Source organism: Aphelocoma coerulescens, chromosome 15, assembly GCF_041296385.1.
Source record: "Aphelocoma coerulescens isolate FSJ_1873_10779 chromosome 15, UR_Acoe_1.0, whole genome shotgun sequence".
Classification (NCBI taxonomy): Eukaryota; Metazoa; Chordata; class Aves; order Passeriformes; family Corvidae; genus Aphelocoma; species Aphelocoma coerulescens.
Window position 1 is genome coordinate 10,217,162 of NC_091029.1, and position 277,787 is coordinate 10,494,948.

The 277,787-nt window shown below is 44.7% G+C and overlaps 12 protein-coding genes and 1 long non-coding RNA gene across 38 annotated transcripts; 4 read left to right on the plus strand and 9 right to left on the minus strand.

Annotated features, from left to right (window-relative positions):
- The first annotated feature begins 2,034 nt into the window (after nucleotides 1-2,034).
- On the plus strand, nucleotides 2,035-9,438 carry PIK3IP1 (phosphoinositide-3-kinase interacting protein 1). 2 transcript variants are annotated; one of them, XM_069031289.1, is made up of 6 exons: nucleotides 2,035-2,432; nucleotides 2,583-2,699; nucleotides 2,788-2,907; nucleotides 5,442-5,627; nucleotides 5,763-5,841; nucleotides 7,819-9,438. In XM_069031289.1, exons 1-6 carry the CDS (start codon nucleotides 2,348-2,350, stop codon nucleotides 8,024-8,026), a joined length of 795 nt encoding a protein of 264 aa, XP_068887390.1. In that variant the 5' UTR covers nucleotides 2,035-2,347; the 3' UTR covers nucleotides 8,027-9,438. The 2 variants fall into 2 exon arrangements, with proteins under 2 accessions (XP_068887390.1, XP_068887391.1); XM_069031290.1 differs by having other exon boundaries at nucleotides 2,036-2,432; nucleotides 2,791-2,907.
- A 755-nt stretch (nucleotides 9,439-10,193) lies between these two features.
- On the minus strand, nucleotides 10,194-41,438 carry LIMK2 (LIM domain kinase 2). The gene is made up of 16 exons (XM_069031287.1): nucleotides 41,371-41,438; nucleotides 38,759-38,858; nucleotides 25,841-25,976; nucleotides 24,469-24,578; nucleotides 24,045-24,233; nucleotides 23,529-23,634; nucleotides 21,983-22,179; nucleotides 21,088-21,274; nucleotides 18,685-18,771; nucleotides 17,817-17,948; nucleotides 17,492-17,548; nucleotides 17,254-17,319; nucleotides 16,286-16,460; nucleotides 14,969-15,024; nucleotides 12,795-12,952; nucleotides 10,194-12,233 (listed from the first exon to the last, which is right to left on the minus strand). Exons 1-16 carry the CDS (start codon nucleotides 41,384-41,386, stop codon nucleotides 12,077-12,079), a joined length of 1,929 nt encoding a protein of 642 aa, XP_068887388.1. The 5' UTR covers nucleotides 41,387-41,438; the 3' UTR covers nucleotides 10,194-12,076.
- A 272-nt stretch (nucleotides 41,439-41,710) lies between these two features.
- Nucleotides 41,711-56,521, minus strand: RNF185 (ring finger protein 185). 6 transcript variants are annotated; one of them, XM_069030686.1, is made up of 7 exons: nucleotides 56,447-56,521; nucleotides 50,246-50,475; nucleotides 48,681-48,699; nucleotides 47,927-48,039; nucleotides 47,349-47,403; nucleotides 45,284-45,401; nucleotides 41,711-44,185 (listed from the first exon to the last, which is right to left on the minus strand). In XM_069030686.1, the coding sequence occupies exons 2-7, from the start codon at nucleotides 50,425-50,427 to the stop codon at nucleotides 44,088-44,090; spliced, it is 585 nt and encodes a 194-aa protein (XP_068886787.1). In that variant the 5' UTR covers nucleotides 50,428-50,475; nucleotides 56,447-56,521; the 3' UTR covers nucleotides 41,711-44,087. The 6 variants fall into 6 exon arrangements, with proteins under 6 accessions (XP_068886787.1, XP_068886788.1, XP_068886784.1 ...); XM_069030687.1 differs by lacking the exon at nucleotides 56,447-56,521 and adding an exon at nucleotides 56,055-56,235; XM_069030683.1 differs by lacking the exon at nucleotides 56,447-56,521 and adding an exon at nucleotides 55,838-55,936.
- Nucleotides 56,522-57,167: 646 nt separating this feature from the next.
- Nucleotides 57,168-79,760, plus strand: C15H12orf43 (chromosome 15 C12orf43 homolog). Of its 5 annotated transcripts, none has more exons than XR_011155394.1 (7): nucleotides 57,168-57,435; nucleotides 58,169-58,267; nucleotides 58,896-58,969; nucleotides 59,288-59,378; nucleotides 59,766-60,488; nucleotides 66,459-66,612; nucleotides 78,749-79,760. XR_011155394.1 is itself a non-coding variant. In XM_069030678.1 (6 exons), exons 1-6 carry the CDS (start codon nucleotides 57,288-57,290, stop codon nucleotides 60,112-60,114), a joined length of 810 nt encoding a protein of 269 aa, XP_068886779.1. In that variant the 3' UTR covers nucleotides 60,115-61,304. The 5 variants fall into 5 exon arrangements, 3 of the variants coding, with proteins under 3 accessions (XP_068886778.1, XP_068886779.1, XP_068886780.1); XR_011155395.1 differs by lacking the exon at nucleotides 78,749-79,760 and adding an exon at nucleotides 66,714-66,878; XM_069030678.1 differs by lacking the exons at nucleotides 66,459-66,612; nucleotides 78,749-79,760 and adding an exon at nucleotides 57,867-57,915 and having other exon boundaries at nucleotides 57,288-57,435; nucleotides 59,766-61,304.
- Nucleotides 62,140-78,755, minus strand: HNF1A (HNF1 homeobox A). Of its 2 annotated transcripts, XM_069030664.1 has the most exons (10): nucleotides 76,059-78,755; nucleotides 69,160-69,359; nucleotides 68,853-69,039; nucleotides 68,311-68,549; nucleotides 67,373-67,530; nucleotides 65,758-65,959; nucleotides 64,408-64,599; nucleotides 64,010-64,131; nucleotides 63,577-63,718; nucleotides 62,140-62,986 (listed from the first exon to the last, which is right to left on the minus strand). In XM_069030664.1, the coding sequence occupies exons 1-10, from the start codon at nucleotides 76,391-76,393 to the stop codon at nucleotides 62,859-62,861; spliced, it is 1,905 nt and encodes a 634-aa protein (XP_068886765.1). In that variant the 5' UTR covers nucleotides 76,394-78,755; the 3' UTR covers nucleotides 62,140-62,858. The 2 variants fall into 2 exon arrangements, with proteins under 2 accessions (XP_068886765.1, XP_068886764.1); XM_069030663.1 differs by having other exon boundaries at nucleotides 68,853-69,359.
- Nucleotides 69,343-146,398, plus strand: SPPL3 (signal peptide peptidase like 3). Of its 8 annotated transcripts, none has more exons than XM_069030672.1 (12): nucleotides 69,343-72,359; nucleotides 118,738-118,815; nucleotides 120,394-120,466; nucleotides 124,383-124,477; nucleotides 127,275-127,394; nucleotides 130,569-130,647; nucleotides 131,352-131,464; nucleotides 136,465-136,571; nucleotides 137,557-137,720; nucleotides 138,935-139,134; nucleotides 140,166-140,275; nucleotides 141,001-146,398. In XM_069030672.1, exons 4-12 carry the CDS (start codon nucleotides 124,393-124,395, stop codon nucleotides 141,070-141,072), a joined length of 1,050 nt encoding a protein of 349 aa, XP_068886773.1. In that variant the 5' UTR covers nucleotides 69,343-72,359; nucleotides 118,738-118,815; nucleotides 120,394-120,466; nucleotides 124,383-124,392; the 3' UTR covers nucleotides 141,073-146,398. The 8 variants fall into 8 exon arrangements, with proteins under 8 accessions (XP_068886773.1, XP_068886774.1, XP_068886770.1 ...); XM_069030673.1 differs by having other exon boundaries at nucleotides 120,397-120,466; XM_069030665.1 differs by lacking the exons at nucleotides 69,343-72,359; nucleotides 120,394-120,466 and adding exons at nucleotides 89,585-89,632; nucleotides 116,426-116,508 and having other exon boundaries at nucleotides 124,383-124,471.
- Nucleotides 146,293-153,811, minus strand: ACADS (acyl-CoA dehydrogenase short chain). Of its 3 annotated transcripts, XM_069030674.1 has the most exons (10): nucleotides 153,707-153,811; nucleotides 153,230-153,390; nucleotides 151,598-151,747; nucleotides 151,323-151,434; nucleotides 150,803-150,954; nucleotides 150,345-150,515; nucleotides 149,014-149,151; nucleotides 148,652-148,747; nucleotides 148,265-148,321; nucleotides 146,293-147,633 (listed from the first exon to the last, which is right to left on the minus strand). In XM_069030674.1, exons 1-10 carry the CDS (start codon nucleotides 153,756-153,758, stop codon nucleotides 147,481-147,483), a joined length of 1,242 nt encoding a protein of 413 aa, XP_068886775.1. In that variant the 5' UTR covers nucleotides 153,759-153,811; the 3' UTR covers nucleotides 146,293-147,480. The 3 variants fall into 3 exon arrangements, with proteins under 3 accessions (XP_068886775.1, XP_068886776.1, XP_068886777.1); XM_069030675.1 differs by lacking the exon at nucleotides 151,598-151,747; XM_069030676.1 differs by lacking the exons at nucleotides 146,293-147,633; nucleotides 148,265-148,321 and adding an exon at nucleotides 148,329-148,414.
- A 52-nt stretch (nucleotides 153,812-153,863) lies between these two features.
- UNC119B (unc-119 lipid binding chaperone B) lies at nucleotides 153,864-160,664 on the minus strand. Its single transcript, XM_069030682.1, has 5 exons — nucleotides 160,426-160,664; nucleotides 159,830-159,943; nucleotides 159,212-159,323; nucleotides 158,830-159,002; nucleotides 153,864-157,952 (listed from the first exon to the last, which is right to left on the minus strand). Exons 1-5 carry the CDS (start codon nucleotides 160,628-160,630, stop codon nucleotides 157,840-157,842), a joined length of 717 nt encoding a protein of 238 aa, XP_068886783.1. The 5' UTR covers nucleotides 160,631-160,664; the 3' UTR covers nucleotides 153,864-157,839.
- A 7,022-nt stretch (nucleotides 160,665-167,686) lies between these two features.
- On the minus strand, nucleotides 167,687-174,581 carry MLEC (malectin). 2 transcript variants are annotated; one of them, XM_069030680.1, is made up of 5 exons: nucleotides 174,335-174,581; nucleotides 170,919-171,097; nucleotides 169,395-169,571; nucleotides 169,178-169,235; nucleotides 167,687-168,005 (listed from the first exon to the last, which is right to left on the minus strand). In XM_069030680.1, the coding sequence occupies exons 1-5, from the start codon at nucleotides 174,537-174,539 to the stop codon at nucleotides 167,776-167,778; spliced, it is 849 nt and encodes a 282-aa protein (XP_068886781.1). In that variant the 5' UTR covers nucleotides 174,540-174,581; the 3' UTR covers nucleotides 167,687-167,775. The 2 variants fall into 2 exon arrangements, with proteins under 2 accessions (XP_068886781.1, XP_068886782.1); XM_069030681.1 differs by lacking the exon at nucleotides 174,335-174,581 and adding an exon at nucleotides 173,295-173,495.
- Nucleotides 174,582-179,456: 4,875 nt separating this feature from the next.
- Nucleotides 179,457-208,520, minus strand: CABP1 (calcium binding protein 1). 4 transcript variants are annotated; one of them, XM_069030631.1, is made up of 7 exons: nucleotides 207,080-207,874; nucleotides 188,864-189,040; nucleotides 185,226-185,256; nucleotides 184,408-184,551; nucleotides 183,037-183,146; nucleotides 181,657-181,804; nucleotides 179,457-179,940 (listed from the first exon to the last, which is right to left on the minus strand). In XM_069030631.1, exons 1-7 carry the CDS (start codon nucleotides 207,680-207,682, stop codon nucleotides 179,915-179,917), a joined length of 1,239 nt encoding a protein of 412 aa, XP_068886732.1. In that variant the 5' UTR covers nucleotides 207,683-207,874; the 3' UTR covers nucleotides 179,457-179,914. The 4 variants fall into 4 exon arrangements, with proteins under 4 accessions (XP_068886732.1, XP_068886734.1, XP_068886733.1 ...); XM_069030633.1 differs by lacking the exons at nucleotides 188,864-189,040; nucleotides 207,080-207,874 and adding an exon at nucleotides 208,251-208,520; XM_069030632.1 differs by lacking the exon at nucleotides 188,864-189,040 and having other exon boundaries at nucleotides 207,080-207,882.
- Nucleotides 208,521-236,699: 28,179 nt separating this feature from the next.
- On the plus strand, nucleotides 236,700-238,262 carry POP5 (POP5 homolog, ribonuclease P/MRP subunit). 2 transcript variants are annotated; one of them, XM_069030636.1, is made up of 5 exons: nucleotides 236,700-236,768; nucleotides 236,847-236,989; nucleotides 237,066-237,215; nucleotides 237,724-237,807; nucleotides 237,920-238,080. In XM_069030636.1, the coding sequence occupies exons 1-5, from the start codon at nucleotides 236,749-236,751 to the stop codon at nucleotides 237,952-237,954; spliced, it is 432 nt and encodes a 143-aa protein (XP_068886737.1). In that variant the 5' UTR covers nucleotides 236,700-236,748; the 3' UTR covers nucleotides 237,955-238,080. The 2 variants fall into 2 exon arrangements, with proteins under 2 accessions (XP_068886737.1, XP_068886736.1); XM_069030635.1 differs by having other exon boundaries at nucleotides 236,729-236,768; nucleotides 237,988-238,262.
- A 330-nt stretch (nucleotides 238,263-238,592) lies between these two features.
- RNF10 (ring finger protein 10) lies at nucleotides 238,593-259,469 on the minus strand. Its single transcript, XM_069030630.1, has 17 exons — nucleotides 258,911-259,469; nucleotides 253,044-253,243; nucleotides 250,382-250,581; nucleotides 249,296-249,386; nucleotides 248,078-248,262; nucleotides 247,864-248,000; nucleotides 246,225-246,385; nucleotides 245,763-245,891; nucleotides 245,349-245,607; nucleotides 244,986-245,119; nucleotides 244,325-244,442; nucleotides 243,899-244,000; nucleotides 243,277-243,411; nucleotides 242,364-242,461; nucleotides 242,073-242,133; nucleotides 241,762-241,920; nucleotides 238,593-240,863 (listed from the first exon to the last, which is right to left on the minus strand). The coding sequence occupies exons 1-17, from the start codon at nucleotides 259,068-259,070 to the stop codon at nucleotides 240,787-240,789; spliced, it is 2,406 nt and encodes an 801-aa protein (XP_068886731.1). The 5' UTR covers nucleotides 259,071-259,469; the 3' UTR covers nucleotides 238,593-240,786.
- Nucleotides 259,470-266,039: 6,570 nt separating this feature from the next.
- Nucleotides 266,040-269,058, minus strand: LOC138119102 (uncharacterized). The gene is made up of 2 exons (XR_011155388.1): nucleotides 267,954-269,058; nucleotides 266,040-267,597 (listed from the first exon to the last, which is right to left on the minus strand). It is a non-coding gene; the product is annotated as an uncharacterized lncRNA (long non-coding RNA).
- Nucleotides 269,059-277,787: the final 8,729 nt, after the last annotated feature.

The following is a 277,787-nucleotide window of genomic DNA, read 5'->3' on the forward strand; positions in this document are numbered from 1 at the left end:
TTAATCTCTAAAAGTGTAGCAAGAAAAGCAAACCCATTCCCAAGCAGCAGAAAGAGCAATTGAGTCTGCCTCTGACATGTGCCACCTGGCATCCTATTAAACTTAACTGTGAAACTACCAGGCATAAATCTTCCCTCATCCTGGAGAAAGCTAGAGATTAAAGAGAAAATTATGCTTAGAAGTCAGTTGTGGGAAAGACTTTGATCTTTACTATTAATGTGAAGGTTTTTGCATTTCTCCCAGATTCCCCATTGTCTTTCTGTGGACTAGAAACTCAAATTGCTGGAACTTGGCTGAGTGTAGTGAAAAGTGCAAATTTATCTTGTTATATAGAAGGAGAGAAGGAAGGTCTGAGATTTGTTTCCAGAGAAATTACTGCAGTTCTTGGATCAGTATGTACAGAAGGAGCTGCTTTCTCTGCTAGGTGGCATGGAAGCATTAGTTAGTCTCATGAAATGAGCAAAAAGAAATTAATTGTGCAGGTTGGCAGTCCATCTGCAAACAGTTTTGGACAGGCAGTGCCTCTTGATGCATGTGTAGCCGTGCAGTTTCTGCTGAAGGGAATTTGTCCCATAAAATCTGTGATGAAGAGCTATTACAAACAGGCAGCTTGATTCAATAGCCCTTATTAAAAATTCTTGCTGACTCCAGTTAGCCTTGCCTTTACAGAGAGTAACTGGAGAGCATCAGGAATGCAGTTACAGGGTGTCTGTGCAGACAATGAGCATAATGGCACAAAGGCTGCATCTTAGCTGGTGATGTCAGTCAGGACTGGCACAAACAGTTGGTTTCCTGTTTTGATTTTTTACAATATTTTTTTTTTAATCTGACATTACTAAACTAAATTTTCTGTAGTGGTAAATCATGTCGTTAAAGCGTGAATCACACACAAATGTGTGCTAAGACTCGTGGTTTCATACTTGGCAGTAGTGTTGCTTAATTGACCTGTTTCCTCATTACCCATCTATCATGCTGGTATATCTGTGGTTTTGTGGCTCCATTGTGGACTGGATGCAGCAGGTGACCTGGCTGTAAAGGGGTTAAAGTGTTCATCACCTGGTGAAAAAGGGGCAAAAGTTGGGTTGGATCAGCATCTTGAGCAGGTTTGTCATACAAGTACGTGTAGCAGCCCTAACAGAGAGCACTGCCAGGATGGAAACATCTGGGACTTTCCTGGCATAGAAATACTTATGTGTTCAGTGGTTTCCATGTGAATTTCAAAGAACTTTAAAAGAGGGGAACTTCCCTGTCCTAATCTAAGAAGGAAGGTTTGATTGTACCTCATGTAACAGAAAGGAAGGGAAAGCGCAAAGAAGTGAGGCAGGCAGATCAGCCAAGGTCAAGAAGAACTCTGTGGGAAAGCCAGAAATAGCACCTTGTGCTGCAGGCCTGTGCCTTGGCTACAAACCCATCGGTTGGCCCAGGCTGCCTTTGCGAGCTTTGTTGAACAGGACCAACTATTCAGTGGCTTGTTTTTCACTGGTGTAAAATAGAAACAGTGCTGAGGACTCCTGATGCTGGTGTGCAGGGACTGGCACTGCACTGTCTGAATCCCTTGATATGTTCAGAAACAGAAGTATCTATTGTAAGCCATGTGAAATGTCTGCAGAGAGGCTTTATCACCGTGGCTGGATGCCTGCAGTAGAACTACTCTAAACCATCTTCATGCTGTTTACCTTGTTTTTTTCTATAAGCAGGCACAGCTCTTAGAGTAAGTACATGGAGTCAGTGAAAAGTAATAGATTAGCAGAGGCAAGAATGTAAACCCCTTTAAGGTAGAGGTGCACAGCCTCCCTGGCAGTGTGTACCCCCCACACTGTCTCTTGAGAGCTAAGAGAACCCAAAGGGAGAAAATAAGGGCAGCAGGATTTAGTCCTTCATGGCAATTCTCTAGAAGAGATGGCAGTTTTAGGTCTCTGAAGGTAAACACTTTCCCTGCCACAGGCAGCGATTCAAATGTAGTTCCGTGTGGGAAGTCTCCTCTTCTGGTCTAAGACTTTTCCTGCGACTGTAGGAGACAAGCCCAGGGACGCGGAGTTCCTCTCGAGCCAAAGAGCCCCACGGCACCGAGCACCCACCACCGCGCTCGGTCCCGGGGCGAAGTACGCTCTGCAGCAGGTTCCCGGCTGCCCCGAGCCCTGCCCCGCAGCAGCCGCCCCTTCCCCTCCTGGGGGCGGGCGGCGGCGGCAGCGTTAGGACCCGGCGGCGGCTGCAGGGCAGGGGGGGAAGCGCAGCCCGGAGGTTGTTTACCGGGGAGGGGAGCGCCGGGGCAGGTCTTGCCTCGGCGCCGAGTGGAGCCGAGCTGCGCGGCCGGGCTGGCGGCGGCTCCTCGCCCTCAGCGCCGAGGATGCTGCCCCGGGGCCCGCGGCGGGCGCTGGGCGCTGTGCTGCTGCTGGGCTCACTGGTGCTGGGGGCCGCCCGCGGCGCCGAGGGTGAGTGGCGGCCCGGCTTTGTGGGGGACAAAGGCTGGGCTCGGGAGGGGTAACACTCCCGTGGGTAAGGTGGGGGACCGTGCTGGGGAGCGGCCCGAGGCGGCGGGGGCTGCCCAGGCCGCCCGCAAGGCTCGGCTCGTCTCTCCGCAGAGTGCCTCCGCGGCAACGGCGAGTCCTACCGCGGCAGCCGGCAAGTGGCCTCCGGCGGCGCCCCGTGCCTCAACTGGCTGACGGTGCAGAGTGGGCCCGGCGCCGCGCTCCCGGCAGGTGGGTCCGGGGCCGGGGGACGCGGCGGGGGGGGCTCTCGGGGGAGCGGACGATGCCGGGGCCGCGCTGACGGCCCGCTGCTCCCCAGCAGTCGATGAGGACCACAACAGCTGCAGGAACCCGGACGGCGACGCCGCGCCCTGGTGCTTCATCCGAGGCGCTACCGGGATCCCGGAGCGGAGATCCTGCGACATCGCCCAGTGCTCAGGTAAGAGCGGCCGCCACCGGCCCCCCTCTCTTCCTGCCCTCCCCGGCTTGTCTTCTACCCCGGGGGCTCGGTTTGTCACCAGGGTGGGGTCCCCTCTGCGTACAAACAACCCCGGGCTACGCCAGCACCTCCCCCGGGAACACCGCGTACCCGGGGCTCCCCACCAGCCCCCGCCTGTGTGTGCACATCTGCCTCCCAGCTGTACTTTGCTCCGCCCCTAGAGCTTTGCCATTCGTGCCAGAAAAGGCCTGTGAAAAGCCCCCACTCCCCCATAATTCACTGATCACTATAGGGCTCTTTAGCTGTGTTGCAAAAGGCTGAAGTCTGGACATCTAGGAACTGCTGAGTTGTGGGTAGGTTGTTGCGGTGGGGCACGTTACGGCTGACTAAAGAAGCTTCCTTCTGTTAAAGGATTGCCAGTGAGAATTTGAGTACGGGGTGGAGGGGAAGAACTTGTTAAAAATGAGAACTAGAAGGGAGGACAGTAAGAAATGGAAAACCCTAAACACTGGATTCCTCCTGGACAGTCACAGTGAGAAACAGTTTGCGAAAAGAACTGTAGTTGAAGCTTGTTTCACGGAGAGGAGGTGTCAGTATTGACTGATGCCAGAGTTACCACTTGGGGTTTTCTGAACTGTTTACTACTTTCTGAGCCCTGCAAGATTTACTCACACCACTGCCCCTTGAGATTGCTATCCTTGCATATAAATACTTTTCCCACACACATACACCCTCTCCTTTTTCTCACTTTGTTCTTTTTTTGCTTGCTTTTCCCTAAAGATGAAGCAAAAAAAATGTTCTGCTGACAAGACCCTTACTCAAAACATTCTTGCAGCTTTAGGATCAGAAGAGTTACCTGACCTTTCATCCATTTACATGTTTAATAGATTTGCTATTTTTGCATCTCAGAGTGGGCACCTTTTCATGGTCCAACAGTTCACTTTAGTCGAGTTGCCGTGGTTGACCCAACGTGAAGTTACTGTGCAGGACCCTGATTTCCTGTCTCTGACTCCATTCTGTACTTCCATTTCACATTCCACTGAGGACTCAAAATGGCTGCAGATAGAAAATCCACATGGAGTTACTGCCTGCTGTGGGGGGAGATGCAGGTGGAGGGAGTTCTCAGGTGTGGATGCATACTGTGAATAGCATTTCCAAAAAGGAGGGGGGTTTGTGTAGAACAGATGATAGATACCTACTTTACACTGTCACAGATTTTACAGTGCTACAGCTTCCATTTAAACTATGTCATGAAAGAAGGAGCTACCTTGAAAATCTTTCAGTGCTGTTGATAAAAAAGAGCATTGATGAAAAACAGGCCTGGGAAGGAACCTGTATCCTTGGGTGCCTTTGCCTAGGCCTTGGCTGAGGAGGAACTTGTCCTTAGTCAGTGTCTGCTGCCTGAGGGCTGCTCTGAGTTAGCTTGTCCAACATGCTATCAGAGTTTGGTACACCACTGCAAAGAGGGGCTGGGGAAGAATATCCCCAGGTTGTTTTCACACAGCTGGAGTCTCCTGTCAAACTTCCCTGTGTCAGGAAGATTGACGCAGAAGAGAGATAAATAGGCTCCTGGGAGATTTGGGATGGAGATTCTCATAATTTTGTTCATGTCTGTTCAGCATGATTGAAGCTCCAGCCTGTATATCGATCTATACACTAAATGAAGTCATTGTGCATCCGCTGGACTCATGCCCTGAAGCTGGGTTTCTTTCTGCTGTCTGACTTCTCTCATCTGTGGTGATGCCTTGGACTCTTAAATAGGTTCATATCAAAGGAAAGTGGGGGAGGAGTGTAGGGTATGCCCAGCCACTGCCCTGAGGGATGTCTGCTGAGATAAGGAGATTGCACAATCTCCCAGCAGGACTCCCTGGGAAGGCAGCTAACTTTTCAGTTACTTCGAGAAAAGACAGACCCAGAATCCTCTGGGAGACCCTATGCAGATCCTTTGTAACCCATTGGCCTTTACCCTGTGGCACCCACCCCCTGTATCCCTATCAAAGCTAGCCCTCTGCTCCTGCGAGGAGAGAGCTCTCGTCCCTGGCTTTCCCCTCCCTGGCTTTTCCCTTCGACGGAGGGGCCCAACAATAAAGCTACCTTCGTGCAGAACCAGCCACACGAGCCTCATCTATCTCTGGTCTGGCCTGGAGGCTGCCCTGCAGAGCTGAGCTGAAATCACGAGCTGATAATCACTAAAGAGCTGACAGTCTCTGCACGGGCCCTCCTGCCAGCAGCTGAGGGAAGACACCAGGCCTCGGGAAGGCGATTCCTTTTGGGACCATCTCCCCAGACCGGTCACCTCTTCCTGGGTCAGAGCTACTGACCCCACATCAGCTGTAATAGAGGAGTACATTTCTTGTCTACTTTGGTAGGATTTCTGGCAACAACTTAAGTGGGAACAAGTGTTTTTCAGTGTGTTTTGAAGGCAGTTCAGTGATACCAGTCTAGATCTGTCCCACTCGCAAGGCACATGTTGTTTTGAAGTACTCATAAGTGCTTGGTATGTTGTATATATACTTTTTCTCCCCTCTCAACAGATGCTACAGCTACCACAGCCCCAGTCCCTACAGCAGAAGTTGGTCCTTCCCAGGAGGATGAGCAGGTGTTTGAACCAGCTGATACCTTGCCCTCCCGGAGCGAGGCAGCCGCAGTTCAGCCTGTCATTGGGATCAGTCAGAGAGTGCAGATGAACTCCAAAGAAAAGAAGGACTTAGGGATACTAGGTACAAACCCAGGATCATGTGATGGATCCATTCCTGTAATTCTGGCAGGACAGACCTGTTTTGAGGCTCTGAAAGCAACATTATAGCTGGATCTGCTGCCTCTAATTTTGTCTCTTTTTTTTCCTCTTTTCACAGGTTATGTCCTGGGGCTGATCATGATGGTGATAATCATTGCCATCGGGGCTGGCATTGTCCTGGGATACATCTATAAGAGGTGAATGGCTGTTCTTTTCAAAAGCTGGTGTACATAAAGCAGGAATGTCTGAGCACCTGCAGACTCAAGCAGATCCCAAGGAAAAGGGACAGAAGCATATGTTTGGTTGTGGCACATAGAGCAAGTTTGTCACACTGAGGAACGAATTACTGAAGAGTTAATTCTGTTCTCCATTTCCTGCATCATTGTGATGTTCTGTCCCAGTTAAAGTTTCAAATTGCCCTCTTTAATATTTGGGGTTTTGTGTGTGCATGTGCACCTTCATGTGGCTTTTTCAGATGTATCCTGGGGAGCTGGATTTTGTCAGAACTGGAAAGAGCAGATCCCAGGTGCCCTCACGGGAAGTTTCTTTTGATGAGAAAAAGAACAATCCTTCTAGCAGGCCACCTGTTCCCCTGATTTTTCTAATCTAGAAGAAAAACAATTGGCAATTTTTTTCGTTACTCATGCATTGTATCCTTTGAAGTTGACTATCAAGTAGCACTCTTTTTTTGGTCAAAGTTCATTTTAGCAAAACTCCTGTATACTTTAAGGTCAGTTTTGATTTGCACTTCAGTTACTATCTTTTCAGCCACTTCACTGTGTTGAACAGAAATGTTTCTGTAGCTCAGCAGTGTTTGAGGCAGTAGCAAGCTGCTTAGTTGTAAGAGAGAGGGCAGGATTAACAAACAGCAGTGATTGTCACTGCACATGCGAAGGCCCAGGCTCCTTCCTCTGGGAGGGTTTGTTCTATGTTTTGGCTGTTTTACAAAACAGTCTGACACAGCCAAGCAGAAGAAGCCCTGTCCCAAGCTGGGACATGTCCTTATGTAAGTGTTTATAATAAATGCTGACGGAAAAAAAGCAGAGGAGGAGTGTTACATAAGGGGCAAAACACAGAGAGCTGCTTGTCGAGTAATCTGATTTGAGGTGTCACTTCAGAAAATGCTGTCTTGTGTGCTGGCAGGAACGGCAGCCACTGCTGCACGCTTGTAGGCAGCTTTGAAAAGCAGCCAACATGCTGACAGGAAACCCCAGCAGCTCTGCCTGGTTGAGATCACAAGCCCCAGGCGGAGCAAGTGCTGCCTGTCCCACCTCTCTCCTATCTTCGGCGGGAGGAAGCAATAGGCCAGTGTTGGGCTTTGTCCGAATGCAGCTTTGCTTCTCCAGTCACAGAGAGCTCACAGCAGGGATGTAGTGCAGGTTTACTGTCTCCCTCCTTGCCTTGATCTCAGAATTGCATGTGCAAGCTGGCAGGTTTGGGTAGTAGGTGTAGTGAGAAACCTTTAATGGGTTTAGTAGTTTTTGGTATACATAGCTTTTCTGGAGACAACATGCTATTAATGCCAAATCCATTTTAAAAGCAAGGCAGTTCTTCCGCAGCACAAATTACAGAGGTGTTTCTTCCCTTAGCAACAGGCTGGAGACTGAGGTAGGTTTGAGGAGCTGGTTGTGGCATTAAGCTCTTATAGCTGCAGTGGCAGAAGGCAGGGCCAGCTCTGAAGTCAGCTTTAGTACTTTCTGGACAGCTTAATTTGCTGCAACAAAAGGCAGAAGCTGTCACCACCTCGAGTGTTTCAAATGAAGCAGGTTACAGCTCTTTTCCACAGCAGTGGCCTCTGCGCTGTCTCACTTCTCCCCTGGGCCTGCACCTGGCAGTGCTGTGGGACTGTAAAGGATAAGGAAACAGATGGCAGCTCCATGGCTTGAAGGAGGGGCCTGGCTTTACAGTCACTTACCAGCAGCAGTGTCAGTGAATAAGCCAGTTTGAGGGAGGGACAGACTTCACTTGGCTGGCTGCTTGTTTTTTAAGGGTGCTCAGCTGTGGTCCTCTGCTTACAGTAGGGAATATTTCTGGCCCTTTGTATGCAGCTAAAACCTTTGTTTATCTTAAAGAGCGAAGTCCCTTCTTCTCTACTATATCAGCTTTACTGAGACTCTCCCTCCAAGCATCAGCACTCACCCCATGTAAGTGTTTTGGTTTTTGTGTTAATGCAGGGGGAAAGACCTGAAGGAGAAGCACGAACAGAAGGTTTATGAGCGTGAAATGCAGCGCATCACACTGCCTCTGTCAGCGTTCACCAACCCTGCCTGCGAGCTTGTGGATGAGAACACCATTGTGGTGCGTACCAACCAGACGCCTGTGGAGGACACGCGGGATGGCAGCGGCCCTCTCATGGGGCAGGCAGGGACTCCCGGTGCCTGAGCAGCTCGGGCAGGAGCACTACAGGCTGAGCAAAGCCTCCAGCTTCCCACTGTGAGTGCAGGGGTTGTGTGTGTTCATTTCTATTTTGTTTTCTTTTTGATGAACGCCAGATGAAGGTGATGTAGAGGAACAGAACAATGGGCTATTCATCATCTGTTTGAGAGGCACCATTCAGTGCATGATCAGCTGGGGACTGGTGTAGTAGACCCTGCTGCTTCCTCCCACCTATCTCCATGGTGTGCCAGGGAGCTGGGGGGGATGATAGGCCAGGCTTACAACTGGCCACAGATCCCATAGCCCAGAGTGTGGTCGTGGCTTCCTCTTTTTCTGTTCTTATTTAACAGTGTGCACTGTTACTTAAGTTTCAGCCTGGAACCTTAGGAGAGAACAGTACTGCAGGGACTGAGGGAGAGCTTCATGTCAGACTTAGCTAGATAATTACACTCTGATTATAGTTCCTACGTTTTTGCTTTAGTGGCTGAGAGCTGGAAGCACTGTCCAGAATCCTTTTAGTGGATCAGGGTTTTTTCCAAGGAAGAGTTTATTTGAGGAATGTCTTTAGCCAGAAGCAGTATGTTTAAGTGCCAGTGCCAGTTTAGAAAATCTCTCCTCAAGCTCTTTACAAATCCAGGTCTTCCAGGGCTGAGGCCACTTCTCCATTCCCCTGTGGTGCTACATGCACAGCCACAGTTGTAGGTGTCCAGGGGGTCTGTCTGTGCCTCCTTCTCACTTACACAGATCAGGAAAGCAAGGGCCAGTGGTAGATAGTTGTGAAGAAAACAAACTGCCCTTTGGTTACTTACAGCAGGTTAAACACAGGATAGCTAACATACTCTTTTGAACTCCCTTGGCTTCCTACAGAGCCAGTGCTGGACTGAGTGGCCAGGCTGTGGAGGTCAGCCTGATCACAGTGCGGCAGTTCTGGCTCTAAGGGCAGAACAAGACAGCTGTTTTGTAAGATAGTGACGTTCTGGCATGGCTCCTGGCCCAGCCTCTGTCACACACTCAGCTTGTGCAGCAAGACTACTTACTTAACAGAGCCTGGTCCTGTTAGAGAGGTTTTGTAACAACTTTTATTAGTGTTTCAGGGGGTTTGGGAGGGATGGTTGCTGCAATGTCTCCCTAATGACACCAAGGCAAGGCCAGTTCAGGGAAACATCTGTCCCCACTTCAGGGGATTCAAGCCATTCAAGTAAGTTTTCTAGCCATCTGCTTTATAGCTGTGGGCCTAACAGGGGAGCAGCACTTGGCAGCAGGGGTTTTAGTGTTAATGTTTGATTCAGAAAAGGGAAATATTTTATTTTTAAATGCCTTTGAATACCATTTCTTTGTAAAATGTTTTAAATACCTCATTATGAGAAGGTGCAGACTGTGCTACCTTGTATTAAAGCTTAAAAGAAAAATGCTCTGTAGACCTGTGTGGACTGTGGCTCATCTGTGCACTCCTCCTGCCAGAGCAGCATCCTTTGCCTTGTTTCAGACTTTGAACTGAGGAGAAGGGAAGATGTCTTCAGTTTGCCAGGCCCAAAGGTAAATCCCAAGCAATGCCTGCACTTGCCAGCACTGACAAGGGGCATGGAGCTTGTCTTCCTGCTGCCAGCAGCTGGCCTTGGACTGCACACTGTTCCTGAAAAGCAGCTGTGGGGATGTGAGCTGTGGGTGACTCAGCAGGCTGGCCTGTGGGAACACACTCTTGGTTATAGCCCCTTCTTGCACTGACCTGGGTCAGTTCTGCTTTGGTGCTGCTTAGCAGCAGCTCCATCCCTTGAGAAGTACAGTGGAGACAGAGCACAGCAGGTTACAGGAGAGGCAGCATTTTTTTTCAGTTGTTGTCTTAACAAATGCCCCTTGAACTACATAGTTCAGAATACAAGGTTTCCAAGAACAGGCTGTATTTTTATCCCTGGATTAGAAAAGGAAAATGGAGAGAGGCTCCATGATCTGCTGACTCCTGTCCACCCTTAAAACCCAACCAACGAACAAACAGAACTTAACAACTTCTTCCCTTTCCCTCGCTCCAGGTAAATAATCCTTCAGCGCACTGCACTGTGATTCTGCAGTTCTGTGAACATAGCAGAGTCCACTGACTCAGAAAAGGGTGTTCTACATGGCACTGCATCTGGGCAGTTTTGATGTTGCCATTTTATGACTACAACAGAAACCCGAGAAAGTTACAGCTTCTGGCTTTATTTAGCACAGAGACCACACAATCTTGTTCTCAACAGCATTCAGTTACTGCTTTTTAATTCAGTTAGAATGTGGAGCGGTGCAAATCACAGTTCATAAACCCCACCCACACATCACCCAGAATGTTCCCTTCAGGGGTCCCCTCACAAACCAGCCTGGGTGGGGGAATGAAAGGGCAAATCCTATTAACAATCCTGGATCCACTGGACCCAGTTTAGAGAGGCTCCTGCCTGACTCACAGCACAGGGAGCCCCCAGTGTTTCTAAAACACCACTACACAGACTAAAAACGCCCCCCTTGCATACCTGATGTCAGGTGATGGCTGGTCCCATGTTATTTTAGATAATACTTTAAATCCATGGGTAGGGGGAGGAAACCAAAGTAACAGCAAAGACTAACACGCATTCCCCACCATTCAACGCTGAAAGGAGGAGGAGGGAGAAAGGAACACACTAAAAATCCAGTTAAACCATGATGGTTGTGAGACTTACAAGCAGAATTTGATCCAGCTTTTTGTTCAGTTCTGCCAACCATGTGAGCTACTGCAGCAGTAGCTTTCTTCCTTCCTTCTCCCACCAAGGGAGAGAGAAGAGAAGCAGAAGAGACCCACCTCCCAATGACTCCAAGCCCTTTTTTCCTCCCCCAGAGCAGGGAATAACCCTGAGGAAAATTTCTGTTTGGAGAATGAGCTCAGGTGCTGCAGCAGCAACTGCAAGAAGGACCTTCAAAGGGTGCAACTTGCACAATCTGCAGGAAAGGATGAGGTAATGGCAACTGAATTAGTTCTCCAGCTGCCACTCCAGGGAGGATGGGACATTCTCCAGCACTATTCTATTCATGACAAGTCCATCCTTGAATTAACCTTGGGCAAGTTGCCCTTTGCCATTGTCCATGCCCAAGGTCTGAGCCACTTCACACCTTTGGCTTTCTGACAAGCACCTTCTGCCGCCATTTCTGTCACCTCACATCCACAGGCCAAAAGCTCAAGCACTCAGGAATGTCCACAGCCAGTGCCTAGTGCAGAACTACACATTCAGGCTCAAATACTTTCACCTAGGTTAAGGTTTTGGGCAAGCAAACTCACTGCAGGTGCAGGGTCTGAAGATGCTCCAGTGGCTCATTTGCTGCCTGCCTCATTTGCCATCAGGAGGGGCAAGCAGAGCTCAGTCTTAGTGTTTCTAGGCAGGCTTTTGGAGGTATTCAGAGACATAGAAGGAATAAAAGCCCACAAAACCAAAACAAAAATTCATATGTGCTTCCCCAGAGCCAAGGTATTTCAGGAGAGCTGCCCAGTTCCTAGGGCTTTTCACTCCCTCCTCTGATACGTGTCAGAGGCCAAAATCTCAGTGGGTTGTTCTGGGAAACACATGCAAATACATACATGTGCTGTCCTGGTGGGACATGTTGCCGGATGTCCAATTCCCCCACCTTTCTGAGCAGGGCAGTCAGTGGGAGAAGCTGTTCCAGAAGTGCTGGTCCTTACCCAGAAGAATCTCCTATAGCAATTTCCTCCCTGGCAGACAGGCCAGGGTGGCTTCACAGCTTGCAGCCAAGTTCTAAGGCACCACAGTAAAGAAGCCTGAAAAGGCCAGAAAAATATTTCTCAAGCCAGAAAAATAGCGTTCAGCAGCTTTCCTAGGTGCAGCTGGCAGGAAATGGTCCTTTTTGCTTCTGAAACACGCCAGAAATCCACAGTGAGTCAGGATATCCAAGACAAGGGAAGCTGGGTGGGGAGAGAGAAGCAGTGCAGCAAATGCATAGTGTGGTGCCCCGTTAATGCCCTGGAAGTGGCTGAAGTGCATCTCCCTCCCTGATGCTCATCCCAACTCCAATGGAAGTGATGCAGGCAGTAGGATGAGTGGACTAGGTTGTGTTTTCAGGTAGCTTGTCACGGTTCAGTCCATACTGCACACTCACGTTGTGGTCCAGCTCCTCCAGCTCAGATGGAAGGGGGATGGCAAGTTCTCCCAGGTACAGAGAAAGAGCTTCAAAGGAATCTTCCAGCTTGGAAAAAGGGGGCCTAGAAGCAGAAGTGATGAAATATGAGTAGGAAAGAGGAAGCAGAACAGCACCTAGAAAGGTTGAGTTAGTTGTCCATCCACGTCCCTGTACCATGTACAGAGTGGTGAACAGGGACATGATTTCCTCCCCCTTCAGCTTCCAAGACTGCAAAGCTCCCATCTGTATGGGCTACCTGTTTTTATAGCCAGTGAGCCAGTGGGAGGTCTGGCTCTTTGAAACCTACTTGGCAGCAACACTGTTCTGAAGCTACAAGTTTCATAACTGAAATCAAATGAACTATTTACCTTACTAATAAAGTCTGCCCCTACTTTTTGTACCTGAGAAATCCTGAACAATCATTCCTCCTTTACTCTATCTTGGAATTGTTTCACAGATCTCCACCATATACAGCAGACTCTCTCCCAAACTGTTGGGCCTGAAGTCTCTCCACTCATGGAAGCCTTTGAGCATTCCCACAGAAGGCTGGAATTGTCCTCTGTGCAGAGCAGTCCTTCCACAATGGGAATACAGACACACCCTGAGGGCTTTCAAGGAAGGGTCCTCCAGACCCCAAACCTACCTGCTCTCTGGTTCCAGTCTGCAGCAAATAGCAGCCAGAGGGAAAAAGGCTGGAGGACAATCAGGAGGAACAAACTTCTCCCAGAACAGCTTGACATTAAGGCCAAAATCCAGTGTGCGTGGGAGACAGTCTGGGTCGGCATAAACCTGGCCTATGATCTAGGGGAAAATGAGAGAAGCACTTAAGTACTGCACCAGTTCTAGAGTGTTAACAAACAGGGAACTGCATCAGGCAGGGGCTCCTTCAAAGTATTATGGTGGAAAGAACAAAAACACTGTTCCTCCTTTCCAATGAAGCCACTTGCTCATGGCACTATATACAGACAAACTTCACTGGAAACTTTTTCAAGACCTGGTGATAAGTCCATGGCTGTGAAGGAGGTCCCAGATGCCTTCTCCTTCTGTCCAGGGTCTCTCTGCCAGAAGACACAGGATGATGTGCCCCTCTCAGGGAGCTTGACAGTGTCTTGCAGCAGGGGATGATGCAGCCCCTCCTGACTGCAGGTAATCAAGGCAACCTGCATCACCTCCTCTTTCTAACCGTCTTACCACAACATCAGCAAAGCCCCTTGGTACAGAGTCTGTCCTAAGCAATGCTGGGAAGCCAACAGCACCCCTAATTCTGAGTTGTTCTGCCAGTGACAGATTCAACCCCCACCAGAGCCAGAGGGTTGGGACAAGTAAGAACTACCACTACTGACACCCAGGAGGCTGCAGGTAAAGGAGAGCCAGGTAGGGCTGGGTGGACAGGGAAGCCCTGCCCCAGCATTGTCCCAGTGCTCACCACCTCCAGCACAAGTGTAGAAGGAGTAAAGGAGCCCACAGCAGAGAGCTGTGGGGTGATCTGGACTCACAAGGTCAATACAAACTTTCACATGGACAGAGTTATTAGGTTTAAAGCCTCACTGGGTATCATAGAAAGGGTGTTATTTATAACCACTCTGGCTTTTCTATGCCAATAACTCAGCATGACAACCACATCCTGTAACTAGACAGAAACACCCATTACGTATTTTGACACATTTATTTCCTTATCTGTTTGAGTGTTTAATGTTGGGTTTTGGTTTTTTTTTAGCATCATTGTTTTGGTGACAAGGAAAACGTTCATATGCTCCTACCCTGTGTCTTTTTTTCTAGATGAAACAATTGTTTTAATCCCACATACAGATTTTTCAAGTTCCTAAATCTATCACTCACAACCACGACATTCTCTGAGAGGAGGGCCCAGTGTAAACAGAGCTCCAGATGAGGCCACAAAGATTTATGCACAGACATTTTCTTTGTCCTCTTCATCCAAACCCGGAAGATGAAACTTGCTGGCATCCCCTGGTGTTCCTGCAACTGCTGTGTTACACATAACACCCTGCCTTTCATCTGTATTTCCACTGTCATACACACCTTTTAAACTGAAAATAAGGGTCTTGGCAGCTTTCAAGTGCTGCTTTTTGTTCTGTAGATAGAAAAGCCCGATTTAACAGTCAGACTCTGCACTGGCTCAGAAATAAACTAAGCCAACAGACGTCAGGGTGCAAGCTTCATTAATCGACCTGCAAAGAGGATTTTGTTTCCATTTCTTTGAAGTGACGTGCCATCCCCAGTGGAGGCCCTGAATTTGCTGTGATTATGCAGCTGATTGTTCTTTTAATGAGGCAGTAGAAAAAGAAAAAAGTATTGCAGTTCTAGGGAATACATCTAATTTCAAATGGATACCAGGGCTCAACCAGAACCTGATGACTTTTTTACAGCTTCTCTCAGTCCAGGAGCAACCTCTGCATTTCACACCAGACTATTCTATTCATGACAAGTCCATCCTTGAATTAACCTTGGGCAAGTTGCCCTTTGCCATTGTCCATGCCCAAGGTCTGAGCCACTTCAAATCTCTGGCTTTCTGACAAGCACCTTCTGCCGCCATTTCTGTCACCTCACATCCACAGGCCAAGAGCTCAAGCACTCAGGGATGTCCACAGATGAGGAAGAAACTGGGACCAGAAAAACTACAGTTATCTTCCTTGAGGAAACAGAGGCAAGGTAAGCTTGTTCTCCAGTCTAATTCACTAATAATATGCTGTTAGGTCACAGGCTGCACACTCAGACACAGAGATCTGGGCGATACCATGTGTGCACAGAGATGAGGACAAGGTCCATTAAAGATGTTGTGTAATGTCCTTGTCTTACCTCACAGAGAACAATCCCAAATGAAAAAATGTCCACCATCTCATCGTAGCTCTGTCCTGTAGGAAACATGAGACATTCAGCTCTGTGAAGAGAGTTACCCATCCTGCTATTTCAGGAGCTGCCAGTACAAAGCTTAACTAAGCCTATTCCCTGGAGGGCCCTAAAACAGGAGACAAAGCAAGGCTTAAACCTGCAGGGTCAGTCACCCTAAGATATGTATATACCAACTGCATTACACTGCCATGACAGATTTTAACCCTACTTCTCTCTTGTACTAGGGAATTACAGGACAACACTGGGAAACCTTATGTATCAGGTCTGAGAAAATGCTACGGATAACTATGGAAAGCTTCTGCCCATTTCCATTGATTGCTGTTCTCATGCATCTCTAGTGCATGGAGCCAGTGCTCAGTTTCCCCAGCAGCCAGCAAGTCCCTGCTGCAGTGACTGCAGAGATAATAAATTACACACCAGCAGCACTTTGATCCTGGGAAAGCTGGCAGGCTCCAGCATGCCATGCTCTGCTTACAGACACACCCCTCCCAAGCCAGTAGCTGGTAAACAGCCTTGCTTTCAGAGGTGATGTCAGACTATGCTCTTGCTGTTTTCTTGACAAATGCCAGGACTGAGACAAACTGAGAAGCAGCCTCAGACTCCTTTAGGGCTGGAGGCCTTGAGGAAAGGCAAACAGAACAGCACACAAGAAAGCAACATGGAGAACTGAGAGGGGGGAGAGGAGCCCAGTCCTCCCTTCCCCAGTAGACTGCGCTGGACAATGCTGATACCCCAGCCAACCAAACTGCCCAACCTGGTCAGAGAGACCAGCTAGTTAGAAGGAAATTTTATCCACTGTATTTTGCCCTCATCTCAACTCCTGCAGGGGCAGCTTTTCCTCTTAAGGGTCACAGCTCAACCTTAATGCAACTGAGGGCTGCATGCCAAAATCCAGATTTCCCTGCACTTGGACAACTCCCACCTCAATCCTGAGGCTTCAGCAAACCTGGCAGCAGATGGCCTCTCCCTAGATCTATGCAACAGCACACATAAACTTCATCCCTTCTGTTGCCCTCCTGAAGAATCCTGTTGTCAAGCCAGAAACATTACCTGGGCTAGTACAAAGGCTTACCAGGTCAGGTACTGCAGGACTGCAGCTATGGCCCCTGTGTGTATAAATAAGCTTCCACATTAGCAGGTCTAAAACCACAGGCTCTGAAAGGTTTGATTGTTACTGGGGCACAGAAGCTTTCAGTAATCCTGTCATCTCTGTACCTTGTCACAGGCTGTCTCCTGGCCTGCTCCTTGCTACTGAACTCTTACCATTCAGCATCTCTGGGGCCATCCAGTACGGGTTCCCAACCACCGTGTAGCGCTTTTTCCTGTCACTCTTGCGGAGCATTCGTTTCTTGGCAGATGGCTTCTCTAAAGTGGGCTTTTTCCTTTCTTCCACAATGAGCCGAGACAGACCAAAGTCAGCCACCACCACTGTCTTATCCTGCACAGGGGATTTAGTACAAGCCACTGATTAGTTTCAGCTCCTTTCAGGAGCAAAGAGGCTGCAATTCCTGTTCACTACCAACTATAGTCTAAGGTCAACTATCCAGGTTTTCTGCAGCCACATGAGCATAGCAAGATGTCCAGACAGGTGTAAAATACCCAATTCAGGATCTCAACTCATCACTTCCTCCCTTCACTGTCTTATTTCCTGTGTGGCTGCTAGCACTTATCCCATCAATGTGGCTACACTTGCCAGGGGATACCTGGACCTTTCCTTTTAGATCTTCCTCTTTTACCTGGTCAGGAATTAACTTGGACTTTCATCCTGGGTTGTCTGAAGCCAAGTGAACAAGGGCAGGCTTGAGGGAATGAAGCTACACAAAAACCTTGTGACCCAGCATTTAAGAAAGAGAGAAAACACATGTGCACACACCTACACACTTGTCTGAATCTTGAGTACCAATAAAAAGTCATCAAGTGGTTAAAAGAACAGAAACAGCTGCGGAGAATATCGCATAGTTGAGATAAAGAACAGAGCTGTACTCTCAGAAGGTGACTGTTACAGGAGCTGCTACCAAAGGAAAGGTAGTAAGAGAACAGAACACAGAAACAGTGAACCTAGATCAGTCTGGAAAATCATGTGTCAGAATGAAGCTCCTTTGCTTGGTGCACAAAGCCTCTCTGAAATCAGTTCCACCCTGACAAAAGAGGGAACATCATGTGGAGAAAACCAAGGGAGGAAGATGCCAAGGAGAGGAGCAGCATGCTGTGGGGACAGAGGTGTAACTCACCAACTTGATCAGGCAATTGTGTGAATTCAGGTCTCTGTGAATGATGCACATGGAGTGCAAGTAAGCCTGGAACAGAAGGAGAAAAGCCCGTGTTAGGGATTCCCAGTTGATCATTTACAGCCTCTACAACCCAATTCCAGTAGTCAGACAGTGTCCACAGCCCCTCATACACCACCCTGCTGAAGCCACTAACCCTGACCCCAGAGTTTGCTCTGTGATGAAGTGACAGTCAACTCACCATTCCAGAGGCAATTCCTTTGGCAAAGCTGACCTTCTGCTGCCAGGGAAATGGGTCCTGAAAGACAAATCCTCAGTGGTCAGGGACTATCTTACTAGCCAGCTGGTGACAGCAGTTCCTTCACAACAGGGACTCTTACAGCAGTCAAGAGACACACGATACAGCCCTGGAAAGAAAAGGCTTCCTGCCTCAAGCTCACCCACAGCTAAGAAGCAGCTTTACCACACAGCTCCAAAGACAAACTAACAACAAGTACATAAGGCTGGTACAACCACCAACACAGTCAGGGTCACTGAGGGCAGGTCTCCCAGGTGTCCATACTCACTGCATTGCGGAGGAAGTCCTTCAGTGTGCCCCCCTCAATGTATTCGGTGAGGAGATTCAGCTTCTTGTCCTTGTACAACACACCAATGAACTTCAGCACATTGGGGTGGTCCAGGCTGCGCATCACTTTCACCTGCAAGCAGACACATCCCACCCCAAAAAGTGAATGGAACAAGTCCTGACAGATCCATTCTGTGGTGAAAAGCACTCCAGTATTCAAAGTTCTGTTCTGGGGTCACAGAGAATACTCAAACCCCAACCTTAAGGCAGTCAATTAACTGTTGCCTTTTCATTTTCATGCTGTGCAATTAACCTGATCTTAGTCTTTAAGGAGAGCACCCTTGAGTTTGGCTAACTTTTCAGAGTGAGAAGCTCTCCAGGGCAGCTATTGGGTCTGTGCTGTATGTGTCAGGGCCACAACAGCAGTGTCAGGTGTTTAGGGGGCTGCCTTTAAGCTAAATCTGACTTTGAAAAACATAGTAAGCAGCCACCAAGAAAATAGTTTTCCTTAAATACAGCCTGAGTCTTAAATATCTTACAGATATTGGCCCTCATCCTTTGTACTTATGCACAAGGCTCAAGGGATAAATCCTTTATGTACTGCACAGATCAATTTGTCTCAGACTGAGGCTGCTCTTGTCACTGAAAAATTAATGAACTGGAGCTGAAGCAATGTCTGTTGCCCAGTATGAGTCACACTTCACTGCAGCAAACATTCAGCTCATGTCAGCTTTTCCCTATGCAATGTCTCCCTCCTCAGCACCCTCCTTCCTGCCAGGTTGCTGGCAGGATCTCTCTCTGTCTTGGAGAAGATGGGAGAGAGTTCCACCACACTACTGGCTCAGAAGCTTTTTGAAATCTGCTCGTACCTCTGTCAAGAAAGTCTTCTGTGTTTCCTCATCACAGCGAATCAGCTCCTTCATCACCATCACCTTTCCTGTTGCTTTGTGAGTCACCTGGTGGAAACAAAACCCACGACTGCAGGTAAGGCTCAAGAACACACAGCTCCAATGCTCCTGTGACTCTTTGGGAAAAGTGTAACATTCCCCTCCATCCAGAGAAGAATAGAGATGGGAGGAAATTCAGAGCAGAGGAAATTTCAGGATCCACCAAAGATGCTGTATGTGAAACAGAAACTACCTAAAGCTGACAGAGGATCATGCCAAGACCCAGAGTTGAAGGCTCCAGTTTGGGTAGCACAGGGCTGAGCATGCACACAGGCTGCCAAAGCCTCCAAAGGCACCAGTTCTACAGTGGTGCATGCCTCAAAGTTCCCTTATGAAACACATTTCCCCAGCAGGATGCTCACATTTTGTACACAGGCTTTACCAACTACATTCTGTATCAACATCAATGTTCACTTGCATCAGAAACCAAACCAAACAACCCAAAACTGCATTATAAATGCTTTGGTTTTATTGGGAATCTGAATCTCATCCACATGCAAGTGGAACTGAAGTGCACAGGCTGTTCAGTTAAGGCAGGAAGAAGTTAATTTTACCTTGCTCCTTTCAAGCAGTGTGTTCAACCTGCAAGGAATGTCCTAGAACAGTGGAAAACACAGAGAAATCCATCATAATAATAAGGTAATAAATTTCCTGACTCTTGATGTGGAAAGCATTTCCAGTTCCTCAAGAACTGCTTGCCTGTCTCCAACTAGTTCCTGGCATTTTGCTGTGTTATGGAGGTTTTTTGTAACCAGCTCAGGCTTGCTTGCATGGGGTGCAGGAGTGAGTAGAAAGGGTCCAAATTCCTATGAGCATGTTTTCCTGGAAATCCTCACCTCTTCGTTTGCTTAACTTGGACAGCTCTGCCTCCCCAAGATCTCCAGGGAACTAAACAACCACCTTGTCTCTCAGATCAGAAGAGAATTATGTGACCAGATACAGTATTTGCTGCATCACACCCAGTCAATCTGAAGCTTAAGAAAAATGTCACCTTTTTGCCTCCTAGCTTTTAAAAAAAAAATTCCTTCAGAAAAACTCTAAAACTGAAATCCAGAACACAAGACCCGGTTACTGTATTTAGGAAGCTCATGAGTTCTTGCAAACACTGTGACAAACTAGTTCTGTTTGGAGCCATGGACATAACAAAGCTGGACATAGGTGGAATGTGAGTGCATGGAATAACACAACAGAAGCAAGAATACAATATTCTTCTACTCTCATCTGAAATCAAGCATCCATACACAAGTAATGAGCCAGGGAACACTGCATATTTTAGCCAGGCATATGAAAGCCAGGGACATCTAATATCCAATGATAAAGGGAAGTGAAGAGACAAAGGCAAGACTAAGTGGAATTCTTAAAGCTGACGTATCAGCAAAACTGAAACAAGTGTCACATGGAAGTCCTAGGAGGCAAATCTAACTCCCAGAGCATGCACCAGAACAGGATGGCCATGGGGTAATTTGAGCAGAAATGAAACACCTTTGTGCCAGTAACTGCTGGGACACAGATGACAAAAGCATGCGACAGAGCAAAGGTTCCACTTACCTGCACCTGTTATTTCTCTATGAGTAGAGGAGAAGAGAAATATGCTCATTAGTATGGATCAAGCACTGGGTTTGTAGTGCTGGCTCATCACCTCCTGTGCTGGACATCTCAAGTTTATATCAGTGTAAGGGGAGAAGTCCCATCCCATGGTGAGTGCAATCTGAGCACTGAGGAACTCACAGTACCTTAACAAGGCAGAAGCTGCCCCCTGATGCTGTCAGGAATGTTGGGATAGAACTGCTGGAGTACCCTCAGTCAAGATAAGAGCTACTGATTGAGATTTTAACTGTGAGAGTCATACAAGACCTGACCACTACCCCCACGCTGACTAGCCATTTAGGCTGTGCCAGGGGTTCAGACTTGGTCACTACATCAGCCTAGCAAGCCCCCAAACATGCCACACTAAGGGTGGGTAAGAAATGCTGTGCTGAATGCACCTCATCATAAGAAAGATGCTCATAAGAGGAAAGTGTAGCCTGTTCCTTGTTCTCCCCACCTCACCCAGGAGGTTGCTGTGACAGGCACTCTGGAGTGCTAAATCTGACTCAGGAGATGACCATGTATGGCCAAGGTTGACATTCAAAGGGGACAAAGTCAAAACCATTAGCAGCCAGAGACACTCATGGTCAGGGAATGGATCTCAGAGCAAACCAGGGAAGATCCAAGACTGATCACTATTGGCAAGGCAAAACCACCAAGACTATGGTGAAGGATCCCAAGACAGGCAGACATTGCTGTACTCAAAATAACTGATGAATGTTTGAGGACCTCCCTCACCTTGATCGCTTGTCCAAAAAATCCTTTTCCTAGAACTTCTCCATGAATCAGGTCACAGGGCCGGAAGATTTGCTGGGAGCAGCTGGAAGAGGAGCGCAGGGATTCAGAACGACTGATGTCACGGCTCAGAAGGAGCGGTTCCTTTGGAGAGCTGGGGCCGGGAGACTTAGAAATGCTGTTACTTCGCCTGGAAAACAAGGATGACAGGAAGATCAGGGAATCTGTTGGGAAACTTTTGGTCCAGCATACCCCATCATTTGCTGCTAAGGGAGCAGTTTCTAATGTGGTCCAGTGCTTTTACTATCTCCAAAGCCAGATGCTCTCCCTGCACTGTGGAAGCTCCTTATGAATCCACAGCAGCTTCCAAATCAGAGCTACCTAACAACAACATCTCCTGCACTGGCAGTCTGAGGTGCAGCTCTGAGACCAAGGGGAGGAAGCTGTGAAGTCACATTACTTGATATCTCTGAACAAAGTACTGGTAAATGACTAAATGAGCAACTAAGTGTTCCAGTCTTAGAAAGACTTTTTCCCCAAGTCCCAGGCCTCACCCAGATTCCCCTTAAGGACATGTTCTTCCCCAGTCGTTTAAGGCTGGTAAAAACCTGACCTTTAGATTTCCTAACTCTGAAACTTAGTATCTTTTCTCTGTTAACAGTAGAGTTCCTTATTTTTATTAAGGAAAGTTTGTCATCCTGAAAGGGAATAGAGAGAGAGTATACATATATAGCAGAATCCAAAGCTCTCCATGACTTCTCCAATGGTTTACACCACGGCTCACATCAGAGATAAGCCCTGTCCCCACAGTCATTGTGATCACAAGGCCTAAGCTGCCCAGCCAGGGAGCACAGGGCAAAGGCAAGATAGGTCAGAGGCAGTGCTTCCAAATCTTTACCTGAGGGAGCGCCGTCGGAGTGTTCCTTCCAGGTTCTCCTTGATGTCCAGTGAAGAGAGGGAGCGTGGGGAGATGGGTGTCTTTATGTGGGTGGGAAGACGGGAGTCCAAACGAAGCCTGTCCAAGCGCTGCGAGACAGGGTCATGCTCTATCAGCAGCTGAAGGGTCTGGCTTGTCTTGCGAATCAATTCCTCCACCTGAAATCAAACCAAAGGGCAGAACAGCAGCAGGCAGGAGGAATGCAAATGACAGGAGATAGAGGAGACACAGGGAATGGCCCTCAGGAATCAGAGAGAGTTCAGTGAGATCACTCCATAGTTGTGGTTTAGTTGTGTGCACCACAACTGTCTACCAGACAAATCAAGCTGGCAACACAGAAGTTCCTGATGTTATCCAATACTTCTTTCTGGTCAGCTACAAGTAACCTATATAAAAAAAAAGATGTGGACAGGCTGGGATCCACAGTCCAGAGACGTGCCACAAAGATGACTGAAGGTTGTGAAGCTGCCACGTGAGGAAAGGCTGAGAGAACCGGGTCTGTTGAGAAAAGAAGGCTTACAGGAGACCTTATCACCATGTTCCAGTATTTAAAGAGTGGCTACAAAGAAGATGGAGACTCCCTTTTTACAAGGAGTTACATGGAAAATACAAGTGGCAATGGGTACAAATTAATCCTGGAAAGATTCCAGGTAGACACAAAGACAGTTTTTTACAATGAACAATCAGCCCTTGGAATAATCTTCCCAGCAAAGCAGTGGATTCCCCAACACTGGACACGTTTATGTTTCAGCTGGACATAGTACTCTAGATAGTGCTTTTGCCAAGAAAGATTGGACCAGATGATCCTTGAGGTGCTTTCCAGTCTGGTATTTTATGACTCTATTAAATACTTTTCTTTTTCTGAGAAGTGTTCAAAAATTACATAAGTTTCCACCTTGAACAGTGCTGCAAAAAACAGCTTAGCAAAAGCTACATGGAGATTTATCTGAGAGATGCCTTGTGCTCCTCATGTTCTCTTCAGCACCAACAGTAAATAAAACCCTTGGGAAGTAAAGGTAATGGTACCCCACCCTACACTCTTGCAGCATCACCTGATATCTGTAGAAAGCATCTACTTGTAAATACAGACAGCAAATAGGTATTTTGCAATGGGAAACATACCTAGGATCAGCCGGGCCCTTGTGTATTATCAGTGCCTCTAAAAGGATCAGAACTGTGCACTTCACCAGCAGTACACGGTAAAGTCTTCCCAGCCTCCCCATCCTCTGACACAGCCCTAGACTTTTCCTATTACCTCCCTTCACGTTTGAATGCCACAAAATCAGGACTGAATCCTAATTGCATTTCCATCTGTTACATTTTCCTCTCCAGCTGGAAGGCAAAGCTTGTCTTCATGTTGATTCCTACTGTCAGCACGAGTACTAGTAGTACTAGTAGTACTAGTAGTACTAGTACACTGTATGTAGGGTGGGAGAACAGTGTCAGGAAAGAGAAAAGATGTAGGAAGGCAGAGGAGAAGGAGGCTTCAGAATAGAACTCTACCCACCTCCTCCACCTGTAATGTACGAATAGGAGCTCCATTGATCTCCAGGATACGATCTGCAGGGTGGATGGCATTTCGGACATCTGGGCTGATGTGCATCCTGTTAACTCTAAATATGGGAATTACAGTCTGTATGTGAAGTCAGTTTAGCCAAAATTATCAAAAATATGCTCCCCTTCATATTGATATTTTGAAATAAAATAATGCTAATCTACCAACATAGGGAGCTACTATTACACCAAGTGCTTAGGTCTGAGCAGGTTTGGAGAGAGCTCTTCATATTACCAGTGGTAAAATTGATAGTTCAAATGTTTTGTGTTCACCGAAGGAGACAGCACTGAGAGATACAATTATCAGTTAAGGCTGTCACAAGACTGAAATGAAGATGAAACACAAATGACTATTAGCCCACATACGTCCCTGCAATGCCAAGATTCCCTCAGGACAACAGTGCTGCAGGATTTTTACCAGCTCCCTCTGCACAAACATGTGTGTTGCACACAATCCGGTCATACTCACTCTTTCACCTGGACACCAGTGGCATAGCTGGAGCAGCCACCTTCAACAGACACAGAGAACCCCCTCTTGCCATCCGTGGCTGCTGGCATGGAGATGAGGGTCAGTGTATAGGGCAGCTGCTCACGCAGAGACTCAGTGGAGTGTTTTTCTATCATCGGTGTCAGCACAATCTGGTTATGGCATTTTCCACTGGAAGAAGTGAAGAAAGTCATTATGGCAATGTCCCATCCCTCCCTGCCAAACTCACATGTCTGAGCTCTCTCACTGACCACAAGCCATAGTATTAGTGTTCACACCACTACTTCTTCCCTCCCTCAAAGGCAGCTTCCTGGCATTCCACAGAGTAGCATTCAGCTGAACCACTCTGAGCCAGCTGCACGCGGCAGCAGGGAGAAGCTCTGTGGCGACGTTCAGCTCCTCTTACCAGTAGAGAGTGGAATGTTGCACCAGTGCATAAGTGTCCCCATCTTCGATGATCACTTTGCAGCTCATACAAGCAAAGCACTCGGGGTGATACTTGTATTCGCCAGCCACCTACAGACAGAAAAGGGAGTAGCTTAGGAGGGCCAAAACCCATCAGCAGATGCAGCTCCTGCTAGCCTCTCCAATTAACATGTTCATTCACATTCACGTCTCTAAGGCAAGGAGCAGTTTTTTACTGGAGAGTTATATTAGTCCATTCTGTCTTTCCTGAACCCCATCATTGGCAGATGCAGCAGTTTGCAGAACTCCAAAACAAACACATCAACAAGCTAAGCAAAGCTTGTGTCCCAGGAACCTCTGCTGTATTTGGCAGCTGTTCAACTATCAAAAACAGTTGATAGTCTGCTTCAGACTAGTAAACAAGGTATTAAACCTTCCTGTTCAGTTGCTCTTGGCAAGATAACTAACGTTATGCCTGAATTAATAAAGCTGAAAGGGCTTTTTTTTTGGCAGACAGGCAATGCACAAATTCAGATATTTAACCAGTCAGCTGACAGAAAAAAAAGTACAAACTGAGACAATAAAAACCTTTAAAGAATATTTTTATTAATTGGTCTGTTTTTCTATTTTCCTTATGAGAATTCCTTTAGTGACAGTATTATGCAAAGACTTTTGTAGGCAATGAGACACTGTCTGCACATTTCTCAGTATTTCCTTTTGAGTTAGCAATCATATTACTGAGTACCATTCTGCTTTTTATTTAGGCTCCAGAAAAATAATGGTTATGTTTCATTCTTGGCAGTTTTAAAGTTTAAATATTTGCAAGGTTGTGCAGGAGGGGAACATTTAGGTGAGCCCATATCATGCAGGCAGAGTTCAATGCATCAAAGCAGTTGGGGCTAGCACTGCTTCAAGACACCGTCAGCCTGAAAAAGCACTCTGGCCACAACCTAGGTGGGACTTGGATGGTAACCTTCCCACAGCCAGAACCTGCTGCTTATCGTGGGCCGAGAGCTTTGACTCCACAGTGCAGTGGAAAATCACCCCGTGGAGACATTGAGGCACTGTGCTACAGAAACTGAACAGATGTCCCCTGAATCACCTTTCTACTTCTCAGGTCTGTACTTTTCAGCACCTTATTTGTTCATATGCTTCAGATCCTCACATTGCCCTCCTTTAACAGCTACCCCCATTCAAATTAATCTTTATGTAGAAGATGAACATACAATCTTCATTTCTAATCTGAGATTAGAGTAACAAGGAGATTATTATCCTCAGTTTATTTGGTTATCTGAATACCTAAGACAACTACCAAGTAAGTTTGAGGAGTTGGAGGCAGGCATGTCCAAGCAGGAGTCCTTCAAAGTCCTTACCATCACAGGTCCAGTCATCAGCAGAGAGCAGCCATGGCAAGATTCCCCAAACTTCCCCCAGTAGTCTTTGTGACAGTACAGCTTCCCATCTTTCTCATAGTACCAGTTAGTGAGGGGATCCTGGCATTCAGAGCACCTTGAAGGAAACAAAGGAACAAAGTTCCAGCTGGCAACAAGTCACAAATCAATGGTCCTTTCCTGCATGGAGAACACATTCAGCAGCAGCTCACCACCAGGTAGGTCTGCCAGTTATGGATGTACTAAACCCTTCCACTTCCCAGTGCTCTTTGAACTGAAAATTAGCACCAAACCCAAGGTTTGTAAGGAGAAGCGAAATCAACCAGCACAAAGAAAAAGAAGCTTCCAAAGTTTAAAACAAATCCCACACATTGAAACACATCAGTAGGTTTATAAATTCTGCTTTGTAAATTTTGCTCCTCTACTTTCTCCCTCTTTCTGGATGCAAATTTCCAGCTGCAGAGCTGCCCAGCATAGAGAGAGCTCTGCTCTGTTTCTACTTAGTGTTTCTATAGCATCACCTGTCTTGTGCCAGGGCACCTGCCTCCTCAGCCAGTTTAGGAATCGGGACAGAGAGGCAGGATCCACTTTCCTTTGAAATGCAAAGCCAGTTTTGCACCAACCTTTCTGGAAAGCTTTTCTATTGATCTGTAAGCAGACCTCTCCCAAAAGGTAAACTGCAGCACTGTGCATTTGAAGGGAGAGTTTTCAAAGCAGTTCATCTCCTGAGCTCCATATACTTACTGCATCCACCAATTAACTGTGATGAAAGTCCATCTCTCTCAGCCAATTGTTCTCCCTTCTGCTGATGATGGTGCATGAGAAAATGAACACCACAAGCAACCCACCAAAAAAACCCTAAATAAAATTAATTCTCTGATTTCATTAAGAGAATCCCCAAATCCTTCACATATCAGTCAGCCTCTATTTCAACAAGCAACCATTATTAATCCTCTATTAACATCCTTTCAAGAAACAAACTTCCCCCTCCTACCCCCAGCAAAAGAAAAAAAATCAAGGAAAAAAATGCAGCAATTCTACTGCAGATATCTTCTAGCAAATCACAAGCAGAACCCAGCTTTGCTGAATACAAAATAATCCTGCCTCAGCAAGATGCACTAGGCAAGGGAGTTTAACTTCAGCAGCATGGAGGTGTAACTTACTGGAGAGATAAGGCACAGACAGCAGTTGCATCATTAAGGATTATTCCATCAGCCCTGGACAGCATGCTCTCAGACTTTAAAAGGAAAATAAATCTGGCACTGGCCATTTCTGAGGGCAGAATCCAAAGCAGGTTAGTCACCAATAACGGGTTCAAAGAAACACCTTGAGGATCAATGCCATCATCAGCACGATGTTTTCCCATATATGGGAAGAAGCGTTTCTTCTGCCCCTTACCCCAACACCTGTCTCAGTTACTACACTGGGGGGGAACCACTGCAGGGAGATGGGGGTTTAGGTGGGTGTCCCTCCGGACAGCCAGTCTCCCTCAGCACCCAGTATGTTGGAGACTGCTGGTGGCACTGGAGGAGCACTTTTTACATGCTCCCAGGGCTAAGATGAGAGCTACAGTTGACTTCACCTCTCACAAGCTTTCTGGAAGCTTATTTGTGCCAAAGACATTCCTTGTAAACTCCACCAGCTTGTAATGAGCGTGATGATATGTGAAGCTGGTCATGCTCCAATACGGAGAGAGTTACTTGCTCCATCTCAAGAGATTGCAAAACAACAAGGTAAAGCTGCTTGTAAGCTTTAGGGAAAAACACACCTCATGGAGTATTCAGCGCTGTACCCTCCCCTCAGGAAGACTGCTCCTTAAAATGTATTTGGCTTTTGTAGTGTTTGTTCTCCCAGCTGAGGAGCATCAAATCCTGTCCCCCCTCCAAGTGATGGGAAAGAACACCAGCATATGCAAGAGGCCCTGCCAATTTTGTGTGAAGCATAGGGAGCAGTAATTTAAGATTGCTGCACATGGTTCCTACATAACTACAGTTCCAGTCTGGGGGCACTGTCATGGTTACACCCTGCTCCTGGTATGCAAGAGACCCAGAGGGCATCCCAGTGCATTCTGCCTTCAACCACTGGCCTTTGGCTTTCATTTGCAGTAAATACCCCATGCTGAATGAGCAAGTAGGTGAGTGGGAGGGAAAAAAGAGCAAGTGGAGACTAACAGCAAAGATTTCTATCATTTTGTGGCAGGAATATCTGGCTAAGTACTGACAAATCGGATCCCTCAGACTTATCCAACTCCTCCATGCATGCCTATACCAGTGTGTGTGCTCCAGGAGTGATTACATCTTCAAACAGGGAGCTGTGACCAGGCCTGCACTTGGGATGCAGACAGCAGTGCTGGAGACTGCTTCACCAGAAATTCAGGACTTGACTTTCTGTCTGTGTTCTCTCCAAGCAGGTGGGTCACTTATTTGTTTTTAAGCACATCACCTTCCCCTCCTCACCCCTCTTCAATTTCACACTTCCTTTTTCTCCCTAAGTAAATGTAAAATTTCTGCAAAAGCAATACAAACTGCAATTCTGTTTAGGTGGGCTCCACGGGATCATGTGCATTTGTCTTCCCTTTACCCTTCCTCTAGTACTAAATGGTTTGATTCAACCTTAGAGCACTTAGTTAAGTTTGCTTCCATCCGGAAGTAAGCACTGGTATCTAATTTGGAATACACCCATAGCAAAATGAAGGTGAGGAGGTGGAGCCAGCAGTCAGTTCTCTGCTATGTAATTAAACAAATCTGGGCAGGACGAGTTTGCAGCTTAAGGCTCAGAACCCCACCCTGGGCAATGAGGCAACAGGAATAGAGCAAGCAGCCCTGGAGAGGCTGGAAGCTGGGAATGGGTCTAACTGGCCGCTTCACTGCCAGGAACGGGACATGGCTGCAGCCCATGATGCCAAATAGCACCTTTGTTACTTACCATGCATTCTGTAACCTTGAAAAGGCTTTAGTTTTGACAGGTGTGGGAAATTGTCTGATAGCACAGGAATGGCTTCAATGCCTTCACCAAATGATAAAAGCATCAAGTGATTGTTCCACAAGGCTCTCATTGAAGAGATATGTCAGAATTTTATCCCAGAAGATACAAGAGTTGCCATTTCTTCCTCTCCTGCCTCACTGGAGCTGTGCCATTGCACCAAGGTTCACATCAGCTGAGACAGGAATGCAATTACTGCTACAAGTATTAAGGAAGCTAACCTCTGCCAGTCACCACAACCAAAGGAAAGGAGTATGCCATGCTCCTCTATCTTTTATAGATTAGAAACAACTAATCTTCTCCTAGATTATTCTTATTACAGAATAGCAAACCATGGTAATCAAGTTTCACGGAGGAATGGTAACAGCCATACCTGACGTGCTTCCTCTTGATGCCCAGCCACCATTTTCAGAGCTGCAGAACCCTACTCTGATTATACAGACCAGACATTATGATTCTTCGCTTCCCAGTTTTGGCTGTACAGAATAAATTAATCTGCCTCCCACAGCCATCCTCCAGGGACTGCAGGCAGCATCTGGGTGCAGAGTTCAGCCCTGATGCTCTGCAGCACAGCAAGTGCAGAAAGAGCTCACAAATCACTGCTCCACAGACTCTTGGTTTTAGGGGGGGTGGTAGGAGGATCAGGTCACAACAGGTAACCAGCATGGTTTCAATTGATGTGGCATCTGTTTTACAGCTAAATGAAAGCCAATACCTTCATGGAAGCAAAGATTTCCCCAGTATTGAAGAGACAGATCCCTTTGAGAAGGGCTCATTAACCAGATGCTCCCCTCACACACACTGTCAGGCCAGATCAGTTTATGCCAGACAAGCTCAGAGAGCTGTGGTTCCAATTCTGCAGGCAGGGCAGGGAGAGGACAGTCAGGCAGACAGAGAGCTGCAGAATAAAGCATTACCCCAGCCTGTAGCTAACCCAAAGGCTTACTCACCCGGGCTTAGCAGCAGTGTGTGCACTGGCTACGTAAGAGACACAGACAAAGAAAAACAGACTACTAGAAAGACAGAGTGATTAAATTCTGACTATGCAAAACCATTTCCACACATTCAGGAGAAGGTGTTATCTATGGCTTAGCATAATATCCTACACATATTACAAATAACAAGTGTCTGCTCGCTTTCTTTCTTCTGAAAGCAGCTGCTGTTTCACAAAGTTGCCTAAAGAAGCTCAGCAACTGTGCAGCAGTATTTACTCCTAACCTGGCCTGTTTTACCAAAAGGCTTCTTACTCCTAAATCAGTACAACAGTGTTTGCAGAACAGGATCAATAACAAGCAAACCCGAGCAGAGGGGATAGGAGGGAGACAATGAAAGTGCAAGCTGTGCTTTCCCTCATCCATCCACCTAATCAGCACATCAGTGTCAATCACCAGCCTGGCTGTGTTCAACCCCACTGACTTTTCTCACTGTGGAGATGCAATGCAACCAAAGTGTTATTCTGGAACTATCACCTTTCTCAATTCTCATTTGTTCAACTGGACCAAAACCGAATAAAAGTTGAATTAACCAAAATATCACCAAAGTATCCTTTCCATGTAAGGAAAGTGTGTTGCTCATCCCTAGTTACCTGCAAAGTACCTGGTTTCTTTTCTCAAACAGGATTATGTGCTGCCTTGCTGCAGATTACATCACCCTCCTGAACTCCCACAGCAGCACCTCACCTCACCCAGACACAAGGAGCTTTGGAAGAGAAGCAGCAGCAGCCACATTAATCTCATTCCTCTGCTGGTGAGCAAAGCACAGGGACACAGGGTACAGTGGTATATCTAGTGCTCTCTGGAAGGGAGCCTACCTGGCTACGTGCACATTGGAGCTGTTCCCTCAAACTAGGGAGCTAGGAAGGGACTGACAATAGGAATCTTCCCTGTCACCTCCTCAAAGCAATATGGGATCCCAGTTTGAGGCCAGCTGTTTCTGGCACACGAGCATGGGACCTCATTCTTCCAGCCTCACACGCAGACTGCTTAGGATGGCATCGCAGGGGGGAAACCACACTTTGGAGGCCCACTGCTAATCCTATGCAAGACTTACCGAAAAGGATCCTTGGGAGCGAAGTAAGCTGGAGCAGACAAGTAACTTCCCATCTTCAACACTAGATAAACCGGATCAGCCACAAACTTGTCCAACTGCCTCTGAACAGCTCTGTTCTGCCAACATGGCAGCAGCTAGTGCTCATTTACTCTTGTGCTGATTCAGATACTTCACCTCCCTTTGAAGCTGCCCAAGGAATGCCAGGTCTCCTGGCTGCTCATTCCTTTTCAGATTTTTCCTGGCTCCCATTGGTATAACCATCTTCTCCTGTGCTCAGCAGCAGCAGCACCTCGGGAAGGACAGAATCACTGCTAACCGGGCTAGTGGGACATGCTGCTGCAGTAATTTTGCGAGCTCTGCTGCCTGCTAACTATTGGCAAGTTTTCCCTTCTCTGGTTCCACCCAAGGGTGGGAGGGGAGGAGGAGCCATGGCAGGCAGACAGCGGCGGCTCCAGAGCTTCAACAGGCTCTCGCTCCTTCACAGGGTTGGAGCTCTGATCCAAAGAGGGGCTGCATACTTAGTGCTGAAAGAGAGCAGCTTTGGCCAAAGAATACAAGCACATACACGTGAAACTTGTCTTTGCAGCAGCCGCACGTTCTAATGGGGAAGTCAAAGACAGCAATGAGCCACATCTCCAAATATATCAAATTAACTATGTACATTCCTAAACCCTTCACAGTGAGTGGGGTTATCCTGCCTTTACAGCACCTACAATCCGTTCACCTTGCTGCAGGAGGTAACTCACAGTGTGCTTCATCCAAGGAAAAACTGCTTTCTTTCCAATACTGTTTTAAGAAATCATTACAATCCTTTAACTGAATCATCATCTCCTAAATGGAAGCTGAGAGGCATAAATCAGCACGGAGTACTCTCTCCTGCTCACAGCACATACAGTTGTATCATTGTGCTTGTCTGAAGCCAAGCACAATCTCCAGTGACCTAATCAGCTAAAGCTGCTCGCAAGACACTCAAAAATGCAACAAACATATGCCGCTGCACTGAGCCTGCCCATTTTTGTACAGTCAGCAAAGCCTGGCATGCCTGAACACAGCCTGAAAACCATGCTCTGTTCCAGAGGCAAGAGCACTCAAATGTGCTTTTCCTGGAGATGCTCATCTCAGCTGGCACACTGTTCAGGGATGCTTAGGGCTGGAACAAGGCAGTCTTGGCTGCAGATTTGACAGCTGCTGCTCGCTGTTGAAGTGTGCAGAAACCTAGGCAGCTTTTAGCATTCTTTTTTACTCCTTTTTAAAACTTTTTTTAAAATTTAATTTTTAATAAGAAGCCATCTTTCTGAAGGGAAAAAAAATAATCTCCATTTTCCCCATTCAGTGGGGGTAAGCCTGGCTGTAAAAGTGCAGTGAAGCCTAGTGCTGCAGAGCCCGATGTGCTTGTCGGTTCCAGCATGGGTCTAATTCCTTCTGACATTTCACACAGCTCTACTGGAAGCAGCAACACGGTGAGTCTGTGTCTAGGAATGCGCTCTGGTCTCCCACATTCTCTATATGTTGGGTGCTGAAAAGGGGCCAGCGCTCGCAATCCTGCGCTTCTCTGGCTATCAGCACCTCCCCACCACACACACAACACCTCCCGTGCAGCCCAAGCCCCTCCCGCCTCTATCACTTACACAAAAGCCTTTCCCCACAGTTCTGCTGCCATGGGCTGAACGCCCTCCGAGGGGCATTCCACGTGACCTCATAAATCCCAACTCTTCAGACAAAACCTTTGAAGATTTGATCCACAGATGTGATAAGCAGCCAGCTAGTCTGTGAATGAAGCCAGCAGATAAAGCCTAACTTCAAAGTAATAAAAACCACCCAGACAGCTAAGCAACTAGGAAAGGATCTTGTTTAAGACTTCCTTAAAGCCAAAGGACACATAGTCAAATGTCTACTTAACAGGAAACTTCTTATCAAAATGATTTTACTTCTGCAGCAAGACCAGCCAGTAAATTACTTTTGGCTACACAGAAATGTCTTGTTAATTCTTGCTTTTTCTGTTGTCTCTATGACCTATTTGAGAACACACTGTCTCTGATAAAAGGGCTCTGGAAAGGTGATAATGTGTTCATACATTCTAGATCTGAATTCCTGCCAGAATGACTGTACTTCAAAAATGCCGATAAACAGGTGTGTGTGGGGGGGGGGGACAGACCTTGTGTAATTTTACTGATACCATCTCTGGGGGCCAAAATGCACAGGAACAAATTTCTTTTTCACCAAGTAAAGTCAGACATCAGCATCTTCTCTCTTGCAAATGCTGACAGCATTTCCACTACAAACAGGTAGTCATCATGGGGAGAGCTTTTTTCCTCATTATGGTTTAGAATTGTGCAGTAACTTTTGCCAGGAAGACTGTAACTAACAAATGAAAAAGAACACATGAAAAACCTTAACGACGACTTACATGATATTTGTCACCGAGTCCCGGCCATTACAGATTTATCCCCATAGACATGCATCAATCACACAGCTATTGTGTTATTCCAGTGATTAATAGCTCGAGCCAGCTGGGCAGCCTCTCGATACTCTTTGCCACACATCTCGTGCTGCTCAGTAGCATATCTGCAGACAGATGTATTGCTCAGCACATCCGCCAGCCCTAAGATACACAAACTTATCCTGTCGCTAACAGACACTTCGATATGTGTGGGATTGAGGGAAGAGGAATCTGCTTGGTGCCTGAAGAGTTTGCAGCAAACCTTTCCTTTAGCATGGGCGCAGCTTGGAGGCATTCCAAATACTTCAGTGCAATTCCAACACCTCATTGTATTTCCAAGGCACTTAACATGTAACACGTGCTTTGCTGCTGTTGAAAGACAGAGTCAGCTCCTGAAACTGACACCGTTTGGATCCGCACGTACCTCTGAGAGCTCTTGCACTCGGATCTTGAGTAAACTAAAACGAACAGTGAAGTGAAGTGAAGTGAAGTGAAGTGAAGTGAAGTGAAGTGAAGTGAAGTGAAGTGAAGTGAAGTGAAGTGAAGTGAAGTGAAGTGAAGTGAAGTGAAGTGAAGTGAAGTGAAGCTCCATCACTGCATCTCACTTCTAAACAGCAGCACAACTTCAGAACAACACCGTGATGCTTCTCAGTACCTCACATCACCAAGCACATTAGGAAGGAGAATTTTTATCTCTACCACACTCACCTGATGGCTGCAGCCCTCCTGAATGAGTGCGGGCTGAGAAGCAAACCAAGGAACTTCAACCCACTGAAACTTCATAGGTTATATATAGTTTGGGAAGCAGCGACTTCTGCTCTGTAAACGCAGCACATATGGCAGTAAGACTGGCACTTACACCACTGCACACTGCATCCTCGCTCCTCCTTGACATGCTGCTTTGGGTCTGTGAAGACCAGGAACTTCTCAGGGAAGGATCCTGTCTCACCCCTGTGAAAGCCTACCACATTCTGGGCTGTGTGAGTAATTTTAATTACCTTGATATAATAATGCTCGATAACAGTACCCTAAAGGACAAGCTGCCAATTCAACCAAAAGAAAGTTTGGACTGGAATGCCCCATTCCTCCTTAAATATAAAGCCTGGTCATTGATGCCCCGTATGGGATGGGATAGATTCCTCTGAGGAATGAGGCCACCTGCAAAGTGCTTAATTGTTCCTTTGAATTTGTAAGCTCTTGAACAGTCATAGTGATCTGTGTGCCAATAGGCAGCTATTTCTCCCTGAATCTGATAGTGAGCTCCTGAATTTCAATGCTGAAGAAGACACCACCAAAGGAACATTCCCAGGAGTCTGCAGGATTAGTGAAGAGTTCTCACCTCTGAGGCCCCTATCATTAGCTTTCTGTAACTGCCAGAAACTGGAGAAGACAGGGAAGAGGAAATTTTTGTCTTCCTGCTTCTACCTTAATTCAGCTGCCTTTTATTACTACTGATCTTTCCCCTGCTCTCAAGCTCAGCTGCTGTGTGTATAAACCTGCCTTGTGCTCACAGGTGAAAAGCTAAAGGAAAAGTCAAAGCACCAAACATCCCCACAATTTAAATTCCTCCTAATACACACCTTTGCTTACATCTTTATTTGTCCACATTTGTGCTTCAGATCCTGTTCATCCATTTGTCCTTTGGGGATGGAGCTGCTTTTGGAAAATCAAGGCCTGTGCCAAAGAGTTTAAACCAACAGCAGTGATCTTAAATCTAGAAAATACAGTCTGGAGAAAAGGCTAAGTCCACTAAGTCTAGGGTTTCTGCTATCTTAGAGGAACTGATGGGAGACATAATCTGCTTTCTGACAGGGGAAGGTTATGTGGATAACAGAAGAGGGGAGAAAGTTTGTTTTTCATGACCATGGCTAGAAGAAATGGATTTAAATTGTGACACGGGATTTCTGAAGATAGTAGACAGAAGGTTCTAACCCTGAGTATAATGAAGTACTAGTGGACAGTCTGGGAGACAAAAACCCTACAGTCACTGGAGTTTGTAAGGTGACCAATTTCTTGATCATCCCTAAGCCACAAAAATTACTTGCTTCAAATATAAGTTGATAGTAGATATACTAAAAATGGAAAACAGATTTATAAAAATACTCTCAGAAATCATCTAGTGTATCCTGCACCCCCAGACCACGTTTAATTATATATAGTCTTCATACAAGTTTGCCTGGCTTGCTTTCCCCTCCCCCTAAATGTAAAAAAGAATCAAAGTGATTTACTAGGTTTTGCTGAGAAAAAAAGTATTTCTGTAGCACACAAAATATGGCATTCAGTATAGAAAAATCACATCTTTGTAAGACAATCAAATCACTAGAGCTGAGAAATTAGTAGTGCTTCTTTTCTGTTCAGTAGGCTAGAGCTTAGGGCACTCCCTTGATCCATGGATAGCTAATCCAGCGCTCTTCAAACTCCTGATCATTTTTCAGCTTTTAATTAACTGGTTTGGATATAAACTAAATGGTATATTTTAAATCTGCAACTGTAAAATCACCAGTAATCCATCAGCTTCTGCTACTTTTGAAGATATACTGTGAACATTTTTTGTGGGTTTGGCTTTTGGTTGAGATTTCTGCAGCAAGCCAGTGTTGCTTGGCTACTTAAATTATTACTAAATTAAATTAGGTTTATTTTATAGACCACAGTACTAGACATGCTCTGTTATTTCACGGTTAGGAAGGAACTGAGCCTCAGCTCTCTTCCTTCCTAAAAAGTGCTTAAGCACCCTGCTAAAGTAAGAATTCCTGCCACCATTTCCAATTATTTTCTTTCTATGTATCCATTTTCCATCTGTATGTAGTCTACAGGCTTATCTTGGGGTGACCTGAATTTGTGATTTTCAAATAATCAAAACTGATTTTTTACAAATACCATGTCCTTAGGATAAAGCCATACTGCTATGTCTGGGTCTTCTCATTCCATCCTACTCCAATTCAAATATGCAATATCCCTACAGAAAGTGGGGATTGTCTTTACTTTCATTTGTCATCAACTGCAGAAAAACAAAAACAACAAAAACACCAAAAATAAACACTGGTAATAATACTTTATTCAAAAGTATAATTCAAGGCATTACCTTCTATTTTCCAATATGGAAAAAAAGTTGGACTGAAAACAATAAAAGCAGCAAGCTCTTGGTCAAAAGAAGCTCTTCCAATAATCCCCTGAAGTAAAAGTGATCTAAAGCTAGGAAAAATACACCTTTTCACTTCTGTCTTTCCCTTTCTTGGTGTAATGTTTGAAGTTCCGTGCAGTGCAATTTCCAAATCCAGTCAAACTGTGAAAAGCAGTGACCTTTGAAAGCGTGTGCTGTCTCAACAGAACTCAGAGGCACAAAAGTACATTCAGAGTTAATTCACAACAGACACTGTGACAGAAACATCTAAGAAACTTCCTCAGCCAGATACAACCCATCAGATTCAAGCCTAAGGACCAGCTGGCCAAAGAACGGTTTAAAGTATCTGAGATATACAAACAGGGATTTGCTCTTTCCTCAAGCCACAGCAGGGAAAATGCAGATTTCAGAGACAAAGCTCCTATATACATGCAGTTTGAGGAAGGAGGGAAGTGACAAAAACTTAAATCCTCAGAGACACTCAAGTACGTCAGCTCCTGCCAGTGCCAAGCCTGACCAAAAACAGAGCTAACAAGCCTGGACCAGTGCCAATCAGCATTAGAGAAATTATGTGCCAGTCCAGGGAGTCAGCTAATCCACAGGAAGACTGTAAAAAACACTCCACAAGAGCTGCTGGAACTCACAGCTACCAGCTGCCAAAGCCTCCTACCCGTAGAGGCTTTTTAAAGTTTGGCTTTGGGATATCAGGCACAAGACTGCTGCTCAGCATGATTTAGGGACAGCAGAAGAAAAGGAGGAACACAGTGCAAACTGGAAACTTGTTTTCATGTACAATCCTACCCTGGAACTAGGAAAAAGGGAAGGGCAGCTTCCTTTACTGCGGGTTCCAACTGTTCACTGAGCACAGCAGCCTCAGTGGGTGCTCAAGCTCACCAAAAGCACACAGCACAAGAAGTAAATCAGCAAATACACAAAGTTACTAAACAGCTCAAAGTTGATGTCTTCACTTGTATAAAACAAACCAGCCCAGAACCAAAAACCAAACTTCCATTATACAATATAACCTATGAAAACAAATTCTCTGTGAAGTGTCCCAAAAGCAGGATTTGCCTCCAGCTCAGCTGTTCCTCACCTCAACAGCCCCAATAGCAAGAAGCACCAAGACACTTGCAAATCAAGACCCACAAGAGAAATACATTCAACGGCAAGAGAGACAGACTTCCCAGCACACACAGCTTTGGGTTTGGCTACTGGCTCAATCTAGGGAAGCTCAACAACAGGATACTAGACTTTCAGGGAGAAGAGAAAACCAGGATTAAGAAAAGCTGCTTCAGTATAACTAAACATTAATACTAAAACCAATAGAAATCCAAAATACTGGGATTTGTCATGATATCAAACTGTAATTGTGATTATTAATGTATCATTGTAATAGCATTTTCCAAGTCAACTGAGCCTGCACTGCTTTGGCAGCATGAGATGCTTTCTTTTTTTTTAAATTTACCAATAACCACAATTCTCACTTCAACAAAGTTGGGGTATTTTGTTGGAGTTTTTTTTGTTCTTTAAACGAGGACAATAGATGCTTGTTTTGGCACAGAAAACATTCCTCCAAAGCCACAATTTGGCTTCCTTTTCCCCCATTTTCTTTGACAGGATCCAAAACACTAGCCTCCCCGTATTCAAGCCAACACAGAAGCCAGCAGAAGCTGCAGGTACTCAACCCCTCTCAAAAACATAGACCCCTTCAGAAACGTTGATTCTGGAGCATGAAAACTGGACTGAGTATTCATGGAACACCAAAAAGAGGCATCACTCCTACCACCAGGAAAAATCATGGCAGACATCCCTTTTTGTCCTTGCTCACAGCAACATCATCCAACAGATTTCGTAAGTTTGTGTGTCTTAAGAGTCTGCAAAGGATAGAAAGCAAAAGGCAAGATCTCTCTCCCTTCCCTCCTCTCTATCAGCACGCTGATAACACCCTTGCACCTACCACATATGGAAAAAGCAACAGGCTGTGCAAATTGCCTGGGCACTACTTTGGAATGCTGCAGAAGACAAACATGCAACCCATGGATTCTGCCACCACCAGTAAATCAGAGCTTTTATTTGCGCTTTATCTGTATCTCATTTGCGTCAGCACAGCCACACTCAGCCAGGCAGTGTCAGCTGCTGTTGGGACTGGATGCTGTCCCTGAGATCAGGGGACAAGACAAACAAAAGCTCAGAACAGGTCAGGCACAGAGATCACTGCAGGAATTCCCATTCACGTTTGTACTTCACCACCAGGTCCCAACCAGTGGAACAACACAAGGAGGGTTTAACAGGCTAAAGCTTTACCTACCGGAAACAGGAAATGTGCCAAGCTTCATTGACAGTCTTGTGGAGGCGCTGCCCAGCAGCAATGCTGTCCCCACATCCCAGACATCTCCAGACTTCTTCACCTGCATGCAGCAATAAGGTGACAAACAGCAACCAGTTTACACCAGAGAAAACAAAAGATTGTTACATCGTTCATAAAGGACAACCTTAAATTAAGTAACGGACAGGAAAGCCTTCCCACATGGAAAGCTACAGTCTGTAACCCCAGAGTGGAGCTCCCAAATCAAACTCTGACATTTTATATTTTTTTTGTTTTTCTCCAGACGTGACATCTGCTCCTTCACATTCTGCAGAAGAAAGAAATATGACTTTTCACATAAAACAGCTCAGTTATAGTATAGCTCTGTCAGAGCAGAGATTTCAGGAAGGCAACACTGATCAAGTACAGCAATTCCCACAGAGAACCACGCTAGGCCAGGACGCCACATTACTGCTTCCCCCACACCATGGACTCAACACATAACGTTTGCTCTTATTTGTATAATTAACTGGATTTCCCAGAACTCAAAGAAAGGAAAGGCAAACTTTATTCAGTAGAGAACAAGTAGACGACCAGGAAGGAATTACACTCTTGAATGAATATTCCCATAGAGACTGTACAGCCAACACCAGACTACTGTCAGACTTTGGAAGAGGGAGTGATGCTACTGGCCTATTGCCCTTTCAGAAAATACTTATAATAGTTATAATAGAGCTATAATAGTTTCTGCTAGAACTGCCAGAAAGCCCCAGAGAGAGCTGGTTACTTAGATGCAAGCAAGCTAGGAACACAGAATGAAAGCTTGTGCACAAAGAACATTTGGCACACAGATAAATGCTATCCAAAATCCCAAGGGCGATGCAGGCATATTAAAGAGTCAAGAATCTCAGCACAGGATGGCACAAGAAATGTGTCACCGAGCTGAGCAGATCTCAAACCTGTTTCTTCCTGCTACCAAAAGTTTGCTTGCAGTAAGGCTGCATAAAGAAAAAGGTGCACTTAAGAGAAGGAAAACCACAAACCATTTTCCAAAGAACGTTTCAACTTGGTAGTTGCTTAGGCAAGCTGATACCACGGTTAAGTTCCTTGAAGCTACACTAAACAGAAGGCATCAGCCTTCCATGCACCTTTACCCCACTGTGTAGGTCAATGACAACGTTTAAAATTAACCAAGGTGAAGATCTTGCACTTTTTATATGAATGGCTATTTCAGGGAATAAAACACTTGCTGCTCAGCCACAAGCACCACTGTCACCAGCTGACCAGCAGTACTCAGATAGGTCTCCATGCAAACTATAGGGCTCAGAGGGTTCCTTCAAATGTGACACAGTGGTGTAAGTTGCTGCTTTAGTTCTCAAGTGTGCATCAGCTCCACACTTGAAACACCTGCCTCTGTGCCCTCCTGCTAATCCAGAACACCAAGAACTCCACCTGAGTTCAGAACTACATGGCAGAGTAAGGGTTGGGAGAACCTTGGAAAAACCTGACCCTACCCGTGTTGTTCTATAAAGCAAACGGCTTTTCAGCACATCAAACGGGCTTGGGAATAAAAGGCAAAGCTACGTGCGCCTGTGCCCCCGTGCACAGGCAGCCAACACTCTCCTCTCCAAGCAGAGCAAGCCCTGGAAGTCAGCTGAACTTCTGAAATAGTTGCAGGCCAAAACCACCTGCAAACCAAAACATTCTGCAGCTCCATCCCCTCTCATTCAGTGTCACCAGCACAAGACACACGTGTCAAAATGGTCTGTGGATCCTCCTAAAGACATTTAAAGACTAATGACTACACCACAGCCGACTAAAAGCAACATTTTCCTCCCCAGCCATCTTACAGAACATGACCCATCAGCTCCCAAACTCCACAAAGCAGTCACCTACCCTCAGCTGTAGTGCTACATCTGTTTAAATGTACCAGAAAGGCTGATTAGCTCACGAACGGAAACGAACAGTCTCAATCCAACAAAAATTGCTTCAGTATGCAGGAGAAACGACGGAAATGAACAAAACAGAGCAGGAAATAGTGCGAAGGAAAAGCAAATGGACATAATCCATGTAACAGGTCTGTCGAGTTCCCTAGGACGGGAGGAACGTGTCAGAGACGGCCAGCGAGGGGCAGCCGCAGGGGCCCCGGCGGGCACCGGCCGAACCTCGGGGGCACCGCAGGACCTCGATGAGGACAACGGGGACAGGGTGCGTGGCACCGGCGGGCCGCGCCGGCCCCAGGCTGCGGCCGCCTCGGGGCGGGGCGCGCCTCATCACCCGCCACCCTCCCGCGAACCTGATTGCACAGCGGCCGCGGAGACCCGCCGGGAGCCCCACGGGCCGCGCGTGTGGCCGCGAACCGGCGATGCCACCCGCTGGATGGAGCCGCGGGCCGGCTTTAGAATGCTCCCCAGCCAGGGGCTGACATATGGCCGGGGCGGGGGCTCAGGAGGCAGTGGCCCCGTCGAGCCCCGCAGGGGCCGCCCCGCAACACCGGCGGCGGCATAAGGGCGGTGCGGCCGACGGGAGCCACGGCCTCGCGTACGCGCACCCGCCCCGCGGCGGCGGAAGACGGCTCCTCCCGCGGAGGCGCGGCTGGCGCGGCCCGAGCTCACCTGGCAGCGCCTCCATCCCGCGCCCGCCGCCCGCGCGACGCCAGCAGGTCCCCCCGCACCTGGGCCCGCCTCCCCGCGGCCCCGCGCCGCCCCCTGCCCCGCCGCGGGCCAATCGGCATCCTCTCCTCCGCGCACCCGCCAATGCCCGCGCTGCCCCGCCCCGGCTGCCCCGCCCTTTCCGCGCCGGGAGCCAGTGGCAGCGCCGGCCCGCCTGCAGCCCCGCCCCGCACGTGCCACAGCGGGCGCGGGCCCGGGCGGGCGGGCCCCGCCGCTCCCTCTCCCGGACCAGCCCCGCGCTCCCGGCCCCGAGGCAGCGCAAAGGAACGGCGGCGCACTTCGGTCAATGTAAAACCATTTTTTAATTCTAAATCACTTTCACAACAGTGAAAATTAGTGAGGAGGAACGATAACGCACTAGCCGAGCCGTCCGGGCTGTGTGCGGTAGGGTTGCGGGGAAGGGGTACATACAAAAGCACACCAGGGAAAGGGGAAACCAAGCGTTAACACCTTCAGACTATTTCATCCTTGAATTGCCGGAAAATAAGAGCTCTCAGTCATGTTTCTGCAGCCTTCTCTAAATCCACTATCTCTCACTCATAGATGGAACCCCGCCGATCCATTAAAATTCTGTATTTTAAAATGTACTACTTAAATACGTTTCAATACCTCTTGAATCTATTGCAGTCACTTCTCTATCCTCTTCATGGGATAAAGGCTTCAATGGGATACCTTTCTCCTCCCAGCATAACTTTTCAGCATCGAGTTTCTCCATACAAAAAGAAGGAATCCATCCCTTACTATCACATGAATCTTCCCATCAGCAGGTGGTGCTGACTGCGCAGGAGAGGAACCCAAAGCTGCGACATTGTAGGACAACCAAACAAAAACAGCCTTTCTCCTGGGAAGGGCCCCAGTTGCCAAGTTATGCACTTGAGAAGAACTGTATGCCAAAGTTCAGCTTCTCAGAAGTGTTGCACAACAAAAGCTGAAGCACCACCTCAACTATAAATAGTTGAGCAATATATCCTGTCCGATTATCATCGAGTCAGGTATAAATCTGACGTGACAAAACACTGCAGAAGCTTTGCAACATTCTACTTGCCAGATGGAATTTTGGAGGTAGGCAAGTTAAACTTCAGTCATCCTCTCTCTTGACACTAAAAGTAAACAGTTTATAATTACATAAATAAACTTCTACAGCAAGTAATTAAAGGTGTCCTGCTCAGGAAACTCTTCCATACACTAAAAAAATCCAATCTATTGAAACAAAGTTTCTATTAATTGATTTGTTTGTCAGTTTTCTGTCTACTGCCAGGGAAGTAACAACATTCATCTTGCAGGAAATCATTAGGAGTGACCTGATTCAAAATAAAAACAGTAAGAGAAAAAAAAATGGAATTGCCTAGTTGGAGAAATACGAACTGTTCATCTCACTAGGGAATCTCTCGTATCTGTTTCAAAGGAATCTACACAAATACATCAGGAGTACTCTTTAAAGCTGAATACCCAACAGGATTCCAAAGTGCCTACAGAGTGCTCACCTTCTGAAATATCCCCTCAGCACATTAATGGTTGTGGTCTCCTCCAGCACTTTAAATTAAAATCTTTGGTAGATACTGCAGAGACTCTTGCGCTGTAGCTGTTCTGCTGTGGCACAGGAGAAGATCTGTGTGCACCTGCAGAGAGGTCTTCCAAATGTTCCCTACTGGGCATGTGCTGGCAAAGGCAGGATCTCATTTCTCCTGTGTAATTTTACAGTATGACAAGTTTAACCTCAAAACTCATGTAAAGATGCCTTTTGTTCCTCTCCCCAAATGAGCTGATCTCAGATCTGTAATAGGATTTTATTTGGAGTACACGACCTTGTGTAGAAAGTCTCAAAGCCTTGGGAAGAATAAATGTTGCTACAGCGATGAGGTTGTGAGGGGATTATCCATGAGTGCAGCCACAGGTGCTGCACAGAGCCCGGGAAGATAACACTGCTTGTCAGTGAGGAACTGGGCTGGGTCCAGCAGCCCCACCTGGCTCCACAGCCAGAGAATCTTCCAGTGTCTGGCTCCAGCATGCTCAGGCTTTGAAAAATTGCAGCATAAATTTGTATCCCTTCTTCTAACAGCCATAAGAACCATCAGGAAGGGTTTTCCATCACACCAGAAAATAACAGCAGGAAAAGAAACCAGTCTCCAGACCTGGTTCCATTTGCATCACGTGCCGTGCCCCAGAGAGTCTCAACAGTGATGCAGATGATTTCCTGGGGAAGGTCGGATGTTGATGAAGACATTAAATAACATCTGCAACTCTGGCAGATCCATCGTGGTTGCAAAGCAGGAGATACTGGTCACACTGGAGAAGTTTCCTTACCTGCCCAGTCTCCCTTGGGATAACTGCCTGTCCCACAGACCTGGTGTCACTGACTGGCACAGGATTTCAAAGCAGCACTCCCTTTCAGAGTGCAGCTCAACACTAGGCCCGTGGTTTGTGGAAGGAACCTGTTGTACAAGGTATCCGAGCTGAAATACACTTTTTAACCAATGTTTTAATTTGCAACTCTGGTGCAAAATGTGAGATTCCTCATTGTGCTGTGGTACTACCAATTCCAGAAGCCCATAGTTAGCTATGGAACCAGACACCAAGATGTTTAAAATGGGATGGGGATGCAGTTTGTAACTGTTTCAGTGGCCTTGTTGGTCATGAATATATAGAATAATGGAAAAGACTTATGCAATCAACAGCCAGAACATTATCACCAGTGCCACAAACAGGAAAAGGCGGGAAAGGAACTGCTCATCCACATATTGAGGAGTCCCTGGAACAGCTGGAAAACAGGAAGTAAAAAAAACGAACAACAGTTCAGTTCCTTCCTCTTCTCTGGGATTGTGTATATTTTGAATATAGTATATTCATACATTGAAAAATATGCAAAGAATCTCCTTGGTGAGAAAGTTGCTATTTCCTACCCTCAGCCTGGCTAGCTGCATGGGAAGATGACAAGGAAGGTAAGTGTCAGGTCTCTGAAGCAGGACTCATTAGCTCAGTCCTACCCCCAACAGATTTTCAGGGGACACTGAACTATAGTTAATAGGGAAGATAATTTGACCCAAGGACAGCACAGGACCATGGCAACACTGGTGTGACATGTGAAGAATGAGTTTGCTCCTCATAATTCCTGTGCCATATGGTCAGGCATAACCTTTCACAGAGTAAGTTCAGAAAACCCTGGGCAGTAGGTGCTCTTGTTCAAAACAGATTCAGTTTGTCTACAGTGAAGATGGGGAGGATGTTCTCTAGGGATTGCTTAATTGTTAGAGAGCAAGGTCACCACTTGGAGTAACCCAACTGCTTTTTGTTAATCAAAAATGTGAAGTAATTTCACTGGAATGTTACTTCTTGTGGAATATGGATGATGGTCTCACAGACAAATTTCAGAAAAATTAACAACCTTTGCATTCATTATTTTGCGGTACAGAGCACCAGTTTAAATTTTTCTGTCTCATCTTTCAGGAAATGGTCCCTTCCTGCTGTTTTTAAAATCTGGGTCTCCTTCATACACCCCTAGAGATTCCTTTTTATCATTATTATTAGAAAGTCTAGTCCAATTTGTCTTGGTTTTCAGAAGGAGTCTGCTGGTATACCAGAGGAGACATCTGAATTAAAGGAGAGTAGTCTCCAGTGCCACTGTTTCTCTCCAGAGTCACTGGTCTCCCAGGAGTGCCTTCAGGAAACGATATGAAAGTGACAAACTTGCTTCTTTTATAAGCCTGTGTACAAAATGTGTCAGCCATAGACCATATTCTCTACTGAGTGCTCTATTTTGTGTTTCTATTGACAACAATGCTAACCTGTCATTTAGCAGGTTATTTAAGAGTTTGTAAAATGTGTGTTTATGACAGGACAGAAGAAGGATCTGTGGTACCTGGAGGAGGTCGCCCATCATTTATGTTGAAGGCTGTTGCAAATATACCAAAGGGAAATGCCCCAATTCCAAATGACATCTGGAAGCCACCATCGCCAAACCCAAAGCCCTGGAATCCCTGCAGAGAACAAAGAACAGAAGACAAAAAAGGTACCAATCATTTAAACCCTATTTCAGAGTATTTTGTGGAAGTGCAGACACTCCCTCTCGCTGGTTTTCCTATGGCTAAAGGAGGGCCCTGCTGTCTGGCAACTTTCTGTCTGACACACTTTTGTAAATATCCCCTTAGTTCTGCTGGGTTTAAAATGTTTCAGACAGTAGCAAATTTGCCAAGCAACACAAAGGTTTGAGAAGATGAAAACTAGCAACTGCAGTTCTTGCTTGAGGGCCACAAATTAACAAAAGTGTTTCTGTAACCTTTCTCAACCTAAAGTAGCAGATATCTGCCAATATATCAAAATCAACAGAAAGAATTCTATTTAGAATGTCTTAACAATGTATTGCGTGCTAACAGCTGTTAGCCATGTAACTAAAAATGTACTTAAAAATAATCTAAATTGATTTTTGTGATACATATGCATCATTTAAACACTCAGTGAAATGATAAATTGCCAGTGGGATGCATAGAGCATTTGAAGAAAAAGCACCCAAAAAAATTTACCAGGGGGACTCAAATTAAGGTGGCAAAATCACCTGGGGCAGGAATGCAAGACATAAGGAAAGGAGGAAAAGAGGAAGTTACAATGCAATAACACTGACCCCATGGGATCCAGACTAAAGTACCACATCAAGTCAAAAGATAAGTCTTCTGAATCGAGATTAATTCTGCTCTGCAGAAGCAGTGTGCTGTTTGAGAACCAACCATGTGTGTGTGAATCTAAGAGCTTGTGCCATGTCTAAGAGCTGCGGAGAGCCCACAGTTCTGTAATGCAGTGATCTGTCCTCTCAGAATTAAAACAGTGATACCAGCTATGAAAGACCCTCTGGTTTATCACCACCAACAATGGGAGGACAAAGATGATTTTACACATATAATAAAAGTCAAACATTTCTGGGTTGAGCCTTGATTTGAGGAGTTGGTCTTTTGATTATTCTCAAGCATTTTGCCACTAACTCTGAGGGACAGCAAAGCTCTCTATGTGGCAGGTACCAGGTTCTGTAGAGAACAGGGAAGCAGCATCATTACTGTCCTGCCTTCATACCCCATCCCTCTGATTTACAGCAGCACCAGCTGAGAAGTTCAAACAAGGTACAGGAGCTGCTTTAATAAGGCAGCAATGCCCTAGTGAAAGAGAACAGCTGAGCTCCCAATACATTCAATACAGAAATGCACCTTAATCACACCCAGCAGAGTTGTTTGCTTGAAGCATGAGGGAGACAATCCTCTCCAAGGACCCCAGACTGAGTTACACGGAAATGTGCCATTGTTTCATCAGGTCATGCTCTCTCCCATCGTGCTGAAGAACACTGGGGTCCTACCACCTACTCCCATGTCTGCTCCATCTGTGCCAGCTGCTGTTTACATTCACCCTATGTAGTCTCCTCAACAAAACCACAGATCCCTCTTCAAGTTAACATGTATCCAATAGACATCAACTTTCTCTTGCTTTTAATGCCATGGTACAGTAACATCCCATAGAAATGAGAGAAGCAGATGTCAGTGTAAAAAACCTGAATTCATACATGGATTATGTATTTCAGTGACACATATTTTGACAGAAACACCCTTCCACAAAGAATTTTCAAAACAAAGTGTTCCTTGTATTTAAACATGGAGAACAATCAAGTATGAAGAGCATTTCCAGTGATACCACACTGCTTTGTGCTCATGAAGCATGAGCCAAGCCAGCCTGTTCTTTGGGATGCTAAAGAGTACCATAGGACTGGAGCTCTCTGCCACACCACAGCTATCAATGATTCACGAAAAACCGACTGAGGAAGAGCAGGATGTGTAAGCTGCAGTATCCTCATGCAGGATCTCTCACACACATTATATCGTCGAGGATGAATAGATACCACTATCAATAAAAACAACTAAACTGCTCGAGCTTGTTTGAACACTTACCCCTCTGTTCTCTGGTTCAGGTCTCTGTCCTTGGGGTCGTGGTGGAGTTTTCTCTCTGCAGGAAGTTGTGAAATTAGCTCAAGTGCAAGGACACGTGACAACAGTATCTGCAGCAGCCTGGCTAATAACGCAGAACAACCGTAAAACAGTCTCCTGGGGCCATCCAGCAGAGCTGGAGAAGTGTGTGAGAGAGCCAACCATGCAGCTTTGGACCTTCAGCTGCACATCACTGAATTAATGCTGCACTTTTGAATAACAAAAACCCATTGCAAAGGCTAAAAACTGAGGACATGAACATTTAATATAAGCTTCTCCAGTCAGATAACAATCACTGCAACCTGCCACTTGTAACTGAGAATTAACACTTGATTCAAATTAAAATGACCTGCCAGTTGAGCAAGAAATGTGTGCAAATGCAGGCCCTGGAAAAGCCAGAAATATTTGGTAGAAATATCAGATCTATGTCTTTTGACAAAGTATTTAAAACTGTGAATTCAGCACTTTAACAGTTTAATCTTAAGACCCTAAAGTTTCATCTTTAATTTTCAAATAAAAATAGTTGCATTTAGGTTTCTTACCTGGGGTCCTGTTGCCCAGTGCTACCTCTTCCATAGAGAGGAATAACTTTATCTCGACTGATTCCTGCTTTGCATACAGGACACACTTGTCTGTTTGGCCTGGTCTCTAGCCACTGAAAGAAAGGAAATTATAAGAAAACTAGTAAAATACCACAAAAACAACTATGCAAACCTCACTTGCAGCCAGGCAGAAAGACTTCAGCAATTTCTCACAAAGGTCTGGAGCGAAATATTTTAGTAAGTGCGAAGTACTCCCCAAAGTGGAGTTGGCATTCTGGCTGTTGTTCTGGCAGGATCAACTTGCTAATGTGTACATATTCAAATCTGCACTGGAGTAAAATAAAAATAAAGAGTACCAGTAGTCCTGCATAGGCCAAGGGTTAGTGCAGATACTCTCCCATCATCCACCTTTTCTATAATGGTACCACAACGTAAAACACTACATATGCAAAGAGAAGTACACTCAGCACTTAAAACTGCAGACTAAACCCTGCAAGCTCCAACAGTAATTGTACCAGTGGAATTACTCGGGGTTTAAGAAACTCAAAAGTGGGCGGCAAGTGGAAGAGAATTTAAGTTTTCTTGTTGCTCAAAGAGCAGATTGCAAGGTGTTGCACATGAAGCTGCATGAAGAGGTTGTGCTTGCCCTGGAGAGAAAAGCACACTTGAAAAGAGGGGGATACTCCAGAGAACCAAGGGCTTTATTGAGCAATAGCAGCTGATGAAAGACAAAGTAAAAGGAAACCTGTCTTACCTGATGTAAACAAGGCCAACTGTGAGCATTCCCAGGACAATTTGTTCACAGAGCAGAAAAAAAGAGGAAAATAGCATTAGTTACTGAACTTGATATGACAAATGTGCAGTGTACAGGGATAGTGCAGCTTGGTGACAACAGACTCCTGGAATCCAGCTGGGCCAGTTCTACAGCCTCCCATTAACATATTGAAAGCACAGCCCAAGACTGATCTCCACTGGTTTTTTTCAGGTTACGCAATTTTAATTGCTAATGTGGTTCTGTGCATCTCCCATTCCTGGGTCCTCATCCATACCAAAGGCCCAGACAGAGGCTGCGTTAATCTTACAGTTTATTGTACAAATTTTCTCTTCTGATACCATGAAAAGATATCCCTGAGCCAAGATGCAAGTAAGCAAGATGTCAGTAATGAGACTTTAGGATCTTAAAAGATTGAGCTGGAACATCAGCCACATTCACAGAATCATGGAATAACTCGGGCTGGAGGGTACCTCAGGTAGCCTCTAGTCCAACCTTATGCTCAGAGCAGGGTCAGCTATTGTGATCAGACTCAGTCGCTCAGGGCAGAGAAATTCCCATTATACAGGTTAAATTACTATGGCAAATTAAAAAAAAGGTCAAAGACAAGCAAGCTACAAGATAAACCTGCCAATAAGCCATCTGCTTTCAAAATGGTCTCAACAACACCATTCAGACAAGACACCTGGTATTTTCAAGGTTCCATTCTTCCAAATCCTTTTGTGCAATAATTTATTCTTATTTTATCTTAACAGGCCTTCAGCCAGTGATTTTCCATCTCCTCAAATAAAAATCTGGATTTTCAGATGTTACGTATGTTTACACAGGAGAAAAGCACTTTCAGGCCTCATTTTATTAAAGATTTAGCCCACTGTGTAAAATAAACCCCAATCCCCCCCACATTTGGCCATGTCAATCTTTAACTTATTAATATTCAAGAAAGGTTATATTCAAACCAGGTTACTCACATCAGAAATGTTGCACATGTATTATGTCTGTGCTGTACATTATTTCCAAGTCAAATTAAAGAACTGAAAAGTTCCTAGCACAAGTGCAATATCATGGGAAAAGAGAAATAGCCCACATATAAAAGCTTATTGCCTATTTTTTTCTTTTTTTATGGTTTCAAAGGAAAAAAAGAGCAAGCTTGTAGGAGAAACTACAATTTGGCCTTCAGAACCTAGATTCATATCCAGGTTTAGGTATGTAGAGGTTAGAAAGGAATTTAGGTCTAAAGAAGATATCTATGCTAGGCCAGACAGCACAAATAAAATAACACACGTAACCAAACAGTATCAATGAGCATTGAACCGTCTGTGTGGGGCTGCTTGTTTGTTTGCTTTTACACAATAATCCAGAAGTACAGAGAGTTTAAGACACAGGAAACCTGCTCCCTGGAACACAAGCAAAGAAAAACAGCTGAGGAGCAAATCCAAGCTTCTCCTAAACCAAACCCATGGTCCCTCCTCTAGAATTATAAACATCACCGGTTTTTATGGGATCCGATAGATGGTGTTCTGGCTGATGTGTGGGGCTGGAGCACTTACCAGAAGAGGTGCCCACACAAGCTGATAACTGCATCCTTGGCAGTGTCCAAACAGATGTTACATTCAAAAGTGTTGTCCTGATTAGTGTTGTCCCCAGAACCATTACTGCTACTGCTGCCACTGGTCCCTCCAGTACTGGAGTTCTTTGTTGATGCAGAAGTTGTGGGTCCTTTGCTTGCCATCCTCAAGAACTACCCAGACAAGCTCAAGAAAATTTTCCTGTTGGAATCCTAGCAGTGAGAAAGGGAAAAAAACAAACAAACCCAAAAAACTTCTTGGCATTTTAACACTGCATTCTGGTCCCCTTCCAAACTGGTAGTGATTTATCTAAGAAGCTCTTGAATCCTGTTGTTGATGGTTTTAGTTTAACGTAGCCAAGGGGGATCTTTTTTTAGAAACTAAGCTACTTTACAGTCCCATAGTATGACCTGGCTGATGTGTGACCTGTATTTTACTGTTACTGATAAACATCCACAGCCAAAACAACCCCCCTGCATTTTCTCATAAATGCCATTTGCTGTAAGGAGAATGAGCTCACCTAGTCATATATGCTCTTCCAAAATTCAACACAGCTTATAACTGACAGTGTAGTCTGAAGCAGAATTTAATAATGAATTCACAGTTTGAACAGACTGACAATGCAGAGTTTTAAGTTCAATGTTCATTCGTTTGGAATATTAATGATAATAACGGCAAGCAAAGGCGGCTTAGAACTTGAATTGTCTCCTGAGCAGTATATTGCTGCTATCACAGCAGTGTTGATAATGACTATCAAACATTCCTAGTACTTCCAAACATTTCTAATCTAGTAGTAAGGTAGTAATGCAGAAGTATTAAAAATTTTACCTTAATATGCTTTAAGTTTTTTTCCATGCTTTCACCTCTCATTAACATAATCATATTTACCAAAGAACAGCATTTACTTTATTTCAGTAGCAACAACCTCTATAGCGTAATTCCTTGCTATGTGAATTCCACAGTACCTAAAGCTTTGAGACTCAGCACAAAGCATTAACATTTCCAGAAACACTTTTACCAGTACAAGATTTTTAATCCAAGAACTAAGAGAGTGTCAGTAGCTACAGAAATTAATTCACTAAAACAAAAATGTTTAAAATATTCCACTGTGCTTTTCATTAAACTCTGATATCATGCTGATGCTGCAGGAACAGGAATACTTAGATAAAGCCGTGAGAAACAAACAGGTGATTATCTGAATGTTCTGCACGTGTACAAACAGTGAAGCATTTTCAAAGGGCAACCTGAATTTTTCAGAAGGTTATTTCTTTGCAAACTTACCCCCCAAGCATTAAAGGCTTTTCTTAGTGTTGCCTCTTTGTAGCAGAGCTGCAGCACAGGTGCATGGCAGCAAACTAAAGCCTCAGGATCTTCAGCTGTTATTGCCAACAGCTTTTTTCATACCATACAATTCCACTGCACAGTCAGGAAAGCATCACACTCAAGCCTTGTAAAGTATTGCAGCAAAGACTCAGTTACAGTAGGTAAAATCTATTTCTGCAGAGCTTTTTCACTCAGTTACATCATTTTGCACAGTGTCCCAGAAGGGCAGATTTGTATTCACAGATGCTGCACTTCAACATACACTGCTTTCAGCAGTGCTGACTCTCAGCATTTCACACCATGACTCCATTTACACTCAGTTCATTGTACAAAATTAAAATCCATGTTAGATCAAGGCAGATGGAAATGCTGCTAACCCACAAACTATAAGCCAAAGACACTTGGATTTTACACACATCATTACAACCAGAATCTTCAGCCTGTCTTGCTCAGTAGTTTAAGTGAAAACTTATCAACTTGGACCTATATATATTATTATAAAACTTGAGAAAACCTCCTTAAAACTAAGGAGTCCAACACACTGTAAAAAATAGAGCATCCCTTTATGGAATGGTCACAAGAAACATCTAGCTCATATCTTGACATATAAAACAATTAAAGGATGTGTACAAGAGGCAAATAAATAAATTCTGTGTCCCTAATACCAATGTGGAAAAAAAGTTCCTTTTTCCAAATTAAGTTCCATATATTAACACAATGAATCTGGAGACCTGTCAAAAAGATAAAACCTGTATCTCCACAAAAACTTACTGAAAAAAACCCCTCAGTTTTTAGTAACTACAATGAATAAATAAAATGTTATGAAAAAGGATGACAGAGAAATATCAGAAATGAAATGGAAACAAGATGGCTGAGATAGAAGAAAGATTAAAATGACATAATGCAACAGGCACTGAATCTCCTCTCCTAGAAGAGGGTCATTCCTTAATCTGTACTGGGGACCCTCCCTTAAGTCGTTTTACATGGGCTGATGAGGCCCAGTGACCTATTAGGATATAACCAATTTAAAATATCAAAAATATAGCAAAACACAACAGTAAAAATAATAAATTTTATTCTGAAAAGCCTTCTCAAACATTTGTTCTTGTCCCTGGAATATCATTTAACATAACTGAGTCTGTAACAAGTGCTGCTGGGCTCTGTACATCTGCACATATACAAAGAAGCAAACATGAAACAACTTCCAGTGGCTAAATTTACATTTGATAATCATATATTGTGTTGCTTTTGAGTGTACTCTGAATCCTAAAGTATGAATTCAACTGCAAATGGAACTTGTTCTGAGTGTAGAATGAGCCCAAAATTGAACAGTCACTCAAACTACTTAAACTCTGAGACAAAACTCTCTAGGGAAAAAAAAACCCAACAAACCATAAGAAAATCACAAACTAAAAAAAACCAACAACTAACACAACAGGTCAAACTAATCCCATTTTCATGTCACCTTAGAGTTTGGGAGGAAGACTGTGAGTACACTGGGGCAGAACATGACTTCTGGGGTTAAGTAAACACAATCGAGGGATGCCAGTCAAGGTTTGCCACATCCTTGTCCTTTATGTCAGGTCTCCAAATAAACCCTAGAGGGATGATGGGCAGCAAACAAAACAAGGGAAAGGGTATAAAAATCAGCTGACACCTAACTGCAGGGATTCAGAGATCTTGTCTTTTTCTTACTTCTTTGCTCTCTACATAATTACAGGAAAACAGTATCTTTGTTTCATAAAAGCCATCTAGATTAGCTGTTTATTTCCTTTAAACTATGATCCCTATGTTACATCCCAACAGGTTGTTCTGAAAATGACTGACATTTACTGCATCTAAGAATCAAGAGTGGCAGCTGATGAATGGTTAAGGAGCAAGGAACTCATTTGCAAGTAGGCTTCCTAAATAAATACAGAAATCTGGTGGAGTGTGAACACATGGAAGTGGAGATACATGAGAGGGTGAAGCTCCAAAAGGCAGACTGGGACCTGAACGTGTCATGACAGCAGAGAGCACAGGAGGTCCACTACAGCAGTAAGTGCAGGGGACTAGGGATGTCCATGTGCTGGGTGTAAATACTGGGTATAGATCTCACTAACAGCCAATAAGAAAGACATTTTCCTCTAATACTTTAAAAACTTAATCTATAAATCTACTGGGAGCAACTGCACACCAAGAGAGCACAAGCTGAGTGGCTACTGTCAAAGATCACACTTCTGAACTCAGCAAATGACAAAGACTGCAGTTGTCAAAGTACACTGGTCCAATCCTAAAAATACAGGAAAAACACTTCAAGACAGACTAGAAGAGTTTTCACCATAAATTAAAGTACACCAAAAAAATCTGCTGGAAACAGCAGGTGAACATTAATTCAACCTGAGAAAGGCAGAGAGGGAATATTAATTAGAAGCTAATGTCACCTATACAAAACAGTCCTGGAATACGTGTTCACAGCATGACGTTAGGATGTCTCAAAAATTTAATTTTTTTCATGAACAATGAGAAGAAGTTCTGGTGAGGATATAGAAGTCTGGCTAGTTTATTAACAAAACCCAAAGTTTGTTCCTCTTTACTGTAATGATGAAATACAAAGAACAGCATTTTTGGATGCAAATTCCACTGGAAAGACCCTTTTCCATATGTCATTCCTAATGAATCTTATTTTAGCTGAGATTACTGAAATTGAAATAATCCAAATCTAGTTTGTTTACAAAAGAAGTTCTGATTTAGTTCCTGAACCTTCTGCAGTTTAAATCAAAAAGACTTGTCCATGTATTTTTCTTATCACTAAGATGAGTGTCATTTTCTGACACTTAAAAAATTTTAGAAAATTAATATTAACATCAGACATTCTATCTAAATCTAAAACTACTACTCAGAGTTTATATTAATATGCCGACTCATAAGTTTAACAACAAACTGATACTTAACATACTACAATTGCTTGGGTTTCAAGTACAACAACCAAGTAACCTTAGCTGAAAATTGCTGACAGTGCCTAGAAGAAAGTGCAGTGACTTCTTGACAGCAAATTTAGGTATTCTTAACAAACGCATGACTGTCCTGCTGTTAATCATTAAATACATATTTATCTCTCACTACCTTTTTACTCTTTTCTGTCCCCCAAACATGTTACAGTTTAACTCCTTGGAAACATTTCTCGAGTTTATCTTTTCACTTCCTGTAACCTATACAGCGTTAGGCACCTGCTTTTTAACATTACCATAAGTGGTCCCAAAACATGAATTCATATGATCACTTGCTCTTGCAAAACCAGGCATTTCCCTTCCAGTCCAACGTGCCCTTGCTCGGCCTCGTTTCATTAACTGGGATTCTGCAATGCACATCTGTGTTACAGTCAGTGCTTCCAGCGTAAGAGCCCAGCAGAAGGGCTGCTTCAGGAACACTAAGGAGTCCACATACCTTGCAAATGCAAACAGTAAAAACCCTTAGGTGATTAAAGTAATTACTTTTTTATCCATTCCATAAAGGTTTAATATAGACTCCAAGAAAATCTTTCAACAAAGATTTTATGCTCTTACCTCACAAAGTCCAAAGGAAAAAAACCCAAACACACAAAAAAGCCAACAAACAAACAAAAAACCAAAACAACAAACACACCAAAGAGAACTGCTATAACCAGTTCGGTAACGCTGCCCGAGCGTTCTCCTGGTCTGCAGTGCCGCGTGAGACAGACGTGTCTGGCTAACCCAGGTTAGCAGCAAAACGTAAAAATATCAAATACAACAGCTATTATTTACAACAGAGGAGATTTAAGGCGTAACAAGCAAGTATTAATATATGAATAATTCTCAAAATATAAGTAATGTCATATACCAGCAGCTGACGCCTCGCGACATACCCAGAGCCAGACCCATGTATCGCGACAGAGGCGCCGCTCTCGGCAGCGGGTGCGGCCCTGCACAGAGCAACACCGAGCACCTACGGCCCCTAGGACGGGGCTTTCGGAGGGAAAACCCCGCCGGCAGCTCCGGGCCGCGGGCTGGAGCTCCCGCCGGAGGCACCGCGGCCGCGGTTCCAGAGGCACCGAGCGAGGCCGGGGGTCGCGCGGCGCCCCCGCCCCGCTCATTTGGAGCAGGCGCAGGAGGCTCCGGCCTCTCAGCGCCCGGGCACGGCCCGGCCTCGGAGCCGCCGCCTGGGCCCGGCTGCCCCCACCGCCCCCACCACCACCACCCCCCCCACCCCCCCCCCCCGCCTCCCCGCTCGGCCCGGCCCTGCTCTGCTCACCGGCGGGTCCGAACTCCCCGCAGCACCCGCGCCGAGCCACCGTTCCGCCGGGCCCCGTCACCTGACCGCCCGGAAGCGCGGCCCGCGGAAGGGACCGGCCCCCGCCCCACCGACCGCGGCTCTGCGAACCGGGGTGGCGGCTCAGGGGCGCGCGGGTGTCGCTGCCTGGCGGCCCCCCTCACCCGGGCCCCACGCAGAGTCCGCGGTCGCTCGTTACCTCGGGCTCCGGGACGAACGGCCGGGGCTGCTCCGCACCTGCTCGGCCCCCGCCGCGACCCCCGCGGCCGCAGCTCTGCGGGTGTATGCGGCTCTGCTGCCCGGAGCCGCGTCCAAACGGCGGCCTCCGGGGACAGCAAGAAGTTGGTATCGAATGCTCGGCCCGAGCAGGAAGGGAGGAAAGAAAAGGAAGGACGGAAAAGGAAGGAAGGACGGAAAGGGAAGGGAAGAAGTTTGAGGGAAACAAATTGTTGACTTACGAGTGCAGAGTGCTAGAATCTGAGATGAGAAACATCTCCAGGATGGAAACAGAGAGCTTGATAAAGGTATTTATACAGTTGTGAGAAACCAAAGAAACAGAGGGACCAAAGGGAGGGAGAGGAGATGGCCTACCCGAGAAGGCACTTCTGGAGGGTTTGTCCCAGCTCTGCGGGGCACCCCATCAGTCCTGAGGACTCCAAGGTACAAAATAGTCCAAAATTGCTTGTTCTTTTACACGGTGGAGAATGGATGAATCCTAAACCAAGGTCTTCCACTGAAGGTGAGCCTTATGAGGGAACAGTGAAGAAATGAAGGGAAGATAGTGTCAAGGGAGCCTATTGGAAAGAGCCCAAGGATAATTGTCAGTGGCCTGCCTGCTGACAGGTGGCCTGAGACTGCACAGCTCTAGGGTGAAGGTTGGAAGGTGCAAGCCAGGAAGTGTCCAGGAGGATAAAAACACAGTTATACTGAGTCTTCCTGCTGCTTTCAGCAGCACATAGGCTTGGCAAAACCTACGGCAAAATGGTCATCCAGAAGCCCACCTGGGATCACCAAACACGTTATTGTATTGCACCAGAAAATTTCTAGTTGCGATGAAGATGTAGTACGTAACAGGATAGTGCTGATGGCATGAGGAACACACAAAGCAGTCCTACCTGCACGAGCAGTGAAAATCTCTAACAAAGCAGCTTTCTCGTTTCCAACCAGTCAGTAAAGCAGCAGGGTTTGGCACAGCTTCTACATTCAAGCAAAAGTTTGTCGTCTCAATGTAGTAGCTGATTAAGAGGTTAACAGGGCCCCAAAGGTATGAACCGTATCCTCCAGATGCTGATTGAAACAAGGATGAATTTGTGAAATTCGGGTATGGGAGCCGTGTCGGACTACAGCTCCCGGCATGCTATGCAGCCGGACTACACCTCCCGGCATGCACCGCGGCTGTACCACAAGGTCCACCGTGTCTCGCGCTTGCAAGATGGTGGCGCCCAGTGGCGGCTTGGGCCCGGACAGCGACACCAGCTCGGATTCGGACAGCGGTGGCGAAGCGGCCGCGCGGTTCCGAGAGGCTGCCTGGGACTGCGCCGCGCAGGCGGCGGCGGCGACGCGGGCGGAGCCGCGCGGAGGTGAGGAGCGGTGGACAGGCTGGGCTCTGATCCCCCACTGCGGCGTGCCCTCCTCTCTCTTCCCCGCCCCGCCGCTCCGGTCCGGCCCCCTCCGCAGCTCCTCCTGACCCGCCGGGAGCGGTGTTCAGGCGGCGACTCCTCTTTGTCGCGGTGCCGGTGTCAGAACTGAAGGGGGCTCTGCCCGGCCCTCCCGAGGCCATGCCCGGCCCTCCCGAGGCCATGCCCGGCCTTCAGCTGGGCCCAGAGCCCCTTCTTGGCAGTGCTGGCCTGTGGGAAGTTTCCCTTTCTCCTCATAACTGTTTTAACACCCCCGAAGGTGGGCCAGGCTTGTCTTTCAGGCATTATTCTTTATGGTCTAACATGTGCCTGACAGGGGTTAAAGAGGTCCTGGCTGCAGGGTTCTAAACGTGCCTTTGCTACTTCCTTTTCAGGGGGCTTTAGAAAGGATCGGTTGCAGCCTAAAGATCAGCCAAGCCTGAGGTATTTTTGCTTCTGGTTTCAGACTTAATGTTTCCTTGAAGAAAGAATTAATGTGTGATATTTGTGCTGCTTCTACTTTGTACCTTGTGATACTTCATACTGAAAGGGCCAATTCTGTTTGGGGAATTTGTCCAATCATAATCTGAAATTATGCTTAAATCTGGAAAGACTAATATGTCTTTTAAGTGTTTGGGTGAGAGGGCTGGATGTTATTGGCCTTGAAAGAGATAATCTTTGTTCTTATTGCAAACAGGCGTGAGGCGATCACCTGCGAGGATGGTGACAATGAGCTCCAGACGACTCCAGAGTTCAGAGCACACGTTGCAAAGAAACTGGGAATTATGCTAGACAGGTACTGGCATGCAAGGCTAAAAACGTTTGTTCTGTGGGTCAGTTACACTGATGTTTTTGTGTGCTAAACCCAGGAAATTCAACATCTTGTCTCCTTCATTCCTGTATTAAGTACAAGCTTCCAATATTCTGTGACCTAACCTTGCTGATATGCTGTGCCCATCTGGTCAAAACTCTCTGTGCAGCACTGCTTGTCTCCATTTGCCTCTGTGGTGAATGTCTTGTGGGGAGGAAAGATAATTTGAGTGCCTTAGCACTTCCATGCTGTAATGGCTAGCAGGAGAATCTTTGATTTGTTTTTGCAACCTAAACCAGTACTTGATTCAGGGTTTTGCTGGCAGAATGTGTGGAACTGGGCTGCCACTGTCTATCTGTTGTTCAGGCATAGCCCTGGAGAACTGGAATTCCTGGTGTTTAGAGTTGGCTTTAGAAATGCTGTTTTTAAACTATTCTTGTGGCATGCATTGCTGAGAAGGCCTGATCCGCTCTGGAAACAGGGAGCTGAGGCAGCCTCACAAACAAAAAAGGATCTATCCAACATCTCCCTCTAGTCTTGTTTCCCAGAAATACACAACTTTAGCTTGGTTTGCACAAACCTGTCTAAGATCTAACTGGGCTTTTCTGTTTAGTTTCATCACTGTCTTGAAGGACTCATCAGGACCATCACAGACTTCGGTGGCACAGTCTGACTCTGAAGATGATGGTGAGTTCCAGTCTCAGCCATTGTGGCTGTTTTGTGACTGTTAACTGCGGACAAGTGAGATGGATCCTGTATGTCACCAGCTGTACATCCAACTAACTAATAAATATTTGCTGTAAAAGAGTTTCTGTTGGTGTCTGTGAGAGCTGTTACTTTGCAGCTCTGACCTCTGTGCCCCAAGTCCTCCCACATGATCCCAAATAATTGCTGTCAAGCACTGTGGAAATACAATAACAGCACTGAGGATTCCAGGGAAGTGGCAATTGATTGCTTCTACCTCTGTTTTATATTGTGCCTAAACCCCCCCTTTCCATACTTCAGGTTTTCGCCTCTTTTCTTCCTCTGTTCCTGGAGACTGTGGGAAACCAGAGCCTTGCCCTGCAGCAAGGAGGAGGCAGCCAGTTAGCTCCAGGTAAGGTGCTGGCAGCTGCTTTGCTCCTCAAGTTCTGTTGCATCCCATATTTCAGAGGCAGCTGGAACTCCCACAAGGAAATAGGAAGCTGAAGAGCTTGGGAAGTCTGTATTTATGACACTTTATATTTGACTAGAGCAGAATTTTGTTTCTTTTTTAGTGTCGGGGAACTAGAAAAGTTTGTGGGAGATTTTCTTTCCTCTCCTACTGTGTGTAAAGAACACCTTGGCCTTCAGACTGGTTAAATGCAAACTGGAGGTGTGGAAGTCCCAGAGCCACTGGGTGTTTATCATGTGTTCTCATCTCAGATTACTCTGCTGTCCAGATTTTGGGTGAATTCAAGGCAAAAGTGCAACACAACTTCCTTCCCTCTTGTTACCTTTCCAGTGACACAGACAGTGACCAAGAGTGGCAAAGGTACCAGGAGGCTGCCGTTTCAGCTGCGGATATTCTGAAGCAAAGTGCTTTTCCTGCATTGTCCCAGGGTTCCAACCAGGATCAGAGTCAAGGTTATGTAGAGCACAGCCAGAAAAAAAAGAAGAAGAAGAAAATTAGGAGAGAGAACAATATTCAAGAGAAAATAATAGACCCAGCAGAGTGTGACCAGATCTGCAAAGATTTGCCTCAGTTGGTGTCTGCAAATGGCCAGCAGGAGAGACAGGACAGCAATCACAGAGAGAACTCAGTGCTGCCAGGAGCTGTGAAAAAGAAAAAGAAGAAGAAAAAAGAATTATGATTTTGCTCTGCAAATGGCAGGTGGCTGAGATGGATGAGGGAAACTGAAAGAAAACCTAACAACAAGAGTTGCTGCAGATGAGGGAAAATTAATTGGCAAAGCTTCTGTTCTGAAAGCTCAGTGGCCTGAGAGACTAATGAAGTGACTTCCTGTGCTGTTGGCGTCCCCAAGGAAGGGAACATTGTTCTCCTCACACAGCAGTTGTCTGTGCTGCTGCTTATGCAGGCCCAATCTAAAAGGATTAAATACTGTGCCAGACTTGCATGGCAGAGGGATGTAATCATAGCTGCATCCCTCCTGATCTGTTCCTTCACATCCTGAAACCCTCCTGGAGAAAGTATATGATGAATTGAATTTAGTTTACATGGCAACAGGTGATCAACTCCTTTTTCTCTTTGCCTCCTTGTAGACTACTGAGAATAGCTCCAGCCCGTGGGAGACTCATTTATCAAAAGCATCTTGTCAAAAATCAGGGCCCTTATTTTTTCCCTGCGATCATCATAACAATCTGTTTTTGAAACCTGCTGTGTTACTAATCCCTCTGCAATCTGCACCTCACCGGGGCCCTTACACATAAACAGTGTGGTGAGCTGATTTCAGGGTTGGTATAAATGCGTCCTACTGTTCCAGTTGTGTCCATTGAAAATTCTTTTCATGTATAGGGTTTTTTTAATGGCATCTGTTGTTATTAAATTTTACTACGCTCTTGGACTTACTTAATTTGATAGGTTTTGTACAACAGTGGCTTTCTTGCTGTATTCAGATTCTCGCCAGCTAAGATAGAGGTGGCTCAGGATGGCTCTTTAGTTGCTGGATGATCAATGCTATGAAAGTGCTGCAGGGAGGACTTAAGCCTAGTTTAAAAAGCACCTTGCTGTCCTTGTTTGGGCTAGTTAATGACTTTTGTCTCTCTGTGAGATTTGGTAGTTTTCAGTATGACAGTCTGTTTATACTTCCAGTCTTTCAGGAAATTAACTGTTATTGATAAATACTCTATTTCTGTTTTTAAGATTGTTGGGTTTCAGTAAATCAAATTTATTGGCCCAGTTCAGGAGACCAGAACACCCGATTAGAGAAACCAAAATAGTGAAGTGTAGCTCTTTGAGCATGGGAAATTGTTGTAAGATTCTTGTTGGTTTTTAGTCAAGAAAACACAGCTGGCATCCAAAAATAAAAAAGCTAAGTAGAAACTTGGATTGTAATCTAACAGAATGTGCCAGCAGAAGTTATTTGTCTTATGTGCAGTTAAAACTTCAGTGTACTGAAGTTTAAACCTGGGCTTTCAAATGCATGGTGGCCTAAATGTTTCCTTTTGCTTTGTTTTGGGTTTATTTTTATGCTAACTGGAAGTTAGATATATTTGCAACTGATGTACATGGGAAATTGAAAAACAATTCTAAGATAAAATTCCTCAGAGAATCTAGTTACTGAAATTGTTGATGGTATCTAGAGGAATCTCTTATCAATGAAACTTTTGATGGACATGCAATTTTGACATTCCCAGATACGATAACTGAAGAGTCCACTGTTGGGCTTTTTCAATTCTCCCTTCTAGTCTCAAGGTTTTTCATCCATTTCACAGTTGAAAGAGTAGCTCAGTTTCAAACACAAAGACAAAAACCTGTTAACTGGGGCTTTTTTCACATCTGGCTAATGGTGTATCAGTGATGTGGATGTTGAGAGTAAATAGAGAGGAATAATTAGAAGAGGAATTGTATAAGTAGATCCTTGGGACTAAAATCCTTCAATTAGTGCAAGCAAGACTCTTAGACCCCAGGGCAGTTATTTGCATATCGAGAACTACAAATCAAGCCTACAGGGAAGCTGAGAATGAGCCATGTTCTGTAAAATGAATCCAGGCTGAGTGTTCATAGAGAAAACTGAAGGAACCTCTACTCCCTGGGGAGCATGGGAACCTCCCAGGTGCTGGACAGCATCAGGGACCCAGTGGGGAATGCCATTCTGCAAATCATTCAGCAAGTCACACAAGATGAGAATCTGTGGGGTTAATGCAGAGAACTGGAATCTCCTTGCAGCTGTTAAACTTTAATTTCTGCATTTAAAACAAAGCAGAGCTATATCAAAAACAACCAAGCCATTTCCACTGGGATAGCATGATTTTAGAGCAGGTCGTTTTCAACTGACAATGTTTGGTATTTTGGTAGTTAATTAAGGATTTGTAGCTTGTCAGTGATCCCATACTGACAGGTTTGTGCCAAGCCATTCCCAAATCTGTTTCTTGGTTATTCTCATTGCAAAGTCAGGAACCTCCAAGGTGCTGTTACTTCTCATAGTTCTTGTTGGGTGCTTCCTTGCAGCAAAGGAGGAGAGTGTTTAAAGGTGGTGTCCCTTCTTTGGCAGCTCAGCTTTGCTCTTTCCCACATGATTTAGTCTGGTGTTGGCAGGTTTGTACAGGCCCAGCTTGAGCTGAGCTGAATGAAAGTCCCATGCACACCCTGGCACTGTTGGGATTCCTTCTTGGGCAGCCACAAAAGGATGTCTGACCATTCTGAGCTGGCTCCTGGGGTTTAGGTTTGCTACTTTGGGGGAGGGTGGAGGCAGTGGATTTTAGCAGTGCCAGCATCATCTTTCCATGTTTTCTGTCTTGAGCCTGAGACGTTTTCTCTCCTGGAGGCAGCTGAGTAGGGGTTTGTGTGAGGCAGTGGTGACAGTGGTGGCAAACATGGCTGGAGTTGCATCTGGCGGGTTGGTCATGCCAGTCACTCATGAGCTACTTGTTGTGGTTACTGGGTGGAAGATGCCATCTGTGTAGAGATGAAGGTCTCGATGACATTGTGAGTGGATGGCAGCAGCTGGCTGTGGCTGTTGGTGGAGTCGGAGCTTTGGTACAGCACCAGGCTGCTGGAGGACACTGTCAAAGGTACAGGCAGAAGTCAATTGCAAATTCTCATCAGTCCCCTTACTGTGCATGTACAACCCCCCATTTCCAGCATGGCTGCACTCTCCTGGCTTAGGGGCATAACTGCTTTTGTCTGAGTGTTTTGTGTGCTGCCAAATACCTGGCTTGGCTCCACAGCCAGCCTGAAAACATTGAGGGCAGCAATCTGCAGAGTTCAGTTCTAAGAATTCTAGCTGATGTCCTAGTTCTCCTCTTAGAACTGAGAAGACCCAATTGGAGTCTTTGTGAGGGAGTCTTGGGCTTCTCAGCCCTGAAAACTGCCTGCAGGACTGGGTACTCATTGACACTGATTTTGTTGATATTTTTCAAGATATTTTCCTTTCTGGATTCTGAAGGGGCTAATTTCCACAGTCTGGCCTTACACGGACTCTGCTCTGAGTCTTTTCCTTATACCAACTTTTCAAACCCTTCAGGACACTGGCAGAGCCCTTTTAAGGAATTGTGAGCCCCAATTACCATTTTCTAACTGGATTTTACAGTGTTGTCAAGAAAAACCAGGCAATACGTGGCTGAAGAGCCACAATAGTGGCTGCTGCTCTTACCAGCGGGGCTCGAGGTGAGACGTGGGCCTGGCTGAAGGTGCTGGATGGTTGTGTCTTGGTTCTGTAGATGGATTGTTGGTGCCTGTGACACTGGTGTGTGCATCCCAGACTCGGTGTGAGTCTCCGAGTCAGGTGTGAATGCCTAGAGAAAAGAGAGTTAATAGTGCCTGGCTGCTACATCCCTTCTAACAGGTGTGAGAGAAAAGTTGAGCAGGTGCAGTTTCTGGGGAGATTAAATTCTCCTTGATGATGCAGTGAAGAACTTGCTCTAGTGCCTCCAATACTGCAGCTGGTACCAGCAAGGCCAGGCAATAAGAAAGATGCTCTTGCTGGGATGGCTTAGACACGCCCAAAAACTCTTTGACATGCAAGGAGCGGTCTTCGGACTGGTGCAGCTCTCAGGTGGGGGAGCAAAGGCTAAATAAAGGCTTACCTGTTTAGTTGGTGTCAGGCTGGTTAGGGCACTGAGATTGGCTGTATCTGTTATCACCATGGTTTGTGGTAAGAGGCCTGTGTGTGTGTATTGGGTCACTTCAGACTTGGGGCCATAGAGAGCTGTACATGAAAGAAAACAACATCATTTGGATGCTGGAGCTTTGGTTGAGTTGTTCTCCTCATGCACTGGGACCTGCTGTCTGTCTTCAAAATGCTGCGAGTGGAGGGACAGGGAGATAAATACAATTGAAAAATAATTTCATAATGAGAGTGACAATAACAGAGGAGGAAAACAGTGCTGTAAGCCCAAGGACCCAGCAAATTCCACCACTGTTCCACTGCTTGTGAAACTGTCTTTATTTTTGTTTACTTGAGCAAATGAGTTCACATTCTTACCATGAGGGTTCTGTATCTGAGCCATGGTGGCCATGAAGGGGCTCTGGTTGATGTGACTCTGGACTTGCTGCATGAGGGGCTGCTGGTAGGATGGGTGCAGTTGCTGCGAGAACTGGACAGGCTGCAGAGTAGTGAGGCTGCTCCCCATGCTGTTTATTACAGGAACACTCTGGGGCTGGGTTGAGGCCAGGCCTGGAAAACAAGGACTGATGCCAGTGGTGTCCCACACTTCAGGAGGAGTGTGGCTGCTCTACAATAGGGGCACCTGAAACGGTCATTGTGGCAGCCTGGCACTGCAGGGTGATTTCAGATCCTGCTTTTCAGGTGTTCCCTTGGTTGTCTGTGATTAAGAATAGATTTCATGCCTGTGAGAGTGAAGTGGAAATGTGCAAAAACTGCATAAACCCATCTCTGGTTTCCAGTGTTTGTTCCTGTCTACATCTTTGTGTGCCGCTATAGCCCCTTTTTATGAAGCTGTTGGCAACAGAGAGAACTAGGCTGTAACTGTCCAGCCACATGAAATGGAGTTTAAATTCTTTTTTGCTAGGGCTGCCAAATTAAGGAATTTGAATCAGTGAGAGAAGTAGAAGGTTTCACACATTACTGCCCATTTCCCACAACTGTCCAGACCCTGTTCCTGTAAATCAGCGGGTCTCTCCAGCACTCCAGTTTTTTGGGTTTTTTTTTTTGTTTGCACAGAATTAAAATCTATATCATAATCTTGGGAAGAAATGGAAATTAGTTCACAGCTGTCACCATGGAACAAAACAAGTCCTCTTTCTTCCTGGGAAGAAAGTGTAAGAGAAGTGTACATTTTATTTTCGTTTCTCTCATGAGATGCACTTTGGCAATAGACTAGTCTTAGAATGAAAAGAAATCTTATAAAAGTCCAGAAAAGCTGTCAAAATGAAAAATACAAAAAGCCAGTAATTACTGCTGTGGATTCCAAAGGCATGTGCTGCTCTTCGCAGGAAGTGGAACAGGATGTTTTGTCTTGCAAGCACTATGAACATGCTTCAGTTTTCATTGTTTTAAGGAAATACTATATTTATACTTGGAAAGATGAAGAGCAGCAAACCAAAACATCGGCATAGGAATAGATTGTAAGAATCCTTTACTCTTAAAACGTGGGTTTGTGTGTAATTTAATTGTGATGTGAATGAGGAACATCTGTCCTTAATAGCCGTGGTACTTGCAAACTGTGCTGCTGATCTTTGGTGACAATTTCCTCGGGTTTGTATCACTGCCAGCTTAGTGATAAGGCTTTGAAAACGGGGCAAGTAATTGTAACAATTAGAGGCAGCTGTTCCTGTGAATGCTGGAAGCAGAGTCACTGCAGCCACTACTCACCGATCACCAGGGTGGAGGCTCCTGTGTTGGTGAAGGCGGGTGCCAGGGATGGGGTCTCGCTGGCCCCGATTGCCATGACCCCTGGCAGGGATGCCATGATCAGGTTCTGGGTCTGCTGGCTCAGCGTGTGTGGGCTTTGCTCTAGGCTGTGCAGGGCAGTCAGGGTGCTGACAGGAGGGAGAGTTCCTCCAGGAGCTGATACCTGTGGGAAAGGAGAACCCTGAATGTGGCACCTGCAGCAGGCGACTCCCAAAGCTGTGATAAACACCTCTCTTGCTGCCTGCTCTTCTCCTTGGCTAACTAACTGGAAAGGCTTCACATATCCTTGTCTGCATTTTCTGTGTGCTCATCAATTAACTAGCACAGATCAGCTGTTGACATACTAAGAGTAAATCCCTGCTGGTTTAGTTCTTTCACATTTAAGAAATCGTAAGAATGAGATTAAGCCCACTGCATTCTCTATAGGGAAAGATCATCTGTTCCGTGGCTGAGGGCAGAAGGTGATGCTCAGAGAAATTAAGAGGCTCAGGTAACTTTAAATGGTAATTCTAGTGGCAGAGTTCAGCACAGAATCCAGGAGTTCCTCTTTCCTTTAGAGACCTGTAGTCATAGTATTGTGGAAGAGCAAAAAAGCATTCTAATGATTTGGCTGATAGAGAAAGTGAAGTGCCTTATATTATACTTCTTTTCTCTCCCCTCAGACAAAAAACTGTAAGGAATCTCTAGTAAGAATAAGCAATAAGAAGTTAAACAGCGGGACAAACAACCTTAATATCAGGTTTGGAAGACAGACATAGAAGATTTTCAGGACCTCATTAAAGACTTACTTCAGCAAGAGACCAGAAAGCCAGCAAAGTGAGTGACTGATGAGATTTAAATAATACTTATTTTTGGTGACTTTAACTTTGCCTCAGGCCAACCTGCGCTAATGCAAACTTCTGCTGTTTCCCTGAAAGCAAGGTAACGTGCAAACTGAAAATGATCAGTCATGTAGTTCTGGTGCTTTGTTGTTAATGATGTGGGAAAAGGTCTGGTCAGATCTCAGAAGGAAATTGGCTTTGAAGAGGCAATCTAGTTATCCAGTACATGTCTGCATCCAGTGTTAGCCTTCATTTTTACAGGTAAGATATACATAAGTATGGATCTGTGTTCTGGTAATCCCACTGGTTTGATCAACTCTCTTGAGATGGGTAGAGTTCAAATGACAGACATGAGATGAGAATGTCTCTGTGGAAAGGACGAGAGAATACAGTTTCCTAGGAAGAAGGGAATCTTGTCATACCCTGAGTGGTGTGTTTCCAGAACAGACTGTTTTAATTGCTCATAAGGAAATGTCTTCTTGCTTTCATGCTCTAATACCTGCCCTCACCACAGTCTAGAGGGGCACGTGTATCTCAGGACTATTGATCTTACATGGTCAGTGCAAAGTGACCCTAATATAACATACCATTACATATAACATTATGTAACAATATGTTACATATGAGTATGTAACATAAGAAGGTGGGTTTAAGAACATTCTAAAAAAAAAATACTCGTGAATAGTTCATATTATGACCACAGGCAGATGGCCTGACATCTTCCAGTCAGCAGAACTGAAGTATCCATCACTTACCAGCTTAGTGTCTGTGCTCAACAGGTTCTGGCTGGGCTCCAGTCCAGGGGGAGAAACCTGATGCAGGATGGTTTGGGTGGTCACCATGGAGCTGTTCCCGTGGTGGTTGCTGCTGGAGGACTCTGCCTCACTGGCTGGCTGTTGGTTGTACCTCACCCCTGCATCACAACAGGAGGGAAACTGGTTGTTACAAGTGAGAAACTGAGAAACTTAGGCAGGCACTGAATTCATTTTCCTTTTTGGGCACTTGCCACAGATGTTTGGGCAGATATTAATGGTCAATAGGGGAACCAGAAGAACAGGCATTCTTGCACCCTTCCCTGACTTTGCCCTGTAATTTGGTGTAACTGCTTCCTCAAATACTGACTGGCTGTGAGTGCTGCAGGGAGTGAGCAGGGTTCACTGGAAACGACCGTTCTGAATGTGGCTGTAGAGAGGAGTCTTTGTGAGATCATCTCTTCCCATAGCAAGAGCAACCCCCAGCTCTGGCCTATGAAGTTGAAAAAGCTGTGCTCTTTTTGGATGGAGAATGACTTTTCCTCATGCCTGAAAACTCTGTCACAGAGTCCAATGGGGCTGGTATTGAAGGGAGTAAGGGGCACACATGACTGAAAGGGCACAGAACTGACTTCTGATATGCAGCGATGACTCCTGGAACAGGAAGTTTGGGATTGCTGCCTGCCAGCTAGGAGGCCTCAAAATAAGTGAGAGGCTTTGGCTGTGGGTTTTGGTACTGAATTTTATCACCCTTGACATTCTAGCCACCCTCCTCACTCAGAGACATGGTCTCTTTGTCACCTTTGCTCTTCCCTTGTAGCAAATCTACTTTTTCTATCTGTTGATTCATTTCCTAAAGGGCTGGACTTGGGAGGCAGTGTAGGTGACTGAGTTTGGGGAGATTCACACCTCTTTCAGATCTCCCTCTGGTTGTTTCTTACCGTGAACTTTGCTGGGTGAGAGAGCAGGTGGTGGCTGGAGGGAGGAGGAGTTGTGGGGAGTTAGAGGGGGGGCAGAGGTGGGCTGTGGTCCGCTGAAGGTGTCCATGGCCAACTTGTGCCGGAAAGCCTCCTCCTTCCTGCGATTGGCAAACCAGTTGTAAACTCTGACCTCTGTCACCAGGTTTGAGCCCAGTCCCTGGGCCTGAGATGGGGAAACACCTCTCTGAATGCATTCTGCCCTGTTGGGGAAAGCACAAGAAGAGCCTTGCTGAGCTGGGCTTAGTCGGAGACACAAAGTAAGTGCACAGCCCCAAAGTGGCTGTGGTCTGGCACACTGTGTGGAAGGGTCCTGCAAGACCTGAGGCATTCCTTGTGCTCTGTGGACAAGGAATGATCAGCTGTGGCATTTAACTGTGGCTGGTGTAAGTGGTGACACTCAGTGCTGTGCCTTTGGCCTGCCTCCCAGTGGCACCAGCAAACACCAAGAATGCAGAGGGACCCTGCTGTGCCCCTCTTCATCAAAGACACACACCCACCCTTACCTGTTGCACTCTTCCACCAGTGCCTCCCTCTCTTCTTTGCTGGGGTTTTTCTGCCTCTCATAGGCTTGGAACAGGATCTGTTGTGAGGCAGGACCCCACTTAAAGCGGTTTCTTCTTCCCTTCTTGGTGGGCAGGTCATCTCCCATGGGCTCGTCTGTCAGTATACCCTGGCCAGCGTGTGTGAATTCTGCAAGCACAAAGGAGCAAGGGAATTTTTTCCTTGAAAACAATAGGGAGTAAGGACAAGCAAGGGAGAGCAGAGGCCTTTCTGAAACTGAGACAGGAGAGCAGTCATTGGCATACTTACGCTGGGCCACCTCTCGCTGCTTCCGGACGTACCAGGTATACAGGGCTGCCCGTTTTTGGGTCTTCATGGGAGTGCCCTTGTTAAGGTGTTGTGAGAGGTGGGATTGGTTCAGACCAGTAGTGTCCACCACCTCACGCTGAGGGATGTTGTGCTGCTGGAGGTAAGACTTCACCATCTTTGCTACTCGCCAGGGATCCTCTCTGGAAGGAACAGAAAACACTTCTCAGGGGAGAGAGATCAGACACCTGCTCTCAGCAGACCTGGATTTCAAGGAAGTGCAGTAGTAGCTCCTGAGGGGCACTTGCCAGTCATCACCATCACGTTTGGTGAGGCCAGAGTGTTCATTGGCTGCAGGGGAGAAAGCTGTTCCTCAGTGTGCTACTTTGCTCAGTTTTGACTCTGCATGGCATTGGAAATAAAGTGCAAAAAGATGTAGCACTGGCTTCCTTTGAACTGCTCTTTGTACACACTTCAGTCTGCCCTTAGGAGAGACTTCGGTTACCAGGGTAATTTCCCAATACACAGAGGCAACCTCTCTCTTCCCTTTCCCTCCATAACTTTTCTTCTCTATCCCCCTCTCTTTAAGGCATATGGGGCAGATGTACTAAGTTTTCCAAGACAGATTGATTGTGATGCTAGACTGAACTTGATGCATGCCCTGATTGTGGTCCAGGTTGGGTTGCCTTGCAATGATTCAGCAAATGGAAACAGGCTGTCATTATACTGTGACATAACAGCTCTGTATGCATATGTATATGACAAATCATCCAGGATTGTGTTCTTACACTTCTGCTACGTGTTACTCAAACACATTGATTCACACCTAGATCTACCCGGAGCTTCTAAATGCAATATAGAACTACAGGCAAACCACTAATACCCCCTATTGCTGCCCTCCTTTGGGTAACAGCTGAGGGAATAGAACTATTTGAGACCTGCTCACAAAATCTGAGAAACGGTTTGGGATTTTATAATTAATGTGAATCTCTGTTTTTTATGATCTCCAGTTGGAATATCCATGAAGGTTCTTGAGGAAAATAGAGAAAACACTGTGACTTTATGTGTATTGATTTCACCACAGCTGAAAGTCACAGTAGAAATAAAGATGTGAAACCCATCAGTCTAAATCCAAACAGTGCCAAAGCACCTCTGCAGAATAGCCCCTGGCTCACTTTGAAAAAGAGCATCCTTCTGTGCCTTCTGTGTGAAATGTCTGGAGGAAATGGTTTGCAGTGCTGTAGGAGGATGCTGGTGTCACATTCAACACCAGCATCAAAGGAGCAGTGGGGAGAAAAAAAGGTACCTGGGATTGTGCAGAAACTGTCACAAAAGCACACACGTCTGAGCAATAGGCAACAACTGTGCTGTTCCTTGCATTGTTGACTCAGGAGGTTGCCGGAGGCTGCACGGTGATAAGGAGGACAAAGTCCACACCTGTTCTCTCAGTACAAACACCCTTATCTCTGTTCCCCTGCAGCCCCTCTCCCAGTGGCTGCATAGTCCAAGGAGCAAACTCCATAGCAGTTAAAGTGTGACATGAATGGTGTCAGTCACAGCTTTTTGAAGAACCTGCTTAAAATAGAACATTTGTTTCTCTTTTACATTGGAGCACTTGCCATAGAGGCTTCTGGTTTTCAGCATCTTCCCTTAACCATCTTTGTCTTTCAAAGGCTCAAATTGAGCTGAATTTAAGAAAGTTTTTCTTTCCTCATGTGGTTTTTTTTTGCTCCTGCTGCATAAACCAGTCTCCTGCCTTTGTACTTGTGATAGTCTGGCCAGCACATGCACCCTGCATTCATTGTCCAAGTCCCTGTATAGAGGAGAAAATACTCTGATTGGGAACCTGGTCTCTTAGATTGGAGTTCTGGCTCAGATAGGAAGAGGAAAGACTGTTGCCACTGATGGAAGCGTCTATTACGTGTTAGTTCCTTTCTGCACCCCAGTCGAGTCAGTTTTGTCTCCCCTGTTGAGATTTTCACTTTGTGACAGGAATAAACCAGGAAGTGTCTGTGAGTCTCTTCTCACAGTGGTTAAAGACTTGTGGGTTTTGTCATCTTTTGACACAGCAAAGAGCTTTGTGATGTAAAATTGTGCAGGGAATCTTAGTATAGTGTGATTTCCTAGGGCAATTGTATGAAGTCCTGGTTACTTTGTACATTGTCAAAGGCCAGTCTGCAAAATCAATGCAGCAAGTCCTTTAGGCCCAAGGCTACACCACAGTCCAAGTGATGACAGTGTGGTCAGCTGAACCCTTGCCCAAATACACAGTTCACCTGCAGAGCCTCCATCGCAGGCTAAGACATCAGAAACCTTTTCTCTTTCACTGGCTATAAGACTGTCATTGACTGTCAGAGGGGAGGATTTCACTCTAAACTGAGTTCTCCTGCTTGTTGTTATAGTCAAATCTCAATTATTTCAGACAAATGGGTCTGCCTTACTCAAGCTCTCCTTTCCTATCTCAAAGACTGTTTTCTGCCTTTCAGTTTCCCTTTTTCCCCAGATGCAAACTGTCTCCCCAGGGTCTTGTTCTCCAGGTCTAATCTCTGTCTCCTAGTTGGTCTCACACAGGTAGCTTTTACTTCCTTCTTCTGAAGTCTTGCTCTCCTGCTCTCAGTTGCTTATTAAAATGTGAGCATAGCCCTTTCCCATGGCTCATCCCCACCACAGGGGCCAGGGTCCTCTCTCCATGTCAGCTTCCCATTTTCTTAGTTCTGAGGTCACTTTTTAAGGGCGTTTTCACCTCCCTTTTGTTACCTGAACAATAAGTAACCCAGGTAGTTAGTTATAAACTCAAAGGGAACAAGAGGCTGGTTGATAATTTATAGCAAGATCTCAAATTTAAATGGAAAGTAAATATCAAGTTGTTAGCATTAAAGAAAACCCATTCCAGAGAGCTGGAGATGTAACATTCAGGGGACCTTCTCCTTCCTTCACTCTTCCTGACTTTTTCCTTTGTTCTTTTCTTTCTTATCCTCTTCCTCTTCCTCATTCTCTCTCTCTCTCTTCTTCTTTCCTGTTCTGATTCTCAGGTGAGAGAAGCCTTCAGTTCCCTGAGGTGGGTTCTGAATTGCTGCTTTGGACCAGACCCTGCTCAAACAGGTTCAGAGCTGTGAAGTGCTCAGGATCATCCCCTGGCCCTTTCCTCTGGAGCTGCTACATAACCCAGTGCACAGCCTGGAGCCGGGCTAGGCAGAGGGAAGGTAAGACCATCCATCCTGGCAGTGTTCCTTTCTGTTGAACTTGGCCTGGTTTGCCTCATCTTGGTTTATATGTGGAAATGAAAGGGGTGTGGCAGTTTCATCTCCAGATTCCCCAGATAGAGTCTAAGCAGGGGGAAAGACTGAACCTTTGTCATTATATATCTTTGTTTTCTTTTTTCCTCCTGGAAAACATGCTTTTATCCCTGCCTCCAGGGGAAATCCGTTGCTTATCTCAATTTCTCTCTTTCCTAATGGAATTTCACCCCTTGCCCTACAGGTGGATTGTTGCTATACCTTTCTCCATTTGCTTTACCTGCAGTAGTATGATCCCTTCCCCCAAGGTAGCCTCCTTCTTGCTTTATACTCTGGAATATTTGGGAGTTTCTCCACACAGCTCTACCTCCCTACTGAGTCATTTATTTCTTATCATAGATGCAATTTGTTTTCTGTGTGGATTGATATGGAAAGAATGCTTTTATTCAAACTGTAAATCTACAGAGATCAGTGAGACATATGAAAGGACAAAATGAAATTATGTTAATTCCCCACTAGAGAAACCTTTGTCTGAACTGCTTTTAGCACGTTTTCTCTGTAGGGACAAAATCTAATCAACACCCATGGGTGCACCCAGTCCTGTGGGTGTATCTTCTCTACACCCTGTTCTACTCAGCTTTGACCAGAGCTTTCAAGACTGGTTTCAACTTCAGTGGTCCTGTGAGGACATAGTTAGTCTCTTGGTGCTGTCATTTTTTTCCATTTCCAGCTCCTGGAAAGCCTAATAACGGACAGTTTTCCTGATTTTTCTTTATAAGCAATGGCTGCAGTTACCACAAAGACTTTCTTGTATCAGCAGTAGCTGCCCACAAATCAATCTCTCTGTTAAAATCTGGTCTGCAGACCAGGAATTGTTAATAATGCCCAAAGAGGCTTCTGTCTAAAGGCAGAATTGCCTCCATATGGTTTCTGCTTTGAAACCCCTGTGTAGATGCTGAAATAGCTTTGCAAGCATTGACCTTTAGCTGGGAATCCCTCGGCATGGAGATTCTTGCCCGCCTTTCTTTTTCTATTGCTGGAAGTAATTTCTGTCATAGACTGTTCTGCCCTGCCTTACAATATTTTAACACTATTCGAAGGACGTTACTTGTAGGCATCTATTAATGGAAAGGTTTGATCTTAAAACCAAAAAAACCTTTATTAGTAGGTAACAACTTCTTAGGGTATTACCAACTCCTGATACTGGTTCAGATGCTTTGAATAGATTTTTAGACACACTGTTGCTTTGATGAGAAATTTGAAACATGTCAATGCAGGTTTTCTACCATTTTCACTTTAACTTGGTTGATTTCTATCTATTATAGACCTCGATAAGTATACTTGTAATTTTTTGCTGAAACTGAGGCTTCTGATCCCTTCATACTATCCTCAACAGCAGAAGTGAATTGCTCTATCCTGTGGTGGGGGAGACTGATGACAGAGAACTCTGATGTTTCAGAGTAAAGCTTGTGTAATTAAGAGACAGTGTGAGGCTTAGGAGGTCCCTGTCCTTGCCCAGTCTCCTCTGTGCTGTCTCAGAGGTTTCGGTAGGTCCTAGAATTTGTCTGTACCTCAGTTTCCATTTGTGAAATGGAAATGCTGCTCAGTGGACTATCTGACTGTTCATCAGAAGGTGTTAATGTCACAGGTTTGGAAGAGAGGTAAGACTTGTGGTGAGGCTGTTAAGCACAGAGAAGACTGGCAGCAAGTTCCTAGAAAGGCAGGGAGGATCAGAAACCAGAAATTGTGCTGAAGTCAGGGTGACAGGAAGGAATTCGCTCCATCTGTGTGTCTGTTCCTAGATCACAGCGGATGTCACTTCAGTCCTGCTTCACCCATTCATTAGTGAAAAAGGGACAAAGTCAGGGAATCTTCCTCAACTTCCATGGCTTCCTTTCTGGAGAGATACTTAATAAACTATCAAAAGTTAATGATCAAAAAGCTTATCAGGGTCTTTTCATCTATAAATTTATAAGACAAAAGAGAAATAATAAAGCCATTGGATAATTAGTAACTAGCCAGGGCCCGCCCGGTGCCACTGGGCTCAAACTGCCCCAAGACCTGTACGCAGACTCAGGAAGATGAGAAGGAGACTAGGATGAGGGGAGGAAAAAGAGTGAGAGGCAGAGAGAGAATCAGGCAAGGAGACAACAAAATGGGAGGAATAGCAGCAGAAACAATAGTGAGGAGAGAAGGGAAATAGGTAAAAAGAATCTGAAAGATGTAAAGGAAGTAGAGAAAACTCGATGTAGCAGAGCTGGAAGTGGGGAAGAAACGAGACATACTGGGCCAGGAGGAAGACTGAATTACTGGGAATGTTTTCCCCATCCAGGTAAGAGCAGTGAATTTTCCTCTCTTGGGTTCTGCAGTATCATCAACTCCCAGTCTGCCAGCGAACTTTCTTTTAAGTATTTACAGGGAATGCTAACTCTTGTCATGCTGTTTTCTTAGCTCTGGCCTTTTGTAGTGGGATTTGACGTTTGCTTCTGTTATATTTTCTGTTTATTTCCTTTGCACGTGAAAGAGAGTGATCAGAAAGCCTGAGAAATTCCCTAGCTGGATTTCTAGTGAAGATTTTAGGTGCAGGATGTTGCTGCACCTCTGTCTTCTATCAGCTTGTCATTTCAAAATAGCCCCAAAACAGGCAAGAATCTGTTGTGATAGATGGTAGGCTGGGCCTGATCCTTGCTTGGACAAACCTCTTGGGTCTCCCACGGGGATTGTATCCCAGTAAAAATCCCAAATGGGAAGATGAATGAATGTTTCTCTGAGTCTATTGTGAGGCCATTGGTTCAGGGAACTTTCCCTGTCTTTTGATCTCAAAAATGCTTGTATGCAAAGGCAAATTTGTGTGGCAGCAAACCCTGTAACTGTTGCTGTGTACGTACTTTGTAATTGTGACAGGCAGTAGATGGTAGAAGCAGTGTTCTGTCCAGGTTTTAACCTCTGCATGTATTTGGTGTGTGCTTTTTACAAGAAAAATCCCCAGTGAAGTCACGGAACTTCATACTCAGAAGAACGACAAGGACGGGGTCTCTTGATTTCTCTTTGGTCAATAATCTATAGCGAACCCCAGTGAAATTAACAATATCATTCTCCTTAAATACAGCAGGGAAACATTAAAACTTCATTGTATCATCCGTACAAATATAGCACCAGTTCAGAGTGACCAGGTTTTTTTTTTCTTTCCTGATGACTGAAATTGTGAGTTCTATTAAAAATTTAAATCCTATATCCTAGCATTCAGTCAGAGAGATGGGAGTTATACAGGCCTTGGACTATTCTGAAGCCTGATGCTATAAGCATGTCAAATACGTAATTACGCTCCATAGCTTCCTTTATGCATTTTAAGCGAGATAAAAGGAAAATCTGAGCATTTATAAAGCATTTGGGGGTGTTTGGGGGCTGCTAGTCCTGGCTGCTAGTGTTTGGGGGCTGCTAGTCCTCCATAGCTTCCTTTATGCATTTTAAGCGAGATAAAAGGAAAATCTGAGCATTTATAAAGCATTTGGGGGTGTTTGGGGGCTGCTAGTCCTGGCACAGATGAAGACTGTGCAGCTAGATCAATTGTGAATACTAGGGACACTGAGGAGAAGGGGAAAGGAAAAGAGAGCTTGAGGGAGAGTGCAAGAAAGCAGCAAAGAAGAGCAGTAAATCTGTCCTTACTGTAATAGTCTTTCCACCACAGCCTTCTGGTGAGCAGCCTCCTCAGGGCTCAAGTTTTCCAGCTCCTTCATTATTGGAGGGGTAAATTCCTCCCCGTCATCTGAGGTTTCATCTTCTGATAACCTGGACTCCCCCATTCCGTTGGGGAGGTTGGGGATGTCGGGACAGGGCTCCCCTTTCTCAGTCTGGAGGGCATTGATAGCACGCTGACTTTCACTCTGGAGCCCGTAGGGTTCTGCTTCACTCAGTGCCTTGATCAAGGTCTCCTTGGTCAACCCCGACTCCAGCAGCGCTTCCAGCAGCTCCACTTGGAGATGAGTCAGCTTCGAGACCATGGTCTTCAGCCTGGTGTCTCTTGGGTTTGAATTTCGGGTTATCCTGCTTCCAGCTTCCTCACACCATGTTCCTGAGGTAACACGCCCGACTGTCAGGAGAGTGGGCACAGCACAGCCTCCCGCCTTTACACCCCCCCCAAAAAAAACAAAATACAAAATTGAGCCACTTCAGACCCCCCACGACTGTCCTGAGCCAGTGCTGATAAAGGGACCCTTGGCTATCTGTTTACATTGGAGCAAATGTAAATTCTCCAAGGTTCATATTTATCTGTGTGCTTTAGCAAGTTACTGAACTTTGGACTTCAGCACTGCCGCTGCAGTTCACAAAGTGCAGAGGGAGAGAAAGCAGGGGGAGGGGGAAAGGGAGGGAAGCAGGAGAGGGAAGGAGAAGAAAATGAAGGGATAGAAAGTCTGCAGCATGGAAAAGTGAGCTATGGAAAGAAAACTAGGAAGGTGGGGATGGAGAAGCATGGCTTACTTCTGGCTTCACTAGTTTTGGAGAAGGAAGGAAGTGGAGTAGCCAAAAGGAAGAGCTGTGCTTGGCTGCCCATGGTTCAGGACAAGGTGCTGCCATTGGAATATCGCAGAACCTGCTTGGAGCTCTGGCAGTGGTGAAATACAGCCAGTGTCAGGCCTTTGGGCTGAGAGAGCCACACTGGTAGCTGCACTGCCCTTTGTGCAACTCCCAGCAGAGGGGGAAGCAACCACTGGCTTTACATTCCCAAGACTTGCAGGATGTTCTGAGGCTCCAGCTGACTTCTGTGGCAGATCATCAAGTCTTAAGTGACTTTTTCAATTCTGACTTTGGCTTGCTGGGTATCTTGATGTGCAAATACTAGTAGTACCTCCATTTTAACTTGCTATGTTTATTGCTCAGTTATGAGCAGGAGCACTGTTCCCCATAATTTGAGGGATTGCAGGGCTTGCCCCTCTGAGCTTGTGATTCAAGTATTTGATAAGGGATAGCCCTGGGTGTTGGGTCATGCTCAGAATCCCTGCTCTATCATTAACTGCCCTGCTGCTTCTGACACGTACTCTGGGCAGGCTTGTGGTTCCCCTTTATCATCTACCTCCACCTCTTTTTGATACCAACCCTGCTCTGAGGTTCTGCTCCCACTTGTTGGATGATTTCCTAATCATAATCCCTGGCTTGGCTGGAATCACTTAATACAGTTCTCCAGGAGTCTTTATGACTAAATTGTCTTTTTTGGTCTGAAATGATATAGATGAATGTATCTACTTTGAGTGGCTAAATTAGGGAGTAACTTGACGTGCACATGTGGACTCAATGCACGAGTGTCTCATGCAAATGATTCCTTGGAGGATATAAAGCTGTTCTCAGTGGAGGCTTGCCAGGGGCAGCTGCCTGTGTCTATACACTCCCATCAAGCCTGAGCTAAACAGAGCCTGGTAGGGCTCTCCCCAGACCGGGCAGTGTCCCAAGACAATGCTGCAGAGGACCTTGGCCCCTGTTTTCCTTTGTGGGCACCACTGGCCAAGCTCTCCAGGCTCCTGAGTCAGCAGCTGCAGGACAGAGTTCCTGCAGACGGACCCTCCTCCCTCCAGGCCCCGGGCAGGACTGTGTTAACTCTTGTCTTTTATTTCAGATCTGGTCTTCGATCAGAGCACCACGTCCCCTCCCTGCAGGGCGTTAATAAAGCTCTAATGGATACAGACGACTTTGTGTGGAGTAAAAAGAGTAAAAAAGGAGTAAAAATTCAGAGTCCATGTAAAAACATTTATTGTAAGAAATATTCATGTGAACATTAAAAAGACAACTTCAGCTTCTAAAGATTTTTTGGGGTCATACTCTTAATAAAGAGTACTTCAAGAATGTGAGCATTTTTTGGCATTGTACTGTCAGTGTGTTGATACAATTTTCACACATTTTATTTGTTATTACAGTTTTCCTTTATTTCCCCCCCCTCTCCCGCCAGTAGACATGACAACATTACTGGCTGATTACAGTAATTTTCAATTGTAATTACAGTATCCAACCATGACATACAGTTTCTGCATGCTATGTCCTTATAATTCAAGGATTTTGCAAGCAGACACAACAGATTGTGGAGCTCTTGCAGTATGTGACAGAGGAGATGTTGTCATTCTGTGTTACTTATTTCTGCCTCTCTTTGGCATCGTGATCTCTTATATAAACCAAGGTGGAAAATATTACCACTGTTCTTGTTTAAAATATTGTCAATATTCTGTTGGTATATAAACTGGTTGAATGTTTGAGGGGGGATGGGGACACAGACCATTAAGGTTAAACAAAGAACAGCAATATTTGTCAATAGAAACTGTAAAGAGAAGAAAGTATAGCAACAAATTATGTCTATATTATGTGGTTTCAAGGATTCCTTATGCACCCAGAAGTCCTGATGCTGCTGCTTGAAGACCTTCAGCTGTAGAAGCATTTTTTGAAACCAGTGAACTTTGAAGTCTATAAAACCAGAAATGAACATCTGTTTGTATGATAGGACCTCCCTGAATGCTACAACTGGATGCCATGTGGAGAACACTTAGCTGAACAAGGAAACCTTTCAAATACTGAGGAAGAGGTGAATATTCTCTATCACTTTATCCTGAAGGGCTTTTTCCCTTGGTCTATTAGAATTGTCCATTTTAAACTACAGGAGCCTGGACAATTAGCAAAAAACCAAGTAAATTTACCCACTTTCATCTTTCCATTTATTGGAACCTGCCAGGCTGTGCCAGTGACTGGTTCAGCCCCATTAAGTATTTCAGATTCCTCAGTGCAGGAAAACCAGTGAGGTTTTCAGTGTTTCTTAAATGTTATAAAAAGCTAGTGGTCAGGCTGAAGGGGATTCCTGATGTGAATTAGCCAGCCTCCCTATTTTATAGCCTGGTGTTAAGGATTGCAGTATCATATTCTCAGATTATTAAAAGTGCAGTTGTGAGGTGATGAGAGAATAGCATAGGACAAGGGTGGAGGCTTTAACCAGCTAGATTATAGTTCTATTGGAGGAAGAGCTCAGTTGCGGAGTGCCATAACCAGACAATGTTCTCCTGTAGCTGAATTGTGCTCAGCGATTGTGCCTTGAGGATGAATATTTGAAATAAGGGGTCTTGGATTTCCTGTACCCATTTTCATCTATTACCAGTGCTTACTATATGTTGATTTCCTTAATTGTAACAATTTCCCAGGCCATGGCTTGCTTCTGAAGTCACTCTGGTTAATATGATCTTGGTAATTGTAGCAGGGGAAACTTAAAAGTTTGAAGACACCAAGTGATACCTGCTCATTTTTCTCATGTTTGCAGTATTTGGTTCTGTATTAACTGTTTCAAAGTAATCTCTTCTCCCCTGTATCTAATAAAGTAAGTGAATTACTCAACACTGAAAACACTTCATGAGAGTATGAATGGCTACACAATAGGAACATTATTCTTATTTGACATGTACTGGTCTGTATTCTGCTTATTGCACTAGGGCAAACCCACAGTAAGGGACAGCAGAGTCCTGTAAACAGCATGGAAGGCAAAATGGACTCCCAAAGCCTGACTCCTGTATCAACACCATTTTTACCTCTGATGTCTTAGTTTACTGAATTATATCTGTTATTAAGTGTACATGATGGAAAATACAGTCATTTGCTGGTACAAAGCCAGTGTAATGTGGCTTCAAGGAGCATACAGAGAAGGAAAAAAAGCCTAAATATATTTATGATATAAGTGCTACTAGAGGGAGCCCATATAGTTCCCTGAATAGGGTGGTAAAATTGCCACTGGCAAATGATACACAGAGAAATGGTTCTTTTAATAATTCTTTACCATTTTGCTGTTCTTCCTGCTGCGACTGCTAAATGCTTTACTGGCCTGAATGACATTAACATAATCCCCTCTTTGAAATGTGAGAGCTATTATGATAATGTTATTTCTATTATTTCTATTATTGGGGGGAAAAAAGCTACATGAGTACCAAAACTGATTATTATTTGTGCATTGGGAGCTTAGTTCCAAAAGGCACACAGGAGTGTGAAAAATCTGAGATAATTGTCATTTATATGTTGTTTTCATAGGGTTGTATTTCAGCTATTTGTGCAAACCCTGAGTATCTCAGTGGGGAAGGACTTGCTTGAATACATGGTTTTAATGTTTCATATATACCCATTTAGGTTCGAATGTAGTAGTCTGTGGTGTAAATATGTGATTATAATTGAAAAATGTGATTTTACCGAGAAGGAAGCTAGGTTTTTTCATCAGTGGGCTGGGCTGGATGCAGAGCTTGGAGTTGTGGTGTGGTAAATCCATGGGGCAGAATGGGTTTAAATTACAGACTTTCTCTACACATTCATTTACCTGTATGTGGAAACAAGGCTATGTCCCCCTTCCCAGTCATCTGTCATTTTCTCCCTCCACTTACACCCTGTTTCTAACAGGCTGAGCGTGAGGGTGGAGAGCAGGAGCTCTGGAGTTGGGTTATGAAGGACTTTCCCACTAGGTGGTAGTGAAGAGAATCGTGTCACACATGGTCAGTGCACGTTTTAATTAGGTTTATAAAGGGGAATCGCACAAGGATCTTACAAGCAAATAGCCTAGTGCAGCTTCCACCTATACGGTCATAAGTGGATCTCTTGATTTTTGGGTTTTTTTTCCTTCCTTTTCTGCTCATTTCCATGCTATTTGTTCCTTCCTAAACAAAGTAGGGTTGACAACTATACCTGTCATGTCCTTTTCCTGAAAGGTGAAGTGTCTACATGAAGCTCCTCTGGTTCTTTCCACCTCCATTATAGCAGAATCAAGACATGGTTAGCTAAATGTCATCTGCTGACATTTAAACAACTTAGAGGTGAGGACTCTTTGTAGCCAGTACTTTCATCTGATTTTTTTCTACCACACTTGCCTCTGAGAGCTGCCCTTCCAAATATAAAAATAATTTTAAAAACGGTTTTGTTTGCCGCTAGTTCTGAAATACCTTGATAGGTCTAAGTAAAGCATTAGTCTACATCAAAGGTTCCAGGCAGAACAGGTATTTTGGGAGGAGTTTGTAATGTCAGAGTAAACTGTCACTGAAATTCAGACTAAAGCTCTCTTGTAGGTCCAAAGAAAGACTGTACGAAAGATACACTGAGAAAATTATCTGGGGAATGCAAGCAGTGCTCCAGTTTTCACTGAGAGCAGATGCTGTGTCTGCTAGGAGGAATAAATTTCTCCTGTGAATTCATCCCACCTCTATCCTGTAATGATAGAGCAAGCTTGCAAAATTATTTAATAGTCTAGTCACAAAGCCTGAGATGCTGGAAAGAAATTATACTTTAATTGCTCATCAGCTATAAATCATTTGTGCCAAATTAATGTGCTGGAAATTTTGCAAGACTGAGAAACTGGAAGCTATTTCAATATGAACACAAAGCAGAGATATTGTTTCATAGATACCAATATCAGTTTTACATCCTATTCTCAGGAAAAAAAATCAGGAAAGGCTCTTTAGTATTAAGACAAGGCTGAAGCCCTGATTTATCTTTCCCTGCATTGATTTAAAAGGACAGAGATGTTCTTTTCTCTTCTTACATTTACTCTGTTATAATCAATGAAAAGGATAGCACAGACAGGCATTCCAGACACTCAGGTTTGCACCACAGGAGAGTGAGGATTCCAAATCATTTGTTAGTTATCTAAGCATTTCTGCAGGTCTTTCTGCTGTGCTGAGGAGAACAAAAGCAGGGAACTTATCCATTGTGCAAATTCTACCTGGAGCCTGAGTGTTTTTTTAGATGGGGGATATGTGTATATGGGAACACCAGAGTTTCCCCCCATACTGACTGACTGGGCTGTGTACTCCAGATCTCCAGTTCCGAGCATGACTCCTCCCTTCTCTGTGTGTCATATCCATGAAAGCTCTCCGGAGCTGAGATGGGCACAGGGACTGTGCACGGGTGCATGCCAAGGGCAGATGTCAAATAGGGGAGGAAGTTTTTCCAGCCTGAGGTAGTCCCGCCTGAACTGGATGGGAGGAAAGGTTAGCATTCCTCACCCTCTCATCCTTCCAGCACACCCAGCTGCCACAACTGATCTCAGCAGGGATCCCATGACCTGTCAGTCACAGTACTTAGAGCATTTCCACCTCATGGTTGATAAATCCAATTCTCAAACAGATGTTGGTAAGTGGGTAAAGTGCTGATTATGTTGGGAGCTCTAAGGTCATTCCTGTCCATAAAGCCAAAGGGCTGTGAAAATCAGAGTGACACAACCCAAATCACTTGTTTTGAAAGCATGAAGATACAGGGGGAGAAACCCTCAGAGCCCAACACCATCTTAATAAGAGTATTGTTTAACTGGAGCACAGGAATCCCGGGCATTCCCTCCACCGAGACCAAGTAAACCTGTGTTGCGTGTGCAGCATCTTCCTGCTGCAGTTCCCCAAAACTACAGGTGGCTGCAACACTTTGCAGTTTCCTCTGTACTGATGGAGCAGAGCTAGCAGGGATGAAGTGACCTGCCCAGGATTACACAGCAACTGGTGACAGAACAAAGATGAACAGAGATGTTCCTTACTTTTAGTCCTCTGTCATGACTGCATACCAGCCAAAGGTTTTTCCATTTAAGAAAATAAATGAGACAGACAACATGAAAATAATTTATTTAATCCACTAATAGAAACAAACTAAAGTGGGCTCCAAATTTCAGAGGCATCTGGCATCCCTGTAGATGCAATGAGAATGTCCCAATGACCCATTATTTTTTGGAATATTTTAACAAAATTCTATTGAGGTATAGAATTTCTTCATACGTGTTTTTAAAACAAATACCTATTTTACCAGCCCTAGGCATTTGTTCTTCTATTTATATTTGATACAGTTACATCACCTCTAACTGTATGTTCAAACTGGCTGGTCTCCCTCCCACACTGAAAGGGACAATTAATGGGAATGCACAGCTGGACTGGAACAATTGATCCAAGCTCTGCAAAGCCCCACTTGCACAAAATTGCTGCAAGTGAACTCCCAGGAGGTAAGGATTACTCACGTGAGCAAACCCAGGAAAAAGCACTAGTTCTGCATTTGGCTGAAACATAATGAAGGGCTGAAGGTTTGGCAGCAGAAACCAGGGAGGAGAAAGGCAAGACCAATATCAAAGCAGCAGTTTCTCTGCCTAGGACTTGCACAGGTTTAGTATAGGGCTGGCAATAAAATGAAGCACATGATTTTTATTTGGTCAAAGTATCTGGAAGGTTCTTTTCTTCCTTAAAAACACACTTTTAGCATTTGATCCTATTGATTTTACTTGGTTTCAAAGATCACAAATTCAAAAAATACAGCAATCTCCAGAAACACCTGTGCATTTGATGAATTATACACCGGAGTTACAAAATATTTTACCTGAACGGTGCATTTACCACCCAACTCTCGTTCAGAGGAACCCTTCGCCACAGCGGCAACGCAAACTCCTAGGAAGTCACGGACTCCTGCGGGATGCAGGAGGTCAGCGACGTGCCAGAGCAGCAGGAGGAGCCCCCGGGGTCCCGCGTTACAGGGGTACCCCGAGCGCACCGGGGTCACTCTCCGGCCAGCAGGACCGAGCCGAGCCAGCCGCGATCGCCGTCCCCAGGCACCCCGCAAGTCCGGGGGAGCTGCCCCGCTTGCTGCGGCGAGGCGGGGGGGCCGCTGCGGGAAAGGAAACGACGGCTTGGGATTCTCCTCAGGAGTCGCGGCTCCTCGCCGGAAGCCCCCAACCCCAAAATCCACCCGCAGCTCGCACTGCTTTTCTGCTGGAGGAAGCTCCGTCCAACTCCCCGCTCCCGCCGGCCGCCGGGCACGGTACCCCGAGCGGCGAGGCTCCAGCGGGAGTGTCCGCAGCGAACCCGCCCGCCCGCGGGGTTGATCACGAGCACGAGCACGAGCACGAGCACGAGCACGAGCACGAGCACGGGCACGGGCACGGGCACGGGCACGGGCACCGGCACCGGCACCGGCACCGGCACCGGCACCGGCACCGGCACCGGCACCGGCACCGGCACCGGCACCTCCTCGTCCTCCCCGCGCCCCACAGCGCCTGCGCGCGGCTGGCGGCGGCGGCACGTGAAGGTGTTGTGGGCACGTGATCCTGCGCGCCCTCGGGCCCCGCCCCTCGGCGTGGCTCCTCCCCCGCGGTGCGCGAGCGCGGGCACGCGGCGCGGCCTGGCCCGGCCGCCCGGTGCCACCACCTCCCGCCCCGCCCTGCCCCGCCGCCGCCGCTGCTCCGCCGGCCATGAGGTCCCGCCGGCGCCCCAGTGCGGCCCCGTGTCGCGGCTGCTGAGCCTCCACCCACCCCGCCACCACCATCGCCCTTCCCGCCCGCGCGGGGACCCCCCCTCGGCTCCCCTCCCTCCACACTGCCGCCGCCATGTTGGGCCGGGAGCCGCAGCGGGGCCGCCACTGAGCCCCGGAGCCTGCGAGGAGGAGGCGGAGGAGGAGGTGGAGGAGGAGCCCGGGCCCGGCCGCCCCGCAGAGCCCAGCGCCGGCTGCCCAGACGCAACCATGGCGGAGCAGACCTACTCCTGGTGAGCCGCGGGGCCGAGGCCGCGGGGGGTCCGAACTGGCCGGGCCGGGCCGAGCGCGGCCCCACGCGGGGACCGGCGGTGGGGGCTGCAGTGGAGGCCGGGGCATGGAGGGGCTGCGGGCCGAGGGTTCAGCGCGGCTGAGGAGGAGGGATTAGGGGGAAGGGAGGAGGGACGGGGCGGCCGGGCTGTGTGGATCCCCCCTGCCGGCAGCCGGTCAGCACGAGAGGATCGCTGGGAGCGTTGGCGTGGCTGTCACCCCCTGTCCCCGGAGGGCTCCGTGTTAGCTGCTTTCTGCACGGCCGGCGCTGTGATCCGCCGGGCCTGGAGAGGGACAGGACCTCCTTCACGGCTGTGAGGCTGCAGGTCACCTCTGCCTAAAGGGAGATTTATGCCAGCGCAGGCTGGTAAGTCCGTGGCATGTGTGTGTGTTTTCACCTAGTGACAATAGGCTTGGTCTGTGTACAGGAAATAGAACGACGAGGAAGAGACCAGTTCCTGTGGAAAGACATGAAGTATAGCAAATGAGAGGGCATTTTTTTCTGTGTTCTGACACTGTCTCGGGCCTAGCTGGCAGTGGATCAAAGAGACAGGGTGCAGTTTCTTTCTATATTTCTGGGGGTTTTGTACTGTTGTGGATCACAGCCAAAATATCTCAACTAATTTACCTGCGCATCATCTCTAATGACCTGACCACTGCAGCAATTTATTGTGATATTCTCACTGCATTTTAAATCCAGCGAGATCCTCCAGAATTCTTTCTTAGATATTATGAAAAAATTACTTGTTTTGAAATAAGTCCCTTATTGAAAAATGAGTTAAATCTTAGTTTTTGACCTTGGCGTGTGCTGAATCTGGAGAAGGGATTGAATTTGCAACGAATATCCCTATTCTCAATGGTCCCATTACTTTTCAAAACTTGGAGGGATTTCTGTTCTGCCACAAGTTGAGACTTTGGCAGCCCCTTCTTCCCTCTTGTCTCTTCTCTGTCAAGAACCAATATTTGTATTGGTCTTCTGCTTTTTAGATGTTCTTATTTTGTTTCACAAGCTCAGTTCAGGCAGTGGTCTGCTTCGCTTTAAAACAGCAGCAAAAAGACAACTCTTTTGACTTAAAAGATTGTTTACATATTGACACAGTAAATGAATATTGATACAGATTTAGGCAGTTTAATGTAGTTCAGCCAAATGTGTCTTAGTGTGTTTTAATTGCAGAATGAAATTGCAGATTCATAAACGCTGCAATTTGTCAGCTTTCTTGAAAGAAGTAAATGAAACAAAATGTCACTTGTACGTTATTTTGATCTTAACTCCTTTGTTTTTTTTAATTAGTGTCTTTGCCATAGTAATAAGTCTAAAGGGAGGATTTTTAACAGAGGTGGGAGAAGGATTTGCTCTTCTATAAGTTGTGTATTTTAGGAGAATGAAATTGGGATTTAAGGTGTTCACTGCATGCTAGGCGGATCTGAAGAGTGGATGTTCTTTCTTGCAGTACTGAGATTGTAGCAAAATGAGGACGTGATGCTTATGTCTTAAAACACTGTAATTTTGTGTCTCTATTCATAATGGTGTCCTCATGGATCTGAGGTTTCAGTCACTTTGTGTTTTTACCTGTAATCAGCCTTGCCTGGGAGCTGTGGGAGCAGTGGACAGAGCAAAAATCCAATTTCACTCACGTTCTCTTCTCTGTGGATATTTCATTACTTACACTTCTAGCAACGCTCTTCTCTCGGTTTATTTGCAGTTGTGGTAATGCAGCTCAGCATAAAATTGGCCAGTGCTTCAGCATTTTCAGGAAAAATGTGCATTTTGTCACCTGAGGAGGCTGGTGCTCATGTGCAGCAGAGTTGTGCCCAGGAGCTGGTGCAGGAGTTCAGTTTGGAAGTTGGCTGATCCCATCCTGTCCATTTGCCAGACCTGGTCCTTTCTCTGTATTGCAAAGGCAGCTTTCCAAGAACAGGTGTGTTCTGTGGTGTAGCGTCCAGCTGCTGTACATACCTTATTTCACATCTGAAAATACATAATCTGGCATTAAGAAAAATCCTTTCACACCCCTGTCTTTGCATGGATGTGAATTGGTTCCTGGCTGCAGTAGTGCTTCCCTTTTGTCCAGGTGCATAAGGCTTGATTACATCTTTTTGTCCATAACTGTCTGCACACATTGTTGAACCACTGTAGCTTCATAAGATATGATAAATTCTTATTGTGGGTTTGATTTTTTTTTTTAAAAAAGGTCCCAGTTGTGTTAAAAATACCTTGAAAAAATATACTTGCCAGCTGTGATTAATGGACATGAGCATTGGCAAACATGCAAAATAGGGCTTATTTCAGTGATTGACAGTCTTGTTAATGATGTTGTTTTGAAGAGATGAGAACTAATTCCCATATTGCTATATTTATTGTTTTGTAAATATGAATCTTAGATTTTAAGGTAGCTTTCTATATTTCTTTTGATTTCCAAGTGGACTGAATGCAATTACTTTATTTTATTAAGATACTATAAGAAGGAGAAACTTGCGCTTTTTCCCCATCTCTGTCATAGTTTTAAATACATGAGTTATCTTTTGACACTGTTCTTTTAAGGTATTTCTTTTGACAACTCCTTTTTTTCTTCCATAATGCCTACACCTATAACCATATGTACTTTTATTTAACTCTTTTTTAGTGTCTTAAGTAGTTTTGCTGAACCAGTATTTCAGATAGAGGTGTCTTACCCTGAAAGGAGGCTCTGCTGAGAATTTTGCTGGTGAAAAAGAATACTGTCATCCTGGAAAAATTAATTTTAATGTGAAATGGGGGATAAGTGCCAGATGGAAATGCTCTTTCAAAGAATATGGACTTCTTAAAAAGGGTGTTTGAGTCAAATGCTTGTCAGTAGAGAGTAGAGAAACTTTCTTTGTCAAGTTCCTGCAATAATAGAAGGAAAGGAGAGCTCTGTATGATACTGCTGCATGGCAAGGTTGCTCATGATTTTGTAGATTAAATAAGAGCTAAAATTAGTTTTCTGCAAGTAGAATGGAATGGGAGAGGAAAGAGGTGGTTGAATACCCATTTTCCCCTTGCTTCCTGTCTGTACTCCAGCAAGGAAATGGAACTGTGTAGTGACAAAAGTTTCTGCTACAGCAGAGGAGGGAATAAATATGGGCAGAGCAAAATACACATTTGTGTGTGTGTAAGAGATTAGTAAATACCAAGAAATTTATCTTCAGGCACCAAGCGGTTGGAAGTATTACAGTAGGATGAGTATGGACGCAGCAGGACCTAGATTTCCTACTTTGTGAAATAGTTGGTCTTTCCTTGATTTCTAGCATTTTGTGGTGAAATTTTTGTGCTGGAGCCTATTGAGAAGGCACAGCACCACTTGTATCTTGTTTATCTTCAGTTAGTAGGTGTTTAGTGTTTTTCAAGGCCTGATGTAACACCCCCTCCCTTTTTACTGTTGCCCGGTCTGGCAATAGAGATTGCTTTGTTCTTTTTTTTGCCCTTTGACTGCACAAAAGATTTTCACAGCTTCCTTCATTTGTGAAGAGCGAAGAAGGGGATTTCTACACCAAAGCTGAATATATTTTTAATATTTCCTTTCTGAGAGTGTTGTATAAGAGTAATGTGGATTGCCATGTGTGCGTGCCCTCTCAGGGTGGTGATCAGAAGACAGACTGGGAGGGCAAGCTAAGAATAAAAAAAGAAGGCACTGTATTGAGTCACTAATCTTAAAAACAACTGAACTCCCTCTTAAATGTTATAATCAGTGGGATGATTTTTGTATTAGCCATCAAATGTTTCATGAGTGAAATGGTGATATATTTAGAAGCTTCTCTTCATAATGCAAAGGGTGTGGAAATTAAATCTAATGGTGTGTCAGAGTAATCAATAGAATTACTGGGTTTTGGAATAAGTGTAAATGTACAGTGCAGTCTTTGCTCCTGGGAGAATTCAAATTGGTTAGTGTTAGAAGTCTTTCTAGATTCAGAGGTCTGAGAATTTGCTTTGATTGCAATTAAGTATTTAACGTGCTTTTGCCATGAAGTAAAATGCAGTTTCTTCCAGAAGACTGAGGTAGTGCTTTCAAGCCTTAGTTGGCTGGATTAGATGTGTATGTGGGAGGGCAGGGAGTAAGAGGAGCTACAGCTTGTTGACAAAACTTGTCAAGTACTAGTAAAATAATTTTTTGCATTTAAGATTTTTTACTTGTTTGCTCAGTTTAGGTTGGGAGACCTAAACTGACTAATTAAGGTGTTTTGAGGATGGGAGGCAGTTTACAATAGAAAACAGATAATTCACCTGAATTTTTAAAATGTTGCACTTGATAGGCAACCGATTGCAAAGCACATAGATGAAATTCTGTTGCGCTGCTGTCAAAAACCTGTCATGAAATCCTGGCATGAAAACATGGAGTTTGGCCCTTAATCTTACATTTTTCAGGAACTGAAATTACCGGCCACATTCCATTTTAACGATTGTTAGAAGCCTCCTGAGAACAAGGATGTCATTATATGAATGCACGTGAGTATCTGGCATGAGAAAAGTGACTTAAACCTCAGTAAATCTGAGAATATCAGGTTTATAGTTCATACCTTTGTCTTCCAGGACCAGTCTCACTTGACTTGTTTGTTACCCTCCCTGGAGCTTTTGCTGTCTCAGGCTGTGTATCCTGTCGATGGGGGCACTGTCTACAGCACTGGGCTGAAAGACAAATAAAGCAAAGATCATGGGATTAGTAGAAGTTTACAGTTACTTGAAGGTACATATGTATAGTGACTGATTAGCACAAGGAAAAAAAATCCTCCTCTCAGTATTTACTAATTGTAAGGCTGTATTTACTAATATATTGATAATTCTTTAAGAAATATTTTAAAATGAAGAACACAAATCAATATTCTCTTGGTGCTGTTGTGCAGTACCTCTTTTAATTAAGATTTCTGTCACCTATTTTAATTAGGATTTCTGTCAGTTCAGCATTTAACCTTTTCAGAATACAGTGGTAATAAAAGTTTATGGTTCCTTTAGCTTTACCCAGTGACTGGAGATGGAGATCTTGGCTAGGGTACAGGAGATCAGTTCCATCCCCCAGGGTTTCTGGCCTTGCATCTCTCACCTTCCAGGGGAGTGTTCTCATCACCAAACTATGTGTTATTCAGAGGCTGAGCTTTGTGTGTCCACTTAAATCTGTTTCACTTCATATAGTATACTGTAAATATTTGCTGGGCCAGGAGGTAGGCGTACATTTCTGCCTGGGATTGACAGGGACCTGGATTCTACTTCCTGCCTTGATAAAAACCTGGTTTGGAAGACTGAAGGGTCTGTAGTTTGTGGGAGTAGTTCAGGCTGCTTTTGCAGGAATGAAAGGTTGAATTTCCGCAAATAGAAGATGACCTTAATATGATTTCCTGTGTCACAGGTGAGTGCTTAGGTGTGTGGATCCACCAATATCAATATGTGTTCTTTTGGTTTGTATGAGGTTTGATGAACTTAAGAGCATCTCTTTCTTCTGCTGAAGCGTAGGATCCAATAAATTGCTTATTTTTTGTACTTTGGGATTTTGGTATGAGTTTAGTGACCTGATGCTGTTGGAATTTGAGGAATTTTGTGGGGACTACCAGAAAAATTAATTGGGGATATTGAATTCTTTTGAGATAAGTTGTGTTTTGGTGAATGCCACCATTTTTAATACTTGATTCAGTTGCTGAAAACTCAATCATTTGTCACTAAAACACAATGCTAAAAAATGGGTACTTAAATAACCTTCCTACGAAAAGTACTTTGAAAAATGTGTCATGCTTTTTGAAATGCAGTGATTTTTATTTCCTAAAATTTGGAAGAAGAGCAGAACAGACTGGTCTTTTTCAGTATCTCGGCTATTTTATTTCATTATTTTGATAATGCGATGTGTCAACATCTGTGGCATAGGTGCCATTGTTTTTATTGCCCTTTGACATTTTATGATGTCTCTAGATGACTCTAAGCATTGTAATATACTCTAAAAGCAAACAATTGGCACAAGTTGTTTAGTCAAAACAGTCTAATTGGATTCTGGTGACATATGAGGAAGGTTTCCACAAAGAACAAAGGATGAAATTGGTAGGGAAAAAAAAAATTGTGCACATTTTCTTTTTGGTGCTACACTGCTTTAGTGTCAGTGATTAGGATTAAAATTTGCAGCCAGTCAGCCAGTGATGGGCGTTGAGTGGAGTGAAGTACAAGCTGGTGTGTGGCTGGATGGGATCCAGGCAGTCAGGCCAACTTTGAAAGGTGATAATTTAATAAGATTAATGGAGCATATGTGTCGTTGCAACACTTGCTGATCGCCTTTCTCTTTAATTTTTCCAAGGATGCTTGTGTTGGTCATCTCTTCTTCTAAATCTTTTGGTGTCTGTGCCTGAAATACTCTGATCTGCCAGGCCAGGGTTCTCCCCTCATGTGCTTCCCAAGAGAAGCTCAGCTCTCACAATACATTAAGTGTCTCTCTGTCCACTAGAACCACCATGATGACATTATCCCAGAGCTCAATAATTGTGGAGCTGTGTTGCTGTCATCTTCATTATTAGATTCTGTTGAGTATTTCTTTTTAGGGCCAGACCTATGCCTCAGGTCCCAGATTCCCTTGGATAGCCTCCATATCTGTGTGTCATATTAAGTGGTATGTTATAGACAGGGCTGTCAGAAAGTTCTGCTGGCTTTTTGGAGGGATACTTTGTAACTGATAACTAACCAAGTAAACTAGAACAGTGTTAATATCCTACAACAACAAGGATTCAAAATAATAAATGTATGAAATAAGCCGTTCCTTACACTCGGGTGAGGACAGGTTTAGGGTTGAAGTGACTTTTTTTTTCAGGATGTCGGAAAGGAGGTTCTTTAAAACCATCACAGCCAGTGTCATAAAGTAGGGGAGAACACACTGAGAAGATGATTCTCTACTGCACAGTGTTATGTTTAAGATTCCTCTTTTATTACTGAAGTTAACAATGTAGAAGTTGGAGGGATAAAATCATATCTTAGAGTTTATATATGGTAGCGTTTTCCCTGACCAGTGGAATCCGAAGGGAAAATTACACTGTTTGATTCTGATTTTTTTTTTTTCCCTTCTGAACTCTTAGGTCCACATATTTTCTTCTGTGACTCTCAGGTTTGGATGTTCTTCCTTTACTTCCTGTAGCTAGTTCATAGACTTTAGACTCAAAAAGTATTTTCCCATGGAGGCGGGTATTTAGCCAAAGACTTTGAAATGATTCTCTTCCATTTTTATGCCATAACCTCATTCCTGCAGGTGCCTCCAGAGTGGAGGTTGTGTGGGGGAAGCAGGAGGAGATCCAGGGGGTTCCACCCTCTGTTCATACACAGTCTTGAACTTTAGCCATGAGTTGGCAAGCTTACCTGCAGAAATAGGCTCGAATCTAGATTATTCTTCAGTTCATTTAAAAGGAAAAAACCAGTTCTGTGCAGTGTTAACTACTGGCTGTTAAAACTAAGCGTCCTTCAGACCTCTTAGTTGTACACAGTCAGTGCTTCTCTGCTTGCTAATTTTGAAAGTCCAAATTTTCTTCTTCATTCCTATGGACTCTGCTGTTTTTTGGACAGAAGTATCTTTTAAAAGTCCTTTTGTTCATCTGATAACTAGCCAGAAGATAACTTCTAGTAAACTTGCAATGATGCATAATTTTAAGTATATTTCAGAGTAATAGAGATCGGCACAAATGTTAAGAATTGATAGTGTTGCACTGAATCAGAGAAGTCTGAGAGCTCTGCTTACACCATTTTCTCATGTCAGTAGTACTGCGAATAGCAGCTACATGTTAGAATAGCAAAAATTTGTATGCCTGGATTCATGGTGCAGTGTGGTTTCAGGTGGTACAAAAAAATCAAGTGATCTCAGCATGTAAATTTGGTGCGTGTTTCTCTACAGCAGTGACATTTTGCAGAGGGGTTCTCTACATGGGTTAAGCTAGTAGCAAGTGTATATCCTCAGGATTTATTTTAATTTCAGTCATTACTGGAATAATAAGCTCAGCTGACTCCAGTTGAAATAGCACAGCATGGACAAGAACCAGCATTACAAAATATTTGTGCTCTGCAGTAGTGCAATTAGCAGGACAGAGGTGAACACAGAAGCTGAATTATGGCTCTGCTCAGTCTTAGTTCTGGTGTCTTGGCTCCTGGCCATCTGACATCCCTTCTCCAGTTGGATAGATACCTCAGGTTTAAAACTTGATTTAAATTTGTCTGGAAACTTTAGTAGTGAGTAGAAGTTCAACCATGAATTCTGAGTAATTATTGTAGTTAGTATCAGCCAGCTGTTGGTGCAGATATATTGGATGTATAAAACCGAAGCTCAATGGTAAGTTGTTACACAAAGAAGTGATTTTACTGGTTCCACTTTCAGGTTACAGTTGTGATTTATCTCACCATCATCTGTGTCAGACCTATTTGGCAAGATAAAGTAGGTGTAGCATGACTTTGACTTATTTAGTCAATGGGAAGTCCCTTCTCTAGGTCACTGTTAGCTAAAGGTGAGGTTGGTGAAATAGCAGGAGGCAAAGGAGTGAACAGAGCTGCGTTATGTGGATTTCTGTAGCCTGTGTTGCAGACTGGTGAGGTGTGGTGTGTCTGTGTCTTGCTTTCTAGGTTTGATGGCACAAGGTCACTCTGGTCCTTTTTAGAAGTTCAGATTGATGGGCTGTGTGCTGGAGGAAAGATTATCTGCTCTCTGAACTCTCGTTGAGGTGGCTGATCCTATACCTTCACTTGAATAGCTGCTCCAAGAAGTTACCACAAAGGGCTAAAAGCTCTCATGGGGAACATTATGATCTCTGCAGGGTTTTGAAGATGAAGAGTAGAATCTAATTAAGCTTTATGTTGAAAATAGTTTAAAGAGTGCTTTTTTCCCTCAAGAAAAGGGAAACTTTAAAGCTAAATAGTGAAGAGCTGAACTTTTTTTTTCTTTAATTTTATGCTAACTTGACTTCTTCTAAAGCAGATGCAGCTGTAAGCAGTTTCAGATGGTACAGAACAGAAAGAACCTCTTTATCATACTTAAGTGCCTTAGAAGAACCCCAGTGTTAGTTTTCCAGCTAGTTCTCTTTCTCTTTATTTTTTATATTTTTGCAGAACATTAAAAAAGCATACTACCTTAAAGCTAAATCAAAAGATGGAAAGAGTCTGCCATAAACCAGAAATACTTCTCTGCAGGGGGCTTTACTGGAAAAAGTTTCTTAAGATTTCCAAAACACCCTCTTTAAAGAATGTTCCTACTTTTTGTTGTTGTCACAAGCAAAGCTTCTTAGCTATTTAGGCAAGAGTTAGTTGAAAACAGCCTCTGTCTGTTCTGCTACCTGTTTTTGGTACCTGGAACTGACTCAGCTGTCTTCAACTTGGCACTTGGGTATGTGAATGTTCTGTGCTTCTGCGCACAGGTTGGGAGGCAGCGATCAGGCCCTGGCCAGTCGAGCTCAGGACTAGTCAAGACCCTTTTTTTTTTGAGTTTGCCTCTCAGTAGAAGGTGGCAAAAGCAGGGTGCCTGTTTTGATGGTCAGTATTTTGTATTTTCATGCCAGCTGAATCCCCTTGTGACTTGGTACAGTTGTGAATAGTCATGTTCATTTCAGAATCTCACCAGCCATCATCTGACAGCATGAATTTGTCTTGATACAGGGCCAGCATGATGAAAGCTGCTTAAATCTGGCTAGACAGACTGACTACTCTATGGCTTTGACTCACGCAGGAGTGTACTTTTACCACTGTCACTGAAGATTTGTAGTTGGGTACTGATGGTGTTAAGTCATTCTTTTATGGAATGTTGATAAAACAGTGTTTCATTCTACCCAGGCATGTGATGATAAAGTATATAATCCTGTAGTGTTTTGGTAAATCAACTCATCAGTAGCGCTTAGCTGCTCTTTCTGACAAGGTCATATTGGTCAATTTGACTTTGGTTCTGGCTTGTTGATTGTAAGGCCTGATTGTTAAATGCTTTGATTAAACTATTAGTTGTTAGTTTTATTTTTTTATCTGACTTCTGAATACATTGCTAAAAAGAGTTTGGATTTCTAAGCACGTAATCAATAAATACCAGTTTAAGTGTCAGAGGTATGAGGTGTGGTTCTGGTTTGGTTTTTTAAGTCAACAGTGGAGTGAATATAGGTAAGAAAACATCCTGTTTTCTGATTTTTGATAAAAAAAACTAACCTCTTTCATACTAGAGAGCCCACTACAGCTCGATAACTTAAAAAAATTATTAGTATCACGGTATTCTGCATATTTGTAACTTAAGTACAAGAATTGCTGTGGAAATGAAACCTTCAGATAAGATTTTTTTTTTCATATTGGGATGGAAGGATGTGTTTTGTCTAGGAAGCAATGTAGTGTTCAGATCAATATCCTCCATACGTGAGGGGACTGTCATGTCTTTGTAGACTAAGTCTTGGGTGAGTGTTCTTCCATCAGTTAGGTCAGCTGCATTTTTGAACCTGTTTAATCTACAAAGTGATGATTCCTAGTTTAGGGAAAAGATAGAGACCTTGGAGTCCTTGCTAAGGTATCTCTCTGGGAGCTGTTCTAGGGGTTAACCCAGCGGTGCCTGCATGTATGTACGTTAACCTTTTCTGTCACATTCATTGCCAAAAACACCTATATCTCACAGATAAACGAGCTGTATGGTTCTACTACAAGTATTCCTGCACTTTCTTGCTCTGAACCACTGTTTTTGCTTCAGTTGTTGCATTCACTTTGTGAGGAGGCAGTGACTTAGCAAGGAGATGGGATTTGCAGCACATTCTGCTATCGGAGTTCTGCTCTGCATGACCAGTTCTGTCACTTACAAAAGAAATGTTATGAATGTGAATAAACCCTTCTTCTATTAGTCCTTCACTGCAGTGAGTACTATACTCCAGATAGTTAGAACAAGGTTAGATGGAAGAATTTCTCTACTGTTGGTATGTCAAGAGTGACTAAGTCCAGAACTGGGCATAGACTTTGTGGTGGTCTGAGACAGTTTGGTCTCCTGGAGTGCAGCTTTGATTAGAAGCCTGGGATGCCTGTGCAAGATGAGGAGTAGGGCTAGAGTGAGAGCTCTAGGATGGAGCTGGCCACAAGGTCAAAAAGTTAAGCAGGAATATGCACTGACTGTTTAGGTAATACTCTGAGAGCAAGTTAGGCCACTCAAGTATCATCTATGTGTCTTGAATGAAACTATGCATTGGAGAGGATCAACTTCATCTTCTGGTTTTAGCTTCTGGATGACTGCAAGTAATCAAATATGGCATCAAGTAGTGGTATTCCTCTGTGTGCTTATTAGGAAACCTGATGTACTTTTTTGTGTGTTCTCTGTGTTGCTTCAGATGGAGATACATACTTTGGTCTGAACTTCTTTGGTTTAGTCTGTTACCTGCCTCTCTGCATCCCATAAGAAGTCAGATTACAGATTTAGTAAGATTTATTGTCTTCAATATTGAAGTAGTCCTTTTGCACAGTGTGTTGTTTCCCGTCCAAGCAAAGCTGCCGAAACTATTGCACATTTGTTTTACAGAACATTACAGTAAGATTTTCAAGGTGAAGTCATTCATGAGGTCCTCAAGGGTGACGCAGCTTGTCCTGTCTCTAGTGCTGGGTTATTTGCACTGTTCATCTGAGGGCAGTGGGCAGCTCTTGGTGCTGTGATAGAGCAGTGAGTTCAGTTCACACCTTGGCAGGTGTCAGATGCTCTGAGCGCTGGGGCCATGCAAAGTCTGTGCTTGTCTGATCGGGCTGAGAGGTGGTCTGAGCACAGCATTGCTGTGGGGCTCTTGGCAGAGCAGTGCAGGCCAACAGGAATTTCCCTGTATATCCTGAGAGTCCTTGCTTTCTGCCACATAATGATCTCTTTTCTTTTGTCGTTGTCCTTTTTTGACTGCTTGCTGGCGCCATGACAACCATAATATTCTGTGTATGATGGAACGTTGACAATAAATATGCCCGGGATGATGCATCTGGTTCAGCTGCACTTTAGATGAACTTAGCCCTGGATCTGCAGTTGGTTCTGACTGGGGTAATGTGGCTGTAAGAGGACCAAGAAGAGAAGGTTGGAGTTGGGCAATTAGTTGTAAAGAGTTTTTATCCTGAACAGCCTTATTCAGAAAAATGCCACTTCTGGACTTGGATGGCTGACAGTGTCTAGGATGAGGTTGAATTGCATTAACAGAAGACAGGCTGTATTTTCTGATGTTAAAGACTCAGTTGTCTGGAACCTGGTTCAAATAACTGCTCCAATTGTGGAAGACACTAATACAGTTTCCTTTCATTAGGGTAAAGTGTGAAAATTTGTTATCCCTTGTTACTAATAGTAGCCTTTATTTTGCTGATTGTAGTTCAGCTATTGGAGGTTTTTTGTAATGGAACTTTTCAGTGCTGTTAGGAAACTTGCTGCTGAATGTCTTGTATCTTGATACTGTATAGGAAATGGATAGCTTTGGATGAGCAGGATTCTAGAACTCCATGACAATCTTTTTATAGTGTCTATATGGCTAATTTGGAAAGGCTGCAGTGCTATAGTCTTTCCAAATTTGTTGAAGTGAGATAACAGAATCTCCTGACCTCTCTGGACACTGAATAATGCCCCAAATCATCCAAAAAAGATCCAACTTATCCTTCATTTCTGTGGCTGTTAATTATTTTGCTGGCAGTTTGTACAGAGAGAGGAACAAAGGAAATAATTTAAAAATAGTTGAAGGAACGATGTGAATTGACAGATCTTAGCTAGTGTGGTGCCTTATCAGGGGAGCGATGTCCTGTAGTTTTTCTGTGCAAACTATTTAGCACTGTAAAATGAAGCAAGTTTTTAGATTTTCTTATAGTTGTAGACACCTGAGGACAGTAACTCTATAAAATGCCAACTGATAGAAATTCATAGTGCTTATTTTGGAAACAAAAGTTGCTTTGAGTAGTAGATGTTTTGTAACTAAAAGTGTCTTGGGTATATAATATGCTGGGATATTTTTAGTAATCAATGCTGAGTGGATGTTGTCTTGATGATGGGGATGGTCTTCAGTTAAATTTTTAGCATGTTGTAACTAGGCCTGTTTTTTGCTTTTTAAAAAAATCTTACTAAACTTAAGGATATGCCACCCACCCATTTCTGATACAAGGCAAGTAGGCTAAGACCAAATGGTGATAAAAATCCTGCACCACAAAAGTAATTTTCTTTCAAGTCGCTTTGTAAGATTTAAATGTATCAGAACTTGCTTTTGATTTTGAAATTAGGGAATTGACCAAACTGAGTTGGGTTCCATTCTTTCCAAGAGGAAAGGTCCCATGAATGTGAAGGTGTGCTGGGTAAGGCTGAAGGAAGGTGGTGTGTTTTGGTTGCCGTGCGGTAGTGATGTGGTTCTGAATTCCTCTTGAAGTGTTCCTCTGGTTTAGATCAGTGACAGACCCTCCTTGCTGCCAGCCAAGCTGTGCTTTCGCTGCTGGAAAGTTACAAAAACTCTCTTAAGCAGAAAATATGAAGAGAATGGCTGAGAAAGCCTTTCTGTCACTGTGTCGGTTGGATTTGAGATCCATGTTGTTGTTTTCATGACATTAAGAGAGAATTGGAAGTCCATGATAGCAGCAGAGTTTAGTGACAGGGTAACCAGTTACCTGCTTTGCTCATTAACAGGTGTTGGGTTCTGTACCAGGTGTAATTTCCACACTAAGGCATATTCCATCTCTACAGTCAGAATGAGAGTTAGGAGCTGGTGTGTGCTTCTGTATGGTGGAATGGCTTCTATACTTTGGGGCATTCGCTTGGGCTGGGTTTTTTTTTCTTTTAGCAATTGATAATTGTTTAACCTCTTGAAAGAGAATAATTGCTACTGAATGACTTATGCTATGGCATCAGAAGTCTGTCATCAACTGCTACAGACACTGCTATTTTGCCACAACTTGCCTGTGACAATTGGTTGAACATTGTTAGGAGCTAGCACAGTTGTGCTTGGACTTTTCCAGGCTTGGTTACTTACATTTCTCATAGCTCACCATGAGAAGCATCACGGCATTCATGTAGCTGTATTGTGTTTTGTAAAGAAATTTTTCACTTGTGCAATAGTCTGGCCTTAGATGTGCTAGAGACACTTATATTTTTGTCTTTTCCTAATGATGTCTCAGGAGATGCATCTCCCACCAGTGTTTTGTTTGAACTTTCAGGGAAATTATCATTCTGTGCTTTGAATATCTCCGTATTACCATGGCAAATAATTCATGCTGCTAATTAAGACACTGTTAGAATTGCACAGAAAGATGGGCAGGGAAGGAATATAGCTTACTTATGCTCGCAATTTATCTGTCTTATAAATTTATAGAACACTTACTGCCAAGGTAGCTCACAGTTTACCAGTGAAGATATATGACCTTCGGATTCATGGTTTCTGTCTCCTGAAGGTAAGAGGAAAAAAAAGCCAGATGTGTTTTGTCTGGTGCCTATGGAGGCACAGGGTGAGGACCAGCATTGTGCCCTGAGCTAGATTTGTGTTCTGTAAGAGAGAAACCCATTGAGAGAGACCCTTCTGCTCAGAACGGAGGGCTTGAAACTGGGAAGGCCATGAGTTCCCTAAAGAACTGTTGACTGGCAGTTTCATGCTGAGCAGAGTTTCTTACACAGGTCTTGCAAACCCAAAGAAGACTCTTTTGTAACTCTGAAATGAATGTGAAGCCATTGCACAATCTGGCAAGTGAGTAATAAATCCAGCAGACTATTTTGGTGTTGGTTGGAGTTCAAAGAGAAATTAGGAGACCTAATTAAGGTGTGCATTAAATACCAGGGAGGTATCAACACTGAAGGAAGCTGATGGCAGTGTTTTTGTTGTCCACATGTAATAGTGGAGACTCTAAAACTATTAATTCTGTGGTATGTTGTGGCTGTGTATTGCAAGCCAGATGCTATTTCTGCTTTTTTTTCTTTTCCTATTGTTGTAGGCAAGATGAATTAAATTCCATCTTGTCTGAAATTTGGTGGGTATCTCATATACTCTCTTCTCTCTTCAATAGCAGTTATTACTAAGTCTTGTTTAATACAAAAAGATGAAAATCATCAGCCTTACCAATGGCATTGTGGTAGTTCATACTGCATCATGTCTGGAACTGGGTTGTACTGCCATTGCACGCTTACTGCAGAAAATCAAATGCCTAATATTGAAGAAGACTGTTTTTCTAGTCTTTCTTCTTAATGAAAGATAATGTTTTCCTTTATAAGGGCCTATGTGATTAGATATTTATCCTCTGTTCCCAGGAGAGCAGACATTGCGGTTCATATTTTCTGTTTTGTGAAACAAGATGTCATATAGCTGACTACATCTCTGGAATCTGTCATTGTTCCCCTAAAAGGAACTGAAAGCAAATTGGCTTTCTAAAACATGAAAGAAACCTAGAGCAAACTCTTTGTCATCACATTCCTGGTCAAATCCAGCATTTGCCTTCCACAGAGTTTCTAATATTTAGTAATGTCTATAGTTTCCCATGGGGTTGCTTAGGTGAGCATAGTAAGTGAGAGCTGTTGAAAGAGAAAAGAAAGAAGACTTCATCGTGAGGTGAATTGAGCCAAAACTCTTGGGGATTGTGTGCGTGTTTTATATGTAGTTTTTAAAATCATACTACTTTTAATCCCAGTGTTTCTTTCCTTTGCAATAGGTTATTAATCAGAGAAAGAAAATACCAACTGTTACACAAAACTTACATAGATTAATTGAATTCTTACTGGTATATACCAGAAATATATCAGAAATTATGGGGTGATTATTCACATTAAATTTTAAACTTCAGCTCTAGGACTGCATAAATACCCTGAAGGGAATGGAGAGACCAGAGGACACTTGTAAGCCCTGGGTAGAAGCATGTCTTTCTCCACTGACTGTGTAGGGAGCATGGTCTTGGAAGTGAAGGGCTTCAGGTGCCCTAGGAAGAGGGACTTGAATAACCTGTGTCCGTTTGACTGAACATCACAAATTTATAGATAGCACAGCAGTTCCAAAAAAAGGGAGTTGTTCCCACCTTCCTGCTGAGGTGCCAGCAAGACCTGGTTGTTGACTGAGAACTTGGCTCTTACTTGCAGAAATGCAATCTCCACACCTCCTGCAGCATCACTAATAAATGTGAGCTCTTGCCTTAAGAGGTACATGGTTCTGTATGAGATTAGTATTTTTATAATTGGTTTGGGGCTGAAAATGTGTTTTCCAAGACTTATACTGTTATATTTACAAGTAATTTTGGGAGAGATTAGAGAAAAATATTTGGACCAAACTAGTGTTCAGCCGTGAGTAAAAAAAGTTCACTTAGAAGTAAAATTATCTTCATGTTTTTTCATCCATTAATCATATCTGTCAGCTTTTTGTCACATTTTTCTCTTTTTCTCATATTAAAATGTTACCCAACTTTGTTCATTTTACATGATTATTTGCCTTTTCTTGCATTTCAGATACTTAGATTTAGAGCTGTCTTAAAATACAGGCAACAAAGCAGGCAGGGAAAATGTCTGAAATTTTAAGCTGTTGTGATATTTGTTGTTGTGCTTAATCCTGTGCAATGTAAGTTGCAGTTGCTCATACGTAAAATCTTAACTTAAAAAGCCTCCCTAGTGCCAAACAGTGATGAGATAGTGTTTTAAAAACAGCTTAAAATTTATGTTAGCTACATCCTCATGGTGCTTTACTTCTTATGCAAAAGTAGTTTTCAAATAAAACATTAAGGATGATCAAGGGATATTCTTAAATTTTTCATTTTACTTTGTTCACTCTGTACAATCAAATCTGAATAATGTTATGAAAGTGAAATAGCGTTTTAATAACTCAAAATAGCATATTGTTTTTAGGTACAAGAATCAATGCAAAGTGACAAACTCCCTGTGAATTGTGTCTAAATTTAGTAGGTGTCTTCAACAATCAACCAAAAATTCTAACATTCAAATCAGCTTTGTCATCTTGCTACTACATTTTCCTGAGTAACTTTTTTGGAGCTAGTTTATGTTCTAGTTCTGATGTGAGTGCTTTTGCCTGAAGGGTGTTCAGGAATTATGACTGTTCCAAGGGTGAACTTGGTTATTTTTAGGACAGTTAAACATCTGCATGTTCACTACAGAACCTTTTCCAAGAAAGCATTTTGTTTCTGAGCAAGAAATATCAGCAGAAATATAGATGCAGCACAACAGAGTGTAATCTCTGCCTTCTCAGGGAACTTGGGTATTTTCAGACTGGTCTGTTGCTTGAAGTACCTCTGGGTATACAGAAGGATATTGGGAGGATTTAGCTCTGTAGTATTTTTGTAGGTGGCTTTGAGACTTTGGAATCCAGAGCAGGGATGAAACCAAGCAGAGGTGCCAAATTAGGAGTGGTTTTGGTGGGACATAAGGAGTATATTTGAAATGTTTCTAAGACTCCAGGTATTTGCATTCTGGCTGAAAAAAACCCAACAGTTTTTGATTGAGATCAGTTGATTGCAGAATATTGTTCTCTATCAGTGTTAAACAGTTTTCTGGATTCAGAAATTTAAAAAATGGTACAGGTACAATATAGGATTTGGGCTAGAAAATTTAAGTTGTATGTAATAATTTTAAGTCTTTCCCATATATGTTGTATGTGTATAGGAAAAAACCCCTCAAGGTAAATTGTGAAAGTTAAGTGAATTAAAACTGAAATAACTTCAAAAAGAGGCTGCCCTCTTTTTTATATGTGGTATCTTACACCCTTGATTATACAGAATACTGCTTTGAAAATGTATTCTGACTGCCTAGTTTGGACCTTGAATGGCTAAATCAAAAGTCTTATGAAAATATGCTAGTGTTCTATGAAAATATTGATTGCTGAAACATTGCATTTGCAGCTCAGGGTTATTTTTCCCCCACAGGAGTTTTCAGGTGCTGCTTAGAGAACTGTGACATCCCTTTTTCATTTTCTCAGTATATTTTGAGTGTCTTTAGCTCTATACTCTTTTTTTTTCCCTTAAGGAGGAAAACTTCAGATTTTCAAATGTTAGTTAACTATTCCAGTTTTCCAATAGTGGTGATAAAATGCTAAATCTACTTCTGGTGGGAGGTGATTTTTAAAACTGATAAGCAGGTGTTTTATATACCCCTTGAGGATATCAAAACTCTTATGTCTACATGCTGACAAGCTTCTGTCTCTCCAGCTGTGTATTTACTGGTGTAGTAAAAGATTGCTTCTCCCCGCAAATACAGTTTGATTTCACTTGTTTGCATGTTGATAGTGGGAGACTGTTGCCGAGTTGAAAAGACTGTTTTGTTTATTTGAAGTGCTTAAATCTGGTCACTCACTTTGATTCGTATTTTGTTACTTGCTACATACATTACATGAAAATGTGAATAGAAACAGATGGTGAAGGATCAACATTTAGGCTTCCAGCGTGTAAAATTCCCTGGAAAGCTGAGTCCTCTACTATGGCATCAGCAGCCTGTGTTCAAAACCACGTCGTGTTTGTTTTATAGTAATTCCTGGATGCCAGGCATATATTAAGTCATTCTGAGCCTGCTGCTGCATGGACATCAGTATTGATCTCAGCAGTTCTGTGTTTTTCCTGGAAGAATTGAGCTATTAATTCCCTAATCCTTAGGGAAATTATTTTAAATTAACGTCAGTATTGGAGACTATTGTTTCCATGGGTTCAGGATTCATACTAAAGTGTCAGTTCACACATTTCAAAGCAATTCTGTTAAAGATGGGAAGAATAGAAGTTAACCTGGCTCGCATTTATGTATTTTCCTTTCTATCCATGTGATCGGAAGTGTCATGATTTTTACTAACACCTGAAAAATCTGTTGTGGCTGCTTCTGTCAGGGCTGGACTGGCAGTTTGTCTGGGTTAGGTTTATGCTGGTAAAGATGTAATCTGACTCTGCTGTGACATTTAATAAATGCTGAAGGAAAAACTTCTTTTTAGAAGTGTATCTCTCCTCTGCTGTGTTGCAGTTTCTCTAGCCTAAATCACACATTAAAGGAGTACAGCTTGAATTAATGAGATGTGTATTTAGAATGACTGGTGCAAATTAGTGGATGACCTGAAACAGGAGAGAACTTACTTTCCTGTGTAGTGTTATCTCAATGCCTTTACGTAGAAATTTGCTTTTTTAAAAGGCAAACATTTTGTCCAGTAAAAATAATATTTTGGTTTTGTTTGGGATTTCTAGTAGCTTTTGAACCTGGTTATTCCTGGGCTTGTGGAATATTACAGACTTGCCCTGTCTGTTGTCTGATGCTGAATCTGGGGTGTGCATTTCAGTTCTGCGTTTGTAGAAGGCAAATGATACATAATGAAATGACAATATCTCTCTGATAAAACTAGAATTTTAAAGTGGGTGTAATTTGATGCTGGTCAAATAAAGATTTCATTTAGTCCCATACATGAAGACTCCTATACTTCAGTTTGTCCAAAAGGTTTCTGTGATGCAATATTGAAGACATGACAGCTGCTGTTAAGAAAATTTGCTGTTAATAAGCATTTCAGTGTTTGGGGGCTCAGCTCAGCATGTGAGATGCATCTAATAGTCTCCGAACATTATCATTTAATTAAACCTCTACTGTTTAGAGTAAGTGAGTACAAAAGAGCAGTAGGACATGTTCTCCTTCTTTTTCTTGTTTCTCTAGACTGAAAAGAGCATACTAGGTAATACATTTGGAACTGGTCCACTTGGTTTTTGTGTGTGTGGGTTTTGGTGTCATCCCCCCTGCCCCCCCCCCCAAAAAAAAGCACAGTGGGTGAAACTTTGAAGAAGAACTGCCACTTCTTGTGTTGTCACTAGTATTCTGTGACTACAGAGATGTTAATTGGAAAAAGAAATTGGATTTGAGGGGGAAATTGGATCAGTTTACAGTTTGGTGTTTGGGAAAGAGTGTAAGTTCCCCTAGTGTGAGTAATACAGTTTTAGCTCATTTTGATCTCATAGTTCTCCCACATGGTGTTTCCTTTTGCCTGCGAGAGGGCTTCTCCCCTTCTTGTGTATCTTTCTAGACTAGCTAAACCCAGTTCCTATCTCTCCTAGTTGTCTTAGAAACTCTTCTCTGCACTCATCCCAGTGACAGGCTAATAATTCTGCTCACATGGAAACTAAATTCACACCCGAGTGTGCCTTCCCCCTCAGCAGTCCTCTCTCCCGTCTGCGCTGGATGGATTGTGTGCTCTTACACCACATGACTCAAAAGAATAGAAATTAAGAGGACACCTCAGGAAAAAAGAAGTGTCTATCCAAAATACTGTCATTAGTAGGTTCACTAGTATGGGGAAATCATAATGCTCATAATGTAAAACCTTAATTGACTTCTGTAGTAAATCATATGCAGTTTTAACAAGTTAATTGCATTAGAGTCTATTTATATGCATTTAGTGCCATGCTAACAGTTGAAGCTGAAGTTCTGTTTCCTGCTTCATGATATCCTTATTCACCCAGCCTTTGGCACAGATACTTTGCATTGGTTGGCTGTATTTGTGTGTAGTATCTCATTTTGGTGCTTCATGCTCAGAAAAATTTTCCTCCTCTAATAAATACACATTTGCTTGTTTGGATTTTCCTTCTGTGCTAAGTAAAGTAGTAATTTCTTCCCATTGATTAAGAGACTTTGTGGAATGTGTCCTGTGCATGTGGGTGTGACTTGCATCAGAACAGGAGGAAATTCCCAGTTTTAGACTTAATTTCCCCCTTATACTGCCTCAGTTGTAACTGAAGCAATCATGGGAGTCATGGTGTGTTCAAATACTCCTTTGTGCATTCTCTCTGTGTGGGATCTATTCAGTAGTGAAAAGCTGCTCTTTAACATATTGGTAATGTAGATCCTAATTGTTTTTCCTGTTTAAAGGAGTTTAGTATTGCAAGATGCAATACTAAAAGTATTGCAATACTTTGTATTGCAAATATTTAGTATTGCAATACTAAAACTAAAGTTGCAAGTAATGCAAGTTGCCTTGAATTTGCTTTTCAAAAAGCAAATTATGTTGCTTTTTTATTTTAGAATTGTATTTCTGGTTTTGTGAATAGCAGTGCATTATTCTTAAAAAAATGAAGTACTAGAACTATGAAATATCATTACAATATAACAGGTGTGAGATTTTACTTCAAGCTTTTCATTCTAGCTCCATGGAAGGTTTGGTTTTTTGCTTTTGTTGTTGTTTTGTTGGGATTTTTTTTCTTTTTAAACTCCTTAAACTTTCTTTTTTTCACTTATATAGCAAAGTAGTAGAGATGTTTCAGTCAGTGCTTCTGCTTCAAGGAGGAAATGAAACATACCTGACATTTTCTGGATTCATTGCTGGTAGTTCCTTGACCTACTTGAAGCTCATTTTTCCCCTTGTCTTGGTTTGAAAGACAGGTGTCTGCTAAGGAAGGCAGGAGCCTCCCTTGGAATGGAAAATGTAACACCCTTCCCTCCAAATTATTATAATTTTGAAATTAAGGGGCTTTCAGGCAGAGATATGAGAAATAGGAATAACAGTTCTTTACATATGTATATGTATATGTATATCAAGTCAAACAAACAACAATAACTCTGGCAGTAACAGCAAACAATCACAAACCCAGTCCCAGCCTTCTCGGCTGTCGGGCCCTTTCCCCTCGGGTGCAGTTCCGCTCGCAGCCGGCAGGGGCGCTGGCGGCTCCCGGTGAGCAGGGCAGGTGCGATGGTTCCCCCGCGGCTGCAGGGGGCGCTCCGGAGCGAGCTCGGGGAGCAGCGGCACTGGTGGCCTGGGATCCGGGAAGGGATGGGACAAAGGTTTCACAAACCCCTGGGCAGCTGATCCCGGTGTCCGGCTGGACCCTCGGGAGCAGCAGGCTGGAACGGCAGGCTGGAACGGCAGGAATGAGCACAAAATCCCGGGTGGTAGACAAGATGTATCAAACTCCACAGCTGCAGCTGGAACCCCGGGACTTCTGGGCGGGCAGGGGGTGCAGAGCTACAGTGTAGCGAAGACTCAGAGCCGTAGCAAAGGAACGGGGGGGGGTGGGAGGGGGGGTCAGGGCAGCGATGGCCTGGCTCCCAGCAGGGCAGGGAAAGGCGGGCTCAGGATCCCGGGCTTTTTCCCGTAGAAGAAAGGCAGCAGAAGGCAGGACCCCGCAGTGGTGATGAATTCTCCCCACAGCGACTGCAGCCTCTCTCCCCTCCAAACGCTGAGAGGACAAGACAGCTAAAGGCTCTCACCCCAACCCCCTTTTCCCCAGTCCAAATCTCGTGGCATCTCTGCCCTACACGAGAAAACCCCAGGTAAAAGAGAGTAGCCAGCTGGACCCCTCTCCCGAGCTGTGGCCTTGTCTTTTGTCTCCCTTAAGTATACAGTCGTTATTGTCTCCTAGCAACATGTATTGGTAAAATTCCTTAAGAGAAAAAAAGCAAAAGGAGAACTGAAAACCCCAACACCCCTGCCAACACTTTTTTCTTGTGTTATCAAGAATAATGATAATACTTTCTGCTTATATCAATGTGCATTTTGGTCATATTTGTATGTTTGGAAAATAGACTGATTCAACTTAGTTTGACTTCTGTGTGTGTGTCTGCCAAAGTAACCTGATACTCTTGTAGAGCTTTGGGTCTACTACAGACCAAGTACCTTCTTGTAGTTCTTGAGATTAACAGATGTAGAGCTGAAGTCTTCCTATCCCACTTTCCTAAATTTAGAAAAAGTTAGTCTGAGTGTCACACTTTGCAAATACTCAAAAGTAAGGCTATGTCCAATTATATGAGCTTGTTTTGATGTTCTCTGACTGTTTGAGAGAGAAGGTTGGGTTCGGTTGTTCATTTGTTTTTCCTTTAGTGAAAACAGAATTTATTGTGTGTGTAGACAGTGTTACAGAACACATTGTCAGAAGTGGTACATTAATTGTTTGGCAATAATCTGCAAAGTAAATATGAATCTCTTAATTGTGAGGCAGAGAGGAGGTATTTGCTTACCACTGTCTTCCAGTTCCAGATGGAGCAGCAGTGAGGACTGGGACAAATATTTAACTCCAAATTATAGAAACTCCCATGTTTTGTCAGCTTATAGTGTAGGGTCGTCTGAGGTCTGCTGCCTGAATGGAAGAGCTTGTGATGTCGAAGCTGTGCTAACAATGTTGCGTCATGAGAGAAATTGCTTGTCAGCACTGTCACTGCGGTTGCTTCCAACCCTGCCCCAACAGGTCTTCTGTAAGAGCAGCACTCTCTCTGAGCCTAGGTGGAGAGCTGTGACCAAGCTGGGGCTGGCAGCAGCAGCTGTGGGGTTACGGACATCTCCTGTGTAACTTGGATGGGGCTTTGTCAGGGACTGGGGGATTCTTGTGTGGAAGAGGCTGGGACTCATTCTTCAAGGGAAATGTGTTTTACTGTAAATTGGAAGTAGGGAGCATCCTCCTGTTTTATATGATTATAGTCATTCTAATGAACTTTTCTGTTAAGTATAAAAAGACTTACAGAGATCAAAACATAGATGGGAGGCTAGGGTGAAGATTCTGGAGCAGTTTTTATTTTTTTCCTGTAATTAGAATAAGTACCATAAAATGAAACCCAGCCTTTTGTGTTACGCAGAGCTGTACCACCAAGTGATTGAAAACTCCAGGTTGCATATATGACTGGGGTGTAAACTGATACCCTTATAACCCGAAGTGGTCTTAGCCATCAAAATTGCAGAAAACTTTGCTGTGCCAAGGATAACCACTGACTTTTCCAGATGGCCCTTCCTGAACCTGAAGCACGATGTTACTTGGATCATGATGAGGCTGTCTAGCATAAAACTGTAGACAGCTTGCACAGTGGTACTTTGTAGACTTAAATTACAGTAACCACACTTGATTTGCCTTTTTTCCTAATGTAAAAAGGGCTATTTTTTGAAAATTCATATAGTTGAAAGTGATAATTTAGATAGAAGAGCTGTTTCAGGAAGTCTTTGGGGTAGGCTAAATATTGGACTGACCTTTGCAGAGTTGGAATCTGAAAATTTACATAAAGAAATATACTTGTGGCTCTGGCAAGAGAGGATTGAGCGTAACAAATCTTGATTTAACCTCCTCTCTTCTCCCTTCTTCCAGTACTCCTTTTGATTATTTGTGGAAGGTGGAAACAGTTTTCTAGGTGAGGAAGGTCTTCCTGTGTGGTCAGTTTGTACTTGCGGCTAAGCTGCAACTTTCTTGCTTTGTCAGCTGTCTCATACATATATTTATGAGCATTGTCATAGTTAGATATTTACATCTTGTTCTGATACTTGCTGATTTTAATTCTTCTGCAAAAACATTGTACTCATATTTTTGTTTGGCAATTTTTGTGATGCTACAGCAAAACTTGAATCTACCCTCTGCAGTAAACTGAAGTCTTTTGTAAAGCGATAAATGATGAAGACAGTTAAAGACAATACAGTTTCTTTAATTAGTTCAGCAAATTGATTTTATATTTTTTTCTCATTCTCAAACATCTTTTAAACAAATTGATAGTTTGGCCCTTGCAAATGCAGTATGGCTACTTCTTGCACCTCACTGAATACCCCATTTGTTACTAGTGCTGGGGTTTATTGTTAATGAATGGCCAGTGCCTCCAGGTACTGTAGTGGGGCTGTGCTGCTGTAGCAAAGTTGTGTGCAGTTTACTTGTGAAAAACAAATCTGAAGGAACTGAAGTAGCACAAAATATTATAAAATGTTATCATATATTGCAGCAACTACAGTACTTGTGGTCTGTTTTGAAAATTAACTTAATTAAGCAGTGCTTCCTTCTGCATGGAAGGTTAGTTACAGGAAGATAGGAAGGTTAGTTTTGTTTAATTTACATTAACTCCAGCAAAGCTTGGATTACAGGTGTGTGTATTACAGTGTGCTTAGTCAGATCTAATTGTAAGCTGCTCCCAAAAGGATTTTAGTCCCACCTTGGCCATGGTCACATCTTGATTTGTTTAATCTTTGCGTCACACCTACTGATTGTGCAGCTGCTGGCCTGAATGAAAACTCGCTTCACAAAAATGGGGCTGCGATGATTTTTCCACTACTTTCTTCTTCTCCTGTCCATCAATAAATTTTAATATCAAAACGCAAGCTAATTGTAGTGGCAGTTATTTGAAAAAGCAGGGTTCGCTGGCAGAGCTCTTAATGCCACTGAAGTCAGAGGTGGGTAAACTGAACTGGATACAATTTGCAGTGGAGCCTGTTAGACTTTTCTTGCCGCAAGCTTTCTATTTTCAAACCAGCATAGGCAAATCCTCTCATAAGCTGGAGTCCTTCAGATTTAATTGTCAAGAAGGGATAAAAGTAATAATTGTTTTAAGAAATAGAACCAGGGTTTTGCCTTGGCTCAGCAGTTTGCTGGGGCTGATCTGCAGTAGGATGCCCATGTTCTAGAAGAACTGATCTGGCTGATCTAATACAGCTCAATTAAAATAAATGTGGCACAATTAAAATACAAAATCAAGTAAAACATTTGCTACTAACAAGCTCTGTATCTTGATATCAAATCTGTGTTTCCACATATTTGTGTTCAGTTTAACTCATTGAAATGATACTTCTTCAGTGGGGGTCTGCTATTGCAGCCATCATTGTACAGATGTTCTTTTCACATTTTCAAAAACCTTGTGGTACAATTTCAAAATCTTGCTCTTAGAGAGGATTTCCATGGCTGGTGGTTATGTAAGTCCAAACTTATATTTGGCAGCAAAAGCATGCCCTGCTTTTCATGACTGCTTGTTTTTTCTTTCTTTGAGAAAGAAAGGAGGGAAGGTTCCCAGATCTTTTTTCATTTGTCAAGTTTAGAGCAAAACTTCTAACCCAATCTAAATCAACCAACCAACCAACACTCTCAATAACATAAGGAACTTCAAAAAAGTATTTTTTGTGTGTTTGTTTAGTTACAAGATGAAAATTGCGTATCCAGGCTCCCACTCAGTATCAAATAAAAAAAGGCAGTGTTTTCTGTGGCAACAATGTCAAAGATGATCAGTATGATTTTTGGATATTTGCTTTGGTTCAGGCTACTTCATACTCAGGTATCTGTGTCCAGTACAACTTACTTGAAGCTGTACTGGTTAATTTTTCTCCATTAACCACTGATAGCAAATTTTGCTCCCAAATATCCTGTTTACTGTGGTTCCACCTGAGTGCTGGGGACATCAGGAGCTGAAAATACTTTTGAGGTACATGGACACTATCCTGTGCTGATTTGGAATAATGCTCCTTTCAACGAGTAAAGTATTGTTATGCTTCCATGCAGGGACTGGAAGTTGTGCTCCCATTCATGCGAGGAAATGAGTGCTACAAGCTGAATGTGAAATCTGGAAATCTTCCAGTGGCTGTAATTCCTAAACACCGTGAAACATGTAATTCTTTGTTCTGTTGGCAAACAGTCAGGTGAACCAAAGGAGTAGCTTGGAGAATGTTTTTAACAGAAAAAAATTTTTTTCCATACTGTGTCTCCTGATGCCTTACTGGATACTTCAATTTCTTCTCATAGTGAACTCAGAGGAGTGTTTGCTCTTAGCAATTTAGTTGAGAGCTTAGAATTTGGTTTTGCAGGGAGAATTTTAGGCAAGCAGCTTTCTGGAAAGGGGAGAAGAGGGAATTGGGATTTTAAATTGTATATGTAGAAATATATCTATATATGGTATTTAATAGTGTGAAAATGTTGTTGTGAGACCTCTGCCTGGTAGACAGCAGAATTGTTCTCTGGTTACAGTTTGAAATGCCTGTCTGAGCCCTAACAGTCTAGGAAGGTCTGGTTTTAGTGGGACATTTCATATTACTCTTTTTTCTCTTTCTTTTTTTTTGTTTTGTTTTGTTTCACTTTAGACTTGGTTGAAGTTTATTTTCTGACATAACCCGTGTTTTCATGAATTACTCATACTTAGCAGACCTTATCTGCACGTGACAGTGAGATGCAATTGTAAACTTACTTTAGAAAACAAGCTATTCCTTTAACGTAAGTGAAGCCATAGCAGTTTGTTTGCTTTTCCTATGAATCACACTAAAGAATGGAATAGTGTTTATAGCTGTAGGTACCATTACTTCACACTTAAAATTATACATTTAGCTGTTACACTCAGATTTAACTTTGGTTTGGCAGCAAGCCTAATGGGGGCTCTTAAATATGTATATATCTTACACATGTAAGGCAGTTGAAAGAGGCTTTTTAGTCATACCCTTGACCTGGAATCCCATAAAGGAAAAAAGCAGTAAAGCAGTATACCTATGGAGTGAGTCCACCCCCAGCTAAAATGAGTATTTGTGCAATTAACTGTAATTGATCTTCATGTCCATAGCAGTGCTCTTCTTTCATGTGCCCTAGGAGTGTGCTCTGGAGTCCTTGAGTTTGATTTGTGCGTCTTAAAAAATTCTACAGTGGTAGCTCACAAATTCCAGGTACTGTAGCATCAGAAATTAATTGCTCTTAGCAATAAATTGCCCTGATCACTGAGTTACCTCACACTCTTTTCAAGGAATAAAATAGTAGAATGTTTTAAAAGCTTACAGAGCAGATAGATTCAGGAAGATGTTTTTCTCATGAGTGGCACATTCTTGCATGATTCAAAAAAACCACAGCCATGGGGTCAGTGCAGCAGTGTAAAGGTGAATGTTGTTTTCTGTGTGGCGTTGATAGCTCCAAAAACCTGGTGTGGGGCAGGGGAAGTGCAAAAATACACTGCAACTTGGCTTGAGTTTACCAACTATGATTTCTTGACTTTCTCTTTTTCTGTTGCTAAGACAATCACTGATGGAATAAACACACTAAGAAAGCTTTGAAATACACGAAACCCTTGGAGGGAGAGGAGTGTAAACTTTCTCTATCCTTGATTTTGACATTGAACACCAGATTTCCAGCAGAAGTTGATCGTTCGGATTTGGTTTGGTGGTTTTTTTTGAGTTTTGTTGGGTTTTTTTTCTGTTTCCCTTTGAAGGGGTTGACTATCAGCTGAGATGGGACCCTCACACTGAATGTGTGCCCTCAGCAAGTTCTGAAAATGAATGATGAGCAATAGAGGAGAGAGGGAGATGCTCTATCATCACTCTTCCAATGCTGTTACCTACCTATGAGGAATTTTCTTTCAAAGAGAATAGGGATGCATGTTTTTTTGGGCATGGATTATTGTCACTTCCTTTGTGAGGAGACAGTGGACATTTGATTATAAGGGTGGTGTTTGAAATGCAGGTGAAGAATACCATATTGATGGTAAATAGTCATGGCTTTTAATGTGGGCTGAAGATTATATGAAGTTTTGTGTGGTCAATTCTCAAGCAGCCACATCTTCCAGAAACTGAAATATGCAAGTGGATTCATGTGTGGATCCATTTTACCCCAGATATGGCTGGTATGAAAAGCTACCCATGAGTTTTGAAAAGGACTTTTTCTATAGGAGAAAAATTGTGGACTAAAATTGTAATCAGACTTATACTACATGTCAAGAAGGTCCCCTAATTTCATCAGTTAGTGTTTTAACCAACAGATGAGGTAAACATCTGTCATGACTGATTGTCTTTCCCCAGAGTAAGATCAGTGAATTAAATTATTTCCTTACATTCCCAGTGTGAATTTGTGATTCTGTGATGTCTGCAAGTTGTAGATTTGGTCCCATTAAACACAGCAAAAGTTCTTCTATTTTAATCCATCTGTACTCTAGCCTATCTAGTGTGCTCACCATCCTTTTATAGTCTTGTTTTCCTTAGTCTAGTGAACTCTTGGATGCTTTGATCATTGATAAAAAAAAATACATGATGAAATGCAATCTCTCTTCATGTGAGTTTTAGTGAACTTAGTTCATCTGCTGTACTTTTCAAGTCCATGTGATTTATTTGTTGCTCTATTGTTTGCATTCTTGTATAAGTACTGTAAATATGCAGGGAAGATTTGTCTTGCTGCTGTTACAGCAGCTTTTGTATGAGAATGATTCATGTCCAAGGCCTTTAGCGTGCATTGCTATGGAAACTTCAGGGCACAGGCTTCTCCTTCCCCCCTTGGTAGAATTCGTCACAATAACTTCTCTTGTACCTGGAAATTGGGAGTGATATTTGCTACTGAAACATCGATGGGCTGAATTTTTATTAGCATACATTTAATAGGCATCTTATGCAAACAGAAAGAGGTTTTTATTCCAAATACATAAAACTTCCCTGATATCTTGAGCAATAATTTTGAGGTATTTAACCTAATGCTGCCACTGAAAAGTCTTTTCTCTTTGATTTTATGTCCAGAAGTGGGCCAGATCAGGAATCACTTGAGAATCCTCTGAATCACTTGAGAAACTTTCCCACTCATTCTTCATTATTATTCAGGCAGGCAAGGTTCCCCAGTCTGGTTTTGTGTGTGGTTTTGCAGATGGTTATGCAGAGATGGGATGAAGAACAGGTGATTGGAAAAGGTGGGAAGTTGCTTTTGTAATGGGTGTGTTGGCTTGTGGTCATTTCAGATTGCCCATGACAGGTAGGTTGTGTTGAGGGTAATGCTCTGCACTGTCATCTGGAGACAGTTTGGTTCCTAGTTTGGGTCTTCATTGAACAAAAGTGAGTTGCAGATTCTTATTGCTCAAGACAGAGGGCAAAAAGAATCACCAGACTTTGCTTAAGGGTTTCTTCTGCAGGTTTGGAAAGACTGTTATGGAGAAACTGCTTATCTTTTGGTGATAGGAAGAGCTGAAACATGAAAACCAGTGCTTATATTGACTGGATGATTTTCTTGAGTGGAAACGCAAAAGAAAAAAAACAAAAAGTACATAATAGGAAAACAGTAGGCAGATGGCAGAGACCTTGTAGGGTGAATGTTCACAAGGACAAGTGAGCTTGGACCTGAAGGGAGGGGGGAAAAGAGCTTGACCTGCAGCTGCTGATTCAGAGAAAAGAGCTTGCAAGTGTCTCCAGTGTAGTGCTACTACTGTTGTTGTGGCAACTTTTGTTAGCTGTTTGCCATCTTTACTAGCTGGGAATGAAGTGGGTCTCTGTTCCCTTGGGAATACAGAAGTTACTCGTCTTTTCCCAGAAGAGGGGAGAGTGCTGCTTGGAATGCCAGCTCTAAGTGGTGTGGTGTATTTTGCATGGTTACTGTTTGGAAGTGGTGGTATGTCACAGTGCATCCCTGGAATTGTTCTGTAGGTAAAGGTCTATGGAGCAGTCTGTGCCAGGCTGGAGAGCTCACTGCTGGGATTGTTGTCTCGACAATGCTTTCACTGTGAGGCCATAGGGCGGACACACAGAATATGTTATGGAACAGTGCTTGCTGTGTCTCTGTCTTGGCATGCATTAGCAGGCTCTGTGTTGTGAGCACTTGCCCATGAAGCTGCCAGAAATAGATGCCTAATGGCAGAGAATTTATGAAAATTGATCTCAGCCATGTAAAGATGCAGGTTCAGAGTGAGATCTCAGGTTGTAGAGGAAGTGACTGGGAAGTCACCTCTCAGCAGCTGGCTGAGAAAATGTTCTTAAGGCACCAGTGTACTTGGTGTTATTAAATACTAGGATGTAATAATTAGTTATTTTTTACTTAACTAAGTAAGAATCTGATAGCCTGTTTAATGATAATTTTTAAACCAGCTGCCTTACATGGATGTTGAATTTCAGGTGTGGTAGTGCAAGAATCCTAAAAATGTACTTCCTTGGGAAAACCAGTGTTGTCTTTGTATTTTGAGCAGCGTTCTGCACATATACTAGAGTTTAGAAATGGGTTGGGAGTTGTTCTCAAAACATGGCACGCAGGTGAACTGCACTGAAGTCAGTCTTCAAAGGAGCCATTAGCATGGCCCTATTCAGTATTAATTTTGAGATTGAGGATGAAGAATAATATTTTCTTTGTAGATTGTCATGTTGTAAGTACTAAGAATTGCATCTAAAATCAGTATTTAAGTCAAAGGACAACCGTGTACAGGCTTGTTACAAGCATTTTTTGTGCATAAGTTTCCATTACTTGTTCCAAGATTGAAGTTTTACAGAAACACCTTGTTAGAAGGAAGCTGGGTTCATTTTTATGTGTGCAGTGGAAGGCCAGTTAAATGTGACTGCAACTTCAGTTTGTGGGTTTTGGTTTTGGCTGGTGCCATTTGAGAAGAACATGGCGCTGATGCTGTTTGGCTGTGAGAGTATATGAACTTGCATGCTTGAAATATACCTATAGGAGAATCCAGTTACGTGTATGTGGAATCTGTTGGACTTGTAGAAGATTATTTAAATTTCAGTTAAAATTACAAATTGGTTTGCAAGTCACTGTCATTTTGAATAATATTAAAAACTTGGAAGTAATCTTTTTGATTCTTTCATGTGACAGTCATTTGCTTATTATCTCTAGCCTACATTAATGTGTTAGGATGTATTTATTTGGGATCAAGGATTTTTAGTCTCTTAATGAACTGTCCATACAGTCAGTGGTTAGGATTTTAGGAAGCAGTTCTGGTTTCAGGTCTTGTGCAATACCTTAAATAATGTAGGGAAATTAAATGTTTAAAAGATGTGAGGTTTTATTACAATGAGATTCACTTCGGCATTGTAAAATTATTCTTCAAGCGTGCTTGTGGGTTACTCTTGTTGGAAACTTTGGATAGAATCTGGACATGTGTGAGGTGCTTGCTTGATTCAGCCTGTCACACTCTGTGTGTTTTGCCTTGTTCTTTTTCCAGCTGCCTCAGGAAGAAGGAAAGTGTGACTGTATCTTCCTGGCCCTGTTTGCGGAAATATCAGTGAATATGAATTTCCCCAGACGGTAATTGTGGTAGCAACACCGAGCTTTTAGGTTGTCCTGCTACAAGATTTCTATGGGGAGAAGTCAGGAAACATCACTGGTCTGCATTCAGTTTCCAGTTACACTGTTGCACTTCTCTTGTGCGGGATGGAAGGACTTTAGTTCTCATTTCTGCCTTGCGCAGAATCAACAAGTTGCTGTCCTGAGCACCACTGCAGCCTGTTAGCAGGGCTGTGATGTATTAGATCATTGTTTAACACGGATTTGCATTTCTTCAGTTTCTTTCATCAAACCAGAGCTTGGTTTTTAATACAAAACCTAATGGATTATGTGCAGGGCTGATCCATGGTCCATGTATCATCTCTATTTTATCTGTTTTATGAATATTTTTAACATTTACAGCGTTGTTTTGACTAATGTTTAGTAATTATGACAAAATGGCATTTTAATTATCGTAGCCTCCAATGTTGTCATTGAATGAGGAATTATATAGAAGACATTGTTAATCTCAAAAGTATTTGCCAATTTGTGAAGATAAAATTTTATGAACATAAGTTAATAAAACTCAGTGCATAACCCTGGACATGTTTAATCCTATCTGAAATTCCATTAATTTTGTTTTTCTCATAAATGTGGAGTTTCTGAATATTCTTTTAATAGATGAGTTCCATTATTTATTCTCAAATCCAAACAGAATGCAAAGCTTTCCTTTCCCTTTGTGTGAGGCTGGATGGGGGAGTGTTTCACTCTGAAATCAGAGTTAGAAACAGGACATAAATCCAGTGTGATTGTCCTCAGGCTGTTTCCTTTGGTGTGAGTTTAGCTGTAACCATTGCATGAAAATGATCTGCTGTGAACTATAGTGTGTATAACCTGAGCATTTATATGTCCGCTGGTTGTAAGTGCTGAGTTATTATGTTGTATGTATTTGCAATTCACTATATTGATCTTCATGGATACTTTTTAGACCTCCATTCCACAGCCTGGTAACTAAAGGTTATATATACCAAAAAATTAGATCCATAAAGCTTGTCTTTATGTTTTGGCCAACATTATGAGCAAATGAGATACCTGTTTTTCACTTTTAGTGTGGGGATATGTTGAAGTTATTCATGGTAATTAACCAAAGTAGTTTCTAATTTCTTAAAAGCTTATTGCATAAGTATGTAATTTCATTTTAAAGAGGCAGTCTGTTCATCAGTGATGTTTAATATTGAATTTCTGTAGTAGAAGATTCACATTTGTGTTTATATATTAAAAGAGTATTTTAAATTGTGTGTCTAGCAGTTTGGTAATTATCTCTAAATTGCTTTTGTATTGGGAATGGGATGAGTGTTTCTTTAACTGTCTCGTATCTTCAGTTTTTACTTGCTCACTGATACTTAGTTCAGAACAATCATGTAATTCAATTATCTTTCTTCCCTAGCCTTGCTGAAATTAGGCTTTTTGGTTGGTTTCAGAAATACTCAGTTATGTCTTTTAACATTGAATTCTTGTTATTTTCCATTACTTTAGCACAAGTTATGGAGTTGGGAGTTGTAGAGTGACTCCCAGAGTCTCTCCTTGCCTGCTGTGCCCCTGCCAGCATGGTGGCCTGTGCTGGTATTAATGTTCATATTTCTTGCTTTAAAAACAGTGTGTTACATTAGGAAATCAATTGAGATAAAGCTGGATTTAAACCTCCTCCTGAAATGTTCATCAGTAATCCCATATTGAGTGAACTGCAAGATGGAATAGGGAAGTGATTGTGTGTGGTTTAATAAATGCATATTGCAGCTTGTTGTGAGGTTTGGATTTTGGTTTTTGGGGGGTTTCTTTTGTTTGTTTGGGTTTTTTCCCTCCAACTGAGTGAGCATTAACTGCCATATTGTCACTTTGAAAACGTAAGAAGTGTTATGGAAAACAGGTTACTGTTATTGACATGCAGGGTTGCAGTAGCTGCAATTAAAGCAATTTTAATGAGTTTGAGGAAAAAAAACCCTGAATCTGGTGAGTTCAGAATAAATTACCACAAGGTTTTTGAATTGTCCTGTGGTGGTTGTACAGGTTTTTCATGCTGCAGCCTTGAATATAGTAAGTTAATTCACAAGCTCCAGGTTTTATGTTCTAGATGAGAGAGCTTCAGAGAGAGCAGCCATGATTTGTTATCCAGTTCTCTATTTGTATTATAATAAGAAAAAGAAATAGCAAACGGCACTGGAGAAATGGACACTCACAATGACAAACCTGCCTTCTTTTTCCTGGTTCCAGGGCATATTCCCTTGTGGATTCCAGTCAAGTGTCTACCTTCCTGATTTCTATTCTTCTCATAGTCTATGGCAGTTTCAGGTAAGATTTTTTTTTAAGGTTCTGCAGAGTTTTTTATTTTTCAAGTAAAAATATTGCAAGTGACTGAATACAGTTTATGCCGTTTTGTTTCATTGTATCTTTGTCAGGCATAGCCAACATAAAAAAACTTACTAGGAAATGGAAAAGGAAGAAATAATAGCGAGCTGGGGTTTCTAAAAAATGTAATTGTATGGCATGGTACAAGCATGTATAAGATAACTTAAAAGTCGGTGCTTGAGGACAGCTCTGTGAAGTTATATTTTAGAGCGTATAAAAGGATTGTTGAGACAGATAGAAGGTAATGTTCTCAATAGCAGAATCTTCTATACATTATCCAGTGGTGGTTGATTGAGAATGTGCTCCTGTGATTTGAAACTAGTCCTGTAAAACAGCGATCCCCGGGTGCCACTGCTGTTCGCTCAAGTGTCTTAATAGAGAACTGGGGAACACTGTCAGTGTTGAATTCCAGCAAAGCATCTGAGAACTACTGCAGGATGAGTTTAAGTCTTCAAAAATCAAATTTGCCTCATTTTAGGAGACCTGAGTATAGTTTAGAGAAAACAGTTACCCCTTTAGACTCGCATGCTGTATTATACAGTTTGTTTTACTGTAGTGGTGCCTAAGGAATGAGGCTCATACTGACATATTAAAACAATATAATCACAATATCAAAGTATTATTTTTTCAAACTTAAATACAGCATGTTTTTCTTTCTGCTTCTTGAAGAACATTGCTTCATTTCACAACTCTGTGATAAAAGGTGTTATACTCAGTATGGCGTCTCTGAACTGCTATGAGTATTCCTGAAATAGATGATAGCTGTGCTCATATGTATGATATAAGCTGCAGCTGTTCTAGGATTAGAGGTTTTATATCACTATCATAAGTTAATAAAGTTATATAATGAAACAGCCAATTTTTTTGCAAGAGCTGTCTGTTGTTAGCAAGTGTTCGATAACAGCACTGCTGGTGGAATTAAAATAGAAGGCTTTGGGAAAACAAAATCTAGAGATGATCAGAATAAAAAAGTAGTCAAAGGTTGTATTTGTTTAGTTTTTTCTTCAAGTTTTGAGTCAGATTAGCATATAGTTGAGGGACTAATTAAATTTTTAACTATTTGAATTTATGCAATTGTGTAAAAAGGAGCTATGCATCTGGCTGCAAGAAGCCATAGGATTTATTAAAATTCAATTACAAAAATGTAGTGCATTATAAAACAGCAGGAGTGTGTGGACTTAAATTGCTTATCTCTCATGGAGCTCCTTGCCCTTAAAAATTTTCCCCTGCTGTTCGCTATCCTATTCCTATTGGTACCTACACATGCTCTTAGCATTTTGTCCTATACTTTACATTTAAAACTACTCACTTAGTAAGGACTGTGAACTCCAGAGCAATCTGACTCACTGGATGAAGTAGTGGGATGGTGATGGATACAAATCCATTGAGGAAATGTCCTGTTTTAGTCTTTTTCCTTTGCATGTATCCTGAAGATCCCATAATGTGAGTTACAGACCAAAATAGGGTCCCAGAGTTTTAAAATTACTTTCCTAATTAATCTCCTATATGTGGTTTCTTTAGCAGGTGTCTGAGCTGAAATCCACAGTTATGTTGGGGACTTGGACAAACTGATTCGCTTTGATCAGCGAGCAAGGTCAAAAGCAGTTTTTTACAGAAAATTGTACAGTGGCATTAATAAAGGGGTCTGAAATACAATTAAGGTATTCAAGAAATTCAAGTGTGGTAATAAGTTGCAAAATGATATTCATCTGGAATTCTTAAAGTAGTAAAATAAAAACTTTTGGCAAAGCAGATGAATTTTCTTAGAGAATTGATGTGCTGGGAAGATGAAAGTTGGAGCTTAGGGTGCTCATTCTCATCTGTCAGCAGTGGAGTATTCATCTGGATTTGAGTGCTCGTCTCCTGCAGAGCTGTCATACGACAAAAAGAAAATAGCTCTCCTTAGTTAACCTTTGTGTTGGAAAAAGTGGGTTTGGTTTCTGATTTTCAACTGAAAAGAAGCAGGTAAAGTTATTGTAGTATTCCTGGCAAGTGGCTGAAACAGAAGTTCTGTAATAGGATCAGAAAGAATTGGGTAGGTGAGTCATTAGGATAAAATTCATGTGTGTGGTGGATCTAATCTAAGGCAGGCGGCTTCAGGGGAACAAAGGAAAGCCTTGGTCCACTGCCCTTATTAATAGAAGTAGCATTTGTCCAAAACAAATGAAAAAATCCCAAACTCTCAGTATACTCAGAAGAATGTCTAATAAATCATGGGCAAAGCCCAGAACCAGAACAAAGTGCAGTGATAGAGTTGAGTTCCCCTTCTCTTACTGTGCATGAACGAGCATTTCCTGCCTACATTTGTGCTGGGTCAGGAGCTTTAGCTTCCAGCCCTTCTGAACGTCTCTCTCATGTACATTCTGACTGCTCTCAGCCCTTGAACTTGACATACTTTTATTATTGGCTACCAAAGGAGCAAGTCTAATCCTTTAAACCATTACAAACTGTAAACTGGAGCATGCAAGTAGGTGTGTGTGTTAGTTGTGGATTTTTAAAGAGGTGAGCTCAGCTTGAAACAGGTTGTTTCCGAGGGCAAGATAGCCACCTGTTCTTGTCCAAATGCTTCTCTGTGACTTAAAGGTTGGGGTTACTTTGCAGGTAACAGCTAAATCTTTTTCTGTCCTGTCACTTCTCCAGACATGGGTTCTCAGCTTATGTAAAGCCAGATTTAACCCAGAATCTACCTGTTCAAATACCTGCTTTTGGGCCAAACCAAGAAGTGTGGGATGACACAGGGGTCTTCTATCTCTAAGCTTTGGGTGGGTATAAATAGAAAGTAGCTCACATGGTGAACCCAGAGTGTTCATGTGAACATGGTGTGCTAAGGGCTGGCCATTCCCATACTCCCAGAGCCTCTCAGATGGGTGATTGTCCTCACTAGCAGAGCAAGAAGGAACTTCTCAATCTCAGTAAGTTGCATCTGCAGGTGCCTGTATAGATAGATTCATGTGTTGCTATTTTCTCCATTGTTTGATAAGAACATCTCCTACAGGGTTTCCATGAGGCATTTCTGCAGTGGAAGCGATCCATAGTTGAACTTTGCAGATAGTGCCGTGCCAGCAACTTACTCATTCCTTTGGCCTCAGCGTAACCCTCTGGAGTGGCTCCCTGCGGGAGGGTGACTCGCTTGCTTTGAAACCCTGTGCTAGAAATCCAACCAGTGGGGGCTCTGAGGACCCACAGAAGAAACAATGGAGCAGTTCAGTGCCCCAGGGGAGGTGCTGGCTCAACATTCCCTTAGGGAGCCCAGGAAAAACTTGAACAAAACCATGAACATTTCTCAGCTTGCCACTTCTCCACAGCCCAGTAGTTTTGAGTTTATCTTGTTTTACAGTATGATTTTTAACTTTCTTGGAAGGTGTTTTAGTGATCGCTTCTCAATTTTTTAAATTATGTTAGTGATGATTTGTAGCAGAGTGAAGAGCCAAATCATAAAACAGTTGGAGATTATTCAGAGGTTGGCTTGGAAGAGCAGCTGTGTTGTTAAGTGAAAGTAATTTCCTAATTTATGCTTGCTTTGGAGGCAGGGATATTTATAGGTAATAATAATTGCTGACACTATTGCAATGAAAAGAGAGGGGGGACCGAAGTTGTTTATGAGCAGTAGATCTAATAGGTTTTATTTCCAGTTTTCTCTGCTGATAGCAATCCCTTAAGTTATGAGTTGCCCGATGCCACTGGGAGAATGATGGTGTGAGGTTCTTTCTAAACGATGCTAATTCAGAGGGGAACAAAACACTGCACTGAGAAAAGAATTATCTTGTTTGTCTGAATCTTGGACCAAGTCCTGGAGGACTGTCAGCCTCCTCCCAGGTTTTTATAGCTTGAGGGGAAAATTATAAAGCTACAATGCATGGGGAAAAAGGGAGTGTGAGTGAAGGATGGAGGTACTCCAAACAAAGGGCAGAGCAAAGAGATCTTTAGAAGAACAAGCTAAGAACAACAGATTAATTTGTTAGAATTTTAGTGTTCCTCCATTGCCTCTTTGCATTTTCGATAACTCTTTAGCTGATGACCATGATCTGTGTACAAGTACTGTGTGTCTGATGCAGAAGCTTCCTCATGTTTTGCCTGAGACCAAGAGCTGCTTTAATCTCATAACGCTGTTCGGGAGCACTTGCTTTATAGACACAAAGGAAACAAACCAGTTCTATGCTGGAATAGCCTTTTTCTTGTTTTCGTTTTATGGAGCGAAACTGCTCAACCCCTCTGTCTTTAATGCACCATAGATGTCTTGATCCTATAAATTTGATTGTGCCTAATTCCAGATACTGGGACTGCAGCACAGACTTGCTCACATGTGCATTGCAGTAGATGATCAGTGCACTGCAATGAAATAACTGTGACACCTCTAGAATTGTTTAGAAGTCTGTGGTGTATTTATTACTGGTCTGATAAATAAATAGAATTTGTTTACTTTGCGTAGCACAGTTAAGCTAAACTTGAAAAGAAGTTTAATGCCTGTTGACCTGGAAGTTTTATTGAAATACTTGGATGCTGCTGTAAGCTTAAGACAGGAGCTGTACAGTGAGAGATGCACAGTGCTTCTGTTGGTTCTCTATAGCTCATTTGAATAAATCAATATGCAACTAAATCATGGATACCATACATGCATCCAAATGAGAAACTGTCATGGTAAACTTGATTGCTGGTATTTTTGTTAAAAAGCACATCAAATTTAACAATAGAAATGATTGCTGGTCAAAACAGACCTTAAGTGAAATTCCCCCTTTTTAGAAAGTTATGCCAAATGTGCTAGAATATAATTTGGAAGTTGCATCAAAGTGAAGGACTGTGGCAAAAGGGGTAGAATACTGTGCTAAATTGAAATTTTTTTTAAATGTGTACATCAAAATGAAAAAATGAATCAGTAACAGCTGAGCTGGGTACTTGGGAGTGTTGTCAGCTCCTGTGGATTAATTAAAGTGTATCAATTTGTACTACTCATTCAGAGCTTCCTCTAGTCATCTGTTCTGTGTGCATGTAAAATATACATTGGTAATTTTCTATGCTTTGCTGAAATTTCTTCAGTGAAGTAAGATCTTATATTAAGCAGACACTTAAAAGCTAGTTTGGGTCATTCATAACAACATTTCGAGGAAGGAAATAATATTGTCTTAAAAATGAAACCTGATAGTCAAATTTGAATGAAAAGGAGCAAAATGAGAACTTGGAAAGAGTTCAAATTCACAAGAGAATTGAAAATGTTTATTGTGTTCTACACTTCCCAGAAATCAGGTAACAACAAACAGCAGCACAGATATTTAGCACTCCCCAGTGCAGACACTTGGTGACTGGTCTCACTGTCAGAATCTGGGTTGTGGGGCCTCACTTGGAATAAAGCACTTCAGTTATTTTAATTTCTCACTGTGTATAGTGGTGTTTCTAGTAACCATCATTACAGGGCTTTTCCAGGGGAAGGGTGCTTCCAAGGGAATGAGACTGCAGCTGATAAGCGTAAACAGGAGTTTGGAACTCATCTGTTGCATGTGCTTTGTTCCCTGAAGGTCTCTGAACATGGACTTTGAGAATCAAGACAAAGAGAAAGACAACAGCAGCGCCGCTGGGTCTTTTAATGGCAACAGCACCAATAACAGTAAGGGTCAGCTTTACTCCTTACCTTCCTTGCTTCACTTCAGTGCTGCACCTCCTGCTTCACCTGTGCATGTGTTTGAGCTGCTGCATTGCAGATTCACCTGATCCCAGGCTGTGTCTGGGCACTTCCCACCTCACTGTGCTGACACTGCTGTCCATGTCTGGCTCACACCCATGGAAGCTGAATTTAGAGCATCAACATAACATTTCCATAATGTGTAAAAATTGCATGTGGCGCAACTTGTCAGGTTTTACTGGAAATGGAAACAGCTTTACTTTTTAAAAAGCCACCCCACAGTTAGGAGAAGGGAATGTAATTCCTTTTTGTCTGGAGCTCATTGCTACGGCATGTTGGCCAGCCTGTAAGCAGGGAGAGATCATGGGGTGCACTGACAAGCCCCTAAGGAGGATTCAGCCTTATCAGTAGAGAAACTGAAGTAGAGAATTCACATAGCTCTGGGCAACTCATTTATAATGGACAACAAAATATGTGTCTGCACACTCTCTATTCAGAATGGGATTAACATGTCAGCTCCTGCATGGTGACTGTCCCTTCTGTAATCTATAAATAGATTCCAGGCAGCTTGGCCATCTGACATGCACAGTTTTGCAGGTAAAAATATGGAACCGAACAGTTAGAGTGGAACACAGTGTGCATAGTATGTTGTAAATTCATACTTGAGTTTAACTTATAGCAATTTATATTGCCATATTTTGAGAATAGGCGCTAGAATGAAATAGTTTCCCAGAGTATAGAAGGCAGGAATGAGAAGCCCTGAGCATGAAACCCTGAATGCTAAGCTTGTTTTGTTTAAAGCAAGAAATACATCTTTGAAATTATAACATATGTGGTATGTGTCTCTTGCTGTTTTTGTCTTTTCTAATGTAGACTCTTGGAATTTAAATAGTTGTCAGAGCACTGCTGTTGGCAGCACAGAGTAAAGAGGTTGCTGGGCTTGGTGATACAGCAATGAACAGTTGAGGTTTTTGGCATCTGAAAAGGAAGAGAAGACAGTCTGGGGCTGGGGAGTAAAGCACATTAAGGGGATTAGCTGTCAAAATGATCAGAAATGAAATTAAGAACTCTGACATTTAAGGCTGCAGGCACCAATTCCTAGATGCCAAGGTGGTGTGTAGTGTGTCATTTCTGGGTTTTTGTTTTGTTCAGTTTTTCTCTTGAGAAGTTGAAGGGCATGTGAGTAAATGTGCCTTCTCAGAGCAGAAGGAACCGGATCTAAGTCACAGATCAGAATTTTTGTATCTTCACACTGTCATCACTGGGCGGTACATTGCACTTTAATGTACCAGACCTCAGCAATGTAGAAATCCCAAGTGGCTGAGCTCTTCTGCTTTTTAAAATTTATTGTGCTACTTATGTTTAAGAATAATAGATCACGACATGAACTAATAAATGACTTGACCATGTGCAAGTGTCATGACTTCCATGTCTTTTGTTCAGCTTTTCTTTTATGAAAAGGGTTGAATATTTATGACAGATACTAAGTTGTAGTGAGTGTATTTCATGTATGTTTGAGGTTTTTCAGCATAATCAGATACATTGATAACTGAGTTGTACAGGTAACCTGTTATTTATATGACTTGCCACTCCTGACAGGAAAAAATAAGATGCATTCTTACACAGAAATACACACAGACACACAATCTATGTGCATATTTACTTGTCTGAGTATGTTTCACAACCTAAAGGCTTATCCTTCAAATTCTGGGATTGGTAAAAACCCCTTCATACAGCAGTATTTAATTGTTTTGGGATAACAGAGTTGATGTCAAGTTGGTTTTACACCTCTTCTAGGTCTGTGTCACTTAGGAAGTGACTACTTCTGATGTTACCTGTTACTACTTTAGTGCTCTACAAGTAGAAGCGTGTCTTGTATTTTTAATTGGGTTGCTGCTTGTGGCTTCCCCCCCCCCCCCCTCCCGCCCCAGGATCAAATATAAATATAGCTACAGAGACTGGTTAAGTGTTGGAATTTGTTGGGTTAGGTGGGCTTCTCAATTTTGCTGGTAATTCTGAAAACTCAGAAATACAGTAAGAGTTGTCCTGTCCCATGATTAACATCCCTGGTAGTCACATTGCATGGGTGAGGTGGGGGGAAATACTGAGAATAAAATAATTTAGTATCTCTGCCCTGTTTAAAATTACTGCCAGCTTTAAAATGTGAGCCTGAATTCATGTTGCTTTTTAGCAAAAAGGCAGTTACAGTGCACTGCACTGATCTGGTGGTTTCATAAGCAGGTAAATGACTTAGGTATTTTTTGGAAACTGCCCTTTATTGTTAGGTTTGGTATTATCTGGTGATTGCAACCTGTGATGCAGTTTAAGAGCTTGGTGGCCTTCAACCAAGTGGAATTTGAAGCTGTGGCACCTTTTGCATGAACTGGGTCAGCCTAACATTGGTCAGGCTTTTCACCTTGTGTTAAGAGATTAAGTAAACCTTACGTATGCTCTGTTCAACACTGAACAGAGTGTCTCTGTTCAGTGTAAAGTGATTCTAATCCCTAAATAATGTTAATTTTCATAACTTGTTATTCCTTCTATCTATGGGACAAGATAAAACTGAACTTTCAGTTCCTGGGTTCTGCAGAGCGGGGCTGTTGCAGTGCACACATAGCTGGAGTGTTTTTGCACAGGCAGCTATGCTGGGCTCTGAGAGCACCAAGTCAATGCCTGGTGCACCAGCACTGAAAGGGAATGTGCTGTCAGAGCCCTCCCCTGTGCTGGCAAGGGCCAGTGTCTGTGTGTGGTACCAAACACAAGTTCAGTGTCCCCCTTTCTCCTCCAGGTATTCAAACCATCGATTCCACCCAGGCGTTGTTCCTGCCCATTGGAGCGTCCGTGTCTCTCCTAGTTATGTTCTTCTTCTTCGACTCAGTTCAAGTTGTCTTTACAATATGCACAGCAGGTGACTAAGTTTTCTTCTCTTTATAAGACTTGGAATAGAACAGAAAGTATTGATATAATTAAATATTGTTGGTAAGAACTATAATACATGTCACAGTACATTAAAAAAAAGAATCATCAGGTTTCACAGTTGTATTTTCATGTCTCTGTAGCTATAAATAAAGTGAGAACTATTATTTGAGAAGTATTTTCCACTTAGAGATGTGCTAAACCTACTGAACTGTAAATTGCCAGAGGTCTAAACATGCCCAGATGCATTATTTTGTGTAAAGCTCACTTGTTTGTAAATCGATGCTCAGAACTGTACATGGTATTTCATAATTCAGGTACTTAATGGGAAATAACTTTGGAGATCCTGTCCAGAGACTTCTTTCCTAGTTCAGTTTTGGTTTTGCTTTCATGCAGTTTTTCTGTTTCTGGTCTGACTAGCATTTGAATATTAGTCTTTTGCACTGCTTGAATTTAGAACAAAATTGAAACTTAACCTGCAAATAAGTTGCAAATCCTCCAATCCTGTTTAGCATTTACATTTTGTCTTTTAAATAAATACCAAGGCTTTGCTTTTTGGAAAATTTTTGCCTTTTGATCTTACTGCAATTCTTAAGAGATAAGCTGCTGTTGAGAGTAGCAAGAGTCTTCCTACTGCTCCAGATACAGAGCAGCTTCCAAAAATTGTACTCAGTCCCCATACTGAGTCTGTGAAGATTTTTAAGCTCCCAAATACCTCTCATTCTCTCCTACTTCATTGCAGGCTTTTGCCTCACGGTTTAACTCCTGAGCTGTGCATCCCCTCCAGGCTCTTAAACAGGGCTGGTGTTGATGGGTGAAATCTTAAATATCTAATATTGAGACTCGTGTCTAATTCTACCTCCTGTAGAGGTCTGTTGAACTCTGCTTTTATAACTTTGACCTATGACACATATGTTCTTTCCTCTTAAAAAATTCTTCATATAGATTCTACTGTATGCTAGATATCAAGGGAACATATACACACAAATATATAAGCTATTACAAGGAAAGATATATGAAAAAAGAGGAATTTTAATTTGTCAGGGTTATTGGTCCATTTAATTTTTAAATGACCTTGGGATTTTTAACTTTATTTGTAACACTTCTGTGTGTAACTAGAGGATCTTTGTCCCTTGGGGCTTGTTGCAGGTTTCAGGGGATTGGGGATCAGTGCTCTTGGGTATCTTTATTCTTGAACCTGTTTTTTGGTATGTTTGTGCCTTTCCTTGGGCTTGCATCAGAGGGTGTCATCAAGCCCAGAACCTCTGAAATGCAAATATACAGCTCAGAGGCTGTACAGCAGGATGGGGACCCTGCTGGAGTTGGGAACCTGGAACTTGGTCCCTCTGTCCCATGAAGCTCAGGTCATGCTATTTTACATCCTCTGTGGTTAGTAGGACTGATGTGGGGGACTGCTAAATTACAGCTGATATCTGGTTTCTTAAACCCCTTCTAAACATTCCTCTCACAGAGATTTGCCTTTCAGAGAAGAGTCAGGAGCAAGGGTAGGTGCAGCAAGCGGCCAAGGCCAGGACCCACTGCTCGGCAGAGGGCAGAGCCCCAAAGCTGGCACTGCCTTGCAGCCAGGAGTTAAGCCAAGAGATTCCCGAGTGAATCATTGGGATTGAGGCTGGAGGGGATGGGAGGCTTGGGCCTGGAAGCCTGAACAGTCAGGAGTGACTCTGGGAGCAGGTCCTTGCGGGCTCTCTGCGTTGGTGTCGTGGCAGTTTAACTCTCATACTCTGAACGAGCCTGGCATGGGGACACCAGGGCAGGAGGTGCGGGGTTCCCTGCTGGGCAGAGCAGGAGGGGGGAGGAAGGGGGAGGAGAGATTTTGAGGGCAAAGAGGGTTGAGCCTGTGGTGGTAGAGGCAGGGTAGGGAGCAGGGAGGGTAGGCAGTACTTAGGCCAGCAGGGGCACAGGGTTTCTGGGCAGTGTTCTTTTACCAAGCACCTCTGCAGAGGTTCTTGGTTCAGTTTGTGCAGAGTTGCCACACTGTTCATTCTTTCCCTACCTGTTTTGGTTTTCTTCCCCCCTCTGAAATATTGACAGAACTGTGAGTTTTCATGGTGCTGTTTGTATGCAGACACTTCTTAAATTTTCTTTTTAGATTATTTGAGTTCTCCTTTTTTGGTTTTGTTTTGTTTCAAATCTTCCTCCCACCAGAAGGGAAAGATGTGGTTTGACCAAACAAATTTTTCTCCAGTTGGCTTAAACTGTGTAGAGAATGGCTTAATCTGTAAGAGAATGTTTGATTCTCTCCCATCATCTTCATTTGAGAAGAGAAGAAAATTCCCTTTTAAAAACCAGCTACAGTAATTGTTAAAGGAATAAGTACAGGACAGCACAAAGATCTGAACTGCAGCATGCAAAAAGTTCCAAGCGGCTTCCATTTTCATTGCAGTCTGTTCTTGCGGCACAGTTTTGGATGTCTGCTGCTGACATGTCAGTGTCTCCACGCCCTCGCGCTCCAGCCTTTTAAACAGTCCTTTAAAAAAACTGGAAGGAAAAATGATTATAAATACCAGCAGTTACTAAACGTTTTTACAAATGTGTGGGTGGGATAAGTATGCTGCTTGAAAATGTTTATGGAAATAGTCTGTTTGGATATTTATGTATTTTTATAATTCTGTTTTCAAAAACTTGAAGCATTTCATATTGTAAAAAAGTCAAATTGGCAGCTACTGGCTATAAGTTATTTGAAGTTGTACTGTGTTTTAGTAATGAATGAAGAGTTTTGAATGAGATGGGAGAAAAAATTACCGAGTTAAAAAGGGGAAAAAAACCCTTTATTATGCTAAGTTAGTTTGTGTCTTATGTTGAAAAATTGAAAGAAAATCTCACAGCCAGTTTGTAGTAGATTTTTTTTTAGTCAGAATATGTGGAAACTTTTTCTTGCTGACATGATCATGAATAGATTTAAAACTTTTTTTTAAGGTTTGGGGATGGGGCGTTGCTTTCCTTTGAGAGCTTTCATTTCATTTCAGTCTGAAGGCTCACTGTTGTGCAGAAAGCCTCAGAGCCTTGAGCTGCTCACGCTGGAATAATATTGAGCATATGATAATGGAACATTGTTGCAAGAGCTTTTTCAAATTGGAGAAGCCTGTTTGTGTGCTGTAGAAATTAGGTCTGAATGTCCTAATATTACCTTTTCTTCTTTTTGTAGTCCTTGCAACAATAGCTTTTGCTTTCCTTCTGCTCCCGATGTGCCAGTACTTAACACGGCCTTGCTCACCTCAGAACAAGTAAGGACTTGAGCAATCCTTTGCTCCTCTTCTTGTGTGTTGTATTTCTTTAATGAGAATTCTTTAATATGCATTAACCTCAGGGCTGATGTTTGTGCATATTTTTTGTGCCAACATCATGTTTCCACTTTGAAAGTAGGAAGCACAATTTCTTCAAGTCATTCACACTTGCCAGCCTGGGAAATACAATACCACTTCTGGGGACTAGATTTCCCAACAGTGAGTTTTAATAAGTTTGGGTTGTTTTGGCTGAGATTTTAGAGTTTGGGATTTGGCACTGGATTTTAATGTTTGTTAACACTGGACTCTGGATTTTAATGCTGGCGCTTCCGGAGACTGTAGTTGAACCAGTGGAAATTACAGTTGTTAATGTCATGTTTTGAAACTAATTTTATTTTTTAACCTTGTGATTGGTGTTCATGTTGCTAAAAGCACTATCTTAGGTGGTGCTAGGAATGGTGGCAATTTCAAGAGCAGTGCCAAGATTTACAGGGTTTTTTCCATCTCTGCAGTTCATGCTTTACACACAGTATTTGAGTGTGAGGAAAGCTTTTATTTTGTTGCTGTTTTGGTACCTATTTGTGGCAAAGGAACTTCCCTTCAGCTGATCTTTCATCAGCAGTTGAGCCTTGTTCCAACAGTGTCCACTTTCTGTTCTTCAAATGGAAACATAAAGTCGTCCAGCTGATGTTTGTGTGTTCTAGGATTTCCTTTGGCTGCTGTGGGCGTTTCACTGCTGCTGAGTTACTCTCGTTTTTTCTGTCTGTGATGCTTGTCCTTATCTGGGTCCTAACTGGCCACTGGCTCCTAATGGATGGTGAGTATTTGAATTAAGGGGTTTTACTACTGTTTTGTGCCTGTTCTGACACATCAGTTGCCTGGTGATGATGGGTGAAATTTGCTGATATTAATGGCTTGGCTGCTGAGCTGTGTGGCAGACTCCCTGAAGAGCCACTGCCAGGAACATGCTGGGGAGTGCTTGGGACACCTGTTTTTCTGGTTTGTAAAAGCTTCCAGGGAAGTGCCAGAACACTCATGAAAGATATTCCACACTTCAAACACATCTACCATGTGGTGTAGGGTGAATGGCCGGATTGAGTTAATGTGTGGAGACAGTGGTTGTGTATGATTCATAGCTTGAGCCTAAAAATCTGGTTAATTTTTGCTGTGCATCTTGTTGTTTATTGGTTCCAATGCTCAAATAATTTGTTATATGAGGCAGCTCACAGTAGCTGGTTGTCTTTAATCTCAGCGATGCTTGCCTTGGGTGCTGAGATGGCCTTGGGTGAAACTGGCAATCAGCCAGCTGGCTTGAGGGTGTGATTTATTGTTTTTTTTTTCTTGGTGGTTGACCTGAATTCACAGTTTACTGTTCTGAAAAGCAGCCTTCATCCTTCCCTCCTGCCTTCCAAATCTCTTGTGCTAGCTCTGGCACTCACTTAATCACATGGTAAACTGATCCAGCTCACTAGAATGGCAGCATACTTGGGTTTTGCTAGCCTATTTTTCTGCTGCTGCAGTGAGATGGATTATTGTGTAGTCAGGTATGTGCAGAAGGTAAGTGGCAGCATGATGGGATCTGAGGGGATGGAGTCGATATAATAGCAAAGGCATGAAGGGGTAGCCAGGAGCAGGACCTCTGCTTCTCAGCAGTGTCAGGCTCCTAAATTGGCTTAGGACATGGTGTAATGGCACCCTGAGGTCTTGATTGCTTGAGGAAAAATTGCAGCATTACCTGCCCTTGAAATTGTTTGTTACAATAGAAAACATTCATCCCATCAGCTTCCAGTTTCTCCTAAATGAGGCAGCAGCAGCAGCAAGTCCTTACTACTGAAACCTCTCACGGCATCTTCATTCTTTCTTTTGTATATGGGCGTTATGCTTCATTCATGGTTTGAACTGCTTTAAAGCTCCCACCTGTTGTATGGAAGGGAAATACCTTTTAAAATACCAGATACTAAATGAAAAATTGCAGACAAAGTCTGTTTTGTGATAAACAGAGTAGCCTACCATGAAATCAAGGGTGACACTTGATCTGCAGTAGCTGCAAAGCTTAAAGGAATGTCAAGTGTGGATTTTGGCAGAATGTGAAGAGTTGTCTACACTGAGATACCAGCAGAAGCGTTTAGTTAAAAATAGTTATTTTTGTGAGTGCTTCAGTCTGACATGGTGGACTTTGCAGTAATTAATCTACAGAGCTCTGAGCTGCTGGTGCAGAGTGGTGTCTGGCTTTTATTTGTCTTGAGGTTTTTATGATTTACTGAATTGTGTTGCTGCTATCTCGCTTTGAATTATTTTATGTAGTTTATATTAAGGGAGCTTGAACTATATAGGTGATCCTCCTGTCATTTGTTCAAATCCATTTAAATCAGTGTTTGCCAGTGACACTAAATAAGGAATTGCTTTTATTGGCCTTTATCAGGGAAACTCACTGGGGCTTTAGTCCTCGTACTGTGCTGCTGCATGTGGGATCCCATCATCTCTGCCTTCTCTGTGGTGGAGTCCTGGAGATGCCAGAGACTCCCATGCGGAGGGCAGTGTGGGCAGCAGTGCAGACATCAGCACCGCTGCCCACGTGCATCCAAGTGTCCTGTCCTTAAGGCAGCGCTGGCAGCTGCTGGCTGCACCTGGCCCGGGAGGATCCTCGGTTTGGCTGTCGGCAGAGAATGAACCAGGTGTTGTGAATGTACTGCTCATTGCCTGGGCGGGGCTGGAGGAGGATCTGGAGGAACAGGGTGGGTGTTCCTTCTGAGCAGCAGCACATGGAGAGTCCTAGGTGTTCGGTCGGGGCTGTGCAGTTGATTTTCTCAGTGTGAAAGAGCGTTGCTGCTCGAGAGCTGAGGAGAACGCGGGAATTACTTCTTGGTAATTGCCAGGCCTTACAAAATCGAGGTGTGGTGGTTCCTGCTGGGACAGCCTTTGCTGCCCAAATCCTACCCTGCCCCTGCCTGCACAGCCCTTGGCTGAAGTGCTTCTAAAGGCAGGGACGTGTTACCCGGTAGAGTGAGCCCATGTTGGCTCTGGGGAGTTTGTTCTGGCATGTGATGATGCACATTTATAGGTATTGAAATGCTTATTTCTCAGAGCAGATTGTTTGATGACAGAATCTCCGAGGATGGTCACCATTCTCTGGTAAAGCCTGGTTAAAATAAAAGCTTTCCTAAATAGTGGGCAGAGCTGGAGATGTACAACAGGAATGTTATAGATGTATGGAATATCTGTAGTTACAGAGTGAATGGCATGGTCACGGATACCCCGGGAGCTGCAGCAGCAATTGGGCCTGTGCTCTTATTCCTTTCTTTTAAAATACACTGTGATTAGATCAGATCCACCACAACCTGGTGGCTTGTGGGAGAAGTTAAAGCTTCCCTAGCTTATGAAGTCTTTGTAAACCAGACCCCACACCACCAGCATCTTGGAGCTTTCACCTGCTGTGGATGCAGGAGAGCTGGAAAGCTGCCAGAGAGTCTAATCACATATGCAAGAATATTCTTAATCCTCAGAATATCCCTATTCCATAAGAAGTGTGTTTGCAGGAACTCTGGAGTTAATTTGTTCTGTTAATTGAGGGTTAACTCTTCCAGTGTTTTCTTATTCAGCCTTGTTAACCAATTGCACAGCACTTCCAAACTAGAGCTGCTGGTTGTGTGGCTGCTCTACCTCTCTTTCTTTCTCTCATCTTTGTCTATTTTTTAATGATCTGGAGTATATTTCAGTGAAGATTTGCCTTATATTGTTTGTTAACACTATGCATGAGCTTGGATAGGGAAGCTGGCTTCCATTTAGAGAAGTCCATTGACTGCACTTTGGCCCATATTACTTGTACTTGCTCTTGGGCATTCCTGCTTCTCTTGCTTTTTAAATTTACCAGCGTTTCTTAAAGCAGTTGCAAAACTGTGTAATTATTAGCATGTGTATTTCACTGTCAGCTCTGAAGGATTTTTCCATCTCCTTTTCTACCCAGTATTTGCTTAGTTTGATGCCTTGGCCATGTGCCTGTGTTCAGTGAGAGAGAAATGGAGTGTGTGACCAATAGATAAAACTCACACTGGTTACAATATTTCCATTTCTCATTAATTATAACCTGAAAATCCTCTCCTAAATATAGGCTTGCTTGAGCTATTATTGACACTGGCTTTAGAGAAACCTCTTTGATTTAAATGTCTGTTCCCTTGTATTTGCTCTTCTGCCCAGGAAGTCTGTAACTGACGGCTATGCTGAATTACTGAATACAGTTCTTTTTCTTGCTGCTTTGCTGTGTAAAATTTTTCAAAACTCAATAATTTGCTCACATTTTGTAGCTTGCTGTGCCATTTGTTACAGTTGCGCAGCATGACTTAGGGTGCATTTTTATGTCAGTAATCCCATTGCTTTGTTCAAACTGGCTGCTGTGACACTTGGGGTTGTGCTAAGGTTGCCAGTTCTCAAGAGATAAGGTGGACTTGACAGAGTTGCTGGGATGCAGCCCCTGGGCACTGCAAGCAGCCACGCTGGCAGGAGGCTTTTGGGGCATGCTTATTCTTTGAATGCATATGGATGTGATTCCCTAGTGATTGGATGGAAGATTGCCCCAGCTTTCAGGTGAAATGCAAGTGTAAGGTGGCTTCACAGCCCCATAATTACAGCCTGAGAATCCAGAAGTTAATTTGTCCATTTTGGCTGAGTCCAGTTGTCACACTGGTGGGCATATGCATAATGAATTGGCTTCCCCTGCAGTTCCAGTTGGCAAAAATGGGATTGTAACTTCTTACAAATTCTGTGTCGTGTTAGACGAAGACATTTTGTTGACAAATGTCTGCATGATTGACTGTAATCTGATCCCAACAGGGCTCCATTATTCCTTACAAATAGACTGATACCATAGATGAAAGCCGATTTGCTTTTTAAGATTTTTTTTTTAAATTTGTTTTATTATAAGTATTTCTTTGGGGATTTACTTGTAACCAGTAGAAATACATTCAGTTGTCAGTTAAGTATCCTTGGTAGCTGAGGCTGGGCTTAAAGAAGCAGGCAATGACACAAATGTGAAGACTGGGTTTTTGTTTAAAATCTTACCTTCTACCCTGACAAAATTCCCCTTGGTACAGAGTGAAAATCTGAGCTGTGTTATGTTCTTCAGCTCATTGATCTGGCTGAAAACTCACTCTTAGGAGGGATTAGGAAAAAACTTACCCATATTTTTCCCCCCTAAGCTTTCACACACATTTTGGTTGTTGGATATCTAAACGGTGACGTTTCATGGTATTCAGGCAGTCTTGCACAGTCTTGCCCAAGCAGAAGTTTGGTTTGAATGGGTTTGTTAGACCAAGTTCTAACAAGTCATGTAACCACACCCTTTCTGAATTAAGAGTCAAGGATCTTATTTATTTTATGCGTTTGTTAGAAAACCTAATAGAGGAAAAGTAGAGGTTTGTGTTTGAGGCACAGAGAATTCAAAGTTGTTTTGTTGCTTCTGTTTTAAAGTGGGTAGTCAGGGTTGTACAGGGGAGATGGAGTCTCTACGCAAAGGACGTGGAAACATTTCTTTGTGGTGGGTGGTGGAAGTTGAGTGGAACAGGCAGTTGTGCCTGCAGAGTGATCTCTGCTTCTATGGGGACATGTTTGCAGTTGGCTACTGAATGTATTTTGACTTTGCTTAACCCTGTTAAGAAGAATTTCACTGTCTGGAAATGTTAGACAGTCATCTAGTGTGTGCTGAGCTGCACAGGTGCAAACAGAGGCTTCTTGGGGTTCTAGCGGGAGATAGTGGCTTGGGATTGGTGTTTTTCTGTTTGTTTTGCTATTTTTAATGAACTAATAATGTCTTGCATTTTGTAGCTCTGGCTATGGGCCTGTGCGTTGCAATGATAGCCTTTGTTCGGCTACCGAGCCTGAAGGTTTCCTGCTTGCTGCTCTCTGGGTTACTAATTTATGATGTCTTTTGGGTAAGTGTTTGGTTTGGTTTTGCTAAAACTGTTTTTATGCTTTGGATTTGTAATCAGCTTGGGACTAGTTTTACATGAAGTTTGCTGGTATAAAGTTGATGAAATCTGGCAAAGCCAAAAGATCAGCTCCACCACTCCATTCTGAGATGCTGAATTCTACAACAGGATACAGAATTATCTTCTTGCTAATTACTTGAAAAAAAGCAGAAATAAGATTAGAATATTTTGACTTTTGCATATTATATAAAAAAAAAAAATTTGGACCTCAAATTTTGAAAGCCCTCTGAAGATGGGAACAAGCATTTCCCATACACACAAAGAAAGCCATGTCCACACCAGCAAAGGGTGCACGTGTTGGCTTCTGATTAGCAGTGAAATATGCAGAACAGGAATGTGAATGGACTTGCAGCCAGAAAAGTTGGCATAAAATCCTAGTGCACTTCTACAAGAAACCTGACAGAATGCATTTTGTAATAGGAGGAGGGGTTCATTTCATCTTTGCATAACACTGAGCACTGATCCAGGGCAGCACCCACTGACAGCTCTGGCAGCCAGGCAGTTTTCCAGTGGGATGGGCTGTAGCATAAAAACCTGTTGGAAACAAGGGCTGCCTCATTCCATTTATGAGTGAGCACTATGATCACCTCTTCTCTGTTCTGCAGCTTTCTCCTATATTCAGGGTGCTGTTATCTGCATTTGTCATCCCACACTATCTGCTTGTTGTCCAGACAGATCCTTTGCCAAAGGATCTCAATACTAATCATTATCTTGATATCAGAAAGGATATTCCAGTTATTCTTGAGGATTAATAGTGTAAAAAGTTCTATCTGAATTTTTGAAATTGAATTTTTGCCTTTCATCATCATATGTATATGGAAAATTTGGAAAATATCCTTTCTTTTCTTCAATAGGCAAAGCAAAAATACATGCAGCTTGAGTTGCTGTGTAATTGCAGTTTGTGACTTCTGATTTCCTTGCTCTGTAGGTCTTTTTTTCTGCCTACATCTTTAACAGCAATGTTATGGTGAAAGTGGCCACACAACCAGCTGATAATCCCCTGGACGTGTTGTCCCGGAAACTTCACCTGGGACCAAATGTGGGCAGAGATGTTCCCCGTCTGTCACTGCCTGGCAAACTTGTATTCCCAAGGTAAAAGCTTCTTTTACTATATTACATGAGAAATGTTTTCCCTCCGTAGACTTAGCAGTACTAATTCTGTTGGGAAATACCAGCCTAGATCCCTGTTCAGTCATTCCCTCTTCATGCTAGAGGAGTATAATGAGCAGTGAGGACTGGACACCTTGCTCATTCGTAGAGAAAAGACCCTGACTGGGGTAAAAGGTGCCCTGTTCAGAGGAGCATACACTTTTCAACGTTTGTGTGAGTTCTGCAGCCTGATGATTGCTAGTGTGACCTCACACTTAAAAGCAAAAGATCTGAGGTCTATTATAACATCAGAATAGCCTGGATTACTGAATAATTGCAGATGATTGGGAAGGGGTTGGAAACTGATCTAGGCAAGGGTGGGTTACCAGGCAAGCACAGTGCTGGAGGGAGATTATTCCATATGTCCCTGCTCCAGTGTTCCCTGATGGCTCAGATCTATAAGCAGACACACCCAGGGCCTGGTGGGGCAGTAAGCTCAGTGCAGCAGCAGTCAAGCAGTAGGTTTTGTTGGCATATTATTCTGTTCTTGTTTCTTTAGGTGTTGGGATGCTGAAATTAGAGAGATTAGAAGATGATTGTCTGCAATGATGAAAACAAAATTGTTCACTTTGTCAACTTTGTGATAACTTAATTTGCCTTCATTTTCATGAAAAACATCTTGGATTTAAGATAATAGACAATTTTAGTTCTTAATCTTTTTCACAACTGGCTCTTTTCTGGGAATCTGACAAGACTGTAGTTTTCTGTTTTGTCTGAATATCCAAAATGGGTGTACTGCCTTGTTTTATATCTATGTGTACGGGGATGAAGGTGCACTGCCTATCAATGGTAATCAAACACTCAGATAAAAAGGGCCAGCTGGTCCCTCTCATCAGCGCCGAGGAGGGAGAGGACTGAAATACTGTGTCAATGGATCTGTTCATTGAGTGAGTTAAGGGCAAAAGCAGTGTAAACACTACTGGGAGAGGGAAACTGGTTTGGAGCAATGTCGTCCCTGCCCAAATGGTTTGTGTAAAGCTGAGGTGGTGGAGAAATCACTGAGGAAAACCTCATTAGCCAGCATTGGGTTCTGCTATGTGCAAGTTTGCTGGTAGAAAGGGGGGCTGTGCCAAATGAAGCTCAAAACCACAGTGGAGGCAGTCTAGAGCTTGTCATCTTGTGTTTTGGGCATGAACCCAATTCCAGTTGCTCTTTAGTTCCACAGGCAGCCACTTCTCCATGCTGGGGATTGGAGATATTGTGATGCCAGGGCTTCTGCTCTGCTTCGTCCTGCGCTACGATAACTACAAAAAACAAGCCAACAGTGATTCCTGTGGTGCCCCAGGACCAGGGAACATCTCTGGGCGTATGCAGAAGGTCTCTTACTTTCACTGCACACTTATTGGCTATTTTGTAGGTGAGTAATTAGTTCAATATGAAGAGCTGCCTAAGTGAGCAGACATGGGATTCCTGTAGTAGGTTTAAAAGATGATGAAAGCAAGTGTAAAGAGGCTTTAAGAGAATGCTTGGTTATGTTCTTTTTAATCCTCCTCTCTTTGTGTTTATTGGCATGGTCTATAGTCTTTGAGACTTTTTTTTTTGTAGTTGTATTTTACATAGAGGATGAAAGAGATTATCAGTGGTTTTGTTAGCGCTTGGCACTTTGCTTCACTGGCATAGAAAGTGTCGTAGTTCATACCTGAGTGATGGGAAAAATATGGGAGTTTCCAGATGAATTTTGCTGTGCACAGTACATAGCAGATCTAAGCAATTCACCTAGGCAATTCCTGCATATTTGTATTCTCATCCTGTGACATAGTAGAACATACAGAAAATCATCAGTAGTTACAACTGGAATGCTGTTTATAATTTGCTGTAGCCAGCCCTTTCCTGCCTAGTATAAAACAGGCTTTTCCCTCCAGTCAGGGCATGCGTGTGCGTATCCTGACCTCCTGTGGCCCTTCTGAGGCTGAAAAGGAAAGATCATTTTCTACCAATAGCCTTCTTTCCCCCACACCTCGATTTTTTCCCCCTACGCTCCCTTCTGGCAAGTGTTCAGGAAAGTCATTCCTGATGTGTACAGCCCTTCCCATGAGCCCCTACTGCTCAGGCCAGGGGCCACACACCAGCAGTCTCAAGAGCAGCACTTCAGTGCAATGCAGTCAGCGTCCCCCCTTCACCTTTTGTTGTATTTTGTCTGAATTATTCTTGGCTTAGTCTGAAATTCAAAACTGGACCAAGTGGCTCAACACAGCCCAATACTAAAATAGAGTAATTTTTCACTGTTTTGCTTGTTTTAACTGCATTCAGGGAAAGCAAAGCACAGAGAAGTAACTTTTCCTCACCTGTGTCTCATAATGAGGGTGAAGGAAACCTCAGTGGATGAAATGCTGAGAAACATCCACATGCAACCTGAAGATGTTTATAGTGACTTTTTTTCTCTTACAGGTTTATTAACTGCAACAGTAGCTTCTCGTATTCACCGGGCAGCCCAGCCTGCCCTGCTCTATTTGGTACCATTCACTTTATTGCCACTCCTCACCATGGCCTATTTAAAGGTAAGAGGGGAGGACGTGTGGGCAGCAGGAAGATCTGGGCCAGCTGGCAGCAGGGTCAGTGTCCTTGCATTGGGCAGCAATGCACACATCTCAGGAGGATGTGTGTCCCTGGCAGCCCTGGCTCAGAACAGAGGGACCGCTACTGTCAGGTCAGTCTTCATTTCAGAGGACTGAGCAACTGAGAGATGAGTTCCTGAAATAGAAGATCATTAATGGACATAAAGTACCAGTAATTATAAACTAAATAAATTCTGAAATATTAAATTGTTTTAATTGAATAAGTGAATTTGTCCTTGTCCAGTTGGTCATGAAATACGTGTACAAAATTTGAACAGTGATTGGAGAGGCAAAACCTTGCTTTCCTCTTCCCCGTCACCTGTTCTAAACAGAAATTTTAAAATTTACCTTTCCTGTTCCAGGGCTGTTGTTGAAGCACACATCTAGCACTCTGCAGAGCAGAACATGAGAAAGGGCAGGATTTTCAACCTAAATAATTATTTCTTTCCCATCAGAAACCTATTTTGGGTATATCGGCTCTACAAGTAAGACATTCTGGCCTGACAGGGAAATGATTTATTTTTACTGTCTATTGTAATTTGCAAAATAGGTGAAGAATAGATTTACTCTAAGATGTGTTTGCAGTTCTATGTGCATTTTAAAATATGAATTCTAAGCAGAGTTGAGAGTTTCTGAGGGCATGGTCCTTGTGCTGTTTCCCTGCCTAGGGTGATCTACGTCGCATGTGGTCTGAGCCTTTCCACTCCAAGTCCAGCAGCTCCCGTTTCCTGGAAGTATGATGGAATGGACAGGAAGTGACCTGAACTTCTGCCTTGGTCCTTTTCACTTTAACTTGTGGCTTTGTTGTCTCCTAAAGCTGGACTGGCTGGTACTTGGGAAGGTACCAGTGACGGGACATGTATGAACGGACTTTGTATTAAAGGAGGGAAAGAAACAAAAGCTAAAATCCCAGAGCTCCACGTGACTCCGTATCTCCCTGCAGATGTGGAATTGGGGACCCTTTGTACAACTGCAGCCACTTTCCTCTTTTCCTCACTCAGATGGATTAATACCAGACTATTACCTTTGTGAGAGAGGAAGAGACAGACTTGAAACTAAAAACGGCTTGAAGTCGTTCAAAAACTTGTGAACACTAAATGCAAAAACCGTTAAGCAAACTGAGGCTTCTTCAGAGAACCCCTTGTGGACATTGGGACCAGTTTCCTGCAGGACTTCAGTTTTGAAAAGAACTGAGACAGAAGGTCTTCTGTCACAATATTGGGTTTTTTTGATTTATTAAATATTTCCTGTGGTGTGAGGTTACTTATTAAATCCACAGACATTGAGTGACTTCTTGCAGTATACATATAAAAATTTGTTGTAACAAGTTACATTTCCACCCAGATGTCATATTGCAGTGAAAAAGGGCACGATTTTTATACATATATATATACACACGTATAGATATATATATGAATAAATAAAAAGGAAAACCTGTTAAGATCATGCTATGTAGCAGACAGGAGCTTGCTGTAATTTTTAGCATGTAGCGCAGTTACTCTGGCTTTATGTATATGGATCTACAATGAGCTGCTGTTTTTTCCCCCCTCCTACAACTGAAACTGCAATTTAAAACCAAGTGTAGTATTTGTACTGGTTGTACCATGGACTTTAGGGGATATTTGATTTGATCAGTGTAGCAAACCAGGGAAGAAAAATGTTCAAACCCAGCCCTGTGTGTCTGAGGGGGGAAGAGGTGGGGGTGTCTTTTTTCTTTTTTTTTTTTCTCCTTTTTTTGATTTATTTTTTTTAAAACGCTTCCTTGCAGGTTTTTAGTAGTTCCTTCTTGACCAGTGCATGTATTATAGCAGCAGTTGTCTTTGTGCTTTCTGATCATAGTAATGTATCACTTGTAAATACATTTTTTTCTATTTTCTATTTTTTTGTATTTTTTGCATTTTGTTTCATTAGTGTGCTGTATTTTTCCATGCCCCTGCCCCTCAAAGAAAAAAAAAAGAAAAAACTGTCTTTTACTGTTGTGACTGGTTGGAGTTTGTGTGTTGACTGCTTTGTACTTGTAGCCTGTGAAAATGTGGATTTTATTGTTTCTTTTTTAAAACCAGCAGTTCCGGTTGTTGTTTTATTGACTGAAAGGCTTCCCTGAGGTAACTAAACTTTTTTCCTTTCAAGCACTGTGCCAAGTGGGGTTTGGGGAGCTGTCCCGAGAGCTCCTAGCTCTTGCTAGTTGACAGATGCTAGGAACTTTTAGTGGGATGGGAAAAGAATGAATGTTGGAGTCTGACTGACCATGCAGTGAGGTGACTTTGGGACTGGTTTTGTTCCAGATAGGGGGGTGGGGTGGTGAAACACCTGAAGCTCTTGGCACTGTCAGGTGGTACAAGAAGAGTGTATTGGACATGGCAGGAAATTTTGTCCAGCCACATGTGTGCACTGTCATTAATGTCACAAATTAACCCCCTCCTCTGTTCTCAGGCAAGTCTGGCACAGGTGGCAGAGGGGCTGATGCCCTGAGCTGGCTGGGATGCACCTCCAAGACAGCTGAAATGTCCCAGGAAAAACAGTAAGACACAGCTCAGCCCTCAGGGCCAGGGGGGCTGAGATTTAGCAAATATGGATGGGTGTGGCAGGGGGGACATTGTGACTTTATCTCTCATACACACCCACCCGAGTCCTCTCCTTTAGCTGAAAGCATTCCCTCTACCATGTGCCTGCAAAGCTCATCCTGAGATAACTGTCACTTTCTAATGAAATCAATAGTTCTTCATTGAGAATCTGCTTTTTCTGTTCATGCCAGGTGTTAGGTCCCAGACTTGCTTGGGACAGTAGAAAGGCATCCATTTTGAGCTATACCTCAAACCTAAGGTGAATAAAATATTGAGGAGGGTATTCAAGTAAAAAAGACTTTTTTGGTGGCTTTTGTTTTGCTGAGAGGTTCCAGGCAGTGGAATAACAACTTCCGATCCACTTTGCTGCTGCTTTATCTGCCCAGCCTACCTGACAGTTGTGCACAGCTCAGGTGCCATCAGCTTCACATCAGGTCCCTCCTTCAGAATTATTTTTTTGGAATTCCTCTGGAATTAAAATACAAGGTTGTTCTCTGTTTTGCAGCAGCATTTTTATGCCATGCCTGCAAAGCATCGTTATGAACAATTTCTACCCTTAGAGAAGCATTCTGGAAAAAGTTCTAGAAGTGCTAATTGTTAAATACTTAATGAGAATTAATTTAGCTTTCCAGAAAAAGCCTGGCCTTCCTTGTTAAGCTGTATTGCCTTCCTGCACTCTGTGCCCTTCTCCTGCACCAGGAGACCCGAGTATGCCCTTACTGAGCCCTCTGTCTCTGCCCCTCAAAATTATGCTGCTGCCCCGCCCTGGCCCCGCCCAGGTGAGCACACATTGCACTGGAAGGGGTTTGCTGCCCCTTCAGCCAGCAGGAAAAGGACTTTGGTGCTTGGCAGAGGTTCACTGAAGTTTAACTGTCCTAAGAAAAGTGCTCTCCTAGAGCTTTAAGTTAAAGCTGCTAAGTTTTGTCCCACAGCGAACCCACCTTAAACCACTTCAACCATTCAGGGGGATTAGAAATGGATCCTACCTGGCTGCTCAGCTGTGGGCCCTCCCTGCATAGATTGGACCTTTGATCCTTGTCTTTCCAGTCTGTTGTGGCTCCTCTTCTTGAGGATCAAGCTGTACAGGCTGCTTTGGGTCCTCTGGATTTTGGGAGACAGTATAGGACCTGGGTTCCTGTCCCTGTTGGGTCTGGTACAGGACTCTGTTGGGTCTGATGCCTTCTTTGTTGAACTCCTTAATAAACTACTTGACACAAAGTCCTGCAGTGAGATTGCCCAACCACCTGCCCTTTCTTCTGGAAAGTTGTTAAAAATAACTATTTTAATAACTGACTAACATAAGCCTTCTTGCAAGAGGTAAAAGGCTGGCAAAAAAGTGATAGACTAGGGTGTGCTTATAGTATCCCAGGACATGGACCAGAACTGTAGCGTACAAATCTGCTGACAGGTCTCATTCTCTGCTGCATCTTTGGGAATAGTTTATAAATGGTACTGTTTGTATGCTGTCATTTTCCTAAGGTCACACTTCACCTTGCAAACATGAGTTTCAAAATTTGAATTTGAAATTGTTTTTTTAGGTAAGAAGTAGTAAACTTCATTTTTCATTCAAGTTGTAGCACTGTCACATATTCTTATCACTATTCCACTGTCACATATTCTTATCACTATTCTATTATTCTTCCAGACACTTTGCTTTTTTACTTCAGGATGTCTTTCAAATTTAGTATTTTCCATCTTTTCCAAATTCCCAATATAACCTGAATGTGTGGCTGTTGCCAGGTCTGTGTTGATAGTGAAGGCTCTCATCTTAGGCAAAACAAAGATCTAATTTAAAATCAGAATAAATTTGTCCTTTTTTCAGAACAGCTCATCTCTTCCTTTAGTCTGTTGGGAACTCAAAGAGTCTGAGCTATGTGATATAAGAGCTATCAGGTCTAAGGTGGGGCAGGAAGTAACTTCTAGTTACTGTAACTATGTTTTCTAAGAAAGTATTCTAGTTCAGGCTCCACCTGCTTCATGCCTCATAATCAGTTTCATGTATTCTTAAGACCATTGTGGGGCAAAAACCACAAAGTCCTTGAGAAGTGTAGCTTTTGTTCTTGAAAAGTGACTAATCTCCTAGCCCACTTGTTTCTAATGTATGTATAACCTGGTTTTCTCATCTCTGTGCCCCAAGTTTGCAATGTTGGCTGAGTTTGTCAATTGATAGAAAGTTGTGGCTTCATCTGTGAACAGACCCTTTTCTCCAAGGAGAGCCTTGCCCTGCCTACACCTGGGTGTGCTGAGGGTGGCTTGATAAGAGTTTCTGATATAATGCTGCAAAACTTAGTTTGTGTTTTGCCTTTTCAGCAGTTCCTCTGCAACAGCCCTGAGGAGCAGACACACACTCATCACACAAAGTTCTCTCAGCCAGCAGCAGCGAGGAGTAAGCTTGAAGTATCTTGCTCTGAGAAGAGCCATTGCTTTACCCTGGGAGCTCTGTGCCTTTGTGTGTAACCATGCTGTTTTACCCCAAAGCACTGCCGTGGTCAGTGCAGTGTCACAGGGGACTGAGATCTCTCTGAATCTGTGGCAGCAGGGAAAAACTTTCAGAAAGATTTTGTTTGAAAGCTTTCTGGAAAAAAAGAAAAAAAAAGCACCTTTTTCTAATACCTTAAGCTTGTAGGTTCTCCAGGTGCTCTCTGTCAGCTGAGGTGGTCACAGCCACCATGGTGGGGTAACAGGGCCAGTTTCATTCTGCTCTGGAGAGAAGCTGCAGCCAATTAGAGCTGGTAATGGAGGCTGAGGGTGAAGAGGGCCAGGGCAGCAAGTGCTGACAGCACAGTGGCTCCAAGCAATGCTTAGATGAGAGGAGAAAGGGGCTGGCAGAAGTGTGACTGACTGGGCTGGCTTACTCTGGGGTCAGCTGGAGCGCAGCATAACAGGAACTCCGCACTGCTGAAGTCCTCATGTACCTGCAGCTCCTGTTCTACCTCAAGAGGCTACAAGGAGAAGTTACTATTAAATGGTATCCCACATCCTCACATACCATCATAGAAGTGAGCCTGCAGCAATCAAAGTGGTGACACAGGCTAAAATCAAGCTAGGGAAGTCTCTCTCCGTCTTCTCATTCAGAGAAGCCCTCCATAATTTACAACATATTCATGATCACTGGAATGGTTTTCCAGTAGGAATGCTCCTGTTGAATGCACTGCCTGGTGAATTGTATCAATCCTTATGCTTTGGAGAGCAGCAAGGAGAAACTCAGCACTTGAGGCCCTCGCCCCAACACACCATTGCCCTCCAGCACCCTGCGCAGGGATGACTGACATCACTGAGAACTGGCCTCACTGGTGTATGCAGGCCCTGTTGGTTTCTGCTTCTTTCTTGTGACTGGAAGAAATTATTCTAAATTAATTCATATCTGCATTTAAAAAAAAGGTGAGGGAGTGGTGGTCCTTTAAAATCAGGTTTTATTTCTCTTCTCTGCTCTCTCATGTAACAGAATCCTGCTCTTCTTCTCTGCACACAAGTCTAAATAAATGGCACCACAGGAAAATAACCATTTACCTCTAGTGTATTTGTTTGGACAAGGAGGTGGACTGGACCACAGAGGCTGTAGTCTTAATCCTCTTCCCTCTTTTCCTGAGTTTAGAGCTTTTCCTTTGGCTGTTGACTCTTCTAAGAGTTAATGTCTTACAACACTCACTGATTGAGGATGTACTACTGCTAAAGCTTCCTGGTGAGGTTTGTGTGTTATGTCTTCATTTCCTTGTTGCCCAAAACATGTAGACATTAAAGGCTGTTTACTGCCCTTTCAAGCACTTGCCTTCCTGTTGATAGTGTAGAAGCAGATTTGGGAGCAGAGGGGGTTGTTTGGTTGTTTCTTTTTTACAGAATAGTCCTAGGCACTGAAGCTTGGCTGTCCTTCTATCCCTACATCCCAGAGCAGCTGAGTGAGCAGGTGCTGGGCTCTGCTGGCCCAGACTGAGGGATTCTTTCTGATCTGTGTTTTCACATATACACAGAGAGCAACCACAGTCTGTGCCCAGAGCACTCTGTGTATAGGTTGTCCCTGCATGTCCTCCTGTCTAGCTTCTCTCCTGCTGGAAGTGAGAAGTGCCCTGCTGCAGGGATTGCCTCAGCCCAGCCTCTGTCCCATTAGGAGCTCACACACAGCTGCATCCCACAGCTGAACTCCTTTGCAGTCTGATCTGCAGAGGCACATAACCCGCAGCCTGGAGCAGGGCAAAGGAGTTGTGGCGCTCAGCACCTCTAACACTGGCACTGGTTATCCAGTGCCACATAGTGCAAGTTTAGCAAAACAGGGAGGGGCTGGGAAGTGCTGTCAATTTGCCACTACCAAGCCGTTCCAACAGCCCAGTCTAGGAAAAGCCCCACACTGCCCTACAAGTGCAGGTTGCCTCCTCCCTCCTGCACTCACAGCCATCACTTACAAACCTCAACCAGCCTCCGTGCACCAGATTTTGTCCAAAGAAGAATCAACACATTCTAACTAGAGTGTCAGTTACTCATTGGTGAGGAAAACCTCCATCATTAGCCTCAGTCAAGAGGGTCCAACTCTGCCACTGTTATGCACCATTACAAGGCACTTGGGGCAGTAGGTTGCTCCAGTCAGCTTCCTCAGCCTCGGTAGGCCTTCAGCAGCTGGCCTGCGATCACCAGTCTCTGGATTTCACTAGTCCCCTCGTAGATCTCAGTGATCCGAGCATCGCGATAGTGGCGTTCTGCTGGCATCTCTGTCACATAGCCCATCCCACCCAGGATTTGGATAGCCTGAAACAAAGGCAGCAGGTTAGAAAGGAAGCAGGCTCAAGAAATGTCTTCTACAGAATGTGCACACACACACACAAAGCCACTTTAAGAGGAGTTGAGCCTACTGCAAGTATAATGGGGAGGGTGGGACACAAAGGGATGACTGCATCTCATTTGCAATCATAGGAATAAACAGGATTGATCCAGGTAAGAGCCGTATGGATATTCCAGATGGACAATTAATTGCTTCAGAGGTATCTGTTAGTGATCTGTATTCAGCTAAGATACTTTTATTAAAGATGGGGGACACTAAACTGAGGAACAGAGGATCTGATCCAGGTGCCATGGTGATGACTGGTGGCCCCATGCTCTCTCCCACATTGCTGCTCCTTCTTAAAACTGCCACTGCCCTGGACAGACCACTTTATACAGCTGCGACAGGCCAGTATAAACCCCTGACATCCTCCTACTTCCCCACAACCCATGAAGATGGTTGTGCTAATCGGTGTCAGCCAAAGGTTGCTTGCTTGCTTGCTTGGTTGATGTGTTTCAAATATAAATTAGTAAATTCCATCCCACCATCCCAAATCACCTGTGAGACATCCAAAGTCCCTTCCCACATGATGTACATCAAAGTTGTCAATTGAGTTACCTGATGAGCGATGGACGTTGCAGCTTCTGATGCAGCCAGTTTGGCCATCGCCGCTTCCTTTGGAAAAGGAAAACATCACTGAGGGTCCAGCTATCACACAAAGGAGCGAGCCCCTCACCTGCCCAAGGAGCTTGAAGGCTCACAGAGCACCTGTGCAGAGAGACAGGCCTGATGATGGTGCAAGCTGAGAGCAGCCACCCTTTTCCGCTCAGCTACAACCAGTGCTGAACTCGGCAGGCTGCCCAAGGGTGGGCAGCAGGCCCAGGACCTGCTGGTGGTTACACCCCAGCAGCGCTGGCTGGACAGGCGCTGAGCACCATGATGCTCCCTGGCCTCAAGCCTGTGTCCTGTGCTGTGGCTGCTGGACAAAAGCAGGGCTGGAAATACCTTAGTGAAGGGCTTTCCATTGTCCTTCAGCATAGCAGCTCTCCAGGTCAGCAGGCGTGCACCCTCCAAGGCCACAGCCATGTCTGCCAGCTTGAACTGCAACAACAAACACTGCCTTTGGTCCAGGGCCTCTGCCTGCTCAAGGGGACATAGCTGAATTCTCCCACCCCTGGGGCCAGTAAAGGACAAGGAGCCTCTGTCCCAACACCTAGTTTTAACAGTGTTTGAAAACAGAATTATCACCCTGTTTATCCCAGACAGTACAAAGTTCACTGTGTACCTGATACCACACCCGAGAGCACACACAGACTTTCCACCAGCCCCAGCACCCTGTGGAACTGCTCCATGTGCCCAGCTTGTACCTGCACTGCCTGGAGCTTTGTGATGGGTGACCCAAAGGCCATTCTCTTCTCAGCATAATCCACAGCACAGTCCAGAGCTGCCTGTGCTATTCCAAGCGCCTGTGAGGCAATACCAATCCTTCCTCCATCCAGAGTTTGCTGAGAAAGACATGAAATATATATATATATGTCAAGTCATACTTGATCAAGAATAGTACACGCACATTTCTGATGTTGCCAGAAAGCGGCTGTAGCCTTAAAATCCTCTGGTCGAAGAATTCAGAATGTTTCCAGTTATGCAGGAATAGAGAGCTATAACAGGCACTGGCACTGCAGAGGGAAGGCCAGAGTACAACAACAGAAGCAGAAAGGAGAGGGATTGCTTATTAGCTGGGAGAAAAAAAGAGGGTGCAAAATAAGGGAAACGGCACAAGGATCTGCTCTGGAAGGGACTGGAAAGAACTCTTCAGGCAGACCCTTGACTCACTCTGCAGCTGATTTTACTTTGGAAATCTGGTCAGTTTTCCTTTTTTGCCCTCATCATTAGGACACACATGTGAAAGCATTTTTCAAACTGATTAGTGAATCCAGTCAATTACCTGACTTCGCTCAAACACCTGCTCTGCCCCACTATGCACAGGAAGAAATTGCAGCACAGGGAGAAAAGGCTTCATCTTCTCAACCCTGGGCTGAAGGTCTTTAAATGAACCAGTCAGTCACCAACCACTTTTGGTTCTGGACATAATGGAATAGGCTCTGCTCCAGGGAGCTTAGCCCAAAATGTCAGGCCAACAAAGGGTGTTTTGCCCCTCCAGAGAGAGCAGTGACCACTCTCATAGGGGCAGTGCCTCACTGCAGGAAACAAAGCTGTTTCCAGCTGCCTTAATCCTCCTCAGAAGTCATATCCATACCATAACTCAGCTGTCATTCACCTTGAGATCCAGAGGTTGTCCTGGGCTTCCAGGACAACTTTCCTCTGCCACAGTATTCACATGGGGAAATGCCATGTTTTCCCTTCATCTATGGGTACAAACTGGTGAAACAGAGGGTTCAGAAAGGAGAAAAAATATACTACCCCTGTTGACACAGCACCTCAGTGGCATCAGCATTCCTTCAGCTGAGAACCACCACAATAGAAGTGCTGTCAAAGATCTGTGTAAATTAAACATTCATCAAGCTCTGGGAATGATTCCTCCCATGTTGGCAAGAAGGGTCATCAGCTTAACATGACAGAGAACAGCTTATGCAAGCAGTCCTCACTGAAGTGACTGCCTCTGGAAATGGTTTATAAAATGGTAAGCTTGGGAGCTATGGCTGTACACACCCACAGCTGCACCCCATCCCTCTCTTACCATGGCAATTTTGAAGCCCATTCCTGGCTGCCCCAGGAGGTTGGCCTTGGGTATCCGGCAGTCCTCAAATATCAGGTTGGCAGTGGAAGAGGCTCGGATTCCCAGTTTGTCTTCTTTCTTCCCCAGTGACAGCCCAGCTGTTGGTATGGGAACCAGGAATGCACTAATGCCCTGCAACAAGACCCAAACTCTTAGGAGTGGTACCTTCTTACCTTCCCACTTCCTTGGCTGTCAACAGGCTTCCTCCATTTTACATAAAAGCCACACGTCTAGGTAACCAAGAGGAGGGAGGAGAGAGCTGAGACAGAACAAAGCCAGTGCACATCAGCCCCTCCTGTGCTCAATGCCTGCACGGCTTCAAAAACAGAGTCTGTTTTTGCAACAAAGCTGTTGCAAACTGCTTCTCCACAACTCCTTGACTCCCACCCATTTTTCCTGACTTGTACAAACTATTGCACCTTGTGCTTCAGGGATTTATCCGTAGTAGCAAACACCACTGTGGCCGAGGCGTCCCAGGCGTTGGTGATCCAGGCCTTGGTGCCGTTCAGAACCCACTCGTCCCCATCCAGGCGCGCCACAGTGGAGGCTGCACCCGCGTCACTGCCGTTTCCTGAGCAAAGCAGCAGCAAACAAACCTCAGGTGATGGGTGACACACTGGGGGCAAACCCACCCCCCACCTGCACCCCATCGGCTCACGGCACCTCTTGAACTGTGGTAGTGGCACCACTTTCCCTCCCACAGGATGGGGAAAGGCCCATGTGTGCACGATGTGTCCAGAGCTCTGCTCCCACAGGGAATGAGTACTTTCAGCAGGGACCATAGGATGGCAGTTCCAAGACTTCACTTGCACAGAACTGCTATAAACCACCTTTCTACAAACTGTTCCACTTTCAAAGACCTGAAGTCCATCCTAAACCTGACCAAGGAAAGAAGCTACGCCACGTTCTTTGCAACAGGGATGGTAACAGTCACATCACCTGGTTCACTGAGGGCAAAACATCCAATTTTCTCTCCACTGGTGAAGGGAGCGATCCACTTGTGCTTCTGCTCTTCAGAGCCAAACTTGAGTATTGGCCCTAAATACAGGGACTTTAAGAATTTAGTGTTGTTAGTGCCTCTTGAAGGTACAACCAATCCAGTAACTCCCTATGTGCTCTCCAACACACCAGAACCCACCACAGGAACAGATTAACTTCTCCCAAACACCCCTCTCCCATGCCGACCTCACTCCATGCCTGCCCCTCACACTCACATTATTGACACTGATGATGACGCCCGTGGACGCGCAGCCCCTGCTGATCTCCTCCACGGCAATGGAATAGGCCAGGTAGTCGAGGCCTGCTCCTTTGTACTTCTCTGGCACATCCATAGCCAGCAGCCCTAAGCTACCCATCTTCTTCACCTGCACACAGGGAATGGAGAGGTCACGTCCTCTCCAGCACCAGTGTGCAGGCAAACACAGACACATGGAGAGCAAGACAGGTCATGGGAGGGCTACACCCAGAGGAAAAGATGTACAAAACTCCTGGTGAAATGGGAATTGGAACAAACTGGTAAATGTCCCCAGATCCCAGTGACTTCAGCAGGAGCTGTACACAGTCACTGTGGTTTAGGCTCATGCTTGTTTAAAGAGCTCTCTTCAGTACTGGGAAGGGGGGAGCCTTTTGAAGGTGAAATAGGGAGAGAGAACTCCACCAGCATTTCCTCAGACTCCCACCAAAGCTCTCTCCTTGCATGTCTCCTGTCAGTAGAAACGGGAATTCTAGCTGATAAAAATCATCAGAACTTTACCTTTGAGTCTGCTGAGCTTCAGCCTAGGACTGCACAAGGGAAGAATTTTACAGAATGAAAGACTGCAGAAAACAGTGTGCAAGGTGATTTTTTTCATTCCCAATAAAGCCAGATCTTGCTTCCCAGAGAATCTTCTGTTAGTTATATTGCAATCATCTACCCCAAGTTCCCCAGCTAGACCCCTTGCTTTGCAACCACAAGCCTCTGCTTGCTTTTAGAGGAACCAGGTAGAATTTTTAGATAATTTCCCTCCTATATGGGCACCCAAAACACCAATCCTCCATATCAAATCCAGAGGATGAACAAGACAGCCACTCATTCTACATATGTTGCTTTATCTTATTAAACACTTGTTTACATTTTGAATTTTGCCCTACACATTTAAGTCAAAAGACTCAGAATCAAATATAAAATTCTCAGATGAGAACAGTAAGGAGTAAAATTATTTTCTTCCTTACCATAAGCGTGACTTTCCTGGCTACGATCCTTATATATTACTAGAAAGAGGAATGTGACAAAACTCCCATGCCTCCGACAGCGACAGCGTTTGCTTGGAGCCTCTTGGCTAATGTAACAGGATCTATTTTGCTACAACTTTGTATCTCATTGCTTAACACGCACACTGGTGTGTCCTTCTCCAAGAGAAATCACAGGTTTGGCTAGAATTTCAATTTGTTCACACCCCCAGAGGATGATCAGCATATACCTCCTGATATCTTTTTTCCAGCATCTGAAATGCATTCACATCATCTATGCTTCCTCACCATAAACCATTATGTGCAAGTCTGTAAAATTATTTCATTAATTTTATAAACTAATTTTATAATTTGTATTACAGTCCACAGGTAAGTCAGTAAGAGAACTAAAAACTCAGTGGTACTAGAGCCAGATACAGAGACACACAAGTAAAGGTGAAGAGCTCGAAATGCCCTGTGGGAATTACAACGTCCATATGCAGAGCAACGAGTTGGTCTAAACTTCAATTTTCTGCTAAACCGGAGCTGGATGTACATTTTGCTTCACCCCGAGCGGTCCTGCCCCAGAGCAGCAGGAAGGGAGTCTCTGGCTGTGCCATCCCAACCCTCGCACCCACCTGCTCGGCCGGGAAGCGGTGCTCCTTGTCCAGCTGCGCTGCAAGCGGCATCAGCTCCTTCTCCGCGAAGTCCCGGACCGTCTGCCGCAGCATTTGGTGTGTCTCGGGCAACTCCGCGCTCTGGTACACGGTGTGCAGCCGCCGGCACCGCAGGGCCAGCGCTGGAAGCGGGTAGGGGACTCAGCACCGCCGCTGCCCTTCACACCGGGCCAGGGGTGGGCGCCGGCCCGTGAAGGGCTCTGAGGGCCCCCCCCCCCCCACTCCGGGACACCTTCCCGCGGCCCCGGTGCCGCAGCCGCGGCCCGGCTGAAGGGCGGCGCCACTCCCGCGTCTGCGAGGACTCGCCTCAGGCAGGCCCTGAAGGGCACCGGAACGCCACCTCCTGCACAGGCCGCGGCCCCTTCCCGCCCCTCCCGCGTGTCTCCCAGTCACCCCCGAGCAGCCGCAGCAGGGCGAGGCCACTCCCGGCGCCCTTACCCCGGGGGGCTCCGCCGCCGCGGACCACAACCGCCGCCATGGCCGCCGCCATCGCGCCGCCTGAAGGAGCCCGCGGAGCCCACAACGCGCACGCGCCGCCCCCTGGCGGTGCGGCCCCTCCCCGGCCCCGCCCCTCCAGGGCCGCCGTGCGCCGGGAGGAGAGGAAGGTCCTTTATTCCTATTGCTGGTGACAAAATCACGGGTGTACAAATACAGCGGCACCGGCGCCCGCGGGGACACCCCGGCCACCCAGGACAGCCCCGCGGCATTGCCACGGCCACGGGAGGAGGGTCCGGAGGGGACAGCACAGAGGAGTCCACGCGTCAGCAGCCCCAAGGCCACACTGTGAGAAATATAAGTGTCCTGCAACAGCACTGGGATCCAGGCAGGCGGAGAGGGCGTTTGCTGGTGTTTATTTTCCTGCTGCTGCAGAGGAAGAGGTGCTGACTCTTCCAGGCTGCCATTACTCGGCCCTGTCCTCGGCAAGGACAAGAGATGGCAGTGTTCAAGTCCGAGGGTCACAACCGACAGTGAGCCAGGCTCTGGGGTAGCACAAAGTAGCTCCATGTCACAGGACAGCAGGGCAGAAGACTGGGAAACAGCTGAAGAGGACGTGATGAAACACAAAGCTAAGAAGCAGAGTTGCTACATTTGGACCTTACTGCTTCACCCCCACCTTTCTCCTTCATTTCTGACTCCTAAACACTTGTTTCATTCTTCCTGAACCCTCAGATAATAGAATAAGCATCCCCAAGCACCAGAGAAGAGGCTGCTGCTTCTCTGCAACAAGAGACATTGAAAATCCTCAGGTAAACACACAAAGGAAGACACTTCCTACCAAAAACAGAGGACAAGGATAGAAGTACCCAGTCCATACAACAAGAGATCATCTTCCTTCACAAAGTGCAGTACGTATTCCACACTCAAGTTATGAAGATAGCTCTCCAGGAAGTTTGCTGGCATGGATCCAAAGCCCTTGCCTCAAAAATGGGAAAAAGAGGTCCTGGTACTAAGAGGACAAATACTGGAAAAACATACTATGAGTTTGTGGGTTTGGTCCCTTTTTAAAGTTTTGGGCAGAACTCAGTATGGTCCCAACTCTTTTCTTTTTCCAACTCAGCACACAACCTGAGAGAAGTCATCTTTGATACCTTTTCCCTTGCTCAAACTCCAACTGACACTGAAAGCATCTCCTTTGCCTGCAGCACCTGGCTAGGACTGACCATCCAACTGTCAAAGATGTGATCCCAGTGGAATTTCTTCCAACCGCATTCGCATGAGTAGCTTTGACCCATCATTAAAACACCAGAGCACACACTCCAGAAGGAAACTGGTCTGCTACACCATGTTTACCAAAGATATCATCCCTGCCACAAAGAAAAGAGGCTTTATAGAAAGTACATAAGAGAAAAGGAATGCTAGGAAAGCTACTAAAGTAGGGACAGGAGTCTGGAAATCCCCGACTTTCTGGATTACAATAAACTTTTTCAGCGCTGGGTTGCCCTGTTGTAGGGACTTTCTTTTTCCTGCAGCATGATTTTAGGGCAAAGACTTTTGATTTAGCAAAGCAAACAAACTCAGCTAAAAACCTCAGGGTGCCACTGCTGCCTGCAAGTCTCCCGCTTTCCCCCTAGTTCTCCCTTTTATTGCTGAATAGCTGACACATTCACCAGTGTGAAAGTAACCGCTTCAATGCCGTTTCCTCGTCTCTGCTGATGGCCAAGGACAGGAATTCCATTTTCCTACCGGGACCGAACACCGGCAGCGCGCTCCCGCCGCCAGCATCCGCTAGATGGCGCGCGCGCGCCCCCGCCGGGGTCCGCCCGCCCGGATCACGGGCCCATCTCCCTTTGAGGAACCTTTACACAGTGACGAGAGAAACAGATGGGAATCGTCACTCTTGTAAGGAAAGCAAGAGGTTGCTTCGTATAGGAAGTGTGATAAAAGTCGTTTAAAGGCACCTGGATTTATACTACATACAAAATACAGTTCAATATGCTAAAATTTGCCAGGGAATAACTAGTAGGCTTTTCAGACACTATTTCTGGACACTTTGGATGAAAAACACACTTCCAGGCAATTCTGCCTTGTGGTGAGTAACTTAAGAGCAAAGCAAATGCTTCCCACCTCAGCGGCACAGCATGAAGGCTGATGAAGGTGTTCATTGCAAGAGGCACCTTGAGCTCCACCTCACCATCTGCTTTAACTAATCCTCAAGATCCTAGACAAGATTGCATTAGTGCCCATGGAGATGCTGGAGGGGATTGATGGTAGCAGAATTGTTCTTCATCTTTCCATCAGGCAGACCTTGCCCCTCCACATTCCCAAGACATCTGTTGCAGTTGCTCGTGATTAATGCTCCACCCAGAACAGGTCATTTGTTGTGGTTAATAATAATAAAATATCTTCCTGAGAGCTGGAGATTCTTTCATGGCTGCCACCCCACACACTCACTCTGATGCCAGCTGATCTTCCACACCAAAGTTACTTTCACTAATCTGGAGGTAAAGGCAGTGGTTTCCTATTGCTGTCTATGTATTAACAGGCTCTGGGCTCTGATGCCCACCCCAATCAATCCTGCTAAAACACAAACTACGCTGAATCCCTCTTAACACAAGAGGTAACCACCGAGGAGTTAGGTTCTAACTGCCTCAAGAACAAATGGAACTAATATTAGGAAAGGTCTCCAGTCTAGACAGAACCTAACTCCCCTAACAAGAGACACAACTGACCAGCCCAGCACGGGGACAGGAAAAGTAGCAGTCTCGAGAGCCAGCAAAACTGGAAAAAAAGGGTTTTGATACTTGAGATTTTGCACAGTTGGGAGCTGGGCCCCAGCACAGCAACTGGCAAGACACAGGTCCTCCTCTTCCCACTGCATGATGCTATCTCCCATTGCCAGATCCCAAACACAGCTGTGGTATCAACCTCGGCAGCATGACTTCCTAAACCTTAAATAAGCAGCTGAGTAGGCAGAGCAGTGATGGGAACAATGAAAAAGAGAACCATGTACATTCTCACTTTCCAAGGATCCCACTCTATAACACTGAGTGATATGACCTGGGAAGCTTTTAGCTACTAATACCTCCACTGCAACAAAGCAAATAAGCTGGTGCTGCTCACAGCAACTCTGACAGACCAGTCAGGTTTACAAACATAGACTGAAGCCCAGGAAGCTCTGCTTCCTACTCATTTTTCAAGTGATTTTCCACATTCTCCCTTTTTCCTCTAAGCCCCACTACAGTGACACCTCCCCTCCAGCCCAGCCAGGCGGACAATGTGCTGTCCATCTAAAAAGCAATACATTCTGTAGCGAGAGCCAAAATTCCTGCACAAAGGGAAGAAGGAGAAATGGTAAATACAGTGAGATTAACTTCAGCTCTAAGGTTGACCCCTGATCTCCAAAATGCAACAGTTTGCTCACAAAAACTCAAACAGAAATGCTATCAGAGTGATAGCCCCCTTTTTCCCCTATCTCGTATCTCTAGTGAAATCTCTGGCAAAACACAGATTAAATGTTCTTGGGGGCAGCTCAGGACCCCAGAGGCAGATGGAATATTCCTGTACTGCTCAGAAGCTGAACTAGTCTCATTCCCACTGGAGAATATTGGGATGCACCCTAAAAAGCAATGTCAGCCACGCCACAAACAAAACCACTGCCACTGAAGAGATGATCTATCCAACAGAACAAAAGATCTGCTCTTCAAGCATCACTGGCTACTTGAAGGGGTTAAGATTTTCCTGCTAGGAAATAGCTTAACACAAACAATCTGACCTGATGAAAAAGGATATTCACCCAAGAGGTGAAACATCTGAAGCACTAAAGGTGCAACCTAACTATAAAAAGACTAAGAGCAATAATTGTCTAAGAGCACCTCTGATCACTGACCTAACCAAGGTTATCAAAAGATAGCCAGGAACAGAGAACGAGAGGCAGGATATGCTGACTGTCAGATAGAGAGGTGTTGCAGTGAGATTTCCTTTCAGGAGCTGTCATCTTTGCTTCATGTTCTCAGCCTCATGCATGGAGAAAAAGTTTGGCAAGAAGCCTTGTTGCCTGAGACAGCAACTCCAGTCCACTCCTGCACATCTGGAATGGTTAAGGGCATCACAGCATCCAGCAGACAGAATGATTACTGTCCTCCATTGTAAGCATAGTCGGCCTTGTTGTGCATAATCAACTTGTTGTCCACAAAGTAAAAGCTGTCCGAGCGCGTCTCATACGGGTTTTCAACCATCAGACGGACTGTGAAAGAGAAAGCTCCATTACATTCAACAGTCAGCCAGAGTCAGGATAAAAAGTACTCTGCCACTCCACTGGATTTACCAGGCTGATGCTCTACCCTACCCAAGGAAGAAGCAAACTGCTCTGCTGAGCACACTTCAAAGGCTGCAGCCTGCCCTTTCCTTTCTTCCTATTCACAAGACAAGTACTGTCAAAAGCAAACAGAGGTTTAATCAAGTAATCTCACTGAAAATAACCTTAGAAACTACCAGAGCTATGAGTGGAGCCGAGCAGCCATCATGTTTGTAAGCAGAAGGAGCTGGTTTGTGGCACTTCCCACATGTACACAGGCAGAGTGAAAACCTCACACCTTCCCCACAGACAGGCAGCCCCAGAAGGGCCCCTGTGCTCCTGCTCTATCCACCCCCTGAGGTCAAACATACCCTGCCCAATCTGTATTTGCAGAGATCTTAGGCTCAAAAACACACCTCAGGGAAGAGACAGTTCTGTTCTAAAGCAGGAGGCTCTAGCCCTAACAAACAAGCAAAGAAAACAGATGGATGGCTATAAAAAGAACCCTTTATTTGGGGTTTTGTTTTCTTCTGGGCTACATCATAATGTAGCATCAGGGCATCAGGCATGTCAGCCCTGTGACTGATCAGTTCTTGCAGCCTGTGACATAGCAGAGGTTGTTTTAGGCTTTCATTTTCAAAGGGGGAGACTTTGCAGCACCAATCTCTAATTCAGACAAGATTACACATTGCTAAACTGGGAACCTGTATCTGTTTGTTCCTGTCCCCTCAATCCCAGTCACAACTTCTTTCACAAGTAGAGGGAGAGAATGAGCAGATGCACACACAAACAAAACACCACTCAGTGTGGCAAAGAAGGTACTTACTAAGGTCTTCTGAGAGCTGAGGGAATTCATAAATGTGTTCACATGTGTTCCTGCTACTGGGGATGCAGAAGCCAAAATCAAAATCAAAGTTCTTCAGCAAGCGATCTCGGAAGTAATGTCTCTCAATCATTCGGAAGTTTGACACTGGCTTTTCTCCCACTGTGAATTCCACTCTGCATGGAAGAATCAGGAAAAAAACAGCTATTGGAAAGAACAGAGCCTTGGGCATGAGGCTACACAAGAGCTCTCTACAGAAAGAGAGAGTTTGATATTTGTAGTCTAAGATAGACTCTCTGAGTCTTCGACTCAATTTTGTTATAAACTGTCAAGTAACACTTTGTAAGCATCCAATTCTCCCTTCTTTCCATGAACTCATACTCACGTTGCACCAACAGTCCGAAGACGGAGAAACGCTGGGGTGAACTGGTACCGAACAAAGCGACCTGCACTTGCGTCCGGTTCACTGCTGTCATCTTCATCCTCCTCATCGTGCTCTAGAAAATGCACCAGCCTAGAGTTACTCTGCGCACAGTGTACATGTAAGGTGATACTGGCTACTGGATGTATCAGGACAAGCTGCCTACTGCTTAGGTACCAAGTGTAAACACATTTAATAACTGGTCTGAGACTTATACTGCCACTAAGTAAAAGAGAAAAAATTTGCCATAACAGCTGGCCCAGTCTTGGTGGCGCCAGAACTAGAGCCACCCCTCAATCTCACAGGATATCCCCCCTCACAATGCACATGAACTGATCTCTATTACAACCAGCCCAAAAAAGGAAGATTGCCAGTTGATAGTACTGTCCCATCCAACAATAATCACATTTTTATCACAAGTTTCTCAGCAGAGATAAACTCAGTCCTATGCTTAAAGGAGAGGAAGTTAGTCATTAGAACATATATAAAAGGACCTTTCTGCTGGGCTTGCATGGGTTCTGCATTGCAACCTCTCAGCTCTCTGAGTCTCTCTATTCTCCTTGCAACATTTGTATGCTGTACCTGAAGCAGATGGCTTAGCAATTTCAAACAGTACTGTTCCAGTTTCAAGGTCCCGGATCTTAAACCTGGTGAAGTCAATGTTGTAAATGTTGTCTTCAGGTTTGCATAAATAATCTAGAAGAGACAGAAAAAATACAGTAACATTTCAAAACACCTCTGACCACTTACCAAATGAATTTCTTTTTTTGTTAGCCCCAGCCCGATATGTTCTGCTCGTTGTTTTGCAGAAGCTTCATGAAAGCAGGACAAAATAAAGGATGTAAGAAACAAAGGCATGTTAAGTGCCAGGTAGCAGAGCAAGAAAGGGATGGGATCGAGACAGAAAAGCACAGATCAGCAGAGGAAAAACAGAAAAACAAAAAGCTTCAAACAAATCAAAACCCACAAACAACACAAAATCCCCCAAACTTTCTGGAAGTTGTACGGGAGCTGCCGGCGAGCACACCCCGAACCGCCGCGGCCAGCGCGCCCGAGCGTCCCCCGCCGGCAGCGCCGGGCCAGGCCCCACCGCTCCCACGCCAGGGGCCCGGCCCGGTCCGGTCCCGCCAGCCCGGCCGGCAGAGCCCCCGCTGCTCCGGGGACCGGCCCGCACTCACTCTCCGTCACCCGGCACAGCCCCAGGACGTGCTCGGGCCGGACGGTCTCCAGCGCCAGCAACTCGGACTCGGTCCAGGGTTGCCTCGGCGGCGCATCGGCCGATCCGCGTCGGCCCCGCAGGCGACTGAGCGGCCCCGCGGACCCCGGCGGCGGCTTCTTGTCCGGCCCCGGTGCCGCCGCCGCCCGCGCCCTGGAGCCGCTCATGGCCACTGCCAAGATGGCCGCCGCCCGCCTCGGTAGCTATGGGAGCGCGGGGCGGAGCGCCGTTGCCTGGCAACGCCGCGCTCGAAGCTCAGCAGGGCCCGCCGCGGCCGCGCCCGGATGGGTGACCCGAGAGCCCCGCACCGGGCACCGCCGGCGCGGCAGCCGCTACCTCCGGGGACGCAGCGGGACAGGCCGCCTAGGAAAGCTGAGTTACCCGAGGAAAAACTACACAAGGAACAAGCAAAACCAGCCCCTCTTCCCGCTGCCTCCGGCCGGCTGCCAGCCCGCGCCCCGCTCCCACACCACCGCCCAGTGAGCCGGTCGTCAGTCCTCGCTGGGCACCCAGGCCCGGGTACTGAAGGCACGGCCTGAACCCGCAGCGCAGCCGGTGACACAGAGCGCACGTATACGCCGAGAGCCCGTCTCAGGGGACGTAGGCAAGCACTTTTCGGGGAGCAGAAGCGTCAGCAAGAGGATGCCGTGGAGTGCACACCCCACTCCTGGCCGGGGACATCCCAGCTGCTGTCCGTGGGGAGCGGGACAGCAACAGGACCGCGTGCCCCTGGGTCAGTCAGTTTCATGACCACACACCGGAGGCAGACATTGGACGAGTCTCCCCAGCCTGGTGGGAGGAACTGGGGAGGTCCCACTTGGAGGGACTCACAGGAGCATCACATGGAGGAAAGAATGTGTTTCTTCCCAAAGAGGGGCAGCCCACCAGCCCGCAGCAGGCACGCAAGAGCTGCCAAGAGTCACCTCCAGCCCTCTGGGGAACTGGGGCAAGAACAACACACAGCTGCACCATCTTTTCAGACTCCAGCCAGCATTGAACATGCTCATGATGACCAGAAGCAGATTTTGAGCAGTGGTTTGTGACACTTGCTGTGGCTTGTGAGCAGCACATTCCTGCTACTGCCAGCCAAATGCTATTTCAAAAAAACCTGCCCACACCAGTGCTCCTAAATCCTCCTCACCGCATGGGCTTGGTCCCTCCATCCCGTGCCCTAAGGAAGGACAGATGCAGGCCTTCTGGAAAAGCACCTTCTCTGCCTGGGGCCAGGGTCCCTTGTCCCCTGGAGAAGGCACCTAGAGCACAAAGCTGCTGCTTTCTCTCTGCTCCAGCCGCATCCACCTCTGACAGGGTTTCACGCTGAAGGCGGGGCAGTTTACAAAGCCCCAGAAGGCAGATTACATCTCTCTGGTGCTCCAGCTCTGAGCAGGAAGCAACAAGGTTCACATCAGCACTTTTAAGAGGATGTTGTACCATTCAATTTGCACTTAATCACTCAAAACAACTGGCTAGAGATCACCAGGGCTGTACTGGAGGCAGCAGCAGGATGTTACCTTGCAGTCAGTCAGGCTCAGCCTCCCTCACATGGGTGTAAACCAGAGGGGGCTCCTCTGCCCCTTCCACCAGAAAAAGAGGGACCATCTCATCCAAGTGACAATATAATTTTGTTTATTTTCCTTTAGCACACTGCTGGTTAAACTGCCAGACAGTAGACTTCAGAACATTTCCTCAACCAAACATCCTGGGGAAATTTAAAAATAAAACTGCTACCATGTACCAAAGATAAAATAACCCACCTCCATGCCCATCTTCTCCCCCAAACTAATCCCTGCAAAGCCGATGCAATCAGAAATAGATATCTGTGCTTTTCACCCAGGGCCCAAGCTCGCTGCAAAACAAACTAAAAAAATGTCACTGCAAGTTGTTGTAACACAAAGCAATGGGCAGTAAAATAAAAAATCCACCTCAAAACCACTTTGTACTGGTGACACGTACAGATGGAGATTTGTCCCCACACTGCTTCAGCCTTTACAGACAGCTTAGACCTGCAGCTTTAAGTAGTTTGTGATGTGTCCTTAATGCCAGTGGCACAGGTCACTTCCACACATCCACAGCCAGGCACTACGGAATGGTGGGATCATGTGCCAACACTGACTGCTGCTACACCAACAGGAACCAAACACCAGCACCACCTCTCACAGTCCTGGCTGCTGCCTCCTGGCACGAAGCACAGATCCTGCCTCTGCTCTCACAGGCTCTGGGGCTGCTTTACCAACCCAGCTGCTTGTCAACTGGGAAAGCCCTGAATGCACAAAGCCCTCAAGGAAACCACAAAAAATTCAAGCCCCCACTCGCCAGCAAGTTTCCAGCCACCGCTTCACTCCAGAACTCCAGCTCAGGAACTGCCACAGTGTGACAGAACAGCCATGGTAGCACAGGAGAGCACATCCCCATTAAGTGTGACTGGGAACAACTCTGCATTTCCTGGATTCACACTCTCCCCAGCTAGACTGGTTCAAGCTGTACTTTGCCCCTTCCCACCAAATCTCCATCACACAAACCCTTTAGCAGAGACCTTTGATGTTTGCAAGAGATTATTCACATTTTCTAATCAGCCAGCACAATTTCTAGGAGGGAGGAAAGCACTTGCTCTGTTGATTTTTTTTTTAAAGCACTTTTTAGGAAAAAAAAAATCAAAACCTATCAATAACCTGCAGTAGCATCCCACCAATCACACTGGGGACAGCATCATCACATCCCTCCCCCCCCCCCATCTTTCCCTCAATCTCCAAAAATAGTATTTAATATACAGCAATAAACTCTGAGCAAGCCAGAGTCCCGGAAGACATGGACCTGCTTTCACCTCTCCCATCCAGCCCAGCACCTTTCAATGCTACAATACTCCTGGGTCAAATCCATTTGGATCCAAAGTGAATGCACATGCCCCAGACCCGCTGGGCAGCATGAAGCAGGGGTGCAGCACAGGAGGCCCATCCGTGTGATCAATTTCTGAGCCTTCACAGCTCCAGCCTGGTGTGTTTGTGCTGTTGAGAATACTTGTGTGAGCCTGTTCGGGACCAGCCAGTGGAGACAGACTGGTGGAACCAGGCTGACATTAAAATAGCATCCTTGAATTGTATTAGGCTTTGGCATTTGTTGTGGAGATGCAGAAGTGCCAGTAGGTAAATTAGCAGTTCCCATTTCCCTTGGATTTTCAGCAAGAATATTTCCCTCCCCACCATAAGTGCAAGAAGAAGACCGATCTCTCCCACATCTGAACATCAAACAGAGCCTGCAACACTTGATACTTTCACAGCTGCTCAGAGTCTGTCTCACATCAAGGGCTGAAGCTGCTCTCATGGCCCTCTCCCTCCTGCTATTTTCTATCAGCAACAGGCTTGTTCAGCCCATAGTTCCTGTAGCAAGACACTTCCCTGGCTATTGCAATCCCATTTCAACTTAAAGGCCAAGGCACAGGTCCCTGCTCTGTTCAGACCTAAGCAGCACAGGGCAAGCCCTCAGCAAGTAAATCAGGGGTGCAGGACCCCCCAAGTCCCACTCTGCACCCAGAAGCTGTAAGTGCCATATAAGTACCAGGACCCAGCGTGACTCACTCAGCTCTGAACTGCACAGACAGCCAGGCACCGGACTGTCTGGAAGTTCTCCATCCTGCCTTCAGGAGATTTCTGGGGGAGATCAGACCTGAAGGAGCTCTTCCAGTTCTTCTATCCCTTGCTAGACTTTCCTTCAATTGACTTTAAGGGCTGGAAATAAAGATACTTGCTCACAGTTCTCTGCTTCAGCTGTGACCTCCAGAGATGGCATCCAGGGACAGGGAGACAGTCCCCAGCTGATCACAAGGGCAGGGAATGCCTGTCCCTTGAAAAAAACCCCAAAACTCAGAAGCTCCTTAAAAAAAAAGAAGCCCCTTCAAATAGACTTTTATTTAAAGCCTGAGAGAAAGGCACCAAAAAGAGAAGGGAATTCATTTGGCTTTCTGTTCACTGCCACCTGGGACACTCAAAAGGGTCAGAGATGTTTAGTCACACACAGAGAAGACTTCAATGGCCTGCCTTGAAGGAGGGGCTGATGGGACAATTAAAATAAGCTTTGAAACCACTATGCTGAGGCTGGATCCAGGCCTGGAACATGACAGACAGTGATTTTCCCTTTATTAAGTGGAAGTGTTATTGAAATTGCCTCATCTGCCCCTCCCTACACAACATTAATCAAGCCAGGGTCTGTTCTGACCCAGCTCCCCACACTGCTGCACTCCATCTGCCTGCTGCTGGGAGGAATCAGCACAAACAGGCTCGTCTCTAACCTATCTCAATTAAACGTCTTGGATATTCCCTCAAACACCCATTCTGGAAAGCCACAGCCAGCCCAAATTTTTCTTTCCATGGTCAGGACGAGGTACCTTGTCACACCCCTCCATCTGGCTTGCAGATACTAGACAGAGATGGCCAGAGGAGCTGGAGTACTCCATTCCCAGAAAGGTGCTGACTGGCCATCCCCCACCATCCTCAGTGCTCCCACACGGTTTGTTTGAAGGCTCCTTTCAAAACAAAACTGCCAGGAGGGGAGGGACCAGGAAGGAAACTGCTCATAGTTTCCTCAACAGGGTCAGGAGCCCCCCAGAAACCAGCTCTGTAGTGAGAAAGATGCATAAAACCAGTCAAAACAACTAAACTGAAGCCATGAAGGATGAACTATTTCTCCTCCCTATTCTTATTCAAATAAGACAAATTCATTTGAACTGAACAACTGGAACAAACCAGATCACACCGTGAACAGCTCTGCCTTGGGGCAGTTGATAGCACCAAATGGGTGCCCTGGATGCCAGGAGAGGCTGAGATGACCTATCCTAGAAGACTTGTCTCCAACTTCTGCACGTCTAAACACACACCCTTTCTCCCATGGTAGGTAAGGTGCTGAGATTACTGGGTGAGCCACAAAAAGCTGAGTGATTCCTTGCTTCAAGGATGCTCAAATAAAATGCACCCTAAAAGGCCTGGAGGAGAGCAGCTCCTTAGAGAGATGCTTGCCTTCAACCCCAGGTTCTTTGCTTAACAAATCAGCATAGTTCATGGTTCTCAAAACTGATAAAGATATAAATGTCTCTTCACTCCAATTAGAGCAATCCCAAAACCGCTGGAAAATCCCTGCAGGCACTGTCACTGAACAAATCTGAGCTCATATTTTATAATAGTTTCATAAATATTAGGATTTTAATAGTAGCTAGAAGATGAAGCAGACAACTTCAAGCTTACTACTTTTCATCCTAAGGTTTGCTCTTCAAGATCTGCTCTCTCTAAAGCCTGTCTTCTCCTTTAACTGGGGCAAGGACTCTCTTGCCTCTCTCCCAAACTAGCTGTTGTTACCCTTTGTTCAGCTGGACAGAAGGTAATTAAAGTCCTGCTTGTTTTTCAGCTCAGATACAGAACAGGGTCAGGCCTATAGCAGTGATGTGTGCGATCAGAAAGTCAAGGTTCAGAAGCACTGATGCAGAGAGCAGTGTTTTGTCACCTCCCCCAGCTCCCACTCTGGAGCCCCTGAGCTGACAGCTCTGATCACAGCTTGAGGGTCAGGAGGAAGTGAAGGCTTCAGCTGCCTGGGCCCAGCAGGACAGAAAAGGCTGCTCCTCCAGTTCCCTTTCCAGAAACTCAGTAATTCTGCTGACCGTGCTCAGCCCTAAGAAAGGCTAACTCACTGCAGGGGATCAAACCCAGGAACAACTGCTAGGAAAATGCAGGCCCAGAGAGGCAGAGCAGCACAGAGGTCACCACTCAGTGCCACTGCTCCGGGGAAAGACAGAACACTTCTGATGACAATGGAGAGAGCATGAGGTAAAGTGCTCTGTGAGCCCACAGCTCAGCAGCATGAAAGCTGATATGCAAAAACCCAACCCTGCCTGGGACAGATCCTGCTCCAGCACAGAACATCTCCCTCCTGGCCAGCCGGAAGTCCTCAGCATGTTGGAGGCCAAGACCGTGAGAAGGAAGTTCCTCAGAGCCTGCAGCTCTGGACCAGCAGGTGCAGCAGTGGCTTTCACTCTGATCAGCCTCTGTCAGGCAGGCACAGGCTCTGCATGCAGAAACAGAAGCCTCTTGCAGAAATATCCCTGGGGGAAGCAAATGACCTTGTCTCCAGTGCTCTGCTCACTTCCAGATCTCTGGATGACAACGAATCCCCTTGCTCTGCAGGACTGAAATGTTGGACATCTGCCCCTTCACTACAGTGCCTGGATATGCAAAAGGCCAAGCTCACACACTGCAAACACTGACCAGTTGCACTTCTCACTGCCACAGGCAAGGCTGCTCCCTACAGAGGGAATGAGAGACCACAGGGAGCATTCACCAGGTTGCTCTGCTCTGTCCTACGGCACAGGTTTCTTAAGAGTCACAGACAAGGGAGCTCACCATTAGGAAGGTCAAGGAACAAGTCCCAAACCTCCTCTCTAGTTCACCTGATTCTCAGCTTCTTCCAAAGAAGAGGTCACTTGCTAGAAAGGGCAAAACAAGGAACTGGGATTAAAACAAAACATTTGAAAATAAAAGGATATTAAAGGAAACAAAAGCCATAATCAATACAGAAAACAAGTGCATCTGATCAGACACTAACAATGTCAGCCTCTTGCAGGCTACAGCAGAATCCCTCTGCGATGGAACAAACATTACAATTGCCAAACTAGGAAAGTCTCTCCCAACTGGTGCAGCAAATCAGGCCAGATAAATCCCTCTGCTCCTGGCACAGCTTGCAGTCTTAGGAGGGGACCGTCTCCACGGAGGCTGGGCTGGAGCCTTGGTATTTTTATGCAGATGAGTACCATCCATCATGTTGCACACATTCAGGGAGATGCTGAGCCAGGCTCTGTCCTCCGTAGTCACTTGACACCCAACAGCACCACATTTCCACACTCCTGAACAAAATGTGTACTCTGGCCTTGTTTTAAGAATTGTTTTCCTGCTTAAGGAATCATATTCCACCCAGTAAAGGCAAAGATCTTACAGCACATGGCTTTCTCTCAGTGTGGGACATGGCCCAGGACTGGTAGCATCAGCTTTCAATGGCCCAATACACAGCCAGCCAGGACTCAGTTCACTCTTGGATGCCCCAGGGAGAATCAGAGGCTGCACAAGGTGCGAAGGGGAAGGCAAGGGCCTTGCTGCTTGCTGGCAGGGAGAAAGTAAGCTCCCTCTTACCTGGACCTGCTATTCATTGCTATTCATTCCAAGTGAATCTTTTTTTTTTTTCCTTAAGTTATGAACAATATGGAGAAATTGAAAGCAACCATATTTGGTCCAACTCCTTCCCTCCCAGCCCCTGGGCTGATGCACTGTGGGGCTTGCTCTCACAATCGGCAGAGGCAGAAGAGGGTAGGAATGAAGACACCAAAGGCCACCAATATAGGAAACATGAGGCTGCTGTTGTCTGAGGCGTAGGGGTTTGGTGTGCGTGGGCCTGACTGAACCCGGTTCTTATTTGCCTGTTTTTTGACACTGGAGCCATCATCATATTCATCTTCATCATCATCTTCCTCTTTTTTCTCCAGACCTGGGTGTGGCTGCAGCTTTGGAACATCTGTTGAACAAGACAAAAGGTTGCAAGCAGGCAGGATGTAAATTAGGAGATCACTCAACACACTTCCTTCCCCTCTACCCGATCCAACATGAACATCGGCAAGAGGGCACCAGAGACCACATCAAAACCACAACCAGGACACCCCAGAAGAGAGGAACATCTACCACAGAGGATCACATCACTATTTCTTTTCTTCACAAGATAAGAGCATTCAAGGATGCAGCCTGCAGAAATACTACATCCTCCCATACTATCTACATGTCACACGGACAAGTTAATGCACAACAGCACACTTAGGGCACACATTCAGATACTGCAGCTGCTCAGTAAGATCTAGTCAAGAACAAGCACCTGCTGCCTGCAGGATCAGCAGATACAGGTGCAAACAGGAATGGGAACAATCCTTTCCATAAACAGTCCTACTCCACATCACTGCATCCCCCAAGCCTAGAGCTATGAGAGCAGCATGGCCAAGCCCCACTCAATTCCAGCCTTCTGAGCCTGGGGCGTGAGCTGCAGGTGCCACCTGGCCACAAAGTTCTTACCGAATCTTCAACAGCATCTGATAATCCCTGACTAATAGTAAAGCAAATTGATGTTTTGATCAGAGAGGGATCCTAAACCCTCCCAGGTCAGGAGCTAGAGGGGCTTCAATTCCAGCTCATTTATAAAGAGAGTGATGAAAGAACAAGGACTTTTCCAGCACTCCCCAGAGCTATTCAGAGGAACTGGTATCTGGGAAAAAACACTGCCTTGTCCTCAAGCTGAGAAGGCAAAACAAAGCTCCAGGTAAGAAATACGTAACCACTAGCTAAAATAACTGTAAATTATTTGTCTGCAGGGTTGCTGCTGACATCCAAGGCCAGAGGGTATTTATCTGTAGCTATAAGCTGAGACTGACCAGACATGTTCCCTTCTCCTCTACCCCATATACAGGAAATTCCAAAACAATTTGATTTTTCTCATTCCAAAATGACACAAGCTTTGTGACTTAGAGGAGAACGAGGACAGTACACACCTACTTCATTCTGCAACTGCGCTCTGTGGGAACTCAGTGAAAGAGAAACAATTTTGGCAGATGTGGGTCAGCAAGAACTATGATCTCATAGTCTAAGAAGCAACAGGCTGCTCTCCAATGGGGAAGAGCCTTCTGGCTCAGAAACTGTGCTTACCTTCCACTGTTCCCTGCAGGATGTATAGGGCACAGATTTTTGGATTGTCATAGTAGCCCTAGTAAAAGCAAAGGCAGAAGTCAGTGCTGCAGCTCTGAGACAAGGAATAGCCTCCCCACCTACCAACACCTCTCCTCCTCCAGCCCACAGCTGCACCACGTGACTGGGGAAGAAGGGTAAAGAGAAGATAAAGGCTCCGCCCTGAAAAGCCTATTACCTTTACAAACTCAATGTGGAGCTTTCCTGTGAATGTTGAAACCTCTCCCTGGACACTCAGTTTTCCCTTTTTGATACTCATGGGAATGATCTCATCGTGAGCTGTGCTGTGTCCAACTCTGTCAAAAATGTCCAAGTCTTTCACCACCACGTGGCCATTCAAGCGAACATCAAACACCTTCAGGGTGGAAGAAATGACAGAGTCAGAACAGACTCAGGCACGTGACAGTTGAAATGGGAACAGAACAGGAAAGGTCTCTGCTTTTTATGCACCCAGGACCAGAAAGCATTTTAACATGCACTGGCCCACTCCTTTGGGAAGGATTCAGAGCCCAAAAGCAGCCAGGTAAAGACACTAAAGCATTAACAATGCTTTCAAATACCCCGAAATCAGCTTCCTCCTTTTAAAACACCCCCTACATCTGCTTCAGACCTGAGGCAGCACAGTTTTATTCTGGTTTATTCACGCTTCTCTTTCACAACTTTTCTCCTGTCTGAAGACCTGCTCCTACCACCCTGGGGTGGCTGTGACACACCACACCCTAGGGGAATGAAGCCATTTTTAACTAACAGCCTGCAGCAGAACAGAGAATAGGAAACAAGCTGTTGAGGAACACAGGGTTTGAAGGAGGTAAAATGTTTAACTACTAACCACATCTGTGAATTCAGAGTGAAAGTCCTCCTCAGGGCTGTAATGACTCAAACTTCATGCAGCACCTGGGGAATCCCAGCAGAACCACATGAAGGAAGAGGAACCAAAGATGCCTCAGCCCTTCAGTTTAATCTGAGGCTGCTCTTTGCATCCGTTCTGTAAGCAAGCCCCACCAGTTCTGTTCCCTGAAATACTTCTCTGGCAGGAAGGCAGCACAGTGCTTATGGAGATCAGCCCTAAAGAAGCTGATGGAGTCAGAGGAAAGCCAAACTAAAACACAAACCACTCCTACCCCATTTTATCACAGGGCTTTTAGTTCTGTTTGCTTCTGTTTCCACTCTTATACATGGGGGATTTCAAAAGTGGACAAGGATTATTCTTCTCCAAAGAGCAAAAAGCAGTTGAATTTAACTCTGCTTTCAGGATCAGACTGAATCAGTATCAAGTCTTGTTACATTCGTAAAAATTGTTTTGAGTAGGCTATTTAACCCAATCACCTCCCTGCTTCAATCTATGCAATACTTCCTCCAGCATAACTGTGCTGTCAAGTCAGAAGCAAGTGTTCAAGGAAAAGCAAAAAAACTTCTCAAAGCCACCACAGCCTAAAGAGGTCATAAAACTCTACTGCTACTTATGTTTAGTTGCACACATTTGTTTGAGTACTCTGAAATGAAATTTTCCAGTCCAACTGTATAGCTGGAATGTGGAAGAGAGCTCTAAATGTTCAGAACCTGTGAGAGGTTAGGACCTAAGTTAACAGCTAGTGCTTTACTTCACTCCTTCCTCCAGCATGCAAAGCAGCAGAGGCAACCTGAGCCCACACAGTCTTAGTCAGGAACTCACATCAGAGGCGCACAAGGAGCTATTGCTTACCTTCTGTTGAGACTGTGCAAAATACACCTCTGCAAACTTCAACACCAGCACATAGTCACCCTCCTCCTTGATGGGAACTTCATAGCCAAAGGTTTCCTCATTGTAACGCTCTGTCTGGTACAGAATCTGGTCTTCCGCATTGGATCGCAAGATTGGCAGTTTCATGCCATAGTCAGAAGCTGCATTTCGAGCACAAAAGGGTGAGAGGAAGGGTTACATTCTGAGGAAGAAACACTTTATATACTCTTGAAGTGCTTAACTCCATCAGTGGCACTAGCACTCACACCGTGTCAGACCCATCTCCCCTGCTTGCTCTGATCAGGTGGCAGCACTACCAGAGCAGAAGCACAGGAAGTCAAAGCCTCGAAATTCAAGAAATGTAGGAAAACAGGTCTGGAGATCTGCTGCAATCTAAGACACAGTAAGCTTACTCACACCACTTCAGAAAGAAAAGCCTGTTTCAAAAACATTACACAAAGCCAAAGGACTTGGCCACTGGCGCTTGCTTTAAAGACGAAAAACACCTAGAATATTTTTACAATATTTTCAAATTTCAAACCCAAGTACAAAACTAAAACAGTTAGCATAGGACTGACTCAACTCATTGACACAACAGATTTGAAGTTAGCAGTTGATTGCATCAGGTTTTAGAGACTCATCCCCCTCAACTAAGAACCTGGGTAATGGCAGAAGAGTGAAAAGTATTAGGCATCTTACAAAGCCCTTTCTTCTCACCACAGCCCCACAATACCTGTCAGCATAAAGATGGGATGAAGGAAGCAAGAAAGATACACAAGCATTTCAAGAGCACCAGTAGCTCCTTCAGCTGATGTTCTCAGAGCCATCCAGCTGAAATGGGTGCTGTCTGCGGGCATCTGAAGAGCCCCCTGAGAAGGGCCCAGACACCACTCCCAAAGAGGACAACTGACAAAATAAGAGAAATCACAAAATTTGCCTCTTTTCAGTGTTTCACCACCTCTACAGCAGCCCCCAAAAACTTTAACCCCACTTGGTATGCTATTGTGTCAGGGTTCCTGTATAATGCAAACTGATGCAATGCCTGCAGAGCTGCACACCAAACAATTCCCCAGCGAAGCAGGAGGGAAGACTGTGGACACCATCCAGACAAAGTTCTCTGCTGACACTTACCTCTTCCACCCCCATTTCCATGGGAACAGACACTGCATTGGCCGAGATAAAGCAAGAACTACTAACCCAGTGCACATTGCCAAAGACAGAGCCAATGCAAACGAGTGAGAGGAAATTAATGCCAGTTCTTAGTCTCCTGTTTCACAGAGAGCTGCTCAGGCAATTTTCCACTTCTCTTTACCATTCAAACTTGGGCATGAAGACTGAAGACTAACCACCAGAAATACAGAGGGTGAAAAGTTTAACCTGTCCTCCCACACAGGTATTTCTGGCCAACTACGGATTACAATGATAGCAAACCAAGGACTCCACAGAAGCCAGCTCCTATTAAAGGAAAGAAAGTCCTTCCATAGGCAAGAAGGTAACTGGAAAGGAAGACCTGTCACCTGCATGTCAGAGCTCTGTTGACAGAGCTGTGGAGGCAAGATGGGTTTTACAGCACGCTGGGTGCTCACTGGGAGTGAGCAGTACACACCAAGCTGTAACTCTAATATGTTTGGCACCTGCCTATTCTGTAATTGCCATCAGCACAGTCACTCCTTTAGGGCACAGCAGCTGAACGGAGGCTTGAAAAAAAAAAGTTTTCATTTACTCAGAGGCAATACAGCCCAGAATTACTACTCCTAGGTCATTTCCTCCCAGTCAGCCATATATTTCTGCTGTAGCCCTTACATGTCTAACACCACAGAGAAGAGCCCAGAGCAAACAAACAATGGTGCGATAAAAAAGCCATTGAGGGAAAGGCAGCTGAGAGTTCAAAGGGGTAAAGTCTCCACTGTGCCTGGCACCACTGGCTGAAGCAGGATTACTCTAACAGCCTGCTGCTCAGAGGAGACACCACAGGCTTTCCACAAAGTCACAATGTACTTGAAAAAGACCTTTTTTTCTCCTCAACTCAAAAATAAATAGTTCAAGTCCACAAGGATATTCAAGTCACACATGTGAAAGGTCTACAAAGGGAAGCTGACCTACAGTGATCAAGGCACCTTGTGTGACTGGGGCAGCAGCTTCCACGGGTGTGAAAAACTGTATTAGAATTTAAATATGACCTCCACTGTATCCACTGTGTCCAAACGGCTCTCCATTTGGGATGCCACTCATGCAGGGTAAGCAATAGCAGTTCCAGCTGTATAGCACAGGAAAATCCTCACCATCCTACACAGAAACAGCAAAGGTTAGACTCAAAAGCCAACAGAGAGCTCATCTTCTCCACATTCCACCACTCACCTGTAACTGGCAGCAGAGCAGCTCAGCATAGCTAGCTTTTCAATATATTAGTGAATCGACTACGTTTGGGTGCACCAATTACCAGAAACATGCACAATTCAACTGTGGTGCTCTCAGGGGAAGTAGGAAAAGGTAACCCAAGTGCAATATTAGTTCTCGATCCTGTCCTAAATGGTAGGCTGAAGATTTTACTGACTTGGTAGTTAGAGCAGCCGATGATATCCCATCTGCCTCTACTTCTGCTCGTGTCCCTGCCCTTGAATAACCAGCCACAGCTGGGGTATGGAGCAGACCAGCCGCGGCTGCACCTTCTCCCTGCTGGGCCCAGCACTGGGGCTCCAGCGAGCAGCCTGTGCTCTTCGCTGTGGGGACCAGAATGCTGCAAGCATCTGCTCACATCGTGCGCGACCCGGATCCGGCTGCAAAGGGCTGGAAAAGCTTGTTCCCACTGCACCGAGCGCGCTGCGCACTGGGCTGCGAACTGGAGGATCCTGCTGTGGAACCCAGGCTCTTCGGTGGAAAACGATAGAAAAAAAGAGACCGGCGGGCGCACGCGGCCGGGTTGGCAGCTTGACCGCTCCCGCCGCCTTTCCAGCCGAAATCCCACTCCAGCCCTCGCGGAGCCACTTCCCCTCCGGCATTACACAACCCCGCAGGCCGAGGCCAGGAACACCATTCCGCAGGGCTCATCCCACCGACTCTGGGGCCCCGGGCCCGCACCGCCACGGGGAGGGGAGATGCAGCCCCAGTTGGGCCCTGCGTGAGGACGAGGGTGGCCGCGGTCCCGCGGGTGACAAGTGCCGGCGCTGCCTTCGGGCCATGACCGTCCCCGGGCGGCTGGAGGAGAGGAGCCCCCGCCGTCCTGCGGGGACACCGACCGATCCGCCGGGGCTGCAGCGGGCAGGACGGCGCCGGGGGCGCGCGGATCCCGGACCCCGCCGGCACAGCGGGGCCTCACCACCTCGGCGAAGCGGAGCCGAGCGGGACCCCCGGGCAGTCCAGCCGAAACCCCCCGGCCCCGGCGTGTCCCCCGCCCTCACCTCGGCCCACGCGGCCCTCGAGTGGGTCCTTGCGGAAGTGGATACCATTCACGTCCACATGGGCATCACCGCCCGCGTTGACGGCCCAGACAACGCTGTCGGCAATGCCGCCAGCCGCCCCCCGCAGCAGCAGCAGCGGCGGCAGCAGCAGCAGCGGCAGCACGGACGGCGGCAGCGGCACCCCGCGCACACCGGCGCCCACCATGTCGGGCTCCCGGCGCCGTGCCCGCCCCTTCCTGCCGCCGACAGGGGGCGGATTACCCCGCTGCCGGGGCGGGACGAGCGCCGACCAATCCGTGCGCCGAAACGAGAATATTAATTACCTGCCTGCCTGCCATTAGACGATCGCGGGCCTGTATCTACATATTCATAAGGCGGCAGGCCAATGAGCGGCGGCGATGGGCGGGTTGTGCTGAGCGGCGCGGGAAGGGCGGCGGGAGCGGCGCGGGGAGCCGGTACCTGCGGGCCGGGGTGCCCGGGGTCGAGTACCGCCCGCCTAGGGAGCTGAGCGGGTGTGGAACCGGCTCCCCAGGAAGGAGTGGTGGGGACGGACGAGGCTCCCAAGCGCCATGTCCGCAGCGGGGACAGCCCGGCGAGCTGCCCTGAGCGCCGGCCGCCGGAAGGCAGAGCCCGCCCCTCCGCGCCGCCAATCGCGGGGCTCCAGCGCGGCGGAACGCGGAGCACGGTGGGGCGGTGGCGGGAAGCACAGATGGAAGATTGCTGGGGGAGCGGGCGGCGCTGCGGCAGCGCGGACCGGAGCGGACCCGGTGTGGTGGGAGAAGGGGCTGGGAGCAGAGCTGGGGCAGCGGGAGCTCCGTCGCCGTCGGGGGCGGCTCTTCGCCGAGTCCCGGTAGCTCCGTGCCCGCTGTGCTGTGAATAGCAGCTCCCAAGGCCGGCTCGTTGACTTGGCAGAACACGCTGGTTCTCCCCTTCGCCCCTGCCACGGAGTAAGGGAAAAGGCATCTGCCGCCCGCCCGGTAAGGACCGAAGCGGCCGGTGGCGTGCAAGCACCTTGCACCACAAAAATCTGCCTGAGAAGCAAAGCGGCCAGTGAAGGAAAAGGCGGGGAGGTGACCGTGACACTGCCAGGGACCTGATCCCTGGCTTGCACTTTATAGGAGAATGTAAAGTCCTGGGGTTTTTTTTCTGGAGGACCTTAGCAAGGTCTTGGGTGGCTGGAGTGAGATATGCCAGATGGAGGTCGAATGAAACTCACTCCCTACGCGGTGGGGGAACAAATAACTTAATGTTTGCCCTTCTGTCTGATCACGGTGTTCCTTGAGGCATCAGATACCAGCCAGGCCTCAGGTCTGTGCTCCTGGCACTGGCTGCATTAGCAGTGGCTGCTTCTAAGTCCCAGTGATGTTTTATTAATTCAAGTCTTTCACAAAGCATTTGCTTTTATAAATAAAGACTTGGTACTGCAGACTGAGAATTAGACACATTTGTTGCTTTTGTAATGCACTTGCAGGCCTCTTAACCAGACACAGTCTTGGAGAGGTGAATTGTTTGGGGGAATGCGTAACCACTCACCCCCGGCTCCCCAGTCTGCTCTGCCCAGGGTTTGGTCCCCAAAGCATGTTCCTGCTGCTGTGACATCAGTTCTTGGGCTCATAGTATAACAGGGTCAGGGCAGACATGGCACTGCTGTGCACCCACACCATTGCTGCTGCCAGGAAGGGGTTCCTAAAACTACAGAGTGCCTTAGGAAAACACATCCCGATTAGTAGCATGAAATGAGCACGCTTAGCACCTCTCCAGATTCAGCCACCTCATGCTGATTCCTGGCAAATCACCTCAGTGTGACAGACCCCACCCCTGGCAGCATCTGATCAAATCCAGGCTACTCTGTATCCCTGCTGTGTTTGTGACTTGTTGGGTGTCTCCCAAATTCAAGCAACTGTGGCCAGGACAATGCTGTCTAGTTGGCAAGGCCAAAGGAGGCCTCATTAGAGCACATTTGTGCTGATTACAAATGGTCCTCCCTAATCCTACACTTTAAACTGCGATGTGTGGGTCAGGAACACAACTTTGAAGCACATAAATACTTTTAAGTGTTACCAGGTGTCCCCAGGTAGAGCATTTTCTAACACACAGCCTGGATTATCATTTCCCAAGAATCAGTAGTGCATCACAAAGCGAGAGGGATTAACAGCAGCAGTGAGGAGGGACAGTGGCTGTGTTCATCTGGGGGCAAGAGGAGCCCTCGCCCTAGGTCACAGGCTGGTCACAGCTCCTGGCAGAGGATGGCAGACATACTGCCTGTGTCCGTGGTATCCTATACTGCCCGCCCTGAATCAATACTTGCCATCACACCAGCAGCTTGATGCTAGCTTGTGCCCCAGATGTCAAAGGCTCCATCCTGTTCCTAATCCACTGAGCCATCAGTCAGTCCCTTGATGCAGGCTGGATTTACACCAGTAACCTACAAGTGAAAGGCTCAGGGTCATCTTCTCAATCGCTTGATCTCTCCCTGTCTCCTGGCAGCTGTGCCAAAATGACTCAGTCTTGAATCAGTCCTGCCTGGTCTACCTACCGCCCTGATTGTTCACGAGCAACAAGGGGCACATGTTTAGGGTATTAGCCATCTCCTGCTGGAAAATGTGATCAGGATTTGGGATGTCCAAAAAGAGCAGCAAAGATGCCTGGGTCAGAAGCAGGCCTCATGGCTAATGAGACATCTAAGAAATCAATATGAGCCAGCCCTGCTGCCTGAGCCACCTCCCAAATGACACAGGGCTACAAGGCTCAGGTGCCCACAAGAGACCAGCTGTGCCCTGCCATGTAGAGCTCCTTGGAAGCCTCCCTGGTACCAAATTGGAGATGAGAGCAAAAGGATTATCTCTGGAATTAGATTATTTAGATTGGGTCTTTAATCTCTGCTCCTATCTACACAAGAAAATAGTAAAATTCCCTGGGAATATTTGGGGTTTGTTGTGAAGGTAAAATCAGGCTAACAGCAAGAGCTCAAGAGCTTCTGCTGGAAGAAAAAAAATGAAGGCTTCTGAGATCTGCCCTGTCTGACCTGTTCACTGTATCATGGTGAGACCCAGCAGAAAAGAGCTACAGATGATTTGGCTGACTCAGCTTTCCTCAGAAGTAGATGTGGCTCCAGGACTGCCTCTGCAATGACACAAAAGTGTCCTGCAGCCACCCTTTGCCTAGTACTCTTGGGATGACAGGGACAGCTCTGCCACAGTACAAACACAGGGACCTGCCTAAGTGAAAATGGCCATAGTTGGCAGGGAAGACGCCCAGCCACCATGATTCTGCACTGGGGATCAGTCCAGCCCCTAGAAATGAGGTAGTCCTTTTAAATAAAGACTGTCCTGCCATTAGATGCTGCAGCCAAAAGATGTGACTGCTCAGGGCAGGGTCTGGGAAGGAGCAGGCAGAGGCAGCCACCACGCTTGTAGCCTCTGACTATCCATTGGGCTCATGCAGGCTGGCTGCAACACAAGGCATATGCCCCAAGCCGTTCCTGGTGCCCACAGGCAGGCACAGCACTCTGCAGCACACAGGCAGCAGCATACCTGTCCTCCTGCTCCACATGCACAAGCAGCTCCTTCCTCAACAGGCTCCACTGTAAGTGAAGCACAGTTGTGTACTAGTACTGCCCTTGGCAGACACAAGCCTGCACACGGCTCCTCCCCCCCAGTATTACCCTAAACACATTTATAACGTACCAGGACTCTGGACTCTGTTCAGTTTATCACCCTCATCTCCTAACGACAATACAGCTACTGTGCCAGTAAATGTGGAGATCTGTAAATACCCATTTTCCAATTTCTTGGCTCACACCCACATTGCCAAGATGGGACCAGCTCCATAGATACACACACGCAGTTTGCATACACCCACTTGCATACAAACTTCTACTGCTGAACTCCTGGGTACCTATCTGCACTCCTTGCTTTTATGTGCATGCACACAAACCCTTCCTAGTGTACACACCTGTGCAATTACAAGTAAACATGCACTCACACAAAAATATAAGGAGAAACATTGTTTTTCCATTACTGGAGCATCAGCCATCACTGCAGCTGTGCTGGTTGGCACAGCAACAGGAAAGCAGAAGAAATAATCCTCCTCTGGGACATGGATTTATGGATCCCAAGAATTTGAAAGAGAACCTTGGAAGTGAAAGATTTGAGATGGAGGAAGCAGGAGGATAATGGTCCTTGACCTCCCAGTTTGAGTAAGGGGGCAACCAAGAGGAAGGCAGCTCCCAGTCTCACCAAGAAACATACAGTGATGATGGTGCTCTTTGAAGCCAAGCAGACATTAATCCTGGCAACTTGTGACTGAGCCCTCGCATAGAGAAAGGAGAAGACTGTAGGTCTGGTAGAGTAGGGGAAGGGAGTGGTAGGTTGGGAGTATCTTGGAGAAAGGAGGATAAGATCTGATGTGTCTGGAAGCAGCTGGTAGGGCCTGGAGGCTGCTGTCATGGTCACTGCTGCAGACACATGCAGCATTTCTGAGTGTGAAAAGGCTGGAGAGCAGGGCACTGCCACAGAAGGAGGCTCCCAGCCAATCCCCACACCAGTGGAATTACAGCTCAGCTGCCACAGTATGGCCTCACTGTACATGTGCTCACAGTTGTGTTTAAAATTATCTGAAAAGGGTGAGGTTGGCTATTGCTGCCTATCCCCTTCCCACCCAGCTCCCCTCTGGGCCCTTTCTCCCATTGCTCCTTGCCACGATACTGCAGGGGCTCTCACCTGCACCCATACCAGTGGAGGGGATGCAGAGATGGGGACCCTTCACACTGCCCTCACTGTGAGGCACCTCCAGGCCCCTTGACCATGGGGACAGCATGAGGGAGGGCAGGGTCCTGACACAGGCTTAGTGGCCAGCACTGACTCCCCTTCCTGCGGCAAGGGCTTGCCTCTGGATCCCAGTGCAAGCACTGGGGTGTGCATCTGCCCAAGCCCTTCTCCCCCCAGCCCGGCCACCACCTCTCACAGGGACATCCAGGCTCCACACCATTTCAACGTGCATATTTATCGCCTTCCCCCTACAAGACATATATTTGAATTTACTCTTGGTAAACATAAACACAGGAGATGCAAATAAGTGTTGGGGAAGCATAAATAACTCCACACAGATAGACACACACTGAGACAGCAAACACAGACACTGTTCACCAAGGGAAACCAAGAAGTGCAGAGCACGCCCTGAGGCTGCCACCAGTCCCAATGGCTTTGCTCTCTTCCACCAAGCCAAGAGGATTTCTCCTGCTTTTGCTTTGCAGCAGATGGTGGGAGAATAAAGCTGGGGAGAAGGAGTCTAAAGTTGCAAATATCCCATGAAAGCATCATGGCAAGTCCTGGCTCTGCAGTTTCCTGCAATCATCTTCAAGGAATGGTTCCAGTTGTAGGAAGTTGCAAGTCTTTCACAGTGTGAAAGGGTGGAGGGGCATGGGGACCACCATGAGGGAGGAGCAGCAGGTCATCTTGCAATGTCTTAATTGCAGCCAGCCGATAAACCTTCATGTAGGAACATCAGGGCTAGATGCTCCATCTAGGTCCTCTTCTGCCCTCTCTAAGGTGCTGATTCTTCTTTAGCTGAGAATAATCTTCAGCGGGACATCATGCGAACAAACTCTGCAACCAACAACACAAGACAGCCCTGAACCAGAAGGCATCCATGGTCCTCAACCCAGCTCTCATTCCTTGGAGACAGCAAGCAGACAGAGTCAGACTTGGAGTCCCCAGGCTGCCAGAAAAGTCTGTATGCTCCAAGACTGGTCCTGAGAGCTCACACAACATGGGCTTTAATTCTTGCATTAGATATAATGCGTGATAAATCCCACTAGCAGGTCAATTCATTGCCTTGGACTCCTTCCCAGGCACCTATGGTCTTGTTTGCACGAGCAACTCTTTGTGTCACACTACATACAGCAAGCATTGTCTCCCTTCACTGTAACTTCAGGGAACCTTGATTTACAGTTTTGGGAACACGGTATGATTTCTTAGTAAACTTGCCACTTCACAGAGATACCAGTGTGGGAAAACACAAGAGTTTTGCTAGATATCAGCATTTTTGTAGAGAAAAGTTTACTTTGAGGGACCTCTTGTTTTTAAAGATACATGTTAACTGTAAGGATACTCTGCATCTACTTCTTGACCACCCTGCAGTTTGTGAAGTCAATTGCAATTGTTCAAATTAAGTGTAAATGCCATCAAATATAAATGTGTCTTCATTCTGCACTTGAATTGCTGAGAAACTAAAGACTCTGCAAAGAGGAGCACAGTGGAAATTACCCCCTTGATTTCTCCTTTTCCATTGATGGAGGTGTCCTTTGACAGCTAAAGTGGTAATTCACAGAGAAAATGATACTGGGATAGTATTTCATGTATTTTAGCTGTCTAACAAAATTTAGCTGTGGGAAACAAGGAGAGCTATTGTCATGTAATCAGCCACTGCATTAGAACAACTACAGCTACCAGATACTTTCTAGGAAGATAGTGGTAGTATTCTAATATTTTCAAAGCCCTCAGAGGCTTCAGTAATCCTGAGGACTGAGATGCCTTGTCATGTAGGAGATCCAGGAATGCTGCTGAGTCAAAAAAATTATGTCAATTTTACTTTAAGTCTATAGTTCCTGTACTTCACACTTACTGCAAAGGGACAACTGGATTTCCACCAGGGAAAAAAGCAGCCTGCCACACTCTCACACCTTCCAGCTCTTATATCTTCTTAGCTGTCTGATATCAACTGCTTCCTTGCCAGAAACCCTGAGCTCTATTAATATTGCTCCTGCCACAGCTAATGGCTAGGATAGTAACCTAGCCACTCTTATTTTTCAAAGTCCTTCTGGCATGAAAACTGTGAGAAGAAATTAATTATCTCTAGGATTTTACATGACACCTCTAGATCAGATATCTGCAGTCTTAGTGAGCACAGCTGGCACATGACCATCTTCTGGCATAAAGGCACAGAAACAAATTCTCTATAAACCCAGTTAACAAAGGTGAGCCAGAGGAAATGGAATCCAGCCATCTCACAGCTCTTGCAATAGATTTAAAGAAAGGAAAATGCCCCATAAAATGATGGTAGGCACAGCATGTGTGCACCAGAATCTGCTTCTGTGTGAGAGGTTCTATCTCTTACCATGCTAGAATTATGGAGACCCAGTCGAAACTGAGACGCAGAAAAACATGATACACAAATGAACAACTCAGCTGACTGGAAAAATGGAATTATTTTTTCTCCGTACTTCAGAAACCTGGGCCCTGAGCATGCAAATCTTCAGCTTCTGATCTGAAACTCTGACTCACACCAGAGCAGATGGACAGCAAGCATTGATCCCTTCTCACCTTCAAAATCAACACGTCCATCTCCATTCAGATCCACGTCCCGGATGATCTCTTCAATATCCCGATGACCCACCTGCTGCCCTAGAAGTTTCTTCATGGCTTCTCGCAGCTCACTGGTGCTGATCTCCCCATCACCATTGGTGTCAAACTGCAAGTACATTAAAAATACCAGCAGAGGAAATAGAGTTAATAGAAACAGATCTTGCTCTGGGTTGGTTTTTGTATTGTCCTGCTCCTGAACCCCCTATATTTTATCCATTGCTTCCATGTCCTTCCTTTTCCTCCTTTGGGTGTCTTTTGGATCCAGTCTGTCTTTTCTCCTCAGAAATCCCTTGCAAATGCTATGTCTTCACCAGCTTTCCTCTTCCTTGCCTCAAGGGTTCCCTTATCTTAGTAATGTTCTCTGCTCCCCCTTATTCCATGCCTGATTGGGCTCTTTCTAGGTCTTCCACTGCGCTGCTCTCTCCTCTCCTCTCCTCTCCTCTCCTCTCCTCTCCTCTCCTCTCCTCTCCTCTCCTCTCCTCTCCTCTCCTCTCCTCTCCTCTCCTCTCCTCTCCTCTCCTCTCCTCTCCTCTCCTCTCCTCTCCTCTCCTCTCCTCTCCTCTCCTCTCCTCTCCTCTCCTCTCCTCTCCTCTCCTCTCCTCTCCTCTCCTCTCCTCTCCTCTCCTCTCCTCTCCTCTCCTCTCCTCTCCTCTCCTCTCCTCTCCTCTCCTCTCCTCTCCTCTCCTCTCCTCTCCTCTCCTCTCCTCTCCTCTCCTCTCCTCTCCTCTCCTCTCCTCTCCTCTCCTCTCCTCTCCTCTCCTCTCCTCTCCTCTCCTCTCCTCTCCTCTCCTCTCCTCTCCTCTCCTCTCCTCTCCTCTCCTCTCCTCTCCTCTCCTCTCCTCTCCTCTCCTCTCCTCTCCTCTCCTCTCCTCTCCTCTCCTCTCCTCTCCTCTCCTCTCCGTCTCCTCTCCTCTCCGTCTCCTCTCCTCTCCGTCTCCTCTCCTCTCCGTCTCCTCTCCTCTCCGTCTCCTCTCCTCTCCGTCTCCTCTCCTCTCCGTCTCCTCTCCTCTCCGTCTCCGTCTCCTCTCCTCTCCGTCTCCTCTCCTCTCCGTCTCCTCTCCTCTCCGTCTCCTCTCCTCTCCGTCTCCTCTCCTCTCCGTCTCCTCTCCTCTCCGTCTCCTCTCCTCTCCGTCTCCTCTCCTCTCCGTCTCCTCTCCTCTCCGTCTCCTCTCCTCTCCGTCTCCTCTCCTCTCCGTCTCCTCTCCTCTCCGTCTCCTCTCCTCTCCGTCTCCTCTCCTCTCCGTCTCCTCTCCTCTCCATCTCCTCTCCTCTCCGTCTTCTCTCCATCGTGTCTTGTGTTGCTCACCTCTCTGGGGACACACAGAAGGGATCACTCACCTCTCTGAAGGCATCACGGAGTTCTTTTACGCCAATCATGTCTGCAGTCTCTGCTAGAAGTTTTGGTCCCATGAGCTCAACAAAATCTTCAAAATCCACATGGCCGCCCACTTGGGACAAGATGAAAGATTGTGTGTAAGAACTCCATAAGTTAGCCAAGACCAGCACTCTGCATTTCTGTGTGCCCCAGAGAGCACTTGGTTCTCCAAGAAGCAAAGCACAGAAGGTATGGGACAGTGAAAAGAAAAGCAGAGGTAGTTTTACCCTGTGTTTTCCAGATTATGGGCTAGGCAGAATGAGCCCAAGCTATTCCATCCTAGCCTGCCATGGACTGTCACACCCTTATTGTATCACATATGACGTATTAGAGGCTTGATCGTTCTAGTGCTTATAGCAACTCTCTGCTGCGCCTGTGCCAAAGGGCACGGCAAGGGCACAGCATGATGCTCCTGCATGGCCTAGGCAGTGCCCTGCAGCAGTGGTGGAGTCCTGCTCCATTACAGCAACTAATGCATGTCCAACTGTTTATTCATTGTATTAGTTCTTTTACCTGTTAGTGCCCTGAGAGCTGTCAGCAACACTCTCAAATTCCCAAGGACTCGTGTTCCAAAGTTATCAGCTGCTTTTGTGTGACTGGTTGCGTATGTCACAGCTGTTTTCCTTCCCTTGACCAAGTAACTTGTCCTTTTACCATAATCCTGTGTCACAAATAACATGCACTAAATATGCTTTTCCCTGCCTGGCTGAGGGTGATACCCTCACTGCTACAGATGAGAGGTGACAAAAAAATGGTGGTGAAAGACAAGGGCCACAAACACAGTTACAGTGAATCAGATGCATTTGTCACATCTTTCCATGACTGCAGCAGACGCTGCCATCTGATGCTGCCAGCAGAGCTCGCTTGCAGCCCATCCCCAGGCACACAGCAGATACACAAAAAACCACCACAGAGCAACAGCCCATCCATCACCCATCTGATCAAAGCATCCCCATCTTCCCAAGCTCGCTCTTCAGTCTGACACCATCTGACAACAGCTTCAATGTGACAATACAGAACTTGTGCACCAGTGTCTGACTGCCCACATTAAGGGCAGTTTTATAACTGACAACATAAGCATGAAGGACAACCCTTCCACTCACTGCTCCCATATACAGCACAGTCCACACAGTCCCTTTGATAAGCAAAAACAAAGGCATCAACTTCCAGGGACCACAAACAAACAGGAGAGATGATAAGGAGTGAATATCAGAACCAAAGAAGAGACAGGAAAAATCCAAAGGAAAAGAGGCAGCCAGATACCAAGAGAGCCTGAGGCAATGATGCAGGGCACAGCAGCAACAGGCAGGTACAGCTGGGTGTGTACTACTCACAGTTCATGTTGATCTGCTGGGAGAGCTCTATTAGCTCCATCTCAGTAGGCATGTAACCCATGGTCCGCATGCAGTTCCCTAGGTCCCTGCAGTTAATAAACCCATCCTTGTCTTTATCAAACTCCTTAAAGGCTTCTCTTAATTCTGTGGGAATAGAAGAACAATATTGTCAGTGACAGCTTGAAATACCTTTTCCAAGAAACCTCCCCAGAATCAACAGCACTTTATGAAGCCAGACTCTCTAAGACACTCAATATTTTCCCACCAGGTCTCCCTGCATGAGGCAATGACTGGAGCAAAGTTAAGCTCTTCTGTCAGCAGCACTGCTGACCCATTCCTTGTAAGAGAGCTTGCTTGGACTACAACTGTCACAAACTGTTCATTGCCAAACTGTGCTCCCTAAAGAAACTGCAACTATTAAGTTTTTCCAACTTTTACCTCTGCACTCTATTACATACCCCTCACTGTAGGGATTAGCAGGTAAAACAGCTTCCTTGGAACCATATTATAGTATCATGCTCCACAACGCTTTCTGTGGGGGCTGGAAGGACAGCAGTTCCCTAACAGCCAATATCCTATTACTTACTTATCCTACCACCCTGAAGAATCTGAAATGGATGCAAAATCCTTCACAGTGAGCACTCTTAGAGTTTTATACATTATTTCTTTTGCTGGGGTTTCCAGGAATTATTCCAGTAAATATCTCCCTTGATTTGCCCCAAATTATTTTAACCCATGGGGGCCAACATGGAAGGGCCAGACAATAGGTTTTCACTGGGCAGGGAGAAAGGGGACACAGAAGGAGCAACAAATTTTACCTTCAATTTCTTCCGGACGCAGTTCTCTATCCTGCAAAAAGAGAACATACTATGTTAAAGACATTTGTTGGCCACAAACATAGTTTCAAAATAGCACTTGTTGGTACAAAGAGTTCTGGGACAAGCCAGAAAGTGAGAGAAGAAACAAGAAGGTGATGACATGTTTAATACCATCTACCTAGGAAGGCTTCCCAGCTTTCCTTCCCAAAGAGAGGTGTTAACCTGCACACATTTCTCTGGAAGCCCCTCTCCCTCTCATCTCGTGGACAGGGGGATGACAGGTGGTCCCTGAACAGAATAGACCTGGACCAACACAGCAAGATGTGTGGCCTCCTCACTGATGGTACTATTGGCACCTTCATGAAGCTCCTACATCATTCCCCAGCACCAAGTTCTGGAGCAGAGACTGTCCCTGCAGAAGTTATGATCTCCTCTAGAGCTCTGATTGTATTTCTACTGCCGCTCCTGCTGACACACACAGATCAAAACAGTTGGAAGCAGTCCTTGTAACCAGCAGGTCTAGACCATCATCTGCTCAGATCACTGCTCGATCTCTGTCCTTCTGGCAGGACGGCAACAGCCATGAGGTCTCTCATGAGTCAATGTCCCAGTGACATCTCCTGCAGTCTGTGCCCACAAAAAGGTAAAAACTTCCCCCTTCCCCCCAGTCTCAACTCCATATACAAGCATTTTGAAGCCAGGCATGAAGGCAGACACAAAACATATACATCATCAAGGTCATCTTCAAATGAAACAGAACAAGGATTCACCATGTTCAGGAAACACTGCAACTTCAAACATCCAATCTGAATTTCTTGGAAGAAGGGGAAGGATATAAAAGAGTATAGGAAAGTTCCAACACTGCACCAGGAAGAAGAGATGAGCATAGAAATGCACTGCTTTCTGGTTTAAATGCCCTTTCTAATTCCTCTCATGGCTCCCAGGCAAATCCAAAACATCTGAGAATTTGGAAACACAGAAACACGATCCCTTTTGTCGTCTCACTCTCGGCTTTTCCCCTCAACCGTGCAGAGTTTCTCCTTGCCTTCCAGGTGTCCTCCAGCCTCACCACATGTCCCTGGAGATGGTGCCTTTGATCAGTTTGAGAAGGATGATCCTTTGCTATTTAACTGCAGGCTCCTCTGGAAACTCTAATGGCAGCTGTCAGAGTGCATAGCAAACTAGGACACACACTGGTTTACGTCTGTGCAGAAGTGGGCTGTGCCAGAGAAATGACCAGCTTGCCACTCATAACCTTCCCAGAGGCATCTCTGTGCTGGATGGAACTGTCGGAGCGTGCTGGCTCTGCCATTTCATCCTTCACAGATCTGGTATTTTCAAACATGTCATCCCATTTGTTCTGCTTTCATCAACACCAAGTAATAAAACAATTCAAACTCCTTACACCGGATGCAGGAGGCATAATTGCCCTCCTGCCTTAGATAAAATAACAGAAGAAAACCACCTGTGATAAGTTCCAGCACCTTGTGCACTTTATTCCAGCGATTGCAAAGACTATCCCTGGAGATAGTGGCTGGGTGCACAGCAGGTGTAGGGCTGTGAGCGCCAGCGCCGCGATGCAAAGGGTGCCATAACTCAGCCACGGTAGCCACTGTCTTGTGAAAGTGGCCAGGGTAGGACCCAGGCCTTCCTCCAGCACAATCCTCACAAGACCATCCTCCTCCTCCTCCCCCTTCACTGAAGACCATGTTCCAACTGACATCAGTGACACTTGTCAGATTTGGGGGCTTCAGCACCGGCTCTAATTTTGCACACCAAAGTATTTGCATTTGCAGGGTTCTGAGCAGATTTTTGCACATGAAGATTCTGCCATCAGAGAGCCACAGACTGCAAATGCAGAAGGAGGGGGAGGGTTTATGTCCCTCCAAAAATCTGACTCAAGTGATAACTAACATCATGAAGAGGTTTTTTGTTTTAAATTTGAAAGAAGACCCCCTAAAATTATTAAGGAATAAAATTTCTTGAGATAAAATGGGCTGAATCACTCTAAAGCTTTTGGAGAGCATATGGGAAGAGGAATAAAACTATTCCAAGAGTTTAGATCTAGATATGAGCAGAGGTGACCCCCAGAGAGTCCATTATACTTAATGGTCTTACCCTCATTTATTTCTGTTCTACGCACAATAAATCCTGTCCGCCTAGAGAGTCAATAAAAGTAAAGCTGTTTATTAGATGCACTTATTCTACATCAGGGTACTTAGAAACATCATTAATCCTATTTTGGAGATCTCTTAGGGTACAGTGAGCTTCCATGGCCTAAGCAGGATGGACATTTGTCCAGCTGTCCCCTAGGGAGCTGGACCTATCTCCTGTGACAGGCGGCTCTGTGCAGGTCAGCAAGCGTGCTTGTGTGAGAGTGTGTTTCATGTTTTAGTGACCTGGCACAGGGACTATGTGATCACTTAGTGGCTGAAGGTTAGGAAGAACAAAAAAAAAAGCCCTCTGATCAATAATGACACATAATGACTCTTTTTTGAGTTGTTGGTTGAAGAAAAGGTTTCAGAAATAAAGACCTACTTGTCTCCTGTGGCTGTAGATTAACATACCAACACACAAGTAAAACAGAGGCTTCTTACAGAGGCAATAAAGCTCTGATTCCGAGGTAATTGCAGTGAGCTTTGTTTCACCACACGAACATGGAAGGCACTGGGTAAATATGTGACAATGCACGTATTCACTCATACATATCCATAAAAGGTGTGTTAATAATACGTTTCTGTTTGTCTTTAATGATATTGTAGGAGTAGAATGTTTGGGGGCAAAAATATGTTTTAGTTCTTGTAAAGACACAATATTGGGGTGCATACATAGAAGCACATATTTGTATTGTTTGTATATAAATGCATACATTGGATGCATATGAACACATAGTTACAATAGGTGTGACTGAATGAATAAATACGGTTTTGCTATTTCTCTCTCTCTGTGTGGGAGGGTAATAGCATTTGGTAGCCTGGCACTATTTGCAAATATGAGGACAGCCTGATGTTCCTTGGTTTAACTGGCTGGGATTGTTGCAGTGTCAGGCTGGATATGCCAGTACACAAGAGATTGTGTTTGGTTATCTGTGAGGAGGCAGCTGTCTGCTTATTTCTGCTGGTACTAGTGTGCTCACTGTGAACTGATAGGAACAGTATCAAATATGGACAGCTTGTTCCCAATACAGATGCCCTGATTTGCATTTAACTGGCTATTTAGGCCTTAAATGCTAATCTGAGCCTCTGGGAAGGAGAGGTGGGTGTCTTGCTAGAATAACAGCTTTGAGCACTGGACTCTTCCTGAGTCACTATGATTATTCAAGTCCTGAAGTCCTAAAACCTTTTCCTGAGCCCATATGATTATGGCTACTTGAGTGTAGGCTTGGATCTATCTTCCATAGATGCAATTTTAGAATCCTCCTTTCTTGGTGTTTAGGCACAAGGGTATCTGCACATCCTTCAGGTCAGACATTTGCCTGTGGTTGTATTTGCACTTGGAGTTGGAGCCGGCATGCTCGAGACCCAGGACTGGGAGTTACAGAACTCCACAAAGACGGAGCACGGGGGCAGTTCCGCATCCCCGACTCGCGTCCACATGGCTTTGTGCGTGTCTCGCCCCGCTTGGTTTGACTTACGTACAGGCTGCCTGTTTTCTGCGAAGCCCTTCCTCAGGAAGATGCATGCTGGCCCCAGCAGGTTGTGCATGACGGCGCAGTTCTGGGCCAGCACCATGAGCGGACCCTGGTATTCGCAAGCCGACGACCCCTCTTCACTCGTCTGGACAGCTTTATAGCTCGTCTTCTCATCATGGCGGATCTTCCCAGCCAACCAGCAGCAAGCAAACAACACAACAGAGGATGTTACCTCCCCATCTTGTTCCTCTGAAGTTTTACTGAACCGCCTCGCAGAGACGTAATTGCTAAATTTCTTTCATCTGGTGCACACAGCGTCCCCCCCACCAGCCTATTAGGATTTGTACAAAAGCAGTAAGTCCAGGAGTGCACTTTCAAAAGCTGATAGAAGAACAACCAAGCACGAGAATTTCACCTTGAAATTACATCAAACTCTCAGCACTGCTCACATCTACCCAGACACAGCCCAAAGTGCCAAACTCCCACAATCAGCCCCAGAGTTAACACCGCCTTGAATGAGCTGCAAAGGACAAGCACACCCCAATTTAACAGTACATGTGCCAGCCCATACCCCAGGCAAACCTGCCGGCAGAGTCGTGTTGGCCAGGGCATCCCCAGGAGACCAGGCAGGGCCTGCACAAAGCCACTGCACAGGCTCCACATTACATTTCAGCAACACAGCATCACACGCTTTATCACATTATCAGAAGACCATTTACAGCATCAGGTGGCTCTGAAAACTGCAGGCTCATGCTGCCTGTGCAGCTACTAATTAGTTACATCCCCAGGGTTTGAGGCACTTACTACCCTGGCCTCTTCTAATCGCTGACAGTCCCAAAGTGGAGATCAGGCATGGGCACAACATTTTTGTGTGTTTGCATTTGCACATTTTCCTGAGTGCACATGTCCTGCTAAGCTAAGGCTCCAGAAGAGAATCCAGCATTGGATTTTATAAGGAGGCACTGCTTTCCTTTTATAGAAATGCATTTCCCTGGCTCTGCAAAAAAACTCTTATCCTGATATTCCCATGCAGCTATAAAAAGCCAACACAACCCACAGGACCTTGGTTTTACAGAATAAACATTAATCATACATCAGACTCCTCTTCAGGAATGATTCTACTTCTACAGCCAGTGTTCCCACTGGTGATCAGAGAAGCTCTGTCAATTGTCATTGTCTCTATTAACCCTTTCATTAAATCCTGAGGTACATTTTCAGGCTAAAAGACCAGACATAAACACCCCCCATTCACATGTGTCTAAGACTATTGTATCTACTCGCTGTGTCCACCATGTGCTATTACACTGCATGCATGGTTTGTAATTTGCCTTTTTGTACACAGTCTTCTTACACCAATCTGCTCATGTATAATGTCATGTGAATATTAAGCATCAAAACAAAAATAACTCAAAAAGCAAGCCATGGGGAAAGAAAATGATGAAGCAGTAAAGCATTTTCATTGCAGTCATGGATGAGAAAGGAATCTGTTTCTGATTAGTTCTGACACATAGGATACTTGTCCTTAAACTGAAAGATAAGCATCCATCCACAAATGGCATATTACTAACTCAGCTAAATGTCAAGGCATCTGTGCTGAACTACACAGCTTTGTGACATCAGTGCAATGTATTTTCAAAATTATCAGCTTTATTTCCTGACACATTTTTCAGTTTAATATACCAAATAATATGAATCACTTTAATAGCCCACATTGGTTCTGTGTTTAATTCCAGTGAAGCCACGTGAAGGATGCAAAGCCCCACGGCCCCAAATGTTTGTTTTCTGACACTTCCAGTCAATAGTTTATTACCAAGCTATACAGTAGTACCTCATAATAGTCATCCCAGTATTTTTCTGTCTCGATAGAGGTTGCCAGTTTGACAAAACAATTGCCAAGAGCCACTGAGGATTGTGACCAGTCAAACTGCTGCAGTGCCAAAACACCATGGTGAATAGTTCAGTGGGGCTCCCTGCCCTGCCCTGCCCCTGCAGGCAGGATTTATGGCATTCAATGTTCCCTCTGCCAGGAGTCTCACAAGTTCTCCTGCAAATATCCACTCAAGTTCCCTTTGCCATGTTCCTTCTATATCCCAGAAGAGTGGGGAAGGGAGCTGTGATATTCGTACGGGGCAAAGAAACATCAGCCACCTATTACACGGGAAACAGCAGTGTGCATGACAAAGAAAATGCAAGCATAGGACTGGGGAGATCAGGCTTTCCCAGTCCCTTCCCTGCCCCTGCAGGCAGGATTTATGGCATTCAATGTTCCCTCTGCCAGGAGTCTCACAAGTTCTCCTGCAAATATCCACTCAAGTTCCCTTTGCAATGTTCCTTCTATATCCCAGAAGAGTGGGGAAGGGAGCTGTGATATTCGTACGGGGCAAAGAAACATCAGCCACCTATTACACGGGAAACAGCAGTGCGCATGACAAAGAAAATGCAAGCATAGGACTGGGGAGATCAGGCTTTCCCAGTCCCTTCCCTGAGCGAAGGACCACTAACCTTCCTGGCCAAGTCCAGCCCTTGGCTGTGTCAGACCAGCAGATTATGGAGTGGGAAGAGACCTGGTTGATCTAGAGAGATGGCCAAAGTGGAGAGGTAAAGTGAGGGACTTTTAATTTCTGCATAGCAGAAGCACACCAGGATTCACTTCATTTTCCTGCCTGAGTGTCAGAGGGACTTTGCAGAACAGCAAGCCAAGAGGGGCCTCCATCCCAACTGCAGTATCTCTTGGAGGGAAAAGCAGCCAGAATGGCTTCCACAATCACTGGGGGGACACTGTGACAATAGGAAACTGAAGCTACCAACAACAGACATGGAGTCAAAGCCTGAACAAGCAAGGTACCCTGGTGTCAGCCAGACTCAGACCAAGTCAGCTGGTGCCCGGAAGTGAATCCCAAATTTTGGGTTGACATCATGTACTCAAGAGTTCAGACTGTCACCCAAGAGCAGCTTCCACACACGCTGTCTGCAGTCCCTCCTCTTTAACATTTCAGCAAAATGAGTTTGCTCAAGGTAAAATCTGAGAAAAACAACTGGGATCATATAACAACCAAGTGAACTTGTGCAATGTTAAGACTGATCTGCAAAGTCTCCACTATAATCACGTGTGTTGCGACCAAAAGAATGGCAGAGCACCAGGACCTGTCAGGATGAGTGTGCGAGGCCTTATTTCATAGCTCACTAGAGTGATGTCTGAGAAATTCTCTAATTCAGCTTTGCAACTTTTTCTCTTCAGTCCTGACATCCCAGGTCTTTTAACTAGGCACAAAGTGAGTTATTCAAAGCAGCTTTTAGGAAAGAAAGCATAAATTACCTAAAAGACTGAGGACACAGAATTTACAGGTTTTTAAATTCATTTTGATTCAAGCAGCTGGCTACATGTCAGACTTTGATTGCAATCCCCTTGCACAGCTGCAGCCAACTCCTTTTATTCCAAGTTGGAGGCGAGCTACAAGAAACCAAGTTGGTTTTTTGTATGTGCAACATTTGGGTGAACCTCAGTTACTTCTACATCTCCCTGCAGGTCACCCTGACCTAGGGACTGGTCTTAGCACTGCCTAACTGCTTGGGGATAAATTCCCTCATCAAGTATCCCAGCTCCCCCACAGCAGCACTGTGCCATTACCAGATTTGTTTACAGCAGCGAAAATAACAAGCAAATTGTGTTTCTACACAGAAGAGGCCAACATCCAACCAAAAGAAGCACTCTGTGATGGAGATCCTCTCCCAGACAGCTCCCTCCCAGAGGAGCTTTTCCAGGCAGCAAGGTCTCCTGGATGGAGCATCTTGATGGCAGTGGCATTTCACTGTTGTCAAGGTCTCCACAGAGACAGCATCTCATTGCAATACTTTGGATGATCAGCATAACTTTATCATTTATGGAGAGTGAAATGCATAGTTTTTTGCTGAGCTATTAGATTTGCAGCAATGCCAAGTGAGAACCATGTGGCTGACAGGTACACAGTGCTGTAAGATTTTCCTCAGTCAAACAGGAAATGTTTCTGGGGCATGTCATTCCCATTTCAACCCAGTCCATAACAGCAGAATTATTCCTGAATCTAATTTGTCCCAGGACCACTGTAAAACCTCAGCACAGAGCAGACTTTGGGCTGAAACCTAACAGATACACGTGGCAGCTCACAGATAAAGTCCAGCTGGGCCCAAGCATGGCCATGGTGACGTGCAACATGATGCACGAACACACAGCCAGGGCCCAGTGTATCCACTCAAAACCAGACACATGGACAAACACAGCAGAGAGAAAAACATGCTTCTGTACCCAAATACATACCAACAAAACTAGTTGTGTGCATATGCAAGGATGGAGAGACATAAAAACATGTGCATGTCTACACACAGACTTCTGTGAGGACATGCACTAGCAGGTGAGCACACACCCAGCACCATGCAAGCAAAGGTATGTGTGTGATACACAGAAATTCCCCATTTCTGCACTCACAGCAAACCTGCTCAGTTGCTTGAGATGCCTATGTAGAGACGTAAAGAGGTAAGGACACACATGTATCCTTATCAGATGGAGCGATAAGTGTGCATACTCTTCTACAGCAATGGCAACATGAACAGACACATGACCCTTCACACCTACGTGGATATATGTCCCTACACCCTTGACACATGTGAATACTCATGTAGGTAACTCTCAACTGAAGCATGTGCACATGCACAAACTCACACATACACACGCACATCAACATGCCCTGGCAGGAGTGTGCCAGCCCACTGTGCACATCAATAAGCACATAGTTGCACATACCCAGAGGAGAGCTGTACACACACATTGAGCAGGACACAAGCCTACACACACATTCATTTACACACATTATGGCTCTCAGCATCCTGGCCTCTACTGGCTGCACTTTTGTGTGCAGCTCTTACAGAAAAAGTCTGATGAAGAGAGCTGAACCCTTCATACTCATCTCTGTGTTTCTCCCACCTCCCATTCTCATCTGCCCACAATGTCACCCATCCACAGAAGCTGGAAATGCACAGCGCACTTTGATTCAGGGAACATACCTTTTTAGAGAGGTTTCTCAGTGGAGACTTCACACAGTTGCCCATAATATGTTGAGGCTGCCTTTCCGGCGGACTTGGTTATAAAGGAACTGAAGCAATTGATCCCATTAAAGGTATTCCTTGGGAGCAAAGCAAGAAAGGCAGCACCAGGCAAATCCAAACAGCTACTGGCTGCTGGGGCTTTCCCTCTTCAGGGAGCTTTTTCTCTCTCTGCCTCTCTCTCTCCGTATTTTACTTTATGTTCACTTGAAGAGATGAAGCAGGAAGGAGAGGGAGGGGAGAGAAACAGACAGAAAGAGAAGGAGAGAGAGGGAGAGAGAGAGAGTGAGTGAGAAGGGGGGAGAGAGGGAGGCGGGTGTATAATCTACATCAGATTAATGTTCAAATCCCTCCCACCCCCCTCAATCTGCAGGCAAGATTGTTTCACTCATAGGAGAGAGCTGTTTCAGGGAGAATTAAAACAGAGAGGCAATGCAAGAAGTGATTTCAGTGATGAGTTCAGTGAATCTAGCTAGTTTGGGTCCACACAGCCTCTGAACACTGCATCCCTACCCACCCCCTTTCTAGCTCCTCTCAGCTTTTCAATCACCACAGCGCTAGGCTGGCCAGAAGGCAATCCACTTAGGGGCTTGGAGCAGACCATGGCTCGTTTCAGAGCAGAAATGGACCATTTATCTGGGTGGGACCTGTTTCAGCTTATAAATACCAGCAGACCTAGAAGTGTCTGATTTTTTTCCTGTCACGGTGGAAGCAAGCCTGGAGACAGCAGTCCTAGGACCCTACAACACTCTCAGCCCCAGGACAGTAATATTTAACCACAAGGGAGAGACCTTGAGCCAGTCTTGCAGTAAAGTTTTTCCAGCTTTCTGCAAGTAAAAATCAATTGGCCATTTAACCTGCACAAGTCTGCCAAAGATGGGCTCACACCTGAATCCTAAATCTAAACAGCTCCAGGTTAGATAATGTGAATCAAAGAATTTTGACATCAGATCCATCCATTGCAAGAGCCCAAGTCCTGGAATAAATAAGAGGCACTTGAACCTAGAGCCGGCTCTAAACTTTGGACTTTATGCCTGTAGCATAGAATAGTCTCTGAAAGAAAAGGGGTGAGTCCCCAATATATTTTCTCCTGATCTCAGGCTGAGCATAAGAGCATTTGGTCTGAAAATAAATTTAACTTGCATAAAAAACACATCATCACACTCGGGTAACAGGATCTGAGCAGGATAGTGAATGCACCTTTAGCTATGAAGGCACCACAGCTTCAGCTCCACAGTGATTAGAAGTATGAAGAGCTAACTCCTTCAAATACTGTGGAGACAGGGATGACATTGATCTTCACAGAATCACAGAATAATGAAGTTGGAAGAGACCTTCAAGATCATCGAGTCCAACCCATGCCCTAACACCTCAACTAGACTATGGCACCAAGTGCCATGTCCAGTCTTTTTTTAAACACATCCAGAGATGGTGATTCTACCACCTCCCTGGGCAGACCATTCCAGTACTTTATTATTCTTTCAGTGAAAAACTTTTTCCTAATATCCAACCTGTACTTTCCTTGACGCAGCTTGAGACAGTGTCCTCTTGAATCTTACACCCTGTTATGCAGCAGGCTGGTTGGACACTCAGGTGTTCAGCTGAAAGATTTCACATCTTTGTTTGCAAGTGTGGTTCCAAACAAAAGCTTCTACAAAGACCTACGCCATGGGCTGAGTACTTGCACCACATGCTTTTTGTGACAGAGCCCAGGACTCACTCTCGTGGCAGCTTTAGGGCTGTAGGACAGAGAATGATGAACTGGCAATATCACAACAAAGCGGGATTTCTCCTTCCTCCCTGATGGTGCTGTGGCAAATTAAGTATGATTCTACAGTGACTCAACAGTTGCTTTAGAGTTTAGAGGCATCTTCCACCTAAGGAGATGAGTTTAGCAGTCCAAGTATGACAAAAGTCCACAGCTTCTCCCGTTCCAGTCACAGACAGAAGTGCATGGCCATAGGGGATGGTGTTTCTTGCTCTTCTTTGTACTAACAGCTTCCCAAGAGTGAAAGCAGTGGAACAGCCTCCTCTCAGATTCCCTCAATGACTTCTTCATTGAATGATCTGGGTAGGAGCTGCACAAAGGTCCACAGGCTCTTCAAAACAAGAAGCTGCAGCAGCAGATGCTGGAAGACACTCCTTGTCTCCCCCTTGTACCCAGGGCTGACTGAGAGGGGGACAGGAGGGAAGACCTCCATAGCAGAGCCTACCCACGCTAGGCTGGGAAGCTAAACTCTTCCTGAGTTGGGCCTGTCTCCCACTGTCATGGGAGATGCTGAGGAAAAATACAGTCACTCTCTGGGGACTGTGCCAGCCCTGGGCCTTGCAGTGGGGGACTTTGCAGGAAAATGCTGAAACTCCCAGCTGCTCTCAGGCTTCCCATTTTTAGCCCTATTTCTCCTTCCTCTCTTAAAGCAGCTAATGGGAGGCTGATCTACCCTCCGACAAAGTGCCAGTCATTAATAATGTCCTCTGTCAGCTAGAGCCATTCCCCAGGCTCCTTGTTTATTGACGAAGTGCTTGTCTCCTTGAGCAGAAGCTGCCACACAGCGAGTGAGGCGCCTGGGCTCCTTCCAGAGACAAACGACTTCAATTCCAGAGTAGAGAGGAGAGAGAATTGCCTTTCTGCTGCTAATGAATCTCTCCCTGACAGGAAGCACGGAGGCCAGCCCTGCAATTGAGAAGTGCCCATCTCCCACATTGTCCCAGAGAGAGGGAGGGAAAGAAAGGGAGTCAGACATCTCCTGCCAGAAAAATCCATCATAGTTCCCAGACTGTTGTGGGACAGCTTTGGAATACAGCTGTGGAGTGTGTCTTACTGAGCTTGAAAAGCCTCTCAACAAGATGGTCACCCTCTAAATACTAGCTTGTAGCAGAGCATTCAGAGCCAGCCACTGTGGTACATCACTGTGTTTGCCTACTCTCCAGCTTTTCTTCCCTGCAGTTACAGGCAGTTATAGGAAACGTGCAGGGCAGAGTGAGAGGGCTGAGACCTGCTGCCAGGCTTGGCTGGGAGTTTGCAATCCAGGATGAGAAGAGGGAATGGGAGCCCATTTGCACCAGGTTTGCAGCACATTTACAACCCCTTCGAGTTCTGTAAGAACTCTAGTGGAGCTGCAAGGCCCCAAGAGATGTGATCATAAACAACTTTATCTCCTTATTTACCCTGACTCTCCTAAGAGCAACTGGGCAGGACACCACAATCTAGCAGACAGCCCCTGCTGAGCCCTGAGGAGGAAAATCTCTCTACAGTGGGATCTTGTACCCATCACCACCACCGGCAGCTTAGAGATAGGCAGGAAAGTGGAGTTGGCAGAAAGGTCATTAGAAGATTAGGTTAGAAGGAACATATTTTCTCCCTTCCTCCAACTGAGGCTGCTGTAAGAGAACAGGATGGTGAGAATAAGTGTGTCAGAAACATTTCTGTGTAGGTGCTGATCTGTGGGTATGCCTATATCTGGGGTAGTCAGTATGCATGTGGGAGGGCTGCACATGCATGTATACTGGTTTTCCCACACTGTTCTTTGTGGCAACCACACTGTTCTTTTAAGGTCTGTGTCTCTGTTGTAAGCGTTCTAAAAATCTGTAGGAACTTTGTGAAATGCGAGTCTTGATGCTGTTCATGCACCCTCCCTTTCTCCTGAGGTCCAAGGTGGAGAGCAAAAACCTCAGGAGACGTAGCTTGGCACAGAGCAAGGTCTCAGCTCACGGGAAAGAAGCATTTGGCACACTGACTGGCCTGAGCACAGGGGAGGGAGAAGGCTGGGTGACTTGGCATTAAACAAGGAATGATCTAGGTGGTTTAATATGTCTGGATACTTTAAAAAGCAGCAGTGTTGTGCTTTGGGCTAGCACCTTTAGCAGAAATGCTCATTTCATAGGAAAATGTTGGAACCCATCAAAGCTAATCGCTTGGCAGCTGCTGGAAACTTTATCCAATGGCAGCAAATATCCAACAGACACAACAGAAAGACCAAAATCAATCCAAAACATGTGATTGCTTATCAAACTGTAGCTTTGCTTGGCAAAAATTTTCAGTGGAAGTACGGATTTGTACAGGGACTGTTCAGATGCTAGGCCTGTTTCAGTGCACAGTCCTTCACATGCTGGAACATTACATCATTGTTCTCAACACAACATAAAGACTGCAATGTTAGTAGGTAGTGGGGAGTGTATAGTAAAGCAGGGAAAACTCTTTCCTAGCATCTTTTCACTGAAGTCCATAGTTCTACTAAGAGCCCGTTAATTGCTTCAAACATTTAGTATTTTAAAATACACCATCTTACTTGATTTATCCTAACAAGGCAGGAATTTTTGTTGTACTTTTTCCTATCCCAGAGTGGAGAGTGCATATATAGATTAGTAGCTTTCAAATCTGCTTCCAATAACCCTTTATCTGGTGCCTATAGATCTATATTTTAAAGGAAACAGATCGTTCTATAAGAAACTATCTTGTTTGCTGAATGACCTCAGATGAGCCTAAGCATTTGGATTAGGTAACATCCTCCTGTTGCCAGCGCTGTCAAGGGCCTCATTTTGAAGCTCCCAACCACTGGAACAGGCACTGGCACTCCAAACTTCTGCAACTGATTTCCCTTTCTTCTTCTGCATCAGCTCCCAAGTGCTTTTGCTGCACATTGAGTTGTGTCTTCTAACCTCAAATGAACCTTGGATAGTTCCATATGCCAGTCAGACAAGGACATGTCCATCTCAAGGGGAGGCACCAGCAGGTATTGATGGATGCAGTCCAGATTCTCATCTAGGGAGAGGAATATTTCTGCAGAGAGTTTGGGAACTTTCTTTGCTGTCAACTGTTCATGAAGAAAGTGTTGCTGACTCATGCTCTGAATAATATTCTCCTCCATTAGAGCAACTGGATCATAATCAATCACAAACAATAGAATGTTTATTAAAAAGACCAAGGATATTTTCTATCCCTCTCAAGGTAACACAGCCTGGACTGCCTGTCAACTTCTTTTTAGAACAGCTCTGGCTGTAAATAGCTGGCTTCATTTTGCATTAGATGAAAATAGATGGGAATGTGCCTTCTCTTGACACCTTCCCTGCAGATCTGATCCAAGTATTTTGCATTAGCCCAACTTCCAAGTTCCTACGCAGGAGGTGTGTTGGCCAGAGCACAATGTACTGTGGATATTTGCTGATGATGATTCTAAAGATCAATGGGCTACAAAAAGACAAGTACAAACTTGACTGCTCAGAAGCTGCTGAGAGGATTTGTCATGTATATGGGGCACAGACATTGTTTAAAATAAACCTTATGTGATCCCTTCTCTTTGCTCCAGAATATGAGAGTTTTGTGCCACTCTGTCCAACTGTGACTACTGCAAAAGCAACTAATTCTGCCTGGCTCCCTATCTCTTTGGAAATAAGAGGGACAGGGGGTCACTGTTTGGCTGGCACACTAAGGTGCTACTGAAAACAGGGCTGATCATCAGATGAGCAGAGACCTGGAAACCAATATCAACCAAATACTCCGAACCAACCCTGCAGCATTACATGAGCTTTGCCACCATAAAACAGAGATCTGCCTCACTTCTAATTTGAGTAAGGATCTGATGGCACCTTTAAAAGGGCCAAACTGTGTATCCCAGGTCTCTGGCTATATCTCAATACAGCTGGTCCCAAAGTATCTAAACCCTTTGTGTCTTATTTCAGCAGAATACAGTAGGGTTGCTGGTGTTTTTTCTACTTCCTGCCTTCAGCTGTTGTGACATGATGCTTCACAATGTTACACAGTTGCCTGTGTCCTTCCAAGAGCAGAGAATGTATTTTTTTTCTGCGTGGGATGAAACAATGCTGTGTATTCTTTCCAAAGATGGTTGCAAGATGCAAAGTACTCTAGGGAAGGAATGGGTGGAAGAAATATTAGAACATTGCTCATGTCTTCATTCATGGATAGTATTGAGTTCATGGTCTTATGCTGGTGCAGAAAGCTACTAAAAATCTAAATATGACCATAGCTAGGACAGTTCTTTCTCTTTATTTTTAAGTGGGGCATTTGATAGAAATTTGAGGATTACTCAGGTTCATGGGCTCTGCTGCTGCTCTCTAAGGTGACAGGAATGTCAGAGGATTATTGAAAGGGAGCCCAAAGTTAGCTAGGCATCTTTTACTGAATGCACACCATATAGCTGCTTGTTATTGGAAATCAATACCACTCATGGACTCATCAGGGAAAAACAGTTACTGAAGCTGGAATGCCACAAAGTACCACAGCTAATTCAGATGACAACCTGCAGCCTAGCCACTACATCTAAAGCTAAACTTCCCTGAGATTGTGTTGAAACCCAGGATTGCATGAAACAAAAATCAAGGTGGTAAAGCTTAACAAAATGGACAGTGGACTTCTATAAATGATGATTAATTTATAACTGAAAGCTTTTTTTTTCTCGCCAAAGATAAGCTGAATCTAACCAGAAGGTTTGTGTATTTCAGTGCATTAGATCATACTGCTGTATATTTCATGAATAGAATATTCAATGAATGTTCTTTTAGTTTGGTTTTATTTTGATGTCTTTCTATAGCCTTTTAAAGCAGATTTGTTTAAAAAGTAAACCACTGACAAAGATTAATGTTTGCTGGCAGACCCACTGCAGGCAGGAGCCTTATCCATTGCCCCTTAGTGATTCTGCATGTCTGGCTCACATCCCTCAAGCTCTTCACGAGCAATAAACATGATAAACTTTTCTCCAAGATGAGCAAGGAGGGAACTGAGTGGATATGCTCAAGTGGAACAATGTTTCTCTGTGTCTGAGTTTGTTACATATAAAAACATGAGACGTACCTTGGAAGGTGTGGCGGGTGTCAGCAGGCAGGTGTGTACGCAAACGCCGACCGATGTTTTAAGCACAGGAATGCATAAGCGTGTACAGAGGTGGTTGTGTAGCCACACAGAAGATTTAGCAGACGCTGCACGAGCAGGCTGTGTATACATAGACAAGACATGTATATGAAGGCTTTTTACGTCAATCTACATGCATGGACATGGGCTGTGGCAACTCATGCAGGGATGGAAGCGCAGAGGCTGTACGGGCCCCACGCAGGTACCCGGACTCCTGTGAATACGCAGCTGGGAGCGGGTCTCGACTACATCACGGCAACAGCGGGGCTCTCCCCGGGTCTGACACACTCACTGGGCGGCCCAGGGACAGGGCATGCCCTGGGAGCCCAGAGCGCGGCGCGTTCGTGCCAAGGCGGCTCCGCCGGGCGCGGAAGGGCCCCGGGACGGGGCGGCCGGGCCGCGCGGGGGCGCGCCGGGGCCACCGGAGCCCGGGCCGGGGCCGCCGCCGCCCCGCTGTCCTGGAGCCCCGCGGCGAAGTGCGAGGGGGACAGGCCGCCACGGGGCAGCGCCGTTCCCGGGGAGTCCCAGCGGGACGGGCAGCAGCGGGGGGAATACTGCCGTCCGTGGGAGTGTCCCCTGCGGCCACGGGGACTGCCTTCCCTCTTCGCCCGCGCCCTTTAGGGACTCTTTTGGGGCCAGTACAAGCCTTCAGAGGTGCCATAAATCACGTAGGAAAAGTCGGTGCAGGATACGGCATTTCTCCAGGCTTTTTCTGCCTCCTAATCTGTGCACCCATGCTCCGTACTCCAAGCAAGCCAAGACTGTGCCACGGGACCAGCATCACTTCGGCGGTCAGTCATGCTAAGCCAGAAGTCTATTCACCCCAAATTACTGTGCCGATTTAACAGTGTTAATGAGCAGTTTAGTTAGAGACTGTCTCAGTTTGTCACGAACCCTGACATGCCACTGCTTCACCTTACAGGCACAACACAGCATGCGAGCACCTGGAAACCCAGACCTTTCACCTTCACCTCGCTACCCCACAGCGTGACACATGAAAGTTTCCATTGCTGGCATCGCTGCTTCAGAGCAGCCCAACAAGCTGCAGCCTCCCTCGCCAATACACAGGGCCAGCTGAAAACTTCCATTACTGAGCCAGGAGCCACTCTTCCCTGGCAGAGCTGACCAGGGCTTCCTCGTTCTCCATGGGTGGAGCTCCAAAAATGGTCCTGATGCAGTGGCTGCTCTTGGGCAAAACTCCCATTAGAATCAGCTGAAGCCAAAGACATTGGAGGGAGCAAAGTCATCTGGCAGATGAGAAGATCAGAAAGGTGAGAGGCTTTTTTTCCTTTACAAGGCACCTTTTCCCTACACACTCTTGGCTAGTGAGAAGAAAATGTTCTTGACACATACTTTCCACACAGGCAGCCTGGGGACACCTCCTGCCCCAAAATGGGGCCACTCCTGTCATCCCAGTTTGCTGTAAGGTCCATTAAAACCTGTTACGAAGAGCTAAAGCTCAAGAATAAAGGAGGATGGAGCAGGACAAGAAAAGGAAAATTTTACAAGAAATGCAGAAACATTCCTTTCCTATTTCAATGGTAATGTGGATGGGAACATTAAAGTAGGAATGGAAGATGGTGCAGGAGATGCTTTAAACTCCCTGCACAAATAGAAATACAAAAGCTCCTTTGGCCACAGTGCTAACAGCAGAACCCTGTAAATATTTCATGATTTTCTACGGCAATTGTTTGACCCCTTTGATCCCCATGCTACCAGAGGCAATTGACAGAAAACTGTTGGGGAATCACTTAACTGAAAAATTTAACAGTCAGGCAGGGTGTGAAAGCTAAATGGCTCTGAAAACGTTCAGGTGTCACATGGCAGGATCACTTACAAATTAATATTGCATAGCAAATGCCCGGAAAAAGCTCTTCTTGAAGGTGCCAGCTAGGCCAGTGCTGAAGCACAGGAGGAATGAAGCGAGGAGAACCAGCAGTTCCCTGTGCTGCAGTCCCCATATAGAGTTGTGGTGAGCCAGGTGCCAAGCAGCTGCTGCACTGTAGGCACTGCAGCCGCCACATCACTGCTGCCCCAGGAATGCCACAAAACTTGCACTGCGGTCCTGCTGCCACTGCACTGCTGTCCCGGTCCCTGTGCTGCTGTTGCTACTGTTGTCACTTAATAAACTGCGTCTTGCTGTCGGGCTGCCACCCCACCACCACCCCAGCTGCCAAGGGGTCACCACTCCTGTTGCTGAACTGTGATCTGTAGCCACACTAGAGACACTACAGGACCCTCATACTCTTCTGCTCTGTAGGGGTAGTAAGCATGCTCCCTTATGCTTCACAACACTCTTTTGCCACTTGGCCACTCCAACACTATCCTATCAGGCCAAAATTATATGAAATATCCTCCTCACTCTCCCTTTTTCTTTCCACGTTCCCACTTTGCTCCATTATTACACACATCCCTTGCCAACTACACCTGTGAGTCACAGCACTGCTCTCACACTGCACTGAGTTCCTGCCACTGCAGGGCCACTTTAAAACACTGCTGTCCCACTGTCCCACACCAAACCAGCCCATACTCACACTGCACTGTCACCAAGTAAGTCTGTGGCGTTGTCCTCATGCTAACTCACAGCCGTGCTTCCAAAACTGCGGCATGGTGGTAATACTTCATTTGCTGCCTTCTGCTACAGCAGGATAGTGCCGTCAGATCAGCACAGCCCTTTGCAAATATCACACCAGAAGCGACCACTGCTGTATAGAATGGGTCTTGTTTGGAATATTGTATTACTACATCAGTAGACCGCTAAACTCTTCTGTCAGGCTAGAACACTCCACAATTATCACACCCGGGCACTGCCAAACTCCTACCACATGGCACCAGTATCACATCTCTGCTCTGCCCCAGGATTGCTTTACCACACCACTGCATTGTCAGTGCTGTGTTCTCCAGGCACTCAGAGCTGCATGCACTGCATCCTAACCCTGTATAAACTCCACAGCAGAGTGCTCTTCTGCAACTGCTGCACCGAGCCAGTGCAAACATGTCATTAGGCTAAGATGACATCCTGGCTTATACTTAATGCATCATTACACTACCCTACTTTTGTTAATTAATGTACCACTCAATTATAAAATGGTAAAATAACCTAAAAGAGTATTACTGCTTAATGGTATTAGAACATCACTGCACCAATATAGCATAAGCCTAATTAATAAAATATCACTGCATCCTGTATCCTGGCAGTATCTTAGCATTCTTCTGGAGCACACACCCACAGTGCACTATATTGCTGTGCTGGTTATATAAACACAGTGCTTCTTCCTTCACTCCGTCTTTTTTTGTGCACAGCTACAAATCTGTCTCCCTCAGACACAACCCTCTAGTCCTGAACTGCTCCTTTTTGCTGTTACTGCAGTAATGACATCCTCCATGGAGTCATCCCTGCAATATTTTCTGTGTATCTGATTGTACCACTGTAGTGTCTGCATCTGCGACCACATCACTGCACCACCATGGAACAGGGTGATGACGTTCCACATCTGTAGAGCTGGGACAAGATATACTGGTGCTGCTGGACCACAGTGCTCTGCTGCTGAGGATATGCATCACTGTGCTCCTCTCCTATGTACAGCAAAATTACTGTTTTAACTGTTTCACAGTGGGCTGTGTGGGCTAGAAAGAAGTTCTCATATTAAATGAATTATCTGCTGAGCTGTTGCTGTCTTCTAATCACAATATGGAGCAGACTGGTGTTACAGCATCTGCAGCCTCAGACTGCAACCCTGGACTTGCCTGCACCTATGACCCTGCGACAGCCCACGCTGCAGCCTGGGCTCTTGCAGGTGTAAGTCCTTGCCTGTCTCAAACCTTTTTACACAATGCTGGGCATTTTTACACAATGCTGGGCATTTATTTCTTCATTCACAGAAACAAAATTTGTATCATTCTGTGCCATGACAGAATTTCCAAACATCTTACCCCTGAGCTTTTATTCATCACAGGATTTTGATATCATTACAAAATAAAAGCTTCATGTATCTCTTTCTGTAACCAGCTCTTTGTGTATCCTAAATTATAGCTCCCCATCTTGCCCCTGTACAGGGGGATCTATTACAGCCCGCTCCTAAAAGTCAGTCCTAAAATCTCCACTAAATTTTCCTTCTGTTATAGTTACTTCAAAGAAAGCATGTGAGAGATGAATATGGAGAGAAAAAGGAATAAATAACACTACGCTCTAAAAGAAAGATGCTGGTGTGTGTGTGCATAAGCACTGGTGCAATGTACTCAGTGAAAAAGTGAAAACTAGAATTGTATCTCTCTCATTTCTGTAAAGGGCATTGTTCAACACCACAGATAAATTTTGCTTCATTTGCAGCTTTCAGAAGTGTCTTTTGACACTGGAATGTGAGCAGCAGAGCAGATAAAATAAAGATGCTGTTCAGGTAAGGACTGAGTTCAAAACCATGGGGTTTCCATGAGTGGGAGATGGGGCATGGATTTGTTTGTATTTCTGACGCTTTGGGGACATACAGCTCCATAGACTTAACATCTCTTCTCGGATACATCTTCACTGCCCTCAGAACTATAGCGTAAGTCAGAGCCAAGACCATGGATTTCAAAGCCTGCTGCTTGAATATTGCTTTTTGTAACCTGGCTGAGCATCTGTCTCTGACCAGGCTCTTCCTTATTGTTACAGCAAAATTTTAATCTAGACTTTGGGTGCACCATTGGCACAGGGAAGATAAGACTCGTTTTGAGTTAAACGTAACCATAACAGTCCTAAACAGCAGACTGTCAGTGAGGATGGAAAACTGTTGTGCTTTGGAGAGAACAGATGTGCTTTGATTTTTATCTGGAGAAGTCAAGATGAACAGAGGTAGACAACACTCCCATATTAAATGGGTATATTGGGTGTATCACCCAATTACAAAAATTTTTCTAATTCTCTCCATAATCTCAGTCTGAATGGGCTCCTTGCAAAGCCTCCCAAACATGCATTAAAAAAAAAAAAGGAAAAAATTTAGAAAAGAAAAGAAAAGAAAAGAAAAGAAAAGAAAAGAAAAGAAAAGAAAAGAAAAGAAAAGAAAAGAAAAGAAAAGAGAAAAGAGAAAAGAAAAGAGAAAAGAAAAGAGAAAAGAAAAGAGAAAAGAAGAGAAAAGAAAAGAGAAAAGAAAAGAGAAAAGAAAAGAGAAAAGAAAAGAGAAAAGAAAAAAGAAAAGAGAAAAGAAAAGAGAAAAGAAAAGAGAAAAGAAAAGAGAAGAGAAAAGAGAAGAGAAAAGAAAAGAGAAAAGAAAAGAGAAAAGAAAAGAGAAAAGAAAAGAGAAAAGAAAAGAGAAAAGAAAAGAGAAAAGAAAAGAGAAAAGAAAAGAAAAGAGAAAAGAAAAGAAAAGAGAAAAGAAAAGAAAAAGACTCAACAATAAACCCCAGAAATCATAATTCTGGTTTAATCAATCATTTCCAGGGCTGGAACTTAGCCACACAGGCTACTGGCTTATATCTATAATTGTGCTTCTGGAAGATTGCAGTTACATTAATCTTCCCAGAGATTACATTTTCCAGTAACATCCCTAGATGTCTCTAAAAGAAAATTTCAATTTAGTCTCCCTCTGCCTTTTCATTTTTAGAGGGTAACCCTGTTGGGTAATTTCACTACCAAAAGCAGCTAAAAGTGACAGCTTTGTACCGAAAGAGCTTGCAAACACCAAAAGCATCTGTTCCATTCTAACATATTGACTGGGAAAGCTTCGGAACTGGGTCAGGATTTTTTTTTGTCGTCCTCCCCACTACCTTCTCCTGACAGCTTCTGCCATCAGAAATGATTCATATGCTGATTGTACAGAAATGTACCATAAGGAGATGTAAACAAATACAGCAAAGCAAGGCGGGGAGCCAGAGAGATTGAATCTAATAAGTAAATAGCTTTTAAAAATCCGCTTCTCTGACTCTCACCCTCAGCAGGCAGAGTCACAACTTCCCCCGGCGACAGGGAAAGCACCGGCACTTCACCCGTCAGCACCACCGAGAGCACCCTCCGCAGCGCCCGGCGGGGCCGACGGGCGCCGGGGGCTCTGACCCGCGCCCCGTCCCCGGCGCGGAGCCCTCCTCGGGGCTGACCCCGCAGCGCCCCGGCCGTGCCGCAGCGCCGGGAGAAGTTCGGCAGGGGCGGCCAGGAAGCAGTGCATTTACAGCTGCGGGCTGTGCCCGGGGGCGCGGGGGGCTCCGGAGCGACGAGCCGGAGGTCCGTGAGCCGCAGGAGGAGGAGGCACGGAGGGAAGGAGGGTGGAAAGAGAGGGAGGGGTGGGTGGCGAGGGGCGCTTTGCCCCTTACCTGGCCAAAGACCGAGCTGAGCATGGGGTGCAGCTGCTGGATGAGGGGATCCGCTTCCACTGACCGATCGCTGCCGCAGGACTTGGTGGAGCACCTGCTGCTGGATTTGGACAGAGGTGAAGCGCCTTCCGAGAGCTTCAGAGACTCTCTGCTGGACCTCTGCCTGTGACTGAAGAAAAAGTCCTCCTCTGCCTCCTCCCCATCCCTGTCTGAGAGGTGATGCTGGTCCTGGGGGTGACCGTGGCTGGCGTGCGGCGGGAGGTGGTGGTGCTGCCTGGATGTCCGCACGGGTTCCTTGCCGCTGCCTCTCCTTGGACCTCCTTCCGCCGGCTCGGGCTGGCTCTCCCCCCGTCCATGTGACAGCTTCCCTGCGCCCCGCGCTCCGTCCTCCCGGGCGCCCGGGTGGCAGAGCGGCCTGCGGGCACTAGGCTCCCCGGGGAGCTGCTCCTGGCTCAGCTCCCTCCCCATCTGCCCGCCTTGTCCTTTACCGTCCCGGACGCGGCTGCCGCGGGGCTGGGGTTGGCCGCCCGCCACCCGCCGGCTCCCTGCCGCCTTCAGCAGCGAAGTGCGGGACTCGCTCTTCGCCATGGAGGAGCCGCTCATAGCGGGGCCGCTAGAGCCGCATCCCCGGCCGGGCGGAGCGCTGCCGCTGCGGGCAGGGCTGCGGCGCGCCGCTCACGGCATGTCCTGCAGAGACCCGCTTAAATCCCGCACCGCGGCCCATGTGACAGCGCAGACAAAGGCCGCGGCAGGGGCGCTCCGGCGGGGGCTGGCGGGCACCGTCTCCCCCTCCGGGGCTCCCCCCCCCGCGCCGCCGCCGCCTCTCCAGGTGAGCCGGGGCCTCCCCTCGCCGGGGGCCAGCTCGGGCCGGGGCGCGCCGCAGGCGAAGCGGCCGCCGCCGAGGGGTGCGGGAGGCGGCGGGCGGCGCTCCCGCAGCGCGGCGGGCGGGCAGGGCCCGGCGGCCCCGGGCACGGCGGTGTGGGCCGCCGGGCCGGGGCGGGCGGGAGCCGCGGGAGCATCGCCCCCGGCGGCGCGGACGGCGAGGTTGGCGGCGGCGTTCCGGGGGCGACGGTGGGGGAGGCCTGGCTCCCGAGGCTCCCAGGAAAGGAGCTGAGTGCCTCCAAGAGCAGAGCCGGGAAGGCGAGCACCCCTGCCCCGCGGGGTGACCCACCTGCCCACACGTGTGCCCCTCGGAGAGTTCCTCCGCGCCGCAATCGGGATCCAGCATGCTGTGGGAGTCGTGGCCCACCTGAGTACTCCGCCTGTGTGCTCAGCCTACCGACACTGGCCCCATAGGTCAGCACCTATAGGTCTGATCGCTATAACAGAGAGGATTCAAAGTCTTGATCCAGATTTCACAGAGTTCAGGATAGGAGGCTGGGCTGCTGCATGCCTGACATAGCTCACAGAAATTTTGATGCAGCCTATGAAATGGATGTAGAAGTTTTGCTAGGGGACGCCATGAAAGGATATAAAAATGAAGAAGTTTGTACCTAAAAAGGTGATTACTTCTTTGTAATCAAACATAGGTAATTAAGTGGCAACAGGTGATTCAATAACGATGTTCTGTTTAAAAACAGAAAGAGATAATGGCATCAAAGCAGACATATGTTTCCAGTGGGGAAAGGTCCCAGTTGCTTCTTGCTCATCCTCAGACACTGATTGTGCCTCACCGCCAGACTTGGATACCTCAGCAGTTTATCTACCCAGAAAGATGAAAGTGTGATTATCACATAATAAGCTTACTCATGCTCACTCTGCTCTTGCTGGCGGCACATGCACAGCAGTTACTATGTGATGACAGTCTTCTCTGCAACAATCCAAGTGCAACTTCTCTGCAGCCTGGGGTCCCATTGCAGCCTGTGCCCCCACCTCTACAGATACATGTGCTGGTCATGGAAAGAGGAAAAGAGGAAGATGCTGCAGTCCCCATTCTGTGTGCTCCATCTCCTCAGCTGTGCTATTAGCACCAGATGCATAGCAGCCATGTGCAATTCCTGGAGAAGGTGCCCTCCATCCATCCTCAGGATGGCAGAGAGCAGAAGAGGCTAGCCTCTCTGCCCCTCTCCCACTTAGGACTCTTGGCAGCAGCTGTTGTGGTGGCTAAATGGGCTGTTGAAGGGGTTCATGGCAAGAACGTTTGTCAAGCACTAACTTTCCACTCAAACCTGCAGCATCATTTCAGCTCCTAATTATAGCCAAGCTACCTTTTGGGGTTTTGTTGTGGGCTGTTTTTTATTTCAGAACAGGCTGTTCCTGTTTGTTATCAGCAGTGCAGAATCACTAGTCATGGCTGGATGAACAGGAGTCCTGGCTTTCCCTACTGCATCTGCATTGCTGGAGCCATGGCTGCTACAGGGGTCGTTCTGCCAGGAATCTCAGAGGTAGCAGGAGGCTGAAATGAACATTTCTCAATAGCTCCATGTCTTGGGAAGTTAATTCCATCAGGATGTAACATTGCTTCTAGAGAAGCTGCCATTTTTGGAGTTACAGCTGGTGCTGCTGAGGCATTGTTGTGAGAAAGTCCCACAGATAAGATTCCTCTTTAGTCTGACTAACACTGCCCTCACCCTCCTTGGGGTCTTTTGAGCTATTCCTGAGGATTGTAGTGCCATTTCCGTCTACAGGTAGGTTGTAGCTCCTTGCCTCAATCAACTGAGCATTGCAGAATTTGGAGCATATGCCTCATTAGTGAGAAGGGACTCCCTAGTGCAGGTGTGATTCATCACTTTGGAGAGCATGTCAGGGATCAGGGCATGAAACAGCTTGAGTAACAGAGGCAATAACAATGCAGGCAGGGGCCATGTTACAGAACTGAGTAACGAAACAGCAGCAACAGCTGAAAAAACTGTAATGGGACAGAGTGAGGGCACAAAGCAGAAACCTGGCTGTCCACAACACCTGTATCTGAGTTTCAGCTGGGAACAAACCCCAGCTGTTGAGAGAATCTGGAGTGCATCCTCCCACAAATTCCTTTTGGAGGTTCTTCATGTATCTCTTTTTCTAGACAAATTAATCTTGGGATCCCAGTGGCTGCATAGCATCCACAGCATACTAAAGAGCTAGTTATTCTGGAGCCAAATGCCAGGGAACAACAGTGCCCTGCTGCACGAGAAGCACATTAATTCCAGCATGGCTGAGCAGCGAGATGTGCGGGGACATCTCTCCAGAGATAGCGTGGCTCCTCTTCCATCTGGCAGCACAAAAGAGGACAGGCCTGAATCCTCAAGACATGAAGATTATATTATGTAACATGCACGCTGCCTGCTTCCCAAGACAGAGCTAAGCTAAACTATCTGTGTGATTCAGCCCAAGGCCAAGTCAGAGAGGAGCTGCGCTTCCCTCCCGAACCTGGGGGATTCTGGAGCAAGTGAGTAGCCTGAGGCTGGTGGGGGAAGGTAGGTCCAATTCCAGAATGCAATGACAAACAGCACTGCCTGCAAGTGTAAAATCATGTTTTTCTGTAAGAGTGCTTATCATAAAGCATGCCCGTGAGCAAATGCACAAGCATTTTTGGGGGAAGGGTTTGGTCAATCCTTTTTGACTTCACTTGTGCATAGAGAAAATTTTTTACAGAAATGGGAATACAGTTAAAACAAATAAGGGCTGCATTGCCTGCCCTGAATTCAGGAGAGTGTATTTCCATTTCACAGAAAGGCCTAGAAAAGGAGTTCAAGAGTAAAATGTGTGAGTACTGCCCATAAAAAAAGTCTTCAGCAAGCTGTTGATGGGAAGGCACAAAATGTCTGTGATGCTTTGCAGCAGTCCTCTTGGTTCTAGTTTCTTAGTCTGTATTATTTCTCTCACCTGCATTTTCAAGAACATAATCATCTAGGGTAAGTATGATATCATACAAACAATTTACTAAAGTAAACTAAATTCTAAGCTGGTCTGGGCTGAGAATCAGGATACTAATCAGGAATCTGTCCTGTAACAGAAGATTAACTGCCTAGCACTCATTTATGGCCTTTTCCCTCCATTGCTTTTAGAGGGTTTCAGAAACACATCATGTTTCAATAGTCATATAGCCAAGTGTTGGTCTTCAGGCATATTGTATTTGGACAGGCATGTGTCTCCACCAGAGGAAGCAAAAGCACTGACAGCTGGAGATTCTGTTTGCTTGAAGACTTGGTATTGCTCTCCAAGTTTTTCTCCACAGGAGAGGAATAATCCTGACAGTATTACAAAGGCATTATTGTTCCAGCTGTAATCCCTGTACTCAAATCCACTCTTCTGGTTACTTGCATCCTGATTGCAAAGAGAGAACTTCCCTTTGTATTTGTCAGGACAGTGGCAGATAGATTGGTTGTCACTGTTTTCTATGGTCAAATAGCATTGAAGGTGGAAAGGCTGCAGCATGATCCTGTAATAAGCCTACAGGAATGGGAAAGGAGGATAAAGGGCAATGGAACACAAATAACATTCTACAAGAGAAATGGATGAATGACAGGAAAAACACAGTTGTAGAAGAGACAGATGGTGGAAAAATAAGAGGCAGAAGAAGTGTTTAGGGACAAAGGTGAAGCTCCCTATACACTATAATGTAAATATACAGGACTGGCCAGAGGGCCAGGCTGTGCCCACAAAGTTTGCAGTGGGAAAAACAGGTAAGTGCAATCATCACTGTGGAAGACGGGACTTGTTTCCAAGGAGAAGCAACAAACTTTTTCACTGTGATGCTTTGTGAGGGCACAGACCTGGGTTTGCCTTTACAGCTCCATGTTGTTGGCACATAAGATACCAGTTAGAGAAGGAGACCACATTTCATGCAGAGATGATGCCCCAACCCTTTCTTAGCTTGTGAAACCAAATAGCAGGAAAGAAGATGTAACAGAAATTCTGCTTTTCAATGGGACAGATACAACTGGGCTCCCTGAGCTACCATGTGTGGCCTAACTGTAGCCAGACTCCTATGAAGGGATCCAGCCTCCCATACTCCAGGCATGTAACAAAAGTAAATAATTTTCCGGGAATTACTCCTCACCCTACCTCCTTCCTACACACCCTTTTTGAGTCTCAGTTCACACAGCTAGGAATGCAATTAATTAAGCTGGCTCAGCTTTGCAGTTTGCCATGGCTGGCAAATGTCACCTCTTTCATATCAGACATCTCTGTTGCCAAAATACAGTCAACTTCACTGTCCCATCTCTGTAGAAAGCACTGCTGTGCAAGTGGAGGTGAACCACAAGGCAGGCAGGAAGAGGACATTAAAGGAGAGGTCTGAGTACAGGTTCTAGGAAAAAAAAAACAACAAACATCTGAAAATCACTGATGCAAAACTGATGTGGTTTTAACAGTGGCAGTGGTCTCTCTATCCATTTGACAGTCTCAAGGCATAAAATGATAATGTGACAAATAGTAAATAACAAAGGAATGCTCAGTTGGTCAGCTTGTCTTTGGCTTACACTGAGAGCAACAATTAACTTAGGAGGGAGAAAATTAAATAACTTCATAAATTTCCACTTCTAAGAAGACCTGAGCAAAGCTCTTTGGTAAGATCAAAGCTTTTCACAAGCTCATGCAGATGTTTTACAAGCACAATAAACTATGTATGTGATGGAGTTATCCCTTGCTGAAATGTGACCTGGACTACAGGATTATGGCTGCTTTTCAGAAAGACAGGTGGATGCTTCAGCTGCATTAAAAAGGATCCCTGATTATCAGGTAAAAAGCCTGTTTTTGTGGGGTTTTTTTCCCAACTAGGAACATTTAATCTTTGCCAGTTGAAAAAAAGAAGAAAAAAGGTTATTTATCAACTGCCTAACGAATTAGGTCAGGGAATGGAAAGAGAGCAGCACTGAAGACCAGATACTTGCAATATGGGTTGGAAGTAGTTTAGGGACAAATTTTTATTGCTTGCTCATTGCCTGGCAGCCTGATCTCAGACCAGTCTCCTGGCAAAGAAGACCTCTTGTATTTATTTTGGGAGAGGGTTATTTTCCAGTGGGAAGAGTATTAAGGTCTATCAAGATTATCATACATCAGTCCTCATATTTTATTCTGCCACTTTTGATGCGCCTGGGAAATCAGAATAAAAGTAGGTGCTGCTTTCATCCCTTGACTCTTTCAACACCAACAACTAAAATATGAGCTGAACAACTCAATATGCCATGGAACAACTCAGTTATACAACATAAACTCAGTTATACAACAGACAGGCAAGAGTATGAAATAACTATAGTGAGTTGAAATTCATTTGGGATCAACTGGAGTGAATCACTCATTATCTCCAGGGCAGCTGTTCTCTCTCTGTAGAGCTGCTCTCTCTCAAATATTTTATTTAATGAACATTGATACTGGTACATAACCAGCACAGTTATAAGTAGAATGCAGCTCCAGGGGGAGAGAGGGTTCAGCACATCTGGTTTATAACCAGAAAGAAAGCTATAACAAAGGAAGCTGAGTTATAAAATGTGGTCAGGTTTCCATTAGCAGTCAGTAGCCTCTTTCCGATGACAAATAGCCCTAGGATGCCAGTGGAAGACGGACACCTTGTTTCAGCAGCAGCTGAAACAGCTCCTGTGCAAGCATGCCCACCTCCCTGCTGAGCAAGCAGGCTCATGGAGGGAGAGGGGCAAGATGCTGCTACCAGTCACACTGGCAAAAGAAACTAGACAACGGCACTAAGAATTCCTTATCTTGGAGATCTAATTTTTTTTTTCAATAATTAAATAAAAGACCTGATGTCCTGAACAAAATTACAGCTTATCACCCTGCCTAAATTACTTTTCAATTTCAGATAAAGCATTTCGTCAACTGTACAAATAAGTTCATTGCAAAATGCTCATTCCTCATTTCAGAGGGGTGCTGTGTTTTGGTAGTGGATCTAACAACATCTCATTCATACAATTATCAAGTTATATTGAACAAGGTAGTTTTTTAGTAATTTCCAACAATTCCTTTAAACATCTAAAGAAGCATTTCTATTTCATAATTATTAAAGGATCAAGTTAACTCATACAGAACAAGTAGTTTTATCTGTGCAATAGCAAAAATCAGCTTGGCAGTTTTCAGGTTGTCAGCATACACCAGTGTGTAAGCAGGGAACTGGTGTCAAAAGATGAGTTAATGACCATCGTGACTGCCCATGATTTTGCTTGAGACACAAATAATAAATCCTGGTATTTTCCCCCCCAGTGAAGAGTTCCTACAGGGATTTCAACTTTACTGCACTATGGCTTAGTTCCTTTCCATGTGAAGTGCAGGCAGTAACACCTGCTTTCCAAAGGGTTTCTCTGGCTTTTGGATTTAAGAGTCTCTGTTCAGATACAAAGGAGAAAGTGTTGCAGGCTTCTAAAAATCTTTCAACATAGCATGTACAGAAGCTGGAGGAAGCAGAAATCTGCCTCTGGATATGACTTCTAAATGCAAACTGTGGACTTACGCTGTAATGTCCTTTGTCTTTTGAGGCGGGTTTTAAGGAGATGTTAATATTTGCTGTCTGAAGCCCAAGTTTACATCTCTCTTTTATCTGCTTATTAATAACATCAAACTGTTTTAAAACTGTGTTTCCTGCATTTGGTTACTGGAAAAGCTCTCACTTTGGGCTGTCTTTACACTTTGGGCTTTGTTCAATCTGAACAATCGATGTCTGAGCTGAATCAATCCCCTGAAAAACATGTCCTTAAGTAAACATGAAGGATTCATATTCTAAATATGCCAGTTTTAGTGTGAAGGCTCACTCCTAGTCTTTACTAAAATATATAAACATTGGGAAGAGCTGGCAATTGCCTAAAATAGCTGAATGGGTGTAAGAGGAAAGGGAATGTTCATTTACAATGAATTAAAATCTTAAAAACCATAATTCAAAAATTTATTATTGATTAGCAAAAACATCTCTCCTTTACTCCTTTTCAGTAACTTTCTGGGATATCCACTTGTCAAGAAACAAGTAGTTATCCGTTTCCAGGTGCTCTCATCTCTTTACCCAGCTGAGGAAAACCTAAGGCATAGTAGGATCTTATCAACACTGGCACTTTATGAAATGTCTTAATTACCTCAATTTATTATAGTTTCTTTCACTTTCCAGATGATTTAGAGCTGCAAACAAGGCTCCCAGAAGACTTTATAGAGACTCTGCTCATGACACCACTTAAATATGTACGTGGCAGAAAGTCATAATCTTTCTAATAATATAAAATATTTTAAAATATACATTGTCTGAGCTTAGACATTTGAAACATATTGTTAATTTCCAATGGGTTTATGCATTAAAGGCGTGAGGACTAATGACAGACTAGGCAGATCAAACAGAGGTTTTTCCTGACACTCCAGCTCTGAAGGACTCAAATGTGGATAAGACTGTTATGTAAGACAGGCTTTTGGATATCACTGAAGTGCTTTACAATTAAGATTGAATATTAATAAAAGACTTAAACTGAAAACCTCCAGCTATTAGAAGGATTAGAACTTTGCAGTGGGCTAGGGGAATACATATGATGTCAAAGCCATTTTCTTGGTTGTGATCAAAGGCAGAAAAGGCTGTGGCAGAAACATCTTAGAAGAAGGGGAATAGGGCTGCAGCATCACATTTATTATTATTATTATTATTATTATTAGCAACTACTTGTGCAGAAGAAAAAGGACAAAACTTAGGAGTGCAGCCTAGAGACCCTTGCTCAGAAATGTACCCTCTGACAGAAGGTATCTGCACAAGAGGGGAAAAGCATCTGCTCATTTACACCCCTGTGGCTGTACTGGCTGTCCTGGGAAGAGCATGTGAGAACGGAATTCCCACTCAGTGCTTTTGTCATTCAGTGGCGATATCAGCTCCTCGAACCAGAGCAGTGGCCAAGAGGAATGAGCATGGATGTTTATAGGGCTCAATGCTACATAAACTGAGGTTTATTAGATTTATTTTCTGGAGATTGATTCTATTTTCCAAAAACAATATCTCAAGGAAGTGCCGTAAAGGGTATTTATTTTGAGAGCCTAGGCCATTTCTCTGTGATTCTCATGGGAACAATTGCTCTGATAGTTTCATTGTGTTCTACTGAAATATTAGGTTGTAATACACTGTAATCAGGTGAATAGTATTGGCTGCATTTTGAATATATTTCTTTCTTACAACGTATCCTCCTCTTGGAAAAACCTGGAGACTGACCCCCTCTGCCAATGTGTTATTCCCACATCATGACTTCTACGGCAGGGACTGCCTGTAGTATGTTCCCTCCCAAGGCATAGCCTTGGCCACTGTAACTGTAAATGATTCAGTTGCCCAGGCTCAGTAGCAGGGATGTGGCAAAAGTCTTCATTGGGTTAAGTAGAGACAGCTGGAAATGCGTCACTAATAAGGAATAACTTTGAGAGCAGTTTGTGTGCACAGGGATTAAGGAATGCCATATGGTATCAGGAATAAAAAGATGCCAAGCAGTGTAACTTCAATGGAAAAGAAGAAGCTACCGAGATGTCCAGAAGAGCTGAAAGTCTGGAAATATAGAAGGCAATTGGGAAAACATAAATTGTATGTGTATGTGCTATAAATCCATGTTTATCTAAAAGCCATGTATGCCAGTAAAAAGGAAGACAATCAGAAGCTTTATTTTTCTTAATACTCAATTTTGATGCATTTGAAATGTTTAAGAGGATCTAGTCAATTCTGGCAGTGAAAACTCCTTAGAAATCCATCTACGCTATGAGATAGTGCACTTCATATAAAAACTAAATGTAAAGATTTATTTTCTTTAGGCAAATATAAAAATAAGGAAAGTGAAGGTGAAGAAATGCATGTGCCTGGCTGATTCTTACTTTTTCAAAGATTACCAAGGGGTGTCTCTCCCAAGATTTTTTCAGAAAATACAAATTAAGGTCTGTCCTCTTAATAGGGAATTGATTCACCCTCAAAATTTTCAAAGCTGTTAGAAGGTCAAAGAACCAGCCTCTGGCAGTCATCCAGGGCAGAATGAAGTGCAAGTCAGATCTAAACTCCATGAAAACACAAAATATGCCATACAAGAGATCTGAGAGATGTAAGCACATTTAGCTCAAAGATCAAATCATGGAGAACCACACATGCTCTATGATAATAACCAGGATGGACCGACAAAATATTTGGCATGCAGAAGAAGGCGCCAGAAATGTCATGGATCAGCTTTGCACATTTTGCCAGCAGCAGCAGAGCTTGCACAACATGGATGAGACCTCTGCAGTGCCACCTCCAGTGATCTGTTCATAGGGGGAAAGTGCAGTGTTGCAGCAGGAAATGAATATGCTATCAGCTTTAAAGGAAATGAAACATTTATTAAATTGGGCAATGGCACACAAGTACCATGCTAGATGCAGTCTTATGTGCAACTAAAAAATAAAACAACAAATAGAGCAAGGGATATCCAGGTAAAATTCAGAGATTATACTGATAAATCTGTCACTATTAAAGGATTATAGAGACTAGATATATGAGTAAATAGGAGACTGAAAAACATTTAAGGGTAGTGGCAAGAGTACTGTTTACTGTGCCAGAGGAACAGCAAGCCCTAGACTTGAGCAAATGGCAGCACAGGTAGGAAAGTTGATACAACACAGAAGGCAAAGAAAAGCTCGATACTGATTTTCCAGCTGAACACAGCAGTTGTATCTCTAAGACTTTCCAGTGACAGAAAGGCTTATTGGTCTCAGTCACCAACTAAGTAAAAAAGACAAGTGACAGAGAAAACCCAACGTGCTGCTTTCTCAGTGGTACTGACACCATATTCTGTCACTGTGGGTAACTTCCAGTCTCCATTATCCTCACTTCAACGATGTGGTGAAAATCACTATTAAAATAAGTTATCATTTATTGGCAAATCCTCATGATAAAACCTTGCAGTCAGATGGTAATATGTATTTAATATCAGATAATTTGATCTGAAGCAAGTAAATCCAAATTACTCACAATGAATTAAAATTCTAATTGATCCTTAGGAAACTGTCGGTTAGATTTATTTCTTTCTTACAATCTAAAGATATGTAAAAGGAGACTTGCCTGTACCATTGCTGTAATAATTAGCTGAAGCTTTCAGGCCAGTAATATCTATTGGTTCATAAATCAGTGCCCTATTCTACCTAACAGACTTTGCATCATTTTATTAATAAAGTTCAGAAGTTCATTACCACTTCAATTTACTATACCTGGCTTGAAATCTTGAGGATTATTGACATAGTAGAAATAAAAATACAATTACAGGCAAGACTATGTTAACCAGATAAATAATTCTTGAAATACTATTACAGTATTTACAACTAAAACTTCAACACATACTTTATGTATAATTTTGAGTATTTATAATGCAAGCTAAGAGATTCTGATGCAACATATTAGAAAACAACACTAATTATTTATTATAATTATATTTATTATTATACAGGCTTTTCACCTGTAGACAATGTATTTAACAAAATAAAAAATGAGAATTAGAACACTTATACTGAAAAAAACTGAAGTTAGAAGAACTGGGGGTTTGAAATAATATAAAGAGATAAATAAAAAGGAACAAACTCAGAAGTTACATCTTGTAGTCCTCAGATCCACCAGCTCTACAAGCATGACACAATACATGTCATCATTTATGACGATCAATAACTCTAAGCAAATACTCAGAGGAGGCTGTGAACGCAGGAGGTTGTCCTAGAAGATAGGTATATGCTGTAGAAGAGCACAGAATACATTTCCAATGCCAGGAACAGGAATTTCTGCCTTGACTGACAAAGTGACAGCTTGGGAGCAGTTACAATAAGTTGAAACAACTTAATCTAGATGTGATCACCAAGTGGGCTTAGCACACCCTAACAACAGTAGTTTTATACATTGACAGACATAATCAACTTTATGCTACACTCTAAATTCTTCAGAGAATAATGAGGATACTTAGCTTTTATTAGTTTTAAGTCCTTATTAGAGCTGTGTAATGTAGAGCGATTGTTTTGTTAATTTTGATGATGATGATCAGGTTTGAATAGAAGGGTGAGATACTGAGCATTTAAATAGTTTAGCCTTCCAGACACAGGAACTCTGTGGAAGAAGCCCAGGAGAAACACATGTTCGTTGAGCAGCTGAAATTCTGACTGATTACTGAATGTTATGCAAGCAGAGCCCCTGCACAGCTCCCTGCAGTGATTTCTGCTGGCAAGAGAGCCTGGAAATTGTAATAAAAAGCAACACTTGTCCATTACAATGGCAGTGGGGTGAACTGTACACATGTTCAAACAAGATGACAATGCTAAACACTACTGATTACCCAGATAATGCTTCAGTCACAAACCCCATCCCTCAGCCTGTGGTGTTGTCTCACTCCCAGTGAGAACTGGGGAGTATGAAAGTTCTTCCGCAGTTATTCCCCCCAAAGCAGTGCTATTTCTGGAAGCACAGGATGGTCATAATTTCTGAATCCCCACTTGCTGCAGAAACACTGATCTGGAACACTGCATCCTGTACCACTTGGAACAGCAAATGTTTTACAGGTCCATCTGTGACCCAAGAGCCAGGAGGACAGCATGGGAGCAATCATCATCAAGAAAGCCCTTAATGAAGAAATGAAATAGGTCTCCCTTGGAGAGGAGGCTTACTGGAGTGTAACGAAAACAAGCCCCATCCCTCCTCCCCAGTGTGCACATACACACACGCTAAAGGCTTTTGCAAAGCCACGGGAACAGAAATAATTTTGTTTGAATCCATCAAGCATTAAAATCCATTCACTGAGGGATTGAAGTGAAAAATGAGCTGGAGACAGGAATTAGAAGCTCACCGCCTGGACTGTCAAAAGGGATTTTCTCCAGATAGAAAACAAGCAATTGGAAATGCAGGGAAGTAAATCCTTTCAGGCTCTGATATGTATGTGCACTCTTCGTTTCCCCTCCCAACCCTCTTGGTTCTGGGTTCGTGAAGTCAAACCTGTACACACCTCCTTGTGCACTCTCTGGCTATAATGACCGCCCTGGGGATCCCCTTCCAGGGGGGCCTGCTCAAGAATGTTGCAAGCCTCAGGCCAAGTGAAGTGATGACATACCCCAGGGGAGCCAGCTGCCCTTCCATACTCATATACTCATGGCTACCTAAAGTGCCAAAGGGAAGAAGACAGGGCAGCTGCTGAAAGGATAGACCAACAGCTCTAAGAACCATTTTATCTACTGTGTAAAATTTGTTGAAGAAGAGGAGCAAAGTTGACCGTCTAGTTATAATCACTTATGGGCTATAAGCACCTTAGTTTACCCCTCAAAAAAAACCCCTCAAAACACTGCACCTCATGTTCCTGAAATACGGTGTCTTTTTCTCAAGACTAGTACAAATATCTCTGCACCAGTTATATTTTGTTGATGTTTCAGAGGTTTATTTGCAACCGTAAAAGCCAAATGTCTACTTCTCCCAAAATGAGACATTACAGAAAATAGTGTGGCAGCTAGGAAGAGTTTGGACTACTGTGCAGAGGCAACCTCCAGTCCAGGTCATGAGGTACATGTCACATATCTCTGCAGTCTTATAGCTGGACTTCAAGAAATAAATTATCATTGCAGCACTGTTTGGTTTATGCAAGGTAGACTTCCCCTTTAGCTGGTTGCCAAAGCTGAAGGCAAGAATTATTTATAGTAAAGCTTCTGTATGAAGATAATCAACACAACCCACTGTAGAAAGGCTAGTATAGCATTGGGTCCATAGCATAGGGATGTAGGGCAGCCAAAAGAGAGACCACCAAGGAAACCTATTTGGATCTACCAAATGGCCTTAACACAGAGTGTTTACACTGATCAAACTGTGCAACACCTGCACACTGCTGAGCCAATTGTCTACTGAATAAAGAACGGAGAGGAAGAAGGAAGTAAAGAGGAAAAAAAGAGAAGATGAAGGGCCAGATATGCAGCATTTAAACTATGGGAAGAAGCAACAGACTGACAGGAGATAAGGAACCATCTAACTGCAGCCCAGTTCTAGACATGCATGCAAATTGGTTTAAGAATAGGACACTGGTAGAACAAGAACAAGGTAAGCATTCACGTAACAGGCTCCCTGGTGCTTTGTGGCTTTGAATTCAAAAGCCACTTATAAAACAGACAACTTGAAGAAGTTTAATTTGACATAAAATTTTTATGTGTGCTAATATGCTTCAAGATAAAGTCCACAGTTACCTAGATACAAAGATGTTATGAGTTTGTAGTAAATATTTTCTTTAACACATGCTGTCCTCTACTGTTGTGTAAAATACTTTCCTATTGTACTGTGACTCTGATAATAACACTACCACTCAGGTGGCGTTTCATCGCTATAGATCACACTGTGCTTAACCCAGGGGGTATCATTATCTCTGTTTCACATGTGGAGTTATGGAAGCACCTAAAGATGAAATGAGTCCACAGCAAAAAAAGGAAACTACAGTTTTATAGCGTTAGCTTGTATAGAAGAGAAACCTCAAGAAGTTTAAATGGGATTTGCTGCCAGCATAAAGCCTGTTTGAAAACACCCATGACAAGAGTTCATCTCAATGGTGAGCTGGGGATAAACATGGACAAAGAAAAGATAGAGGTGATAATGCTATGGCCATGAGTCAGAGAGAATCAGCAAGTGTCAGCTTCAAAGTTACAGCAGAAAGAGTTTCTGTTTTGTTCACACTGATGATATTCACAGTTGTGTCCCTGCTCTTTGAGAAGCTGGTGAGTTATCACCAGAATCATGCACCAGGACCACAGTACCCAGACAGCTGAGCAAAAGACCTGGAAAAGATGCTGGCTGAAAAGATGGTGGCTGTGTGGGTCTAGGGACAATATTGGGGTGGGGGTTGATCTGTATCTGAAAAGTCTTATGTGCCATCCCCATTCCTGTCCCCTTCCTGCAGAAGATGATGCTGCACTGAACCTGAAAGGTCTGGTTATAAATAGCTTCTCCCTGCAGCTCCTCAGTGAGCCACTGAGGCGGAATGAGTCATCTCTGCCAGCTCCGTGGCCCCCCCAAAATGACTGTGTCAGGTTGGGAGCATGGCTGCCAAACACAGTGGTACACACTGTTCTCTCTCAAAGGGCAGTGGCCTTAGGGGACAGGGACACTAAACAATCCAGATGTACTCATTACTCATAAGCACCCAAAAGCCACATTGCTTTGTGAATAATGTCAAGAGGGCTTAGAAATGTACACTGGCAACAACTCCCTTTGTCCACACCAGTATCCACACCACTCTGGTTTTCAACTAGAGTTTCTAACCCATTAATTGGTTTGCTATGGAAATGATTGAGCAGATCTCTGAGAGTGAACCTCTCATTCTGCTTACAAAGAACTTTTTTCTTACCAAGATTTGGTGACATTGTTCAGCAACTGGGCTCAGCAACAAGCGAGCTGACAAACTCTCACCTCTAGGTGAGGTGTGCTACTAGGCGCATCTCTATTTCCTATGATAAAATAACATGAGAACTTTAACAAGAAATGTCAGATTTGCTTATTCCATTGTGAGAGAAATTAACCCAGCTGAAAGACAGCTGTATTTCTTTTAGTTCTGCTGCAGGAAAACAAAGTGATCCTTGGTGGGATTTCCTGACCCTGCATAGGACACCAGGTGCCCAGAGTAAAGAAATTCTAACAATTATTTGTTTGTTCATGTTGACTTTATTCAGAGGCAGATGGAGCTCTCCTGAAACATGTCCTTTCTCAAACCTAAGACAATAAAGATAGATGTTTCATAAATTTTAGGATAAACACCTATGTAAGTAAGTAAAGCACAAGTCCTTGCCAAGAAAATCACACTAATTTGCTGTGGTTAGCAGAGACTGAAGGGGTTGAGCATGAGTACTTGCAGTGGAGGAAATAATTTAAACCAATACTGGGTTAAAAGGAAGGAAAAGAATATCAGAAAGGGAGGAAAATACAAAGTCAATGCTAAAGAAGAACACAAGCAGAGTCCAGAAGCCAGTATTACCATTCTTAAAAAAAACCCCCAAAAACAACAACAACAACAACAACAACAACAAAAAAAAAAAAAAAACAAACAAACAAACAAACAAACAAAAGAAAAAAAAAAAAAAAAAAAAAAAAAAAAAAACCAGAAAGCAAGATTTGGAGACAGAGGAAAATCTGCTACATTTCTTTCACATGGAGAGTTTAAGACAATGTGATCAAAATAATTCTGGTATATTTTCCATAAACTAAGTTTAATGGCTGTGTCCTATGGCTCACTCAAGCATTGTGTGAGAAAGCAAGCTCTGGACAACAGCACACACAATCAACGTAATTGAACGGTTAAGTTAAAGTCAAACCTTTGCAAGTAGAATCTTGAAAAATAAAATTCACAAATAGCTGTTATTTGAACTGAAAACAAGTAAGAGTGATGAAAATCCACACAAACAGAATAAACAGAGCACTGTGTTTCAGTTCTCTCCATTTGCCAGCATTCAGTGGTGCTAACAACAGCACTGTTCCCCAGCCCTGTGGCCACTGCCAGTGGTCCCCAGCACTGCACTGTGTGGTGGCAGAAGGTATGTCTGCTTTCAGGTCATGCTGTGATGCCAACAAGGACAGAGCTTGGCAGACTTTTTGCCACCAGCTGAGATGATACAGTGTTGTCTCAACAGAGGCAGAGGATGATGCAGCTTTACATAAACTGCCTCTTCATTTCCCCTCCAGTTTATAATTCATCATCAAACCAACAAGGTACATTCTGTTAAAAATTAATGACTTTGTTCTGATAGAGTTTTAAAACAGACCTACTCCAGAATTTTATAGGTTCATCATGTGCAGCTTCATCATTTTCATATTCATGTCTGGGAATATTTTATCTTTGGTGATTTTTTTTTCCTAAACAGAAATTATTTACTCCACAGAAGAATCTAAACCTTGAAAAGACCCCAGTCCTGCCTTCTACCACCTTCTTAGCACTTAAGAGTTATTTACTCGTACCTGGCTCTCATAAAAGGACAATTCTCCTTTCTGCTACTACCTCTAACCTGTCTTCCCTTCCCTCATTATTACCTTTTCCCTGTCTCCTAGCAAGGATACAGAGAACAATACCTGTTTTCTCTTGCAATGTTCCTGTATCAGTGAGCAATAACACAAGAGCCTCACCTCCCTACTTTTCAGAAACTTAATGGTTTGGTCCTTTGCTGTATTTGAAACTCAGTGCAACTTATTTTATCCATAGCTGTAATGCTGTTACTTGCCACTTGGATGCAGAGATAACAGCCGGTGCAAGATACAGGACATATTGCAATACATAAGACAGCAAATTCTTTGCTCATTTGCAAAGTACAGTTCCAATTACTTCCAGAGATACGGCCAGTGTACCCAGAGGGAGCATCTGTCCTCACAATACCTGGGAATGCCAATGGCAAAGGCTAGGGTGACAGTTTTATGGCTAAGAGAATGGTAATTCTGATACTTAAGAAGCACAATATATAGTTTTATTAATGAGCAAGAAAATAGATAATAAAAAGAAAACTAGGAATATGGGAGGCAAGAGCCTTAGTATGGGCCAAGATGCTGATGGAAGAGGGGAAATGCTAACAAAACACAATCTCTTGCTTTAAATATTTGTAAAGCCGAACACATCCCAAAATACCCAGTACGACATGAAAAAAATCCCAACAAAACAATTCCACCAACACGTGTCCTAATTGCCCCAGGACTGTGAGCTGTCCTCTTGTCACACACAGCAAAGTTGGAAATTAAAGGTACTGAAACCAACGGGAATGAAATAGCTACTGCTAGAAAAGGATGAGAACTTTGATAGAGCAGCTGAGTGATATAGCTGCTACTTCGTGGAAGGGACTGCCACTTAAAACCATCAAACAAGAAACATAGTTCCTTTGGTTGAACTGGTACTTGCAGGATCTTATCTATATTCTTTCTTACCTGAGACCAGGTACCTCTCTAACATCCAGGTCTGTTTCATCCTCATCAATGTCATTCTTTGGCTACTCTGAACAAGGGGAATTCCATCTCCTAAAGACAAAAAGTGAACAAGCAATTAGCCCAAATACATTGGTGGGTCCTCTGTCTTTTAGACTAGGATTATTCGAAGTATTTAACGTATTTCCTAGAAAAGAAAGCCTTTTTAAGTCCCAGAGGCTGTCCGCCAAACTCTCCAGAAATTTATACAGACCTTCCTTAAACATCCCAAGGGATGATGTTTTCTGTTATGTCTCACCTTGGTGTAGTTTCCCACAAAGAGCATGATATACAAGGTGAACAGAGATAAACAGTTTTTCATAAGCAACATGCCCTTGCAATAGACAAAAATTCATGCTCAAGTTCCAAATTGAACACTCCACTTGAAAACTGACCAAGGAAATATTTAAACTGAAAACTTCAAGAAATAGGGGAAGCAGTTAAAAAATCCCGATTCAACCCAAAGCAGGTTCAGGTAATAATGCAGGACCCACAGTTCAGCTCTAATTTCATTCCTGCATTCTTTCACCATCGTATTTTTTCTCCTTTCTGATCCACTGAATCCCCTTTGCTTTCCCCTCTGCCTATTCTACTGCATTGAGCAGAGATGTAGTAATTATGCAGCAAGATTTTTCTTAAATCGCAAGGTAGAATGATTAAATTGTGTGTATGAACAGAAGAAAAATGCTCCTGATGGAACTAAAAAGTTAAGAACAGGTAGAAAGGTGATGATGCTCAATGCACATCCAGTTCCTTGGCCATGCTGGACAGCAAATGACACAGTTGAAGTGCAGTGTCATCCAACTGTCATCCAACAGCAGGACTTCAGATAATGACCAGGACACAGCATTTATATTTGCTGTTATTGTTGTTTAAAAGAAAAATATATTCCTTTTAGCCTGTCCAGACATTTCAGTTTCTCTTAGGATGCAGTTTAAGAAAAATAAAAAGCGAAAGAAACTGATTATTCCACTGTGGATAGGAATATGGAGGAGGTCACCATATGTGTAGGATAAATATCCTCCTATTGCAAACGTGTACCCGTCAGTCACCATCATCTGCTCTGTGGGATAAAAATGCCTCAGACACTGTGCAAACATCAGAATTTCCCATTTAATTTACATTGCTTACTGCTGTTCAGGAAGATCAGCCATGAAGATTAAGGTGATTTCTTGCTCTTCTGCCAATTACCTTTTCCTTTCTTTTATTTTTTTTTAATTGAATATTCACCTCCTCCCTTTCCCCAGTGTTAAAACTCTGAAGAGAGATCAACAGAGTCATGAGATTTGCAGAGGAACTGATTATGCTGGGGTTAGAAAATTAGATTGCTCTGCAGAATTTTCAGCAGATGCTCTCCAATACAGCTTTTATGCCCATCTTTCATTGATTTTGTTATACGCTATCAAAAGGGCACTGTAGGCCCCCGTCTGAATCTAGTGCCAATGCACTGAACAAAAAGTCACTTTGTCCCAAGGGAGAAGAGAAGGAATGGGTAAAGAGGAACAATGTGAGAAAGAGAAAGCAGCGCAGGGAAGAAAAGAAAGACCAAGAAATAGTTGAAAAGAAAAAAAAAATCTTTCTTTTTGCTCTGTGTACCTTCTCTTGTTTCTTTCCCACACTCGAGTCCCCCTTGTCCCCTCATGGAGTAGTGGGTTAATCTGGTCTGTGGTATGATGGCTTTAAACTGAAACCCAGTCCAAACCTGACTTTTCAATTTCTAAAGCTCTAGAAGGGAACAGGCAGGAGGTAAGAGCATCCCAGAGGAAGCAAGGCTTCTCTGGCAGAGCTGCTGCAGCAGCAAAGCTATTAATAAATGTTTGCAATCTTTTAATCGCTCTTCTAAATTGCCATCATGTTCTTGCAAACCCCATAGTGTGTCAGTGCAGCTGCCTCCTCCCGCCTGCCTCCCCGTGTTTGTGCATGTGAGTGAGGGGGAACATCAGGAACATGCTCAGATCCAAGAGCTGCTGCAGCATTAGAGGGAAATTATTTTGACAGGTGCCTATTTAAATCTTCCCTATTCCAAAGAAAGCCACCCTATTAGTTACATCTATGAACCATATTTTCACCTGGTTTTCCTTCTCCAGCAAGTCCCACCTCTTCAATTAAGACACTAAACATTTTTTTCATTAAAATATCACATCTGATCTGTCAGGCTTGGGACCTGCCACCTAAGATGCCACGTCTTGTGATGTGATAGCACTGCAGTCTCAACCACCAAGCAATCACTCTGGCTTAAGCAAAGATATTCTTGGCCACAGAATATTTTTGTACATTTTATGAGACCTACTATGGATCTTATAGTCACCAGGGTACAACACAAACATATATTGCTCTTGAGGCTTTTCTACAGGGTCAATTAGTCAGAATATAAGTGGACTGGAGAGCTGTGATCCTATTTATGGTAAGAGATAACATTTCAGGATGAAAAGGATTAATAATTTTAAATAAATTGTCTATTTGCCTCTTCATGTTTCTAAAGTGCATCCATTATTGTCCAAACTAGGATATAGCAGACAAAGCCACCTTCTAACGTCATGGTGGAGATCAGCTTAATCCTTTCTCTGTTCCCTCCCCCAGCTCAAACTCTCATCTTCATCCTAATTATAATAGCATTTGAAATTATCACGGTTTAAAAAAAGATGCCAGCTTATATAATATTCTTATTGCTTATTAATGATTTCAGAAGGAAGAGCAAGTTGCCTTGCATTCTGGGAATTATGCAAAGCAAGGCTGAGCCATACCTTGTTGGACTCCACCAGTTTCTTATTTGGAAGCCTGATGCATGAGGATTACCATGTAATAACAGATGTTAAGGCTTTTAGTGAATGACAGGCCTGCTGCACATACTTGAACAAGAAGACATGACAGGCGTCACATTTCACAGTGATTAGCCTTGGGCACTTTTCAAAGGCAGAAGACTAGAGGCAAAGTGACTTTAACTGCCCTGCGAGTGTGATAATCCCCAAGTCGGCACAGCCTGAGGAATTTGATTGCTGTTCGGCATGGGAGCTTATGAATAATGATACAGAGAACAGCAGACTGCATATCAGTGACACGGTTACTTGGCACTGACAGCCAGAAAGACGGTCTGCTTGCATATGAAGTTCTTAAGTCCATTACTTAATGTAAAGTAACTTTATACCCTGTCCTCAAAACATCACCTCCTCTATAAAGCTATAATGTGTGAAAGGCACTAAAGAAGTGAACTCGAGATTTAGTATGTGTCCTTCAATTTCTTGTCTTTGTCACTGTGGTATCTTTCTGTTGAAGAATATGGGGTGGAGTAGGAGGGAACATGAACAGGAGCAGGAGCTCTGTATCCATGTTATAAAACGCCACAGTTTTATTAAAAAATGAGCTTCAATATAAGATGACACCATCTGTCTCTGATACTAAGAGACTATTAAAAGACTAATGAAGTTGCTTGCCCCCACACTTACAGAGAAAGACCTGCACCCTGCAAGTCCCAAAATAAAAGAGCTTAGTATGTATAATTTAAATAAATTAATTAAATAAAATCATTCTAAAATGATTTTGTTACTGTCTGTGATCTGACTCACAGGTGCTGATCTTACAATTCTGGGTAACACTATAAAAATAGAGAAACAACAGAGAGTATATATTCTTTTTCAAGCAATAGGTTTATCAATGTAGCAATATACATAAAAGTGTTGAGAGCTGAAGTTGAATGTATATTTTAGAGGAATCTAATAAATACTCAAAACAATGCCTTTTTATGCCTTTTAAAAATCCTACATCTTACAAAACAAGAACTTCATATTTATTGATTGAATAGCTGTCCCTCTGTGAGCCACAAACAAAGCTAAGAAAATTTGTAGTTTGGCCAAGTGGTTGGGGTGGGGCCAGGGAAGCAGAAGAGATAGAACAAGTTAAAAGAACCAATACATCTTCTGGAGACAAGCCAACACATCTAGAAATATTCCCATGCCAACATCTTCAGAAATAAACAGGGATGTCCTGCAGACAATGCTGGACATTAAATTCCAATGTTGCAGTTGTGGTGCTATTACATCAGCAGGGTCCCTCCCTGGCACTTAGCCTGGAAGTGGTGTCCCTTCAGTGCCTGTTTTGGTATTGACAAACAGAAGCCACACTGCAAAAACATTGGCCTCTACAGGATGAAAATCTTGCTACCTCTACACATCCTACGCAGAGGAAAAAAACCCCACACTTAACTGGCTCCAGCTTAGTTTCCTGACATGTAAGCAGGTTCTGGTTTTAAGGTACACACAGTCTGCAACAATTCCTGATGTGTCTCACATTCTGTCTCTACACCATCTTGTGGCTTGCTGGATGGAAGAGTGGTACTTGGCTTGACACGGACATGCAGGCAGCCCAGGATGCTGACATACAACAAGCATATGCTGAAATGTGGGGAAAAGTGAGCTCCCTTAGGAAAGATGGAAAATGAAACCAGATGCCACCAATACGGAGAGAGAGAAGAAACCAGATCTGATCCTTTAGATGACTTGATGGAAGCTGCTCCTGTTCAGAGACAGTAGGACCAAACTCAGCTCTAATTAAGTCACTAATGTTACAGTGGGATAAACATGATCTTTTAAGCATCACAGGTATGAAACAGGAACACAGAAGGTCACATAGCAACAACTCCTTGAGTTCCAGCATGAGTACCGTGGAATTTTACTGAGGGGGCCTGAGGGTTGTGCCCTGGGTCAATTGCCCCCTAATCATCTCACTCTGGCAGATGCTATCAAGCACTGCAAAAAGGTTGTTACGTGCATCACCAGGAGCTTTAGCTTGGAATCAACCAGCAGGCAGAAGGCATCTCAAGTGTAGCTCAAACCCTCATGCCCTCAGGGCAACTGGTGGCAACAGCTTTGAAAATCCAGCAAGATATTTTTTTGGTTTGCTTTGGTCTTCACTGTGAACATAGGTAAAAAAGTGGCAAATATTGACACTCTTTGACTCAGGTGCAAGCACATCTTTAGAAAAAAAATTGAACAAAACAAAAATAAAAAGCCCTAGCAAGCTTCCCAAAATAAGCCAGACACTCCCAGTGCTTTTTGTCTTCTCTGATCTGTAACAGCCATTGCCTCTGGAAATCTGTTTGCATTTACCGGTCTTTATGAGCACCCCCAGTCAGCACAGCAGAAACAGAGTCACTCTTGATTCTCCCCACCCAGATCACACCACACACTACACCCTACTCTGCTTTTGAGGGGCTTTCACCTGCTGTGCTGGGCTGTGGGATGCTGCAGCTAAAATTCGATCTAGGCAAGAACAGACGGGTGGGGAGGTCTCTGTCAGAGCGGGTCAGGCAAAGAGCTGAGACCCGTGTGCTCCAGCTAGGCAGTGACTGACACACTCCTTGCACCAAGCTGACACCAGTACAAGCCGAGACTCTGCAGCTGCCAAAGGATGCCCTGGCGGTACCCCACCGAGCAGCTCCAGCACAGCCCCCCTTCTCCCCTGCACATGCTGCTGCTGCCCAGCCGGAGCCAGGCAGCAGGCATGCATTATATAAGGTTGCTCCAGGATGCCTGTCCTCTCGCCTCAGCACTGAGTGATGGATGCACTGGAAAATGCTTTTCATTGCCTCCCTCATTAGGGAGACAAGTGCTCTGCGGAAGACTCTGATCCTACGCTGCTCCTAGGCTGCTGGAGTTAAACACAAAGCTACGTAGAGAAAGGATTATTCAATATGCAGCAACATAAGCAGATACATCTTACTGTAAAATAGGGCCTTGGCTTAATCTGCTCATGGGAATTTAGGGGAAAGGAGAAGCAGAGAGCAAAGATCTGCAAGACTACAGCAACAGCAGACACATCATCCTTGTTTCAGAGTGGCCCCTACACCAATTCATATGTGAAGAATGTTACTCAGGGTAGGCTATGTTTATGTCATATGAGTTTATATTATCTCATTTATTATAGTACTTAAGTGCATAATAAGTCAATAATTTATTTGTAGCACTCCTTGAAGTAGATAAATGTCATTATCCTCATTTTGCCAATGTGAAACTCAGGCCTAGAGAGCTTAAAGGCCAGATTTTTGTGCATATGAAGGTGCCCAGCTCCTACTGAAATTAAAGGAAGTTATGTACCTACATATTTTGACAACAGAAACCAGTGGGGCTGTTAAGAATTTCAGGCCATGGGCAAACCTATCCACTAATTTTATATAATTGAAGGTGCTCTGCTCTTGTTAAAATTCTAATTTTTCTTTTCTCTTTCAGCTTAATTCAAATATCTCAACATAGTCTCCACTCTGTCAGACACCTCTGCTGCCTGTGCTTACCCACAGAAGATGTACTGGTTACTAAAGAGTCATGGGTGGTTTTTTTCTTTTTTTTCATAAGCTTCCTCCCCAGATAGGCAATCTTGGGGTTTGCTTTGTTGTGGTTGTTTGTTGTTTTATAATACTTTCCCTTTGGTGATTATTCCATGGGTTTCTGGAAATTTACTGAGGAAAAGTCTTACACCATCCTCAATGACAACCAGCCCTTCAAACTGCACCTCCTGTTTCAGTGCCATTCAGCACATAACAAAACACGAGTCCTGTCTCCCAGGCTGCTCTGAGATCTGTTATCTCTGAAAAGCCTGATCTCAAGTGTGGGCTGGAAAGTAAGTCTTGCTGAGACCATTCTTAAGTTTATGTCAGTCTTTGCCATAACATTATGGAATGTTGTAAGACTCCCTATAGGTAGAAATAAGTTAAAATCCTGCTAATGCTACTGGATTCTTTGTGAAGGAGTAGTTTTTCAATTACACATAATTAATAATAATTACTCTTTATCTTCAGAGACCAGAACAAAGAATAATTAATCCATTTTAACATCCCCATTAAGGAGGTATTAAATATGGGAGTTTTACACCGCAGATTACATAGTAAGTTATGTGTCTTACAGTTGAGTCTGTGTTCCCTAATACAGAAAGGAAAGAGAAAGGAATCCTGAACTATCTGAACTAATATCCTTGCTCTTGCCTTGATTTAATTAGCTAGTTTGGAAGCAGCTGTTTTCTTCTTGCAGCAGCTTGCTGCAAATGAAGTGTGCTGCCTACAGATCTCTCGTATAGAGCAGCAGTTTTACCATATTTGATAAATAATAACATTCAAGTGGACAGTTTACTAATTTTTAACATATATCTATGAATAAGGTATTTGCAATTATCCCCATTGTAGAGCTGGAGAAAATTAAACTCAGAATTCTAGGGCCAGCTTCTCACTTGGCACATCACCACCTTGTACTGCTCTTCTCTCACACTGGTTTTTGCTGCACAGGGAGACTCCTGATTCTGTGTTCATGCTGGATAGCACGTGCCAAACTCACAGACACTTAATGTACTTTATCAGATCTTAATATTTGGCTTAAATCTTCCAATATGGTTTCCAATTTCCAGTATCTTAATGGAAGCTCACCTTATAACACATGGGATGTCTTTCAGAGCATATGTCCTGCTCTTGACTATTAAAAAAAAAATCAAAGAGATGTGAATTTACTATTTTGAACTTAAGCAAGTACTCCATGATCGCGCTACCAGCACTCAAAGAAGCAGCAACAGAATTTGCTTCATGCATGGTTTTGCAAGACAATTACTCCACATGGCAGGATGACAGCAAAGATGAGGGCAGTGCTGCAGGCAGCACAGGGGTAGCTCATGTGGCAGCTCTGACAGACCAGCAGTCTCTGACCCATGACAGCTTGGGTGTCCAGAAAGCTTATTAATGATTACATGTTCGGGTGTTAAAAAAAAGGGGATAGCTTTTAGTCTTACGTGTTGGTCTTATGTGTTATTGGTCTGAGGGAACCTGAACTCAAAAGGGAGGAGTAGAGAGACATAGAAAATGAGGGAGTAAAGAGGAAGAGACCAAAGGGAGAAGGAGAATGTCCCAAATGTTAAATGAAAGCATCTGCATGAAAGGCTCCAGGCCAGCATGTTCAGAGAATGCACTCTTCTGTCTCAGTGACCTTGTGAAGATAAACTGAACAAAAAGCTTTAGGCAACATCAGACAGGATTTAAGAAGCAGTTTTAATTTTAGCCAGATTGTTTTGTATTTTCAGCTCTGAGGTTATCTGGGGATGCAATGTGCATACACTGGAACAAAATGTCGTTGTCTCCAACTTTGCTACCACACCTGATGGCAAATGAAGTTCTGTGCTTCCAGGGAGAAACAAAAAATCATTATTTGGGATACATAGGGAAGATATAATAGTGGTATCACAAGGATGGAATGGCAATGCATCCTAATTTTACTCCAGAATATAATTACTTGGCTACCTTATGCATGAGCAACATACCAGACCTATCCTCCAACACAGTATGTGCTGCTATGCCAGTTCTTTCTACTCACTTTATGGCTTTGCTCTTTATCTCAGACTCAGAGCTATTTACCATGAAGAAACTGTTTATTCCCCCTGTACCTCAGTTTCCTCATCTATAAAATTGAAGCATTCTACCTAAAAAGAGTGCAAGGATTCGCTAAAATATGCGGGGGGGGGGGGTGTTATTGAATACATTTACTGGTAATTTTAATTACAGCAAATACATACAAACTCTAGGAGCTGACTGCACACAAGAAAACATGCATTCATCACAATGTCTATTGGAAATTATTAGCACAATTAATTCCATATGAAACAAATGCAATCTAACCTGGAACCTGGAGAATACAGATGGCATGTAAATACAAAGTGAGGTTCTAGACCTTCAAACCTGTAGTAAAATGTCAAATAATGAACTAAGATGGTAATAAAACCAACTCAGACTGATTGGGAATAGCCCCTCTGCAGGCACACTACCACAAATAACAAACAGCAGTTGGGAAAACAAGACCTCAGTATTCCTCCTGCACCTCCCTAGCACCACAACTTTATCGCACAATCACTGATGAACACTTACACTGACAGAGAATCTTCTATTGAAAGTTCTCAAACTGCTTTACAAATTATCTCTGATGTGTATAGACTGTGCATGTCATCCCCCTGTCCTTGCATGCTCTGCCCTCCATAATCTCTATTTGATGAGATATCCCAAGGTCACATTGTCTCTCCCAGTCTGCAGGAGAGACGTCCATCCTCTCTCGGCAGGTCTCTTGACCCATTCTTCCATTGAAATAGCATTTTCTGATTTTTTTCTTTCTCAGATCTTTTCTTAGGAGACAGTTCTGACTGTGAAACTCACCATCACTTGCAACAGTTTCTTGAATCCCTGACACTGGAATCAATATAGCAGAGCTGGCAAAGGGTGAGAGTGAGGAGGTGAGAAAAAAAATCTGAAGATGTTGTAACCTTTTAGTCTTGTGCTGTCAGCTCAGCACACCAGGATGCCCGACTGGACTCACACACCTTGTATTAAGACAGACAGTGACTGTGCAGGGAGCTGTGGTGACTCAGGTCTGCTCTGTGCATCCTCCAAACCAACAACAGGCAATATCCAATGTGAAATGAAGCAGCAGGGGGCTATCTCACAACACTGCTCTCTGCACCATGTCTCTCCTAATCAGCCTTCTGGACTGAAAACAGAGGCCTGCGCTGTACACAGGGCCCAGCCTGTAGCATGCACAGTGCACATGTCCTATTGGATTACAGGGCAGAGTGCACTCACGTGCTCTGCTTGTTAGAGCTCAGTGTGCCTCTGCAAGAAAGAAATAAAGGAGGGCATGGATAAAAGCAACCTGAGCAGCACAGGGCAACCTGAGCCCTGTCAGAAGGCAGGATGGGGGATGCCACCACAAGCACAGGGGCAGCAGGGAAACATACCTGGCAGGCACACCGTAAGGCTAAACTGGAATCTCATTCCACAAAGAAAATCAATGGAATCTTCACGGACTTTAATATTGTTCAAAAATGTGAGATTAGCTTATCACCTAGGAGCTCATTATATTGACTAGAGGAACAGATGACAGTTAGATCCCCATTTGGATACTAAAACACAGAGCAATATGGCAAAGATCAATGTAATGCAGTCCTCTCATCTAGAAAATGCTGTCTTCATTAGCTTCAAAACTGCCCTCAGTCCCTTTTATTGTGGCCCAAGAGAAAAAGTCTCTTAGAAGTCCATACTGGGCTTTGTGCTTTTTTCTCCTCGGGCAACTCATACTCTGCAGTTTTTAGAAAAAAACACAACTCAAAAATGTGATCACAGGTGAAGGAAAGAAGTTCATAGCAAAAGAGAGAGCAGCAGAACATGCATCTGTTTCAGAGGGCAGAAGTCTATCAGCCAGGACAGGATTTCCACTGGGTTTATCATTGTTTTCTGTGCCTAGAATGAAGGTCATTAAAGATGTTTCCACCCTGAATTAGCAATGAGTTCCCACTTAATCTATAGTGTTTCAGCACTCATATGTGACTTGGCTCTGAGAACCTCGGTGAAACTCTCCCATCTCACACTAAGATATCTACCTCACACCTTTTCCCTTATTCCCCCCATTCCCCTCTCCTCAGTTTATTCTCCTACCAGGTCTTTTCAAAGAGCACTCCCTCCTTCCTCGACCGTGTCACACATCAGTTTGGGACACCACTACAGAAATAATTATAGGGAGTGGCTCTGTTCCACAATTTCCTTAGCTGTTGTCATTAATTAGCACATATTCCCAAACCCCCGATACCTGGAGCCTGAGGAGCTACAAATACTGGAGCAGTTTTCTGAGGCACCAAAGACAAAGCCCTTCCAGGAGCAGCGGGGGCTCTGGACGCTCTGCTGAAGCTTTCGAGAGGCAGGTAATCGCCAGCCTCCGCCGGACCTCCCGCGGCTCCCATCACGCGGAGACGACCCGTCTCCCTCCTTTAGACTTTTTAGGCACAAGATAAGGCGGGCTTGGCCGGGACGGGTCGGTGCAAAGCAGCAAAAGGGAGTAAAGCCGAAGCATCTGACCTTCTGCAGACCCCGCGCTCCCGCCGCCCCCTCAGCCGCCCCCTCACGCCGACCCGCGCGCCGCGCGCGCCCCCTGGCGGAGGGCGGGAGCAGGCGGTGGGGCGGCGCGTGGCCGCCCCGAGAAGGAGGATACGGAGAGGAGCGGGTGGGCGGGAGGGAGCCGGCGTGCGCCGGGAATAGTGCGGGCAGCGGGACCAGGGAGTCATCGTCCGCCTGTACTTGGCACTAGTGAGGGCGCGCCTCGAGTGCTGTGTCCAGGTCTAGGCCCCCCAGTTCAGGAAGGCCGTTGAGGTGTAATATCACCCGGCCAGAATGTGCCAGGATATATTCCACTAACAATGGAGCGGATCCAGAGAAGGGCAGCGGAGCTGGGAAAGGGTCTGGAGCGTATGTCCTATAAGGAACAGTTGAGGGAGCTTGGGGTGTTTGGCCTGGAGGAGGCTCAAGGAGGGACCTTCTCGCTATCTACAGGTACCTGGAAGGGAACTGGAGTCAGGTGGGGGTCGAGATTTGTTCCCAGGCAACAAGCGACAGGACAAGAGGACACAGCGTTAAGCTGCGCCAAGGGAAGTTTAGGTTAGACATGAGGAGGAATTGCTTCACAGAAAGGGTGATCAGACATTGGAATGGGCTACCCAGGGTGGTGGAGTCACCGTCCCTGGAGGTGTTTAAGGAAAGACTGGACGTGATCTGGCTAACATGGTGGTGCCTGGTCACAGGATGGACACGATGACCTCAGATCTTTTCCAACCTAAGCGATTTTGCTTCCGTGACTACGTAACCCGCCAGCAGCTCGTGGCTGTAGCGCGCATGCGCGGCCCGTGGTGAGCGGCGGAGCCACCCCGGTGGCGGGGGCCGAGCTGTCCTTCCCTTGTCCCCGCCCCCACACGCCGGCGATTGGCTACAACGCGCGGAGACACCTCGCCCATTGGCCCGGCACGCCGTCCGTCCGGGTCGCGCGCCGCCGCCGCCGCCATGGTTCGGTTCAAGAACAGGTGAGGGGTGCGGGCAGCGCTGCCGCGGGGTTTGGGGCTGGTTCCGCGCTGTGTTGTTCACGCCGCGCTGTCCCGCAGGTACGTGCTGTGCGAGGTGGTCTCGGAGGACCCGCGGTGCCGGCAGTGCATCGAGGACCGCACGCTGGGCCTCGCCGTCAGAGACGCCATCGCGCGGGTGCACGGGGACTACGGCCTGGCGTGCTGCTCCATCTCCTTCACCGGTGCGGGGGGGACGGGCGGCCCCCGGGGGTGCGGGGTTCCTCGGGGTCCGCTTACCGGTGCACGTGTCCCCCGCAGTGAAGTACCTGAACGCCTACACGGGGACGGTGCTGCTGCGGTGCCGCAAGGACTCGTACGGGCTGCTGTGCTCCGCGCTGCCCTTCGTGCGATACCTGGAGAGCCGCGCCCAGCGCTACCCCTGCTTCCTCAACACCCTGCACGTCGGAGGTCAGGAGCCCCCCGGGCCTGGGGGGAGAACGGAGCTTTAATTATACTTGCCACGACCCCGTGGTGCTGCTCTGGGTGCCACAGACATTCCTCGCGTGTTACTAAGGGCAACTGCTTTTAGCAGATCCAAATAAGAAACAGGTACCAGCAGTTCTTTTTTGAAATCCTCGTTAATTTTGCTTGGAGTTTCATTACATTCATCACAAAACCAGAGCAGCAAATACAATGTTCCATTTTCTTTTTAAAATACATTTTCAAAGTATAGTACCTTCTATATTGTGAAAATTAACCCCCAGGGCAACTAACAGGCACTGCATGTTAGAAATTATTACTCCACCACTTAACCTCAGCAGTGCAGAAATGAAGTCTACAGCCCCTTCTTAGCATTTGCATTAACAAACTTGTTTCCTGGGGCATTTGTCACTTGCTGCTCTTTGGGAGATACGCGAGCAGCTCTGAAACATTTGGTTGTGTAAATGGTTACATACTGTTCTTGTGATTTCCACAGGTACCATAAGAACATGTCAGAAATTTCTGATTCAGTATAACAGAACACAGCTGCTGAGGTTGTTGCAAAACTGTACAACTGAAGGTGAGGTTCTCCAGCCACTTTCCTAAAATGTAGCCTCAATTCCTGGGGATTTTGTAGGATATATGCTGGGCTACTTCTGAATTCTTGGCCTGAGAAATGTTTCTTTCTTTAGAAGTGGAGAATATTCCGGTGCATGTGAAGAGATGAAGTAATAACCCGCTGTTGCTTTATTTATTGCAGAGGAAAGACAATGTATACAGAAGTCCTTGTTGAGCTGTTCCCTTATAAAAGAGCAGTCTCAAAGTGGAGATGAGGATGATGGCACAGAGACAGACTGAATGTCACTTGTTACTGTTCACCTCCATTCTGTACTTATTTAATCAAGTTGTGATTGGTTATCTTCAGTGTTAAGCAATGCAGAGGACAGAAAAAGCATTTGTTCATATTTAGACTTCATTCCCCATTCCAGAAATTCTTAAACAAATTTAAAAATAATAAAACATTATTTCACTTAAGTAGGCTACTTGCCTATTTCACTCCAGGAGTCAAAACCACTTGCACTCCTGAGGAGTGCAGCAGCTCAACGTGTTCTTCGTGCTGAGGTAGAAGGGAGCTTTAGGCAGTTGGCACAGACAAGGAATGTAGTTATTCTCCTTCAGTATACAAAAAGCATTAACATCTGCTTTTTACCTTATCTTTAAGTGCTCTGTTAGCCACAGGGCTATCCATTGTTTTGAGTCAGAAAAGCACCAGTTGTGGACACAGGAGCAGAGAATACATGGAATGCATGGCAGAGCTGCAAGGCTCAACTCCATCCCCCCCATTATAAAACTCATAGGTACAAGTACTGCTTAGATATTTATTAAGTTTACACCAATCAGTTACAGGAAAGTAGCGCTGCTGGTATTATCTCGAATCCATAGGAAAACAAGATACAATTGAAGATACTGTCCCTGTGGGGACTGCTCCTGCAGCAGGGACAGCCTGCCTTGCCTGCATCACTTCCCTTATCCTAGTGTCTGTGACATGTGAAGGTGAGTTATACCAGCTCCAGCTATTCTCTCTTCCCAATGCAAAGAAAAGTTGACTGTAAATGTACAGAGATAATAGAACACAACAGATACTGGTTAGACACTTAAATAGTTACTCCTGTTCCATGGCTTAAAATGACTTGCTGTGAACAGTTAACTGCATATTTGAATCTCTCTTAGTTGCTTTCTCTGCCCTCACCAATTGTTTTCTATAAGCATTTTAAAGTATTGACAGCAAGATATGTTACCACTTTCAGGTATCTTGTCTTAGTTTCTTTGCCGTCACCTGACAAGCTGTACTCAGTCTTTCCATCAAGCAGGGTTAGTTGTGACCAAGTGTGAAGTCAAGCTGCTGTCAAAGAATGCTTTGCAGGTGTTTGGTCTATCCTACTGTAGCAGTTGGAAGCATACTTTACCTTCCCCCTCTCCTTTCTGGTCTACAGCCACATGTGACATACTTTTTGGTACCAGCTTCCCATGAGACACACGTCTGGAGCCTGTTCCTTTGAAATCAAGCACCCATGTATTGACATCAGCTTTTTAAACAGGGACACAACCACTAACTGCCAGTGATGTTGGAATACCTAACTCCAGGTACCTCAAACACACACTTCCTTGCTCAGATCTGTCTCGGTGTCAGAGGGACAGAGCACACTGAAGTCTGTGCCAGTGCAGTCAAAGACAACAGAAGACGCTGTCAGTCTCCCTCTCTAAGTTCAGTGGTACTTTATACCAGCACCCTGGAATTAATTCCGCCAGCAGGAAGTTAAAATTTGAATCTGTGCAGTAGAGGTTTCTGGGGCTCCACACTGCTATGACAGTTCAGCTACAGCTGAGGAAGGGTACAAGTACTTTAAGTGCATCTGTGTGTGATTTATTGCGACTGTTGGCCTTGACTGGTACATGACACCTAAAACTCATTTTATTCAACAAAATCCACACCACTTAACTCATTAGCTCAAATCAAACCACAAGCAGTGCAGAATGTGACCACCCAAAGAAAGAGTGGGGAGGGGTGCAGGAGAGACATGTTCATAGCACAGATCAACTTACATCTGAAAACCAAGCAGATACAGGCCCTTAACCCAGTACAAGAGAATCCCAGTTTCTTGCTGGGGTATAAAAGTTACCTACAGACTTCAGCTATCAATTGTTCTTCCAACTCAAGAGCAGCCAGTGTCAAACCATCATTCAGATGGTTACCGGGAGCCCTAGAGGGGAGTGTTTATTCTAAATGATCAGATTAAAAAGAATGTGTAGCCCATGGTTGGCAAAAACCAAAAAGCAGCAGCCTCACTCACCGACATTAAAACAGACCTGAACAACTGAGAGAAGTCAGGAGGTTTCCTTCTACCACTAGTGCCAGTTTGCATTTTGAAATACACAAATCATCAAGCCACTTTAAAACCAAGTAGCCAAGTTCTGCTTTACACTCACCTCAGCTTTTTATGTTTCCAAGCCAGGAGAACAGGAGGAATTCTTGCTCTTTAGAAAAAGAACAGATATAGCAGCTAACACGCTAAAGCCAGTAAGTACTTTTGCCTGTTTCCAGTGCAGCCAAAACCAGCTTCTCAGGAGAGCAGTTTGACAGCTTTACTGTAACAGCTACCGTCAGTCAGATGGACTTCTGCCCATGAAAAATTACAGGGAAATAAAGGCTCTCTGCCTTTTCTCTTGGGTAATACTGCAGTACTTTGGCAGTGCCACACAGCTCTAAGGACTTTGACACTGCTTATCAGGCCCAAAAAACTGACTTGGCAACTAGAAGCCTTGGTGGATTTGTCTGTGGGTTGTTACTTCCAAAATTCTGTTTCAGTATAAATTCATTAAGCAGTTGGAATCAAAACATGTTACTTCAACATATACTGTCATGGTTTCCTCCTGAAGCCCCTGGAAGTCCTGGAAACACAAGTTTAGGCTGTTCAAATTTAATTACTTAAACTACAGCAGCAAAACAAAGCAAAATGAAAAGAAAACCAGGAGAGGAAACTTCTCTTGAATAGCAGAATCACTTTGTGTGAACAACAGAGGTGCTGAACAATAGCTTCTGCTTCTGTTTCTTTCTTTTCTTGCCTCCCTTTTCCTCTGTGAAGAATTAAAATGATACTGTCATTCTTGTCATGGAACAGGAACATCACAGTGCAAATGATAAATGGTCTTCCCTAGCCTAAGTGGCTTCTACCAATCCACAACACTTCCTATAAACTCACTGAACACCAGGTAGTTTAACAGAAAATTACTGCAGATGAACTAAGGGAGACTCCATCACACCTGAAACACAATTACAAACATGCCTAAATGATTGCAAAGTTAATGTTGCAACAGCAGACCCTAGGACTGCAGCATCCAGCAGTTTGCCTTTCCAACAAGCATCACTTTCATACATGCCCAAAAAACCCACTGCAACTGGAGCAGACACTCCACTGAAACTCCCAGGCCCTCCCATCCAACTCTCTCCATCATCCAGTGCAGTGTCCAAACAGAAGCCAAAGCTAACCATCAGAACTGAGCATTAAAAATTAGTTTTACCAGCCAGCACCAGGTTTAAGTTCACCTTAATTTGTTTCACACTCCCTAATTTGAAATTTCAGCTAGCAGTTACCTTGTCATTTTGGTCAAACTGAAGTGGTAGTTCAGCAGCTCAGGTATTTTTAATTTAAAAATGCATAACCTGAACTTCCTTAAGATAAAGCTTAATTTAGGTTCTGGTAGAAACATGGCCGACACGATTGTCAAAAGCCATCTTTGTCCCAACAGGATTCTTTGCTAGTTGGAGATCTCAGCTGCCACTAAGAGGTTGCTTTAAGCTGACAGAAGCCCTAGTCAAGCTGTTCAGAAACCACAACCTGACAATTTTAAGAACTGTTGTCTGGCCAATTTTTGGTCCCCAAAATTGCTGCTTTCACCTCTCCCAGAGGAAGAAGGGAAAATACTCAATTTTTTTGCTTTCAGAAGTTTTCCTGTCTTTCCCCCTGCCTTTTACCTGATAAATGATCAGCTGTGGACGGTTTGTCCAGTTTCAGGAGGGCTGCCTCAATAGCTTGGCTGAAGGAATTCTGGAAGCTGGGCACAGGTATCCGGTCAGAGCTGTCACTTTCTCCATCACTGTCTACAGGCACAGGGAGTGCCAGAGTGTTCTCATCTGATAGAGGGAAGGATATGCAGAAGGCTGTATAAAACTTTTCACCACACAAATGCTCCTCCACACTCCAGATCCTTCTTTTGAAGTTACGAGATTTCTCACATTTAGACACATGGTAAAGAAACTGAAGTACTACTACCAAATTTTCTTACCTCTTGTCTTTGGAGCAGGTTTAGGCCATGTTTCTGGTTTTGCCTTTCCAACTCTCAACATCTATCAAAAAAGTTGTAGGGTATGATTAAATTCCACATACTTGAACAATCCTGCATACCCCCCCCAAGTGGCAAGAAAATCTACAAACCCCCTCAAGCAGTCAAACCTTAAAATGTTTCCTTAAGATTTATCCCACATTGCTTTTGTAGGGGAAGCAATTGTAGTATCAGCCTAATCTCCAACTAAGACACAGGTAATTCTGACAAGATTCACTCTGCTAAATAGTTTACCTGGGCAAAGGAAGGGAAGGGAGACTCTTCTTCCAAGCTTCCACAGAGCAATGGGCTGACCTGGCTGGCAGCAGGTGACAGCAGAGTTGGAATAGAGTCTGTATACACAGAAAGGAGCTGAGAATTAAAGCCAGTTGCATTTGGCCAAGGCAGTCATTACGCTGCTTATCAGGATGTAACAGAGATAAAGTTTTGTTAACATATGTAATTCATCCTTTTTATCTCATCGGTTCTATCCATCAGTCACACAGTAGGACCTCTCAAATTTCCTCAATCTTTTTATTTAAGGGAAATTTAAGTTTGCTTGTGGTTTTCTTTTTGTTTTCTTTGTTTGTTCAAGGGGTTTTGTTTACTTTTTGGGGGGGGGGGGGGCTTTTTATTGGGCTTATTTTAGTATAATGTGTTGGAGAAGATGGAGATGATAGAAAAAATGCCAGTAGTGCTTTCCTGGCACACACTCTTTTCTTCTCTTTTTGGCACAATTGCTTCCTTTCTTCTGCCTCATGTAAAAGATGGGGTAACTACAGTGCAGATCTCATATTGTCAAAGTAGCGGCAGTAAAAAGCAGACAAAGGAACAGAATGTTTCTTAGCCATGTCTGCCTTTTGTGTATGATCTCATAGGCAGTCTAGGAAAGAATCATAGAATCACTGAAGGGTTTGAGTTGGAAGGGACTTGAAGACCATCTCAATCCACCCCCCCTGCCATGGGCAGGCACCTCTTTCACTACACCAGGTTGCTCCAAGCCCCATCCAACTTCGCCTTTAACACTTTCAGAGATGGGGCAGCCACAGCTCCTCTGAAAAGAAGCTGTCTTTGATCAGTATTGAGAAAGTTTAGCATGATTACCTGAGCAATAGATCCCAAAAGAATGATCAAGAGCTAGATGTGATGTGTTTTTCCACATGCTCACCTGTCTGAAACACAAGACTTCTGCCAAGAGGAGACTGACAGAAGCTCTGATGATCAATGCTGGTAGTTTCTCTGGGGCAAGAGGTAAAAGCAGGGAACTGCTGCAGATTCTCTAGAGCAATATGGACCTCTGGATCTAAAAAGAGGTTTTAAATTAAAGCACTACACAGTGTGGGGGAGGACTGTCAATATGCAAGTCATTTCAGGAGTCTAGGAGGTGCAAACTCATTTCTTTCCGCTCTCTATTTTGGAGACCAGTACGAGCCCTGGTGCTGGATGGAAGCAGTTTCTAGGCCTTTTTTTGCCTTCTTCACTTTTCACTTTACATCGTGATTACTATAAAAACAGAGAGCTATGTACACCATGGAGATAGCTGTGCCCCTGAATGCCCTCCATCTCTCCCAAAATGTACAAGTATGCAGCAATTGCATAACATCACTTAACATCCTGACTAAAACAGCTAATGTTTTTCATTATACAGACATTGTTCCTAATACTTTGTAATCTTGTTCTAAGTACACACTACAAACTACAGGCCTCAGAGTTCATCCTATAGCTCAAGAGATCAGCTCAGCAACCAAATATGACTAAAAATCCACCAGTTATGCACCATCATGACTTACATTTGCCCTGTTTCTTGTTTTCTTCTATCTCAATCCTGCGTTCGCGCCGTTGTTCATCGCGAGCTTTCTTCTGCCGTAGACGTTTCCTCTTTTCAAGGTCATCTAGGAGCAATGCACAGCACTGGATATCAAAAACCCCACACCAATAATCTGGAAAGGTTTCCTACAGCTCTGAGAACAACCTTTTAACACATTAGTAGCAAAATATGCTTACAAACAACATATGCTCTTCCAAGCACTCGGGATGTTTTATTCTTTTTGTAATTATTGTCTATGAAACAGTGAGTTGGGGCTGTTCTGTCTAGCAGCCATTAGACAGTTGGTGCAAGAACAGTAAAGCTCTAATGTATGTTCTTTTTTCTACCACTAAAGGGACAAAACCAACTTCCCCTTCATGGAAGAACCTACTAGAAAGGTAGTACAAACCTGAAAACAACTCTAAAGTCTCCTTAGAGATGACAGGTGGCTTCAGAGCCAGTTCACAAATGCTGAACTCACAGGTGAGGGGCAGGTGACAGAGGTAGCGATGACGCTGTCTTATATCCTGATAAAGAGAGAGTGATATGTCACCACAAGGACTGGAGGCAGCCATGGTGATGAATGGAAATAGAATGCACACCATTCATCAAATCAAATGGAAAAAAAATAGCCCCAGTGACACAATAATTACTTTAAAAACTACAAACACATGACGGATACCCTGAGTCAGAATCAAATGTTCCAAGATCTCCACCAACTATATCATAATCAGACTTGGATGCAGTTACCCCAGCTTCCTTACTGATTTTCATGTTCTTCTTTCCTCCCTTCTCACTCACATCACTGGAATAAAATTCTGCAGTCCCAGACTTGCAAAACAATTATTTTTGTACTGGACCTTCTAGAAAAAAAAAAACTAGACTGCAGCCTACTTATCAAAAGCAACATATGCCCCATCACCTTCCACAGATGCCCTTCACAGATTAGCATCCCTACCCATTCATGCTTATTATTTCTTACTACTGAGGAGAATCAAGTCTCCTCTATCAGCTACAATGATCAATCTGCTAAAACAAGGCCCTTATTAATAAGAAGATAAAATAACTACCTCTGTCATGGAGTAGCCAGTTATCTCCACTACAGCTGCAGTTATCTTCTCTGGACTCTTTTCCAAGCTGCCATATTCACGCACAAGGCATCGAACATTCACAGGGTGAAGGTACATGCACTGTCCATCCTCCGCTGAAAGGCAAGACATCATCACTCCTTCTTTGCCTGTTCATTTTCAGTACCCTTCTCCCCACCTCAGTACATCCTCCACTAATAAAATTAAAGCTCCATTCTGAGTTCCTGTGGCCCTTTTATTTCACAGGGGTTAGCTGCATCTAATGAACTGACAAACACATTTCTCAAGGAGGGTCCCAAAGGAGGCATCTCTGCCCCTGTGATTCCAGGATTTCATTCCACTGACCTTGATAAAAATAGTAAAAAGGAGAGCTGCCAAGATGTCCACTGCTAATTGTATCTTTAGATTCTTGGCAGCTTGTTTCAGCTGGATTTGGTTCTTCTGTAGTGTTCATAACAGGTTCTCGTACAGTGTCCACCTCAGGTACTTCCTCCTCATCCAGCACTGCCTCTTCTACTTCCACAGGAGGTGAAAAGGAATGTGCCAGGTCAGAACAAGGCTCCACAAGCTCCTCATCGAATGCAGAGAGATATTCCACATCACACTACCACAGCAGAGAGGATAGAGTTAGTACCACATCACCTCCTTCAAAGATTATCATCTCTGCAAAAATCTTTGGCACGAGTTCACTGCACACTGCAGTGTGAACTGGCAGAACTAAGTGTTAACACGATCTGCCAGAGCAGATTTGTCACCCACCTTTTTCTCTTGGGAAACAGCAGGCTCCACAGCTTTGGAGCTTTCTAGGACCAATTCTTCCACAGCTGCAGTGATTCCAGCAATGCCATTGTTTTTATCCCGGTCAGCAGAGAGTGCTGTTTCTCGCTCCTGCAGATCATCCAAAGGGATCAAGTTTCAATTTGCCATTTAAGCCAGGAGGCCATCACCATAGCTATTTTTAGCCTTGCCCTCGTATTCCTTTCCTGGAATATCATTCATTAAAAACCATTCTGCTGTGTTATCCTGAACACCACACCAGATACCTGGAGTCCAAAGGCTACAGTCTCCAAGGTGTATAATGCTACTCCAGCAGCAAACACCAGCAACTTGCTAGAGACCAGAATAATCACACACAACCATCTATGCAGCAGAACATGGATGCTCAGCACCCAGCACACTCTTAAAAATAAAGCTACTAAAAGTCTTGCAAGAGGTTGTTACCTTCAGCTCCTGGATAGCTGCCTCAATGAAACAGGCTTCTGGGGTGTGCTTTTCTTCCTCATACTGTTTCAGCAATGCCGCTTTCTCCTCCAGAATCACCAGCTGCAAGACCTGCTCCCTGGATGCCAGAAGCAGCTTTGAATACTGACTGTGCTGGTCATCTGCACAGAAGGAGCACCAAATCATTAATATCTGCACACAGAGCCACCAGTTTGAACTGCTGCTTCTTCTGAAGTTTTGTTACTGCTCACTTTTGTGAGTTAATCCCCCAGGGCAAACAACACTCAGCAAGAGCTTGATACAGACTCCACAAATTACCATTGTAACACAAGCTGGTGTCACATAGCTGCTCTGACATTTATCTCCCCCACACAGCACTTTATCTGCCACTTCACCACTGAGTTGCTACACATCAGTAAAAATCAAGCCTAAACTTCTACACTGTAGAAGCACCCCCTCTGAGAAACCTTGGGGGCGTCAAAACTTCCTGAAACAATGCAGTCTGCAGCTTCTTTCTCTTTCTTCAAAAATACTGCAGTTGGAAATTTCTGCAAAGCCATCCTACTTTGACTCAAACTAGTGCATAAGACCATATGTATTAAAAATGCATACAAAACATTATTATGAGGTTTTTACAAGAAGCACAGCAGAAATAGTAAGCTAAAGAATTGCAAGTTTAGCAGAAGGTGACCATTGTCACTACTTTACAGCAACCACAGCATCCCATATTAAAACAGTCCCCGTATTCACTGCTCCCCAAGGGTCCAACCTTGTCTACAGACAACAAGTTAACGGTGAATTTCCTGGCTTTAGAATGTTCTCAAATCCTATATTTGTTCTTTTGTTTTATGAAAGGACTTAAAGTCCTCTAGTTTCAAATACTGAGCAACACGTAAGACCACAGCCTGCATGCTGGATTATCCATCACATGTTAGGAGACTTGACTTTTTCCAGAGAGTTTAAATGCATGCAGCCCTTCCTAAATGTGACTGCAAAATGAAGTGAGCCAAGACAGCCCACAAAGCAGCAATGTTCAGTAAAATTATTTCTTTAGTCACAAAATTTTTGTGATACTAACAGATAAGATGATGAGTTAGTCACACTCTTGACTGGAGAAAACTGAAGATGTCAGGCAACAGATGTTTGGAACAGGTTTGCAATAATTTTGATTATTTCCCCATAGCATTCACTGACTTCAGCTGGTAAGTGCAGATGATGAAAACCTTATTGAAGATTACAGCCTTGAAATAGTTTAGATACAGAGACAGTTATTTTTGTGAAGCTGTATAATGAGGAGTCAGGAGGAAAAAAGTTAAGGACACTGAAGAGTCAATAAAAGCAATAATAGTCACACCAATGACTGCAGATGCAAAGTACACATCAAACTGTAAGCAGGGACTGAGAAGGTAGGAGTCTGAAGTGCAGTCACGTGAAGGGACACAGCACACAAGTTAAAGCCTTACAGAAAAACAGTGCGAGTAGAAAGTTTACTGTTAACATGTGGTCATTAAGCATTTCAGCTGCTAAGCCCCATGTTTTGCAGTCTGGTGTATTACCCTGGCAGGGTAAATTGTCTCTACACTAATCCTGGTCACAGTTAGGAACAGGATTCCAACCACCAGGATTCAGATACACTCACCTCTGATGTAAACAGGCTGAACCACATTCATCCACTGGGATTTGGGCAGTGCTACCAGAACACCTTTCTCTCTTCTCATAAGTTGCATCGTAATGGTATCACCAATTGCATATTGACGTGTTTCCATAGCAACAACACTGCAATTTATAGAGGAGGTTAGCAGTGTAAAAATAACATTTCAAAAAGATGCATGATTTAATTAATATTGTCTCACCTCTTGAGATCCTTCTTGTGAACAGAGCCATAACAAATAGGACACTTACTCCAGGTCTTTTCACTCAAGGAGAGATAATGAAGGATACATGCCCAGCAGAAGATGTGCCCACAGCGGGTGATCTTGGCTGCAGTTGGTGGGTACAGACATATGGGGCAAGAGGGCACTTCATGGCTACAGATTCGCTGAAATGGCACATGAGAAGAACAGTACAAGTTTTAGACTTAGAAATCAGTTCCTGGGATACAGAATAAGCCACCTGTAAGATCTACTCTAACATATTATCTTCCAGCTCTTTAGGCTCTGTTCATTTACCAAGAAATTAGTGCACTGTGCACTAACACCTTCAGACTGCACAAGGAACAACCTTCTAAGCCACCCATCTTATTTCTTACATCTTATTTCTACTCTAATGACATTAAAAAGTGAGTTTTCTCATATTCATCACCTCACATATTCATCATCTCTAAGAGTTAGCAGCATCTTCATCATCCAAATTCAGACAGTGAGAACATGGCAAGCGAGCTCTGTGGCCTCTCACACAAGCAGACTTGTGCAGCCCTGTGTAACTGTAAGACTGAACTTACCCATTTCCATGAACATGCTAGGTCTAGTCAGACATTTTGGTAGCACCTCTGTGTGGCAGAGACATAACTGCCAAGCAAGCACCTAGATTTTTTCAGCTCTCTTGTAGTGACAGGTAACAGTAGGCCTACCTCCTCACCACCTACACCATGCACAAGACTGTCTTGGCAGATATACATTTCTGCTTGAGGCAACCCAAAACTTTTGACCACAATTCTCAAGAGATTTTCCATTTGGTTGCTAGGCGAGATAGGCCACCTATGCACAGAATAATTCTTCAAAATTCTACACTCTAGTCCTCTTCCATGGACTCATGCCTAAGTTTTCTGTTAATATCTCGATCACAAGGACTCTGTCTACAGAATGTCAGATTCTATTTTTGATGAACTCCCATCTGCGAAAGCAAGAAGCTGCTAATTTTCCTAATAGATTTTAGCACTTCTCTTTTCCTGTCATGAAAGTATTTCATAATATATTCTATGACAGATCTTTCCCAGTATTGTGGGAGTGACAGAAAAGGCCTCAACTCAAAAACAGCTGAATTTTATGTAATATCACAGAGGGAAAGAGGTAGTTAAAGACAGGTTGAGGTTCTTAAGAAGGAAAAAAAAAATCTAGCCCATTATAACTGACCACTTGCTCCACAAAGTCCCAGTTGACCAAGGTATCTGGATCAGCAAAGTGGACTGTGTAGTCCTGTTCTTCAGAGACAACAAACTGGCAGCTGGGGAAAGGCAAAGAGACAGATGATCCACACAGTTGTTTCTAAAAACTTTTTGAGAACTATCCTACAGGATTCTCTGAGCTTCTTCTTTGTCCAGAAGAAAACTGCTGGATGCAGTCAGTAACTTATATCAACAAAAAATCAAGAGTTCAGTTCACAACCAGATCAGGATACTGGTGTGTCTAATTTCAGTTAGACACAACATCATACACTAAGTACAGAATGAGCCAGGCAGACTGGTTTTCCAGAAACATGTAAGAAACAGTCAGCTGCAATGGGGATCTATTAAAAAACAGGGAATCCACAAGGGGAAAAATATTGTCACAAAAACTACAGCTACTGGGGTTCCTGCAAATAGACTTCACTACAATAAGCCACAAAACATTATGGAGAAATCAGAAGCATCAATGCTGAAAATACTTTTTATCTTTAACATTATCAGAAACAGGAAGTCCTGAACACACTTCAAACTCTGGGGAAATTTCCAGTCAAAAAGGAATTCTGCTGCTAGGTTACTATACTGATCATCATTTGGGTTATACTACATACTTAGGGGCCTGCAAAATAATCAGCATTTTAAGAACTAAGATCCATGTAAGTAATTGCCTTTGGGACTTATAAATTCAGATTAGCTTTCATCTAGCAACTGCTATCCCTTCCATCTCAACATACCAACTTTTGGAAAAAAACAACCATCTTCTATAACGAACTACACAGATATTCCCAAATAGAAGTGTCATGTCCCAAAGCCATGCTTGAAAATTTGAGCAGAAGATTTTTTTTGTATCTAAAGGACTCACTCCATCAGATACCTTGCGAATAGGTGATGACAACATCCCTTTAAAATATAGTCATTACCACTAAAACCACTACAGAAAGGTAATTTCACCCTGGAAAAGACAATACAACAAGTCAAGCCCAAATGCAATTCCCTGGCTTGTCACCCCTTACAGCTCCATGCCTCTGCAGAAGAGCCCCATGGATCTCCCACTCACTTAGCCTGCAGGAAGAGCTCCTTGTTGAATGGTTTATGTCCCCACTTGTTCCTTTTCCCCCAGTTGCCATGTCCATTCCCATCAAAATGTCCTGCTTGGCCACGGGGTTCAAAGGTGAAGTTCAGTAAGTGGTTCAGATTAATCTTCTTGGGACCAGAGAACTGGGCAGGGCTGAACTCTGCCCGTTGAGCCTCTGCTACCTAAGAGAGAACAGCATTTGTTAGAAATTGCTGGAGTTTACAGCAAAAGCATCAGTACAGGTCCCATCAGTGATAGCACACAGAACACGCAGCATCTACTCACTCACCTTCTCCCATCCCTGTTCTGCAAATCAAGTAGTGCAGCATTAGAAATGCATAAGAACTTGAAAGTCAGAACTCAGTGGTCTCATCCCACACTGAGCAAAAGGAAGAGAGAGTTAAAACAGCCACAAAGACAAGTAAAAGCTGGCAAAACATAGTCAAGAAGTTGTTCAAATCCTCTTTTAGACAGTAATACAAGCCTGATTACTGTTTGCACAGGTTGTACTTGTTTTGGTTAGTTTTCATATAATGAAGCAAAGAACCAGAATTCAACGGAGGCAGCAGGTGAATTTTGAGCAGGTGATCTAGGTGAGAAGTGCTGCTTATCCATCAAAACTGAAAAATAAGAGTATCAGTTAAAGCCCACACTCTACAGTATTTAGATCCACATGAGCATAAAAGCCTCAGTCTAGTTTAACCTTGATATCAGCATGGCCATACAATTACTTTCTCACTACCACTATCACTTGTAAATTTGTGCCCTGAAGTGGTTGGACACAATCAATCTTCAGAGGGCAAACTCTGGCCTGTGTAGGAGACTGGTTGGCAGAGTCCCTTGGGAGGCAGTGCTGAAGGGCAAAGAGTCTAGGAAGACTGGACATTCTTCAAGAAATCTTAAAGGCACAGGAACATGCTGTCCCCTTATGACAAAAAATGAGCCAGTGGGGAGGACCAGCCTGGCTCAACAGAGAGTTTTAACTGGAACTCAGGAAAAAATGGAATTTATGACCTGAGAAAGAAGGGACAGGGAACTCCGCAGGACTAGAAGGATGTCATGAGGTTATGCAGGGAAAGAAGTGAAGGGCCAAAGCCTGACTAGAACTTAATCTGGCCACTGCTGTAAAAGAAAGATGTTTCCATAAATACATCAGCTACAAAAAGAGAGCTAAAGAAAATCCCCATGTTTTATTGGATGCAAAGGGAAACAAACATAATGGCAAAGAGTGAGGAAAAGGCTGAGGTACTTAATGCTTTCTTTCCCTCAGCCTTTAGTAGTAAGACCAGTTGTCCTCAGGGTACCCAGCCCCCTGAGCTGGATAGGGAGCAGAATGAAGCCCCCATAATCCAGAGAAACAGTCAGTGACCTGCTGTGCCACTCAGACACCCCCAAGTCCATGGGGCTGGATGGGATCCACCCAAGAGGAGACGGAGCTGGCAGCAGTGATCATCATTTACCAGCAGTCCCGGCAAACTGGGAGGTCCTGGTTGACTGGAAGTCAGCAAATGTGACACACACCTACAAGAAGGGCTGGAGGAGGATCTGGGGAATTACAGGCCTGTCAACCTGACCTCAGTGACGGGGAAGGTTATGGAGGAGATCATCCTTCAAACCATCACACAGAGTGGACAGGACAACCAGGGGATCAGGCGCAGCCCAAAACCCAGTGTGTTTATGAAAGGCAGGTTCTGCCTAACCTGATCTCCTCCTATGACAAGATGACACACTTAATGCATGAGGGAAAAGCTGTGGATGTTGTCCACCCGGACTTTAGACAAGCCTTTGCACAGTTTCTCACAACATTTTCCTGAAGAAACTGGCTGCCCACAGCTTGGATAAGCACACCATTCTGAGTAAAAAACCTGTCCAGATGGCTGGGCCCAGAGAGTGGAGGGAAATGGGGGGACATTCAGCTGGGCCCCACTATTGGGGTTCCCCAGGGTTCAGTATTGGGGCCAGTGCTGTTTAATGTCTTTACCAATGGTCTGGACAAGGGCATTAAGGGCACCCTACGCAAGTTCACAGATGACACCAAGTTGGGCAAGAACGTTGATCTGGAGGGTAGGAAGGCTCTGCAGAGGGATCTGGACAGGCTGGATTGATGGGTCAAGGCCAATGGTGTGACGTTCAACAACACCACGTGTCAGGTCCTGCACTTGGGTCACAACAGTTCCTTGGAATGCTCCAGGCCTGGGGAAGAGCAGCTGGAAAGCTGCACATCACGAAAGGATCTGGGGGTGTTAGTTGACAGCACCTGAACATGAACAAGGTGTGCCAAGGTGGGCAGGCAGCCAACGGCACCGGGGCTGTACTAAAAATAGTGTGGCCAGCAGGAACAGGGCAATGAAATTGTGTCACTATATATTTTCACAAAGGACCTGTGTCATGAGATGGGTACATGGCCTGTCTTGGAACCCATTCCTCAGATGTCATTTTTTCCTAGAGCAAAGAGCAATCTCTTCTTTAGTTGCCAAGTTGCTCTGCTCACACTCCCTCTGGCATCTCAACGATGTTAGCACCTCTTATCACTCTATCCCTTCCCAGCCCAGGAACTGAACACAGCAGACCTGTCTAGGCAGGCCAGGGTGATCCTCTCATCCCAAGAAAGAAGGCCTTGGAGGCATGGCATTACACTTCTCACCTCATCTCGTCTTCCACCATTAGAAGAGCTAAAAGGTTTGCCACTTCCGCTGCTGCCTCCCCTTTGAGGGGGCATCTTGTTAAAAGCTTTGCTTTTCTGTGAATTGGAGCGACGGGACTGACTGGAAAAGTTCTCATTTTTTGAATATGAAGTTTCTCTTTTACGATTATAACGTCTGGATCCACTCGCATTCTTTCCATCTGAAAGGAAAAGAAAAGAAAAATCAGATCAGCAGTCTCAGAGCTGGCCCCATGTACTGCACCTCAGCTAACTTCACCTCAGAGATGAGCTCACCTCAGCCACTATCTTAAGGATAGTGTTTATCAGGACATTAAATCCCCCCAGTAATCCAAACAATTTCATTCCTATCATTGCCCAAAGAGCTGGTCAAAGAGTTTAAAAGAATATATTTGCTGTGCTCTACCCTTTTAGAAAAATAGTTGAATTTCCTTTTTCCAGATTTGGAATTGCACCACCACATATCAGAGTGTTGCCTGGTATGTTACATTATAAATACTAACATCACATACCACGTCTTCATGCCCCATTACAAGAACTGACAACAACTCGTTCTCTTTTTTTTCATTTAATTTGCCTAAAACACACATTTCATCATATTTATCACTACACTGAAAATACACTGTATAAACACACTGCTTCCTGTATTTTTCTTGAAGGCTTCCGTTGCCTGTCTTCACTCACTTCTGCACTCTATGCTTAAAAGATCCCAGCAGATCTAATTCTGTTTTAAAAATACACTTTTATGTCATCAGGCCAACAAATGCTAATTGCTCTCGAAGCACAAACCAAATGCTGTGTGGCCTTGCAGGGCACATACCTAAGATGTAAGTATTAAGTCCACCAACAAGAACTGCTTGCGAAAAACCATACTTGGCACACCACTGACCCTAACACAGGATGCAGTGGTGAAGCACAAAGAAAAACACTGCAGGAATAAAGTTCACGAGAGCAGAAAAATCACTCCAGCTCTTGAGAGGGGTTTTCTGTGCCTTAACAGCTGCTACATCAAACTGCTAGAACAGAGGTAATACTATGAAGGTATTTCTAGTAGTCTTAACACAAGATCAGAGTTGCCCAAGGACACAACGGACTGCTGACTGGTTGCTTAACCTGGCACTTCCACCACTCACCCTAAGTTTTATTTGTTGAAGAGGTATGGTGATAAACTCAAAAACAAAACTCCTCAGGCCCCACAAGATATCTATCCACACCAGCCAGCCCCAAAGTCACTCTGGATACTCAGTAAACATTACACAAATAGCAAGGCCTCACACAATATCTAGTTGCATTTTATAAAAGCCTATGAGTTTCCCTTTTCCCACTTTGTAGTCTTCCCCCCCACCCCTTAACGTAAACCTTACATGGCAGGCAAACATACCACTGTGATTCTGGATCATGTTTCTCATATGGGCAGTTTCATTGCCAGTGCTTCCAGTTTCCCCCTTTCTCAGCACCACTTCTCATCTACCTAAGCATTTAAAACAGCTGGAATGGTATCTTTTTTTTTGGTTAAGTTTTTTCTCCCACCTGCACCTCCCAAAAAAGGTGAGCTGAGGACAGGATGGTCTGTGTATTATTGCATATTACTGAGAATCCAACTTCTAAAATAAATTAAGTAATAAAAGTGGCTGGACCAGGTTCTGTGCTGTCTTCTGTTCCTTGCACTTGTCAGACTTCAGTCTTTGCCTGCAACTACAGCTAAAACAGGACACTATCACTACTTTCACACAGTGTGACAGGCCCATTTTGCAGACAAACTTCATCATCAGAACTGGCAATTTACTGTGCTATTCAAAAGGATGATCCTTTAATTCAGAATTAAACCAACTCTGTCAGAACCACAGCTGTGTAACTCAAACACATGTCTGCATAGCTGGCAGTGCTTTAATGCACACCAGGCTCAAAAGACATGGCTTGAGCATTATCAGGAAAAAAACACACCAGAAGCTGCCAAGTACCGAGGGTGTGACCCGGTCTGGCTGAGTGATTAGGCAGATCTTTTTTGAGAGTGTTTGTAGGGAAGAAGGAATAACCAACACCTCAGAGTCTCTGGTAAAAAATTAAGTCATTTTGAAGAGGTCTGGACTACTCCTTAAGTTACTCAGGAGCAGAACTTGTCAGTTTAGAGCTCAACCACCCTCTTAAATCTGTAATTTCAGCAAATGCACTAGAGGGACACATGCTTGTTGTCTGTACCACTTTTTAGTTTCTCTGCCATCTTCAAATGGGGAAAAAAACCAACTCAGAAAACATCAGTCTAAACTGGGTGTCTACAAGGCCCCGGAACAGGGAACAGCTCACCCCTGCAGCTGACAGAAGAATTTCCTACCACTTAGAAGTTTTAATCGAGTTACTCACTATCAAATTTGTCAGTCAGATGGTTTACACACATTCCTGTCATACTATAGGTCCTTTCAAGCCACCTCCTAGAGCCTTTGGGAGTCACTTTAGTGACTCTCTTATTTTATAGGAAAGAGCTCTCCACTTGTGTCTTTTTTAAAAGGACTCTACAACAGTCTAACAATGCTTCAAACCTGATTTTACAGATTGTTAGTTTCACCCTCCCCCCCCACGAGAATAACCAACCTCAGTAGAAGTCTGGTCCATAAGAGTAATAATGAAATTGGTCAGCAGACAACCAGGAGCTTGGAGAATGCACTTGTAAATTGGAACAGCTTTCCCATACCCTGAATTAAGCAATGCTGTTCCTTCCAACCTTTCTAGCATGCCACATGTCATGCTCTCTGCTTTCTATCATCCATCACAGCACTCCCACAAAGAGCAGGGCAGGACAGGCTGCAGTCAGGCACCGAGAAAAGTGGAAGATTCTCACTGCCATCCTCTCTTGTGAGATCCCAGTTTTAAGTAGTGTAAATTTGGATTTGGTAGCTTCTCTTCTCCCCTCTTGGCAAATTAGGAGTTAACAATAGCAAGAGTGCTGGTGAGGTACTTACTCTTCACTAAGGTCTTCAGTTAGTCCTTTTGCTGTTTTCATGGCATCTAACCTACATATACACAAATTATGGGATTTATCTCCCCATTTGCACTCCAAGAGACTGATAAAAAATAATGTCCATATAATTTAAAAAGACTAGCAACAAAACTGTTCTTGCATTTTGGAGCAAGCCCTGAGATTTGTGGTCTCTCCTGCTGCTAGAGGACCTCTATCTCCAAAGATCCAGAGTGAGGAGACTAAATTCACAGTGTTAGGAGCAGGTCTAGGCGACCACTTGGGCACTGGAGCTGCAGTACTGGTTTGCTACTGGGGTCAGAACTGCTGTTTCCTTCCATCTTTTTCACCTCTTTTCTGCTGAGCTGTGCTGAAGCCAGCAGCATTGCATAAGGGATCTGGATCACACTAAAGCCACAGGGTTGTTTCATGAAAACACACAGAGGCTATTGCTGCCACCAAAGCAAACATCCCAGTGAACAGGAGGTGACCGAGCTCTCACACGGCCAGCCAAGCAGGCTCACACTGGGTCTGATAAGGCCCAGGAATGTTTGTGATAACTAATGCTGTCCATCAGCTCTTAAGGACTGCAGAGAATCCCAACAAGCCTGTTTTGCCTTAGCTACTTTATTCCACTCTAATTGGATGTGATTCCTGTTGGCACACTAATACAACATAAAGAAACTTTTCTGTTGGAAACTTTCAGTTTAATTTAGTCTCTGAGGCCAAATTCAAAAGATAGGAGGAATCAAGCTTCCAGAAAGACAAAGGAATACAGTACCCTATTTAGCCCATTTCCAGCTGCACTGCAAGAGAAAGAAAAGCTACCATAAGGATGCAGGAATATCCATTTCTTCATTTCTTCAGCTGGACAGTTACAGCAGGTAACTCTGGAAAGCATCAAATGGCAAGTGCTTGACTGGATTTAACCCAGTGACCATCTAAGGAAGGTCCATGGTCCATAAGATTACCTTCCCTTTCAGAGGAGACACAAGATTTCCAGAATACATCCTATACCTGTCCTTAAAGGGATGGACATCAGCTACAAGGACAGTGATAAGAAACTCAAGAAAAATATTCCATATGGTGACATACCAGTATCTTACATGCAACAGCTATGAAAATATAGCCACAATTTTACCCAGCTGCATCCTGTGTAGTCATTTGCCCTAATTTCACCAAGGGAATCCTTTCATTTTAGTTTTCAGTACACTCCAGTTAAGACAGTCCTAAATAAACATCTACTCCTATGAAAAGAGATTCTAATTTTTCCAGGTCTCTTTGATGCCCTGTAAAGGAAGCAACTCATCCCTTTGCCCTCCAGAGTAGTTCAGAAGCAAGTATAACTGAAGTGGAATTATGTAATGACAAAATTTTCCTCTGTTTTATTTTTAAAAGAGGTCTTAAAAAGTCTTGGGGTTTATTAAATTAAAAGTATCAGAGTAGAAGAGAACAGTCATCACAATACTTCTCCCAACTGCTCCTGTGCTTTTGGTGATTTTCTTTGGGTTTTTTTTTGCTTTTTGTTTCCAGTGGCATTGTTTCAAGCCTTTGAAAGGTGACATTCCATAAAAGCCACTTAACACTTTTATTCTGGGCTGGAATAACAGGAGTTTTACTTCCTTCCTCAGTATAGATACTGTGTCTTCTACACGAAGAGATACCAGCCACAGCACAGGCCATCTTAACTCCTTCCTGAAGGATGTTTGTATTCTGAACAAACATGATGTTTATATTGTGAACAATCCTCCATAGAGCATCACACACCACTACAAAAGAAGCTGAAGTGAGGAGGTGTCTCTTGGCATGACAGGGACAGAAAAAATTCTTCTTAAAAAGACTTCCAAGTGTTTGAATTTGAAGTTAAAATTTCACTGTAATTGCACATTCCCACAACCTGGGGAGCCGTTGGTGAGTCATCTCCCATGTCCCACTTCTGCCAATCCTGTGGAAGGTCAATTAATACAGGTGAAGAGCAGGCTACCCAGGACATGACCGTGTTTAGAAGGTCCAAAAAGGAGTCAACAAACACCGCCAAGATACTAATTTTGTTAACCTGCTGGAGTGCACTGCTGCTTTCTCAGAGGCCTAAAGTAATACAGCTGAAACAAACCACCGAGGAGGAAGGAAATTAGTACAGCAATGGTGGTGTAGCAATCTGTTGACCCTCTCTCATATACTTCCAGGACTAAAATCACCAATTTAATCACTACTGCCCCATTTCTAGGTTTTTGGAAGGGGGGAAAAAAAAAAAAAAAAGAAAGAAAGGTTGCCAGGAACACTCTGTTCCTAAACTGGTTTAGGGAACTAAAGGGGCTTAGGTTTTACCTTGAAATGACGACAGGAACCACACTGGCTCCTAACAAACTGCTCTGTCAGCAGAACCAGCTGTTTGCAATGCCAGGTGTGACACTTTGGGTTAAATGCCAGATGAGCAAATTCTGAGCTCCCTCAAAGCAGGTCCCCGAAACACCGGGGCAAGGGGAATGCTGTGTACAGACCTCCTTGGCAAGGTGTAACAACGACAGGTACAAGATAAAGTTAAAGACTCTATTCACAGGCACTGCTGAATGTATGTTCTTACTACAGCACCAGGGCTTTAGCTCTCAAGCTAGTTACTCCAATACTAATGAAGATAAAGCAATAATCCTTAAAGGAAGAGGAGAGCGGAAATCCCAGCTCACCAAACAGCGAGCAGAGCCGGAAGAGGAAGGAAAAAGAAACCAAAAACAGACAGTGACCTGAAACGCCGCCTATTAAACCTAGCTGAGAGACAAACAACCCGATATGGCGAAGTTCAGCTTCACCACAAACCCAAGGGCGGCACAAAGCCCTCTGTCCCCCCGGCCCCAAGCTCACCCCCTCCCTCCCTGCGGAGCCCCCTCCCAGCTCTTACCGCCTTTGGGTTTAGACTCCCCCCCGGCGGGCCCGGCCGAGGCGGACCGTGGCTGCTGCCCTTTGCTGCTGGCCGAGGATCCGGGCGCACCAGAGCCGCAGGGGCTGCTCTTGTCCATGGCGGGGGCTACGGGGGTCGCGCCGGGCGGGCTCTGCAGCATCAACGGGCGCCCTGGGCGAGCGGCGGCCCTGGGCGAGGGGGCACGACGGGCGCTGGCGGAGCCGGCGGGGGCCCAGGCTCATGGCCCGCGGGGGCGACCGGCGGGGGCAGCGCAGCGCGGACTCGGCCTCCTTCATGGCGACATCTTCTCGCTGCTCCGCTCGAACCGGGGAAGGCCGCGGGAGGCCGGGCCGGGCCTGCGGGGCTCCGGGCGCGGGAGAGAGAAGAGCTGCTCACGGAGCCCCGCGGGGCCCGGCGCTGCTGCCGCCCGAGGGGTCGGCACCACCCCGGCACCCACCGGCTGCTCGGCGCCGCACCGGCCCCGGCTCGGCCGCCGCTGCCCCGTAATGGCGACAAGTCGCCTGCAGCAGTGGCCGGGACCCGGATGCAGCCGGTCCCGAGCGGGCCCGTGGGCATGCCGGGACTCGTAGTCCTGGGCCGCGCGGAGCGCACGGGGAGCTGCGGGGCGGGCCTGCCGCGGGCCCCGCCTGCCGCGGGCCCCGCACACCGAGCCTGGAGCCCGCCCCTCGCTCCCGACCCCGCACCGAAGGGATCACCCCCACCTCCAGCAGCGTCCGAGAGGATAGAAAATCATCTGGTATAAAGTCAGTGCTACCTCTTTGTAGCAAATAACCGTAAAAGTTAAAAAAGAAAACCAAAAAGTTAAAAAAGAAAACCAACACAAAGTACCTCATCAGGCCTACTTGAAGTGATACTTTTTAACTTTTCCCTCAAAGCAAAAAGGGGGAAAAAAACCCACAAAACAACCTCGATCCTAAAAGCATTTCTTTTAACCTTTAAAATAACAAAGATCTTGAATGCCTCTCCTAATGCCTTTTCCATTATTTTAGAGATGAAAGCTTCAAGCTCTGTGGGAGAGCAATTCCCAGATTCTTAAAAAAAATTATGGGTGGAGCATGTAAGGGCATTTTTACCCCCATAATTCATACCATGATCTGAATCTACAACCCCTCAAGTAAAAGCTTCACTACTGGCTTTGTACGCACAGGCCACATGCTCTGTAACACCAGTATGACCAACAAATCTAGGAATTTGTGTTTTACAAATTTCAAACTGTGAAAAACGAGGTTCACTCTTAGTAAAATTTTAAGGAAAGTTTAACAAAAGGGACAATTAGGAGACAATAGCAAAAAGGGTAGTACAGTCGGGTGCTTTGGCAGAGATCCAAAGGCACACCTCTACATCCAAAAGATCATCTTTATAAGTACATCTCTTATTGCATATTCATCAAAATCATGCATGATTCATAAATTCTTTGGAGTTTCTGTGTATACTCCCATCAGCCTTACGTTCCTCCTTGGCTCCATTCCGTCTCTGCTCCCTCCATAAATTTTTCATAAATTTGGTTTTGGGTCTTCTTCTTCTCTGATAAGATACTCCAAGAATGTGAAGGCTTTCTCTGTCAATCTTTTCTAAATTGACTACATAAATGATAGACATTCTATATCATGTGTTACATTACAGAACCTAGGTAAAGTTTTTCTAACATTAAGGAACATGAAAAAAACCAACATCACAATACATTCATAACAATTATGTAACATGCGAAAAGCCAACATCACAATACATTCATAACAATACCTCCCTTTTCCTTTTTTTACAGATCATTTGGCTTGAGCAGTATCCCTTGTTGTTTTCTAGCCTTTATTATTTGCTCATCTTTTTCACAAATCAATCTTGCTTCTTCAAAGGGGTCTTTGATATAATTTTGCTTCTTTAACACCATGATCTTTTGTGCCATTCCAGATGTAGCCAATTTTGGTTCCACAGGCATTGGTACTATTTGCATGCCTTTGACCATGGTAGATATTAATCGAATGAAACAGGGGATCAGGCAAGGGAGAATTATCAAGCCTGCAGTGGCACATAAAAGGAAGAAGCCTAGCTTCTTCCACCATTCTATTCCCAATACATTATCTCATCAGCTAAGTTTTAGTGCAGATTCCCACTTTTGGACTGGTACATGGGCTATTTTTCTGATATTTTTGTCTATATCTAGAACGGCATCCCCATGGTCATCTATCTTCAAACAACAGTCTGATGTATTAAATTTTCCACAAACACCTCCTTCTTCAGCCAATAGATAGTCTAAAGCCAGCCTATTATGATACACCGCAGCTCTTGTTTGGCTTTGTTGGCTAGCTAGTAATTCCAATGCCTGACCAGTTTGGTTCGTTATTATTTCTACAACTGCTTGGAGTTTTATAATCCAATTCAGCATGTAAATTGGGGTTCGATACCCCCAACTCCCATCTTGTGCCCAGGTGGCTGGCCCATACGTTTCAATTATGCACTCAGCAGGCCATTCCTCGTCTCCCCATTTTTGAGATTCTCCAATCAATTCTCTTTTATTCCTTTTCAGATCCTCATACACTGGTATTCCTAGTTGATCTCCATCTGGCTCTGGTAAAAGAAAGAATCCTGGGTGTATGATTCCCAGGGTACAACTCCCTTTCCACTGAGAGGGGAGCTTTGCATATGCCCTTTTTCCACATATCCAAAATAGGCCATCTCGTGCCTTCCAGTAATCACATTTTTGTTGATTTATATTTTCTCAAAATTCTAAAGTCTGGGATCCCAAAAATAAGGATTTTTGTTTGTATCATTGCATTGAAAGAGTTTGACCTTATTCTTGTACTTACAATTCTTTTCCTTTGTTTTTTCCTGAGTCCAATACAGAGCTGGTTTCTCGGGGACCCGCCATGTAAAAGTTCTATTACTGACCTTATATCTCTTACAGGGAGTATTTCCTACTTTGTTAAGGAAATTGTTTCCGGTACGTCAGAGACACTCCTCTGCTATCACTGTTGAGCTCAGTACCCACCCTGCTGCTCTGTTTTCTCCCCTTATCCTTGTCCAATTCCACTTAAGGAGTTCCACTGGGCTCAAGCTCCTGCCTTTCCATGGCCATTCCTCTGTCATCAGAGGCCCTCCACAGACCCAACAGTTGGTTACATTAAGCTCTTTACCTATCCTTTCCCCTAACTCCACAAACAGGCATGGCTGTGTCAGTACCCCAGAGGGAAGAGACAAAAGAGGAGTGACAGATAAAGGAATAACAGAGGTCCGATATGGCTCATACCTCCACCTCCCATGCCTATGGGGTTGCTACACACAGCAGGGGTATGTGATCTTCTCGGTGGCAGGTACAGTGGTCAGTTCAGTCTTGCCCTCTATTTCCTCGTCACTTCCTCTTCGTTAATTTCCAGGCAAATTGCTTTTGACCCTTCTTAATTGTAGCTTCCCACCATTCCTCAGGTATCTCCCATTCAACAGGCACTAGTAATTCCCATCCACAAAGCAAGGTTACTATTTCAGTTGTTCTTTGCTCTACCTGGATGGGGAATAGATTTGGCATTCGACACTTTATGCAATGAAAGTGTCATTTTAGAGAACTACAATACCAATAATTTTTACAGTCTAGACATTTACATTTAGCCCAGCTAGCATGTCCAGTATTGGGATGAATTACACAGGGTATATGGTATGGCACTGTTGGAAGTGGCAATTCCTCCTTCTTTTTAAATAAGTCACAGGCTAAGGCCAGAATATGAGAACTGTCAGACCAAAATAGTCCTGATCCTCCTGTTTGGAGTGGAAGTATTCCTCCCCAAGGAGGGTATTGGAGGTGTCTCAGGACTTGTCCAGGCAACACTTGAAACTACTGATATAAGCTTGACCTTATTTCCCAGTCAGGTATGATTCTTGGTGTATCTCTTGGATCATTTGGGTCTTCCCAGTGCATTACCACCCAGTTCCCTTTTAAGAGTTACCTTGGTATCACCAGGCGTAGATGTTATAGTCCACTCCTTAGGTTCTTCCATGAGTCCTTTGATTCTGCTGGCGTGGATCCACCCTTGCTCCTTGGTCTGGATCGCTGCTTCAGTCGTCAGTAGCACCTGAAAAGGACCTTCCCCTTGTGGAGTTCATATTCCTTTGGAAGTTACTTTCTCTCATAGTGGCTACCATAATTTTTTGCTTCTACTTTGGCTTTTTCTTCATCTCTCCTGACATAAACTTTTTGAGCCTCTTTTAATAAATCATTTAATGATCTTTCATGCCAGTCTTCCAATTTTTCTAATTTCTTCCTAATATCTGGCCAAGCATGAGTGCCAAAATTGACTCTTAGTAAAGCCTGCCCAGCTACTGTCTCAGGATCTATCCCAGAAAATTGTTTCATATTTCTCCCAAGTCTCTCTCTAACCATTCAGTTGGAGACTCTTCCTTTCCCTGTTGCCCTTCAAAAGCCCTTTTTAAATTCTGCTCTCAAGGTGCTGCCTCTTTTATTCCTTTGATTATTAAATTACGGTAATCATTAATATTCCTTCACCCAGCCTCTTCATTGTGATTCCAAGCAGGAGGTGTCAATGGCATCTTCTGGTCTCCTGGCAGTCCCTGTTTGTTCTCTCTTTCCCAAATTCTCATACCTGTAACTCTAATCATTTCTCATTCCTCTTCAGAAAATAATATTTTCATTATTGCTTGCATCTCTTCCCAAGTGAAAATGTTTGGGCCTAAAAAGTGATCTAATTATTCAGCTGTACCCATAGGATTGCTAATAATCCTTTGATCTCCTTTTTAAAATTTCTGACCTCTGAAGAAGTGAGGGGGACGTTTACAAATCCTGTTCCACCAGTCCCTATTGGAACTTCTCTTAAAGGGAACAAACAGACCTCCCCATCCCAGTTCTTGTGTCCTTTTTCTCTTATGATCCTTCTTTCCTGTCTTGGGGGGTGTCGGGAGAGGGCTGTTCTGTAACTGAGCTCTCCGTACTTCGGTGTTTTGCTTCTCTTTTTAAGAGGAACAGCAGAAGCGGTCGCTGCCAGCGGAACGGTGCAGGCGAGGCGGTGGGGGTAGGGGGTAGGAATCCTCTCCGAGGCTGATTCCTCCAGGAGTCGAGGAGCAAAGGCGGAGACTGCTGCCGGAACCGCCAAGGGGACAAGCTCTGCCGGCCGATCCCAGAGCCTGGCGTGGAGCCTGTGCACGGCTCCGCAGCAGCCACGGCCACAGGACTCTGTGCTGCCGGCGGGCCCAGCGCGGCCCGCGGGGCCGAAGCCGGGTTCAATGGAGCAGCGGCAGAGAACGCAGCGGGGGCAGGGGCTGCTGGAACGGCCGCGGACATCGGGACCGGGGTCGCAGACGGGACTGGGGCCGCCACCGGGGCCGGGGCAGGGCGGGCCCCAAAAGCGGCGGGCTGGGAGCTGTGGAACGGATACCCGGGCTAGGGACGGGCCCAGGGACACCGTAAGAGGGGGGCTGGGCTGCCGCTGGACCCCCAGCGGCGGGAGGGGGCGGCGGGAACACCGGGGCTACCGGCGGAGCCGCCCCGCTGGGCCAAGCGGTGGAGCCGCGGGCGCTGCCTGAGGGCCGGGACAGGCGGGACCTCGGGCTCAGGAGCGGCGCTGCAGCTGCGAGCGGCGCCACAGGAGCCTGGGCTTGGGGGGGGCAGGCGGCAATGGAGGGGGCGATGCTTCCAGGGGTCCCAGCCCTTCTCTTTCTTGTTTTCCCTTTTCTCCTTTCCTTGGGTCTCTGACAACTTAAAAATTCTTATCCCCTTAGACTCTTATGTTTCCCAACCAGCATGAAGTGTACTTGCTTTCTTCTGTGTTAAAGGGTTCTTTTGAATTTACAGATACTTTTAAAGCCTGACAGATGCAAACTTCAAAAGAGCCATATCTGGGCCAGAAAACATGGTCAGATCTTATTTCCTTCTCGGCCCAATCAAACATACAAAACTGTATCATTTTGACTTTGCTTTTTTTTCTTTGTATTTGGGTTAGTATTCCAGTTAGCTAACATAACTCCCCAAGGGCTTTCCTGGGGTATCTCCACTGGCACACCTCTATTCCCTTTTTTATTTCCTGACTCTTGCTTACTAGTTTTATGTCCCATTTTCTCAGAATCTTATCTATCCTTCCCAGGCCTTTGTTTCCCACTTTTTTTTTAATAAAAACCAACAAAACAAACAACTATTCAAACCTTACCACCTCTTTCCCCTTTCTTCTCCTAAAATACAAAAGTTCTATCCTCTTAATAAAATATGCCTCTCTCCAGAAAATAAAAGTTATATTTCAAGGTTTAACATTTCTATCACATACATTTTCATTCATTCTCACTCCTTTTTATTGTTCCAATTTCTCTTTCTCAAGCGCTATCAGTCACAACCGCACAAGATTAAGGTACCTTTTAATTTCAAATCGTTGGCCAATATTCACACCTGAGCACAAAGTTCCAGGTTTCTTGGAGTAATCCTCAATTTGGCAGAATTAAGCCTGGATTTCTTGAATTTTGAACCCTCAATCCAGCAGTCTCAAAACCCAAATGTCTTGGAAGTAATCCTCAATTTAGCAGAATTAAGCCCAGATTTCTTGAATTTTGAACCCTCAATCCGGCAGTCTTAAAACCTCAATTTCTTGGATCCAATACTAGGAAACTCTTGACTCCCCTCCTTCAAGGGGTCCAATCCCTCCCCTGAAACCCAGTCCCCGTTAGACCGGGGGTTCTCTCACTCCTTTTATCTTTCACTTCGCCTCTTTACTGACTGCTTCCCTCGCGGGACAGCAGAGCCGCAGCCTCAGAGGCTCCACACTAGCTTTGCAGGTCTGGGGTAACCAGCCCGCATCTCATGCACACACTTTCATCCCCTGTATTCCCCCCAAAAAGAGGAAAGAAAAAATACTCACATTTCTTGGAGTTTTCGTGCACAAGATTTTACGTGTATAGTTAACCACGGTATCTTAGGGAACCTTTTCTTTCTTTTTGCTTTGTCTCCTCTCTTGTCCTCCGGATGTTTGACCGGCAAACCCCCTGACCATACCGGGAAACACAAAGCGAGGCCGCCAAAAGCAGGCAGGGGCGCCCCCCTTCCCGGGTTCCCCAGGAGATCTCAGAGGTGAGGCCTTTTCCCTGTATGGGCCACCAAATTGTGAAAAACGAGGTTCACTCTTAGTAAAATTTTAAGGAAAGTTTAATAAAAGGGACAATTAGGAGACAATAGCAAAAAGTCGGGTGCTTTGGCAGAGCCAAAGGCACACCTCTACATCCAAAAGATCATCTTTAAAAGTACATCTCTTATTGCATATTCATCAAAATCATGCATGATTCATAAATTCTTTGGAGTTTCTGTGTATACTCCCATCAGCCTTACGTTCCTCCTTGGCTCCATTCCGTCTCTGCTCCCTCCATAAATTTTTCATAAATTTGGTTTTGGGTCTTCTTCTTCTCTGATAAGATACTCCAAGAATGTGAAGGCTTTCTCTGTCAATCTTTTCTAAATTGACTACATAAATGATAGACATTCTATATCATGTGTTACATTACAGAACCTAGGTAAAGTTTTTCTAACATTAAGGAACATGAAAAAAACCAACATCACAATACATTCATAACAATTATGTAACATGCGAAAAGCCAACATCACAATACATTCATAACAAATCCTCTATAAGTATTATTTTAAGAAAAGCCTCATAAAGGCCTTATTTTAACACCTGATTGTTCCCTATTTAGGTCTATTATTCTTAGAATTACTGACCAAACTGTGAGTGTAGTTACCAGTGTTTAGATCTTCGGGATTTGAGGGGGAAAAACCCTCAACTTATTGGAGTGAAGGCTTCTCTGGACTCAGGCCCAGAGGGAAGCCTAAGCACAGGGGTTGAATTGAAACCTTTGGACAAGCTGAGATACATGAAGCCACACCAAAGTGAAATAGAAATATAGATTTTTAACTTTTAGTAGAAATATATGCTAAGTGCCTTAAACATTAAAAAGCTGTAGCAGAGACCTTAAACACAGTTCTTGCTGCAGCAGTGTTACCTCTTCACAGAATTCTTTAGACAAAATATAGATAGAATTATACTGTTCACTTTTTTAAAATAGAGTGTTCATGTAAACAATAAGAACTGACAGAAACTGTGCACGCAAATCTGTGTAACACCTATGTAACACTTGTGTAAGACTTACGATTGTTAGAATTAGACCAGGACAGGTTAAGAAAAGGAAAACTAGAATTGTGTGTTAATCTTATCGGTCAGTTAACAAATATAATCCACACTTCTGTAAGAAAAAATATATGGACCATATAGAGCATATAGAAGAAGAAGAAAGTGGTTTTGCCTGTTGTTGCTGTTGCTGCTTGGCTTTATCATGTAACGCCCTTTGAACTCTGCCTTCAAAAAAGCTATGAGACTATGAAATAAAGAGCTTAGCAGAACAGCAGCCTCCTCTTTTATCCCGGTCCGAGAAGGAAAGGATACTCTGTCAAAAGCTCAACAAATGATGCTTCTATTTTAAATAATTTCCGGTTGAAGCCTCTTCAAAGTAGGAAGAAAAAGGCTGTTTGGAGGAAACAGAAAAATCCCGGGAACAAGTGGACCTTGAAAGGAAAGGTGACATGTGCTCTAATGAATATTGAAACGAAGCATAAATCCCGAGTCGCAGGACGAATTGGAGAGAGACACGCTGAAGCTTGCCTTACAGGAGTTAAGGTAAGCATCCTTTGAAGTAATCTAGATGGGAAACAATATATCAAAAGAGCAGAGGCAGATTTATGAACATCTAAATTATTTATTAATATGTAATGATTATGAGGTCCAAAGCAAAGATTTGAAAGATCTTTTAATATATGCTCAAAAAAACTTTCCAGAAGTTAAAGCAAGCTCTGCATTAAATAAAAAATTATGGGACCAAATTGGTATAAAATTATTTGATGATTCCACCCGTGGAAATAAATCTGTATCAAATATATTGCCCGTATGGCGAATAATTGTTGAAATAGTGAATAATCCCTTCTCTAAATTCATAATTTCAGTTCCTGCAATAGAATCTGATAATGAAATATTGCAAAATCCAGTTTCAAACTCACTATCGTAGCTGGACATTAACGTGGGTGGAGAGGGCTCTCAGCCAGACACAGCACATACGGGAGACACAAATGCGCGCGATTTGGGATGTAGTGATTCGAGCGAGGGTGGCCCTACCCCGAAACCTCTGCATTCTTTCACTGCTCCTAGCCAGCAACCGCGGGAACACTCGGGACCAGAGGACAGGGCACAGTCGTGTTCTCTGCTTGCACAGCTAGTTCAAACAGCATCGTGTGCAGCCCCAGTGCCTCCCCACGTTCCCCCGAGCGACGCAGGCGGCATCCCTGCGGACGCTTTGGAGGTCCCCGCTCGCGAAGAGGCTCCCCCCCGCTCCTAGACGCTGCAAACTCCGCCCCGTCACTACGGGCAACGGAGCGGCTTTCTGCAGGCGCTGCCCTTTTTCATCAGGTTTCCCATCCCCTTCCCGAGCCGTGAAAACAGGAGGGGTTCTGCCTTCCTTTTCTGAAAAAGTTTTACCTTTTGCTTCTACGGCTGAGTCAATCCCGCAGCCCGATCCAGGCGCCGGACAAGCGGCTCAGGAAGATTCTCTGCTGCTGCCGTTCGCGTCTGCCCCCCAGCTCGCCGCGGCGCAGGGAGACTCCGCTGCTGCCTTCGGCGCCTCCTCCCCCATGCGGTGTGGCGTGGGCAGGCTCCTCTCAGCTGCCGGGCACGGCTTTCCCCACGCCTGGTGTGGCTCGGGCAGACTCTTTGCCGCTGCAAGTCGCGTCTTCCACTTCGAGCGGTGCGGTTCGGGCAGGGTCTCCGCTGTTGCTTTTCGCGGCTTTCCCCACGCATGGCGTGGCTCGGGCAGACTCTCAGCCTCCGAAGCTCGCGTATTCCCTCCCCTGCGGACCTGCTGTGGGATCCGGCTTGCAGCCCGTGCCGGAGCGGTGCTCGGCACCCGCCTTGGCTTCACAGTCATCCGTGCGGCCGCCGCCTGCGCTGGCCAGCCAGTGGCAGGACCACCCTGACTACAGCCCTCCGCCCATGGCTCCTAATGCGGATCAAACCTCCTTTGTTCGGGCCGGTGCCAGGCCGAAAGACAACTTCACCACAAAACTTTTACCATGCTGTCCTGAAGAACCACAACAACATGGCGACCTCTCGTCACTTCCGTAAATAATGTTACGTACTTCCGCCAGCGCCATCTTGCAACCAAAGAGGGGCTCATCCTCTAGCTGCAGCGCCACCTGTGGCCGCTTCTGTTATTGCGCCCTCAAATACTTAAAATACAGACACAGATGCAGCCTGCTTTGCAACAACGCATTCTATTTCACAGAGAAGGGGGAGATGGACCAGAAGGAAACAGCTGCTGGTATAATAAAGACAGAAGAATGGACAATGATTGTTCTGCTTCTGATGAAGAAGAAAACCTATCTCTCCTTCAACCAAGACACCCTCTGGGGGAAAGTCAAAAGCCAGTGACAACAGACTGGGCAGAAGTTAGACGAAAAACATTAACAGAAAAAGATTTTGATTTAGCCCAAGAGCCACTTCTAGGTCTGCCGAGGGAATGCCGAACCAAATGGGTGAAGGTAGACCATGATGACATCAAGGATTTGAGAAGAGCAATTCGAGAAAATGGGATAGGCTAACCATATTTTAAGTCATTGCTAAAAGCAGTAATTGATAATGCAGATTTAATACCTCTTGATTGCAGATACATTGCTTCATCAATTTTAACAGAATCACAATACATCTTATGGGACATGAAATGGAGGAAATTCTTGAATCAAAAAATAGCAACATATGCAAGAGGTCCTCACGCAGCACTTACAATAGCACAGTTAGCAGGCGATTCTCCCAACGATAAGCCTGTAGAAAAAATAGATTTACCAAGAGCAGTATTAAAGGACATAAAAAAAGCAGCCTGTAAAGCTCTTTTATTGACACAACCGGTGGGGACCCCAGAAGGGACTTACACATCAGTAAAGCAGGGGCCATTAGAGCCCTATACAGCATTCATCGATTGTCTGACACAAGCCTTGGAAAGGCAGTGTGAAGACGATGAAGCCCGACCACTTCTGCTTCGCAACCTTGCATATGCGAACGCCAATGAAGAATGCAGAAAAGTCATTCTAAGTCTACCTGAACAGGAACCTACTTTATCACAAATGATAGAAGCCTGCAGCAAAATTGGCAGCCCTCAACAAATAGCTACCATACAAGCAGCTACCTTGGGAGAGTCACTTGAAAAGGCTCTCAAAAGCCAGTCAGAAGTAATAGACCAGAGACTTGCAAAAACCCTTGATGCTCTCAATTTAACAATTCAGCAGAACAACAAGGCTATGCAAGAAGAGCAGGATAAAAAAGAGTGCTATCATTGTGGAAAGCCTGGACATGTGAAGAAAAATTGCCCAGAATTGACAGCCAACTCAAAGCCATTCAGTTGTTGTCCAAGATGTAGAAAAGGAAGACATCACGCTAGCCACTGCCGCTCCAAGTATAACGTAGATGGAAACCTCATATTGGGAAACTACAAAAGGAGCACGAATGGTCACCGTGTGGGGAGACAAATAGTGCCATTTCAACAGCCAGGGAATTTCCAAGGGGCCGAATTTGTGAATTACTTGGGCCAAACCCGATTTAACGGATTGCCACCTACTTACCAGGTGATCCTGAACTACTACCACCAGGGGCCCAATGCGAATTGGCAACATTGAAACTAGTTTATTTCCTACGTGATTGTCAGGCTGTGATATCCACAGGGGTGACAGGAACATCACAAAAGAGACACAAGATTTCCTGATTATAGGCAAAGAAAGAAATCATATTTCGGGACTTGTGGTTTTTCTTTCCATTGTTTCTGCTAATTGCAATGAAGAATTAACAGTTTTAGCACAAACATGGAATCCTCCGCTTGTCATTCCAGCAAAAACTCCAATAGCCACAGCTATCGCTTTGCCAGCCAACATAATAGAACATCTCACAGAATGCCAGCAGGTCTCATCTGGAAGCTCAGGTGTGACTCCAGAAGTCTTTTGGGTACAACATACAGGTCACAGTCGACCACAACTGACCTGCAGTTTAACATGTAATAACAAAACAGTCCAAATTACAGGCCTTCTGGATACAGGCGTAGATGTTACAGTGATTTCTCATATGTTCTGGCCAAAAGATTTGACTCTAGTAGTACCTTTGGACTCTCTCTCAGGTATTGGAGGAGCCACTGTATGTCTACAGAGCATGATTGCAGTTAAAGGACCTGAAGGGAAGATAGCAACTATTTGTCCCTTTGTTGTGCAGAAACCAATCACAGTATGGGGAAGAGACTTGCTGTCCCAATAGGGAGCGAAATTAGAAGTGGAGAAAGCTTCTGGCTCCTGGAGATTGCTTCATGATCTCAGAAGGATCAGCGAAGTGATAGAGGACATGAGACTTTTGCAACCTGGACTTCCATCTCTTTCAATGGTTCCAAGAGATTGGCCTCTTGTTATCATAGACTTGAAATACTGTTTTATCAATATTCCACTTCACCCAAAAGATGCCCTGTGGTTGCATTTTCAGTTCCAAGCATCAATAGGTGAGAGCCACTGCAAAGATATCATTGGTTGACTCTTCCTCAAGGCATGAAGAACTCACCAACTATCTGTCAGTGGTTCCTGGCTCAGGCCCTTTCTCCAGCTCAACAGAAGCATCCACAAGCAATGATTCTACATTATATGGATGATTTGCTTATCGCAGCAGCAACTCAAAAGGAAGAGGAAGAGGCCCGTGACAGTGTTATCACAGCAGTCCAAGATGCTGGGCTTGAAGTTTCTACTTCAAAAGTACAAGAGACTTCTCCATGGACATATTTAAGATGGAGAATGACAGAGCAATCAATCAGACCACAAAAGATACAGCTGTGAACCAAGATCAACACTTTGCAAGATCTGCAACAACTATTGGGAGAAATAAACTAGGTCAGATCCACTTTAGGGATCACCAGTGATGAACTTGCTCCAGTTTTTAACCTACTCAGAGGGAACTGTGACATTAATTCTCCGAGATCTCTAACACCTGAAGCTCAGAAAGCTCTCAAGAAGGTCACTGAAACTTTTCAACAAAGACAAGCTCATCGATCTGTAGAATCCCTACCCTTTTTTCTTGAAGTCCTAGGAGAGAAGATGCAGCTGTATGGTCTCATATTCCAATGGGACACTTCTAAAAGAGATCCTTTGTTGATAATAGAATGGATCTTCTTGCCTTACAGGTCGCCAAAAACAGTATTTACGACCATGGAAATGCTGGCTCAAATTATAATCCGAGCCAGAGAAAGGCTGTTGGCCATGACAGGTCAAGACTTTGCAATAATTTATATGCCTTTAAGAAGAGAGTATTTTGATTGGGCTTTACAAAAATCAGAAGATTTACAAATTGCGTTGTTAAACTACTCAAGTGCCTGCTCTATCCACTTTCCAAGTCACAAGCTGTTGCAAGCAAAATTAAGCCTCAGGGAAAAACCTATTTTAAGTGAAGTGCCTTTAGAAGCTGTCACAGTATTTACTGATGGTTCAGGCAAGATCTACAAATCAGTAATAATGTGGCAAAACCAAACAACCAAAAGATGGGAATCAGATATTCAAATAGTGGAAGGTTCTCCTCAAGTGGTAGAGCTGGCAGCTGTGGTCAGAGCATTTCAGCTCTTTTCAGAACCATTTAATCTGATTGCAGATTCTGCATATGTTGCAAATATAGTTAAGAGAATTGAAGTGTCAGTTTTAAAGGATGTTAGTAATGACAATTTATATCGTTATCTTACATGTCTTTATTCAATTTTATAAGACAGAAAAAGTCAGTATTTTGTTTTTCATATGAGAGCACATTCTTCGTTTCCAGGATTTTTGGCAGAAGGAAATGCGAGAGCTGACAAATTGACAGTAGCTGTTGTTAATACTCTGCCTAACATTTTTGAACAAGCAAAACTGAGTCATGCTTTTTTCCATCAAAATGCGCAAGCACTTATGCAAATGTTTCATCTTTCTAGGGATCAGGCAAAAGCAATCATAAGTGCCTGTCCTGACTGCCAACTTGTACAGCCTTCTGTCTCAATGGGAGCAGTCAATCCGCAAGGATTGCAAAGCTTGCAGTTATGGCAGACAGATATAACCAAATGCCCTTCTTTTGGGAAATTTAAAAATATCCATGTATCAGTGGATGTCGCAGTGACCGCTACTGACCACAGCCCAAGCTAGCTCCAGCGGTGTGTGGCAGGAGTGGGGAGCAGAAAGGCTCGTGGCTTTAAAGCTGCTCCTCTGGAGTTCAGCCCTGCCCAGGGGAGCTGAAGCCCCAGGTGCTGTGGCTGTCAGCAGCCCCAATGAGGGAGAAGATAAGAAGTTGTAGGGAGGCTTGCCTCTGGATACAGTTTCAGGTTTATTGCCCAAAGTGAGTCCAGGGAGCACAAGCACAGAGAAAGCATGCAACAACTTATAAAGGGGGTGTTACAAGGGAGAATGGCCCAACCATGGCCCAATAGGGATTTCTGGGGGAGGGATATGGATAGGGATGGACATTCACATGGATCAATGGTCTTAAGGGGTGGAGGGAAAGGGATCACATGCCCCAATGAGGCATCGAGGTTTAGGAGACTTCCAGAGGGGAGGTATCAGAAGGGGCAGGATCTCAGGGGATTGACAAGGGCCATATAAGGATAAACAGGGAGGGCTTAGGTGATGGACACCGAACTTTCAGGAATAACAGGAGGGGCGTCTTGGTTTGAAAGACAGGTGTCTGCTAAGGAAGGCAGAAGCCTCCCTTGGAATGGCAGATGTAACCCCTTTCCCTCTGAGTTATTATAATTTTGAAATCAAGGGCTTTTAGGCAAAGATGTGGGAAATAGGAATAACAGTTCTTTACTATTATATATATAACCAGTCAAACAAACAACAATAACTCTGGCAGTAACAGCAAACAATCACAAACCCAGTCCCAGCCTTCTCGGCTGTCGGGCCCTTTCCCCTCGGGTGCAGTTCCGCTCGCAGCCGGCAGGGGCGCTGGCGGCTCCCGGTGAGCAGGGCAGGTGCGATGGTTCCCCCGCGGCTGCAGGGGGCGCTCCGGAGCGAGCTCGGGGAGCAGCGGCACTGGTGGCCTGGGATCCGGGAAGGGATGGGACAAAGGCTTCACAACCCCCTGGGCAGCTGATCCCGGTGTCCGGCTGGACCCTCAGGAACAGCAGGCTAGAACGGCAGGCTGGAACGGCAGGGACGAGCACAAATCCCGGATGGCAGACGAGGTGTATCCAAACGGAGAACCCCCCAGAGGTCTGGGCAGGCAGGGTGAGCACGGCTACAATGTAATGAAAGCTCAAAGCAGCGGCGGAGCAGGGCGGCCACAGCCCGGCTCTGAGCGGGGCACGGAGGGCGGGCTTGGGATCCTGGTGTTTTTTCCAGCAGAAAGAAAAAGTGGCCATAGGAAAAACAGCTTCCTCTCTCTCTGGACCAGGAGACCCAACTGCCCACACCCCCAGGTGAAACAAAAAGAGCAGCCAGGTCCTTTGTTTTCCTGAAGTACTCAGCAATTTGTTCCCCTAGCAACATGTATAGGGGGGGGAAATTCCTTTAACAGAAAAAAAACCCCTAGGATTAAACTAAAACCCCAACAATGGGTTTGGGTGATGGATGGAGAACCAACTAGAACAAGGGGAGGAGAACAACCATGTCAGGAGCATTGGGGGAGCGGCTAGGATTTGGGGTATACCAACTGGGAATGGAGGTTGGGGAGGGATAGGGATAAACCATTTGGGGTACAGAGAGCATACAAAAACATAATAAAACCTCACACCACTACACGTGGATACTTTTTCAGGTGCAGTCTTTGTTTCAATACATACAGGTGAGACAGCCAACCATGCCTGTCAGCATTTTTTGCAAGTGTTTGCTTCATTAGGGGTACTTCAAGAGATAAGAACAGACAATGGCCCTGCATACACAGCAAAGAAATTGGCTGATTTTCTAATGAATTGGGAAGTGCGGCACACTTTTGGTGTTCCTTACTATCCCACCAGTCAAGCCATTGTTGAAAGAACACATCACTCTTTAAAATGTATTCTAGATCAACAAAAAGGAGGGTTGGCACAGCCAACACCACAGATGAGGTAGAGCAAAGCTCTGTATGTCTTTAATTTTTTAAACAGCTCTTTTGTAGAGCCTGATCCACCAATTTTCAGACATTTCTCTAACAGTACAATAGAAAAGTTAAAAGAGAATCCTCCACTGTTAATTAGAAACCCAGAAACAGGGCAGATTGAAGGTCCATTTCCTTTCATAACATGGAGCAAAGGGTTTGCTTGTGTTTCCACAGGCGGTCAACTCAGATGGCTTCCAGCGAAGAACATGAAACCCTATCAAGTGTGAAGAAATGCTGACAACCCCACAAGAAAAGAAGCAGGCACATAGACATGAGCTGAACAGAGATTGCAATGTCTGTCTGACGTATTGCACTCTATCTACAGAAGATTGTGAACTTTGGGTGTGGGAATCAATAGTATTGTAGAATTCTTTGTTAGATGATGGTGTAAGAAAAATATAGAACTTAATTGAAAATTATGCTTATCCTTTTTTGCTTTGCTTGCTTTTAGCTATGCAGATTTACCAGTTAAGCAACATAAAGCTAATGTTTGGGTGACTTTAGCTAATGCATCAGGTTTAGATACTATATGTTTGTCCAACATGACCCTTGAGAAACCATTTTCCACCTGCTTGGTTGGCATGCCAATGGATGCTTGGCCAATCCCGATAGAAATTGATGAAGTTATTCAAGGTCTTTTCATTAAGACAAATGTGTGGAACTACTACAATCCAGTAGATGCATGGGATTCATGGGTTCCTCACCTTCCCAAGTGTCATAGGTTAGCAAGCTGGGTCTCAGAAGCGATGTTCTTCTTACAGCTTCCTCTTTGACCTAATAGAACCTATCAGCTGGCCAGTTTGAATATGGACAATTCTTTGAGCCACTTAAAATTGTGACCACCTCTGTGATCCACACTTAAGAATAGACAAACCCCCCACAGCTCTCTCTCATTTCCAGTGCTGGGACAGGTGGCTGCGGGCCTTGTGTGGGGGCCAGCGGGCCCGGCCAGGCCACGGCCATCCTGGAGATGATGGGCCCAGTTCCACCCGCGGAACCCCCCCCCCCCCAGCCTCGCTGTGGGCAGCCGGAGCGGCTCACCTCCCCCCCTCTCTGCTGTGATAAGCCACATTCTAGCTGCAAGGCCAAGGTGAGATTAACCCTTTTATTGCTGTGAAGAGCCGAAAACCTGAGGGAAGAGAAAGAGGAGATGCTTGAAGCTGAAAGTCTGTTGTAAAGCTATGACATATCAGAGTATCCCGTTGTAATTTCATGAATATATGGGGGGTGGAGTGTTCAACTCGTAAGCAAAAGCACCTGTGCTGAGATAGGCAGATGCTGACGCAGCTGTAATTTCATAAGAAGTTTGGACAGGGAGAGATGAACCAGATGAGGACTTTTGCTCCAAATGGGAAAGGAGAAAACCTCAGTTCCTAGAGATGCTCCCAGAGATAGTCTTAAAGATAAAGATGAGGAAGACCCTTTGCTCCCAGGGAAGGAGAAGGGCCTCTGTTCTTAGAGATGAAATGCTCCCAGAGATGGGTGAAGAGAACTTTTGTTTCTGAACAGCTCAACCTCAAAATTGTACCCCAAAAAACTTCAAGAGTGGACCCTCGAAAGCAGTTGTGGGAAAAGCTGCAAGTCAGGGAAGGGACTCACATCATAAGCAGAGAGACTCCTCTTCCTAAATGGACTGAACAATATTTGGAAGTGGGTGGCTGTCTCGTTGTGATAATGTTTTCATAGCACGAGCAAGAAGAGACTCCTCTTTCTAAATGGACTGAACAAGGTTATTATGGAAGTGGTAAACAGACTGAACATCTCAAGGGTTGTCTTTTTACATTGTCAGTGGGAGAAGGGAGGAAGGTGGGGGGAGGAGGAGAGTTCTGAAGGTGTGGTATGATTTTTTTCCTTCTTTTAGGTCTGTTAATAAATTTCTTTATATTCTTTCAAAGTTGGTGCCTGCTTTGCGTTTCTCCTAATTCTTATCTCACAGAAAGTAAATAGTAATGAGTATCTTCGACCAAACCACTACACCAAGGCATCTTCTGAACCTCAGGAATTAGAGATCCTTGGTTCTACATATATCACCTTTTGCGTCAAATTTAATTATACAAACAAGGGTCAATCTTTAATTAAAGATGTTACTCCTTATCACAATTTATATAAAATCAGACCTCATGGTGTAATTATACTTCTCTAATTCAGTCTCCCTTTCAATTACCACGTGGAGTATTTTTAATTTGTGGAGATTGAGTTTGGCCTGCTATCCCAGCATACATCACTGGTGGACCAAGTAGCGCGGGAAAATTTACTCTGCTAACACCCAGTGCAAAACTGCTTGCTTTTATGAGACATAGAAGGTCTATTCTTCCATACAAGCCAGATTGTAATGATGGTTTTGTACCCTGGGGTCCTGTAAAAAGGCTCTCAGAAGCTCTTCTTTTACCACAACTTGCTTCAGGAGTTGCACTGAAACAATTAGACTGTCTAGGGTGTTGGCTGAGTAAGGAATTCAATGCTACTTCCCTTGCATTAAGTGATATGCTAACAGACAGCAAAGACATCAGATATGCTACCTTGCAGAACAGAGCTGCAATTGATTTCCTTTTATTAGCACATGGACATGGGTGTAAAGACTTTGAAGGAATGTGTTGTATGAGTTTATCTGATCATTCAGAATCTATTCATAAGAGTATTCAACAACTAAAAGAAAGTGTGTCAAAGATTAGAGTTGATGATGGAACTTAGATAATCTGCTTGATGGATAGAACTTAACAACTTCGGTG

Coding starts and splice junctions, on each gene's coding strand:
- PIK3IP1 (XM_069031289.1), top strand. CDS start 2,348: ATGCTGCCCCGGGGCCCGCGGCGGGCGCTGGGCGCTGTGCTGCTGCTG. Junction 2,433..2,582: donor GGCCGCCCGCGGCGCCGAGG/GTGAGTGGCGGC, acceptor GTCTCTCCGCAG/AGTGCCTCCGCGGCAACGGC. Junction 2,908..5,441: donor CGACATCGCCCAGTGCTCAG/GTAAGAGCGGCC, acceptor CCCTCTCAACAG/ATGCTACAGCTACCACAGCC.
- LIMK2 (XM_069031287.1), bottom strand. Junction 23,635..24,044: donor ACTGGTGTCCAGGTGAAAGA/GTGAGTATGACC, acceptor TCCCATATTTAG/AGTTAACAGGATGCACATCA. Junction 17,549..17,816: donor AGGACTTCCTCCGCAATGCA/GTGAGTATGGAC, acceptor TTTGTCTTTCAG/GACCCATTTCCCTGGCAGCA.
- RNF185 (XM_069030686.1), bottom strand. CDS start 50,427: ATGGCAAGCAAAGGACCCACAACTTCTGCATCAACAAAGAACTCCAGT. Junction 47,404..47,926: donor ACTGGGCAACAGGACCCCAG/GTAAGAAACCTA, acceptor AACTTCCTGCAG/AGAGAAAACTCCACCACGAC. Junction 45,402..47,348: donor CTGAACCAGAGAACAGAGGG/GTAAGTGTTCAA, acceptor TGTTCTCTGCAG/GGATTCCAGGGCTTTGGGTT.
- C15H12orf43 (XM_069030677.1), top strand. CDS start 57,179: ATGGGAGCCGTGTCGGACTACAGCTCCCGGCATGCTATGCAGCCGGAC. Junction 58,268..58,895: donor CTGGGAATTATGCTAGACAG/GTACTGGCATGC, acceptor TTTTCTGTTTAG/TTTCATCACTGTCTTGAAGG. Junction 58,970..59,287: donor GTCTGACTCTGAAGATGATG/GTGAGTTCCAGT, acceptor TCCATACTTCAG/GTTTTCGCCTCTTTTCTTCC.
- HNF1A (XM_069030663.1), bottom strand. CDS start 76,393: ATGGTCTCGAAGCTGACTCATCTCCAAGTGGAGCTGCTGGAAGCGCTG. Junction 67,531..68,310: donor CTCACCCAGCAAAGTTCACG/GTAAGAAACAAC, acceptor GTTGTGATGCAG/GGGTGAGGTACAACCAACAG. Junction 62,987..63,576: donor TCTCACCTCGAGCCCCGCTG/GTAAGAGCAGCA, acceptor TACCTTTGACAG/TGTCCTCCAGCAGCCTGGTG.
- SPPL3 (XM_069030665.1), top strand. CDS start 89,600: ATGGGATTAGTAGAAGTTTACAGTTACTTGAAG. Junction 118,816..124,382: donor ATAGTCTATGGCAGTTTCAG/GTAAGATTTTTT, acceptor TGTTCCCTGAAG/GTCTCTGAACATGGACTTTG. Junction 139,135..140,165: donor ACTTATTGGCTATTTTGTAG/GTGAGTAATTAG, acceptor TTTCTCTTACAG/GTTTATTAACTGCAACAGTA.
- ACADS (XM_069030674.1), bottom strand. CDS start 153,758: ATGGCGGCGGCCATGGCGGCGGTTGTGGTCCGCGGCGGCGGAGCCCCC. Junction 151,435..151,597: donor TCATCATCAGTGTCAATAAT/GTGAGTGTGAGG, acceptor AAATTCTTAAAG/TCCCTGTATTTAGGGCCAAT. Junction 147,634..148,264: donor CAACGTCCATCGCTCATCAG/GTAACTCAATTG, acceptor CCTTTGTTTCAG/GCTATCCAAATCCTGGGTGG.
- UNC119B (XM_069030682.1), bottom strand. CDS start 160,630: ATGAGCGGCTCCAGGGCGCGGGCGGCGGCGGCACCGGGGCCGGACAAG. Junction 159,324..159,829: donor TGCTAAGCCATCTGCTTCAG/GTACAGCATACA, acceptor TGCATTTTCTAG/AGCACGATGAGGAGGATGAA. Junction 157,953..158,829: donor TCAGCTCTCAGAAGACCTTA/GTAAGTACCTTC, acceptor TCTCTTTCACAG/TCCGTCTGATGGTTGAAAAC.
- MLEC (XM_069030680.1), bottom strand. CDS start 174,539: ATGGTGGGCGCCGGTGTGCGCGGGGTGCCGCTGCCGCCGTCCGTGCTG. Junction 169,236..169,394: donor TCCACATTGAGTTTGTAAAG/GTAATAGGCTTT, acceptor TGCTTTTACTAG/GGCTACTATGACAATCCAAA. Junction 168,006..169,177: donor CCTGCAGGGAACAGTGGAAG/GTAAGCACAGTT, acceptor CTTGTTCAACAG/ATGTTCCAAAGCTGCAGCCA.
- CABP1 (XM_069030631.1), bottom strand. CDS start 207,682: ATGAGCGGCTCCTCCATGGCGAAGAGCGAGTCCCGCACTTCGCTGCTG. Junction 184,552..185,225: donor GCGTCCGGAAGAAATTGAAG/GTAAAATTTGTT, acceptor CTATTCCCACAG/AATTAAGAGAAGCCTTTAAG. Junction 183,147..184,407: donor CCAGCAGATCAACATGAACT/GTGAGTAGTACA, acceptor TCTTGTCCCAAG/TGGGCGGCCATGTGGATTTT.
- POP5 (XM_069030635.1), top strand. CDS start 236,749: ATGGTTCGGTTCAAGAACAG. Junction 236,990..237,065: donor CTGCTCCATCTCCTTCACCG/GTGCGGGGGGGA, acceptor TGTCCCCCGCAG/TGAAGTACCTGAACGCCTAC. Junction 237,808..237,987: donor GCAAAACTGTACAACTGAAG/GTGAGGTTCTCC, acceptor TATTTATTGCAG/AGGAAAGACAATGTATACAG.
- RNF10 (XM_069030630.1), bottom strand. CDS start 259,070: ATGCTGCAGAGCCCGCCCGGCGCGACCCCCGTAGCCCCCGCCATGGAC. Junction 253,244..258,910: donor GGAGTCTAAACCCAAAGGCG/GTAAGAGCTGGG, acceptor TTTTCCTTTCAG/ATGGAAAGAATGCGAGTGGA. Junction 242,134..242,363: donor CCTTCCCTTCCTTTGCCCAG/GTAAACTATTTA, acceptor CTTTTTTGATAG/ATGTTGAGAGTTGGAAAGGC.